The sequence below is a fragment of the Sciurus carolinensis genome, chromosome 2, assembly GCF_902686445.1.
Source record: "Sciurus carolinensis chromosome 2, mSciCar1.2, whole genome shotgun sequence".
Lineage (NCBI taxonomy): Eukaryota > Metazoa > Chordata > Mammalia > Rodentia > Sciuridae > Sciurus > Sciurus carolinensis.
Genome location: NC_062214.1, coordinates 97,777,324 through 98,065,681, shown reverse-complemented (window position 1 = coordinate 98,065,681; position 288,358 = coordinate 97,777,324). Strand labels below are relative to the sequence as shown.

General features: G+C 36.4%; 2 protein-coding genes and 1 pseudogene across 3 annotated transcripts; all 3 read right to left on the bottom strand.

Annotated features, from left to right (window-relative positions):
- Positions 1-72,340: 72,340 nt before the first annotated feature.
- Positions 72,341-191,889, bottom strand: Rfx7 (regulatory factor X7). 2 transcript variants are annotated; one of them, XM_047539708.1, is made up of 10 exons: positions 191,785-191,889; positions 191,463-191,628; positions 135,150-135,183; positions 108,747-108,829; positions 107,346-107,468; positions 85,901-86,017; positions 84,270-84,354; positions 83,385-83,592; positions 80,173-80,468; positions 72,341-79,040 (listed from the first exon to the last, which is right to left on the bottom strand). In XM_047539708.1, exons 2-10 carry the CDS (start codon positions 191,621-191,623, stop codon positions 75,762-75,764), a joined length of 4,386 nt encoding a protein of 1,461 aa, XP_047395664.1. In that variant the 5' UTR covers positions 191,624-191,628; positions 191,785-191,889; the 3' UTR covers positions 72,341-75,761. The 2 variants fall into 2 exon arrangements, with proteins under 2 accessions (XP_047395664.1, XP_047395666.1); XM_047539710.1 differs by having other exon boundaries at positions 191,463-191,625; positions 191,785-191,864.
- Positions 191,890-222,285: 30,396 nt separating this feature from the next.
- Positions 222,286-224,801, bottom strand: LOC124977175 (cullin-1-like). Its single transcript, XM_047540523.1, is given in 3 exon segments — positions 222,286-223,655; positions 223,657-223,970; positions 223,973-224,801. Coding segments are annotated over 3 exon segments (2,310 nt in total). The 5' UTR covers positions 224,681-224,801; the 3' UTR covers positions 222,286-222,367.
- Positions 224,802-234,540: 9,739 nt separating this feature from the next.
- Positions 234,541-235,640, bottom strand: LOC124971043 (protein farnesyltransferase/geranylgeranyltransferase type-1 subunit alpha-like; annotated as a pseudogene).
- Positions 235,641-288,358: the final 52,718 nt, after the last annotated feature.

Below are 288,358 nucleotides of genomic sequence, written 5' to 3'. Positions count from 1 at the left end.
AGTCAGGCATGCTGGTACATGCCTATAAACCTCATGATTTAGCAAGACCTTGTCTTAAAATAAAAGATCTAAAAGGCTGGAGATATAGCTCAGTGGTACAATGCCCTTGGATTCAATCCCCAGAATCAAGAAAAAAAAATCTGAAAATATTCAGTGTTCGCTTTCCTTTTGAAAATATTTCCCCCTAATCTTTCATGATAAACATTTTCTATATTTAAGCAGGTTATTCATATCTTTTCGAGGCACAGTTACTTCTATTATTACTACCAAAATTTAATGAATGGATGAGAAATATGCACACAGACTAAAACTGGTAATAAATATCAATGAGAAATTCCCAAAGGGGTTATAAAGTAAAGCATTTGATACAGCCAATAGGCAACAGTGAAGATAATTCCAGATAACACTGATTTCATGATTTCTTATTCTTTCTGTCCAAATTCAAAACCATAACAAAGAATGAAGCAGACAACTACTGATATAAGATAAACTGGAATAATTATTATATCCCAATTGAAAGCTAGGAGGGACCCTGTGCTGCTGGCACCTGAAATTAAAAGGAAGTTCAGATAAAGAAAGTGACCAGAGCTAGTGGTTCAGTAACCAACCACCAGTTGAGAAACCTTTAGAATGGAAATTCCCTTCTCTGCATATCGCTCAACTAAATGGCATTTTCACGGAGGTCTTTTGCCGGCCTAGGCCGCCTCCAGTTCTGTTCATGTTGATTTGATGTGGGTGACTGTGTGAGAGACACGTGTGCAGCATGTGATATTGTGCATGGCATGGCCCGCCCCTTCTACCTCTCTAGGGATCATCCCAGGTAACAGTGCAGGCAATTCTGACAACCTCCCCTGGCATCCCCATTCTATCCCTTGTTCTTGAGCATGTTCTTCCTTCAGATCTGCCTTTACTCAAGCCTCCAAACTGATAAAAGGAGCAATAAATTAATGAAAATTGGTAAACCTGCTCTAGACCTTCTAGTAGTCTACATAGCTAACCCTCTTTATCTCTGCCTGTGATATTCCTTGTCACACACAAGTCGAAGTGGTTTTTAGTTTTTAAAAGATGACCCCTTGAGATAAAAATTTCATATTGAATGATCTAACAATATGAAAGATACTTTAAAATGTTGGTTATAATACTCTAAGGAATATAAAGAAGTCTCAAATGGAAGTTCTTTCTCTCACTCATAGTATCTGCTGGCTGCCTCTCTAACACTGAATGTGGAAACTCTTAAAAGTTCATCTTTTCTTCCATTGTAAACTCTCAGGACCTCAACCAGCTACCGATTTTGTAGAACCTGTCTCAGACCCAGACTCCATAGAGTGAGAAATGTTATTATTTGATTTTCTGTAATTGAACTTAGTTACTATCTCAAAGACAACATAGAAAATGTGTTTAACATGTCCCAAGTTGTATGGGCCTAGTGCATACTAGGCAAGTGCTCTTCCACAGAATTACAGTCCTAACCCTGTGGAAACTTTTATTTCTTAATTATATTTTGAGTACATACAAAAGGCTATGGAAAATGTACAAAGAATAACAATGAAACGAATACGTGGGCTCCCATCATCCACCATAAGAAAAAGAATATTACCAAAACTTTTTTGTCTCCTGTACATGCTCCTCTTCCTCCCCTTCCCTCCCTGCCAAAAGATAACTACTTTTCTGAATCGTTTACTATTTTCTCATTTTTAAAAAAATTTTTTCACATACATGTGTATATTACTAAATAATACATTTTTCATTTTTACTTCTTTGAACTTTATGTGAGTGGACTCACTAAGTGACTTTTTTTTTTTTTTGTGGTGCTGGGGATCGAACCTAGGGCCTTGTGCTTGCAAGGCGAGCACTCTACCAACTGAGCTATCTCCCCAGTCCCTCACTAAGTGACTTGCTTTTCTTCATTTGACATTCTATTTGTGAGATTAATTCATTTTGATATGGTAGTAGTAGTTAATTTTTTCTTTTGAATGACTACAGTTATTAGTTGCTGTTGGACATTGGTCATTTCTGTTTTTATTTTTATTTTAGGTTGCAAAGACCATTATATAATTTAGCTCTTTCAAATGTTTAGAGCTGGCTGGGGAGATAGCTCAGCTGGTAGAGTGCTTGCCTCAAATGTTTAGAGCACATTGTTTAGATAAATTACAATCATATTGGTGAAATTTTTTTTTTTTTTTTTTTTTTTTTTGGGTGCTGGGGATCGAACCCAAGGCCTTGTGCTTACAAGGCAAGCACTCTACCGACTGAGCTATATTCCCAGCCCCCATATTGGTGAAATTTAATGATGATTCAAATTTTATCAGTTGAGATAAATGAGGCATCAGTGAAATGATTGAGCTTACCCCAAAGGTGCATTATATTAAAAGACAAAAAGATCAGTTTGCCTTTATGAGATTCATTCCCTCATCTTATTATACTTTTTTAGATAAAGTAAAAATTCTAAAAGTCTTCCCCACTGTAACCCAAACACAAAACAATGCTTCTTCTTTTAACTTTCTTTTTCATTAGATGTTTAGAATTTTGGATTTTATATTTCAGCAATGAGAAGTAGTGTTTTCTTTTTTTTTCTTAATTATTTTGTTTTATTTTTCCACTGTCACAAGTAATACTGCTATAAACAGTCATTCACATGTTTCTTGGAATGCCTGTGAAAGAGCTTGTCTGGGGTGCTTGTCTAAAAATGGTTTTTCCAGCTGAGACTGTAAGCAGATCTTTACTGTATAATGCCAAGAAAGCCTCCTACAAGTTTACACTCCCACTTACTACTTTCCAAAAGTCCTTGTTGCTGTACATCTTTGCCTACTCTTGATATTTTGGCAGTCTTAAAAATACAAATTGATTTCTCTCTGTCTTTCTCTCTCTCTCTCTCTCTCTTTTTTTTTTTTTTTTTTTTTGATACACAGGAGTGAACCGAGGGGTGCTTAATCACGGAGCCACATACCCAGTCCTTTTTATATTTATTTTTTGAGACAGGGTCTCACTATGTTTCTGAGGGCCTTGCTAAATTGCTGAGGCTAGCTTTGAACTAGCAATCCTCCTGCCTCAGCCCCCTATGCCACTGGGATTAGAGGCATGCACCACGCCCCTGACTGATATGTCATTTTTATTTCATTTTAATGTTCATTTCACTAATTAATGAGGTTGAGCAACTTTATATATATTGGTTATTTAGATTTTATCTTCAGAATGTGCCTATTCAAATCTTTTGTTCATTTTTCTATTTTGAAAAATATTTTATGCTAATCTTCCTTCTAGATCTTTATGCATTCTTGATGCACTCCGGCCTTGGTAAGATAAGTGTGAGCTCTAATGTCAGAAAGTACCCTGGCACTGGAAGCAAAGTGAGGGAATGCACATGGAAGAGGAAAACTAAGGGTTGCAAAAGTGGCCTGGCAGGTGAGGAGGTTGTGACGAGATATGGACGCCAAAACCTGAGTTTGTTTAGGAAGGGTCTGCTTGGTGGAGGGGTGAGGGCAGCAATAGAAAATTGATTACCTGTAGGGGGAATTAGAGAAGTAATATATGGATGATGTTATGGTTTGGATATGAAGTGTCCCCCGTAAGCACCTATGATAATGCACAATGTTCAGAGGTGAAATGATTAGATTATAAGAACTGTAACCTAATTGGTCCATCCTAGTTTGAATGGACTAATTGGGTGGTAACCATAGGCAGGTGGGGTGTGACTGAAGAAGGTGGACCACTAGGGATGTGCCCAATAAGTGTTCATCTTCCCTGTCATCTGTTCTCTTCTCTCCTTTGCTTCCCAGCTGCTATGAGTAGACCACCACATCCCTCTGCCATGATATTCTGCCTTACCTTGGGCCTGGAGCAATGAAGTCTGCCCACCATGGACTAAATCTCTGAAACCATTAGCTATAATAAACTTTTCCTCCTCTAAGTTGTTCTTGTTGGGTATTTTGGGCACAGTGACAAAGAGCTAATGAACAGAAGTGATAATGAGAACCACACTGTTTTCACGGTTGAAGAAAGGAGTTGTAAGAGTAGAAAGGGAGAAAGCTAGAATGAGTCCCATTGGATTGTTAAAATTGGAGATGTTGATATGAACTCAGTTTTTGATATCTATAGATAGATACAGAAATAAATGTAAATGTAAACACATGTATGCATGTACATCTTCACAGTAAGAGGGCCTGACAGCAGTGACACCCCAAAAGCCATAAGCACACCTCACACCCAGATCTTACCTTCTTTACTGAAAAGAACCAGGACCTCTTGGAAAAATGGCAGATGCCATGACTAGGACAGGGAAAGTAATAGATTAGCCTGAAACATCTTGTTATGCTGAAAAATAATTAAAGTAATGATAGTAACATGTTAAAAGGACACTGTGGAGTATGGCAAATCAAAATGTGCAGTGTGAGACAGCAGCCTGGAGACCCAAAAGAGTGGATGGTGCAGATAAAATCCACAGGCTGTCACTGGAAATTTCTCGCTTGCTCAGAGGCTGGTCTTTTTGTTCTATCCAGGCCTTTGATTGGAGGGCAATCTGTTTTACTCAAAGTTCACCAATTTAAATATTACTCTCATTCAAAAACACTTCCAAGTTGACATATAAAGTTAACCAAAGAAGCATGACAAATAAGACAACTCACAATTCTGAACCCTATGGATACAAAAGACATTTGAGCACTTGCTGAAAATGAATGTATCCAAGGTTTTTATAGTTGTAATGTATGAATGTTTATTGCCAGAATTTGATGATTGTGTTGTGGTTTTGAGGATAAGAATGACCTTGTTTGAAACAAGTACACACTAAAGTGTTAGGAAATGGTGGGGCAGCAAGTTGGCAAAGTACGCTTCAAATGGCATGAGAACACAAATTCTTCTAATTCAGCTTTCAAACTTCTCTGTAAGTTTGAGATTGCTTCAAATTTTTAAAAAATGGAGAAATGAAATTGTGCTGACTAAAAATAAATGACTTCAATAAAAGGAACCAGGCAGGGCTCCCTGCTGATTCTAGGACTGAAACAGGAAATATACCAGATGAACCTGGACATCTTGTAGTGTAAGAAGAATAGGAAAAGAATGGAAGGAAGGAAGAAGTCAGGGAGAGAAGGAAGGTGAGCAAAAACCCAACCCACAATGATGATGGGGATATCAAATCTTGAGCATCAAAATAAAGTAGTATTGGATTATAACCCAAAGCATAAAGTAAAGATACATGAGTCCATACTGATATTCATAAATGATTAAGTAAGTGAACAGAGGAGAAGAGACACATCTCTCTGCAGAATTCCAAATAAATTATTACAAACGTTATAGATACTCTGTGTGATGGCCAACTTTCTATCTCAACTTGGAATGCCCAGATAGCAGTAAATCATTATTTCTGCTTTTGTTTATTTCTTTCAAGAAAAGGTTAGCATGTGGATCAGAAGACTAAGTGAAAATCACCCTCACCAATGCTAGTAGGCATCACTGCTGAGGGCTTAAATAGAATAAAAAGGTAGAGGAAAGGAGAATTTGCTCTCTAACTGGGACATACACCTTCCCTGTTCACAGACATCAAAGTTCCTGGTTCTTGGGCTCTTAAAAAAGGAATGATGAGACTTACACCATTGGTTCTTGGCCTTTTGGGTTTGGATCGGGAATGTACCACCAGCTTTCCCAGGCCTCCAGTTTGCAGACCACAGATCAGGGGGCTTAGCCTCCATCACTGAGTGAGCTCATTCCTCTAATAAATCTCTTTATAATATGTATTTACATATAAATCTATATATCCCTCATAATAAATACCTTTATATATTTGTGTGTATATGCATATCATTATATATGTATATCTTTTTTAAAAATTTTTTTTATTGTAAACAAATGGGATACATGCTGTTTCTCTGTTTGTACATGGCGTAAAGGCATACCATTTGTGTAATCATAAATTTATATAGGGTAATGTTGTTTGATTCATTCTGTTATTTTTTCCCTCCCCCCCCCACCCCTCCCACCCCTCCCCTCCCTCTATACAGTCCTTCCTTCCTCCATTCTTGCCCCCCCTCCCTAACCCCAACTCTAACCCTAACACTAACCCCTCCCACCCCCCATTATGTGTCATCATCCACTTATTAGCAATATCATTGGTCCTTTGGTTTTTTGAGATTGGCTTATCTCACTTAGCATGATATTCTCCAATTTCATCCATTTGCCTGCAAATGCCATAATTTTATCATTCTTTATGGCTGAGTAATATTCCATTGTATATATATACCACATTTTCTTTATCCGTTCATCAATTGAAGGACATCTAGGTTGGTTCCACAATCTGGCTATTGTGAACTGAGCAGCTATGAACATTGATGTGGCTGTATCTCTGTAGTATGCTGATTTTAAGTCTTTGGGTATAGGCCAAGGAGTGGGATAGCTGGGTCAAATGGTGGTTCCATTCCAAGTTTTCTAAGGAGTCTCCATACTGCTTTCCAGAGTGGCTGCACTAATTTGCAGTCCCACCAGCAATGTATGAGTGTACCTTTCTCCCCACATCCTCGCCAACACCTGTTGTTGCTTGTATTCTTGATAATCGCCATTCTAATTGGGGTGAGATGGAATCTTAGGGTGGTTTTCATTTGCATTTCTCTTATTACTAGAGATGTTGAACATTTTTCCATATGTTTGTTGATTCTTGTATATCTTCTTCTGTGAAGTGTCTATTCATTTCCTTAGCCCATTTGTCGATTGGATTATTTGCATTCTTGGTGTAGAGTTTTTTGAGTTCTTTATAGATTCTGGAGATTAGTGCTCTATCTGAAGTATGATTGGCAAAGATTTTCTCCCACTCTGTAGGTTCTTTCTTTGCATTGCTGATAGTTTCCTTTGCTGAGAGAAAGCTTTTTAGTTTGAATCTATCCCAGTTATTGATTCTTGCTTTTATTTCTTGTGCTATGGGAGTCCTGTTGAGGAAGTCTGGTCCTAAGCCTACATGTTGAAGCTCTGGACCTACTTTTTCTGCTATAAGATGCAAGGTCTCTGGTCTGATTCCAAGGTCCTTAATCCATTTTGAGTTTATTTTTGTGCATGGTGAGAGATATGGGTTTAGTTTCATTCTGTTGCATATGGATTTCCAATTCTCCCAGCACCATTTGTTGAAGAGGCTATCTTTTCTCCATTGCATATTTTTGGCCCCTTTGTCTAGTATGAGAAAATTGTATTTATTTGGGTTTGTGTCCGTGTCCTCTATTCTGTACCATTGATCCACCTTTCTATTTTGGTACCAATACCATGCCGTTTTTGTTACTATTGCTTTGTAGTAGAGTTGAAGATCTGGTATTGCAATACCCCCTGCTTCACTCTTTCTGCCAAGGATTGCTTTAGCTATTCTGGGTTTTTTATTCTTTCAGATGAATTTCATAATTGCTTGCTCTATTTCTGTAAGGTACATCATTGGGATTTTAATTGGAATTGTATTGAATCTGTATAGCACTTTTGGTAGTATGGCCATTTTGACAATATTAATTCTTCCTATTCAAGAACATGGGAGATCTTTCCATCTTCTAAGGTTTTCTTTAATTTCTTCCTTTAGTGTTCTGTAGTTCTCATTGTAGAGGTCTTTCACCTCTTTTGTGAGATTGATTCCCAAGTATTTTATTTTTTTCAAGGCTATTGTGAATGGGGTAGTTTTCCTAATTTCTCTTTCTGAAGATTCATCACTTATGTATAAAAATGCCTTAGATTTATGTGCGTTGATCTTATATCCTGCTACTTTACTGAATTCACTTATGAGATCTGAAAGTTTTCTGGTGGAATTTCCTGGTTCCTCTAAGTATATAATCATATCATCAGCAAATAGGGATAGTTTGAGTTCTTCTTTTCCTATTCGTATTCCTTTAATTTCTTTGGTCTGTCTAATTGCTCTGGCTAGAGTTTCAAGGACAATATTGAAAAGAAGTGGTGAAAGAGGGCATCCCTGCCTTGTTCCAGTTTTTAGGGGGAATGCTTTCAGTTTTTCACCATTTAGAATGATATTAGCCATGGGCTTAGCATAGATGGCCTTTACAAAGTTAAGGAATGTTCTCACTATCCCTATTTTTTCTAGTGTTTTGAGCATGAAGGGGTGCTGTATTTTATCAAATGCTTTTTCTGCATCTATGGAGTATATCTTTTTTTAATATATTTTTTAGTTGTAGGTGGACACAATAACTTTATTTTATTTTTATGTGGTACTGAGGATCGAACCCAGAGCCTCACACATGCAAGGCGAGCGCTCTACCACTGAGCCACAACCACAACCCTATGTATGTATATCTTTATACATACAATCTTATATATCTATGTCAACATATATGGAATTAACTTTTTAGGTATACATATATATGTATGCAGAATTCCAAATAAATTGCATCTATTTTATTTGTTATGTGGTGCTGAGGCTCGAACTCAAGGCCTCACATGTGCTACGCAAGCACTTTACCACTGAGCCACAGCCCCAACCCTAAATTGCATCTATCTATCTATCTATATATATATATATATATTCAGGAGAATTCTAATACATATGGTAGTTAATTATAGTAAATTTTATTTACAATGACTGACATGGATATTTCATACCTTTCAGGTTTTGACTTAATCAAATAATTTTCTCCTTCTTCTTTTATGAGTGTGTTAAGACAAATAATTGGGAGGCCACTGGGCAGAACTGGCTCCAGAACTTTGAGTCCCAGTGCCTTGGTTTCCTAATAAGCAAACTGAAACCCAATGTGAATAGGAAAGTGAAATTTAAGCATAACTAATCAGAAACTGCCAGCTAACTTCCAACTGGAAACATTTCACATGATCACACCAAACAAGGCAGACACTTACCTGTAGCCCATCAGGTAATTTCTTCACTTCCACATTCAGCCTATAAAGGTTCACTGTCCAGCCAGGTGCAGTGGCACACTTCTGTAATCCCAGCAGTTCAGGAGGCTAAGGCAGGAGGATCAAGAGTTCAAAGCCAGCCTCAACAATTCAGTAGGGCTGGAGGGGAGATAGCTCAGTTGGTAGAGTGCTTGCCTTGCAAGCACAAGGTCCTGGGTTCGATTCCCAGTACCACAGGGGAAAAAAAAAAAAAAAAAAAAAAAAAAAAAAACAGCAAAACCCGATCTCTAAATAAAATACAAAGATGGGCTAGGCATGTGGTTCAGTGGTTGAGTAACCCTGGGTTCAATCCAAGGTACAAAAATAAAAATAAATCACTGTCCAACAGCTTAATAGAATCCTCTGAACCTCTTCTGATTCTGAGTTTTGCTGGATTTGTAAATCATTTCTTGCTCAAATGAACTCTTTGAAATTTTAATGTGCCTGAGTTTATCTTTTAACTGTTTGAATCTAAGTTCCAGGAGCTCACTAAGTTCACGACCATGGAGGAGAGTGCCCAGCATTTTTAGTCTTGTCACTCTAGTTTGGAATGCACAGATGTGGTCAGTTACTCCTCATTCTCTGGTTGTCCAATCTCTAAGAACCACTTTGGTTCACTGGCCTCTCTCAACCATTTTTATGTCCTCTTTGGGACTGTGGACACTTGCAGATGATATTCCATACTACTCTGGAGACAGAAATTTTGTTTGGTTTTTTTTTGGGGGGGGTGCTGAGGATTGAACCCAGGGCCTTATGCTTACAAGGCAAGTACTCTACCAACTGAGCTATCTCCCCAGCCCCCTGGAGACAGAAATTTTGGTAGCCAGACTTCAGCACACTGTCAAATCACTCCATGTTGCCATTTCCATTGCGGCTACTCCAGCTGAGCTGTACCAGCCGAAGAATGGTCTGGGGTTTACCCCAAAAGTGGCGTGCACTCCACTTCTAGATCTCCACAATTATTAGGGAACTCTATAATTGCCCCCTGCTGATACTCAACAGGGAGGATGTGGAGAGGGAGCAGGATCCTTCCTCAAAGACACTCATCTTCACCTTGCATCCATCCTCAAGGTAGGAAAACTGGCTTTTTTCTCAACTGTTCTACCCAAATCTGTTGGTTATGGCATCAGCTTTGACTCCTGGTATCCAAAATCTAGGTTTCCCCTCAACTTATTTTCTGTACCAGGAGATCCAAAGCTCTATACTGAGAGGGATAAACTGAGCACTGACTCATCCTCCTCTCCTGGCCTCTGTAGTGGTAGCACAGGAAGCACTGCTGCTACCTGGGTCAGGGAGGGGGAAGGTGGCAGGAGATGCCAGAAACACCAAGTAGTTATCAGCAATAAAGTTTCACAATAATTTATTGCCGCAGCTCCCCCATCCTCATCCCTTTCCTAAGCTGCAGACCTGTATTTCCCAAGATCTATCTTTCTGTGAATATCATGAAGAAACCTTAGACTTAATAGATCCAAAAATGAACTCACCATTGCCCTGTATTCCCTGTCTCTAGAGATGGCATTATTATCAAAGGACACTTCTGAGTATCCTCAAATTCTTACTCCCTGCCCTACCTGAACTTTTCTTCACCAGTTTATTATACAAGAAAAAGTCTTTTTCCTTTTACCTGAGTTTTTTTTTTTTTTTTTTTTTTTCTCATCTTATGGGTGCCCACAGCTAATGTTGGTGGACCCATGATTCTCTTTTTTGGCTCAGGCTGGTAGTCCTGTGCCTTCTGAGACCAGCGTTTGTGGGCAGGTAGTTTATTTTAAGACATACTCCTAGCAGTAGTGGTCTGGATTCAGCTCAGACTGGCTTTGAGGGCCAGTTGTGCACAGGTTCTATCCAACTGCAGATTTGATGATGTCATATTGATAACAAAATTAACTATAGTGGGGCTGGGATTGTGGCTCAATGGTAGAGTGCTTGCCTAGCACATGTGAGGCACCAGATTTGATCTTCAGCACCACATAAAAAATAAGTAAATAAAATAAAGGTATTGTGTCCATCTACAACTAAAAAAAAATTTAGAAAAATTAACAGCAGTGTATGTATTTACATCACAGAAAGAGGAATATTTCCCCCTGGAGTGTCAGTTATTCAACATTTATCAGAATACCGCCAATCCTAGGAACAGGAATGAGAAACAGCAGAGTAAAACAGGAAATAGTAGAACCAGTGCAATCATTTTTGAGTTATTGATTTTGATCTCTATTATGAACTGATTTGGGAACTCACTCTTCCTGGGAATCCCTCGGAGCCATGTAGAATGTACCTCAGAGTGGTCCTTTCAAGAAAGGGTATTTACCCATTAGTTTGCATCCCCATTGGAGAGGGGTTGCCTCCTAAAGTGTTAATTCTCTTTCATTTCCAGATTTGCTGGATCCATGAATAGTGAATAATGACTGAGTATCTTAAACAGCAGCTACAGGGAAGCCCAGGGCAGAAAGTGAGAGGTGTCAAATGATGGACATTGAGTGGGGGCCTGGTTATGTCACTACACAGCTGGTTGCTGCAACAAGGACTGAAGTAAAGGTTAGTTGCAAGCATGTGAGGCAGAGTGTAAGAGGAACCTGATACACTCAAAGATCTGCCATAAATGGTGCGATCTGTCAGAGTCTTTCAGTGGTGACCAGCATTGGCCCCTCCGAAAGACTAAACAGCAAAGGTTAGGAGAATAGGCTGCAGCATCTACTTGAGTTACTGGTCTCTGGCCATAACTGTTATGCGTCGCCTCCTTTCTATACCACCCATTCTGAATGTCCCCACCCTTGATCAGCACTTTAGCAAATTAGCGATGTTGCCTGGTGGTGACTCAGTTTTCATCCTCAAAGAATATGAATCATCAGTTGTCCTAAATTTATTGGGCCATGACCACTGCTATTGCCCATTTACAGTTATCATTGGGCGTGCAAGTACTAAGACATGCTCCAGTGAATTCCATGGGGTCAACACATCCTCTTGTCTGTCTTGTGTGGATCAGTCATAGCTCCTCACAGTAATCAGTATCAGTTCCTCCACCTCCCTGCCTGTTAGTCGGCTTTCCATCAACAAATACCTGAGATAATTGACTTATAAAGAGAAATGCTTTATTTTGGTTTAGTTTTAGAGCTTTCAGTCCTTGATTGCTTGGCTCCAATGCTTTGGGCCTTCTGCTCATGGTGCAGCAAAACTGTTCCCCTCATGCCCGAGAAGTGAAAGAAAGAAGGACCAGGGACCCGCAGTCTCCTTCAAGGGTGTGTCCCCTATGACATAAAGACCTCCCACTAGACCCCATCTCCTAAAAGCTCCACTACCTCTCAAAATATCATGCTGGGGACTAAGTCTTTACCACAGGAAACTTTGGGGGACACTTAAGATCCAAATTATAGCACTCCAATGTGGTAACTCCTTTATTTGTTATCTGGTTCACTATCGTGAACCACTCCCAGTGACTAAGAAGTGGGCATAGCTTGTAGTACTGAGGAACCCTTCCTGTGTGTCCCTTAAGAAGCATCCTTTCTGCTCCACCCAGGAACTAAGATTCTAATCCAGCAGCACCTAAAGTTGAGGGCAGGAAGCACAAATTACATAAATGAGTCACCAAACTGTGAGAAGAGTCCAGTCAACATCTACCCTTTGGGTCATAGATATAACTGTAGTAAGGGATCCCACAAAAACCACGCCGGACACGGGAAATCACATAAGGGAGTTTATTAAGCAAACAAAGTGTCTCCCTGCAGGGTAAGAGAGAAAATGAGAGGAAAAGAAAGGGAACGAGAAAGGGCGTGCGTTAGAGAGAGTGGAAAAGTGAGGAGGATAGAGAAAGTGAGTAGGAGAGAGAGAAGCGTGAGAAAAGATGGCGGGGGTAGCTACAGTGAAGCAGTTGAATTCTGCCGGGCTAACAGGGGACCAATAACAGAGAAGGCTACTTGCCAGCTGACTGATGAACCAATAGCTAGCGAGGATGTTCACAGATTGACAAGTGGTTGGGAGGCAGGGAAAATGGCTGCACCTGACAGGTGGCGGGGGCGGGCAGCTTTGTACATTACAACTGTAAGGGACAACACACCATAGGTCATCTACCTTATTGCCCACTATCATAGGTATGACCACAGGCCTCTGCTCTTGTAGAGTTCTGTCATCTTTATAAATACGATTTCCTGTAAGTATTTACTATTGCCTTGCCTGCCCTACTGAGGACAGCCCAGAAGTGTTGGTAATCCCCTCCCCAGGGCATTGCTCAGCACCTAAGTGAAGAGAGTGTCCTCTTAGGGAAAAGAGATGTGTGGTGATTCTCTGGTCCCACATTATAAGTCAATTCTAATAACCCCCACTCCCTGAGCCCTCTGGTTTCTTCTTTAATGATTCTGTCAAGACAGTTCAGGCACTTCTACCTCATTGACTCTATGTATGGTCACATCCAAACTTCAAATAACAACTCCCACAGCATATTGTGATGGGATCTAGGGCTGGGAGGTATGGGGGTAGAGCACTTGTTTAGCATGCACAAGGGCCTGGGTTCAATTCCCAACACTACACACGGAGTAAAAGCTGATCTAGGAATCCTCACCTGAAAATCAAACCCTGACTCAGGGGCAAATGTGCCTCCAGCCTTAAATGGTGCTCTGGGTCCAACACCATCAAGATCTCCTATACATGCTGTCTTGGTTTCTGTCAGGGTACTTCTCAGGTGTGTACAGTATTTCCTCCTAGAACAGGGACTGTATTTTGTAAAGCTGAACCTGCCTCTCAAATGCATTCCTTATTCATCTGTGGGCATTGATGGGGCAGAACCTTGAGGAGGACAAGCATGAGAGTGATGGCACCTGACTCATGGCACATCTTTGTAGAGTCTCCAGGCTAGGTAGGCTGCTCAACTCCAGCAAGGGAACTGTTTCTGCCAGTGTAGAGGGCTCTAGGGAAGTGGGTATGTTTGTTTTCTAGGGCTGCCAGAACAAATTACCACAAATTGGTGGCTAAACAGTATAAATTTATCCTCTTACCATTCCTAAGTCAAAAGCCCCAAATCAAGGTGTCGACCAGTCCGTACTCCCTGTTCCTTGCTCATTTCCAGTGACTTACTGGTGGCTGTTGGCATCCCTCAGCTTTTGGCTGCATATCCTTCCCCTCTGACTTCACACTGGCGTCTCCTCTGTGTATCTGTGTTGTCTTCTTTTGCCTGTCTTATCAAGGGCACTTGCCATTTGATCCTCTCATTTCTCCTTTAATGACTCTGCCAAAACAGTTCAGGTTTTTCCAACCAAATGTCCTCGTTGGGGGTTTTAGTCCTGACTTTGGTGTGACCAACCTGTTGAGGCTGTCTGCAGTCTCCGTAACATTCTTACCATTAAATCTTGGGCATTGTTTCTGGCACAATCCGCGTTAGAGCTGCAGGAGATACAGCTCTTTGGGTGCTGCTGTGGAGGATTTCTGGCTTTCACTCTTCCATAACTTGGCCCACTCTGTCCTTCTGCCTGCAGGGCCCTGGCCTCACCTCATTTTGTCTGGAAGGCAGTTACTCATTTTTCAAGATTCAGCTCAAATATTATCTACTCTCTGAAGCATCTCACAGCCCCTAGACAGTGTTAACTACTATTTTCTGTGTGATCATAGTCTTTATTTTCATTTTTCATTAATCAGCTTTCAGTCTTTTAGAAAATTGTTCATACCACTTTTATAGTACCTAACATATTATCTTATCAGCTGTTTTGGAACTCCTAGTCTTGGAGTTCCTTGAACATAGGAGTTGTGTGTATTTATCTTACTACTGGAGACATAATAGCCAATCGGCAGTAATATGTTAAATGAACAAAAGATATTCCGTCAACAACAAGGGGAAAATTCATGTGTAATACTGATGTGTTTCCTTATAAAATCTTTATGGATTTTTTTATTGTTTTCTAACTGTACATAACTCAATTCTACAATAGATAAACCATATCCATACCATTAATACTCTGGAATTCAAAACCTCTGAGCAGATGCTATTTGTTTTAGCTCTCAAATATAAAATAAACTGGGATGGGGTTGTAGTTCAGTGGTAGAGCACTTGCCTAGCATGTGAGAGGCACTGGGTTTGATCCTCAGCACCACATAAAAATAAATAAATAAAATAAAGGTATTGTGTCCATCTACAACTAAAAAAAAAAATTTTTTTTTTTTTTTTTTTTGTGGTGCTGGGGATTGAACCCAGGGCCTTGTGCTTGTGAGGCAAGCACTCTACCAACTGAGCTATCTCCCCAGCCCTAAAAAATTTTTTAAAAAACTTTAAGTAAAATAAACTTAAAAGTACATTCAATTTCAATTAACTGTTTTTTGAGTGATTGATAAGATAAAAAGGGGGATTGAGAAAAAATGTTAATAAGTATTTCAAAAGTGTGGTCTTTCCAAAATGGCTTGTTGAGTTTTAGACAAAATGAGTAGCGTTTAGGCCTTGTCTGATGATATTTCCAAAAATTATTAGAAAGATAGAAAGGTAGGGCAGAGAATGTAGCTCAGTGGTAGAACACTTTTTCTAATATGCGTGAGACCCTGTGCTCAATCTCCAGTACTGGATAGAGAGAGAGAGAGAGAATGATTTTGGAATGCAAAATGCTTTGCATACTTTCCTGAAGGAATAAAAGACATTGTATTTGTGGGTTCTTTTACCTTGCTTATTCATTCTGAATTACAAATCTATCCATAAAAGTCATTTTAAATTAAACATTTAAGACATTTGCTTCTATTTTATTGTAATATGTAGAGTAAAAGCATTACGAATTGTAAGGAAATCCCACAAAACCACGCCGGACACGGGAAATCACATACGGGAATTTATTAAGCAAGCAGAGTGTCTCCCTGCAGGGTAAGAGAGAAAATGAGAGGAAAAGACAGGGAAAGAGAAAGGGCGCATGCTAGAGTGAGTGGAAAGTGAGGAGGAGGAAAAGCAAGTGTGTAGGAGAGAGAAGCAAGAGAGGAAAGATGGTGGTTGAATTCTGCCAGGCTAACAGGGGACCAATATGGGAGGATACTTGCAAGCTGAATGATGAACCAATAGCTAGCTAGGATGTTCACAGATTGACAAGTGGTTGGGAGGCGGGGAAAATGGATGCACCTGATGGGCGGGGGAGCAGCTTTATACATTACATTCCCCCGTTTCTGTTTTTATAAGAAAATCTTTTGCTCTCCATTTCTTTCCAAAGCCTTCTCTCTCCTTCTTGCCTAAGTGACTGGGGCTGGTTTTGCAGGTGAGATGTAAAAAGTCCATTCTCCTTCCAGACTTCCAAAGGCAGATGGTTTTCATGGACTTCATTTCCTCGATTTGACTGATCCCCTATTTCTACACTAACTGCCTGTCCCCAATTCTGACTTCATTTACCCCTCTAATACTAGGAACTCCTTCACTGCTGTAGGGAAAGGGGGCGATGACCCATCTGGCTTCTTCCAGCTGGAAAAGGGCAGCATGGGGCAAGCAGTTTGGAGTTCCCTTTTTAGAAATCGGGTCAATTGAGGGGTCCATAGTAGAGGTCCGGTTGGGAAGAGCAGGTTGTAAAGGTATCTGGGGATGGGTGCTTCTATGAGAGAAGAACAAAAAGATATGAGTATTGAAATGAGATTGATACAATATAAATGTTGCAGAATCTGGAACATGCCAAGGAATATCATAAAGATGACAGAAGTCAATAATTCCTCACCAGGGGGTGGAAGAACTGAGAAGTTGTTCCCATAACAAGGCCTAGCAAAGGCTGGAGAGGATAAGGCCTTTATTTGGGAACTTTAATATTGTTCGGGTTATCAGGAATGTAAACACAACATTTAGTAGAGATCTCTATACTTTGTTTCTAGCAAACATAGATTAAGCCCACCTGTGTCTGTAGGCTTTAAGCTGACTAAAAATTCTGACTCTGGCAGTTTCTCTTGATAGTTATCAGGCACATTTGCCTAAGAATCTCTTTTGTAGATTTTAGTCTTTATTCTAGTGGGCTAACACAAGTGTACATCTTAAGTTACATTTAAGTATTATTTCTTTTAAATGCCCAAGAATGGCTATATTTTGGTCTTAACTGTTTTGCTAGGTGTTTAAGATCACATTGGTCAAAGTGACCTGTTCCTGTCTGTTAAAGAGTCAGCTGAGTTTCCACAGGGGTCACTCATAGAGAACTTAAGAGCAGCTTCTTGGCTCCATTAGTGCCATTGGTTAGGCAGGGTCTCCTCGATGAGGTGGCTTCCCTTGAAAGCACCAGGGATGTCTCCTTTTTTCCTTGACCCTCCTCTGCAGCAGGTGCACTGAGTGGCTTTTCTTCTAGTGGCCTCATCAATCTCCTTGATCAGGAGGTTGTGTGACCCAGAGTTGCAAACCTCCTTAGAGAAGTCCTCTTGTTCCCTGGGTTCAGGCTGACTTTGAGGGCAAGACCCAAATATGGACTTTTCTTGACCTCTGTATTTAATCTCAATCTCTAAGTTTGATCTTAACCATCAAGCAAGTCAGTCTCACCAGTCATAAAGCAAGAGTACTGGGCTTTAACTTCAATGTCTATGACTTTACAGTTATTTACCCCCTCTTATCTAATTGGGGTTTACATTATCTGTCCTATAAGTGATGGCTGACTATTCCAAGTTAATTTACGGTGTTCACTCTTCAAGCAGTAATTCTGCAAAATATTGATCAGGCAGCAATTAGAGTTTACAAGGAAAATACAAAATGGAATTACCAACAGTAAAACATTCAGTTTGTGCAATAGCTATCTTGAATTTTGGTTGAGTTCCTGTTTGAGATCACAGTAATCTTTACAACAAACATCAAACTTTTGAACACAACTTTAAATGAGTTAAAGTCTAGCTTACTTTGGAGCCATTCTGACATGCAGCAGGGTTGTGAGGCAGAGCCTTATCTCACGTAAGGCGGGGCTTTTCACAAATCTTAGGTAAAATATTTCTAATCCTGAAGCTAATTTTTCCTCTTTTGCCATGACCAGCATGACAAAATTCTGAAGTTCAATGAGGGGCAAAGGAGTATTAGAAAATAAAGGGTTATAAACAAGATTTTGAAGATTAAGCTGAGATCAGATGGAGCTCTCTTCTCTGATGGAAATGCGGATCTAAAGAGTTATGTCAGCAATCTTTATATATGTGCAATGTTAGGTTCCAAAATTACTGTAAGGTGGGCAGGAACCAGAGAAAGAAGCTGATGAAACACTGGTTATCTAGCAAAAGAATTCCTTCCTGCCCAAGAGCTGTGTGCCTGAGATCAATGTACTGCCACAGCAGTTAGGCATCTTGTGCCCCCGCACAGGAGCACTCCCAGGCACCAGGCATGCCACAGCCATGAGGTCATCAGAGACCCCAATCTCAGTCACTGTTGTCCCATTTTTGCTACTGCGCATTACACTTTTTCTTTAATGTCATTTTAAGAAGTTTACATATATTGACTCCTGAGTCTATATGAACATTAGTTAAAACAATTTAACATTATATCTAAAACATGAATTAAAGAAAGACTGAGAGAGCTTTTAAGTTTCCTTTTGTGTGGCAAAGTGGTAAAATGCTTTCATACTTAACCTTTAAACAAATCAGGCTCTCAATAACTTTTAGAAATACATTTAACAAATTTTACATATACCCTATTGATGACAGATCCTATAATAGAACATTAAATGATAGGTTTACCATTACAGACAAGTTTAATTTGGAGAATAGCAGCTTGATAAATTTTCTGCTTTAAAGGCTTATATACCTGGAAAATATGAACACATTTAATATATAAAGAATAATGTTTTTAAGTATGTTACTCCATGGAATAACTTTGTAAATTAATTAGATGTCTCTAACAAACACATTTGAGTAATCCCATACATGTCAACTCTAATTCACTCATCTTATTGTAAAAAAAACCAAGATATCAACAAGTGTAAAAAAACCAAGATATTAGACAAGTGTAAACAGTATTTGACGTCTCTTTCCTGTTGAAGAAAAGTCCTAGAAAAACTGATGTTAGACATTTTATAAACATCAATATTTTATTAGTGTGACCACCTAGAGACTTGTTGCAGAGACATGTGTAAGTAGCCCTAAGATGGCGGCTGGCATTGGGCCAAGAGGTGGCGCATAATTAGCGTTAACACGGCGTGATCTACCTTTGCCTGATTAGTTAATGTCTCCTCTGTGCTAGTGGTCAACAAATGTTCCTCATTCTTAATTGGTACCGTGGCACATGCTCCAACCATGCTACTTAATCCTAAACTGATTGGCTGCCTTAGTGTATATAAGACATTCTCTTCACCTAGATCACAGATCGCAGATTGCAGATCGCAGAATGCGGGACTAAGCACACACCTCTAGGTCGCAGATCGCAGAATGAAGGACGCAGTACACGGGACTCACCTCTAAGAAGCAGACCTCTGAAAGCGTAGCCTCTCTGAAAGCGTAGCACCTCTAAAATTAAGCAAAGCCTCTCTTCCTCTAAGCAAAGTCTCTCTTCTTCTAAGCAAAGCCTCTCTTCCTCTATAAACTAGCGAATATAGGAAAAGTAGTTCATTCCCAGTCCACCTCCGATAAATTCCGGGCAGCAACAACTTGTGAGTTAATTTTAAAGACATTTTACTTCTATTAGTTTGCCCAATTTAAATTGAACCTCTTTAAATCATGTGAATTAAAAATATTTGGACCCATTTTTAAAATTTTAATTTTTATGCGCGCTCATATTTAACACAAAAGCAAAGGCCTTGTAATGCTTATCTCCATTGCAATGTAAGAGATGTTCAAAAATAACTCGAGTTGGATAAAAAGAACTGATCAAAAATTATTAACCTAGGTATGTAGGATCAAAATTGTGAGCTCAAAAATATAGCATTTAAGAAAAACAAAAGTCCTAGAAGAAAAATGATAATGGTCATTAATTAAAGCATGAGAAAATGAGAAGGAGAGAAAAGGTGAAAGAGAAAAAAATATTCTGAGTTGTAGCCCAGGAGATATTTAAAATGGACACTTTTTTTTTCCTTGGGTTTGAGACTGGTCTCCCACTGCACCTTCCTCCATTTACATTTCAATGTAAGCCTTGACTGAGATCTGAATCTGAAAGGGGCTAAAGTGTTCTAGCAGAAACTTGATGCTTAGGTCCTTTTAACCCTTTTTCCTGGTTAGTAATTAATTTAGGTTAGGACGCAGAAAATTGTCAAACAATTATCTCCCACTACTTGTGGGGAATGGGGCTGCTTATATTACATGGGGAAGCAGGGGCAGACGGAGAAGCAGGGTCTGGAGGCGCTTGAGCCTGCAGGAAGAGCCAAGAAGCAAGAAAGAAGAGACTTGAAGATAAGGAATCCCTTTCCATCTGCCCGCTCGCTCACAGAATCTGTGTGCCATTACACAAACGGATTTTGATGGCTTTACATACCGGGGATCAGGCGAAGGGTTCCCAGGGTGGAATCTGCTAGATTGGAGGACCCAGATTCCATGGTGGGGACTGATACAGCCGAGTCTGTGGCCAGGGCATCCCAAGGCCAGGGTACTGGGCTGGAGATGAGGGGCAGCACATTGATTGTGTCGTCACATAAGCACCAATGTGTGTGCTGGGAAAAAGCCGAGAAGGGTTTGAGGACCTGATATCAGGGTTTTTGAGTGTGAATGCGAGTGCGAGATGAGCCTCAACCCTGAGAGAGAATCTCCACCATAAAATCAGGAATCCACCCGGCAGATAAGACCGACTATAGGGGCCAGCCATAACTATAAAAGTTGTGGCTGGGGGTACCCCCACCCCTCAGCCGCCTCGAGGGTCCCGGATAAATCAGCCTAGGGGAACCGGCCTAGAGGACTCACCAATCTGAAGTCCGGTGATGAATGCAGAGTAGAGCGTCTGGGCAGAATGGAAGGTGGGGCCATATCTGGGGGCACTGGGGCTTAGATGGGGTTCCACTTGCTTAAGAGACAGTGGAAGGACCCATCCCAAGTCGCGGCACCAATGTAAGGGATCCCACAGAAACCATACGGGACACGGGAAATCACATAAGGGAGTTCATTAAGCAAACAGAGTGTCTCCCTGCAGGGTAAGAGAAAAAATGAGAGGAACAGAGAAAAAAAAGAGAAAGGGCGTGCGCTAGAGAGAGTGGAAAGTGAGGAGGAGAAAGAAAGCAAGTGTGTAGGAGCGAGAAGCAAGAGAGGAAAGATGGCGGTTGAATTCCGCCGGGCTAACAGGGGACCAATATCGGAGAAGGACCTTGCAAGCTGAATGATGAACCAATAGCTAGCTAGGATGTTCACAGATTGACAAGTGGTTGGGAGGCGGGGAAAATGGCTGAACCAGAAAGGGCGGGGGAGTAGCTTTATACATTACACGAATGAGAATTCCTTCTAAAGGTCTTATGTTTCTACGCTATTACTTGAAATAGCTAAAATGTGTGAATGAAAATAACATTATCTCCATATAAGAGCAAGAGGACAAGCTGGCAAACAATTAGAAGTGCTTAATGTTATTCTACAGGAAATGTCATGTGTGGTGTGTGTACATGTGTAATTTTGTCTTTTTTTATATATAACATTTCTGAGGCAAAGAAGTCATATTTAAGTTATGTATAACCTCAAATGTCTAAGCCATTGAAAAAACTGTCTTCAAGTTTTCTTAGCAAATAGAGATTAACATTCCAGTTTTCTGTTTGTTTTCTGTTTGAGATGGGGTCTTGCCTGTTGCCCTGGCTGGACTTGAACTCACGATCCTCTAATCTGTCTCCAGTGTGTGCCAGGGTACCTGGCTCTTCCAGTTTTATTATTAAGAGATGATGACTGATAAAATGTCTTGAGGGTTTTGTAGGAAACCACTTGTAAATTAGGCTAAAGGTCATATCTACTTGCACAAACTTGTTTAGTTTTCGTTGAAGAGACTCAAGAGCAGATAAATATTTTGCAAGGAACTTATTAAATAAATGCATTGTATATGCATATGTGTTCCTTCTCTTATTTCTGAGACAACATCTAACCAGATATTTTTATATCAAAATAGCATATCTGTCTAGTATGTAGTGGGAAGCAACTTGGCATCTCTTGTTGAGAATCCTGTTACAAAAGCACAGGATTTAGTACAGAAAAGCATCCCCTCATCATATGTTAATATGCTGAAGGACAAATTTTTATTTATTTATTTATTTATTTATTTTTTTGCGGTGCTGGGGATTGAACCCAGGGCCTTGTGCTTGCAAGGCAAGCACTCTACCAACTGAGCTATATCCCCAGCCCAGGACAAATTTTTAAATTCCAGAATAAATACAAAAATACTGCCTGGAGTTGCCAAAAGCTCGGTCCTTGTCCCCAGTGCCAATCCAATAACTAGGACACAGTTTTGAGAAAAAGGAAAAAGAAGTTTTATTGCTCTGCTAGCAAAGGAGAAGAAACACAAGGGACTCCTGTCCCAAGGGCTGTGATTCTGCCCATCAGCAGGAAGAGGGGGCTTTTGAAGAGCTGACTCAAAGGCTACATTCCACATGTTCTCTGTCAGAGTGGTAATTCACTTGTTAATTTGGGAGATAAGTCATTTATGAGATCTTCTATGCCATCCTTAAAGTCTAGATCACTTCATTCCTTTGATAGGTTGTACTCAAGGACAAATAAATCTGCCTAAGATGGGGAAGAAAAGTAAATCTATTTCCCTGAGATTAGAGATGGGGAGAGATTAGGGAGGAGCAGGGAGAGAGGAAGAGAAAGAAACTGGTCCATATTAAAAATAAGTCGTAGTGGCAGAGCAGTAAGGACTGTATTTAAAAAATAAGCATAAAGTGAACCGCTGTTACAGTGTGAGGGGCACACACCTGTACTCCCAGCAACTCAGGAGGCTGAGGCAGGAGAATGGCAAGTTCGAGGCCACTTAACAAGGCCCTAAGCAATTTAGTGAGATACTGTCTCAAAACAAAAAGGGCTGGAGATGTAGATCAGTGGAAAAGTGCCTATGCTTTCAATCCCCAGTACCAGAGGGTGAAAAATACTGACTGCAAATGTAATTCTTTCTTTTTTTTTTTGCTTTGTTCTGCATTGACCTTTTTTGATCAATCTTACATTTAGAAATGTTTTCCCAATTATGTGAAAACTCATAGAAAAATAAAGTGAAATCTAAATAACCAATTAATATCAATAATGAAACAACTTAAATTGTGGTACATTGATATTGTATATTTCCTTAAAGCTGCCGAGATATGTAAATTAGATGAGTATGCAACACCAAAGATTACTAGACAAGGTGTTAAAGGAAAAAAGCAAACTACTGAACAGTGTGTATACTGTTGCCTGTGTAGGTGAACTGTGCATGTTGAGTTTATAACAATGGTTACCTCTGGCAGAGGCGGAGGGTATTAGGATATGGGAATTAAAGTCAATAGAAACTATAGTCTTATGCAGATTGTAATAACTTAAAAAAATTTTTTTTGTAGTTGTAGATGGATAGCATGCCTTTATTTTGTTAGTTTATTTTTTTGTGGAGCTAAGGATCAAACCCAGTGCCTCACAAGAGCCAGGCAAGCCCTCAGCCACTGAGCCCCAGCCTTAGCCCCTGTATTAACTTTTTAAAAGAATGTTTTGGCCTACTTCTTGTATTACAAAGAACCAAATGAAATATGATTAAATGATATAATGAATGAAAAATACTATTACCTATATGGGGCTAAATTAATATAAGGTTGTTTGGTACCAGGAGTTAAACCTAGGGGTGCTTTATTACTGAGTCACATCCCCAGCCCTTTTTATATTTTGAGACAGGATCTTGGTAAGTTGCTTAGAACCTCACTAAATTGCTGAAGCTGGTCTTGAACTTGCAATCCTCCTCCTCAGTCTCCCAAGTTGCTGGGATTATAGACACATGCCACCATGCCTGGCTTAATATAAGATTTTTAATAAGAACATAGAACACAATGAGATTTGGTGTCATATAAAATAAGATTTACCTAAAATTACCTTTAATTATTATTTGATGATAACATTACAAGGAAATAATTTCATAATTGCTAAGAACCAGTGTACTTTCCAGCATAGCCTAAGATTTCAATTCCAATGAGGAACCAAAATGTTGGCTGTTTCAGTCAACTTTTTTGCTGCTATTGTAACTGAAAGCTTAGTCCTTGCCCCATGCCAATTCAATAAGGAGGACATGCTTTGAGAAAAAGGAAAAAGAGGTTTTATTGCTTTGCTAACAAAGAAGAAGCACAGTGGACTCCTGTCCCTAGGCTGGGATTCTGCCTACCAGGAGGGACAGGGGGATTTTAAAGGAGCTTTCAAAGCCTACATTCCAGGTGTGCCCTGACAGGGGGTCCCTGGGCACCCTGATGGTGTGTTAACATTCACTTGTTAATTTGGGAAATATTCACTTCCTAGATCCTCTGGCAGATACCTCCTTCCTGTGGAGAACTGACAACTCCAGGTAATCTTATTCCCCACTCCCAGGTTAGGGAGTGGGAGAGGAAGAAGAGGAAAAGGAAAACATGTCCCTTTTAAAAATTAGCCTCAGAGTTTTATTCAAAAGGTGAAGTGGACCACTGTTACGTTTCCCCATTGTTGATTTCTACATTCCATTTCTATGGAAAAATGGGTGAGGATGTCTCCAAGCTGCTTCCTGCTGAGAGGGCGAAGTTGAGGAGAAGTGACCTAAAGTCCTTGTTTTCTGTCAGGTGCAGTATGGACAGGGGTTTTCAGCATCATCGCTGTCCAGAGGTCTATGGTGGCAGGTGACTGAACAGGGTATACATAGGGCAAGGTTCATGCTAGGACAACAGTAAACAAGACAGTAAAGCATTAGTTTTTTTGGTAAATAATACAAAAATGATTAGTATTTCAGCCAGTTTCTGAAACACAGGACAAACGTGTGTCTCTAGAGTCCTTTGTGATAGTTAGTTATTAGGCATTTTAACTCTTTCTTTACAGCCTCCAGTTCTACTTAATTCTGGTAGGGTCATCACAAGTGTACATCTTAAGTTATATTAAAAAAAAAATCCCACTGTTTTTCCTTTTAGTTGTCCATGTAGGACTGTGCTCAGTCTATACTCTCGTGCCAGGTGTTTAAGACCAAGCTGGTCAAAACTGACCTTGTTCCTATGTATTCTTAAGAGTCAGCTGAGCTTCTTCAGAGATCACTCTTGGGACATGTGGGAAGCCTCCTGGCTCCATTACCTTTCCTCTACCAGTGGTGCCATGTGCCAGGACGGGTCAGGTCTGGATCTTGATGACCATACGTGGCTTCTTTTGGAACCATCAGGGACATTTTTGTCTTCAATGACACTCCTCTTTGCAGAATGTGCACCACCAGTTGATTTTCTGTTCTCTCGGGTCCTCTTGATCTTCCCGATTGGCATATCAGGTGACTCATGGGAGTTTCAGAGCCCTTAGAAACTCCTGTCATTCTCTGGGTACTCGTTGACCTTAGAGGGCAAGGGCCAAATATTGGCTGCTTTTTCCCTGGCTCTTTTACTTCCTTGACTTTGGTTTCAAAGTTTTGGGTTTTAAACACCCAGCAAGCCAAGAGGGAGTAACAAGTTACAACTTCAATATCTATAATTCTACAGTCATTTACCTCTTCTATTTAATTGGGGTTTGTATTAGTACTGGAAGTTAGCCTTACATCCTGTCTGTCCTCTGTAGATGATGGTCTATTATCTTAAATTAACTTAGGTTGTTATATTAGAAGTTACACTTTTGTAAGGCACTAACGGATAAGAGTTAAAGTTTACAAGGAAAATACACAATGAAATTAACCATAGCAAAAACACATTTGGTTTGTATAATAGCTATGGTTCAAGAAACATAATTTTTTAATAATCCCAAACCTTATTTAGTTATATTTATCTCCTGTTTATTTTGAGATCACAGAAATCTTTACAACAAAAATCAATCTTTTGAACACAACTTTAAATGAGCTTAAGTCTAGCCTATTTTGGAGCCATTCTAACATGGAGTAAGGTGGGAAGCAGAGCCTTATCTCAGGTAAGGTGGTACTCTTCACAAGTAACAATACAACATTACATCTGAAACATGAATGAAAGAAAAGTGAACAGAACTTTTAACCCTTTTTTGTGGGAAAGTGGCAAAATGTTTTCATGTTTTACAATATCCACCTTTAAACAGATCAAGCTCTCATTATCTTTTAAAAATGCATTTAAATTTCTACCCCAGTGCAAAAAGTAACATAAAATTTTACATACATCTTATTGATAACAGGTCCAGTTATAGAACATTAAATGATATACATTTCCAATTAAATTTATTATTTCTATAAGTTTAAAATTACCATTTTAGGTAACTTTAGTTTGGAGAACACCAGGAAGAGGTAAAGTCCTCTTCCAAGCTTTACATTTTAAAACTTGTACACTAGAAGAACATGAGTATACTTAATATACAAAGAACTAATAGTGTCACCATTACACAGATGTCCTTATATTAGATTTAATTTTTACAATAAAATTCAGAATCCACAGATATTTATGGGCTTGCAGAGTTTAGCAGTACTAGCAAAAATCAAGAATAGCCTTAAATCTCTTATACGTTAGGGAACAGTGTTAATAATCAGAATTAGACTTAGTCAAAGCAGGCAGATTTGTCAATTTTTAAAAATGACAGTGTTGCCCTTTTATGCCAGATGCAATGTATAAAAGAGATCACTTATTGGTTAAACTTATATGAACTTTCATTTTATAAACTTTTATAGAACATTTAAACAAGCCTCACACAAACATATTTAGTTTCAGATGTGTCCATATCTCTAGTCATGTATATTTAGGTTATTCATGAAAATTAAGCCTAGTCAAGATCTTAAGTCATCTGTTTCTCTGACAAAAATCTTAAAGGCAGTGGACATCACACTTTAATATTTTATAGCTCTCAAGTCTTGCACAGATGGACACTCATCAGTGTGAGGTTTTTTAACAGGCAGAAAAGTAGGATATCTGGAAAAGTTGACTCATTGTACAATTTAAACAACTGTCCAGAAGAGAATGAATGACTCGTTCTTAAGGGTTTATTACTATCCCCCGCCGCCCACCGCCGCCGGGCAAGTTATTTCTCCTAAAACAAATCTTGGTTAAGATAACATTGATCACCTTTCTCAGGGTCCCTTTGGCCTACAAGGCCTTACTCACTTCTAGTAGACCTGGAGCAGAGCATGTTCTGTTTTCTTTTCCTGGAAGGCACTTGCAAATGAAGTTGTTACTTTTTGGGTAAGTGTGTTATCTATAAATTTAAATTACACAACAAATTTTATCCCAGAAGAGGGATCAGTCTGGCATATTATATACCTATGTATGTAGGGAACTCCATCTGATGAAGGTCACATTGACCATACAGAGATTGTTAGGGACCTCTCTCCAGAAATCAGCAGGGCCAAAACACAGGTGCTTGAATTCATGGGGACTCAGGGAGGCCTTTGTATTTTTAGCTCTTTAGGCAACAGGCAGGGCTGCGCCCAGAAGTGTGCCCTGGCCAAATAGGGCAGATCTTAATAAGGGGAGACTATTTTGTCCCCAGGTTATACTTTAATAATATCGGAACCCATTGTTTCACTCCTTGTGACTGACAGCTTTTATCTTCCATACCTATTATGATAGATTAGTTAATCGTCAGACAATGAGTATAATGGGCCCCAGATAAAGTTTGTCAAATGTAAAGGCAACCCTGTGAAGTTACGCATTCCAGTCCACTCCTTTGGTCCAGAGTAGCAGGGAAAATGGAAATGGGGGTGGAACCAAATGAAGGTTATGAAAAATTCAGATTTAAGGACTAAAGGCACACAGCCAAATAGAAAGTCATCAACCAAGCCAACAGCCTGGGTGCCTTCACAACATCTGGACAGCACAGATGCCAACAATTAGTCCCAATGCTTTTAATATCCATTCAGCATGGACTCTGATGCCTTTATCCAGAAGCCTAAGTCCCTGAACTAGTATATGTAAGTGGAAAAGCTTTCTACTAGTTTCCCCCTCACATCACAGGGGGTTCCACCCTTTGTCCTCTCATTCAAAACTAATTTTATTTATTTTATTTTTGTTCTCTGTCACCATCCATGGATTTCATTCTTTGGACCTGTAAGGAAAAATGCAGCTCAGCTCGGAACCCGTGGTAGTTCCAGCCCCTCCAATGAAATTGGCGTTCTGTATGCCCGGTCTCAGTTGCGGCTCAACAATAACTCCCAGAAATCCCCGACGGACACAAGACCTCACGCAAGAGACTTTATTATGCGGAGTACTAGCGCATCTGCTCCAGGATTGAAAAAGGGGGAAAGAGAGAGATGGCGTGGACGCTTCTCCCAGATATTGGAATATCCCAGGCTGGAAGGAACCAATAGCAGAGGAGAATACTTGCAAGCTGACTGATGAACCAATAGCTAGCTAGCATGTTCAGACTGACAAGCTAGGATGTAACGTGAGAAGCAGGAAATGGCTGTAGTGTAGGCCGGAAATTCCTGTAACTTAAGAGGTGGGCGGAGCAACTTTATCACAGATTGACAAGTGCTTGGGAGGCGGGAAAAATGGCTGCACCTGAAAGGGCGGGGTATCGGCTTTGTATTACAGGACCCATGAAATGAGAACCTAGAAAGAGGATCAGTGAGACCCATAGCTCACGTAGATTTCATTTATCTGCAGAAGTGGCGAACTGAGCCCTGTTCTCAAACTCTGATTTTACTGCCATGGGCAAAGAGTGGCTGGAAAGCAGGGTAGAGGCCAGGTCCTCTTTGCCCATTTCTCTATAGACCAGGCAGCCTTCCTGAGATATTCTTCTTTCTCCTTTATCCCAGGACTGGTGTCCCTGACCCACAGCAGGAAGATCTGCAGCTGCCTGGGGTCAGACTGAGAAATAGTACTCAGACTGTTGGCACTGGGTTGAAGAGAAAAAGAAAAATTTAAAAATCTTTCTTTACTGTAGTGCTATACTCAAACATTAGAGGGAGCACCTTTTTGCATCCAAGTTAGTGTTTGCCTGTTAAGACTCATTATGTAATTGCATACATTCCTGTACATACAGAATCTTTCATTTTTTAAATCTCTGACAGACCAACTCCCAAATGCAAGATTGTACAATAATAATAATAATTCAGAAAACCATTCAAAGATCACATTGTTACAGTAAAACATCATTTTTTTCTTAGGCCAGTTTGTACCTATAGGTGACCCATTCAGCCAAGATCTTTCCCCCGAAAAATCTATAGGATCAACACAGTATTGCCCACGTCTTAAGGGGCCAGAAACAAATACAAACAAAAGAAAGACAGAGAGGATCCCCAAACCATGGCCTATGAACAGGAACCTTTAAAACATACAGACCAGATGGGAGAAATCCCCCCAAGTTCCCAATTCCTGCTTAGCCATCACTTATACACCAGCAGCACCACAGATGTCCCCATGAAAATGGACCAGATATTCCCACAAAGGGGAACCAGATGTGTAGAATCAACAGTCTTGGTGTGCACACCAGGGGAGCTTACTGAATGACCAAGGTGTCTTGAATTTACTGCATTCAGTTTCCTTTTTCTCAAAAGATGGAGAAATCCTTACTATGCAGGGAAGGAAGGCAGGAATTCCCTGAAGCAAAGGGGGCTTGGGCAGCTGCTGTGAGTCCCTCAGTCCCTCCCTTTACTTTACTGGTTCGACCTGAGGCACACTCACCCATCTCCTAACTTTCCAGAAGTAAGCTTTCAAAAAGTTCACTTTACATCTTCAGCATGGTAGTGCGGTTGCTTGGAGTGCCAGTCTTGCCCAAGAAAGCCAGAGCTGGGGAAGGGGTACAGGGAGTGTGGGGGGGGGCTGCTCTGGTTTCCATTTGGTTCACCAAATTTGTAACCAAGAGCTTGTTCCTTGCCCCATGCCAATTCAATAAGGAGGACATAGTGTTGAGAAAAAGAGGTTTTATTGCTTTGCTAGCAAAAGAGAAGCATGGGGGCTGGGGATATAGCTCATTTGACAGAGTGCCTGCCTCACAAGCACAAGGCCCTGGGTTCAAATCCCCAGCACCGCCAAAAAAAAAAAGAGAAGCACAGAGGACTCCTGTCCCAGAGATTGTGATTCTGCCCACCAGGAGGGACAGGGAGATTTTTAAAGGAGCTACAAAAGTTACATTCCAGGTGTGCTCTGACTGGGGGTCCCTGATGGTGTATTAACATTCACTTGTTAATTTGGGAGATATTCACTTCCTAAATCCTCTGGCAGATACCTCCTTCCTGTGGAGAACTGACAACTCCAGGTAATCTTGTTCCCCACCCCCAGGTTAGGGAGGGAGAAGAGGAAAAGGAAAACATGTCCCTCTTAAAAATAAGCCTCAGAGCTATATTCAAAAGGTGAAGTGGACCACTGTTGATACCGTGTTTACTGGTGACGAGTCCTGCTTCCTCAGGCATTGAAGTATAATGCCAGAGAAGCACACCGAGGCATGCGTAAAGTAGAAAGTAAGCTTTATTAAAGAGAAGTAAAAGCATACTTCTCCCGGGTGGAAGAAGGGGACCCAAAGGTGGAATCCATCAGATTGAGCAAATCTTGTCTGTTTTATAGGTTTTATTCTCCCGGTTCTGTCCCCCTTATCTCTTTCTTTCCTGCCTACGTGACTAGGCCCGGTTTTGCAGAAAGTGAGAAGCGGATGGGCAGGGGGAGGGCCAAAGTGATTCAGTCAGGTAAGGGCCCAGGGGGCATCAATTAGCACCTTCCTGCCTGTAGTCTCTGACAAGGGCAGGTAAATTTGGTAATCAGTAGGCTCTGCAGGTCCTTGACATTCCATTCTCCCAGGGTAGTCTCCAACTTCCAGAGGCAGATGGCTTTCATGGCCCCCATTTCCTCAATCTGACCCCATCCCCTATTTCTACTCTAACTACCTGTCCCCAATTCTGGCTTCACTGTTACATCTATATCTATATCTATTCCTTCATTCTGGATACATGCATACCCCCCCAACAACCCTACCTTAGGACCTATTGTTGAGAACAAGGTGACATCTATAAAACCCCCCACAGGAAAGGGCGCGCAAACACTAAGGAATGAGAAACTATCTTAATCACCAGGATGCGGGCAGTTGCAACAGCGCCCTCAAGAGCCAATACAGGACAAATAGGATGTGCTGGGCCCCCGGGCTTATCAAGGCTATTAAGAGATACCTGTCTGAGGAATGTGCAGCTGCCCGGGAACCTTATCTATCAAGGACAGGGGGGCCTAGCCCCGACTCATCTCCTGCATAGTTCACCTCCCTTCTTCCTCCAGGACTGTTCAGTTCTGGCAGGACCCAATGAGAATCAGATAGATTGGTGGAACCCAACCAAAGAGGACAAATGTTTAGCTGTTCAAGTGTTAACCAATAATATACAGGTCTTTGTGTGTGAATGCTTGAAATAGAGTGCTTTCTCACCCCTCCGGGCCACTCCCCACTCAACCATTGTAGTGGTCTGAGAGGCTGGTTGCGGTCCAAGCTCGAGCTTGCAATAAAACCTCGTTGTATGTCTTGCATTACCATGTGTGCACTTTGACTCTCTGGGGATTGGTCGATATTGAACCCCAACACTATCAATTCAACTTATTTTCTGTTCTGAATATCTAGTTCACAATTAATCTACTAGTTAGTGAAGGTGAACATTTTGAGATTGACTCAGAAAAAAAAACTGCATCTTTGAAACCTTCAGTGGTTTCCAGGATGTGAAAGATTAGGACATGAGTCACTCTATCTTCACATCCGTGGGACAAACCTATTGAACTGTTCTCTTATAACACTACACAAGGAAGCCTAGGAACCCATTCCTTCCCTATCTCCTCCTGTGTCTCCTCCTCACCTGTGCTCTCTGGGTCTGATGAGATCTCAGGGACCGATGGATGGACTCATGCTTGCTTCTGGCAGTGTGCTCCTCTGTTTTCCCAACCAACTTGTGTGACTCCTCAGATGTTGTCTCCAGCCTGTCCATGGCTTCCCATCATCCCTTCCTACTGCGCAGCACTCTTATATTCCTTCCCATCACTGGTATTGCCTGATGGGATCTTTCAGAACTCGGCATATCACAAATTTGACTTTAAAAAAGATAAGAAGCCTCTGACCCTTAGCACAGTTTTGGCACTCATATCTCGACTTTAACCTTCTCCTATTGTACTTAAGTCATTTCGTAGAACAACTTCAGACAAGGCTACTCTAACATCAGGAGTGATCAGGACAGAAATGAGATGACCCTGCAATCATGTTTGAAGGCAGACTGTAAGTGCAAAAGGACAGGATGCAGACCTCAACGGGAAACAGAGAAGACTTTATTCATTGGCAGACTTGGCACCATCAGGGCTCATTTTCTAGATGTGAAAATGGCCATCAGTTACAGAGAGAGTTTTGGGTTTTTTAGTATACAATGAGATGATATAATCATTGGAAGTTGTGCACGTGCAGTTTTGACTGTTAGGAGCTAGTTGTACAGGTTAAGACTAATTTAGGAGAGTAGTTGTAAAAAGGTTAAAACTCCTCGTCTGGGGAGATAAGAGTCCAGCCCCCGAGGGATGAGTACTCAAATATTGCCCATTGTTGTTTTCTGTGCCTCCATTTAGGACTAATTTGCCATGGGGGAAGGCCAAGGTTTAGGGCCCAGCATTCATTATCTGCCTCTTTCCCCCAGGGCCCATTGTTATCAGAAAAGGATCTGCGGGGAGATTAATCTTTGACTAATTTCCCCTCCCTCCTCCCAAGTCGCACCTCTCTCCATTTTTCTTTGGGGTTACCTTATAGGAATATTATTTTCCATATCCCTTCACAGACAAACATGGACATTATCTTAACCATGAAAATGACCAACCAAACATGCCCCTATCTCAGCTAATATCGGTAACAGCTGCTTCTTTACCAATTATGGATCTCCCTTGGTATAGCCATGGGGCATTGGTTCCAGGATTCATATGGACATCAAAATCTGCAGACACTCAAGTCCCTTATTAATGACATAGTATTGAAGCCAGAATTAAAAAGACAGGCAGTTAGTGTAGAATAGGTAATCAGGTCAGATCAAGGAGAAAATGGAGGCCAGCTTAGATCAGGAAGCTGGAGACCACCTCTGGGAGATTAGAATGTCAGTGTCTCCAGAGCCCTTTGATTATCAAGATTACCTGCCTATACTACCCCTCCCAAAATGCTGCAGGCAGGGAGTTGTTAATTAATGCCCCCTGGACTGCTTCCTGCCTTGGCCCCTCCCCTGCCCATCTGCTTCTCCTTTTGGCCATCCCACTGGCACCTCCTGGGCCTAGGAAGCAGGGAGAGAGCAGGAGAACAAAGAAAGTACAAGTCTATAAAAGGGGCAGGACATTCTCACTTCTTGGGATACCAGAATACCAGGTACGGCCCCTTCTCCCTCCTAGGAGAAGTCTGTGTTACTATTTTTAAATAAAACCTGCTTTATGTGCTTGCCTCGGCATGCTTCTCTAATGTTCAAACTTCGACATTTGAGGAAGCAGAACTTGTCACCGATAACTGGTGGTATCAATATTTGCCTCTAACCTATGCCAGTTAGGCATGTTTTCCCCCATTGGGATGCTACAGTGCATCCCAGCACAGGGGAGGAACACAGCAGGACTTTGTGCTGGATTATGGATGGAGGATGGGATACACTTTCTGACTTCTTAGAGGTCGGTCTTTTAGCAAGACTTATTTTGCTCAAAGTTCTGTTTATCAGAATATTTAGACATGAATTCTCAAATATAAAATTCCTAAACACAAAAATCACAAATTATAAGGGAGTTTTGAAGCTGTTGTTCTTCATAACTCTTATGGGTTTTGATCTGAAATGTCTCCCAAATCTCACCTTGAAAGCATGGTTCCTAATTCACCAAAGGTTCAGAAAATGATTGGATCATGCAGGCTCTGATTTCTTCAGTGGATTAATCATTTGATTGGACAGATGAGTGGACTACCAGGACATGGGACCTAGTAGAGGAAGTAGGCCACTGGAATGTGGCCTGGAAGTGTTTATCCCCTCTCCCCTCTTACCTACTTCCCTCTCCTGCTCCTTCTTCTTCTTGGCCCAGAGCAATGGACCCAGGAACCATGGACTGAAACTTCCAAAACTGCGAGCCAAAATAAACTTTTCCTGCTTTAAGTTGTTTATGTCACGTATTCGGGTCACAGTGATGCAAAGCTAACTAATACAATGACCACCTGTGTCTCTTTTTTCCCCTCTCTTAGCACAGATAATTTGGAGTTAACCATTGGGCTAATACTTAGGAAATAAGTCCCACATGATTTTCAGGTCAAAGGTGAGAAACAAGGAGAAAGGGCATTGCTGCCCCTTGATGAAGCATTTTATGCCATCTGTGGAGAGCTGTGGCTCACAGGCATGGCTCACATGAGAACAGAGAGTTGGTATGATAAGAGTGTCACATGCTGGTAAGGGGCTGGACTACAGTGCAGTTAGCTTATTCAGCTGATGCAGTCCTGGATTTCCTGAATGGAAGTACATACCAGTTGGAAGTAGAAGGGAGAGGCCCTCGGTTGGGTGATCAGGGCATCATTTCTAGCTAATTCAACCCCAACCCCCATCTATTTTGTTTTGTTTTAGCATTTGTCTGTTTCCTTCTTTCCTTAGGCAGTAGGTGATCATAGTTGTGAGCACAAAAGTGACCTGGATGGGTGCAGACCTCACGAATTCAGCAAAGCCTTCATTCAGCAGCAGAGTGAGACATCAGAGGGTTCACCTTCTGGGTAGAAAGTGGCCCCAATTACAGGGGAGGTCTGCGTTTATATAGGTTACACTCTGGGAGATGACTTAACCATTGAACACTTTATCAGAACATATCAGTTTGGGCACTTAGAAAGCAGTTTGTGAGAATGTAAAATTTGTTTTTACTGAGCAAAGATGGAGGGTCTAGAGTTCAGTATCCAGTGCTTTTATCTCTTTCCCTCCAGGGTCTATTGTACTGCCACTAGGAAAGGATTTATTTGGGGAAGGATCAATGTTTTGGCTTCTTCCCAGAGACTGTCATTTTAGGCTTGATGGATATGTTTGGTTTGACATTATCCTACCTAGGATGGTGTTGTCACTGGGTGATGTTTTCTTCCTTCCCAGGGATTGTCCTGTCACTGGGAAAGGACATACTGGGAAAGGATCAGCATTATCAATGTTTTGCCTTCTTCCTCCCTCCCTCTTCCCAGGTCACTGTATTGAGAGTTGTCATTTCCATATCCTTCAATAGTAACTGCTAAGTTACATTGTACCAGACCCTCATCTAAGGGTTTTGCTCTAATAATCTTCACAAAAGTCCTAAGAGGTGGGCAGCCTGTTTTTTAGATAAGGCAATCAAGATACAAACATCTACATCATTGCTTTGGGTCACACAGAACATGTAAGACTCTTCTCCTGGAAACGTAGAGCCTCTGCCTGTGGGGCTTAGGTTGTATGTGATTTCCCTGGAGCCTGTCTCCCTGACCTGGTCCACTGTGAGCTATGCCAGAGAGGACATTGCCACCTTAGTTTATTTAACATGCTGGTCATTCATTTCCAATCTCAAAATCAGAGCTTTCCTTTAATTAGATTTGGGATTTGATTTTTCTATTATTGTTTCCTATTGTTCTTCATATTTAAGGATTGTCGTTAGTGGTTTTCCAGGAAAGGGGCTCCACTTAAAATTCCCATATCCGCCCAGGACCAGACGAATTCTCAGCCGAGTTCTACAAGACCTTCAAAGAACTCATTCCAATACTTCTCAAAGTATTCCAGGAAATAGAAAAGGAGGGAACCCTACCAAACTCATTCTATGAAGCTAATATCACCCTCATACCCAAACCAGGAAAAGACACATCAAGGAAAGAAAATTTTAGACCAATATCCTTGATGAATATAGATGCAAAGATCCTTAACAAAATATTGGCAAAACGTATACAAAACATATTAAGAAAATTGTGCACCACGATCAAGTGGGGTTCATCCCTGGAATGCAAGGATGGTTCAACATTCGTAAATCAATAAACGTAATCCATCATGTCAATAGACTGAAGGATAAGAATCATATGGTTATTTCAATTGACACAGAAAAAGCATTCAACAAAATATAACACCCCTTCATGCTCAAAACACTAGAAAAAATAGGGATAGTAGGAACATACCTGAACATTGTAAAGGCTATTTATGCTAAGCCCATGGCCAACATCATTTTTAATGGAGAAAAACTGAAACCATTCCCTTTAAAAATGGGAACAAGACAGGGATGTCCTCTTTCACCACTTCTATTCAATATTGTCCTCGAAACTCTAGCCAGAGCAATTAGGCAGACTAAAGAAATTAAAGGGATACGAATGGGAAAAGAGTAACTTAAGCTGTCACTATTTTCTGATGACATGATTCTCTATTTAGAGGATCCAAAAACCTCCTCCAGAAAACTTCTAGACCTCATCAATGAATTCAGCAAAATAGCAGGCTATAAAATCAACACGCATAAATCTAAAGCACTTTTATACACAAGCAACAAAACAGCTGAAAGGGAAATGAGGAAAACAACTCCATTTGCAATAGCCTCAAAAAAAATAAAATATTTGGGCATCAATCTAACCAAAGAGGTAAAAGATTTCTACAATGAAAACTACAAAACATTGAAGAAAGAAATTAAGGAAGACTTTAGAAGATGGAAAGATCTCCCATGGTCTTGGATAGGCAGAATTAATATTGTCAAAATGGCCATACTACCAAAAGTGCTATACAGATTCAATGCAATTCCAATTAAAATCCCAATGACATACCTTACAGAAATAGAGCAAGCAATCATGAAATTCATCTGGAAGAATAAGAAACGCAGAATAGTTAAAGCAATCCTTAGCAGGAAGAATGAAACAGGGGGTATCCCAATACCAGAACTTCAACTATATTACAAAGCAATAGTAACAAAAACAGCATGGTATTGGCACCAAAATAGACAGGTAGATCAATGGTACAGAATAGAGGACATGGACACAAACCCAAATAAATACAATTTTCTCATACTAAACAAAGGGGCCAAAAATATGCAATGGAGAAAACATAGCCTCTTCAACAAATGGTGCTGGGAAAACTGGAAATCCATATGCAACAGAATGAAACTAAACCCATATCTCTCACCATGCACGAAACTCAACTCACAATGGATCAAGGACCTTGAAATCAGACAAGAGACCCTGCATCTTATAGAAGAAAAAGTAGGTCCAAATCTTCACCTTGTTGGCTTAGGATCAGACTTCCTTAACAGGACTCCCATAGCACAAGAAATAAAAGCAAGAATCAATAATTGGGATAGATTCAAACTAAATAGCTTTCTCTCGGCAAAGGAAACCATCAGCAATGTGAAGAGAGAGCCTACAGAGTGGGAGAATATCTTTGCCACTCACACTTCAGATAGAGCACTAATTTCCAGAATATATAAAGAACTCAAAAAACTCTACACCAAGAATACAAATAACCCAATCAACAAATGGGTTAAGGATATGAACAGACGCTTCACAGAAGAAGATCTACAAACAATCAACAAACATATGAAAAAATGTTCACCAGCTTTAGTAATAAGAGAAATGCAAATCAAAACTACACCAAGATTCCATCTCACCCCAATTAGAATGGCGATTATCAAGAATACAAGCAACAATAGGTGTTGGCGAGGATGTGGGGAAAAAGATACACTCATACATTGCTGGTGGGGCTACTCTGGAAAGCAGTGTGGAGATTCCTTAGAAAACTTGGAATGGACCTACCATTTGACCAAGCTATCCCACTCCTTGGCTTATACCCAAAGGACTTAAAATCAGCATACTACAGTGATACAGCTACATCAATGTTCATAGCTGCTCAATTCACAATAGCCATATTGTGGAACCAACCTAGATGTCCTTCAATTGATGAATGGATAAAGAAACTGTGGTATATATATACAATGGAATATTACTCAGCTATAAAGAATGATAAAATTATGGCATTTGCAGGCAAATGGATGAAATTGGAGAATATCATGTTAAGTGAGATAAGCCAATCTCAAAAATCCAAAAGATGAATGATCTCACTGATAAGCGGATGATGACACATGATGGGGGGTGGGAGGGGGACAAGAATGGAGGAAGGAGGGACTGTATAGAGGGAAAAGAGAGGTGGGGGGGTGGGGGGGGAAGGAAAAAATAACGGAATGAATCAAACATCATTACTCTATGTAAATGTATGAATATGCAAATGGTATGCTGTTGCTCCATGTACAAACAGAAACAACATGTATCCCATTTGTTTCCAATAAAAATAAATTAAAAAAAAAAAGATTCCCATATCCACACACTTAGGATTTAAAGAATGGGAATTAGTGTTTTAAGAGTATTTCCAGCTAAAAGCAATGACCATTTCTTAATCATCTTTTATATCCATGATTGTGTTCTAGATTAATGCCAACATTTACATGAATAAGAAGCCAGCCACTCACATCCTCCCCCAAAAAAAACACAAAGAATATGTTTGGATTGACATTATACTCAGGTGCCACCCAATTCAAAATCAATAAGTCCTTCACTCTTATTTGATATTAGAAAGTGAAGGAAATCATAAATATGTTAATCCCAGAAGCCATGTTGAAGTCAGGATTCCACTCAGCAATAGGGCATTCTTGTGCAACAATTTCACTTGGTAGCTACACCAATTCCAACCATGTGTGCCTCCAGGTAAATTCACTGGGAAGACAAGGAACACAAAGCGTGTATAGACTCTGGGGACATCTTACTGCCTGGGTGCAGGGTACCCCTGGGAAGGTGTTTCTAATGCCTTCTAGTCAGGAATGGAATTAGATAGAGCCTGCTGCTCTTCTACTACCTCAGTGTACTCTGGAGAGGAAGAGTTCAACTCTTGTTCTCCTGTGTTCCTGGAGTTGCTAGAATATTCCGAAGAGTAAAGTGAAGGCTCTTTGATCTCACCTATAGTGCAGGGGCCCCAGACCACTGTTCCAGTAAGACCTCTGGCAAAAGACAAGTGCTACCTTGAGATTCCTTTCTAAATAATTAGCAATATTTATCTCTGTTTAAAAGAAAACTTATTAACCTAACTAATGGAGAATAGCAGAAATCTCTATAGTGTAATTAAGTAAAAAGTATGAATTATAATTACATATAGACAATTACATTAGCTTTTCATTACTGTGACCAAAATATCTGCTAAGAACAATTTGGAGGAGGAGAAGTTTCTTTGGGCTCCGATTTCAGAGATTCAACTCATGGTCAGCAGACTCCATTACTGTGGGTCCAAAGGGAGGTGGAGCATCATGGAAGGAGGGCTTGTTGGAGGAGCACTGCTCCATTCTTGGCAGCCAGGAAGCAGAGAGAGAGGGAAAAGGGCTACAGGAAAGATGTACCCTTTCAGGACACAGCCCTAGTGACCCAACTCCTCCAGCCCCAACCCACCTCCTACAGTTACCACCCAGTTAGTCCATTCAAACGAGGATGGACTGATTAGGTCACAAAGTCCTGGTCCAGTCATTTTACTTCAGAATATTTCTGCATTAATACAGGAACTTTTCTTCATAACAACAATGAACCAAATCCAATTGATTCTTTGATACTGCTTATTTGAAGATAGATTTCCTATCTCTCCCTTTTCTTGTACATGTTAAATATAATCAATAGACATAATTTTAAGTTGGAAAACTTTCTATTAAGGGGAATATTATTGGGATGGAGCTGATTTGATTTCCAGAGCCCTGGAAATGTTCAGAAATTGGAGGTGCCAGGTATCTCAGAAGACCTGGGTGGGGATGTGTGTGTGTGTGTGTGTGTGTGTGTGTGTGTGTGTGTGACAAAAGCAAGGAGATTGAAGATCTATATAAGCAAGTCAGATTCCTGGGTTACCATACATACTCCAAGCAGTCAGGACCCCTCTTAACCCCAACACTAGCAGCAGAAGGGACACTTTGGAGAAATTGAACCAGGAATTGATGACAGTGAGGATAAGCTGAGAGATTTTAAGCAAGGTAAGTGGTATTATACATATTGAAAGGTGAAACTTTCTTCTCCTTCCCTGGGTTTCAGAATAGCAATAACCAGTCTATAACCACAGACAGGAGATGGAAAGATCTATAGATGCTGACCTTTGACAATAGATATATCTATGCCAACTGATCACCTGAGTGCCCTAGAGTGAAAACTATCAACCACTAGTACCCTTCATTCATACTACTTGAATATCTATCCATATATACTTGTGTTAATGAAAAACACTGAAAATGAACTTAATAAGAATGTGGAAAAACTATTGGCAGGATGGAGTAGATCATGCAGACAACTCTAAAATTGGCAAATAGTGAAGTTTGCATATTATGTATAAAGATGGAAGTTAGTGCTGGCTCTGGGGTTGTGGCTCAGTGGTAGAATGCTTGCTCAGCATGTGTGAGGCACTGGGTTCGATTCTCAGCACCCCATATAAATAAATGAATAAAATAAAGGTCCATCAACAGCTAAAAACTATTGAAGAAAATGAAAAATAAATTAAAAAAAAAAGAAAAGAAAGTGCTAATAGAAACAAAAGAATTGGGAATGATTGCATCTAAGGAACACAACAAGAAGATGAAGAGGACAGTGATTGTTATTTTGTCACATGCCTTTCATGATTATATATTTTAAAAATTGGACTAGCATTATCTTAAAAGCAATGTAATATGTAGTTAGTGGTAAATTAGACTATTTCTTTTCAATTAATAATTTGGACATGAAAATATTAATTTAGGTAAACTTTTACAAATAAACTAGCCTTATTCCCTTCCAGAAGAAACAAGATTGTCCTCCTTGAGGATGCCGGTCATGCAGGCCCTAACTCCCCCTTAATGAAAAGCATGGAGATTTCCAGGAAGGAAAATCCATGAAGACATCGGAACACAGAGCAGGGAAGTGGGAAGGCTGTCTGCAGTAGAGGCATGACTTTCTCTAAATCAGTCAGAATATCTCTGCAGTAAATGCCTATTACCTAGAAATTCAAAGCAACTTCTTCATTATTAAAGAGTGTTGTCGAGCTGTAGTCTGAGATAATTTGAAAACCATAGAATACTTAGCCAACAAAAAAATATTTGCAATCCTTTAATAAAAACATCATTTCCTCATTAATTCTGTAGGGTGAAAAGACTCTTTACAAAGTATTTTTAAAACACATTATACCTTCAACAATATTAGATCATGTCCTAGGCAGAAATTAAGACTAGCCACAGATACTAAAGCAGAGAAAATCTACAGGGTCAGGAGACATAGGTTAGGGTTTATCTGGTTACTCAGTACAAAGAATTATTTAGATTATTTAAAGATTCTTGAAAAACAAAACAAAACACTGAAAGTTCTTTCAAGAAACTTCTTCCCAAGGAGTAACTAAATATTATAACCAGAATGGAGATCTGGAGGAACAAGTTGTGTTATGGTTTGGATGTGAGGTGTCCCCCAAAAGCTTCGTGTGAGATAATGCAAGGTTTGGAGGAGAAATACTCGGGTTATAGCCTTGACCTAATCAGTGAATTAATACCTACTGAGATTAACTGATGGTAACTGGAGGCAGGTGGGGTGTGGCTGGAGGGAGTGGCTCAATGGGGGCGTGGCTATGGGGTGTATATTTTGTATCTGGAGAGTTGAGTCTCTCTGCCTTCTTATCACCATGTGGGCTGCTTCCCTGCAACAGACTCTTCCACCCCGATGTTCAGCCTCACCTCGAGACTTGAGAAATGGACCTGGCTGTCCATGACTGAAACCTCTGCAACCTTAAGCCTGCATATAAACGTTTCCTTCCCTAAAATTGTTCTGGTCTGATCCTTTAGTCACAGTGGTAAAAAAGCAGACTAAACAAGCTGCTAAGTAAGTCTTAAATTTATCCTACTTCCTCATAAATTTACAAATGAAGTTTTAGTTCAATTACTAATCCATTCATATCTTCACCTATAAAAATGAGCTCCATATTTAAGCAGGGAATCTTCCTGTTGAAAAACAGATTGTGAAGAGACCTTTAATAAATCAGAACTAACCAGATGTCATAAGGAAATCCCTAAGTCCAGAAACTTTGATAAAATCTTTAAAACATAACTCTTTTTTGTTTGTTTTTGAATTGAATCCAGGGGGAATCTACCACTGAGCTATGTACCCAGCCCTTTTTATTTTTTACAGGCAGGATCTTGCTAAGTCTCTGAGGTTGGCCATGAATTTGACCTCTTCCTGCCTCAGTTTCCCACGTCACTGGGGTTACAGACCTGTGCCACTATGTCCGGTCATAATTCTATTTAACATCCATCTTTCCATAAAGACTTTGCAAGACATGGGAGTAGTAATGTGGTTCATCAGATATCTTCAAAGTCATGACAGCGGTTTTGAAGAAATACAAAGAGTAAAAACAAAACTATACTATCAGTCATCATTTCAAAGCAAAACAATGTCTCACTTGTTTCTAAAGGTGTTCTGGAATAGTATTTGGAAATTTCAGCCAGGATTATTTTTATCTCCTACAATTATTCTGCAGTTCTCCAACCACAGGATAAGGGCATTCATTGTGTGGTGAGGGTAGATACTGCCTACAAAGAAATGATTTAATTGCAGGGTTGGACGAATCTTTAAGTTAACACCTGGCAAAAGAGTCAAATCATAGCACTGTGGATTTTTATGAGTCAAGTCTTTGAGAAAAAAAATGCTTTTGCTTGTAATTTAAAAAGGGCTTGGTTCCACAGCTTAAACCAAATCAAAGAATTAGAGTTTAGGCTTTATAAAAAGTAACTGTAGAGTAGGGAACAATACAGACTGTGACTCATGGGCAGTTTCCCTGACTCCGTCTCAGGCAGGAAAACCAAGAAACTTTTCCTGGACGGGGAGGGAAGACAGCCAGAGAGCTGAAGTGCCCTAGTGGGGCCTGTTTCCAACTCCCTGCCGGTCCAAACCTGCCCTGGGGAGACAGGTTGATGGGGCTTGGTTAAGTAATCAGAGGAGAAGGAGCCTCTACCCACTTCCTTCATGACCTGTAGGAGGAAACCCCCTGCAGAATGCTCCATGCCACCATGGGCAGCCTCAGTAGGGTAGTAATGGTACTGTGATACGTTTGGTGGATGCAGAGAGCCCGAGTTGGTGCTCCATTGCTCCCCATGAACTGGAGGAGACCTGTGAGTTCTGGATTCAGTCTTAGTGGGTAGAGAGCAGGGGTACACAGACCAGTGCGCTAACTGAAGGAAGACCCCGGAGAGCTGGCAGGAGAAGAAAGAACAGAATGTGCAATGTGTTGTTGAAGGCTTCTTTGTTGGATTCTGAGCAGTTCCAAGAATGGAATCTCTTTTCAGAGAGAAAGACATGAAGGCTCAAGCAAATTCATTAAACAAGTCAGGCCATAAATGTGGAGGTTTAAGAGACACTTGAACAACTGGGTTTAGAGGAGACAAGATATAGCTTGCTTGAAAAAGCACCAATAATTATTGATAAAGAAGCTCAGGCTGACTTGGGAGATGAGGGTAGAGAGGAAATCACGGAAGACCCACTGGTTGGAAGAACCTGGGCTCAGGAGGCTCCCAGGGTCTGCCAAGGAAGATTCTGTCTCTTGCTGGAAGAAGAGTTTTGGGTTGAGGAGTCTGCCTGCACTTTTGATTCTTTTAAGGAAAGACAGCTGCTTACCCCTGTTGACATAAAGTGAGGGCCACTGTGTACACCATGCACAGCCTCTGGGGGAGGGCCATATATACAGAGTAGGTGACAATGATGCCTCCAACCTACAAGGCACATTCTGCCCATGTCTGCTTGCAGGGCCTGTTAAAAGTCTTCCTGTAACTTGTCCCTCATCAGGCAGGGCTCTGCCTGCCTCTTTGAAGCTTCCTAAGGGGTGGGAGAATGAAAGTGAGCCACTGATGAAGGAAGAATGGGGAATTTTCCTTAAGACCAAGGCCACCTGGGTAAACCTTCAGGGCTTAAAAAGAGGGATATTCAACATTCCATGCAGAGGCCTTCTTGGTGATGGGGCGGGGGACATCTAGATTAAAGGTCTTTCTGGAGATCACAGGTAATTTTCCAGGACAAATGAATCTGGAATTGTGTATGATACCTAGAAATTTTAAACCAAGATTTTTTTTTTTTCCCCAAATGATATTTTTGCCCAATGATCATTCACCCATTAAAAAGGTAAACGTTGCTTCAGGGAAAGGCTGATTCAGCCTAGAACAACGAAGGCCATGGAAGGGTTGAACATGTGTGTGTATGCAATCCGTATGTTGTGTGTTTATGTCTAGTCTGTGCACAAGAACTGTGTGTATGTGTACTCTGTGTGGTATGGGTTTGCAGTCTGTGTTTTGGTTTTGGTTTTTGAAACAGGGTCTCCCTATGTTGTCCAGGTTGGTCTTGAACTTGTGAGCTCAAGGGATCTTCCTGTCTCAACCTCTGTGTCATCAGGACTACAGGTGCCTCTTGCCAAGCCCAGCACGTGTGTGCATTTAGATTCAGAGCAGGCATACTTGTCTGAAACCCTACACATGGAGTAGATTTGAAGTTTATGGTCAACATGACTCAGATGCAAAAAAATGTAACTTACTTTATGTGTCAATAAAAACAGAAAGTCCCTTATTTTTTCAAATGGCAATATTTCATCCTGTCCCTTTAAAGAAACTCAGGAGAAAAGGTCTGGCCCATTCACTGGCCTCCACCGCTTGCTGGCCTCATCTATGGTGTGTTACTCTATCACAAGCACTGCATGCTACTGGGCCTGCCATCTCCCGCCCTGGATGCCTCGGGTGCTTGTCTTGGGGCCCTGCTAGAGGTATATGCCTCCCAACTGAACCCAGCCCTCTGAATCCCACAGGCCCTCTCTGCAGTTGTGCACCCCACATAGAGGCATGAGGCCTGTAGATCTCGTCCAGGCACTGATGACCCTGGAAAACCCTGGCAAGTCACAATCCGACTGCTTCTGGGCTCAACCGCCCCACCCCACTCTTCTGCTCGACTGGCATTCCCATGTTGATGTGGGGCATTCTTTAAGGTTCCTTCTAAATTTCCAGACGGAAAGAGAGCCTGAGCCCCACTGTCCTAGGAATCTCAGGCATGCAAATGTCCCCATTCACAGAGAATCCTGCCCTGCGCCACCTGGTCCCTTCCCCCATCTTCACAGCCTTCCCAAACCCAGAAGGGGTTTTATTGCTTTTTTGTGTGACAGGAAATTGCCATGACCTCATTCATGTCTTATACACTATGGTTTATATTAAAAACTTGAAACTTGCTCCTCTATGCATTAGATCTAGATATTTAAAAAGAATGTTTTCTAAGTTAATAACAGAACGAAACCCTGTTCTGTCTCAAATGGCTGGCCCTTGTCATCAGCAAGCAGGCCCTGAGCTGTTTGTTCTGCCCATAATTCCTGCCCTTCCCATAACCAGTTCTGGTCTGGGGCTCGATGATTGGATGATTGCAGGCCTCCATGGCAGCTGGCACTGGCTGTGTTCAGCCCTTGGAGATACTAATAGGAGATGGTGTTCCAGGAAGGAGAAGTTGGAGTCTTTCCCGGTGCCTGGGAGGTACTTGGTAGAAGCTGCTCTGCCCTCCTGTGGATCCAGGGGGGACCCCTTGTCTCTCCAGCCCTGTCGATGTGGTTGACCTCTGGGGGATGTCATCGACTACTCTGGCTTTGCACCTCCTGCATTGCCTTTGTATCCAGCTGCCTATGCTAATTTCCCTCTGCTGTAAGTTCTTTAAAGTGGTTTCTATTTTCCAAGTTAGACCCTGACTGAGAGATTGACTATTAAGACTCTTGCTTCTGAAATGGGCTTCAAGAGGTAAACAGTGACTATTTGCATTCTTTGGTACAAAAAATTCTAATTCATGCCAGTACTGTGGTGCACACCTGTAATCCCAGAGGCTTGGGAGGCTGAGGAAGGAGGATTTTGAGTTCAAAGTCAGCCTCAGCAACTTAGAGAGGCCCTAAGAAACTCAAAGAGATGCTGTCTCTAAATAAAATATAAAAAGGGCTGGGGATGTGGCTTAGTGCCTCTGGGTTCAATCCCCAGTACAAAAAAAAAAAAAAAAAAAAAAAAAAAAATCCTAACTCTTCTTAAGGCAATGGATCCTAAATTGATCAGAGAAGTAGGAAAATAAAAAATTACATGAATATATGTCAGAAAATCTCACTACCAAAGTGTACAAGTACTACATTGATTGTTTTGCTTCAGAAATAGACATTTTTCTGCCCTCTCTGCCCATACTCATTGTTCTCAGCTGTTAGGATAATTATGTGATCATTCTTTGGTCCTATACTCTGTCTTATATTCTTTGGTCTTACTTCTTACTTGTACTTCATTAGCAAGTGGCCCAGCCCACTCAGCTTATTGAGTAATGGCCTGTTTGCTCAGTTATAAACAAAATGGATTTTCCACACTGACCAAAATGTGGTTACTATGGAGAGTTTTAGAAAACCAGTGTGTGGGGCTGGGGAGATAGCTCAGTTGGTAGAGTGCTTGCCTTGTAAGCACAAGGCCCTGAGTTCGATCCCCAGCACCAAAAAAAAAAAAAAAAAAAAAAAAAAAAAAAAAAAAAAAAAAAAAAAAAAGAAAACCAGTGTGTAATAACTGGTAATGACCAGCTTGGTGAAGATACTAAAATTCACCAGTAGACACAGAGGTCACACAAATCAAATGTCTGTGGGTCACACGGGTAATGTAAATGAGAAAACAGATCCTGTACATTACAAAAGGGAGCAGGAGGCCTGAGGAAACAGTACAGCACGTGTACAGTTTCATAGGAGGGTCTCTATCCAACCTCAGCTGATTATGCTGTGTGAGAACAGGGACGCTTTGTTGTGTGATTTTCCAATTTTTGAAGAAAGGCCAGAAATCCAGATTGCATGTGAAAATCTCATGACTTGTAAATTAATATCAATTGAAATATTTTAAAACATTGTGCAAATTTAACAAAACATATCTGTAGCAATAGCAGACCTTATGTCACCAGTTTTTAATCTCTGTCCCAACTGTATCTGTTACATTGGAGCAATATACGTATGTGCTTAATAATGCTGTCTTAACAAAATTCGCAGACTGATGTTTTAGTTACCTTCCTAGTATTGTATATGTATTTTTTTTTTTTTTTTTTTTTTTTTTTTGGTACTAGGGATTGAATCCAGGATTACTCTATCACTGAGTTATAATCTAATTCCTTTTATTTTTTAATCCTGACACTTTTTTTTTTTTTTTTTTTTTAAATTCTTACTAAGTTGCTAGACTTGCCTCGAACTTAAACTCCTCTTGCTTTAGTCTCTGAGTTGCTGGGATTACAGGTATGTGACACCACACCTGGCTGTAGTATATTCTTTTGAATATTCTTATTGATATGAAATGTATAATATTTAATGTAGGCCAATTTCAGTTTTAAAACAGCCAAAGTAATAACACAAGTACCATTTACATCAGAAGAAAAATAGAGAAAATTAACTTGAGTGTATTTTTTTCTGTCACATTTACCATCTCATATATATCTATTATAACATCTTTGAATCTATCTTAAAAATATCTCTGGCATTCTCATCGTTGCTATCCTAGTCCCAGCAATTATTATTTGTTTCCCTTTAATAAACCATTCCATTTCTCCTATATGCCTCTTATTTTGGAGCAGCTAGCAAGTATCTAGCACAGTGCTACAGACCCAAAGATAAACAACTGAAATCTCCCACACTCCAGAAATTTGCCTTCTGGTCATTCTAGTAAGTAGGAGGGCTGTGGTGTGGGGAGGAGGGAGTCAGCACTCTGCCTGAGGAAGGAATGTGAAGGAACAGCCTGGTTCATTAATTGCTACTTCAAAGAAACCTCCAAGGGCACCTCCATCACTGACTAAATTAATTATAATCTAGGCATTTCCAAATTTACAGCCAGCTAGTGCTGAACTACATCTTGAGTCTTATCTCTGCCAAGAAAACCGTACTATCATGCTTGCTTCCTCTGCACATTTCACCATGGTCTGCTGAAATGCTACTTGAACTTCAGAACCCAAATACCACTTCATCCAAAAATCTGCTCAGTTTTTGGAGTTATTTTCTTTTGAGTTTCCATAGAGTAGTCTAGAGTTTATAATTATATTCTGCTTTGAAAGCAAGTGGCTATCATTCCAGCTACTTGGGAGAGAATCAGGAGGCTGACTTGAGCCCAAGAGTTCAGGCCCTACTTAAGTAACATAGTCAGACCACGTTTAAAAAAAAAAAACAAAAAAACCTACATACGGCTTTGAAATATACACACTTGAGTTCTTGTGTTATCCCCACTAGACTATAATGATGTTTATTATCTGCATTTTCTACTGATCGTGGGCAGGGCCTAGCACTGTACTGTGCACTAAATAGCCACTTTTAAGAACTTGGTGAGAAGATATATTCTCCATCTAGTGGTAAAACTGAAAACTGCATCCAATGTTGACCTTATCCATCACAATTGTGATGTAAACTTAAAAATGACATCAAAACTTAATAAAAAAAAAAAGAAAGAAAGAAAGAAAAAGAAAAGAAAGCATAAAAAAAAGAAAGTGTCTTATGAATTAAGATTGTTTCAGTCTTAATCTATTTTGGAAAACACACTGTGTTACTTTTCAAATAGACCTAAATCCTTTGTATACCATTTTTGATCAAAACACTTGGTTCAAGAAATTTCACTAGGTGATAAAAGGTGATATAATCATTAAGAGTACTTCACATGGCTAGGTTTACTTTCATATGATAATCTTAGACAAGTGTCCATCACCATTGATTCCTGATCCATGACTAAAGACAGTTACTGCTCTTCTAGTTCAGCAAGCCTGTATTTGTGGGATTTGTGAACTAAAACTTTCTCTATCAGATCTGATACAATTCTATCTATTCATCACTCCAGGATAATTCCAGAAAAATCCAAGGTCAACACCTTGAAATGTAGCTTCCACAGCCGTCTTTAGAGTAGGATTACTAGAAGCTCAGCCCTCCCCAGTGATCCTAGGGTCTTACCTAGCAGGGTTTTCAGTGTTTGCAGCTCTCCTCTCCCACTTCCTCCTTAGTTTTCATTCTCAGGCTTAGCAGGATTTCGGAGGAGAAGAGCTTTTGGCAACAATGGTGTCCCCTCCCAGAGAAACATGCAGGATGAACTCAAGACCTGAGGAAAGGTTTGGCAACTCATGAAATGGTTTGGAAACTTATTTTAATGTTTGGTAGTTTTCTTTTAAAATCCACTTCCTGAAAAAAGAAAGAACAAAAAGGCAGGCAAAGGAAAGAAACAGGAAAGTTCGGGTAGTTTTGACATTGGGAAAATAAAATGATGTTATAATGCTCTCATGAGACTGATTTTTAAATACCATATATTTTATTATGCAGATAATCATAGTTCTGCTCTGTTTAGCACTTATATTCTAAAGCAAAACATTTGCCATTCAATTACAATTCTCAGGGCACAGTGCCCACTGGAGATAGACTGAAAGACAGCCACATTGCTTTGCAGCTCTCTCCATTAATAAATAGAGAAACATTCATTTTTTTTCCTGCTCGTTTCTCATCTCTTGAATCTGGGCTGTCCATTTGGCTTGCTTTGACAGTAGAATGTGGTAGAAGTGACACTGTACAAGTTCTAGAGACTCAGCTTCAAGAAACCTGGCAGCTCCTGCCTGTTGCTTCTGGAATCACTGCCCCCAAGCCACAACATAAGGAATGAGAGAGGTATGGAGGAGAACCAAGATGTACCAGCTAAAAGCTAATGATAGCTGCCAGACCTGGGAGTTTGGAATTTGCAGCCCAGCCACCCCTCCAGCTGAAGTGCAGTCACATGAACAAGCCCAGGAAAAGCCCGCAGAGGAATGTCCAGCAAATCCACAGAGCCTGAGAAGTGAAATATTTGTCAAAGTCAAGTCACAGGACCAGCCCAGATTCAAGGGAAGGGGAGATAGTTTCAATCTTTTGCTACATGGAATCCCAAATATTTTGCAGTTATCTTAAATTCATCACAGTATTTGTTTCATTTGTCTATTGTGTGTCACCAGTTATCCCCAAACTTAGTGGTTTAAAACAACATTTAGTTATTCACCATTCTGTAGTTTGGGTTTGCTGGACTTAGGAGGGTGCATTGTCTACAGCTGGGATTCAAGATTACCCATGTGTCTGCTATCTCACTGTGATAGCTGGAACATTTGGGGCTTGACAACCTTCTGTCTCCGGAGTCTTCCCATCTGGGTAGCTGAACCTCTTTCCATGGTGGCTCAGAGTTCCAAGAAGGCAAAAGTGAAACCTGCCTAGTCTTTAAAATCTAGGCCCAGAATTAACACAGTGACACTTAAAAAAAAAAAAGTTAAATATTTAAAAAATTTTTTTGTAGTTGTAGATGGACAGCATGACTTTATTTTATTTGCTTATTTTTGTATGCAGTGCTAAGGATCGAACTCAGTGCCTCACAGATACAAGGCAAGCATTCAACCACTGAGCTACAGCCCCAACCCCAACCCCTACACAGTGTCACTTCTACTACATTCTGTGTCTCAAAACAAGTCACAAAGCCAGCCCAGATTGAAGAGGAGGGGAAATAGACTGTTCTAGTGAGGGGAACAGATGAGTTTTTCTGCTCATCTTTAATTAACCACTGTCTATCTTCTGGTCACAAGTTATTTGCATTTCTCCTATACTCAAAATGCATTCATCTCCAACCAAGAACTCCCAAAGTCTTATCTAATATGGCAGCAGTCCAGTGTTCACAAGTTCGTCACCTGCATTGGGTCTGAATTTGGATAAGATTATTCGAGTGCAGCTTTTCAGTTCACAAACCTATGAAATAAAAAATCAATTTATCTGCCACCATCATCACCCTTCCCCTGACCCTATTTACAATGAGAGAGGAATAGGGTGATGGTAACCATCCAATCCTGAGAGGAAATTGAGGGTACCTAGCAGGCGCTGGTCCTTAGCAATTCTAAAATCCAGCTGGATCCATATTGCCAGTTCTCTTGTCTCCAGAAGCAGGAAGTGTTACTTGATTAGGGTCTGTTTCTCTTCTCTGGAGATGATTGATTGATTTTATTTTTTTCTACTAGGGATTGAACCCAGGGTACTTTAATACTGAGCCACATCCCCAGCCCTTTTTATTTTTTATTTTGAGGCAGGGTCTTACTAAGTTGCTGAGATTGTCTTCAAATTTGCAATCCTTCTGCCTCAGCCTTCTGAATCACTGGGATTACAGGTACGTACGACTGCACCTGCCCATGACCTCTCTACTCTGGCTACGAGGTCTTCAGGCAGGTCTTACAGTAGTACCTTCAATTTGATCTTGTAGACTAAGATCATATTTTGGTGGCAGTTTTCTGAGGCCATTTCTTACTGTGAGACTTCTCGGAGCAGGTGAGTCTGAGGAAGTTTTGTTTTCCTACCTAGCAAACTTGATTCTCAGTTCCCCACCCCTACCACACTCTTAGAATTTACTTTAAATTCTGCTTGAACACTGAATTGCCCCATCTTTATTTCGTCCTGACATTTTATCACAGGCAGTTAACAGAATCAGATGATCCGCATTTGGCATTCAACTTGGAAATTTCCTTAGGTACCTTTTCTCTTACATGTTACTGCAGTCATTGGTTTCATTAACTGTTCCACTACTTTAAAACATGGATGACTGTCTTTCCCATCTCCAATAACAATTTCCTCCTTGTCTTGCCAAACTTCTAGCCTTCCCCTATCAAAAACCACTCGGCACAGCAGCACCCCACTTCCAGATACTTATTTCTGTTTTAGTAATCTATTGCTTTGTAAAAAGCCACCCCCAAATGTAATGGCTAAAAGCAACAGTGGTTTATCCTTTCCTGTGATTTTGTGGGTTGACTGCAGTAATGCATCTGCATTCATCTAGGAGGTTTTCACATGATCATATCAATAAATATAGGAAAATTGTTTAACAAAGTCCAATACCCATTTGTGATAAAAACTCTCAGAAAGTTAGGAATAGAGGGGAACTTCCTCAATTTGATAAAGATACATATAAAAACCCTACAGCTAACATAGTTTTTAACAGTGGAAAACTCAAACCTTTCCCATTAATAAGTCAATAATATCTCCTCTCACCACACCCTTTTAACATCATCATATAAGTTTTAGCTAATGCAATCAGGCAAGAGAAGGGAAATAATTTACATACATATGGGAAAGAAACATGAAATGATTTGTTAACTGGTGATATAATTGTTCATGTAGAAAATTTCAAAGAATCAATAACAACAAAAAAGTCCTGGAACTAATAAGCAATTATAGCAAGGTTACAGAAATCAATTGCTTTCTTCTATCTCAAATGAACAAGTAGAATTTGACACTAAAAAGTAAATAAAACAATACCATGTACATTATTATACTCCAGTGAAATACTTAGGTGTAAATCTAACAAAATATGTGTGAGATCTTTATAAGGAAAGTTACGAAACTGGTGAAAAAAACTAAAAAGCAACTAAATAAATGAAGATATAGTTTATGCTCATGGGTTGAAAGTCTCAGTGTGTCAAGATGTCAGTTCTTCCAGACTTTATCTATAGGTTCAATGCAATCCCAATCAAAATCCCAGCAAATTATTTTGTGGATATTCAAAATTTGATTCTAAAATTTATATGCAGAAGCAGAAGACTCAGAATAGCCAACATACTCAAGGGATTGAAATTATATGACATCAAAACCCATTATAAAGCTACAATAATCAAGATAATATGGTATCACAAAAGAACAAATGGATTAATGCAATAGAAAACTCCAGAAACAGGCTTACTGAAATATAGTCAACAGATCTTTAACAAGGAAGCAAAGGCAGGACAATGATGAAGAGTCTTTTCTATAGTTGATGCTGGAAGAAATGGACATTCACAAACAAATGAAAAATGAATCTAGATACAGACATTACACCATTCAATGCAAAACTGTGGTATTCCTGGAAGATAACAGGGTTGAGAAAATGTAGATGACCTTGGTTTGGCTATGACTTTTTACAATCCATGAAAGAACTGATAAATTGGACTTCATTAAAATTAAAAATTTCCATTTTGTGAATGACACTATTAAGAAAATGAAAAGATATGCCACAGACTTGGAGAAAATATTTACAAAAGATAAATTTAATAAAGGACTGTTATCTAAAATATACAATCAATAATTTAGACTTAACAGACATTTATAGAATATACCATCCAAGAGCGAATACACTTTCTTCTCAGCAGCACATGGATCCTTCTCTAAAATAGACCATATATTATGCCACAAAGCTAATGTTAGCAAATACAAGAAGATAGAGACACTACCTTGTAGTCCATCAGATCATAATGGATTGAAGTTAGAAATAAACGAAAGAGTAAAAAACAGAAACTACTCCAACACCTGGAGATTAAACAATATGCTATTATATGATGAATGGATAACAGAAGATATTAGGAAGGAAATTAAAAAATTCTTAGAGGTAAATGAGAACAAAGAAACATCATATCAAAATCTCTGGGACACTATGAAAGCAGTACTTAGAGGAAAATTTATTTCATGGAGCGCATTTAATAAAAGAAGTAAAACTCAACAAATAAACGACATAACACTACAGTTCAAAGCCCTAGAAAAAGAAGAACAGACCAACACCAAAAGTAGTAGAAGACAGGAAATAGTTAAACTCAGAGCTGAAATCAATGAAATTGAAACAAAAGAAACAATACAAAAAATTGACAAAATAAATAGTTGGTTCTTCGAAAAAATAAACAGAATTGATAAACCTTTAGCCACACTAACAAAGAGAAGACGAGAGAAAACCCAAATCACTAAAATTTGGAATGAACAAGGAAATATCACAACAGACACGACTGAAATACAAAACATAATTAGAAGCTATTTTGAAAATCTATACTCCAACAAAATAGAAAATTTCGAAGACATCAACAGGTTTCTAGAGACATATGAATTGCCTAAACTGAACGAGGAGGACATACACAATTTAAATAGACCAATTTCAAGTAGTGAAATAGATGAAGTCATCAAAAGCCTACCAACAAAGAAAAGTCCAGGACCAGATGGGTTTTCAGCCGAGTTCTACAAAACCTTTAAAGAAGAGCTCATTCCAATACTTCTCAAAGTATTCCATAAAATAGAAGAGGAGGGAACCCTCCCAAACTCATTCTATGAAGCCAATATCACCGTGATACCTAAACCAGACAGAGACACATCGAGGAAAGAAAATTTCAGACCAATATCCTTAATGAACATCGACGCAAAAATTCTAAACAAAATTTTAGCAAATCGCATACAAAAACATATTAAAAAGATAGTGCACCATGATCAAGTGGGTTTCATCTCAGGGATGCAAGGTTGGTTCAACATCAGAAAATCAATAAATGTAATTCACCATATCAATAGACTTAAAGTCAAGAATCACATGATTATTTCAATAGATGCAGAAAAAGCATTTGATAAAATACAGCACCCCTTCATGCTCAAAACACTAGAAAAAATAGGGATAGTGGGAACGTTCCTTAACATTGTAAAGGCCATCTACGCTAAGCCCATGGCTAATATCATTCTAAATGGTGAAAAACTGAAAGCATTCCCCCTTAAAACTGGAACAAGTCAGGGATGCCCTCTTTCACCACTTCTTTTCAATATTGTCCTTGAAACTCTAGCCAGAGCAATTAGACAGACCAAAGAAATTAAAGGAATATGAATAGGAAAAGAAGAACTCAAACTATCCCTATTTGCTGATGATATGATTATATACTTAGAGGAACCAGGAAATTCCACCAGAAAACTTTTAGATCTCATAAGTGAATTCAGTAAAGTAGCAGGATATAAGATCAATGCACAAAAATCTAAGGCATTTTTATACATAAGTGATGAATCTTCAGAAAGAGAAATTAGGAAAACTACCCCATTCACAATAGCCTTGAAAAAAATAAAATACTTGGGAATCGATCTCACAAAAGAGGTGAAAGACCTCTACAATGAGAACTACAGAACACTAAAGAAAGAAATTAAAGAAAACCTTAGAAGATGGAAAGATCTCCCATGTTCTTGGATAGGAAGAATTAATATTGTCAAAATGGCCATACTACCAAAAGTGCTATACAGATTCAATACAATTCCAATTAAAATCCCAATGACATACCTTACAGAAATAGAGCAAGCAATTATGAAATTCATCTGGAAGAATAAAAAACCCAGAATAGCTAAAGCAATCCTTGGCAGAAAGAGTGAAGCAGGGGGTATTGCAATACCAGATCTTCAACTCTACTACAAAGCAATAGTAACAAAAATGGCATGGTATTGGTACCAAAATAGAAAGGTGGATCAATGGTACAGAATAGAGGACATGGACACAAACCCAAATAAATACAATTTTCTCATACTAGACAAAGGGGCCAAAAATATGCAATGGAGAAAAGATAGCCTCTTCAACAAATGGTGCTGGGAGAATTGAAATCCATATGCAACAGAATGAAACTAAACCCATATCTCTCACCATGCACAAAAATAAACTCAAAATGGATTTAGGACCTCGGAATCAGACCAGAGACCTTGCATCTTAAAGAAGAAAAAGTAGGTTCAGAGCTTCAACATGTCGGCTTAGGACCAGACTTCCTCAACAGGACTCCCATAGCACAAGAAATAAAAGCAAGAATCAATAACTGGGATAGATTCAAACTAAAAAGCTTTCTCTCGGCAAAGGAAACTATCAGCAATGCGAAGAAAGAGCCTACAGAGTGGGAGAAAATCTTTGCCAATCATACTTCAGATAGAGCACTAATCTCCAGAATCTATAAAGAACTCAAAAAACTCTACACCAAGAATGCAAATAATCCAATCAACAAATGGGCTAAGGAAATGAATAGACACTTCACAGAAGAAGATCTACAAGCAATCAACAAACATATGGAAAAATGTTCAACATCTCTAGTAATAAGAGAAATGCAAATCAAAACCACCCTAAGATTCCATCTCACCCCAATTAGAATGGCGATTATCAAGAATACAAGCAACAACAGGTGTTGGCGAGGATGTGGGGATAAAGGTACACTCATACATTGCTGGTGGGGCTGCAAATTAGTGTAGCCACTCTGGAAAGCAGTGTGGAGACTCCTTAGAAAACTTGGAATGGAACCACCATTTGACCCAGCTATCCCACTCCTTGGCCTATACCCAAAGGACTTAAAATCAACATATTACAGAGATACAGCCACATCAATGTTCATAACTGCTCAGTTCACAATAGCCAGATTGTGGAACCAACCTAGATGTCCTTCAATTGATGAACGGATAAAGAAACTGTGGTATATATATACAATGGAATATTACTCAGCCATAAAGAATGATAAAATTATGGCATTTGCAGGCAAATGGATGAAACTGGAGAATATCATGCTAAGTGAGATAAGCCAATCTCAAAAAAACAAAGGACGAATGATATTGCTAATAAGTGGATGATGACACATAATGGGGAGTGGGAGGGGTTAGTGTTAGGGTTAGAGTTAGGGTTAGGGAGGGGGGCAAGAATGGAGGAAGGAAGGACTGTATAGAGGGAAAAGAGGGGTGGGAGGGGTGGGGGGGAGGGAAAAATAACAGAATGAATCAACCAACATCACCCTATGTAAATTTATGATTACACAAATGGTATGCCTTTACGCCATGTACAAACAGAGAAACAACATGTATCCCATTTGTTACAATAAAATTAAAAAAAAGGAAAAAAAATAAAATATACAAAAAATTTTAAAAACTCAGCAGTAAGAATTCAACCTGGTTTAAAAAATGGACTAAAGTTCTGAATGGACACCTCACCAAGGAAGATGTACAGATAAACATATGAAAAAATGATCCACATTAGAATCATCAGGTAAATGTACATTTGAACAACATTGTGATATCTCTACATAGCTATTAGAATGGCCAAAATTCAGAACACTGATAAAATCAAGTGCTGTTGAAAATGTGGACCCACAGTGACTCCTGTTCATTGATGGTAGCAATGTAAGTGATGGAGTCACCTTGGAGGACAGTTTAGTTTTTTCTTACAAAACTAAATGTACTCTTACCTAACCTTCACACTCTGTGATACTAACTAAAAAAAGTTAAAAACCTACATTCACACAAAACCCTGCATGTGAATGTGTATAGCAGTTTATTCATAGTTGCCAAAACCTGGGAAACAACCAAGATGTTCTTCAGTAGGGTGAATGGATAAATAAACCAGTACCTCTAGACAATGAAATATCATTTCATGGTAAAATAATGAGTTCTCAGACCTTATAGGTATATGAATAAGTAAAAGAGGTCAGTCTGAAACACTATATACTATGTAATTCAAATTATGTGATATTCTGGAAAAGAAAAAAACTATTGAGACAGTAAAAAGATCAGTGGTTTCCAGGAGTCAGGGGTAGAAGGAGCATAGAGCTTTTTTTTTTTTTTTTTTTTTTTTTTTGGCAGTACTGGGGATTGAATCCAGGGGCGCTTTTACACCAAGTCAAATCCCCATCCCTTTTTAAAATTTTGAGACAGGATCTCACTAAGTTACTTAGGGACTCACTAATCTGTTGAAGCTGGCCTTGAACTTGCCAACCTCCTGCCTCAGCCTCCTGAGTCACTGGGATTACAGGCACGTGCCACCATGCCTGGCCTAAAGCACAAAGCATTTTTTTTTTTTTTTTTGTGGTGCTGGGGATTGAACCCAGGGCCTTGTGCTTGCAAGGTAAGCACTCTACTGACTGAGCTATCTCCCCAGCCCGCACAAAGCATTTTTAAGGCAGTGAAAATATTCTCTATAATATTATATAGATGGACACATATCATTGTACATTTGTCTAAATCCATAGAACGTACAAAAGCAAGAGTGAACTCAAATATAAGCTATGGGCTTATGATTTTGATGAATGTAGTTTCTTTTAACAAATGCACTACTCAAATGGGGATGTTGACAATGAGGGAAGATGCACGTGGGTGGGGCAGATGGTATGTGGAAAAATCTCTATCTTCCTCTCAATTTTGCTGTGAATCTAAAATTATTCTAAAAAATGAAGTCTTTAAAAAATTTGATGTGAGGTGGAAAAGTAAAAATAGAAAGGAAAGAAGAAAGGAACAATGGAAGGGAGGGAAAAAGGAGAGGAAGAAACCTAGAATAACAGAGGACTAACAGTCGAAGGTGTTTTTGGCTGAGGTAGCAGTGGACCTCAAGTGTGGACTGCTCCAGCTGGTCTCATCTCTCCAGAAAGCTACATGTTCCCAGGGAGACCTGGAGGCCCCGAATTTGCTGTGGAAATAGCACTGGGTCAGGGCCAAGCAGCTTAAATATTGGTCTTTTTTTTTTTTTTTTTTGCGGGGCTGGGGATTGAACCCAGGGCCTTGTGCTTGCGAGGCAAGCACTCTACCAACTCCAACTGAGCTATCTCCCCAGCCCCAATACTGGTCTTTACTCATTAATTTTCTCACTTTTCCAAATCTCATTTCCTCACCAAAGGCAGGGGAAGTGGTCTAACTTACTTGAGATATCACCAGGTTCTGAAGGTCTAGGAATCAGTAAGTTCTGAGTTAAGTGCTGGGTTTGGTGGTAGAGCCTCTGGAGGACTTGGGTTCCCTGTGGCTGGCTAAGGGATCATCGAGAGGTGGGAAGAACTAGATCCTTACCTTGAAATTACAACCAAAGCCTCAGACTGACCTTGGCCTTTTGCAATGAGTTAAAGGAAGGTATCTACACAGTGCTCAACAAATGTTAGTCTCCTTTCTCTTCCTGAGGTGTCTCTTGTCTCAGACAAGAGAGAGAAAACCTCAAATTTGCAAATGCAAACACAGGCCTCCATCAAGATTCCTTTAAAAAAGCATTTATTGAAACATTAAAAAATACATTTGGAGCCAAAGAAATGGCTCATTTTGGAGAGCACTCACCTAGCATGCGCAAGGGCCGCGGTTCGAATCCCCGGTGCCTTATAGGAGAAAAAAAAAAAAAAAAAAAAAAAATTTTGCATAGCACAATTTCACGAAGGCTGCATATCGTAGATTCCAGTCATCAAAATAAAAGTAAAAATCTTTACTTTTTTTTCAAATTCAGTTTTATTTGAGGATGTTCCCAATTATAGACTCATGCAATAAAATGGTAACTTATTCAAAGATTAGTTTAACACAAATATTTGGCATACTCCCAGAAAGACCATAAGGCTATTGTCATATCAGTTTAAATTTCTGTCACAAGCAGTAACAGTGGCCATCTGCTGTGGTTGGCAAAGAAAGTAATGTATTTCAAGATACAAACACATTTCAGTCTTTCCCTACATTAGGCATCTTGACTATATACAATTTGGATCTAATATTTAGTCCTTAAACTAAATTGATATCAATATGTCTTTAGATATGCGAGAGATAGTAAATAATAAATGTCCTGTTTGTTTGCTATTATGAAGGATATCAATTTCTTAGCTTAATACTTTGTGCCATCTTGAGAAACTGACAATCACAAGCATCAATTAAATTCAACGAACAAGGATTGTACCTTTGCAACAATCATTAGGCTTTGTGTGATGTACAATGAAAGGTACCTGTAAGGAGATTCCAATTTAGAGGGTATAGGGATACACAAATATTTACCCACACAAGACAAAATACTATCATAGAAGCCCCAAGTCAAGTACCACTGGAGTCTTCTTATTGTTATTTAGGGATTGTCAAAGGTTTCCCCCTCAGATGGCAGTCAAGGTGGATTTTAAAGAAAAAGTATTTTTAAAAAAATCTTTTTAGGGGCTGGGGAGATAATTCAGTCGGTAGAGTGCTTGCCTTGTAAGCATAAGGCCCTGGGTTCGATTCTCCAGCACCCCCCCCAAAATTTTTTTTTTAGTTGTTGATGGACATTTATTTCATTCGTTTATTTATACGCGATGCTAAGAATCGAACCCAGTGCCTCACACATGTGAGGCAAGCGCTCTACCACTGAGCCACAACCCCAGCTCCAGGAAAAGTATTTTTAAAATATAGAATGAATCTGACATAACTTTCCTATGCTCATATAGGAATAGATGACTGGTGTAACTCCACATCATGTATAACCAGAATAGGATCAGAATTGTAACAGGTTGCAATCCATGTATGTATAATATGTCAAAATACACACTATTGTCATGTATATCTAAAAACAACAAACCAAAAATTTATATTCATATATGCATAGACATCCATATTTAGACATATATATATCACATCCTGAGGAAGACTTAAATAGTGGGAATGTGTGCTTTATTCAGGAAAACAGCAAGTGGTTCTATTTGGCTATGTGTCAGCTTTTTTGCTGCTGTAACTAAAAGATCTGACCAGAACAATTGTAGAGGAAGAAGAGTTTATCTGAGGACTCATGCAGACTCTAGTTGCCATATACAAATACATTAACCCAAAGCCATGGCCTAATTCCCACCTCCTCCAGCCACACCCTACCACTTTGGTTACCACTGAGTTATTCCTTATTAGGGGATTAATTCACTGATTGGGTTAAGACTCTTATAACCCAATCATTTATCCTCTGAACCTTCTTGCATTGTCTCACAGGTGAGTTTTTCGGGAAATACCTCACATCCAAACAATAACAGGCTAGAAACACTTTTTAAAATGAAACTCAAAAATTTGTGTGGGAACACTATTGAGTGCCTATTATGGTTTTTGTCTGCCTTCGACTCCCATTCTGAAAATAACACTCTGAGGTTTACTTTAGGGAAGCTACACCGGCCTTCTCAGTTCATATGACTTAAAGGAGCTTGTCATGAATGTTCTGAATTTGACCCTGTCTTAATGAAGAATGTAAAATGATTGGATTATGAGAGCTGTAATCTGATCAGTCCTTCCTAGTTTGAATAGATTAACTGGGTGGTACTTGTAGGTAGACAGGGTGAGGCTGAAGGAGCTGGGTCATTGGATGTGTGTCCTGAAATGGTTCCTTTTACCCTGTGGCCCATTCTCCCCACCCTTACTTCCCAGCTGCTATGAACAGAGCAGCTTCCCTGCACCATTCCCTTCCACCATGAGGTTCTGCCTTACTTTGTGCTCCAAGCAATTGAGTTGGCTCACCATGGACTGCACCTCTGAAACTGTGAGCCCAAAAACTTTTTTCTTCTCTAAGTTACTCTTGCTGAGTATACCAGAAGTAGGGTCATTGCTGAGACATACCTGGCCATGTGGTTTAGAAACATTTGGAACTGGTTTGTAGAAGGAGTTTGGAAAAGTTTGAAGATGCAGGCTGGACAGATTTTAGGTCTTAAGATGTTGTAAGCAGAGGTTACTGGGTGATTCTGATGGGAGCTTAGAAGACCAGAATGCCCACAATAAAATGGGCAATAAAGACTGTGTTTATGGAGTTTCAGAGGGAAATAAAGACTCTATTCAAAACTGGATGGGGGGCCATTAATGTTCCATTATGGAAAAGAATTGATCTGCATTTGACCCTTATTCTGAGACTTTCTATGAGGTTAAATTTAAAGGTGATGGACTAATTACTCTGGCAAAGGAAAGTTCAAGACAGTACAGCATTCAGGCAGTGGCATATGTTTTGCTGGCAGCTTTTAGCTGGGTTTGTATGAGAATCAGAAGAATAAAGCAAAGCAGAAAGATGTAAAAAACTTGAAGTTTGGCAAAAAAGTGTATGTAAAATTGGAGCCAAGAAAGGTGTGGCTGTTGAAGAGATTATAGGCACTAAAGAGATGTTAAATACTCTGCACAGACATAATAGGAAAGAGATGCCTTGAGGGCATCTCAGGAATTTTTAAGACTATACTCACTGTGGGGTCAAGGGTATAGGACTGAAAACTCCTTTCAGAGACCATAGGGGCATCCTACTCACCCAGGAATGCCAATAAATTAGGGAACCAGGATTCATTTCATCATACTCAACTTCCCAAGAACTCAGAGGCTGTTGCAGTCTTGGTCCATGGTGGCTTGACTACTGCTTGAGCTGGTAGCAGACCTTGACATTGTTCATATGGTGCTAGTTCTGCAGGAATGCAGGATGCTGGAATGACAAGGTCATGGATATTCCCATTAATACTTCAAAGGAATGCCTGAGAAGCCAGGAAAAGTGTAACAGTCTTGGAATCCATGTGGGCTGCCCCTGAGATAGCAATATGTGAAGCTGTGAAGGTAAAACCAAAGCTGGAATAGACACTCCAGAATTAAGAGATGCTGGTAATGTGGGCTATTTTCCAAGGAAAGCTGTTGGCCGTGGAGAGAGCCAGGCTGAGAGAGAAGCCATGAGTGCTGCAACTGGCAAGTCCAAAGGGGAAGGACTTCCCAGCCCTTTGGAGAGTACATCTTGCCCTATGTGTCCTAGATACTGTGTACAGAGTTATGGGACCTGTTTGCTTCTGCTTCACTGGGTTTCAGTCTTTTTTTTTTTTTACTACTTGATTTATTTTTTTATTTTTATTTTTATTTTTTTTAACAAATGGGATACATGTTGTTTCTCTGTACATGGAGTAACAGCATACCATTTGCGTAATCATACATTTACATAGGGTAATGATGTTTGATTCATTCCATTATTTTTCATTCCCCCAACCCCTCTCACCTCTCTTTTCCCTCTATACAGTCCTTCCTTCCTCCATTCTTGCCCCCCTCCCACCCCCCATCATGTGTCATCATCCGCTTATCAGTGAGATCATTCGTCTTTTGGATTTTTGAGATTGGCTTAGCTCACTTAGCATGATATTCTCCAATTTCATACATTTGCCTGCAAATGCCATAATTTTATCATTCTTTATAGCTGAGTAATATTCCATTGTATATATATACCACATTTTCTTTATCCATTCATCAATTGAAGGACATCTAGGTTGGTTCCACAATATGGCTATTGTGAATTGAGCAGCTATGAACATTGATGTAGCTGTATCACTGTAGTATGCTGATTTTAAGTCCTTTGGGTATAGGCCAAGGAGTGGGATAGCTGGGTCAAATGGTAGGTCCATTCCAAGTTTTCTAAGGAATCTCCACACTGCTTTCCAGAGTAGCTGCAATAATTTGCAGCCCCACCAGCAATGTATGAGTGTATCTTTTTCCCCACATCCTCGCCAACACCTATTGTTGCTTGTATTCTTGATAATCGCCATTCTAATTGGGGTGAGATGGAATCTTAGGGTGGTTTTGATTTGCATTTCTCTTATAACTAAAGATGGTGAACATTTTTTCATATGTTTGTTGATTGCTTGTAGATCTTCTGTGAAGTGTCTGTTCATATCCTTAGTCCATTTGTTGATTGGGTTATTTGTACTCTATTGTGTAGAGTTTTTTGAGTTCTTTATATATTCTGGAAATTAGTGCTCTATCTGAAGTATGAGTGGCAAAGATTTTCTCCCACACTGTAGGCTCTCTCTTCGCATTGCTGATAGTTTCCTTTGCCGAGAGAAAGCTATTTAGTTTGAAACTATCCCAATTATTGATTCTTGCTTTTATTTCTTGTGCAATGGGAGTCCTGTTAAGGAAGTCTGATCCTAAGCTGACATGTTGAAGATTTGGACTTACTTTTTCTTCTATAAGATGCAGGGTCTCTTGTCTGATTCCAAGGTCCTTGATCCATTTGAGTTGATTTTTGTGCAAGGTGAGAGATAGGGGTTTAGTTTCATTCTGTTGCATATGGATTTCCAGTTTTCCCAGCACCATTTGTTGAAGAGGCTATGTTTTCTCCATTGCATATTTTTGGCCCCTTTGTCTAGTATGAGAAAACTGTATTTATTTGGGTTTGTGTCCATGTCCTCTATTCTGTACAATTGATCTACCTGTCTATTTTGGTGCCAATACCATGCCATTTTGTTACTATTGCTTTGTAGTATAGTTGAAGTTCTGGTATTGGGATACCCCCTGTTTCATTCTTCCTGCTAAAGATTGCTTTAGCTATTCTGGGTTTCTTATTCTTCTAGATGAATTTCATGATTGCTTGCTCTATTTCTGTAAGGTACATCATTGGGATTTTAATTGGAATTGCATTGAATTTGTATAGCACTTTTGGTAGTATGGCCATTTTGACAATATTAATTCTGCCTATCCAACAACATGGGAGATCTTTCCATCTTCTAAGGTCTTCCTCAATTTCTTTCTTCAATGTTTTGTAGTTTTTATTGTAGAGATCTTTTACCTCTTTGGTTAGATTGATGCCCAAGTATTTTATTTTTTTTGAGGCTATTGCAAATGGAGTTGTTTTCCTCATTTCCCTTTCAGCTGTTTTGTTGCTTGCGTATAAAAATGCTTTAGATATATGTGTGTTGATTTTATAGCCTGCTATTTTACTGAATTCATTGATGAGGTCTAGAAGTTTTCTGGAGGAGATTTTTGGATCCTCTAAATAGAGAATCATGTCATCAGCAAATAGTGACAGCTTAAGTTTCTCTTTTCCTATTCATATCCTTTTAATTTCTTTAGTCTAATTGCTCTGGCTAGAGTTTCGAGGACAATATTGAATAGAAGTGGTGAAAGAGGACATCCCTGTCTTGTTCCCATTTTTAAAGGGAATGGTTTCAGTTTTTCTCCATTAAGAATGATGTTGGCCATGGGCTTAGCATAAATAGCCTTTACAATGTTCAGGTATGTTCCTAATATCCCTATTTTTTGTAATGTTTTGAGCATGAAGGGGTGTTGTATTTTGTTGAATGCTTTTTCTGTGTCAATTGAAATAACCATAAGATTCTTATCCTTAAGTCTATTGACATGATGGATTACGTTTATTGATTTACGGATGTTAAACCATCCTTGCATTCCAAAGATGAACCCCACTTGATCGTGGTACACAATTTTCTTAATATGTTTTTGTATAGGGTTTGCCGATATTTTGTTAAGGATCTTTGCATCTATATTCATCAAGGATATTGGTCTAAAATTTTCTTTCCTTGATGTGTCTTTTCCTGGTTTGGGTATGAGGGTGATATTAGTTTCATAGAATGAGTTTGGTAGGATTCCCTCCTTTTCTATTTTCTGGAATACTTTGAGAAGGATTTGAAGGTCTTGTAGAACCTCTGCTGAGAATGAGTCTGGTCCTGGGCTTTTCTTGGATGGTAGATTTTTAATGGCTTCTTCTATTTCATTGCTCGATATTGATCTGTTTAAATTGTGTATGTCCTCCTGGTTCAGCTTGGGAGGAGCATATGTCTCTAGAAATTTGTCAATGTCTTCAGTAGTTTCTATTTTGTTAGAATACAGATTTTCGAAGTAGCTTCTCATTATGTTATGTATCTCAGTGGTGTCTGTCGTGATATTTTCTTTTTCATCATGAAGTTTAGTAATTTGAGTTTTCTCTCTCCTTCTCTTTGTTAGTGTGGTAAGGGTTTGTCTATTTTGTTTACTTTCTCAAAGAACCAATTTTTTGTTTTGTCAATTTTTGAATTGTTTCTTTTGTTTCAATTTCATTGATTTCAGCTCTGATTTTAATTATTTCCTGTCTTCTACTACTTTTGCTGTTATTCTGTTCTTTTTCTAGGGCTTTAAGCTGTAATATTAGGTCATTTAGTTGTTGAATTTTCATTCTTTTCTGAAATGTGCTCCATGCAATGACTTTTCCTCTTAGTACTGCTTTCATAGTGTCCCAGAGATTTTGATATGTTGTATCGTCGTTCTCATTAACCTCTAAGAATTTTTTTATCTCCTCCCTGATGTTTTCTGTTATCCATTTTTCATTCAATAGCATATTATTTAGTCTCCAGGTGTTGGAGTAATTTCTGTTTTTTATTTTGTCATTGATTTCTACTCAGTCCATTATGATCTGATAGAACACAAGGCAGTATCTCTATTGTTTTTCATTTCCTAAGGGCTGCTTTATGGCATAACATATGGTCTATTTTCGAGAAGGTTCCATGTGCTGCTGAGAAGAAAGTGAGTCCGCTTGTTAATGGATGGAATATTCTATATATGTCTATTAAGTCTAGGTTATTGATTGTGTTATTGAGTTCTATGTTTTCTTTGGTGGGTTTTTTTTTGGAAGATCTATCTAGTGGTGACAGCGGTGCCTTAAAGTCACCCAGAATTATTGTGTTGTGGTCTATTTGATTCCTGAAATTGAGAAGGATTTGTTTGATGTACAATGATGCACCATTGTTTGGGGCATAAATATTTACTATCGTTATATCTTCCTGATTTATGGTTCCCTTAAGCAGTATGAAATGTCCTTCTTTATCCCTTCTGACTAACTTTGGCTTGAAGTCCACTTTATTTGATATAAGGATGGAAACCCCCGCTTTTTTACTGAGTCCATGTGCATGGTAGGTTTTTTCCCATCCTTTCACCTTTAGTCTGTGGATGTCTTTTTCCTATGAGATGAGTCTCTTGAAGGCAGCATATTGTTGGGTCTTTCTTTTTAATCCATTCTGCCAGTCTATGTCTTTTGATTGATGAGTTTAGGCCATTAACGTTCAGGGTTATTATTGAGATGTGATTTGTATTCCCAGTCATTTGGGCTTATTTTTGGTTTTTAAGTTGGCTTGGTTTCTCCTTTGAGTGGTTTTTCTCTAAGGTAGTTCCTCCCTTTGCTGACTTGCATTGTTGTTTTTCATTTCCTCCTCATGGAATATTTTGTTGAGAACATTCTGTAGTGCAGGCTTTCTATCTGTAAATTCTTTTAACTTTTGTTTATCATGGAAGGATTTTATTTCATTTTCAAATCTGAAGGTTAGGTTTGCTGGGTATAGGATTCTTGGTTGGCAATCATGTTCTTTCAGAGCTTGAAATACATTGTTCCAGACCCTTCTAGCTTTTAGAGTCTGGGTGGAGATGTCTGTTGCTATCCGTATTGGTCTCCCCCTATATGTAATCTGATGCTTTTCTCTTGCAGCCTTCAAAATCCTATCTTTATTTTGAATGTTAGGCATTTTCATTATAATGTGCCTTGGTGTGGATCTGTTGTGATTTTGTGCATTTGGTGTTCTGTAAGCCTCTTGTATTTGATTTTCCATTTCATTCTTCAGGTTTGGGAAATTTTCTGATATCATTTCATTGAATAGGTTGTTCATTCCTTTGGTTTGTATCTCTGTGCCTTCCTCAATCCCAATAATTCTTAAATTTGGCCTTTTCATGATGTCCCATATTTCTTGGAGATTCTGTTCATGACTTCTTACCATCTTCTCTGTTTGGGCCACTTTATTTTCAAGATTGAATATTTTGTCTTCATTTTCTGAGGTTCTGTCTTCCAAGTGGTCTAGTCTTTTGGTGATGCTTTCCATTGAGTTTTTTATCTGGTTTATTGTTTCCTTCATTTCAAGGATTTCCGTTTTTTTTTTTGAGAATCTCTATCTCTTTGCTGGAAATGATCTTTTGCTTCCTGCACCTGCTCTTTCAGCTTATTGGTATTATCATTCATTGCCTGCATTTGCTCTCTTATCTCATCCTTTGCTTCGCGAATCATCTTAATCATGTATAATCTGAAGTCCTTTTCTGACATTTCTTCTAACATACTGTCATTGGATTCTATTAATATAGAATCTAGATTTGTTTGGATCGTTTTCTTCCCTTGTTTTTTCATGTTGTTCATGTATCTTCCCCTCTAGCAGTGCAGATCTGGGGTATTGCAGATTGCCCCCTATAGGCTTATAGTGGCCCTATAGGTTTCCAAAACCTTTTCTTTAAGGGGAGATCAATATTAGCAGTGCCCAGTTCAGACACTATACAATCCTAGACCAAATAGCCCCTATGAGGACAATAACAAAATTGTCATAATAAACAGAATGAGGTCAATTATTATCTTCAGTAAAACAAACGGATTTGCAATAAGGTCTGCAATTTCAAATGGAGGACAAAGAGGATGCAGAGGGATGTAAAATGTAGCTGTTAATGGGATAAGAAAAGAATATACAGAATTTCTAGATAATAGAAAGGGTAAGAGTGTAATCAAAAGAAATAGGATGTTAGCATGCAAAAAAAGGAGAAAGACTCTGAGGGAACAGGTAATCAAAAGGAAAAGAGAGCAAGAAAAGTAAAGAAATAAAAACTTAAAATTTTTCAATAAGGAGAAACAAGAAAATATACAGTGTAACAGTCATATAGTAATGAAACCTCCCAGAGTTCAGTAGCCTGATGCATGAGAGGTACCTGACAATAAGCTTCAAGCCTCCAGCAGGAGTTCAGGATGGGATTTGCCTCACCTAAAGATCAGAGCTCCGGCTTCCAGTATTATCCACGATGGCTGCTCTGGCTTCCAAATGTGTTGGCAAATGGGGAGCTGCAGCTCAGGGTGTGGACGTGGTCAGCTGGAGGTCCTGGAGGTAGGGTTGGTTGGTCAGGCAGGGGTTCTGGAGGTCGGGTATGTTTGGTGTGGTTATGGGGTCCAGGAGGCCAGGTGCAATCAGTCGGTCTGGGGTCCTGGTGATAGGGCGCAGTCAGTTGGTCTGGGGGTCCTGGTGGCAGGGAGCAGTCCGTCGATGTGAGGGCCCCAGAGGCAGGGAGTGATTGGTCGGGCTGAGGGATCCTGGAGACGGGGCTCAGTCATTCCAGCCAGGGGTTCTACAGGGCCTGGCTGTTTTCTCAAAATGGTGGCAGCCATGTGTAACCAAACCTGCAGGTACTGTAACAGTGAACTTCCAGGCAACAGCAGGCAGCTGGCGCTGCACTGGCGGTAGGTGATCAGTTTGCTGACTGTTGTCGGACGATCGGGAGGTGAACCTCATGCGTTGGGTGATGGATAGGTATAAGGCAGGCGATGGACAGGTGAGAGGCAGGCAAATGGCGGATGATAGGCACCTGTCAGTGAACAATCTGCACTCAAAAACGGCGTCGATATGCTGGCAGACTGCAGGTGATCACAGCAGACAAATGGGGTAAACAGTAGGGGATCAATAAGCAGCAAAAACTGCCTCACAAAGAAACAGATATTCTCTGCTTGAAACCGGAGTTATGGAGTGACAAGGAACACAGCCTCCCTCTAGTTTGCCATCTTGGATCTAGGGGAGTTTTTTTGCATTGTTTAGGAAAAGTGGAATAGAAAAGCCAATTTTAGAAGGTCAAACAATTTATTTAAATACTAGGCAGAGGAAGCTGGTCCTTGAAAAAGACTGTTAATGAAGGGGTCTGATTTAGGAAGTGAACCATAAACAATTTTACAAACTTAATGAACGGGTTTACCCATTATGAAATCTCCATTAATATTTGAGATGCGATTTCAAAACTGTTAGGAAGGTGAGGTAAGATTGTGAAGGATTAAATAGTTAATAGGGTGGAGTGGAGTTGTTAGGAAATTTTAAACTGTATTTCAAACATGAGAAGGAGTAGAAGTAGTGTCATGATTGGAATAAACCATATTGAGACCAGTTAAATGAACATGCTCAGATATAAAGTTCGGCCTAAGTTAATTTTTTTACTGAGTTATTTCTTTTATGTGGCAATTAACTCAAATTTCAGCTCTCCACCTGAGTATACATTCACACTTCACCTTCTCACAGATATGTGTTCAAGTAAAAGAATATTTCATTAAATGTTAAAAAGGACCAGACTTTTTCCTACTCAGTGTTAGTCCTTTTACATAGGCATTGTAACAGTTACAGTCAATGTTGCTTGTCTCACTGAGCTTCACAGATCTCATTAGTTGAAGTGCAGAGTGGGTGAAAGAATGATATATAGAACTGCATGTAGATCTCAGATTTTCTTGACCCGCAGCCTATAGGCACATGTTGAGTCAAAGTGAAGTGTAGGAAATATTTATTCTAGGTTACTTATAGCAGAAGAGGATTTAATACAGGGAATTGGGTGCTTGGAAATAAATGGAGGAACAGGCTATATACCCTGCCTTCAGAAATGACTCCTGGAACCAATATGGCAGCACTGACAATCAGGGGGCTGGCTGCCTGAGTTTGCTACTGGAACTATTCCTGCCATTAGGAAGACAGATGGGGTTGGGTAGGGTGGGACGTTTGTTGCTGGTGTGTCGCTAATACACCACTCCTGCACCAGACTGCCTCTTGACATTCACGAAACGGGCAATTTGCTGTTGGAATGTGGCCCCAATTCTTAAGAATCACAAGAATAGACTACAGAACCCTGTTGCTGGAAAAATTTGTCTCCAAGTTTGCTTGTGAGAAAAGGTCATTTAAAAGGAGTAGGAAGATGACTTCTGCTTTATTTTTATGTCTTGTCTTGAATGAATCTAGTAAAAGGAATATAATCCAAATCTCAGAACCCACGCTGATAGGAGCTCTGGAAAATGTAGTTTTTGGCTTTCCAGCCTCTGCACACTAGGAAAAGGTTAAACAGAATTTGAGCAAGTCAATCTACATTTGCACCACCAAACTTTTTGTCTTCATTCAAGGTGTTGGCAAAAATAACCAGAACAAAGTGACACGCCACTAGAAAATGCTCGTTCCTGGGGTCATGGGCTAATTGGCAGAGCCAAGACTTAAACCCAGGTTGGACACCAATGGCCAGAATGCTATTCTGCTTTCAATTTGCTCCAATTCTCTTCAGTTGTTTAAAGAGGTTAGAATAATCTCCCCGCAAACCCAATTGCTATGAAAGAGTATTCAAATGCAGTGCCAGCATCAAGGTAGCCTAAGTTCACATCCTGACTTACCAATCCCCATGAAATAGAGATGAAATTTGCCATTCCTGGGGATGACCCATGATAGTTTGGGGATCCTGATGCTAATTTAGCATTTCCCCCTTCTGCTTAAATCCTTCTGGTGGCTAAGTTGGTTAGAAATTGGGTTTATGGGGCTGGGGAGATAGCTCAGTTGGTAGAGTGCTTGCCTTGTAAGCACAAGGCCCTGAGTTCGATCCCCAGCACCCAAAAAAAAAAAAAAAAAAAAAAAAAAAAAAAAAGAAATTGGGTTTATGTTGAGTTATAGAAGACTCAAAATAAATACGACTTTAACCACAAAGTTTATTTCTCTTGTGTAAAACATGTTCAGCAGGAAGCAGTCAGGACTGGCAGGGCAACTCCCTTGTCACTAGGGCCTCAGGCTCCTGTTTTGTCACTCCATCATCCCCAGAATGTGGCTTTACCTCAACATCCAAGGGAGCTCTGTGAGTTCTATCCATCCAATCTGTACTTCAATAGTGGGGAAGAAGGACCAGAACAATTCAAGGTAGCACAAAACCTTTTGATTACATTCTTTTGGTCCAGTACTTGGATAAGGGACTCCACTTAACTACCAGGGAGGTTGGTTTATGTAGCAGTTTGTTCAGATGACTGAACACCCAGCTAAGAATCAGGGAATTTATCAGCAATTTCTGGAAGGGGAGAATGCACACTAGTGGTAAACAGCAGTTTGTTACTGTGACCTCATCATATTCTGAATTCCTGTTCATTTTGTCTTCCTTGTTATACTGCAGACATTTAAGAATGGCTGGGTGTCTTCTCTAGCACCTGGCCTTATAGAGACTGATATATATTAGGCACTTTATCATTTGTTCAACAAAAGAGTCTAGTTTTTATTTTCTGGTTAAAAATTTGAAACTGGCTTCAAAATAAGTATGACTAAGTATATCTTTAAGAAATGTGCTTGAAAATCTGTGTAAAACACAAAATTTTACGTTTAAATCTTACTTCTCCCAATAATATTAGGGCATTTCCAAAAAGGGAGAGGAGGAAAAAGGGACTTGGAAAATTTAGGGGACTATTTCAAAACACAGGTGAAATCTAAAGGCAACAGAGATAAAGTGGGCTAGGTGAGAAAAATAACTATTAAGACAAAAAAGGGCTGGCAGTTTGTCATAAAACCCTCATAAAAATCAAAGTCAATCCTCAATTTTATACCAGAATGAAAATTTCAAAAGAAGCCAACAGATCAAATTGCAGCAGGGACATTACGAACAAGTATCTTAAATATAGCATAATGGTTAAGAACTGGGCTGGGAATTAAGATAATTCTGGCTCTTCCTGTTACTAGTCCTGTTAACTTCACCATTTAATCTCTCAACTAAAATTTTCTCGCCTGAAGAATATTATTCTTTCAGAATAATCAGAAAATGAGAGTATATGCAAACTATTTAACACAGGATCTAATTCAAAGAAATAGTTTGTGTGGTAGTGATATCATTCTCATGATATATAAAATTGTTTTCCCTTTTCTAAGAAAAAAGTACTTCTTAGAAATAAAATCTATCTTGGAAAGTGAGGTTTTTCCTTTGCTCTTTCTTCTGCTGTAAGCAATTATATGGCTCTGGGGATATGGCTCTAGGTTTTATAACATATATAAAATGGTTCCATCCACAAATTTGTAACTTTAGTTATTAAAAAAATTATAGCATTACTTGTTAAAATCAAACTATTTCTTAGATTTAACAAAAATAAAATTGGTCTTCTATTATGAAAATAGGGACTGAGGCAATTTGTACTTATGATAATCAACAATACCTGATTTTTCAGCTAACAGAGAAAACACCAGTAAACTTATATACATATAAGTTTATACTTATATATACTGATACACTTATATATCTATACTTATTTATTTTTTGTGGTACTGGGGATAGAACCAGGGCCTTGTGCATGCTAGGCAAGCTCTCTACCACGGAGTTACACCTTCAATCCTAAAAGTTTTGGGGGGGTACTGGGGGCTGAACACAGGGATACTTGACTGAGCTACATCCCTAGTGCTTTTTGAAAAATTCGAGACAGGGTTTTACTAAGTTGTTTAGAGCCTCGCCAAGTTGATGAGGCTGACTTCAAACCTGCAATCCTCCTGCCACAGGGTCCTGATCCACTAGGATTACAGGCATGCGCCACCATGCTCAGCGTGTATTACAGCCTTAGATGCTGGTTGCTGCTCATTGTTTTAAGAGTGAGTAAACTCCACCCCAAGTTCTGGCTTCACTACTTTTGCAGGAGCTAAAATTTCCAGTGACATCTGCCTGCTTCTAGACCTATGGCCCAGATTCTAGTTTACAAGGTCAGTACACTTATTTTGTATTTCTGGTTCACGGAAATGCCTATATTGCATTCAAACACAGGTGGGCTTTTAATTTTTCTATACAAGGCTCCAGAAATAAACCTATCTCGGTACTCCCCAGGCTAACATTTTAAAGCAAATATAATGTGAAAGACCAAAAGAAAAAAATGGCATTTTGGACAACACAAAGCTTTATGCCACTTGCCTGGTAACAAATCCCAAACAGTAGAATGCCAATGAATGAAGTAAGATCTGTGTGTTCTTTTGGATTAATAGCAGAGAGTAGATTAGCAGCTCTGTTCTGCTCTTGCTGATTTTTATCTATTTCCCCAAATTTTATAAGATAAAAAGTCATGCAGCATTGGATCTATTTACAAAATGGCATATTGTCTATATAAAATATCTCATAAATCACCTTAAGATCCAGACAGTTTAATATAAAATGTTTTTAATTGTTTTTGAAAACATTTAAAAAACAATTTTGAGCACTTTTAATAAAAAAAGAGAACTGAAATGCTACTGCAATATTCAACTACTGTAGTTTCAGCAGGTACAACAGACAACAAAACACTGGGGAAATCTGACTTTTTTGCACTAAATGAAAACATGAAACAGGGCTTGTTTTTGTCATTTATGGTGTAGTAAAGCACATTGTAGTACAAGACTATTATTTGAACCTCAGATGCACTGCACAAAAAAAACACTTTCCTTCTTTTCAGTTCAAAAGTCAGTGCTTATTGCAATTATATGCAAAATTATTTACTTCATGAAGTCTTATCATGATAAACAGTATGCAAAATGTTTTAAACATCAAAACAATGAAAATAATCTGAGAAAAGAACATATTCAACAACTAAGCAGAATTAGTAAACATAAAAAAGTAAATAACTTGTGAATAACTATGCTCGCCTGGTTAACACTGAACCAGTTTCAATACAGCCAAGAAAAAAAAGTGGTTACAGGAATACCTAGTACTGTACAAGATAAGTCAATAACACTCATGCACATTTTGTGATCATGTATTAACATGGTGAAGCAAACTAAACTTAATTCTTCCTGCTGTAATATTCTCATGTAAGAGAATAAGAAATAGAAATATCTCATTGAGATCAATGCACATTGCTACATAAGACAATTTTATCTGTCACTTTGATGACATCTTGTCTTTTCATAATGAAACACATTTAAAAAGTTTAATCTGTGGACTGTATTGGTTGCATTTATCCTAAGAGATGTGCCTACCACAGGTTCAACAAATTTAGTGCAATATATGAACCCCAGAAAGTTTGCTGGACGAATTCAACCAAATTTAAAGAGTTTGCTGCAATACTGTACAGGGGTTAAAAATCCTCCAGTCTTTATATTTTTATCAAAAAAGATTTCCATTATTTTTATATTAGTAGGAAGCTAATAATGTAAACAAGGGATTAGAATGGCCTCAAAATCTCCTTTTCAGAATGTCTCATATAGAAAGGCTCCCATCATTAGTTAAAAGAAATCACGCAGTTTCCTTTGGGTATTGCATACTTTGGTGTGCAGTAGTGCTGTGTCTCAATGTACAGTGAAGAAATAACTAGCATCAAGAAAAAAACCTAACAGATCATTAAATCAAGATAACAGCAAACACACACAAATGCCAATAACTAGGACGTATCAATATATAAACCTCTGAGCCAACCCTAGCACCATTTATTTATCAAAATATGTTAATACCCTACCTTTCAAATTTATTGAATAAAAATCTTATTAAACCCTTCATCACATTTGTTAAATATTCATTGATTGTAGTCTTCTGATTGGTTTATGAATTAAGGTAAAGAAAAGCTTAGCTAGGTTTAAGGTAGCATAGCAGATGGTTTAATGTTAGTTTTAAAAATGTTAATTTCTTTGAAAGTGATCTTGACACTCACTTAAATGGAGCTGTCAAATGGTGAGTAGATTTGTGTCAACATGAAATTCATAAATATATTCATAAAACAAAATGGGAGCCATATAGAGAAACATTTTAAAACAAATCCTGAGTGCTTTGCTTCTTTTGCAATTGTGTTTATCACAATAAATAAATTAAGCATGTAATAAAACATTCCTCTTCTTCAAGTACTGCTATTTTCCCCTTTGTTTTATTAGAGATATAAAGATATGTGGCTTCAGACCTTAGGTGGTGAAATGTTTTTTGCTCAGGTTTTAATATCATCTCCTTCCTGCTTGTTTTTCAAAGGGACTCCATGATCAAATTGCATAATGTGCAGGAGGAGCAAAGGAGTCAGTCACTAAATTGAGGAGGAAAAAAACTGATTACTAAAGAATATCATAAGGAAAAAAACTTCAAAATAAATCTTAAATAGAATTTTAATATGTACATGCAGCCATTGTAGTGAAACTAGGAAAATACCCCTATCTCAACTGGTAAATAATAAAACATCGAAGTGTTCTAACATGTTTGTATTTACTCTATTAAACTACAATGTCTGGAGTTATTTGTTTCGTGTGTGTTAGCTCCATATTAAAATCAACATTTTAAAATCGGACTAATGCAAGGTCACAAATGTAAATGGCTACTAGTTTTTCCTCTTAAAAATTTTAATGCAGCTTTAACTTTACTTAAATTAATATTTATTTTCCATTATTTTCTCCTATTTAAGCCCTTCATTATGGGTATAAATGGTACTGAAGCCCCAGAAAGTCCTACAGAGATTTTTCATCTTACAGTAGCTCTATGCTTCAAGCCTAAATATTTATAATAACCTGAATATTATCCCTGTTTCAAGGAAGACCTTCTTGTCTACAGTTCACCTTAGCTATGATTTCATATCTAAAAGATAATGCCAACAATGAAATAGCCTATACTTAAATGATGGTTTCTTCTAAATTTTGTGCAGATCAACTAATGAATTAAAATGAACTTATACAAAATAAAGATCTAGACTTCTCTTGTAAAAGCTGAAGAGTTGATTCTTCACTAGCAAACAATGTGATTAAATGGGGAACATTATAAAATTTAAAACCTAATACTTGTTCTTCTACAGCCTACTGTCTTCAGAAACTTGTTAAGAACCGAGGCAAGTCTAACCATTTCCTACTGAAGAAGAAACCACTTCTGCAGCAAACGCTTTTAAAATGTCACAATTGATAGTAAGTGTTTCTGCTGCGGGAGGCACTTCCATTAAGACAAATACAATACATATGTCTTTAGATACAGTGTGCTACATATTATAAAACACAATTTAACCCAACATTTCAACAGTAGGATGGTCCTTGCTTTCTATCCATTCAAAACCTGATGAAGTCATAGAGTTCATGGATTCACTGCAAATTTGTTGAAACAACGGGTCATTCTTTAATTCTTCCAGTGTAGCTTCATCATCTTGTCCCTGCTGACGACCTGGATCAAACAGCAGATTTGGGTCTAAAGTGTTCAAATCATTGATGCTGCCTGAGAGGTCAGAAGACAACCTGATATCACTAGAGAAATCAGATGCAGTGTTGGTGAGATCAGATGCTACCTGACCTACCAGCTGCTGGTTGGTTTGCAAGCTGTCTCCACTCAACAGGTCTTTAACAGTGCTACTGAAATCTAATTGTTGCTCTCCAATTTCAGATTGTGCTTGATTATCTCCAGGAGAAAAACTGATCTGATCGGTGCTATTACTTTTGGTGAGGTAAGATGGTGTTTGGAATTCATACACAGAAGTGCTGGAATCAATCATATTCTGAGAGTTGGCACTAGGAAAAACAGTGGAAGTTTCCAAAATCTGAGTGAGATTCATTCGGGCTGTGTAATTTGAGGGCAGGTTGTTCATTCCCAAACCTCTCACTGCATCATCATTGTCAGAATCAAGTTTACTCAACAAAACATTAGTTATTTTCTTACTGTTAGTTTGCTTCTGAAGAGCATTTGGGAAGGCTGTCTGCATCATGACTGTCAATGGGACTGATTGACTTCTTTGAGCTATGGTGTTGGCACATGCATCTGTGTGAACATTTGTGAAAACATGAACTTCTGGGGCTACTGGGCTTCCAAAGGGGGTCACATTAGATCGTGGGATATTAGACACTGGGTAGAGGGTGCTTCCACTGAGATTACGTTGGCGATGGACGGCAGGGCTCACACTCCGGCATCTGAAGTTGTTGCTGGCAGATGAATTAGTTGTTTTATTATCAAGAGGGGCAGGGACGGCAAACCCTTCCTGTTTGTTGGTGTTATTTACAGTGGCACCTTGATGCTGCACAGGAGAGACAGGAGTCAAACGACCAAAATGAGTGTCATGATGTCTGGATTGAGACTGATAAGACTGTCCAGGCACAGCAAAAGCATGAGGTTTCCTGAAACGATCTTCCACTAGTTCCTGATAACTTGGGAGAATGCCATGGCCAGAAACTGATGAGTTACCAACCCCACTATACCCATTATTCATCCATTCAAGCTTGGTTTTATCAGGGTGGGTGGCCATGGGTCTTTGCATCGGTTTCACAGGACTGCTTGAGACAATGCTGGCATCATGATATGCCATACTAGAGCTTATTGGGGTGAATGCAAATGGATTCCTGCATTCAACAGGGCTGGGAGGGACACTACTGCTGCAGTTAGAATGTGGAGTACCAATGGGTGTATGACGGCTACTTCCTAAAGCACTATCCACAGGTGTAGTCTGGGCTAGCCTGGAGCAAGGGCTCTCCCGTGACAGACTCTGAGACCCAGCAATCATTTCAGATGTAGGGGTTGGAGTTGGTGTTGGGGTTGGTGTAGGAGTGGGTGTGGGTGTGGGTGTGTGGATTGGAGTGCCATTGCTATGGATTGGATGATAGAAGTGGGTGCTAGAGGCATGAGATGACATTGGAGCTCCCGGAGTTACTGACTGACTCTGAAGAGTCATTCCCAAACAGTTACCATACGAATGTGAATTGTTCATTGACATCTGCTGCTCCATAAGCACCAGCTCTTCCACAATACTATCTTGAGTAAGTTCATCATCAAAAGGAAAGTAGCTTTCATTTGCTTGGGAAACAGAAGGTTCAAACTCCTTCAGTTCGGATTGCAGAGGTAACTGATCTGAAGACTGTGCTTGTATTTGATTCAAAGGAGATTCTTGTATCTGGCTATGTAGCTGCTGGCTATATGCGTCCTGTGGCATTCCTTCTAATTCCCAAACAGATTTCTCTAAATCATTGATATCAGAGTGTTCAGGAATTGTCATGACACCGATATCTTGCTGTTGTTCACAGGTGGCAGATATAAATTCAGAATCCTTAGTGACATGTTGCCATTCATTTGTATTAAAGCTGCCATCTGATTTTGAATCATTGTCCAAGAGAAAGACATTCCCTTCAAGTTTTACTTTTATATCTGGAGACGATGACGGTGTTGTTTGTTGTTGTTCCAAAACTGAATCACTGGTAATAAGAGCAGAACCCAAGGGTTGATTTTCCACCAGGTGTGAATTGACACTGATTGATACCTTGTTAGGAGTCTGAGCACCTGCTGTTGAACTTTCTAATTTCCCTGAATGTGGAACCTTTTGGTCCTTCTTAACACTGCCGGGTTTCTGACCTTCTATGCTAACTCCAGGAGGCTGTTCCACAATTGGTTTCTTTACAGGAGGCACCTGGGTCTCTTGCAATGTAGAAGACAGTCGTTTTCTTGGGCTTCTAGTGCATAATTTTGGGTCTGTCTTTATTGAGTCACCATTAGATGGTGAGCTAGTGCTGGTGAAAGTTAGGTTCTGAGTAGCAACTGAGAGAGTGATAGTGCTTTGATTATTGCCTGTTGAAGTGCCTGGCAGAACTTCATTACAGCGACTTTTACATTTGGTCCTCTGGTCACAGACCTTAGTTGTTTTTAATTCAATGACACCTTCATTTGAAGGTTTTTGCACTGCTCCATCTGTATTACTTTTCTGCCCCAAAAGAGCACTAGGTGTTGTTTGGGGAATTTTAGCCCCATCAGAGTTTTCTTGGCACTGTACAGGATGCTCATCTGATGTTGTTTCAGGTTCCATTTTGACTTCCACAGCAGATGTTCCCCCAGTGCCACTGGTCCTGGATCCAGGAGACTGAAGAGAAACAACAGAACCATTCTTAATCTGTGGAATGCTCCTCGATTCTTCTGTTGTTCCAGTAGCACTACTGACTGAGGCAGAATGTTTAAGAGGGGCATTACTGTTGCTGGGTGTGAGGGATATAGTTGTCATTTTCACCACATTTAGAGAACTCATGTGTGAAGCGGGTACAACAGCTGTTTTGATGGGACTGCTAGTAAAGAGGACAGTAGTTGGAGAGCGAATGGTGAGTGCACTGCTGTTGGCTGGTTTGGGTAAGATCTGAGGGTAACGGTGTCGGGCAGAACGATCCCCACCAGGACTGGCTGGGACGTTCTGAGGAGTCTTTGGTGCCTGTTTAACAGACTGCATGTGCTGAGTGACCACCTGTACGTTGAGGGGAAGAACTTTGCCGTCAGAAGAGCTCATAGGACTTGGTGAAGTTACCAATTGCCTGGTCCGCTGGACCTGTGAAAAGGTGGGGAAAAAAATGAAACAAAATCAGATTTAACAAGTCCAGGATATAAAGAGTAATTCGTATGCCTGTACAATATTGAAGCATTTATTAAGTGGTTATGTTAAAAAGAATAATAGGTTATGCCTATTAGTAGGGAGTCCTTTTAGATCAGGTTCTAGACAGACACAAGTATTTTAAAAGATATAAACATAATGCAATAGTTATTAAATGATAATACATAAGAACATTAAGATACTGCTCAGTAAACAAGGCTAAAAAGTTCATACCTGTTATGAATACTTGCTGAAATAATGGTTTTAGAAGGTTATAAGAAAAGGAGATAAAATTTTGAAAATAGAAACAACTATCTAGTGGAATTTATACTAAGAAGATGGCTCATTTTCAGGGAGACTGTCTATTATAAATGGGTCTACCTTGGACATTAGTAACTAAATCACTGTGGATAAGATTTCAGACAAAAATCACTGGCTACTATAGTCTGCTCTGTAGTAAATAGTACAGTTACCAGGTATTTCATATTTTAATGACAATGATATAACAAGAACAACAAAAATAAGAGAAAATATCCCCCTAATAATACTATCGATAATAACAAAGTATCACCTAACTTTAGTAGGATGCACTCTTATTTTAAAAGTCCCTTCACCACAACCTCACTTGTGTGAGATAGGAAAGGACATTATTAAATTATATTTATAGATAAGGAAACAACTCAGAATAGTTAAGGGACTTGCCCAACATCCTACTTCTATATCCAGCAAGCCACAGAGATGGGCCTATATTAGATTATAATCAATACACACTACAATTTTGTTCCATCTTAATGTTAATAAAAAATCTTGAGCCAAAATGCTTACAAGTTTTTTTTGGCTTAGGGATGAAATAACTGAAAACAACTCACTTTTACATAAAGCTCTGAGTAGTTATATAGTTATATGCATACTTTATGTGTCTTGGATATTCACATCCTAGTTTTATAGCTCACTTTGTAATCAATTCTGAATGAAAGACAACTGTGGGAATCTGTGGTCATAAAACTTGTTTCCTTCTCATCTGCCACTTTTAATTAAATGATTGATTTCCCACCATCCTAAGTTAAGGCTAAATACCATATAATATTACCGGAATGGGACTAGGGACAGCTGCCACAACGATACCAATGGGCTGAGGAGAAAGGATTGCAGAATTTCCATTAGGAAGATTAGTCACTCCATTGGCTGTTGAGCCTTCTGATTTTTTTGCTGATGATTCTCCTGGCAAAGGGGATTGTAGTTTCTGTTCTTGCTGCTTTTTCTGGATTTTCCGTTGTAACTGCTGTTTAGCATCAATAGGAGATGGCAAAGTCTTTACTTGTGGCTGAAAGGAATTACTTTCAGCTGTAGGTATAAAAGCAGAAGGCTGGGTAATTCCTTTAATTCCTGAAAATAAACAGAAAGAAAAACTAAATAAATACTCTCCTTTATAAAAGGAAGCAAAGACTTTATTTCTTTGATTATGTAGCCATCTACTGGACAATTCAACCATAAGAGCAAGTTTTAACTCAATTTCTTTATACAGCATTAAGTATTAAACTCCCAAATTTATAAATATTCATCAATGTGGTTTTGAAATCTTAATAATATGGTTCAACCCAGGTGACAGTTTTAGATAAATCAACAATAACAGATGATTTTTAAAAGTGTAGCCATATCATAAATGTGCAAAAATTAAAATAAATGCCAAAATAGCATTCTTACATTTTATCAGATGTCAGTAAATTCTTCTTTATTAGAATGAAATTCATTCATTTTCATGATTTTAACATTCAGCTCACAAGAGGCACCCAAGAAATGTTTGCTGAAACCATCCCATATCTTAGAAAAATTTGTGTGGGGAAAACAGGCTTAAGCCTAAAGAAATTCAGAAAAATAGGTACCACTATTTTAATTGCTACTACATGATTATTCCAGTATGTCCTAGAGAAATTAAGAAGCAGAATTTTCAGTAAGCTAAGGTTAAGATATTCTGAAAAATGTCAATGAGAAAACTTTTTTTTTTTTTTTTTTTTTTTGTGGTACTGGGGATCGAACTCAGGGCCTTGTGCTTGCGAGGCAAGCACTCTACCAGCTGAGCTATCTCCCCAGCCTGAAAACTTTTTAAAAGAGTAGTAAGACAAAGAGTAAAAAAAGAGATGATGTAAAAGAAATTATGTAACAAAATTAATGTTCAAAAAAGCTAATTTTGTGTTAAGATAATTAGAAAGTAAATTGTGATTGTAAAAATAATGGGGAGAAGAAAGGGTAGGGTAGGAAAACACTATCCTTCTGATATGCCTTGTTCTCCCTCTCCCCAACTCAATTTCTGCTTTTCCTTATTCTAGAAAACAGCAACAACTACAGGGTGGGGGGGGAGGGGTTGGGGGACCAAGAAAAAAAGAAGAGACTGTAACTTTCCCACATACTCACTGGTCAGTATTCCCTCATCTTTTGACCTCTTTTTATCACATAGTATTGTTTTACTCTTCAAATCCAGCTGCATTGTTTCCTCCTGGCCCCTGAGCTCAGTTGGACTTCTCAGCACATACACCCTGGAGAGCCTCTGCCAATGGCTCACAGTTGGGTTGTCTTGATTCTCCTGCCAGGGTTTCTGGACAGGAATGAGTTCCAAGCAGCTGACTTACGAAAGGACATTTGTAACACAACCTGTTCTTAATATGGAGACTATATTTATAAAAAACCAAATTCACTGTCAAAGGACAAGAATTAATTTACCATCAAGAATATTTCAAAAAAATTTAGTAAGGTCTGAGAACAAAATTTCAAAGAGATTTTAAAAATGTTTGAGTAATGATAAATTGGCAAAGTGTATAGTCTTCCAAGTTAACTGCTTTCAAAAGGGAAAACACCTGTTTATAAGTGTAATTTGTAGTACTTTTATTTAAAGAAAAACCTTTATTTACACTTACAAACCTTAAAAATTCACTCATTCTACTTATTTAACATTTCTTTCAGTCAGATTTGTGAATAAAGTGGGAAATAAGAGAGAGGCTGATGCTTCTTTCCCCCATGATGCCTCCCAAGTCTTCACTCTTGTGAACCCTTCTTGGTGTTAGTAGGGTAGGAAAAAGAAAACAGAGAAAGTTGCCAGAAGAAGGCAATATGATATAACAGAATTAGCCTGGGCTTTGGAGATAGATAAATCAGGATTCATATCTTGACCCCACCACTTATCTGCCCATGGATAAGCTACTAACCTCCCGAAGTCTGCTTCCTGATTCAAAAATTGTGAATAAAAATCACCTGTCCCACATGACTGCTGGGGGGAATTAAATGAGGTAACACAGGTGAGCTATTGAGTTATAGTGGGCTGTTCAAGCACTCGCTTGCTTGTGTGTATGAGTGAACAAACTTAAGTAGTACACAGTTTACATGCAGATAGGAAACATTATGACTAGCTCTTATAAGAGACTATATGGCTGAACTTAGTCCTGAACTATAAAATGAGAGGACGGATTACACGCACAAACACCCGACAAATACTATAATTCTGGTCAGGATAAATCTGTAGATTTAATACTTATAAGAATCATCTTGAAAAACAAATTTCATATTAATATACTTTTCATAGAAATAATTTTTGAGAGTAAAGGGATTTATTCATTCTTCTTTAGGTTTGTAAAGTATGAGCAAATAAGACATTTTAAAAGTTTCATCAGAACTGATACTTTAGATAGCTATTAATTTAGAAGGGAGTCATTTATTCCAACACTACTGTTTATTCCTGAAATTCCTAAAACTGTCAATTCAAAAAATTACTCTTTGAATTCAAATTCTCATTTGAATGGGTATTTAAAAAAATCACTCTTGTTACTTTATAGTAATGCTTCAAACATTTTATTTCTTGTGAAACAAAGTTACCTGTCACAGTGTCCAAAGACCATTTATTTATAAGCTTTGTTTCTGGGATAGGAGTCTAACATGTAATTTAAAAATTAAATCTTATTTAACTTCTAATATTTAATTCACTAGTTTAGGTACATGTATACTTAAAAGTATATGTACACATATTCTTTAAATTTAAAAACAGCAATGAAAAAGTTAATAAAATATCTTCAGGGCAATTCAAGTAATTTTATATTTCAGCAGAGTGTTATACAAAAATAGAACAGCAAGTTCTATAATGAAAGAATTTTTATTTTATTGACTTAATAAATCCCTCTAAATTTAGTGTAAAGTGGAGTAAGAATGAACTTATACAAATACTAAAAAGATGAAGTTTTCTGGTTAAACTCTTCTTTTGCTACCAACTCTAAATACAGTAACACTGCCAGTTTTAGCTTAATAATAATTTCATACCTGCTGGTGCTGCTGCCATTACAGTTAAAGCTGCCATTGACTTGGTGCCTATATAGTGACTTTTTACGAGGAAGCGGGCTAATTCCAAGACTGTGTCAAATGGCTGGCTTAACACTTTCTGGGCCCACTCACAAACAAGACGGCAAGCAGAAGATATAACTTCCTCATCAATATTCTGAAGCTGCCCAGAAGGTTCAGCTCCTTCCAACTAAACAAAGGTAAAAAGAACAAATTAACTTTTAAATAAAGTTTAGAGAAATTACATTGAAGCACATTCAAGACATGTATTCTTATTAGGAGATATAATCTAAATCTGTTGGGCCAAAGTAACATGAAATAGACTATTGGCATATATGAGACACATGCACCAGTGCACAGCAGTCAGCAGTATCTGTATATATTTCAAATAGTTGTTAAACATATACAGAGACTAAGATGTTTTAAATCTTTCAAAATGCTAAAACAGCTGCCAGTACAACTATGCTATATTTTCTCTTATTTTACAACTTTTTCTCCTGACTGTACAAACATGCACACATAGTCAAATATATATCATGGACAAATCTACAAATCATTGAACTTTGGGTCTTTGTTGTCCCAAATTTCAAGTTGATATAGGTCATATACATTAATATCTTTCAACCACAGTGGGATATTTTTGCTTATTTACTTTGTAAAGGGCACAGTTTCTGGTTCTTGGTTTCATTCAAATGAGGTTTTTGCAGGATGTATTTCAATTTTGATATGAAGGTATACAATTTTTTTTTTTTTTGTGGTACTGGGAATTGATCCTAGGACCTTGTACATGCTAGGTACACTCTACCATTAAGCTACATCCTAGCCCCCACAATTCTACTTATTAAAAAGACTTGGTAGAATTCTTACCCCATCTCCAGTTTTGTGAAAGTCAAGGTTGGGCAGTGTTGGCATATGAACAAAAGCTTTTTTCCTTAGTCCACTGTAACAATATGTAATAAATGGTTAAGGTTCAAAGTACTCCAAATTAAATGGACTGCCTACATTGACAATACTTGAAAAGTAACATACGAAATGAGAATAAGATTAGCATAAGATAACATGTACTTTCTAAATTCTTCAGTAAGAAAAACCTTAATATTAGAAACAAAGAATACTTTTATATTCTTTTGAAACTGGAATAATTCTTGTAGAATGTTAAATACTCTAAATGCAATGACTCTCATCTGTTACAAATTTTATGAATAAATGTTCCTAATATGCTGTGCCAGCCACCAGTAACAAACAGGTCAGAAGGAAAGGAATAGCCAGATGGAAACCTGGCACAGGGAAGGGAAACTTTAGCCCAGGGCACTGGGTCAAAAACAACACTCAAGAGTGTCACAAGGGCTTTAACCTTTTCATTTCTTTTTCCACTGAAACATACAGGATTATCATCTGTAACACGCCAAAGACACATCAAGGCACTTTTGTTTATAATCAGGAAACAAGGATAGGTCATGCACTAAGTGGTTAAAGAACACCTGGAACTCTTTTAGAAGAGCAGCCTTCCTCCCTTCCCCTTTCTCTCATCTCTTCCTTAGTAACAATTTGTTTTGAAAAAGGCCAAGAGCTAAGCAGGGAGAAAATGAATGTACTTCTAATAACAGAGACCACTATTTTACCATCTTCTTGCAAAAGGAGAAAAAATTTTAATAAATATTTAATTTTCATTTCCTTACTTCCGTTTGCTCCTAAGTATTTCTTCCATGACAAGAACCTTTCCTGTGTCCTCACTTCAATTTTTTTTTTTTTTTTTTTTTTGCAGTACTGGGGATCGAACCTTGGGCTCTGTGCTTGCAAGGCGAGCACTTTAGCGACTGAGCTATCTCCCCAGCCCTCACTTCAATTTTAATACAGGCTTTCCACAAGAAATTTTTTTGAATGTTGACCATTACTACTGCTGCTACTACTACTACTACTTCTACTACTACTAATATTACTACTAAGGAGATCCCTGTGTTTCTAAATTAGACTCAAGAGAGAACATAAGCTAACATCTTTCTCTACTTTTAGTGATATAATTTCTGAATATATGGCATATTTGATTAATTCTTTATTATTTTTAGTACCCAGGAATGAGCCCTGGGTCGCTTAACCACGGAGCCACATCCCTAAACCCTGTTACATTTTATTTAGAGACAGGTTCTTGCTAAGTGTCTTAGGGTCTTGATAAGTTGCTGAGGCTGGCTTTGAACTTGTGATCCTCCTGCCTCAGCCTCCCGATTGCCGGAATTATAAACTCTTACTGTTAAAGCAAAGGAGTGATATAGTGATAGAGAAAGATAAAATCTATAACGATCCTAATAACCATTATTTATTTATTTATTTTTTGCAGTTTGACAAAAGCTAGGAAAATTATTCTACTAAGTACTTTTGAACTGTTTCTATTTGTTGACTTAAATTTATTTCTAAATATAGTCACTAGCTGAACTACAATAGCAGATTTTCTATTAGTGTGAACCTAAAGAGATTAGTAGTAACCTTCTGGTAAAGGATATTTAGATTTGCCTCTAGTGCCCAAACGACGTGCCTTCATGTTTGGAAAGACATTTTTCATTATCTTTCCGAAGTCAGCAGCACTCAATGGATGGTAACCAAGATTGTCACAGTAGCTCCTGCAAAAGAAGGAGGAACCAATTTAGTGAGTGACAGAATTTAGCATTACAGAGTAAGATGCTATTTCAATACAATTTGATCCCTCTGACAAAGCAACAGATCTTCAAGTGATGCGCCAAGATTTATAGAATCACTGCTCTTTGGAGACACTATTAACTCAGGTTTAGGTAGCTGCCTTCACCCTCAGGATATATAGTATTGCTTTCAAGAGCACTCAGGAAATTTGGAGTAAGATATAATATTGAGACGAAGTTTTTTCAAATACATTTCAACCCACACTCTAAAATGAGTACATCCAGCTCATCCAGCAGTGTTTTAAGTTTCCACACATGTATCAGGCTCACAAACTGGGATAATTTCCAATAGAAACATCATGCAAGTTAGACATTAGAGATTACTACTAGATGGTTTAAAATTTAGAAACATGATATGGTAGAACTAAAGGAAACCTTAGAGATCATCTATACCAACATCTCCTTTTACTGATGATGTTAAAAATGAGAGCATAGAGGTTCTTGTCTAATGTTCTCCCCCTGTTCCCTTAGCATCCCCTTTTTGTGAAAGCTTACAATTGGAAATGAATTCAGAAGTTCAACTTCCTAACAGCTGTAGAAATGGTCATACTCTTAAATAATGGACTAACTCAATGTGAACAGTTCCCCTAGAAGGAATAGCTTGATGTTGTGAGGTGGCCTATCCAAATTTCAGTTGTTCCAATTTTTAAAGAATATAAATTCTATTAATTCTTTTACCCACTGGAAAGACCTAGATATTCAATGATTCTGTTTTAAATCTAATAGAGTATCTGCAGCATCTGTATTCATAATTTTGAAACCAGTGCTACATTAACCATAGGTCATTCCAGGCTATGTAGAGATCTTGGTTAGCTTACATCTTGTTTTCCTGCTTTATAACTTTAACTGAAAGTTGATAAAGTAAGATATGTTGTCAATTAACACCTAGTGTCAGATTGTATTTATGCAAGACTCAAAAAAGAGTTGACAGGGTTGGGGTTGTAGCTTAATAGTAAGTGCTTGCCTAGCACAGATGAGTCACTGGATTTGATCCCCAGCACCTCATGAAAATAAATAAAATAAAGGTACTGTGTTCATCTACAACTAAAAATAATTTTAAAAAAAGGCAAGAAACAAAAAATGTTCTGTTCACAGGCTCACAAACACTCTCAGCATTCTTAAAATGAAATTGTTTGATATAATTTTTTACTCTTGATCTTTATTTGTGTGTGTATATATGTGTGTGTGTGTGTGTGTGTGTACATATATATATATATATATATTAGTTATAGGTGGACATAATACCTTTATTTTTATGTGGTGCTGAGGATTGAACCCAGGTCCTCATGCATGCTAGGTGAGCACACTACCACTGAACCACAACCCCAGCCCTTAAATTGTTTTTAAGAACAAAAATAAGCCTAATATTCAACATGACCATGAATAAGCAATTCACAATCTATGTAGTGATTCACTCTTTAGTGCTTATTTATGCCACTTACAAATTGTTACCTGACATTTTTTGAGTGCTGTTATCTCATTTAATCCTCCCAACAAGCCTGAGGCAGTTAATTTTAATAATCAGATTTTATAGAAAAGGAACTTGCAAAAGAGAGGTATATCTGGGGATGATTTGGTTAATTTAATTTGCTTATCTCACATATGAGATACTTTCATCATTTTTCCTAATATTTAAAGAGAATTTATTAAGAATTACCATTTTTCTATCCAGAGTCACCTTTTTTAAAACTTAAATTCACACTGTTATAGTTCGGTAAGTCTTAGTATTCATGTGTTACAGATAACAATAAAGAATACAGAAATTTAGGGAAGTTACAAAGACATGGTAAAATTATTCTCTTTAAAGTACTCATCAAATAATGTATCTGCTAGGCAATCTGGAAGGCAAATCGAGTAAAAGTAGCATGGCCAAATACGTAATTAGTTCGAGCCTCTGAAAGTGGAACAGTTGTTGAAGGAATAATTAGATTTTAAAGGAGTAATTAGATTTTGAGACTAGAGAGAAAACTCTTTGAAAGTCCTGATCTTGGCTGTAAAAATTTGCCTTTTTCATATTGTTCCCAGTTCAGGGCAGAACAATAATACACAGTTGAAGAATGGCTAAAATTCACTGGGCTTTAGCATTTGGCATGTACATTCAAGAACAGCACAGGAGTACACAGTGTAATGCATGTGAAGGTTTGGTGTCCCAGTGGGTAGCATGGTTGGAAAAGCCTGCTTAAGTCTGTTGGCTAATTATAGTGTCTTCCAGTTTAAGTTCTGATGAGAAATTCTGAGTTGTTAGTAGTCAAACCAAACTTAAACTAAGATCAAATATTAATTCTGAAATTCACATGGTGATATTTATTTTTGTGGTAGCAACACAATGAATATATATTATCTGAAAGATTGCTTTGTTTGATACAAAATTAGTTTAAAGCAGAGTTAAATTGTCATGAATATTTTAAAAAATTATCATGTTTGACTTAAATTTTGTTTGGGGTGTTAGGGACAGAACCCAGGGCCTCATGCATGGTCAAGTAGGTGCTTCTCTGAGCTATGCTCACAGCTCCAATGTATGACATTTTATCCTATAAAAAAGATTCATTCCTAGTCAAGGAACTTATGCTGAAGGATAAAGGTCTTATCCTAGAATTTATAAATTAATGAAACCCAGTAAGTTTTAGGACAGTCTTCTAAAAAGTTCTCAATATTTTAAAAAGAAACTTGTGTCCTTTATTATTGAACCATATTAAATAGTAAATTCTACAGAAAAACATCATTATTGCCTATGAAATAGCTATTTAATATAACTATTACTTGGCAATTTTGGATTGTAATATTTTTAAGCAGATGTACATATACACATACATATGTATAAATATGATAAATGTATTAATTGCATGCATGTAGTATAAGCTTTATATGCTTATTTTTATTTTTGGATTATCTCAGTTCTCCTTTGTTTTAATTAATTATATATACAATTTGAACATAAACATGAGCCACCTATAGATTACGAATTAACTAAACACTTAAAAAGGAAGGTCTTGACCCAACAAATTGAATAGCAAAGACTCCACCTATAAGATTATATGGATCTGACAACCTGGAGCTTGCCTACTATAAAAAAAAAAGACTTCTCCTTGGAGGTGAAGTGAAAAGAATTTGTCAAAAACAACTGGTAAGGGGCTGGGGAGATAGCTCAGTCGGTAGAGTACTTGCCTTGCAAGCACAAGGCCCTGGGTTCGATCCCCAGCACCGCAAAAAACAAACAAACAAAAAACAACTGGTAAGGGGTTGGAGTTGTGGCTCAGTGTTAGAGTGCTTGCCTACCATGTGTGAGGCACTTGGTTTGATTCTCAGCACCACATATAAATAAATGAATAAAATAAAGGTCTATCAACATCTAAAATTCTTAAATGTATCTGTTGAAGATGGTGGAAAATAGCTGTGGCAAACAACAGACTAACCACAAAGTCTGAAGAAAATCTGAGAAATAAGATGTTCAGAAAAATGCTTACATATTCCCAGGAATCTAGAAGGCCACATGCATGCAAAGGACTGTGTGTGTATGCTGTGTATATGCTTAAGAAAGACCCAAGTAAGCCTGAAGTTTCACCTGTGGCTAGTTTTGAGGCCTCCACAAAGCAGGAAATGAGGCTATGGAAGAGTAGTTGACTATGTGATTGAGTGTTGATACTGTACCCAAAGACATACAGAGCCTCTTGGCAAAGCCTGAGAGATTTACTGGTTTCAGGTGTTTAAGGAAATCTTTGTCCTTTCATTAGATGACTACTATGCTCACTGAGGAAAGATTTCAGCGGCCAGACAAAATGAAGAATACAGGCTTTATAGTTCAGAAAAGTCACTACACAATTACTACTCAACAATAGCAACGACAACCACAAACCCTGGGCAGGAGTTGAATCTGATTTTCATAGTGCACATTAAATAATATTAAATGTCTCCTCTCCAACAAATAATTTACGAGTTATACAAAGAAATAAGACATATGTGTCTTGGCTCTTACATAGGAAAAACAAGTAACCATTAGAGAAGTTATCCTTGAGGGCTGAGCATGGTGCTCAGACTGAGGAATCATAAGTTTCAGGCGAGTATGGGCAAGGGTTGAGGGATTGCCTAGAATGTGCTAGGCCCTGGGTGTAATCCCCAGTGTTAAGGAGAGGGGAGAGAACTGTCCTGAGGAAGACCAGATATTGGACTTGCTATCCAAAGACTCTGACTCAGCTATTTTAAATATGTTTAAAGAGCTAAAGGAAATCATCTCAGTAAACAGAAAATACCAACAGATAGAAATTATATACACAAATAAAAATATTTATATAAAACATAATACATTATATATTTTCACATTATAAAATATACATAATACATTATAAAACATTTTAATATACATATGAATATAGGTATACATACACACACATATAATGAACATGAAATTCTGGAGTTGAAAAGTACAACAACTGGAAAGAAGATATATGTAATACAAGGCCTCAACAGCACATCTGAGAGGAAGGAACAACCAACAAATATGAAGATGAGGTGGTCAGATGAGATTACCATGTCTCAAGAACAGAAAGGAAAAGAGTAAAGACAGACAATGCCACAGAGATTTGAGGGACACCATTAAACATTCCAAAACACATATAATAGGAGTTCCAAAGAAGGAAGAAGGCAGGGAAAATATTTATGAAATAACAGCAAAAAACTTTCCAAATTTAAGGAAAAATATTAATTCATATATAAAAAACAAACAAACAAAAAAAGCACAAAAAACAGGTAGTAAAAGTTCAAAACCATACTTACACATACCACTATCAAACAACTGAAAGGGAAATAAAGTGTCTTGAAAGAAGCAAGAGCAGAGAGACTCATTATGCACAAAGGATCCCCAACAAGAACGACATGTTATTTCTCATAAGAATATATGACGGCCAGGAGGCAGAGAGACAACATATACACAGTGCAAAAAAGAAAAGATTATTAACTAAGAACTGTATATCCAGCAAAAAACAAAACAAAATGAAAACAAAAACAAAAAAACATTCTTCAAAAGTGAAGGAGGAATTAAGACATTCCTAGATGTACAGGAGATAAGAACAGAGGTATAGATGAACAAAGTTTTGTATACTTTTGAAATTTAAGTTGGTATTAATCTAAACTAGTTTTTAAATAAATTAAAATGTTCAGTGTAGCATCTGGGGCAACCATTAAAGAAAATAATTAAAATGTATATAGTAAGAGAAAAAAGAATTATAATAATTCACTAGAAAAACCTATTTAATACAAAAAAAAGACAGTTATGGGGAAACAGGAGTGAAAAAAGGACATAGAACATATAGAAAATAGCAAAATGGCAAGTATAATTTGTATCTCATAGTAATTACATGTAAATGAATTAAACTTTCCAATTAAAGGTGAGGAATTGGCAGAATAGATTTAATATAAACTGTGATCAAACTATATGTTATATATAGACACTAAGATTCAAAGACACAAGTAAGCTAAAAGTAAAAGAACAGAAAAAGATAATACCATGTATAACAAGCAACTGAAAGAACTGGGAGTGGACACACTAATATCAGAAAACAAAACTTCAAGACAAAAATTGTTAATACAAATACATTATTAATGATAAAAATGGTCAGCTGAAAAGCAATAACAGAGCTGAGTAGAGCACCTGTATCAGGCCCCAAGTTCAATCCCTGTACTGCAAAAATCAAAATACTATAACAACTATAACCTTCTATGTACCAAACAATAGAGTTTCAATATATATGCAACAACAACAAAAATGAACAAACTGATGAAAGAAATAAAGAAAATTCAATGATAATAGCTGGAGACTTTACTACCATCACTTTCAATAATGGATAAAATAAGCAGAAGATCCATAAGGACAGAGATAATTTGAACAATGCCCCCAAACCAACTAGACCTAACAGACACCTCATCACCTAACGATAGAAGAATATACACATTCTTCTCAAGTGCATATGGAACACATTCTCTAGGATTGATCATATTTTAGGTCATGGAAACAACCTTAAGTTTAAAAGGACTAAGACCATATAAAATATTTTCTCTGACCATAATAGAATGAAATTAGAAATTAACAATTAAAAGAAATAGAAATTCACATTTATGTGGAAGTTAACAAATTTCTTAATAACCAATGAGTCAAAGAAGCAATCACAAGAGAAACTAAAAACTACTTAGGGGAAAATATAAAAGGAAAACACAATATGTTAAAATTTATGGGATGTAATGAAAGCAATGCTTCTTAGGGAGTTTGTAGTGACATGTGCCTACAGTAGAAAAGAAGAAAAATCTTAAATTAATAATGTAATCTTCCATGCTAAAAAACTAAAAAAAAAAAAAAAAAAAAAAGAGAGGAAAGTAAACTCATTAATACTCCATTATTTCAAATGCAGAAAACATTTGACAGACAAGTGATAGAATGAAAATTTCTCAATCTTATTAATTAGGGTCATCCATGGAAAACCTACAACAAAGATCACACTTAATGGTAAATTTGAAAAGGGCTGGAGATGTAGTTCAGTGGTAAAGCACTTGCCTAGAACATAAAAGGCCTTGGGTTCAATTCCTAGTACTGAAAAAAAAAGTATCTTTATTTTGAGAAGTATGATATATATACTATTTTTATATGCTACAGGAAAAAAAATTCTTGAAGATAGGGGAAACATCTGGATATTCTCAATATTATTCTTTTAACATCTGTTATGTTTGAAAATTTTTATAATAGGAAGGTAGAGGGGAAACTATTCTGAAAACAAAATGATATTTCAGAGTGGATAATAATGGCAATGAACAGAAAGTGAAGAAATCTAAAAATCAATGGCATTTCCCAAACCAGAAATTCACAAAAGTATTGCAATGTCTATTGGTGAAGTTTAAGCTCCATTACCTAGCAGCATCATTATTTTGTAGAAGGGTGAAATATTTCTAATTTTGTTCTTTTTTTTCTGATGGTGCTCATTATGGTTGCTCTTTTGGCCATCACAGAGCACAAAGTTACTATTCTCAGGGTATAATTTAAAAAGATTTTCTTTAGCCATTTGTAAATGGTAGCTGAGAATGAACTCTATTCAGTAATATAGCTTATTTTTTAAAATGTATTTTTATTTGCCTTATTAAAAATGCTTATGTGAATTTTCCTAACAACTTTAATGCTTAATGTTCTTATACTCTATTTCCTGCCAGCATTCATGACTTTATGATGGAGCTCAGTATAAACCCTTTCTGGGGGACTGAGCCCTGGGGGACTACCCTGCTGATTACACTTTTCCTTTAAATATATATGTTTATTTTCATTTGTATTCCCTGATCTTTTAGTAAGATGATTCAGTAAAAAATAAAAACAAAACATCCAGGCACACTGCCACATTATGACCTTTTGAAAAGTTGAAATACCCTTTAATCTTCAGTCTAAACATAATAGTACAGTATAAAAGACAAATCTGACAGGGCAAGAAAAATGCTTGTAGTTCATATGTAATTTCTTAAATTTTATTTTAACTATAAAAACCTACTAGGAATAGAGCATATAAGTGGGGTAGGGAAGGGAGATTCCAAGTTAGGACAGTCCAAGTTAGGGCTATGTAACAAAATAACAGTAAATGAGTTTGACCTCCTAGGTGTCTTTCCTCCTCATATCCACAAATACAATTAAAGACTTAAACACATGATTAAGAATTTAAAGTGTCATCATTAAAGTTTGAGTTGGATATTATTCCATTAACAGAATACATCTTGGAACCCTGCTATCCTGTGCATCTGTACACAGAGATATAAAGACTTCCTTACTGGACTTATTAATGGTTAGAAATGTTTCCATTCACAGCAGTAGGTAGCTTAAACTAGAAGTCTTTATATATTTTAGATAATAGTATTTTCATGACAGAATGCCTGCTTTATTTTTTTAAATAAAAAAATCTGTCCATTCATTAAAAAAACAAACAGATTAAAAACAAAGGATATAATCTTTAAACTGTTGTAATTTACCACCTATATTCCTTTTCATAATTTTCTGAAGCTTGAGAGTAACAAAAATCCAGACACTAATACATTAATGTTGAATAATCTTGTATATTTTTCAAACAAATTCATTTACAACTATATGTTGTATGTATGTGTGTGTCTGTGTATAATTAAAGCTCCTTGAGTAGTTCTAATTTTTAGCCAAGGCTAAGAACAACTGCTCTACAGTGACAAGTTTATTTATAAAATTTCTCCATTCCAGGACATCTATAAACTCTCAGAAAGAAGATGACAGGTACATTAACAGATAAGCCTTAGTCATGTCTACTCTGGTTACTAAATGAAACATAATACTTCAGGGAATATTGTCTAAGAGCTGAGTGATCTGCGGCTTCTTATAAGTCCACTTACTTGCAGTAAATAAACTGAAGCCAAGATCCTTAACTCAATTTTTAACCAAGTATTTAGAAATACAATAGTACTACTGTTGATAGGTGGCAGATTAACATGGATGAGGGTAAGGGGGCAGATGAAGTGTGGAGGAGGGAAAGATAAAGAAGGAAGCAAAGTAAGTAAGATACATTTCCAAATATATGTATGGGTTTTATATCTTGATTGTTTCATTAATTTCTTCCAGAGGGAGATGGGAGCACATGTAATATATATTAACAACACAATGAATAAAGTTAAGGTTCTTATCCAATCAAATCCACTGACTTGATTAGAGTGTAATAATTAGAGTAGATAATTAGATTTTCTGATTTTCAAAAATTTGAGTTGCAATAAAAGGAAATTTTCTACTATTTTAATTTTTAGTGACAAATAAATGTGTACATAGAGGGAAAAAAAACCCACAATGAATAAAATTAAGGTTCTTATCCAATCAAATCCATTGACTTGAATTATTGGTGGCCCCTGCCTAATAATTGTAGTGAAGATAGAATATGGTGACTTGCAGAGTGAATAAGAGGTGAGAAAGTTAATTCTACTGTATTTCCTCTGCTGATAAACATCTCAGAGATCTAAAAAGTACTCTGACTTTGGCTGTTAGGATATTAAATTAAACACTAATTAGGGCTTGCACTGCCAAATCAAATGTCAACGAAGAAGGACTGTAGTTAAATATAATAGGTTACGTATTAAAATAAAAAAATATAAGGAATAAATACCCCTATCCCCAAGGCACTGAGTAACAGTAGTCAGCTACCCACTTCCCCACAGGTAGTAGAACTAGTTCACCCCTTTGGAAAAATTTAAAAGGAACAAGTGGGAATTAGCAGACTACAAAAGTGAGGTAGAAACTAAAGCCAGTATGATAGGAGGTAATTGTGGGTAGGAAGGGGGAATATGATGGGAATGAGGACTTGTTAAGACTGTTAACAAAATAGTTCTCTTCTCCAAATGGAAATGGAATATTCCCTGACCACGTCCAAAACTGCTACTAACAGCCAGTGTGTACCACACAGCAGAAGTTTAGATGATTCTGATCTCTGGAGGACAAATTCTGGCTATATATGAACTTTAAAGTTTTTTTCTTTTTTCTTGCCACATTTAAATATGAACAGATGACCAAAAGATCACAAGATATAAGAAAATCTCCAATGTGAGATGACAAACCAAAAACAAAACAAAAACAAAACAAAACAAAAAAAAAAAAACACAAACAAAAAAGTCCCCAAACCCAAAACTATTAATAAAAGGAGAAGCAAGGACCATGCAGGAAATGAAAGAAATGCAAACAAACAAACAATTTACATTTCTACATGTCAGGCAACCCAAATTACAAATGCACAAATGCCTTAGTAGTTTCGTACACTAGAATTCACCCTACTGAGAACTGACACCTATATATGTTCATTCATAGCATCACTGTATGTATTATCAAAAGGCCAAAACAACTTAGATTTGTATCAACTGATGTCTAAATACATGATTCACATGATAAAATAATATGCAGCCATTAGTAATGAGTTATTAAATATAATAATTTATATTGTTACAGATTGATCTCAGGTTATTCTGGGTAAAGAAATGCCAAGTACAAAATCATGTAGTGTGCTACCATTGTGTAAAGAAAAGAGAAAGAAAAATACATAATGCTGCTTACTTATACATTATTACAAAATACTGCTGGAATGATGTATAAGAAACGAATACAAATTTTTGCTATAAGGACAGAAAGGGGGGTGGCAGGAAGGCAAAGGAGTGATGGAATTTCTTCTCTGTATATCTTTTATATTTTATGATCTATAATAATATGAATGTAGTAATCAGTAAAATATTAAACTAAAAATTGATAAAAATCTGAAGTTTTTCATTTTTAGCTTTTACAGTGCTGGGGACTGAATCCAGAGCCTCACCCTTCTATGCTAGTGATCTACCACTGAGTCACACCCCCAGCCCCCAAATCTGTAGCTTTTGATTCCAAATTTCCACTTCTAAGTAGTACATTACAGTATTACCTCAATAATGTATTACTTCAGTATACAAGCTTGAAGGTTGATTAAGGTAGTATTATTTGAATAGAAGGAAAATCAGGAGCTACCTAAATGTGAACAGAGGATTTTAAAAAAAATATAGTTCATAAATGGATATGGAAAGCTCCTTAGGACATACTACTTGGTGAACAATATGTACAGTATACTTCAAGTAAAAAATAAAAAAATTTATGAATAACTGAAAACATGTAGAAAAAGGTACAAAAGAAAGCTGTTGAGAATATTTAAATCTTAGAGGGAAGAGATGAAGAGGAGAGTAAAGAATGATTTAATTTGATGCTATACTTTTAGACTTAATTTGGTATGATAAGTATATATTTGCAGATTATTTAGACTTGAAAATGAATTTATTTAAATAAAAAAGAAAACCCTCTAATCAGTATGCTCACAGATAATAGAAGGACATTACAACCATAATATGAGATGATGCTATGAAATAAGTCAGTTGAGAATAAAAAAAAAGGGTACCTAGCAATAATTAATTTATAAGAAAAAAAAAAGGAAGATCAAGACAGGAAGAAAAATATGGAGGGAGAAGAGACTAAAAAGGGATTATGATGGCTGAATTTGTTACTTGATAGTCTTTGTTCAAATCCCTGATTTGGTGGTTACTAGCTGTTTTGTTTGCAAAATAAGAGCATTTGCTTACAGGATTCATAGTGCAAGTTGGATTCATAGTATCAAGACCAGACCTTGGATTATAGTAAACCCTCAGAATTGGCAGTTCTTATTGTTAAAAGATATACAGAGGATTAACTGGAAAGAATTAATTGAGACCCACACAAATTCTGGAAAGAAAGAAAAAAAAAAAAAAAAAAAAAAAAAAAAAAAAAAAGCAGAGGGGAAGCTGTCAAAGAAATAATATAACCAAGTTTCTCAGAATGAAGGACTGTGAATCTTCAGACTGAAAAAGCCCATTACAGGCCAGGGGTAATGGCGCATGCCTATAATCTCAGCAGCTTAGGGGGCTAAGACAGGAGGAATGCAAGTTGAAAGCCAGTCTCAGCAACTTTGAGGCACTAAGCAACTCAGTGAGACCCTGTCTCTAAATAAAATAAAATAGAGCTGGGGATATGGCTCAGTGGTTGAGTGCACTGAGTTCAATCACTGGTACCCGCCCCCCCCCCAAAAAAAAAAAAAAAAAAAAAAGAAGAAAGAGCCTATCACACGTCCTGCTCAATAAACGAAAAAGACTCACAGTACATACATCATTACCATATTTTGGAACACTAAGGTTTAATGAGATGATCCTAAAAACTTCCACAGTCAGAACTAAATAGAAAATACAGGTTATAGAAAAAAGAAATAAGAACTGTGTTCATAAGGGCAACAATGCTGATTCCTTTCCTTTTCCTTTCCCTCCTTTGTTTATTTTTTCCTTGCAGTACTGGGGATTGAACTAAGGGAGTGTCACTCTACCACTAAGCCACATCTCCAGTCTTTTATTTTTTGAGATACATTTTGCTAAGCCCCATATGCTGGTGTCAAATTTATGATCCTCCTTTCTCAGCCTTCAGAGTTGCTGGGATTATAGGTGTGTACCACTGCACCCTGCCTGAGAAAGTGATTTTCATCCTAGAATTTTGCATGTAACTCAAGCAATCAACTTTGAAGGAAAAATACATGCATTTTTAGATATATTAGGATTTAAAGGTTACTTCTTGGGTATCTGTGCTTCAAAACCTATTAATAAAATAATGGTCAACTAAACACATCAAAAGATCAAACTGGAGCTCAAACAGAAACTCCAGGATGTTAACCTTGTACAACTACTATAGAGAGGCAACAGTTCAAAATGGAACAAAAGATGGGGAAGAAAGTCTACAGGAAAATAGGAAATAAAAATAGGAAGTAGGAGATTCAATGGAATATAAGATTTGGATGGAATTCAGGACAGAAAGATGGATATTATTATTATTATAGATGGGGTCTTCTTTTGTTGCCCAAGCTGGCTCATACTCACAATTCTGCCTCAGGCTCCAGAGTAGCTGGGATGATAGTCATTTGCCATCATACCCAGCTAGGATATAGATACTTTTAAAAAATGGAAAACACAGCAATAATTAACACACAAGCTTTACAAGCAATGTAATCTTGATAAAGTAATTACTTTAGCAGTAAAAAATATTGATCAAATCACGGTGAACACTGATTATTGATTTAATTAAAAACAGTGGTATAACCATATTGAGATACTGGGGTAGGGAAATGTTATGTGGGAGAATTTCATCTAAGTCATTTAATGACAACTAACACTGATACTAAAGAAGCAGAATTGCAAGCACATTTGTTGGAAACATGTTGATGCCCACCAAAACAATTAAAAGAAACCTCTGGAGAGCAAGTCTAGCAAATGGGGAGCTCCCTTCACCCTCCACCCCCATAGAAAACTTTACTACTTGCATTATTAACCTTGTGGATAAGTGATAAAACGATTTAAGATAAGTGATTAAAATGATTTATGTTAACAGCTGACCAGAATGGACACACATGCAACAGTTAAAAACACACACACACAAAACTCACGGAAGGGACTTGAGGTAGAATATAAAAAAATGGCTTCTAACAAGTAATTGGAAATATAGAAGAGGAAGAAAAAAGTAAGTACTTCAAATGGGAAAAACAGAACCAATTAGACTTAAAACTTCTTATAGACATATTATTTTATAATTTGTTTGATATCTTATAAACAGGAACTTAATAAATACTGCTTGAATGAATGCTGAATAAAGGCAAAATTTTAATTAAATGTACATCATTACAGGAAAACAAGAAACAGGATAACAACTAGAAAGCCAACAGGTTTTTCTTAAGTTTTTTTTTTTTTTTTTTAAGTTGGAGAATATCTGGGTATCTCTGAAAGGAAAAAGTCAATATTATTGTGGTTTTGTTGTCAATAATAAAAATAGATACACTGGGCTATATCAAAATTAAAAACTGTGCATCCAAGGACCCATTCAACAGAGTGAAAAGGATTTTTTCACTTTTCATTGTTGAATAGGGTTCTTTATCCTTTGGAATGTGAAAAATATTTGCAAACACAGGTATGTGGTAAAATGTTAATATTCAGAATATGTAAAGAATATATAAAGAACACACAATTCAACAACATAAAACAACCAAGCTGATTTAAATGGGCAAAGGAACTGAACAGACATTTCTCCCAATAATATATACAAATAGTCAAAAAGTACATAACAAGATGCTCATAACAATTTGCATTCTAGAAATGCAAATAAAAACTGCAATAAGATACCAACTTATAACCAGTAAGATGGTCACTATCCAAAAAAAGAGAAATTGACTAGTGTTGTCAAAGATATGGAGAAATTAGAACCCTATACACTGCTAGAATATAAAATGGTGAACGCACTATAGAAAACAGGATGGCACTTCCTCATAAAATTAAAAACAAAATTACCATAAGAGCCAGCAATTTCACTTCTGGGTACATAATCAAAAGAACTGAAAGCTAAGCCTCAAACAGATATTTGCAAACCCATATTCCCAGTAGCATTATCTGAAAAAGCCAAATGCGGAAGCAACCCAAGAATTTATCAATGGAAAAAAGCATGAAGAAAATGTGGTAAAATACAAAATGAAACATTTTTATACCATTTCCTTTTTGCTTAAAAAGAAAGGAAATTCTGACACATGTTAAAACATGGATGAACCTTGAGGACATCATTCTTAGTAAAATAAACCAGTCACAAAAGGATAAATACTTAAATGATTCCACTTAGATGAGGTAGTCAAATTCATAGAGACATCAAGTAGAATCCTGGTTGCTAGAGGGTGGGAGGAGGAGATGATCAGGAACTATTGTTTTAAGGATACAGAGTTTCAGTTTTGTGAAAAGACACCTGTGGATGCATGGTGGTGATGGTGGTAAAACAATGAGTGCTCTTAATGTCACTGAACTGTATATTTAAAAATAGTTAAGATGGTAAACAACAACAACATATTGTTATTATGTGGGTTTTTTAAAATAAGTAATGCCAAGTGCAAGGTTAAAAAATTATCTGAGATGATAACACTATTTAAATGGCATTTTAGAAAAAAGTCAGTGTGATTAATTTTATATGCTTAATATATCAAATATTTTCAAATTTTTTTCTTCCTTATTGCATCTGCATTCTAACAGTCATCTTTGGTTGCAGTAGCTCATTTCAAATGTCAACAAGTAAAACTAGGTTAATAATTATAGGTGATAAGGGATTTGGAAGGAGCCTGGGTTATTATCAAAGTTGCTGAAAGAAAAACTAAGTTTTTTCTTCTTGTTGAAACCACTCTTAATTGGGCATTCTGCACTATATATACATCCCTACTGGCTGAGGCTTAAAAAAAACCCAAAAAACCAAAAACTGCTTTCACATCACTCCTATACTTCTATCTTCTCTTTCTCCATCCCTTTAAAAACTAGTTTTTATTCTGGCTCTTTACTCGTGACCTATTTACCTTTCAGGGCATTGTAATTAGGCTTCAAAATGGAAATTGTTCTGACAGTAGATCCCAATGGCATATTAGACAAGAACACAGAATTTTTCTCTTCTCTTTTATTTGAGTTGTGTGAGGCACATGAGACTGAACTACCTTCTCAGACTATAACATGCTTTTTTATTTTTCCTTTAAATTCCTCATTTTTGAAGTGCTCTTGTCCTCTGTCTAACCCTTAAACCAGTTATTTCTTTAACCTTATCATTTCTCACTTTCTGAGCTGTTGTCTATTGCTTGTGTTTCAGGGGTTCTCCATAACCTATGTATGGGATGAAGTTTAGTCTTCCTGGCCTGGTCTCTGACATCTTTCCTGAACTCTGTGATTACAAGCCTATGTCTATTTTTTGATATTGGACTTTTCACACAGAATGTCTGTCTGAATCTCTAGGCTGCTTGGTAAACTTTTCCATTTTTACAATTTAACATGAGTCACTCCTGTGACTCCTGCCTTTCCTCAACCAAACTGAGCTGGTATCTCTTTCTTTTTATCCCATTCACTCAACCAGGGTCTTTCTCCTTTGTAAGAATAGGGACTGTGCATGTTTAATGCTTGGTAAACTAAATACTCAATTTATTAATCAGTCTGCAAAGCACTGCTAATTTGTCCCATGATCTCTTAGTCTTTAAGAGTGAATACTGATGTCTTAAAAGGTAATGAGTGCCTACAGATTACTACATATTATGTTAAAGCCAAGAATGAAAGGCAGTAAGAGAACTGCTGAACTGATAACTCAAAGTTTCAAGATAATGAACTACTTGGGCTGTAATTTAAATGGGTGGGGTTTTGGAAAGAACTGATCTTAAGTTAGGCGACTTGGTGTCTAGTTGGGGAAGAGCTGAGAAGGAAATGATGGAGAAAATGAGAAAATGTGAAAATGAAAGTGGAGAAGGAAGAAGAAAAGACAGATTGTCAACCATACCATGTAGGATGAAATCACTGGAAACAAAGGGAAAAAAGAAAATTGGGATAAGGAATTTTGTGAAATAGAACATATCAAGGGAGTATGGGAAAAAAAAAAAATCTTAACTGAAAGTAGTAACGAGTGACAGACAATGCATTTAAGGTAACAACTCACACATTTTAACTATTAATATAAGCATAAGTTGTAAAATCTTAAACCTATTTATTCTTTAAAAAATTTTTTTTTGGTTGTTGATGGATCTTTATTTTACTCATTTATTATATGTGGTGCTGAGGATCAAAACCAGTGCCTCAGACATGCCAGGCAAGTGCTCTACCACTAAGCCACAACCCCAGTTCCAAACTTAATCTTAAGTTGTGTTTTGTCAAATATAAACAAAATATTAGTAATGCTGAATTGATCACTTTTATGCTTTAGTTTATTATCTCCAACCAGTTAAAAAATATAACTCATTGTTATGCCCTATCTTTCTCTCTTCCTTGCTTTTTATTCCAGTGTGGTCTGTGCTAGAGTATTTTTTTCTGTCAGACATTCCTACTTTTTGCAGGGATTTTTCCATTTTAGTTTCAGATTCCAGGTATAATCCTGAAAATATCTTCTACAGTTCACTTCCTTTTTTAGGAATGCCTTTATTTGCCTGTCAACAATGAAGGCCCTGTGTTTTTGCCAAAAACAATGCCATTTACCTATAGTGCTACTGGAAAGGTTGTGTATTTACTTTTTTTGCTCCCTTTGGAGGGAAAAGCAACTTCATGATTAGAATCTAAGCTTATAGGGATCATTAACTGGGTAAAACATGAGTGCCACTTTACTACAGTCCCATGTGAACTCTTTCCTGTAGTACGAATGTTTGTATTACTCCCAAAATTCACTTGTTGAAATTCTAGCTTCCAAGATAATAAATAGTGTTAGAAGGCAGTGGCCTTTGGAAGGTGAATCAGAGGTCACAAGAGCAAACCCCTTAGGACTGGAATTTGTTATCTATAAAAGAGACCACAGAAAGTCAGCTAGCCTCTTCTACCATGTGAGGACACAGAGAGAAAATACAATCTATGAAAAAGTGTGCTCTCACCAGACCCTGACATGCCAACACTTGGTCTTCCCAAACTGCAAAATGGTAAGAAATAAGTTTCTGTTGTTTATTTAAAAAATTAAAATATAATTAAGGTTTGATAAATGCTACTCTACAATTTTTAATTTAATTTTCTTTTTTTAAAAGGGGTCTCACTATGTTCCCTAGGCTCATCTCAAACTCCTGAGCTGAAAGGATAGTCCCACCTTAACCTCCTGAGTGCTGGCAGTATCAGTGAGTACCACACACCTGGTTTTAGAATTTTTAATTCTACACATTCTAATTTTTAATTTAAAAACAACATTTAAAAAGAGGAAATTCTGAAAGGAATTTTTAGAATAGGAATTAATGAAAAATAAGCCTGGCTTTGAAGTCAGAAAACATGGGTTCAGTCAGGTGCAGTGGTGCCTGTAATCCCAGCAGCTTGGGAGGCTAAGGCAGGAAGATTGAAAGTTCAAAATTAGCCTCAGCAACTTAGAGAGATCCTGTCCCAAAATAAAAAAAATTGTTGAAAAAATGGAGGTGGGGTGGGGCTGGGGATGTGACTCAGTGATTAAGCACCCCTAAGTTCGATTTCTGGTACTAAAAAGAAAACATGGGTTCAGATTTGTCTAAGCAATTTACTTCCATAAAAGAGGGTTAATCTTTGCTACCACCTATCTTAAACAGATGTTACATTCATCAACAATTACACATATAAAAAAACTTACCAATTATGCATATATGCTTAAACCTGACTTAGATTTTAGATAGACATAAAGTGTATTTGTATGTTATTTAACTCAAGACAAGCTCAATATTTTAAGTTCTTAAAGCAAATGTTTCCAGAATCTCTATTTCTGCCTTCCAAGTTCAACTGAGTTTAATTTACATTGATTAATGCAATAGAAATTGCAAACTTAGTAGGTAAACATGAAAGTATCTCATATACTACTAATTATACACAAACTAAAAAATGATCAAAGCATTTATATTCCTTACCAAAAAAAAAAAAAAAAAAAAAAAAAAAAAAAAATTGGAGAGAATATTTATATACCAGGGAACACTGTAGCCAAAGTTGTCATGTTTATAAATCTCAATGTTTTGTGTTTCTACCCAATGTAAACCATCTCAACCAAAATGCTATAAAAAGTAAGAATAAAGGAATGGACAAATATATCTATCAGATAAGACACCTAGAAAGGCTCACAAATACTGACACCAAAGAATTGAGGGCAAAATACATTAAATATGACATAGGATCATTTTTTTTTGTTGACAAGAGGCAATATATATAATAAGCATATAAAATTAGGCATTTTTTTGAGTTAAATAGCCCTGAAATCTATAAAGTACAACTCATTAAAGGTACTATCAAGGGGCTGGGATTGTGGCTCAGTGGTACAGTGCTTGCTTAGCATGTGTGAGGCACTGGGTTTGATTCTCAGCATGGTATACAAATAAATAAAGATTCATCAACAACTAATAAAAATATTTAAAAAAATACTATCAAGAACTGTGAGAGAAGCATCCTTTTTGTCAGAGATAAGCACGCTACTCATCCTCAACTGATTAAACAGACAAGAAGGAATAAAGTATTTTCGGGTGTAGAATTTAGAGAACTTGAAAAATATGAGAAAGCATATGTAGTGGATGTTAATGAAATATACAGTGTGTGATAAAAAGACAATGTCCAAAAATATTTATAAAACTGATAATTGGGCTTGGGCTGTAGCTCAGTGACAGAATACTTGCCTAGCATATGTGAGGCATTGGGTTCAGTCCTTAGAACTGCATAAAATAAATGAATAAAATAAAGGCATTCTGTTCATCCACAACTACAAAAAAATTTTAAAAAATTTGTTAAATAAAATGAATCTTTAAAAAAACCTGATAACTGTTAAGTAAACCTCAATGTTAAAAATCAGAAATTAAGCTATAGTCTCTGATCATAATATATAATCAGAAATTAATAAGAAGTATGAAAAAGGGTAAAACAAATTTCCTGAAGCACTTGAAAAGTTAAAAACAAAACACGTCTTACTAATTTAGAACAAAGAAATAAAAACTATACATACTACTAGAAAATAATGGTAACTGTGTAACAACTCAGACCTATGGGATACAGTCAAAACTATAAGCAGAGGAAAACTGGCAGATATAAATGTTCTTATCTTAAATGTGAAAGAATGAAAAGTAAGCATTCCATTTAAATAGTAAGAAAAAACCCTAAGAAAACCAGGAAAAACAAAACTAAAGGCACCTAATAAATGGGAAAAAGAAGGATACTAAAACTTATATATCAATCCAATTTTCTTAAAAAAACCAAACACCAATAAGATAAACGACAGTTAAGTGAAATTTGGAAAATATGGGGGGGAGTGGGTGATGTATTAATATAAATGTCGCAAACCAGAAATTAAAAAAGCAATTAACAGATATAGAAGATATTCTATTTATGAAAATAGTATATGTAGTCCAATTCTAATATGTTAAAAAGTATGAAATTAATCCTAGAAAAAAAATAAAAACGGCCAAAATTGTAAAAACCTAACCAGAAAAAGCAATATATTTTCAAAGAACTACTTCTAACAAAGGCTCCAGGCCTAAATGGGTTTTACACAGTTGAGTTCTTTAAAACTTTCAAGAAAAAGTACCAGACTATATAAACTGTTACAGAGCACAGAAAATTAGGGACAGAGTTCCCAATTCTTTTTACAATGTCAGCCTAACCCTGACACCAAAACCTGACAAAGTGCACATGTGCACACACACATACACAAAGAAAAAAAAATTATAGATCAAAATCACATATGAAATCCTAAATAATATACTTGAATACAAAAATCAATAGCACAAAAGTGTACATCTTGACATGAGGGCATTTATTTTATGAATAAAAAAGAGTTCATATTAGATAATATCTTATAAAATACATCATGTTAACAATTCAGAGAAGCAGCACTGCAAAATAATCTCCACAGACACCAAAAAGAAGCTGGTGAATTTTAATATTCATTTCTCATAAAAATAAAATACAGTTTTGGTTAAGTATAAATGATGCATCATTAATATCAGAAAAGGACACAATACCTATCTTGTTAAAGTTGGAAGAAAATTCTATAGAATGTAATAACAAAATAAAGACAATGAAGAAGATACACAGGATAACCTAACAAAGAAAGTCAAAAGTTACAACTAAAAAAAAAAAAAGCAAAAACAAAAACAAAAAAAAACCTGAGTTAATGTCAACAAATAGATTTCCTATAAACCCAAACAAAGCAACATTAAAATAATAGGGAAATATATTTTTCATAATATAATAAAAAATTCCCAAGGAGTAAACAACAAGAAAAAAAAAGTGGACTTAATTGAAAAAAAGTAAGGAAAACTTCACTGATGGGCATGAAAGAAAGACATAAATCAAGAAATATTTACAGCCTCAATTTTTCTAAAGTAAATTTTTATGGTTAATCATCTGAATCAAAATATTTGGGATCTTTGTTTCTAAAATTAGAAAAGTGACTCACAAATCCTATGAAAAAAGTAACTTTTCAGAAAACAAACCTAGGAAAACCGTGAAAAAGAAGGATATAGAGGAAAGGCAGGTCTCTTGCGAGTTATTTCAACATGTAATGGCTGAAATACCTACATGGTATGATGCTGGCATAAGAACAGAGAACATAAAGAAAGAGGATTGTATCTAGGAGGCTCTAATGATGACAGCTATATTGATAATAGAGTTAACAGAGAAAAATTGGTGAAAGAGTTTGGTAAAAAATTTCAGGCAATTTTTATAATTTTAAAACTAAAAGAAACCTCATGCATCTTCAATTGCTACGTTTAATAGATGAAACAACTTACAAATTGAATAGCTAAAATACTTGTCTAAGTCATACAAGTTTTCTGACAGAATCTATTCTCTTCATTTTCAATAGGGTTTCCTCAACACATTACAAGAGTTTGCCTGATAGTCATAACTTTTTTCAGAATTAAAATTTGTTTCTTTTGAATTCATGCATATATGTATATTTCTTGTCATCCTTAAGAACTATAAAGGAATCCACTGATCTATGCCATTTTCCTTCTCCCCTTAGACATTCTGAAGAAATCTAGAAACATTCTTTTATTTGGTAATTTTGCCCTGAATTACATACTAACACAGAAGCTTGAAGCTGAAAGGAATCTTAGAGATTTCTAGTAGGAACTCCCATATATCAGCTTGATATTTATAACAAAAATAAAACAAATCACTGTAGCGACATACAGTGCTTAAACTCTTTAATATAGTACAGCATCTGTATACATATAATACTTACTTGTATTCATCATAGACTTCCTGTTTGGGCAGTGAAGTCTCAGGATGTTCTTCTAGGGTATTCCGAATCCAGGAAAAGGCATGCATTTGCTGTGCCCGACTAGATGACATGGCATTCTGATCACTAATCATAAAATAAAAACATGTTAAAGCTAAACTAGACATCAATTCAATGATAATTTTTGAGCCAGACCTAAATGTTTCACTATAGAACTGTGTGCAAACCAATCACAAATGACTAAACCAAACTTAGTACATAGAATAGATACCCAAATTGTTTACCTGTGGTTTCACAAGGTGGTGTCAAACTGAAATTACTACTCAAGTTTCATCCCTTCTATGGTTTTTGAAGGGGCATAGGTGGTGAAGTAATGACAATATAAGGTATTTGTTTGGGCCAAAATTACCTCTAATTTTGGATATTTGCTCACTTATTCATTTCAGTTACCTGTAAGAATCATTTATATAATTTCAAAGAAGATACTGAATGGAATTTTCATTCCATTTCTTTTCATGAAAAATTTTAGAGGAATAGATTATTGAAAATAACATGAATGAATTTTGAGAAATATTTCAAAGGGTAAGAGGAAAAAAGTACTTCCATCCACAATTTGTAGATGAGACTTACAAATAAATTTAAAAATTTTTTTATTTGTTCTTTTTAGTTATATATAATAGTAGAGTCTATTTTGACATATTTATATAAACATGGAATTTATTTTATTCTAATTAGGATCCCAATCTTGTGGAGTACATGATGTTGAGATTCACTGTATTATGTCAGACCCATTCCACTGTCTTTCCTATTCCTGTCCTGCCTCCCTTCACTTCATTCCCCTTTGTCTAATCCAATGAACTTCTATTCTTTCCTTGTATCAGGATCGTATTCTTTCCATGTATCAGAGAACATTCGACCTTAACACTTAAATATTTTTAATGATGAAACTAAAGTAATATACTCCAATCACTTAAAGCAATTTACGTTTATCATAAATTCATTCTATACCAGTAATTTCTTTTACATTCTGTAATGTGCTTACCTGATAATACCTTAAAAATAAAACACAAAACACCTCTTACACTTTATTCTTCAAAATACTTTTCCATGTATTCTTTGCTTTTCTGCTCAATTTTCACAATTTCTGGGACTGCACAAATATATCCATCTGTCTATAAAACTTAACCCCAATTGCACTTCACAGTTGTACAAATCAATTAGTAGAAATTGCAGGTAAATACTTAACCAAATATCGAAGATTAAAGTGATCTGTCTTGCTATTCTGTTTTCGGATTATTTTAGGAATATTGTAAAACAATAACGGTCAGAATATACATAACATGTCTAAATCCTAAAGATGTCCTATAAACAACCTAATTATAGTAAAGACAAGAATAGATATACCTTTTCTCTCCATTGCTGAGACCAGAAGGCAGCTGAAGGTAGAGGTAGAGTTTCTCTAGGTCTGTAAACTTCTCAACTTCTTGCTGATTACAAAGGAGTATAAAGAAAGATCATTTAAAAAAATGTTTGTTTTCCTCCCAACAAAATTTACTAACATCTATCCTTAAAAGACATTGACACTCTAAATTTAAACCTGATGAAAGTAATTGCCTGCCAATCAAAAAGAAATCTAGGTTTTTTTTCCCTCATCACTGAAATAATACAAATAAGTTGATACTTTTGTAGAACACAAAAAGTTAACAGAAAATGGTACTTCCTTATTAATTCTTACAGGTACAAATAAAAGCATAGATCAATGTGCAGAGAAAAAGTTTCTCATTTTTAATCACATTTAAATAAGGAAAGTTTTATAATATTGCAGGACAGGTACTAGACCAGAAGTCAAGAGAAACATTCATTAGTTAATCTAAACATGAACTTAACTGGCTATATGGCTCAGGCAAATTTTCCTTACAATTGTGAAATAGATAAAATGACTTCTAGGATCCTTTTCTAAATCTCAAATACCTAGGACTATCAGACTGCTGGTGCTGCCGCCGCTAATATCTGTGGATGGAACCCAGGTTAAAACACTGAGATGAAACCAACAAGCTTTTCAAGAGTATGAAGATATAATTATTTTTTGATTTGCAACAGTGGCTGCTACTTAGAGAACCTATTTGTAAGATTCTCTACTGCTACTGTTCTGCAACTATGTCATTCTATCTATAAATGTATCCTTTAAAATAATTTCTGCTTTCTCTTTTTTTTGGGTACTGGGGGTTAAACTCAGGGGACCTTGATCACTTAGCCACATCCCCAGCCCTATTTTCTATTTTTATTCGGAGACAGGGTCTCACTGAGTTGCTTAGTGCTTCACTTTTGCTGAGGCTGGCTTTGAACTTGTGATCCTCCCTGTCTCAGCCTCCTGAGCCACTGGGATTACAGGCGTGTGCCACTGTGCCCAACATATGCATTGTTTTTTTAAGGCTTGGTTTCCCAGATGAGTTTGTCACATAATAGCTTCAAATGTGCCATAAATCCTATTTCAATAAAAATATCCAGAATATAATTTTGGTAGCTTAATTCAAGTAAAACTCCACTGCAACAGAAAAGGTGGACAGATTACTAGCATTTCTGGTGACAGAATTTATTCTTAATAAAGCTCAGCTTTATTAAAACTCTCTGTAAGAGTTTTTCTCATCAAAATTTACCCACAATAGATTAAGTCTCAGAATTCAAGGAATGATTCAATCTATCAATTATATGCAAATAACTCCTAAATCTATATTTTCTCATAGCTTTTTAAAATCTGTTCTGTTTAAGATATATACGATAGTAGAATGTACTTTGACAAACATACGAGGAGTGTAATGTATTCTAATTAGGATCCCATTCTTATGGCTGAACATGATGTGGAGATACACTGGTTGTGTATTTATATATGAACGTAGGAAAGTTATGTCTGATTCATTCTACTGTCTTTCCTATTCCCATCCTCCCTCCATTCCCTTCATTACCCTTTTTCTAATTCAATAAACTTTTATTCTTCCCTCCCTCCCCTTATTATGTGTAAACATCCACATATTAGAAAGAACATTTGGCCTTTGGTTTTTGGGATTGACTTATTTCACTTAGCATGATTAGTCTCCAGTTCCATCCATTTTAATGCCATCATCTATGAATATTTTCCAATTAGCTTTTGCTCCAATACTAGCAGATTTACCAGCATACTCTATATAGCTCTCCCAAAGAAAACAAACATACCAGATGCATTCCCTTCTTAAGTGTTAACATCACTTTTCTCTAAGTCCTGGAGTATTTAATTTTGAAGTTTGCTTAATTCTGTTCTTCCTGGTACATTCCATACTAATCCTTTATTTAGACCTCTAACTCTTTGCCCAATATTTTTCTAGTCTCTTTATTTTCACTGGGACTACATATCTCAAGGCCTAGCTGTCTTTCAACAATAAAGGGGAATTCATTTACTCATTGGCTTACTCATTTTGCTTTCTGTTACATTTCACAAATTATATAAGATAACTCTGAACACATATTGTATATCATGGATCTGACAAAGACTGAACACAGCACAAAACAGATGAACAACACAACAACAAAGTTCCTGCCCTTAAGGCCTTACAATGATACTTATATTACTAAAATGTCTAACTAACTAGTTTCCTTGCTTCCAACCTCTTCTCACTGTAATCTGTCTTAAATGTGGTTCCTAAAATACTTTTTGTCATATACTATGAACTCTTGCCACTTAATTCCAACAATAACTAGTGTATTAAATTCAGGAAGGCTATGTTATAATAAAACATGTTATTATGAGCAAAGTCTGAGAAAATGTAATAAAGAACATGATTTCTGATAACTAAGAATAAAAATATACTGTTGGCAAAAGTTGGAATTCTATATAATTTTCAAATTTTATGTATACTGGAGAAAAGAACAGAGAAGAAAACCCAGAATAGGGAAGAAATTTCAGAAGATATTCCAAATTAGGATAAAGAACCAGAGATGATTTAAAGGAGGATATAAAAAGTAACTTTGAAAAAGATTAAACTTGGTGTCCTATTATTATTTTTTTACTACTTCAAACAATAAGAACTTGTAAATATTCTACTACCATTTCATTTGCTATTTGAGGTTCAACATAGAAGAAATAATTCAAACAGTAGCACTAAAACTTGTAATATAAAATTTCTACGAAGCAAACAGGAACAAAATGACCCAAGTATGTACTGATGGCATTCTAGTCCAGAAAGGCTGAGTTCCCCACATCGATTTCTGATTTGAGGCATACTGTGTCATCCACTGCTAATCACTGGCTTCTAAAACAATGCTGGCTGGTCTAAGTGAAGACTTTAACCTTGCTTGACTCTCTAGGCAAGAGTATCATGAGCCAAGTACAGTCAACAGCAGATTATTTGATATGCTTTGTAAAAATTTAAATGTAACAATAAAAGTTTAATATTCCATGCTGATTTACTGATTGTCAAAAAGAAATATTTTGGGCTGAATTTGTGAAATGAAGGGTAATGGTGCTCTACTTTAAGAGCACTACAGAACAGACCAACTCATAAACTTCTAAAAATTATAAAATTTTGAAAATCAGCTATAAAAAAGGAATACAGTACTGATACATACAATAATACGTAGGGACCCTGAAAACACACTACGTGAAAGAAGCCAGATGTAAGGGGCCACTTATTGTATGATTCTAGATGAGGTATCCAGAATAGGCAAATCTACAGAGACAGAAGGTAGAACATTGGTTGCCAGAGGCTTGAGGGGAGGAAGAAATGATGCTTAAAGGGAGATGAAAATATTTTGGAATTAAACTAGGTGGTAGCTGCAAAACATTTTGAATGTACTAAATATGACCAATGCTAAATTTTATGTTATGAATAATTCATAATAAAAACATTTATGACATACATCAACATGCCTGCATCCCTTGTCTTAAAAGTTTTCATTTTCTTGAGTTGAAGTTATATTTTCAAAGCAAAGATATAAAAGAAAAGATTTCAAGTTTAAGGGGAACCTCAAATATCTGCTAGTCTATTGAACAAGCTAAAGTGATAATTGTGTATAAAAAAATGACAGGCTAGGAAAAGGGCTCTTCCCTGTAATCACCAAAGCTTTCATCCACACATGTTCAGAACAGTACTTAACTTATTTTGAAATTTCAAATGATGTTAACACCAAGAGTATATTTACACTTATAACCAATGGGACATGGGCTAAAAAAGGTTGACAAGCCACAGTTTAGAAGTATACAGCCTTGTTGTTCCCTTCTACTATAACTTAAAAAACCAACTAGTTAAAAATTCAACTCCAGTAAGTTCCTACACATGATCCTACAATATATCTGTTTGTTTCTCCACTTTGGACCATAGTATTTACTCAGGAAAGTGTTCAGTTTATACTCAATTATGCTTTCTAGTATCTAGTCATACTTTCCCACTCAACTAGATTAAAGGCCTGTTTTGTCCAATTTTGATACCCCTTTGAGGTATATCCTGAAAGGCAAGATAGAGCTAGAGAGCAACATTTCAATATTTTAATACCCTATTTATTTTTAAAAAATTAAACCACAAGTGTTAAAAGAAGCAGAGAAAGGTATTTGAGTAACACTATTCATTTTAAAGGATGCAAACTTTTTTTTTGTTTTTGGTACCAGGGATTGAACTCAGGTACACTCGACCACTAAGCCACATCCTCAGCTCTGTTTTGTATTTTATTTAGAGACAAGGTCTCACTGAGCTCCTTAGCACCCAGATTTTGCTGAGACTGGTTTTGAACTCACGATCCTCCTGCCTCAGCCTCCTGAGCTGCTGGAATTATTACAGGCATGTGCCACCAAGCCCAGCAGAGATGCAAACTTTTTGTCATTCATCTTTCTTTGACTTTATTTTTTTAAATAGCATATACAACAAACAGTATTCTATGGAACAAAAGCAGTTTGTTCATTTCTCTACTGAAAGACAATTATGACAAAGTTGCACTATTTCAAATAGTGCTGCAATGAAAATCCTTAGTGTGAAATTCTTAGTGTGTCCTTGTGTAAAAGTTTTTGTGTAAAGTACGTATCTAAATGTAGAAATAATGGGTCATAAAGGTTGCATATCTTCAACTTTATTATTTTTGAATTTCTTCTTAAAACTTTTATAGGCATAAAAATATCTCACTGTTTTAACTTATTATATTTCTCTGATGGATGATAAGGCTGACTTTTTTCATGTTATTTATCATTTGAGTTTTAACAGAGTAGCTTTCAAATTTCAGCTTGCATCATAATCCTGCTTGATAAAACAAGAACTGTAGGGCCCTACCTCCAGATTTTCTTAGTAGATCTGAAGTGAGGGCCTGAGAACCTGAATTTCTAACAAGTTTTCAGGTGATGCTCTTGTTAGCCAGAGGATCACATTTCAAAGAACACTGTTTACATAACTGCCCTTTCTGATTTTTTGCACATTTAAAATTGGGGATATTTATCATGTACACTAATCCTCTAGTGGTTACACGTGCTGCTAATATCTTCTCCTAGTTGTTGGTTACCAATTCATTTTGGGCTCTTTTGACACAGACAAGTTCTTTTCATTTCTAGGCAATCAAATACATTAATCTCTTCATTCATAATTTGAGATTTTTGTGTTTTGTCTTTGAAATCTTTCCCTATTGTGGTGTTACAAAGATATTATCTTTTTATTTAGGTTTGAAAATTTTATTTTTTATACTTAGTGCTTTAATTCCTCTGGAGTTTATTTACTTATTTTTGGTAAGGTATAAAGTAGGAGCCTAATTAAATTTTCCCCACTAGTTTTGCTGTTTCAGTTTTCATTCATTCAACATTTCACCCTCTTCCTAAAGATATTTCATGCCACATCTATCATAGGATTCTTCTTTATTACAGGTTAAAACGAATGCCATTTTTACTTTAAACATTTAAAGTCTTCCTCTGAGGTGGGATTTAATTTAGGAAAAAAAGCCAAAAATTTATCCTTAAATGAAAAGTATATGATTCATTGACTCTTCTACAGAATGTCACAGAGAATTTTCATGTAAAACTATCACCTAGTAACTGATTACTATAGTAATAAAAGTCAGTTTGATGAAAATTTTATAAATCTGAGGCCAAAAGGCACGTCTGTTACCGAACAATTAATAGTAAGAATATAAGACCTTACATTCACACATTGTTGGAGGGACTGCAAATTAGTACAACCACTTTGAAAAGTAGTATGGAGATCCCTCAAAATACTAGGAATGGAACTACCATATGACCCAGCTATCTCACTTCTTGGTATTTATCCAAAAGGGATAGTATGCTAAAATCAGCATACTATATTGATACAGCCACTTCAGTGTTTATACTAGATTAAGAAATTGTGTACATATAAATATATGTATAATTAATAATGTACACACACATTAAGTTTTACTCAGTCATTAAGAATGAAATTATGGTACTGGCCAGTAAATGGATGGAAATGAACATCATGTTAAATGAAATCAGTCAGACTCAGAAAATTGAGTTGAATGTTCTCTCTCATATGTGGAAGCTAAAGCAAAAGCAAGGTGTAAAAAGAGGGGTGTCAAATATCATAAGGATAGAGTTGGAAAATCAGAGTAGTAAAAGGAGACTGAGGGGAGGAAGGGATAGGAAAGGGGAAGAAATGCGAAATGAATTTGACAAAATTACACCATGTGCATGTATAAATATACTGTAATGATTCCATCTTTATGTATATCTATAAAGTGCCAATTAAAAATAAATAACTAAAATAAATGGAAGACCAGTAGAGGGAGAAAAGGGGAGGGAGAAAAGGAGGAAGAGGAGGCACTGGGGACTGAAGTGGAGCAAATTAAATTCTAATGTATGATTATGCCAAAATGAATTCAACTATTATATATAATACACTAATAAAAGCATTAAAAAAGAATACAGGAACTTTATATGTATACATGAAAATAAAATAGATGAATGAAACAGCTGCTACTTAAACTCAATTGACTCTTTGAATTCTCAAGCTGTAGGATATGGTGTTAAAGTGTAGAGTACAGAATCAGAAGATGTGGATCTGAGCTCCAGATCTGCCAATAGCTTTGTGATATCAGGCAATCTGCTCAAGCTGCATTATCAGTTTTCAAAGTTGGAACAGTGATAAAATGCCTGTAAAATTTTTGTAATTAATGTTAAAAATTATATATTTTTAAATATATAATTACTTAAAATAAGATATAATTCAAATTCTATCAAGTATAGAATCTTTTATATAAAAAAGGTATGTCTTCTTAAAATTTTATTTTTAACTGACAAGCAACTGTATACACTTATAGGGTATAATTTGATTTTTTGATATATGTTTATAGTATGGAATAATTAAATAAGATTAACAAATCTAAAATGTACTCTTAGCAATTTTGAGATATATATTACTTTTAATATATATCTATCTGTGTAATATATAGTCAGCATTCTGTGCAATATATCACTGAAGTTTATTCCTCCTAATTGAAACTTTGTACCCTTTGATCAACATTTCTCCTTTCCCTATCAACCTCCTTCCCCAGGCTCTAGTAATTATTATTCTGCAGTCTACTTCTGTAAGTTTAACCTTTTAAAATTCCACATATAGAGGAGATCATGCAGTATTTGTCTTTCTGTGCCTGGTTACACTAACATCCTCCAGGCTCAACCATGGTGTCACGAATGATAGTATTTTCCCCTTTTAAGGCTGAATAGCATCCCACTATTTACATACCATGTTTTGTTTCTCTATTCATCTGATGAGGGACACCTAGGTTGCTTCTGTATCTTTGTAAACAATGATTCAATGAACATGGGAGTAAGGTATCTTTATCTTTTTTTAATTGGTGCATTATAATTATACATAATAGTGGGATTCATTATGCCATATTCATACATGCACATACCATGATTTGATCACTCATTTCCCCCTTCCTTTACCTTCCCTTCCCTAATCTTTTTACTTATCTCCCTTCTAGTATTATTATTTTAATTACTGTATTATAATTATGTTTTCTTTATCTGAAAAAATTAAGGAAGTACTTATCCTGTTGACCTCCACTAACTTGGGAGGTACATCAAAAGAAGGTTCTTAGATCTTACACGTGGGCATCAGAGTTGGTTGCCAAGACAATGTTCTAGCAACCCTAACCTTCCTTAGGATGAGTGCGAAAAAAGGTGGATATTATTAATCTTCCTGAGTCATCAACATGCTGTCAAACTTAGTATTTCTGACAACAGTTGTGCTACTAAACAGAAAGGAATTAATACATGCAGCATAGGACAGAAAGTAAAAGGGTTTTCCAGGTTGGGCTTGTTAACAGAATGTGAAAATTTTCAGTTTTTGTCATAAAGAAATAATAACTGAAACAATATACTAAGTTAATTTTTGGTTGTGCCTATTGTCTCTTCAAGTTATCTGCTTCTAAACTGTTATTATATATCAGATGGACTGCAGAGAACCAAGTAGGATTTTGAATTGTCTTAATACTAGAACTTAAAGACCTTAAAATACGTTCTCATTATTTATTGGCACAGGGTCTAGTTAAAAAGTAGTCTAAATGTTCTAGGGAACATCTTGAAAAGTGAAGCAACAGATTAAAGCCACAACTGCTCAAATGTTAATAAAAAGTGATTCTTCCTATTATTTCTCTGTAGTGATGTGTTTCCTGTTTTGTTTGAGAATCTTTCCTCTGAGGTGTTAGTCTGTTTTTTCTTTTATTATCCCTTTTTCTTTCTTTCTTTCTTTTTTTTTTTTAAATTCACACAACCGGGGAAGAGCATAATAATGACAACTGAGGGATTTCATGGAAATCTTTGGTGGTGAAATTGAGTCAGTACCTTAATTTCTAGAAGCAGTACTATTGAGACTTATAAACACCTTTCAAACAACTGGCCAGGAGGACAATTCCTGAGTTATGATGGAAGATGAGTAACCAGGATGTCATGTACATAATTAGTCTATTAAACTTTACTTTTCAAACTCGTGTCAATAAAATGTTTTTAGAAATGTATTAACTTTGTATTTAGAAGAGTCAGTTTAAGATCCAGAAAACTAAATTATCCAGTCTGCTTCTTCAATTATGTTTGGAGGGAAAATAAATACAATGAGAGGATAAGCATGCTTGAATCTGTTTATCCTTGATTTATAAATGACAAAAGTAAAACCTGAAAACAATTCTAATTCTCCCCCTAGATGGTATGATTCAAGAGCACAGTTCCATTCTTCACCAGCATCAGTGACAAAAGAACCAAAAAGGAGAAACAGTCTTCTATAGATCTTTTAAATTTATGGAAACAACATACCTGATGTTATATTCTCTCAGGACCCAGCAACTGTTCTACAAGATTGAGTAAGGAAGATAGAGAAAGCTAGGTCAAGGTATGAGGGCTCCATTTTCTATGACTATTGCTTAGAATTCTCCATTTTCAGTTTCTTAACTTGTTATAAGAACCATGGTAGGTGGCCGGAGCATGTCATTTTTGTTTGAGGACTACCTACTATAAACAATGTCAAAAGAAATTGTTTTTCTTGCTGGGCAAGGTGGTGGATGCTTGTAATCCCAGTGATTCAGGAGGCTGAAGCAGGAGAATTGCAAGTTTGAGGTCAGCTTCCACAACTTAGCAAGGCCTTAAGCAACTTTGTTAAGACCCTGTCTCAAAAATAAACAAATAAAAAGGGCTGGGATAGAGTTCAGTAGTAAAGCACCCCTGGGTTCAATTCCCAGTACCTCCCCCAACAAATTTGTTTTTCTTTTTATATCTTTATTTTATTTATTTAGGCAAGAGCTCTAAACAATTGCAGCTCCCAAAATTTGTCTTTATATTCTCAGTCCTAGAAAATATAAATCAAATCATATTTTATTATATTTGATTATTATGAGAATTTACCTTTCTATTTATAAACCTACTGAATTAGGTGTAAAATGAAAGTGATTTAATTCTGTTAAAAAGTTCTGCTCTGAGATAACTAATATAATCCTAGTCAATATGAAAGATACCAGCTACTAGGGGACAGTGAAGGAAAAATGAACCATGCTGAGAAGCAGAACCCCCAAATTTGTTTTTCACTCTTAAGTCTGCTGGGTGACCTGAGAATTTACAGTCATCTGAAAACAAACTAAAAAACAAAACAAAAAACTCCTTCAACTTGCCTAAACTACAATTAAGCCTGGCAAATCCTTGAGGAGCTGAAAGGTTAGCAGTGGCCAAAGCACATTTCAAGATATTTATGAGTGGATTCTGTGTATAGTATTGTGAAGGTTCTGTACATAAAATTAAGAACACATTACATTAAGAAAGAACATGAAGAGATTTGCCAAGGACATTCACTGTATTTAAACAATGCTGAGGGAGGGTAAGGGAAGAATGGAGGAAGAATGGATTGTGTAGAGGGAAAAGGAGGGGTAGGGAGGGGGCAGGGGGAAGGTAAGATAATGGAATGAGACAAACATCTTTACCCTATGTACACATATGATTACACAAACGTGTGACTCTACTTCATGTACAACAGAGAAATGAAAAGCTGTACACCATTTGTGTACAATCAAACCAACCAACAAACAAAAAAACAACAATGCTCATTTTTATGAATGTGCTCTAAGGTATACTTTGGTTTCCTTAGCTATTTATATTTGCCTGTTCAATACTTTTTAAAAATTGAGTTCATAAGTTGATGGTAATAAAAGATAAATACAAGAAAGAAACACCATAAGGAATTTCTTAGAGAACTTAATGACCACCAATTCTAGGGAGGACACTTCTCATAGTTAAGTTCTACTAAAGTGACCATCTTGCAACATTTCTCTGCATCATTCAGGTGAAGCAAAAGATAGTACTGTTGTTTCTATATGCTATTTTAAAAGACCCCCAGGGTTCTACTAGTTGGGGATGGGGTGGAGGCATTAGCAAGAAAAATAAGGTTTAATCTTTTAAGTCACTATGTTTTTAACTTTTTCAGCATGAAAAGAAAGGCCTGACAGCCCAACAACCATTATGCTTCCAAAAAAAACTGGATTTCTACTTGTTTTTTCAAGACTGCAAAGCTACAGCGTTAACAAAGATATAGGCCACAGTGAGGAAAAGTTAGTTCTTTAATATGTCTCTCTGTTCCTAGTAACTGTTCCTTCTTTTCTCCCCTAATTGATTTTTTGTAAGTTTGAAATTATTTTAAATACAAAGGTAGAAGAATTAAAATACTATAAAAATTAGTTTTCTATCAGAGCACTTTGTATGTTGTATCATGCTTTAAATCTATAAAGATAATAAAAGAAAACTGAATTTCTTCCAGGTAATGGTGAGAGAGTACACCACACACACACCCCATGTCATTATTTCTCTTTCAGACAATAAAATGAGGAATGATGATGTACCTCAATGGTAGAGCCCTTGCCTAGCGTACAAGAGGCCCTGGGTTCAACTCTCAGCATGACCCACTATGTGCCCCATAGAAGAAAAGAAGAAGAAGAAAGAAAAAAAAAAAAAAAAAAAAAAAAAAAAAAAAAAAACCCTGAAAGCTACCTGACAATGGGACTTCTCTAATTATTGAAGAAAAAAGTTATCAGAACTCATGATTTGGGCCCTAGTGGCAACTTAATCTACCTAAATCCCTAATAGGAGCAACCCCCAAAATATTAATAACTGTTTTCCTCCCAGACTAAGGGAGGACAAAATAACTGAAGTGCTTAATGTAAAAGAAGAAAAAAGTAAAAGACTGAGGATCCTGCAAACTGGCATGGCCTTATACAAACTGTCTCTTTTTATGATAAAAACAAAACAAAACAAAACCTGCTACTTAAGTAATCTGCCCCTTTGCCAAATTTCTCCCACCCAAGTAAATTCTATACAAAGTTTGCTCATCACTTTTAAAATTACTGAGCGACGGAAAGTTAAAACTTAGATTTTGAGATTTCTTCATAAACAATAACCCTCAGTGTCATATCAAAAGATAAATCTTGCCTTCTACTCATAAGGCCTTTACAAGCCATGATATATTTTAATGAGATAGTCCATAAGAAATTTTTAGTATCAATAAAGTCTGGGGTCAGGGTTGGGGTTGTGGCTCAGTGGTAGAGTGCTTGCCTAGCATGTGTGAGTCACTGGGCTCGATTATCAGCACCACATATAAATAAATCAACAAAATAAAGGTCTATCAATATTAAAAAATAAATAAATAAAAAATAAAGTCTGGGTCAATAAATTGACCTTGGTCACCATTCAGCATTCAGTATGGTAAGTATCTGAGGTGAAAAAAGTATACTTTCTCCTGTAAAGGAGAAAAAGGAGTAGGGAATCTTTTCAAATTGCACACACCTCAAACATACCCCCTCAAAAATGTAGTATCTCCTCCAGGGGTAGACAGGATATGAGGTATGCCTTTTCTTAAGAATCACTTCTTGAATAAGCTATTCAAATTTACTGCTAGAAGTATGTCATCTCTTATAGAAGTCCCCATTCTAATATTAGTCTGATTCCCAGGAAGTGGATATCCTAAATTCTCATGTTCTAGACAGTTCTGTCACTTCAGCAGTAGGCACAGTAAGACTGACTTTTGATTTAAAATACTAATGAGGAGACACTTGGAAAGTTTAAAAATTAAATGAGATTATTCACAAATTCATTAAGCATTGAGTAGTCATTATAGGCACTACCTTAAATTTTATTAAGAGGGAGACAGACAATAAACAAACCTTTAAAGTAAAACATGTTAAGTGATGACAATGAATGCTATAAATACAAAGTGTTGGGAGGGGGATAATTTAAACTAATATAGCTAAACAAAGTCTCACTACAAAGGGAGAAGGCAAAATGTTTTGTTCAGTGGCTGACCTACATCAGAGACTTTCAAGAGTTATTTATTTATTTTTTTTGATAATTTTTGTTTTCTGTTTTCTGGCTGTTATAAGGGCCAGTTGAGACAAGAACTGACTGTAAAGAATAAACATTACTAAAAGACAAAAATAGAGGCTTTCTTTCCACTATTTGTTCTTCTATAGACTATTATGGCTCCCCTAACTCTGAAGGATGGCTTTTGGAAGAACCTTGCCCACAAAGGATCTAACATAGTGGTCACAAACACAAATGTCAGGTAATGCAAGTAAGTAAAGCAGATCATAAGTTAAAAAAAAAAAAAAATGTGTTGGGGACTGAGAAGACTGGACAATGCATGTGTCAAGTCTGAAAGGTATAACCGCCACTTAGGTTCAACTGCTGTCGTGTGGAAATAAGGTCTCAGTGTTCTCAATTTTTAAGAGAAACCAGACACTGTCAGGAGCAGCGAAGGAGTGATGGTCTTTGAATGGCCCAGGGACAGAGGAGACGTCCCTCTGGAGAACTCTCCAATGGAGACTGCCCAGTTGTATGGTGACAAAGGAAAATTCCTTGCTAGCCAAGGAATTTTATCATTTCATAGTGGATGCAAATGCTAACTGCCTGGAGGCAGAGAATTATGGTGCAGGCTGGTAAGTTCTAATTGGGCTGAATCTTCAACTTCAGTTTTTATCTTGAAGAAACTTTCTCACAATAAATACTGACATTTAAACCAGGGCCATAAGCACTAGGCTTCTTAATTTCCTGGACCAGGCCTTTTTTTGTTATTATCATCCACTTCATATCTAAGCAACTATAGTTTTAAAATTGAGGATCTCTAGAATAAACAGTACTGAGGTAGGGAGTAAGCCATACCAAGGAGATATCATAAGCCAAGATGAAATGATACTAGGAACCTTATACCCCACAAAGTACTCTCTGTTGCAGTGTCTTAGTTATTACCTTGGTGAGAACCCAAGTACTACTGAACTTCCACACAGATAACTATGATAAATGAATGTACTTGGTATAGACAGAGGGCTTGTGTTGCCTTCCTCTGCCAGTTTCTAACTTATAATATGCTAACTTGAATTTTTCACATGGGGTAGTTAGTAACTATGTGATTCTCTTTATAGGATTTAAATTATGTAATGGACAACTCATGTGTGGTCAGAAAGTTGGTTTGTAAGGTTTACCTACTTAATAGACTTTGGTGCCCACTAAATGGGTAAATTCTTAGCGAACACAGTTTAGGCTATTATTTTTGTTAATTTCTCTAGGGAGGGGAAACACTATGCCAGTAGGAATGGAAGTGGGAGGCAGACAGCAGTCTCTAAAGGATTAACCAGTATTTGGAAATGAAGATATAATGACACAGATTGTCATATTCCAATGCAAGAGTACCCCACTGAGAGTTCCCTTCTGTAGGGAACCTGCCTCCCTACTCAATTATCCAAATGACAGCCTCTGTCACCTAGTTTTAGGAAGTAATACTTCCCCTAGTCGCCCAGAAGGAACAGGCATTTTGACAACCCTACAATATTTTCCATTTCTCTTCCTATTATAGTTCTAGAAAATCCTCTTGTCAACTATCATGACCAAACCTTAGTAAAATCAACCTACGTAAGAAAGTTTATGGACCCATCTGTAGAAAGCAACTCATTCAACATGTGAGTTTTTATAACAGGTGAGTTTTAGTTGGTCTTTTGGGTGCTGAGCATAAGCATACTCTGTAAAGATGCTACTTTATTGAACTATGTTAAGCCACCAAAAAGTGGTAATGTTGAATGAATGTTTGAAACCTAGAAGTAGCTGGCCAACATGTTCTAAGATATAATACAATATGATATGATCCAATACAATACAACCTTCTCAGAGTCCTCTCTTATAACATTGGCTGGTTAGAGTACCCTTGAAGTAAGAAAATATATTCCCAGAAGGTATAAAATAAAGTCTTAAATGAATTTAAAATATTCCCCTATTCCTGGATTTAAGACTTTTATCTCTCCAGTTGGTGGGAAAAAAGTAAATACAAGTTGTCTATTCTAATTATCTAATCCATGAAACAGAAATCTTTTTCTTTTATTATCAGCTGATTTCCTGGCAAGCTGAATGTTGTTTTAATGTTTACATTAGCACTTGCTAAAGGGAATCAAAATACATAATTCTTTTCATTTTAATTTTTCTAATAATTCCAAAGCAGAACTAGTCAATTTAAGGGACCTGAACATTAAAGCTAGTGAAATGATTGCTTCCTGGTAGTACACACAACTAGAAGGCAGGAAGTTCTCAATATCCTGTTAGTTCTGAATGACAATATATGGCAAACAATTTCTTTTTATTCTAGAAGCTTGCCTTATAGACTTTACCAACTTTTCTAAATGGAATATCCCAATATAATAGCTTCATGAGCAAAAAAGAGGCAGAGGATTTCAGAGAAACAAAAGTTTAGAATACTCTGAATACTTAAGATTCATAATATAGAGCAGCTGACATAGCTTTTAAGACATCTTTTAATCCACAGTTCATGAAACATATTTGACTAATGAACTATTTTTTGCAGAATGTATTAACATCCTGTGACTTTACTATTCCGACAACCAATCTGGAGAAATAATGAGTTATTATTTCCCATCCTCCTTTGGTTGACTCTCATCAAGAGTAAACCAAATACTGTGGTTTGTTTATTTATATATTTTAGGCCCTGCTACAGCTGTCAGGTATCCAGTGTAACTGAATTAAGATAAAGAACTAAGTAATGTGAACTGAGAAACTTTCAAACTCTGTTGTTTAATGATCTGGAATTGGACATATCAAAGTTAAGACTTTACTTTCACCACTAAATATAACTGGTTCAGCTTTACAAGTATACAGCATTATAGAACCAAAAGTGTTAGATTTCAAATGAGAAATTTAGATTAAGATTTGTTGGTTATTATCAAAGTAATTATCAATTATGTATTATTTCAACAGTATTAAAACATTAACAAAATTTATTCACAATTATCCTCCTAGAAATATTTTCATTTGTATCTTGGATAAATTAGTAAATTTTTCATAGCTTTAAAATTACATAGATGCCATTTTATATATTTTACTTTTATCATATTTTATATTGTCATGATCCTCACACTTGTAACTGACTTAAATAATAATTAACACCACTTTAGTTCTAGTATTTTAGTGAACATGACAAACAATAGGCTTGCAAAAAACAGACTGCATTTAATATGGATTATTAAAATTCAGGAAGGTAATGATGTCAGCATTTAATTTTTAATTTCAGATTTGGGAGATTATTTTTAAGAATATTTCTAGATTACAAGGATTTCAAAAATTTCATATGTAACTTGCCTCGTGTGCTTACCACATGTAACTACTCTATACTAATCATCTCACTTACTATTCATGACAACTCAATGGAGTAGGTACTCATATCACCATCTTTACAAGTTAAGTAAGGTTAGCTTGGTTATGCTCATATTTGAGAAAAAATTTTAAAGTGAGTATGTCAGTTTTTAAAAGCTTGGGCTCTAGAGTTAGACTATCTGCACTGAAAGTTTAATTCTCTGGTGAAAACAGAAGGGAGATCAAAGGAGTTGAAGTGGGAGATCAAGGGGGAGGGAAGAGATGAGGGAAAGGGGAAGAAATGGGGAATGAAGTTGACCAAACTATGCTATGTGAATGTGAATGCATGAATATATCACAATGCATTCCAGTTTTATATGCAACTATAATGCAGCAATTAAATAAATAAAAGGGGGTCAGGGAAGGGAGGACGGGAGGGAAAGGGGTAGTACCGGGGACTGGAATGGACAAAACTATGTAATATGCATTTATGAATGTTGAAATGAACCTACCTATTATGTATAACTATAATGTGTGTGTGTGTGTGTGTGTGTGTGTATGCACATGCTAATTCTTCCCAATAAGTAAATTTTAAGACCTTGGTAAGACCTTACTTAACTTGTCTGAGTCTGTTTCTTCATCTGTAAAATGAGGATGGTAACAAATTCACTTCATATACAAATTATGACGATTAATGATAAAACATGTAAAAATCTTTGTCACATAGTAAGTACTCAACAACTAAAATAACAAACAAATACAAAGAAACTCTTGACTTATGTGCGTAATATTATATACTTTTCGCTAACTACTATTTTAAAAAAACCACCCAACAAATATTTACTCAATGTCTTCTATGTACTACACTGTACTAAATACTAGGGATACAAAAACAGAGGATCCAGTTCTTATCTCCAGAAGCTTATTTTTGAAAAAGAAAAATAAATAATAATTAGTATATTACATGGTAAGAGTTTTGATAGGGGTATACATAAGGCTAGTATAAAGGCTAGAAAGGAAAATTTTCTATGTCCTAGTTTCCCCTGCAGTTAAGGGTAGCCAATGCTGAAGAAGACTGAAGTTTTTAAAGTTGGTTTCCTATTGGAAGTAGATGTCCAAAAAAAAGGGACAACTTTTCCTAAAAGAAAGCCCTTTTGTCTTTCTCTTTTCTTTCTGCTTTATTTAGCATTTAAACTAAAGGGACATGACAGGACAAAAATTGACACAGCAAATAAAAAAGAGGTTAAAATGCTGGTAGCACTGCTGAATTATTGCACCACTCATGAATGCCTGGCTTTGGACTTCTTATTTGTTGACACGAACTTTTCTTTAAGTGACCAATATTTGGGATATGCTGTTATCTGCTACTAAATGAATTCCTGTAGATTAAAGAGATTTTCTGAAAAAGGCAATTTCTGAGTTGAATCCAAAAGAAGCAGTAGCTTATCTAAGTGAAGAAACCCCAAAAGGGCCTGGCTGGCAGAGGAAATTGCATCATACAAGGGCCTGCAGTGGGAGAGAGCCTGAAATGCTCATGCAGGTAATTGCTCTACAATATGTACCTTCCAGTTCCTGGGATGGCTTTAGCCAGGTGATTCTCAACCTTCTCTATCTTCTATTCTCTATGTTTGAGGAGTTCAATACTCTGCCCATAGTGGTTCTGTATGGTGAACATTAACTCTTAAATAGTAAGTTTGGTGATGATGAACATAAAATGTAATCCTTGACTAATATTTAAACTTCCAGAAATGTATATTTACGGAAATGAACTCAATTACATTCAAATTATCAATTTACACACATGACACCCTAAACTACAGTTACCTTGTGTGCTCACCATGTGTAGTGCACTCCAGCTACGTTAATGATCTCCTTAAATATCCATGACAAATCAATGGATTAGGTACTCTTATCATCACCATATTTACGAGATAAATTAGGTTAAAACTATGCAAAGTTAGACAATAATGACAAGGAAAGGATTAAAACTCAGGTCTGCTTCACTATAGACTCAGTTCTGAGCTACTCTGCTATATTGCTTATCAACTCCCTTTAAGTTTCAGGCCTGTTTGTCCCACTTCACCTGCTTAAATTCCTCCTGCATCTATACAATAAAGTTGTAGTTTCAGCACTCTGGGCATAAATGTGGGAGTGGTTCAGGCTGGTTATCTGAGAATAGAAGAGTATGGAAGGAAGGGGGTATTCCTAGGCAGAACAGAGCAGAAGGAAAGAGGAAAATGACAGAAAAAGGAAAAGCAATGAGATAAGTGTTTTTTTTTTTTTTTTTATTGGCAAACTGAGTAATTAAAAATTTTTTTCAAATATTTTAGTAAGTATATGGTCTCTAAAAGGTATAAATGAAGGCGACAATACTTTAAAAATATTTTTTATTATTTGAAACTTTTAATATTTGAAATTGGAAAACATTTTGTAATCAATTTGCTAATTTATACTTATTCATACATTCAACAAGTATCTATTGATATTCATGTACTTGAGTATATTCCAAAGTATACGTTCCTACATTGAAGAAACTAAGAACAAATAAAAATGCTAAGCATAATTATCAGAGGTAAAAACATAAAATATAATAAAGGTAAGCCCAAAATATTATGTGAAAACATATCAAAATTACACCTTAAAAAAAAAAAAAAAGGTTTTTCACAGGGAGGATATCTAAAATGAATCCTAAAATATAAGTAGGTATGGGGGGGGAAAGAATAGTTTAGACCAGAGTTTCTCAACCTCAGCACTGTGACATCTTAAGGTGGTTAAGTCTGACATGGGGGGATATTTCTATGTTTTGTAGAATATTTAAACACCATGCTGGCACTTTAATGTGAGTATCACTCACAATTTCTGAAAATAAAAATGTCTCAAGATATAGTTAAATGTCCCCAAGTGGGGATGTAAGAGGGAGGAGGGCTAAAAATTGGCCTTGGTGAGAACCACTGTTCTAGGTCTGTGCTGTCCAAAATGGTACCAATAGCTCAAAGGACTATTTAAGATTAGACAAAAACGAGTAATGCTTGAATATGAAGGTAGAGCAATGGGAGGCCAATGAAAGGTTTTAAGCAGGAGTGTGAAATAAACAGAATTTTAGAAGGATGACTGTGATAGTAGTGTGGAGAATGGAACAAATGTGGAGAAACTAGAAGTAGAAAACCAACTGCAGTATCTCAAGTATGATGATCTGGATTAATGCAGTGGTGATAGTGATGGACAAAAATGGGATAACCAAGCAGTAAGAATTGATAGGACATGGTGATTAATTAGCTCTAAGGTAAAGTTGGAAGTGTCAAGACTGACTTAAGGTTTTTAGGTTGGATAAGTGAGTATCCTTCACTAATAGTATGATTGAATAATGCCCTCAAAGTGTTCATGACTTAATCCTCTAATTCCTGGAACCCATGAATCTACTGATTTGGATGACAAAAGATTTTCCAGATGTGATAAAATTTAAGACCTTGAGATAGTGAGATTAAGATTATCCGGATAGGCCTAATGTAAACTCAGGCGTCCTGATAAGAGTGAAGCTAGGGGAAATCTGACTACAACAATGAGCAGTATCAGAGTGATTCGAGGTAGAAAGATTCAAGTAGCAGCTATTATATATAAGCTAGAAAAGGTAAAAAAATATACTTTCCCCTAGAATCTCTGCCAACACCTTAGGTGTCCTAGTGAGACCCAAGCCATATAGCTGACCTACAGAACTCTCAAATAAATAAATTTATGTTGTTTTTTTACTCATAAAATCTGTGGTAATTTGGCTGGGCTCAGCAGCGCATGCCTGTAATCCCAGTGACTTGGGAAGCTGAGGCAGGAGGATTGAGAGTTCAAAGCCAGACTCAGCTAAAGCAAGGTGCTAAGCAACTCAGTGAGACTCTGTTTCTAAATAAATAAAATACAAAATAGGTCTGGGGATATGGCTCAGTGGTTAAGTGCCCCTGAGTTCAATCCCTCATACCCCCTTGCCCTCCCCCTCAAATTACGATAATTTGTTACAGCAGCAATGGAAAATTGATACAGATGGATAAAGAATTTGGGGTGTGACATCATGAGTTTGGCTTTGGAAAGGTTGAGTTTTAAATGACTATGGTGCATCCAGGTAAAACTGATCAACTAATAAATAGATATATGGGTCTGGAGCTTAGATTGGCCATACAAATTATAAGTCATCAGTACTTTGAGACTAACTGAAACCATCTAAGTAGATGTGTTTACTGTGGACAAATACAGACAGAATGCTACAGACAGACTGTAGAGGAATAGTGGCCCTTGAAAGAAACAGAATGAAAGACTAAGACAAAACAGGAAAACCAGGACAGTGTGTTATCAAAGGAATTTAAAAGAGATCCTGGTATCCTTGATAAATACAAGTTTCAGGGGAGTGGTATTAGGAGAATTTTGTTACTGGGATTGAAATTAGATGGAAGGTAAAACACGAGACTGAATTCAATCAGTACTTTGATCTTTTAAAAGGAAGAAGGAACCCAGTTACTCAGGAGGCTGAGGCACTAAGCAACTCAGTGAGACCCTATCTCTAATGAAATACAAAAAAGGGTTGGGGATGTGGCTCAGTGGTTAAGTGCCCCTGGAACCTGGGTTCAATCCCTGGTTAAAAAAAAAAAAAAAAAAAAAAGGAAGAAGGAAGATGGGTGGTAGGTAGAGAAGGATTACAGGTTTCATGAAAGACTTTTATAAGAATGAGAAAAAAAAGTAAGCACTTATTAACTATTAATGGGAAAAGGTCAGGTCAGTAGAAAATAGGAGAACAAAGAAAAAAGATAAAGAATAAATCATGAAGTGAATTCTGAAAAGCATGGGATCCTGATAGGCAGAGAGAGAGAGCGAGAGAGAGATATTAGCCTTCAGAAAGGCAGATGATGGATATCTCTTCTGTTGAGAGAAAAGGAAAGGAAGACAAAAACTGTTAGAAAACTGAGCAAATGGGTTGGGGCTGTAGCTCAGTGGTGGAGTGCTGGCCTAGCTTGTGTGAGGCACTGGGTTTGATCCTAAGCACCACATAAAAATAAACATCTACAACTACAAAACAAAAACAAAAACAAAATCTGAGCAACTATCCAGCTGGAATAAGAAATGGTGTTAATTTGGTGACCTACGCTGTAACTCCCTATTTTCTCAGAGAAGTAGAAGGTGAGAACATTTGCTGACAGTGATCAAGAAGTGGGTTTAGTAGCTTAAGCCAAAGAAGTATGAAAGAGCATTAATGGAGAACAGTGGAATATAACTCACTAGGAAGGAGACTATATATTGTATTCACTATGAAGGAGACTATATATTTTATTCAATCTTAAAGTAGCTGTTAATAATTATTCTACATGTGACCACACTGGATTACCTGACAATTCTTCCTACTTCCCCAATTTAAAACATATACAAAATCACAACTGTTTTGGAAACTGGATGTCAGAGAGCATAGAACAGTTCCACCTGAGAGAAAGAAACAAATAAATGAAATGATTCACCAGAAGGCATCTTCTGAACTGTGGTTTGGAGTAAGCAAGCTGAGCAAGACAGTATATGCTGAACTAGAGATAGAAATTGGTATTTGAGGAAGCAAAGAACTGTATGGAAGAAAGATAAAAAAAGATAAAACATCTACACAAATTCCTATATAGACTTGGAATATCTCACTGAATGCTAAACTGTGTATATTGTAGAGGAAAACTCCATGAGGCTAGGCAGAGAACTATCAGGGAACACATATTCCAGTTCTAACCACTCACAAGTTGAGAGACCTCAGTGAATATCTGAGGAAGGCAGTGCAGTAAGGCACTGTATAATGTTGTTTCTGTCAGTGATGAGTCTATATATACCATGATGGTTCCAAAAGATTATATTTCCTAGGCATCTTGTAGCCATCTTAAACTTATACAAGTATGCTCAATTATGTTCATAACAAAATTGCTTAACGATATATTTTTCAGAATGTATCCCCATCGTTAAGCAACTTATCAATGTAAAGATACCAGAGTGGTAACATCTTAGTACAAAAGTTAAACTAGCTCTAGCTGTAGCTGTTAGACCTGCCCTTAAACACAAGCTTCAAAAGAAACAAGTAACTGAGCTGCCTGCCCCAAATATCAGTACACTTTAAAGATAACCAAAATCCAGATTTTCAAAAACCAAACCAAACCAAAACCCAAAACCATAAAAAATCACTGTCCAGCACTAACTTAAAAATTACTAGATATGGGGGTTGAGGCTGTAGCTCAGTGGCAGAGTGCTTGCCTAGCATGTGTGAAGCACTGGGTTCAATATGTAAAGAAGCAGAAAATTATTACTATATTACAACAAAAATCAGAAAATAAATCAGATGCAGAAATGTCAGAAAACATAATTAGCAAACAAGGACTTTTTAAAGCAAGTATTATAAATATGTCCAAAGAACTAAAGGAAGACATGAACATAATGAGAATTTTTTAAAAAAGGTAAAATTTACAGAACTAAAAATTAAAAGATTTATAGCAGATTAGATACTTTAGTGGAAAAGATTAAGGAATATGATAATACAGAAATATAAATTACCAGTAAACTCAGAAGAATCATTTGACAAAAACCAACATGTATTTGTTTTTGTATATATGGTATGGGATATTGAACCCACCAGGGCCCCTGCAATGGTAGAAATGTGTTCTACCACTGAACTACAGGCCCAACCCTCTCAACATGCAATTATAATTAAAATTAAAAACAACAACAACAACAAAAAAAAAAACCCCCAAAATCAAACGAAAACACTTAGCAAAACAGAAACAGAAGGGAACATATTCAACCTGATAAAGAGCAATCATAAAAAGGTTAACAGATTAAATGGTGAACGAATGACTATTTTTTCCCCTATGATTGAGAACAACACAAGAAAATCCACTCTTACCATATCTGTTTTAGCTCTGTCCTGAAAGACCGAGGGTAACAAAAATTTTTAAATACCTTTCACAATAGCATGGAAAGTTTTAAGAATGCTGAATATTTAGGAATAGCTGTAAGAAAATATGTACAAAACCTAAACACAGAAAAGTATAAAATGTTACTGTAAGAAATTATAGAAAAACCAACTAATGTGGAGATATCCCAAACTCACAGATGAAGACTCATTAGTAAGATGTCCACTGTTCCCAAACTGATCTATGAATTCATTGTAATCTCAAACTTCCAGTAGAGTTGTTTTTTTTTTTTTTTTTTTAATAGAAACTGACATGGTAATTCTAAAATTTGTATGGCAATGCCAAAATGTGAATTGTTTATATTACCTGATATTAAGAACTTCTATAATGCTACAGTAGACAAGACAATGTGGTGATGCCATAAAGACATAATAACAATTGATGGGAAGAATAAAGAGAATCTAGAAAAAAACCTGCACATAATGATTTTTGATATGGAACATATTTGGAGGGAAGGGTTGACTTTTCAATGGTGCTAAAATGACTGCATATTCATTATATAGTAAAAATTCAACTTAAATTCAGAATGGTTCACAGATCTAAAAGAAAACTAAAACTTTAAATTCTAGAACAAAATGTATGTAAAAATGTCGGCTGAAATATCTGGAAAAGGTGAAGTGAAAACTGTGGCAAACCCTTCCCCCAAACAACTAGAAAATGAATCAAAATGGTCAAAAAGAATAATCTGAGTCTAGAAACTGACTAAAGGCAGAGGTGTTAAGTCATTACAAATTCCTGAACTTCAGGTAATAACTATGAGGGCCAGTGTTTTTCCTGTTTGTAGCTGCTCCCATTACCTTATTTTATTCACATGGTTTGAACAGTAGTGCTACCAAAATGAAGCTGCCTGCGTTTAAACACACAAAAGAAAATGTGATGATGGTCAGGTAAGAGAGAATCTTAACAGAGAAACTAGAATACAGAAAGTTAATTAGAGAAAAAAGAACTAAGTCCCAAAGACCAGAAAAAGAACATCAATCATTTCAACATATAGAAGGAGGAGAGAATTCAAGGGACAGAAAAAGTTTTTGAAGAGAAAATGGCCGGAAAATCCCAAATCTAACTAAACTACAGATTTGAGTTCAACAAACCCTAAATTGGATAAACACAAAGTGTTCAATACTCACACACATAATAGACTGTTCAAAGTCAGAGAAAGTGGACAAGTGAACAAGTAAGTTGACAGTATGAATACAGAATAAATCTTGATAGTAAAAGGAGAAAAGTAACTCATCATGTACAGAAAAATGACAATATGATTAATTGCTAACTTAGCATCCAAAATAATCAAGTCCAGAAAGCAACAGTTAACATGTTCAAAGCAATGAAAGAAAAACAAACAAAAACTGTTAAGCAGAAATTCCACATTCAGTAAAACTATCTTTGAAAATTGAAAGCAAATTATATTCACAGACTGAGAATTTAGACTGAGAGTATTCATTATGAGCAAATCTGTCATATAAGAAATACTACCCAGTGTGGTGGGGCACTCCTATAATCCCAATGACTTGGGTGGCCAGCCTCAGCCTCAGCAATTTAGGCTGTCTCAAAATAAAAAAAGGGCTGGGGATGTGGTTAAAGGATCTTGGGTTCATCAGTCCCAGGACAAAACAAAACAAAACATAAACAAAAACAACAACATCAAAAAAGAAATAGTAGATTGAAGAAATTACCCTTTTACCCTTTATTCCTCTTTTTTCTTTTTTCACATTCAATCCACCAACAAGGAAGATCTGTTAATTTTATATTCAAAATATGCCTGAAATCCACCTACATTTTTTCACATCTTTCACTACCTTCATCTGAGTAAGAGCTGTGAATTCCTCATGGATGTCTACAATAGCCTAACTGGTTTTCCCTCTACTCTGGTCGCCCTACAAGTCATTTTTTCCAATTACATTTCTTAAAAAAAAAATTAGATCTTTTTTTTTTTTCTGCTTAAAACACTTTAATTGGCTTACCATACAACTTGTTGTGGCTAAATTTGCCATAAACCACTCTCCAGTAGAACTGCTATCATTCTCTCCTTTCCTCCCACATTTTAGCCCACTGAAATCTTTTTCTTCTTCAAATTACCCAAACTTCTAAATTTTTCTATTTTCTCCTATACCTAGTATGTACTGTTGGCAGATCAACACACAAGGCTAGTTTCTAATTCAGGTCCCTGCTCAAATGTCAGATCACAACTCTGTTTACTCAACCATCATCTCTTGCTTCCTTTTAAAAATTTTAAAAATTTTGTAAAGACTTTATGAATACCTGAAGTTATAATATTTTTTTTTGTGTACTGTTTAATGTCTACCTCATCCAATAAAATACAAGGATCATGAGGATAGAGATCTTACTATCTTGTTTATCACTAGATGTCCAAGGCCTAAGACAGCACTAAAAAATTATGAACTAAAATTACACATAATAGGGCTGGGGAGATAGCTCAGTTGGTAGAGTGCTTGCCTTGCAAGCACAAGGCCCTGGGTTCGATCCCCGGTTCTGCAAAAAAAAAAAAAAAAAAAAAAAAAAAAAAACCATAATATATATATATACATATAACATGTTTATTTTAAATTAAAAAAATATATTTTGTTTTAGTTATAGGTGGACACAATACCTTTATTTTATTTTTAATGTGGTGCTGAGGATCGAACCCAGGGCCCCATGCATGCTAGGCGAGGGCTTTATCACTGAGCTACAACCCCAGCCCTATTTTAAATCTTACATGAAAATATAAACACTTGATGAAAATATAAAAACACTTCAAAGGTTTAAAATTTCCTTATTTTATATTTTTAAAATGTTATATTTTGCAATTTATAATAATCTTCTGCTCTACTTTCTCAATGATGAGAAAAAATTATTTAAAAAGACAAACAAAAACCAAAAAGTCAAGTTCGCTTATAAGGAGACCCAAACTACAGTAAGAAAAGTTCTGAAATCACAAGAAAAGAAAGATAATAAATTATACTGACACTTTGGGTAATGTAGCAGAACAGAGTCATTGAATATTCTAGAGCCTAGGGTGTAGCCTGTCTGCAGAGATTTCATCAAAGAAGTCAGTATTATTCCATTTGTCCCAATGGTTGCATGCTTCTTCCTTCACACATTTACACATTTAAGACAAGACCTAAGGAACTACAATCTAAATTAAAACTATTAGTGTGACCTGAAGTTTTAAAAGCTGCAACTCAAAGATTAAAAGCTAGAATGCAAAATATATTACAGCAACAAAAATGAATTCAACAGGCACATTAAAAGTTTTTCTTCAAGCAAATTCTTAGAGTTATGTAGGTAAAACCTAACTTTAAACCATCACTGTGGCTTAATTTCTAAAGGCTAGTAGATGAAATATGAAAAATATGCTAACACAACAAAATGCATCAAACATCTTAAAAACTTTAAAAATATTCTTACAGGTTTATCAGAATAAATTCCCTTTAAATGTTTGTTTGGGCAATATTTCAGTGAAGGCCAGGAAGTTTCAAATGCATACAAATAATCCCAGATTGTGATTTCAGTGTTGATGAGATAGAGGAAGTTACCTAGATAGCAAAATTTACCCAGAGTTGTAATTAACCATCAACATTTATTCACTACAGTTGTTATATTTAGAATCAATATTTACTTAAGAATGGTATATTTCACATAGTGTTCGTAAAAGACTTAATACAAAAGAACTTTTAAGTTAGGTATTTCACTTACCAAAATGCAGTCCACTTTAGATTGTACAGTTTTGCTAAAAGAAAAAGAAAGTTAGGTTAGTAAAAACAAAAATTACCTGAAATACTCTCAAATATGGTAATTAGCTCTCCTTTGCATGGAAAAAAAAAGGTGTAAGTGAAACTCTACCCTGAAAAAAATCTTTTCACAAAGCACAACAAAAATCTATTTCCTACTCGCTGCACTAAATTCAATTCTAAAGCACTATCAAAATATTTGAGTTTACTGTTATAGTCAATCTACTGTTGTTTCACTACAATAGATGGCTTTTTTTTTTTTTAAAGACAGGGTCTCCCTATGCTGCCCAGGCTGACTAGAACTCTTGGACTCAAGGGATCCTCCTGTCTCAGTCTCCCAGAATGCTGGAACTACAGGTGTGCACCACAACACCCAGCTCACAATTAAGTTTTTAATGGCATATAAGTGCAGATGTATTACTATGCTGAGAAACAAGGCACAGAATTTAACATAAATTATGAATTTTACTGTCTGTCTTCCACTCTGGACAATGATTGGTTTAGCATTTAAAAGCCATAATGATGTACTACAATCTGTAGCTCTAAAGTCTTGACTTAAATTCTTTTCCTCTTCTTCCTCCCTGCCTCTCTGTAACTCTCTCTTTCTCTTAATTCAGTAACAGGAATACTTAGACATAAAAGCCAAAATGAACTAATAAAATAATATTTGGAGGGTAGAAAATTATATTTAGGAACTAAATTATTCAAATAAAGTCACTATATACTAGTTTAAATGAACTTTAATATATAACACAAATGAAGGTAGTATAAATTAACTGTCTTCTGTTACAATATCCATTAATGTGCAAAAGCAAATAAATCATGTAAGATATTCAGTAATAGTTTACACACAATCTTTAAAAAATATTATTAACTAAGTTATCTTCCACAAAAAGTCTAGAGTCAAATGAATGTAAACAAAAATGGGTCCATCTGTCTTTGAATATATACAGCTATACAGCTAAGTTATCCAGTAAAAATCAGTATTTTAAATTTGATCTATTAATGTAATCAACACCAAATCTGAATCCAGATTTCAAGTTTCATTTTCTTCAAACAACAAAATATGATGAGACTATGACTAAAAGGAGCAAAAAAAGCAAAGGAAACCTCTAAGTAACCAGGACTGAAACTCCCTTCCAACAATCCTACAAAAGCTTTTTAGAGGTTTTGAAATCTCCTTTTAGGATCACTTGTACAGTTTATCATTCATTGGCAACTAATGTGTGCTATTTATCTCTTTTCAATAACTCCCACGATGCTCCTTGAGATCAAAGAGTAATCTATAGATTAAGAATTGCTGCTAAAAGGTAATATATCCAGAATCTAACCATCTCTCATCAACGAGGTCTAAAACAACACTGTTTCTTGCAATCACTCTTTCTCTTACTCTGCTTTATTTTTAACCACCAGCGTATTATATTTTCATGAATTTATTCATTTATTGACTATCTTCCTTGACTAGAATTTTAACTCCATGAGACCAGGCTTTTTTGTTGTTGTTGTTGTTCACTGTTATATTATCAGCTGGCACATGTTGGGTTTCAATAAAATCTGCTGAATGAATAAGTGACAAAAAACACATTCAGTCCCCCTATATGAAGAAAACTGGAAAGACTGGAGCCATTTGAGAATGGGTTTTTAGAGAAAACAATATGAAACTGAACATGTGATTAACTTTTATACCACAATCTCAATATATCCCCATTTACCAGAAACTTACTATTCTGGAGATTATCTAAAAAGGATGAGTATGCCTATCACAAACAATAAAATCTCTAAAAGGTATATGTAAAATTAGTATTTTAAAGGATTTAATTATGAAGTAAAATGGAAGTACTACTGAGCTGGTTAAGAACCTCAGCAAACACTGAAGCTAGTACCTTATTTTTACTACATATTTAAACACAAACTTATCAGAATGATACAGATGAAGTTCCAAGTTCCCTTTGTTCTTTTGTCTAGTTGCATATCACTCCGTACCTTCCAAAAGGCAACCATCATTAATCTTATGTATAACCTTTCCAAATGTTATTTCGACAGTATATATTATTGTTCTGTGAAAGCTTTAAAATATTTATATAAATGTCATTATATTGTGCAGATTCTGTAATTGCTTTTTCACTCAATTTTATGAGGTTCATCCATTTTGACATAAAGTTCATTAATTTTAATGGTTGAAAAGTACCCCATTGAATAAACATTACTAAGTTTATTCATCTGTTAAAAGACAATTATAAGGGGGGGTGGGAGGGAGGCAAGAATGGAGGAAGGATGGATGGTATAGAGGAAAGAGGGTTGGAAGGGGTATAAAAAAACAATTATAAAGTTTCTAGTTATTCTATAAATGATACTGCAATAAGTGTTTTGAACGTGTCTCCTAATACATACACGCAAGAATTTCTGTTACAAATCTAGAAGTTGATTTTTGGGCTTATGAATGCATCTTTTCAATTTATTGTATATTACCAAATTCCTCTTCTAAGTATTGTATTAATTTGTACTTTCATCAGCAGTATATGATAGTTCCTATTTTTCTATTACCTTGCAGATATAGTCCATTTAGATATGTTACACATATTAAAAATTTGCAATTCTATTGAATACAATTTTTAAAAAATTTATCATCTTCTCAATCACGAGCAAAGAATACTTCTTCATCTTTTGATGGACATATAGGTTTTTCTTCACAAATTGTTGGTTCATATCCTTTGCCTATTTTTAAGTGGAGTTGACTATTATTAAATTATCCTTATATCTTGGATATTAAATTATATCCTGGGTATTAATTATGTTATATATATTTAACTTTTGTTAATGGTACCTTTTGTTTTATTAAAATTAAAAAATTTGATTTAGTAAAATTTTTTATTTTTATTTTTTTGCGGTACTGGGGATTGAACCCAGGGCCTTGTGCTTGCAAGGCAAGCACTCTACCAACTGAGCTATATTCCCAACCCAAATTTTTTACTTTATAATGTGTTTTTTTGGGATCTTATTTAAGAAATCCTGTCTAGCTAAATTTACAAAGGTATTCTATGTGTTATTCTAAAAGTAAGTTAGCTTTTTAAACTTAATGTGTTCTCTAGTTGGGATTTGTTCTTGTATATGGTTTGATGTAATATGACATGACCTTCATTGCCATCTTCAAAAAGTCTTGATAATTCTTGGACCTTTACTTTTCCAAGTGAATTTTTTTTTTTTTTTTTTTTTTTTGGGGTGCTGGGGATCGAACCCAGGGCCTTGTGCTTACAAGGCAAGCACTCTACCGACTGAGTTATCTCCCCAGCCCCTCCAAGTAAACTTTTTAGTCCTACAATTTTTCAGTTGTAGTGATGCTGCAGTTTGAACTTGCGGGGAGGGGTAGACTGATAATTTGAATATATTTTTATCTGTCCTTCAAGGGTCTTACAGTGTTCTCTATAAATCTTTTCAAATTTTCTTAGAAAGAGTCCATGGCAGCTTATAGATGGTATTTTTGAATTGTATCTTTTTTCCCCCTTATTACATGTTCTAGTTGATGTCTACTGATATGAAGCAAACTCTTGGTTTTCTAGGCTGATCACTGTCTAATTTCAGTTTCATTTCCAACTGAAGTGTTTACTTCTAAACTTACTGCAATCAAGAATAATGCTTGGGGCAATTTTTATGATTAATATACTTTATCATTTGAAGGGAGAGAGTCAGGGCTTTTGCTCTTCTGTTCGCTCATCAGGAACTTTCTTCAAAAGGGATTTTTGCCGGGACCATTCTCTTTATAAAGTTTGCGCATGGTTCAAACATTTATCTCCTCAGAAACCATTCCTGACAGTTATCTTAAAAACAAAAACAACATAAATTAGTTCTTGTCACCCTTTATTTCCTGTATGCAGATTTACTTATCTTCATTGTAATTATTGCCACTGGTATTTATATCTATCTATCCAACTCCCCCACTAGAGTGTAAGCTTTACATTAGAGGGCAAGAAATGTCTATGTATCTTTTTAAAAAACTAGCTTTTTGTTGACTCAGTTCTCTTTTTTATCTCATCACTTTTTATTGTTTTTTAAATTTATGCTATTATGTAAATTTGAACATAAAACATGTATTTTCCATACTTATTAAAAAAAATAAGTACACTAAAGGATTATAACTTTCTTCCTATTCCTGAGAAGTTTCCCCTTCTAAACTACACCCTATAAATTTTTCTATCTAATATTTAGTTGCTTTATTGTAAGTTTTTGTAATTTAGGGCTTGATGTATGTGTTATGTGTACATTCTATTTTTAAACTTACTGATCCAATTGTCTTTTCATTTCATCTGGAGTATGTTTTTCATGATTTAAATTTCCTTTGGGACCCAGGTCAAAGTCAATTTTTTAGAAATTTAAATAGATCAATTTCAAGTAATGAAATAGAGGAAGTCATTAAAAGCCTGCCAACAAAGAAAAGTCCGGGACCAGATGGGTTCTCAGCTGAGTTCTACAAAACCTTTAAAGAAGAGCTCATTCCAATACTCATCAAAGTATTCCATGAAATAGAAGAGGAGGGAACCCTCCCAAACTCGTTCTATAAAGCCAATATCACCCTTATACCTAAACCAGACAGAGACACATTGAGGAAAGAAAATTTCAGACCAAAATCCTTAATGAACATGGACACAAAAATTCTCAACAAAATTTTAGCAAATTGCATACAAAAATATATTAAAAAGATAGTGCACCACGATCAAGTGGGTTTCATCCCAGGGATGCAAGGTTGGTTCAACATTCGGAAATCAATAAATGTAATTCACCAATCAACAGACTTAAAGTCAAGAATCACATGATTATTTCAACAGATGCAGAAAAAGCATTTGATAAAATACAGCATCCCTTCATGCTCAAAACACTAGAAAAATTAGGGATAGTGGGAACATTCCTTAACATTGTAAAGGCTAACTATTCTAAGACCATGGCCAATATCATTCTAAATGGTAAAAAACTGAAAGCATTTCCCCTAAAACTGGAACAAGGCAGGGATGCCCTCTTTCACCACATTCAACACTGTCCTTGAAACTCTAGCCAGAGCAATTAGACAGACTAAAGAAATTAAAGGAATACGAATAGGAAAAGAAGAACTTAAGCTGTCACTATTTGCTGATGACATGATTCTCTATTTAGAGGAACTGGGAAATTCCACCAGAAAACTTTTAGAACTCATAAGTGAATTCAGTAAAGTAGCAGGATAAAAGATCAATGCTCATAAATCTAATGCATTTTTATTCATAAGTGACAAATCTTCAGAAAGAGAAGTTAGGAAAACTACCCCATTCACTTTAGCCTCGAAAAAAATAAAATACTTGGGAATCAATCTAACCAAAGAGGTAAAAGATCTCTACAATGAAAACTATAAAACATTGAAGAAAGAAATTGAGGAAGACCTTAGAAGATGGAAAGATCTCCCATGTTCTTGCATAGGCAGAATTAATATTGTCAAAAAGACCATACTACCAAAAGTGCTATACAGATTCAATGCAATTCCAATTAAAATTCCAATGACGTATCTTACAGAAATAGAGCAAGCAATCATGAAATTCATCTGGAAGAATAAGAAACCCATAATAGCTGAAGCAATCCTTAGCAGGAAGAATGAAACGGGGTATCCCAATACCCGAACTTCAACTCAACTACAAAGCAATAGTAACAAAAACAGCATGGTATTGGCACCAAAATAGACAGGTAGATCAATGGTACAGAATAGAGGACACAGACACAAACCCAAATAAATACAATTTTCTCATATTAGACAAAGGTGCCAAAAATATGCAATGTAGAAAACATAGCCTCTTCAACAAATGGTGCTGGGAAAACTGGAAATCCATATGCAACAGAATGAAACTAAACCCCTATCTCTCACCCTGCGCTAAACTCAAAATGGATCAAGGACCTTGGAATCAGACAAGAGACCCTGCATCTTATAGAAGAAAAAGTAGGTCCAAATCTTCAACATGTCGGCTTAGGATCAGACTTCCTTAACATGACTCCCATAGCACAAGAAATAAAAGCAAGAATCGATAACTAGGACAGATTCAAACTAAATAGCTTTATCTCAGCAAATGAAACTATCAGCAATGCGAAGAGAGAGCCTACAGAGTGGGAGAAAATTTTTGCCACTCATACTTCAGATACAGCACTAATTTCCAGAATATATAAGGAACTCAAAAAACTCTACACCAAGAATACAAATAACCCAAATGGGCTAAGGAAATGAACAGACACTTCACAGAAGATGATCTACAAGCAATGAACAGATATATGAAAAAATGTTCACCATCTTTAGTAATAAGAGAAATGCAAATCAAAACTACACTAAGATTCCATCTCACCCCAATTAGAATGGCGATTATCAAGAATACAAGCAACAATAGGTGTTGGAGAAGATGTGGGGAAAAAGGTACACTCATACATTGCTGGTGGGGCTGCAAACTAGTGCAGCCACTCTGGAAAGCAGTGTGGAGATTCCTTAGAAAACCTGGAATGGACCCACCATTTGACCAAGCTATCCCACTCCTTGGCCTATACCCAAAGGACCTAAAATCAGCATACTACAGTGATACAGCCACATCTATGTTCATAGCTGCTCAATTCACAATAGCCAGACTATGGAACCAACCTAGATGCCCCTCAACTGATGAATGGATAAAGAAACTGTGATATATATATATATATATATATATATATATATATATATATACACACACACACACACACACACACACACACAATGGAATATTACTCAGTCATAAAGAATAATAAAATTATGGCATCTGCAGGGAAATGGATGAAATTGGAGAATATGCTAAGTGAGATAAGCCAATCTCAAAAAACCAAAGGACCAATGATCTCACTGATAAGCGGATGATGATACATAATGGGGGGTGGGAGGGAGGCAAGAATGGAGGAAGGAGGGACTGTATAGAGGGAAAAGAGGGGTGGGAGGGGTGGGGGAAAGGAAAAAAAAAACAATGAATCAAACACCATTACCCTATGTATATGTATGATTACACAAATGGTATGCCTCTACTTCATGTACAGAGAAACAAGTTGTACCCCATTTATTTACAATAAAAAAATTTTTTAAATGAATCCACGTATCCTTTAAATACATCCACACTCTCTACTTATTTGCTAGAAGACTTTCTATACATTCACTTAATCAAAAATGTATTAATTATAATATTAAAACCTTTTGTTGCCCATTTTTTGTTTTAACTATAGTTTCTGAGATAAGATAAATATTTAAAAATCACTTGACATTTATCAATTTCTTTGTAATTATTGATACTTTATATACTGCTAGGTATACATGACTATGATTTTTATATTTTCTTGGCACAGTATTCCTTTTATCATGATCTAGTGTCTTTTTTCCTTAGTAATGCCATTTGCCCTTAAATTGTGTGGTCTCAAATTAATTTTGTTAAATAACCTGTCTTTTTGTGGTCTTCAGAGTATCTACTACTGATAAGAAGTTTGTGTCAGTCTCCTTTAAGATAGATCATTATCTCCTGTGATTTATACTTTTTAAAATTTAATTATGAGTTCATTCTAAGTGAGAATTGTTTTTCTCAGGTAAGTCCTATATATGTCTTGGGTTGGTGTCAATTTTCTCTTGTGATATGAAAATCTTAAATTATGAACTTACCTTCAGCAAGGATTATTTTTTCAGAGTAGTCATATCCCTTGGATCATGGAAACAGTTTCACATTTGCCTCTGCTAAGTCTAGGGATTTAATGGCTTCAGACCCAGTTATACACTAATTTAATACTTAAAGCCCTTGTACTATAAGAAGCTTATCAAATCAAACTTCACAATCATGTAATTCAGGCATATGTTTCTGGATGTCATAACTTATCCTTCTCTATGCTCTGGGTATCAAGTATCAAGTTTACCTGAAACTCCTTGGGTGTACAGATTCCCCTTTTAGTTACATTTTATGGGTAAAAATCTCTCTTCAGGTTCTAAGTTTCACAAATTGATGGGTCTCAACTACCTGTGAGAGCCATGTGCCCTATACTTTCCTACTAACATTAAGATATGAATCCCAGCATTTAAGTTCTATATCGAAACATGAAACTACTATAAGCCATTTAGGATTTAGTTCCTGCTTACCTTTCTTAAGTAAATTCTCCCTACCCCTTGTTACTGGTATCTGTGAATTTCTTTCTTGATTTTAAGCAAATATTTATCTACCTACCTACCCCTGACACACACATATATGAAACCTTCTTGTGTATTTTGTTTTTGACATTTTATATTTAAACCTTGAGTGTTGGGTGAGAATTCTGTCGCACCTGCTCAATTATACTATACAGTCTAGAAGACCTTTACTATATATATTAAACATACAATAAATAGGTATACAAAATATGTAGAATATATATGTAGTTTTATATCAATATTAATAGAACATATTTGGAAATTTCCCTCAAATCCGAACACTCTAACCAATAAATTATTTGATTTTTTTTTCATATCTCTCCAATGTGTATTCGTGAACACATCCAATTTTTAACCTATATATAATCAGAGTAGGGTATTTACATTTTTTATCAAAAGCATTTTCTACTGATAGTCAACTTTTTAAGACATTTTATAACTTCCTAAAATAATCTCTGAGTATTGGATATTTTGATTAATTCAATTAATAATGCTTCAACGTTCTGCTTCAGCTAATGACAAGGTAACCGAGAGTAATCTTGCTACACAAAAGTTATATAGAGTGGACAAAATATTTTTATAAAACCATTAAGGCAAAACAGTGACCAAATGCAGGTAGAACCTGGAGAAAAGTCATCCTTAAATGAAGGAACTGCACTGGGTGGCATTTTTATAAAATTTGCCTGATGGTACTATTTAATAGCCCATGTGGCAATGACCACTTAGAACTCTGACGCAGAAATTTGTTGGCTTGCTGGCTTAAGGAGTGCAAAGTCTGGGGTTGCAAGAGAAGCGGGAAAGTGAAAGATGGAATCCTAGAAAGGTGCTGTATTATCCAAATAGGGAATGGCCTTTGTTTAAGGAATATTCCCAGGTTCCCAGAAAAAAGGAACAGCTATAAAGAGAAAGCTCTTAGATGGGATCTCTGTTGTTGCCTATTACTGAAGAGAAGCTGGAGTTTGATTCCAGCCACATTAAATGTCTTCTAGGACAAAAAATAAAATAACAGCATCCAAAGCCTACAACAGACTAAAAGTAAAGTCATTACAGAAGTAAAATTTACCAACAATGTACATAAGCAAAATTTACTACGTTGAGGAACAGGAAGAAAACCCTTAGAGTCAAGAGAAAAAGCAGCTCATGGAAACCAAATCCTGAATGATGTAATGTCAGAATTCAAAAAGTCTTCGAAGCAAGATTTACAGAAATGTTCAAATGTTTAAAAGAAAATATGGTCATAATAAATGTATATAAGGGCAATCTCAACCGAGAAATGATAGCTATGAAAAAGAACTAAATGGAAATTCTAAAACTTAAAAAGCACACTATTTAAGATAAAATATAATGGATTACTTAACAGGAGATCAGATAGCAGAAAAAGAAAAAGGTCACTTAACAGGAGATCAGATAGCAGGAAAGAAGAAGAAGAAGAAGAAGAAGAAGAAGAAGAAGAAGAGGAGGAGGAGGAGGAGGAGGAGGAGCTTCCTGAATCTAAAAGAGAAAGAAAACACTTTAAAAAATAAACAGAATGTCAGAAATTTATAGCACAAGAAGTGGTCTAATTATATGCCATAGGATACCACATTAAGAAACATTAGTCAAAAGGACTAATGTCCCTATCTTTGTGCAAACACAAAGATACAAAGCATTATCCTGAAAGCAGTGGGAGAAAAATGTTACATGCAGTGTGCAATGTGATATGAATGATACCCGACTTCTATAAAGTCCAATGATTTGCAAATAAGTCACCAAAGCAATTCAAGGGAAAAAGAAAAATTCTTTAACATATGCTAGTGGAATAATTGGATAAATCTGTAAACAAATGAATAAGCCTAACATTATACATAATTTGAGTTGGATCATAACAATAAAAGCATAAACTATAATGACTCTTGAAGAAAAACAAGAAAATACCATGACCTGAGAGCTAACAAAGGTTTCTTAGGACATATAAGCAATGGACCGTTTTAAAAAATAGATGCCATCAAAATGAAAACCAACCTCTATTTGTTGAAACATCAATTAAGAAAATATATACAAAAGTGTCTGCCAAAAATAGATGCACATAAAAAAGATGGATGTAGCAAATCTCTGACACTGCTTGAAAACACTTTTGAGTTTGTAGTAGTTTGGGAGACTTTAACACTTTACAACATATTTTGTATTATGAATGTTCAATACAATTTAATATTTATAACTGATTTTTGAGGGATCTGCTTTATGTCTATTCTGTTAACTGAATGAGAAAAAATATGTATGCCTAACTGAGTATATCAATGATGAGAAGATTTTAAATGTTTGAAAGAAAACAGAAACAAGGTTGCTGGTTTTTTTTTTTTTTTTCTGTATAAAAGACATTCTGGTACTTCTGGATATGCAATAAATTTATGGTTTTTTACTTTAAAGAGGAGAAAGAAAATAAATATATAAATAAGTCAATGACTGAAAGAAAATATTAGCAAAATACATCTGACACGACTTACAACCAGTTGGGTGTGGTGGTACACACCCATAATCCCAGCGGCCTGGGAGGCTGAGGCAGGAGGATCTCAAGTTCAAAGCCAGCCTCAGAAAAAGTGAGGCACTAAGCAACTCAGTGAGACCCTGTCTTTAAATGAAATACAAAATATGGCTGGGGATGTCACTCAGTGGTCAAGTGTACCTGGGTTCAGTCCCTGGCACAACCCCCACACCAAAAAAGACTTACATCCAGAGTGTATAAAGGAACTCCCTATAACTCAATAGTAAAGACGTGTAGCCCAATTAATAAATGAGCAAACAAGTGAAGTACATATTTCAAAAGAAAGGATATAGAGATGTCCCAAAAACACATTAACCTCATTAGTCATCAGGGAAATGTAAATTAAAAAAAAAAAAATCACCATGATATACAGCTATATGCCACTAAGATGACTAAAGTTAAAAACTGAAAACATTAAATGTTGGCAAGGAAGCCAGGTTAAAATCAGCATACTACAGTGACAGGGCCATATCAATATTTATAGCAGCTCAATTCACAATAGCTAAGCTATGGAACCAACCTAGGTGCCCTTCAACAGATAAATGGATAAGGAAAATGTGACTGATAGATATATATGTGATATATATATATATCATATATGTGTGTTTACACACACACACACACACACACACACACACACACACAAAATGGAATATTACTCAGCCATAAGGAAGAATGAAAACAGCATTTGCCAATAAATGGATGGAACTGGAGACTACCATGCTAAGTGAATAAGCCAAGTTTCTGCTCCTATGAAATAATTCTGTTAAAAATACACTGACTTCAGATCTCTCTCTCTTTTTTTTTTTTCAGTGCTGGGGATTTGAACCCAGGGCCTTGGGTGCTCGTGAGGCAAGCATTCTACCAACTGAGCTATATCTCCAGCCCTTGACTTCAGGTCTCTTTTGCAGGCTATTACTCAACTCACAGTACAATGCAGGAATACATATTTACACCTGTCCACAATGAGTGTGAAGTATGGGTTGAAGATTCCTTATCTAAAATGCTTTGGACTACAAATGTGGATTTCAGAATTTTTCAGATTTTGGTGTATGTGTGTGTGTGTGTGTGTGTGTGTGTGTGTGTGTGTGTAATCTCTCAAGAGATGTGGTCAAAGTTTAAACAACAAGATTCACTTATTTTTTAATATACACCTTATACACACAGCCTAAAGGTAATTTTATACAATATTTCTAGTGTGCACGCATTTTGACTGTGACCCAACATATCAGGTTAGATGTGGAATTTTCTACCTCTGGCATTATGGCAGTATTCAAAACATTTCAGATTTTGGATTTTGGATTTTGATACTATGAATGTTTGACCCATATTTATATTTATATTTATATTTATATTTAGTTTGCTTACATAAGAACACAAAATTGTTTTTATATTCTGTTTTTCATAACCATAGTAATAGTGCTAATTCTATGAGAGTTGAAAGGTATAGCCATAAAAATATAAAGAAGGACATAGAAAATACCCTGAGAATCACACCATGCAGATATTTTAATTCATTTAGTCTACCTTAAAACTAATTGGGACCTGTGGGTATGGATGTGGAGAAATATGGTAATTTTGGGTTTATCTTTTTTGAGCAAATGTATATTTCAACCAGTAATGTCAATGTAAAATGGTAAAGGCTGAGTATCCCTAATCCAAAATGCTTAGGACCAGAATGACCAGATTTTGGAGTTTTTCACATTTTGGAATATTTGCATAGTCTTTACTGGCTGAGTATCCCTCATATGAAGATCTGAAATCTGAAATTAAGCATGGATGGTTTGTATTTTTGAGGTTTAGATGAGGGATCCTTACCCTGTATATTTATTCTGGAAAAGAGTTTAGTATTTCCTCAAAAAGGGAAAGAGAATTACCATATAATTCCACAATGCTACTTTTAGGTATAAATACAAAGAAATGAAAATAGGTATTCAAACAAACTTGGATTCAAATGTTTACAATAGCCCTGTTCATTGGAAGGGTGAAAACAATTCACATCTCTATCAATAAATGAATGGATAAACAAACTGTGGTAAATCAATAAAATGGAAAATTATTGATCCATAAAAATGAATTGTGTACTAATACGTGCTATGATATGGATGAATATTGAAACTTTATGTTAAAGGCAGACATAAAAGATCACATTATATTAATCTATGCATATGAAGTATCCAGAATAATTATATACAAAGACAGAAAGCAGACTGGTAGTTGCCAGGGGATTGTGGGGATGGTAGAGAATGGGGAATGACAGTTCTAGAACTAGATGGAAGTGATGATCACATGCTGTAATACTAAATGTCACTGAAGAGCATACCATAAATGGTTAAATTTATGTTGTATAGATTTTACCTCAATTAAAATAATTAGAACTACAAAATTAAGAAAAACCTCATTTGGATACTCCTAGTACCTAATCAAGAAACAGAATCCAAAGTACCAATTCTGTTGTTGGTTTTCTTGGTGTTCTTTTTTTTTCAAACTCAAGCTGCTTTTAAAATAATCACTGTTCATTGGTTTTGCTTGTTCTTATGAACCTTCAAGGGATCTGGAATGGTATGACATACAATGATATTTTTGTCAACTATGGACTGCTTAAATGATGGTGGTGTTATAAGATATTATCATCTACTGACATCATAGCAGCCTTTACTTAAATATATTCTATGATGTTTGTGTGACAAAACTGACTAACGAAACATTTCTCAACATTTGTACTACACTGTACTTTGAAAGGAAATTAACCTATAGACCAACATTTCTCAGTGTGGTACTGACATTTTGAACGGCATCCCTTTTCACTTTATAGGCTGTCCTATTGTAGGATGTTTGGCATCACTGGATGGGGCCCACTGAATGCCAGCAGTAGCACCCAGATAGTGATAACTATAGCTGTTCCCATATTTCCATGTGTTCCTGAGAGCCATATCTCTAGCCTGTAAATAGGAAAATAATTTCACAAGCTAAGTGTTGAAGCATGCATAAAATTCCCTAATATGTAAACTTAATGATTAACAAATGAGTCACTTCAAAAGTTCTAACTTTTTGAGGTATGGAAAGCAAACTTTTTTTGCTTTTGACATAGAATGTTTATTAAAGGTTTATTAATTTTACTGTAAAGTCAATATTGTTGTTCTGAACATTAAAAAAAAAATTCTATGAAAAGAATGAACTTTATCACCAGGTAAAGTACCTGGTACCCACTGAATAAATATAAATATTTTGCCTTTAGTTTTTCATTAAGGAAGAAAACTACAGATAAAACTGATTCCACCATTCCTTCCTCAGTGGTGACCATTATCTGGAAGTTATCATTCCCATGGTATATATTTTTATTTCAAATGTTAAATATATACATAAATAATATATTGCAGTTTTGTTAACAGATATATCATTCTACTTTTTAAAAAATTTACTTAATGTGCATTAGATGTTACATATTTTGACTCATTCTAGTTCATTCATTTCAGCTGTTATATAGTATTATGGATTAAATTACGTGTTGGGACTAATGACACGTTAACTAACTCAGGCTGACTCCTTACTCCCTGCCAAGTGAGCAAGATCAAGGTCTCAAGGTGGTTTCAAAAGTTAATGACGGGGGCTGGGGAGATAGCTCAGTCGGTAGAGTGCTTGCCTTGTAAGCACAAGGCCCTGGGTTCATCCCCAGCACCAAAAAAAAAAAAAGTTAACGACGATAAATTGGGCCACCGTTAGGGATTGGTCAACAACAGTTCCGGGAAGGTGAGCAGCTCCTGCTTGCCATATAGCCCTATGGGACCCTCACCTGTGTGAATCCCTGTGCCTTGCTGACCTTTAAGCTGATTGGTTCCCAGCTAGCCTTCACCCTACATAAAAGTTGTGTGAGTTCCTCAATAAACTAGTTCCCACTGTGGCTGGTCTCCTTCACGCGTCTGATTGCCCTCCACCTGGAGGGCTGGGTGCTGGCAGTCGGCCCTACCTTTTCCAGTCTGACCTAGTTGGGGAGTGCTCCCTTCCCTTGTTGCTGGTCGAGAAGAGCAAGGGGTCTTAAGACCCCGACAATTACGTATCCTTCCCTGCCCCTCAGAAAGTCCTAAACCCTAGTATGTTAGAATGTGACATTATTTGGAGAAAGTTCTTTTTTTTTTTTTTTTTTTTTTGGTGCTGGGGATCGAACCCAGGGCCTTGGGCTTGCAAGGCAAGCACTCTACCAACTGAGCTATCTCCCCAGCCCCTGGAGAAAGTTCTTATAGAAGTAATTATGTTAAAATGCAGTCATTGCGGCAGGCTCAAATTCTGTATGACCAATAGCCCTACAAAAAGGGGAAATCTGGCACACAGACACAAAGGGAAAATGATGTAAAGAGATAGGAAGAAGGCAACTACAAATCAAGAAGAAAGACCTGGAACAGATCTTTTCCTTTAGCATTCAGAAGGAATCAACCGTGCTGATAACTTGATCTTGGACTTTTAGCTACCAGAATTGTGAAAAAAAGGTTTTTCTTTCTTCTTTCTTTTTCTTTTCTTTTGGCTTAACCTACTTTATCTGTGGTATTTTTTATGGTGACAGCCACCAACTAGTACACATGGTATTCTACTGTTTGAACATGCCACTTCTTATCTATTATTTGACTGACAGACTCTTTTATAGTATTTCCAGTTCTATACAGTAACTTGAAATATTGCAACAAACAATTGATACATAGATCATGTTATATACCTTGCAAGAGAATTTCTCAGAGAAACATACAGAAACACATACACACCACAGTATACATCTTGAACTTTCAACTTACTGCTAACTTGCCATTCAACGTAGCTTGAGAAAATTTATACTTCATCGACTGTGCACAGAATGATTTCTTTATTCACTGCAAAATCTAGACTTTTTGCCAATCTGATAAATTTGAAATATTTTGTTTTAATATGCATTGCTCTACTAGAGAGACTGAGTATCTGTTTATTGACCCCTAAGCTTTCTTTTGTGAATTTCCTACTCATATCCCTTACTCCTTTATTCTAGTTGGTTGTTGGCCTTCATTATTACTTTGCTTATGTTTAGGAGTCCTTTTTATACTTTAGGTAATAATCTTTTACCAATTATCTGAATGACAAATATCTTCTCCCCGGATACAGCTTGTTCTGTTTATGGTGTTCACTCTTATGCAGAAGCTTTTATTTTAATGTGGTCAAATTTATTTATGCAGCCATGTGTCACTTAACGATGGGGATATGTTCTGAGAAATATCAGATGTCATCATTGTGTGAAACACTACAGCATATACTTAAGCAAACATAGACAGTACAGGTTACTCACACAACATGGCCTCTTGATCGGTTAGCTGCTGGTAAAACAAGGTGTACTGTTTTTAAATTCTTTTTTCAAAAGCAGGAGGATTAAATCTCTAATGATAAAAATGTATACAAATACATAATCTAGTAACAGTTGTTTATTATCAAGTATTATGAACTATATATAAATGTTATGTTCTATACTTTTATGTGACTAGAAGCACAGTGTTTTTATACCATTATCCCTACCAACACGTGAATAATGTATTATGCTACCATAACAGCAATTATTATAGAGCAATAAGAATTTCTGCAGCTTCATTCTCTTTATAGGTTCACCTGGTCCACTGTTGACCGAAACATCATTATGTGGCACTTGAACATGTTTTTCTTCATGAAGAATGCTTTTGGTGTCTTGTTTTAAAAAGTTTTCCAGGACAAAAGCCGTCAGGAGATGGAAGAAGGGAAGATGCTTCTTGAAGGTGGGATAGGAGGGAGACTGCAAAAGGTCATGTGGCGGAAAAAAAATGGAAGGAAAAGGCAGGCAGGAAGAAATGGAATGAGGTGTTTTCGTTATGAAAGAAGAGAGATATTCAGTTCGTAAGTGAAATACAGGTGCAGGGAAGTGGAATTGCTCTCCACTACCTGTCAAATATTAAACATACAAACAAAAAAGTTAAATGACCCAGGGCATCTTGTGTATTTTTTAAGTAAACGATGTACATCTCTGGAAAACTCAACAATGAAAATCATGCGTATTCTACATTCGACTCTGAAAGTACTCCAAAATGGAGGCATTGTTAACTTCTTTAAGAAACTAATTCCAAATTGATAAATGTGTAAGCCTCCCTTAGGAAATAGGTGTCCCTATTTCTACCACCCCATGAGGGCTACCTTTTTTTCAGAATGAAATTAGTAAATAAGAGGCTGCGGCATCTCGGTGAAAGGTCTGATTCAGAAAACGTATAATAGGTTAGCACCAGACTGGGTTCTAGTCCTAGTTCTGCAAATTAATTGGTGTTCTTGTGCGAGGCAGTTCAACTCCTCAGGACCTCAGTTTCTTGAGACCCTACAACAACTATCATTTTGAAATTTCTACAGGAGACTAGAAAACATCACAGTTCCTCATCAATTTTTTACTGTGGTTTCCTAGTCAAAGGAACGCTGCCAGAAACAATTTCCCTTTTTCATAAAATATCTTTATGATTAAAAAAAAAAGTTTTCCTTATCATCAGGTCACAGAGATTTATTTTCCCCTATAAGTTTGCTTTTCAAATTTGAGGATTCAGTTTTTCTGGATTCTGTGTGTAATATGACTCTTCTCACCTCATATAGATAACTATAGGTCTCAATGTGCCATCCTTTCCCTTGTAGATAAGACTTTGTTTTGTTAACCTGTTTCATTAAGCCTAGCACTTTGACTGATACACACTGGGCAACTCTAAATGTGTATTCAAAAGAAGAAATGGAGAAAAGAGAGAGAAAGGGAGGTAAGGGGAAGATGGCAGTGTAGGAAAAAATTTGGATATCAGTCCTTGGTACAAACTAAGTATCAGAACGTACAAGCCAAAGGGTATTAAAATAGACTCTGGAATGCTAGAAGCAAAGATACTGCTCATATGTAACTGGACACTGATTCTGCTCTTTCTCTTCCAAGACGAGAATATCCTGCTCATTCTGGTGCTGAATTAATTCAAACCACAAAAAAAATTTAAAAACCCTGATATGTTAGTAAAACCATTTATTAAGATGTCTTTGTAGAATGTTCATGGAAATCTAGGTATACAAAGACCATGACAAATTGAAAACTTGATACAACTCTAGCTGAATCATTCCTATAGGAAGGTGGTGATACACACCTAGAAACCTAGAGATGGGGAAAACTGATTAAAGATATACTGTATTGCTTCTATTCAGAATAGTCATTTGGTTCCTATATTTTTAATTAAATAATACAGGAATATATGACAGGAGGGTAATAGTCTCTTCCCAACAATTCTTAACCTGAAGTTCAAATATATGTGAGGGAGAGCAATAGAAAATAAAAGAAGGATGAGGTCTTGGATACCTCAGTGGTCTTTAACAAAAAACAAACAAAAAACCCCAGCTTCCTAGAGCAACATTATAACTAGTTCAGTACGGTCAACAAAGTATGTTTTAATACTTAATACTTGATGGAAGTACATTTTTAAGAATACTTATAAAGTATTCTTGCCCAAATATTGCATCATATCTAACTACCAATTTATAGAAATAGAGAAAAATATACTAAACAGCACCAAGGAGATGAAATCAGTAAAATCCATATGATGTGTTGCTTCAAAAGATAAAAAAAACTGTTAAGAAAAAAATTTTAAAGGGAATCTGTAGATTAAGGTATATTAACTATAAGAATACTGATCAAAACAAACTGTAAACCCCACCCCCACAAAAAATGAGATGCATGTGGATATCTGAGTATGGACTATTTTGCTGATAGTAACGAACTCTTAGTGTCAATCACATAGTTATATTTATTTACAGATGAAATCATAATATCTGTATTCCCTTCAAAATAATCAGTGAGGGTTATGGTGGGGTTATTAACTATGAAACTAATTGTTAAAGCTGAACAATAAAGATATGAGTGTTAACAGGTTCTTTTTTTCCTCTTTTTTTGTATGTATCTGAAATGTTTCACAATGAAAATTTTAAGGGGGAAGTGCTTAACAGATCCTTTTAAAAGGAAAAGCTTATCAATCATGTAGGTCCTATTGCTGAGATTAGTTTAAGCCCCCCAAACCTTTCGATGTTGATTCAAACTATGAAATAAACTTTAAAAGACAATACAGAAAAGTAAGTATTGCAGATTGAGTCACTAGAGTCAAAGACTACTGGGTCACTGCTACTTGATGTATATAAAGTAGTCACGGAGTGATACTGAAAGTGTATGTTGGTAGTATTCAAAAGTTTAGATTATAATGACTCATTTTAACTTTCTAGTGAGGTATTTCTCTTTTTCTGCTGTCCTTCCATATATAGGCATCTTTCATTATATGACGGCTGGTTGCTCCAAATCCTGAATTTTGCCACTATAATATTTACGAATAGTACTAAAAAAGATATAACGAGCACTAAAAGGATTATAAAAATCTGTATTTTGAGCAGGAAGGGTTCTGAACAAATTCTGCTGCTTCTTTAGTCTCAATCTATGTATTTCTCCAATTTTTTTTCAAAGCAAAGAGATTTTCAGGTTACTAACAAAAGTTCAAAGAGTCAATAGGCTTCAAGTATTTTTGTATAGGCAAGTATGTCATAGGAAAACATTTACTCATACATTACATACTTTTTAAAATTAAACCTTCAAATAAATTATCTAATAAGAAATACTTTGGTATATACAGAAGGAATAAAAATGGTCTTCAAAAGGAAGGATTCTGATTCTGAAATTACTAGTTATATGCTCTTAGATGCACTATTTTTATGCTCCTTCAGAGGTATTGGTAAAAATTAAATAAGATGATTTATATAAAAGCCATACTACAATAATAAGCATGAAATGGGTTCTTCATAAATGCAACATGAAACTAGTCTAACCTTGACATTTACAGATAAGAAAACTGAGGATTAAAAAAGTATAATGAACACAGGGATTACTTCACTGACTTCTAAAATGTGAAAAAAGTTAAATGATTTATGCAAGTTCACACACTAATTTTTATTTGTACCCATTATCCACTAAGAATGCTATTATTTTATTTGATAATCATGCCTGGGATTTTAATCAAGAAGAATATTTTGTGCCCTAGTCCCACAATTTTAGGAACTTTCTTCTCCCTAACAACCATTATCTATTGCCAGGAAGTGAGCTAGAGAAAGGTTCCGGCTAGCCTTTGCTAAGCTTCAATGCCCTCTAGTGCTGATTCTGCAGAAGTAGCTGCAGTTTCCAAATATAGGTAAATTTACCTGGTGTGTAGAACAGGTAACAAGAAGCATAAAAATAATAAAAGGAACCATGAGGCAGGTGTATGTGCACTGAGACCCATCTGTAAGGATGACTGTTTTCTTTGAAAGGTGAGATTTTGAGGTTTCATTTTCTTCTCAAAGTTTCAAAAAGTTTTTAACTTTTTGATACTTTTATAATTTTAAAATAAACAAAATATTTTAAAGCAATATAATAAACATAAAATATTTAAAAGCCAACTAAAACATGGAGCAGGATAACGTCATTGGGTAGCCCAGTGGGGAAAATAACTCTTCTTCTCTTATGCTGCAATATTTCAGAAAAAAGTTACAGAACCATATGACTTAGTACCTTTTTATGTTACATTATGAAAAAGCTGGGTTAAAGATAAGGCAGATCTTTAAAGTGAAACACACACACGTGTGTGCACATGCATGTGCGTGAATAAAGATAAAAGACATCATTTTCTTTGGATATACTTTAGGTATCATCAACAGGTGATGCACTAGGTATATGCAATTCTTTTTAAACTGAAAAGCATTAAATTAACCCACAGATTTTATTATTACATGCTTAACCAAGATTATAAGAAAAATCAAAAAGGAAATGCTGTAGAAGACTAAAGTTAGAATGAGTTTTCCTATAAGATGGCAGAATGAGATAATGATGTTTGAAGTGCACATTAGAGACTATGCCAATGTCTCATACAAATGAATACCATAAAGTTTCTGAAAATTGTTGAGATGGTCCTTAGGTAAACTTATGAGACATGACTTATTACATCTAAAAACCAGTTAGTTAACACTAAAATTCTCTCCCACAAAGGAGTAAATGTTTCAATCTATAAAGGAGAAGGCTATTTAAGGATATCAAAGAATTTTAAGTCAATTTTCTCAATGTTCAAATGATGCTTTAGAGAGGAAGATACCAAGACATATATTTTAAAGGCACAAAAGAAGTATGGGTTATCAAAATAAATATATAATCAATATAAAAATTTAAATATATTTTATCCATTTTGAGTAAATCTTTGAAATCCAGTATTGTGTTTTCATTTACAAAACATCTCTGTTTGATTTAACCATATTTCAAGTGCTCAAAAGCCACATGTAACTACTGGCTAGTGAAATGGACAGCACAGATCCATGGCACAGCATGTCTTGTGAACTATACATAAAGAATGTAAGAAAGTTTGATGACTGCTTTATAAGTGAGCATGCAGAGACAAAAAGAGTTCATTTGCTATTTTAAGGCTTAAACTTAACTTCCAGTACTAGACTGGACTAGACTAGACTTCTAGTATAGACTGCCATTGACCACAATACATGAAGAAACATTCCCTTCTAGATTTACTAGGACAGTAAAATAATCAATATTGCAGTATCTGTCCTCCCACCCCACAAAGTCACTAAGCTAATATCCTACTGTTCTTTGTTTTAAAGCAAGAATCACAGTGCAGGTAATAAAGCATTTAAGATGTCGTAGTCAGTAAAGAATTATGATATAATTTAGGCAGAAGACAGTTGTTAAATATAAGAGCATGAAAATACTAGAAGCCAGTCATATTACTACCTGGAGCTGATAGAGAACTACAAGGTTAATATACATTAGTGATTTATTAGCAGTATTCTAGAAGTGCATTTTGGGAGAATTGTTCTCCCAATACATATAGGCTACACATGCAAAAAATGGCTTATGTTCAAAGAAACTTAGCAAATGTGAGTTAAACAAAATTAGACAGGATTTTAATTTTGTTTAAAATAGAATTTTGAGGATTAAGTTCCCCATCTTTATAAAACAGAATTCCTTATGGAGCTTAGTATGCTAACATGCACTTTGTCCATTTGAGAGTGAGTTACAGAGCTATCCTATGCAGCATTTCAAATTAATTTAATGAACAAACTTATTTTCATGGAGTTAGTACTGCAAATGGGGAAATGTTGATTTTGAAGCACAGGCAGGGGGCTGGGGTTGTGGCTCAGTGGTAGAGCACCTGCCTAGCATGTGTGAGGCACTGCATATAAATAAATAAAATAAAGGTTCATTAAGCACAGGTAGTTTGTATACTCTCCAAACTACAGGGGAAACCAATGCTAGACTGTTGGTAGGGATTTTAAGAAAATGGGTATCACTGGGTTAAAATTCTGAAGGTTTAGTTCCTACTAATATTCCATAAACTCAAAGAAGTAAATTATCAGGAATACCTTTTTATTTAATCAGGACCAAAAGGTGACCTGGGCATAGTGGCATATGCTTATAATCCCAGCAACTTGGGAGGCTGAGGTAGGAAGAGCCCAAGTTCAAAACCAGCCTCAGCAACTTAGCAAGGCCTTGTCTCAAAGTAAAAAATAGAAAAATAAAAAGGAATGTGGCTCAGTGGTTAAGTGTCCCCAAGTTCAATACCCCCATGCAAAAATAAATAAATAAATAAATAAAAATCAATTTACCCCATACTACATTCAAGTCACAATGGCTATGGAATATAGGATTAACTTAATCAAAATCCTATTTAAAGTAATCTTATTTTAGTTTGTGTTACTGCAAACCAAAAAAAGAAAAAAAGAAAACTTTTTGAAAATAATTGGGAGTGAGAGTTACAAACTCACCTGACTTTAAAACGGCTATAGTTGAAAACAGGCATGCTTAAAAGCACTCTGAGCCTTACAGCACAAAGAAAGTCATCAGCCAACCAGAATAAGTAATGCACACAGAAATGTTTAAAACACTGACTAGAATCAAAAGGGACCTGAAATATCTATAAGAGAGTCAATTAAAACAAAGACAAAAAGAGGGTTACTTCCCCTTAGGAGGGAGATTTTTCTATGACTTGTGGAAGGTGTCTCAAAATGTAAACAAAATATACACACCAAAAAATGTGATCTCTCCAAATTCTTAGTTTAGATTAAATGTTCTTTATATAGTACCAAAGAAGAAAAAATTTTGCCCAGATGCCCATTTGCTTATTTCTCTCTTAGTAAAGCAAAGAATGAATACTAATCTTTCAGTTGTACTTTCAACTGTCTTCTCCTAGTTAGTGATTTATTTCTTCACACTCTGACACAAGCTTGATTACCAAAACTTTAAACTTGAATGTAAATGCCCAGATGTTTTCACGAGAGACCTCTACTAAATGTTTAAGAACTATCACCAGTTCTACACATTCCTTTCCAGAAAACAGAAAAGGGAAAACTTCCAAATTCATTTTATGAAGCTAGTATTACTATAGTATTGATAGGTGACAGAAACATATGTCAACAAAACATAACAGAAAATCTGGAAATAAATGTACTCAAATATGCTCAAATGATTTTTGACAAAGGTGCAAATGCAATAAAATGGAGGAGAATCTTGTGCAAATAGTATTGTAGCAATTGGCCATCCATATGTTACAAAGAGATACTGCCTCATACTCAGTAAGATGGCAACTCTGAGGGAAAAAATAAACAAAGCCCCCACCCAGAATGTAAGTGTTGCAGAGACTGTGCAGAAAATGGAACCCTGTGCACTGCTTGGAGGGATGTAACACAGTGCATCTGCTATTGGAAACAGTATGGTGGTCCACAAACATTAAAAATAAAATTACCACATAATCCACTTGTTCCACTTCTGAATATATACATAAAAGAACTGATGGAAGGGCTCAAACAGATATTTGTGTTGATACGTTCAGAGCAGCACTGTTCATAAAAGAAAAAGGTGGAAGCAACTCCAGTGTCTACCAATAAATGGACAATAAAAAGAGATATATATGTACATATATATCTCTTCAAAAGAAAATTCGAATACATGCTATAACATAGATGAACCTTGAGAATGTGCTGAGTGAAATATGCCAGTCATAAAAAGACAAATACTATTGTATGATTCCATTTATGAGGTACTGAGTTGAACTCAGATAAAAGAAAGAACTGTGGGTGTGGAGGTGTGGCAGAAGGGGGACTAGGGTATTTTTGTTCACTGGATACGGTTTCAGTTTTGCAGGATGAAAGAGTTCTACGGATGGATGGTGTTGATGGCTGCCTAACTATGTGAATATACCCAATGCCACTGAACTATAATTAAAAATGGTTAAGATGAAAAATTTTTTGTTATGTGTATTTGTCATAATTAAAATAAATTTTAAAACATGAATAGGAAAAGTTTCGGCTGGATGCTGTGGCACACACCTGTAATCCCAGTAACTTGGGAGCCTGAGGCAGGAGAATTTCAAGTTCAAGGTCAGCCTCAGCAATTCAGTAAGACCCTGTCTCAAAATAAAAAGCACACTTGGGTTCAATCTCTGGTAACCCCCCACCCCGCCCAAAAAAAGACAAGTCTCAAAAATTCACACAAAATGGATCATGGACTTAACTACAAAACTTTTAGGGAAGAAAAATGAGAAAAATCTCTCATATCTAGGGCAAGGTAGATATGCCATCAAAAGCATTATTCATAAAAGAGAAAACAGATAAACTGGATATCAGCTTTGGAAAAGAATGTTAAGAAGTTTAAAAGAAAGAAAAATTTTAAAAAGCTAGATTTTTTTATTTAGCATGCAAGAAGGTGAAATCTTCAATAAGTTCTACAACAAGAAAAAAGATTAAACAAAATGGAAAATCAGCAACTTAAGATTCATCAGGATGGAGAGGTCACAGGGCAAATCACAGTCCTGCAAATTGGAGACAATGATAGGCAAATGATAAGAATTGCAGTTTGACAAGAGCAAAAATCCATCAGCAAAATCCTTTGTGGGAATCAGTATCAAAGTAGGGAAACTGGTACTGTAACTGATGAGTGCTGGGGGCTCACTGTGGATAAGTCTGAGAGAGAAAAACTTCAAGAGGATCTAATCACTGGAGGTTCTTCAACTTTTCTGAATTTTACCTCAAGCAGATTTTCTCAGTCAACAGTGGGGAAAAATCCCCTTGTAATTCAGGTAGAAGAAAAAAAAAAAAGAATCATTCGAAATATACCAAAGCATTCTGTTCTTGTTAAGAAGTTCAAACCTCAAGATATACTAGTTCAAACACAGCTTAGCCTCACTAAATGACCTGAAAGAAGGGAAATTTCCAACTTCAGACACCTTTAACCATCCTGACTCATTGACAGGGATTGGGAGGAACCAAAAAGTACTTAAAAAGTTTACAGTCCCCAGGTACAGGTTTACTAAGTCCGAAACTTATAGGATTACAGAATGCTCCCTCCCAAAAACCTTACCACCAAATGGCTGAAGGCCTATATACAGCAGTTCCTTTTACCCAGTATATTGTATCTCGTTTCATGAGCACAGTTAGCAATAGAACCAGACTCTGATAGGGCAAGGATGTTGAAATCATCAGATCAGGAACTTAAAATGACTATAATTAAGATGCTACAGTTGACAGCCTGCAAGGACAGATGATAAGAAGAAGAGATGAAAATTATAAGAACTAAAAAGAAGAGCTACAGATCAGTTAACAGAAAGGAAGTATTTTGACTTTGATGGGTTTTGGTAGACTGAACATAGATGTGCAAAGAATCTCCGCTTGAGGATATCTCAATAGAAACTGTCGAAATTGAAAAGCAAAGACAAAAAAGACTAAAGACCCCCAGAATATCCAGCTGTAGGACAACTACAAAAGATGTAACACATGTGTAATAGAAATTCTAGAAGGATAGGAAGGAAAGGAACAGAAAGTTTTTCAAACAATAATGACATTTCCTCAAATTAATGTTAGACATCAAATCACAGATCCAAGAAGCTCACAGAACACTCACCAGGACAAATACCAAAAGAACAAAAACAAATAAACATTACACCTAACCATATCAATCATAAACTACAAAAATCAAAGGGGAAAAAAATATCTGGGGGTGAGAGGGACACTTTAGCTACACAAGTAGGAACAAAGATGAGAGTTAACATCTGACCAATCGTACGAAATCACATAAGCAAGAGCATAGTGGAGTGAAATATTTAAGCTGTTGAGAGAATACTAAAACAGAAAAAATACCCTTCAATACTGAAGGAGGAAATATCGTCTTACAAAAAAATTGAGGGAATCTGTTGGCAGTAGACCTGCCTTGCAAAAAAAGTTAAAAAAAAAAAATTCTTTTGAAAGAAGAAAAACAGCTGGGCACAGTGGTGCACATCTGTAATCCCAGCAGCTTGGGAGGCTGAGGCAGGAGGATTGTGAGTTGAAAGCCAGCCTCAACCAAAGCAAGGCACTAAGCAACTCAGTGAGACCCTGTCTCTAAATAAAATACAAAATAGGGTTGGGGGTGTGGCTCAGTGGTCGAGTGCCCCTGAGTTCAATCCCTGGTACCCGCCCCCCAAAAAGAAAGAATGATAAAGTTTAGAACTCAAATCTACATAAAGAAGCAAAGAACATTAGAGATGGCAAAGTAAAGATACAATTTCTCACTTTTAAATGATCTGATAGATAAGTTTGGTCAAAATAATAGGAATTATGTACGCTTTTATATACATAGGTCAAGCAGAGGATATCTGTTTCTTGGTGAGGCAGTTTTTGCTGTTTATCGATCCCCTGCTGTTTACCCCATTTGTCTACTGTGATCACCTGCAGTCAGCCAGCATATTGAAGCCTTTTTGAGTGCAGATTGCTCACTGTCAGGCGCCTATCATCCGCCATTTGCCTGCCTCTTGCCTGTCCATCACTGTCTTTCACCTATCCATCATCCATCACCTGAGGTTCACCTCCCAATCTACCCACAGCAGTCAGCAAACTGACCACAGACCACCAGTGGAGTGCCAGCTGCCTGCTGTTGCTTGGAAATTCACTGTCACAGTACCTGCAGGACCTCCAGCTGACCACGCCCACACCCTGGAGCTGCAGCTCCCCATTTGCCAACACATTTGGAAGCCAGAGCAGCCATCTTGGATAATCCTGGAAGCTATATCTCCCATCTATAGGTGGGGCAAATCCCATCCTGAGACTCCTGCTGGAGACTTGAAGCTCATTGTTAGGTACCTCTCATGCATCAGGCTACTGAAGACTGGGAGGTTTGAATACTATATGACTGTTATAGTGTAGATTTTCTTTTTCTCCTTATTGAAAAATATTAAGTTTTTATTTCTTTACTTTTCTTGCTCTCTTTTCCTTTTGTTTACCTGTTCCCTTAGTCTCTTTCTCCCTTTTCGCATGCTAACAAGCAACTTCTTTTGATTACACTCTCACTCTTCCTATTATCTAGAACTTCTATATATTCTTTTCTTATCCCATTAACAGCTACATCCTACACCCCTCTGCATCCTCTCTGTCCTCCATTAGAAACTGCAGACCTTATTGCAGATCTGTTTGTTATACTGAAGATAACAATTGAACTCATTCTGTTTATTATGACTATATTGTTAATGTCCACATATACATAGCCTGTGTATGCTTCCATAAAAGCAAAAAGAATTACAACAATGAAACCAGGAAATTGAGGTAGGAATTAGGATTATTTCATTATTATTGAGGTACTGGTAAAACTGTAGTGCATCCATGCCATGGAATACTATTCAGCAATAAAGGAATACATTATTATTGATAATACATTATTAATACATTATTATTAATAACTGGAACAACCTGGACACATAATCAGAGATTTATGTCAAGTGAAAAAGGCCAAAAGATTATTTACTATAAAACCCTAGCAGGACAACATTCTTGAAATGGCAAAACTTTTAGAATGGAAAACAGATTAGTGATTGCTAAGAGTAAAGGAGAGGGTAAAGGGTGAGAAGGAAGTGGGTGTGGTTGTAAAAGGGTATCATAGGGTATCTTTATGGTGATGGAAATACTGGAGTCTTGACTGTATCAATATCAATATCTTCATTGTGATATTTTACTACAAATCTGTAAGATGTTACCACTGGAGCAAAATGTGTAACAGCGTATACAGAATTGATTTCTTACAATTGCATGTGAATCAACAGTTACCTCAAAATAAAAAAAAGTTTAATTAAAAAGTTAAGATTATATGTAATAATCATTTCCTAAATGATTATTTAAATCTAAATTTTCTTAACATTTTTAAAGGTTTTCTTTTATGGTTTTGAGTTCACTTAGAATTGACTTTGGATCAAGGGTTAAAAAAAAAAAGGATCCATTTCATTTTTCGACTATTATCAGTTATCCTACCACTGTTCATTAAACAGACTATTCTTCTCATTGTTTGAAAGTTCACCTCTATCCTGTAACAAGTGTCTATATATGCATGGGTCTTTTCTAGGTTGAATTTTTTTCCCTTCTCCTCCAGCTCAACAACTTAGCGACGTCCTAAGCAACTCAGTGAGACCTGACTCTATGAAAAAGGGCTGGGGATGTGGCTTGGTGGCTAAGCACCCGTGGGTTCAATCTCTGGTACCAAAGAAAGAAAGAAAGAATATCATGATATTATACAATATAGTATTGTATATTATTCTTTTCCTACAATACTTCAGATAATCAACTTTATCTCCCTTCACTTGTTAAAGTGGTAAATTAAATGAATAGATTTTCTAATGTGCCAACTTTTGCATTTCTGTAATCAATCAACTTAGCTAAGATCTTCTGACATTTTTAACTTTGATTTGCTAATTTTTGTTTTTGGATTCTTCTATTCCTGTTTATGAGTAGGATAGTAAAACTAAAAACCATTTTCATATTCTATTTGGGTACCAAGATTATATTAGTCTCACAAATGGATACTAGAATATTAGTTATCTCTGGCTGTGTAAATTACCCCCAAAATTAGCGGTTTAAACCAAATTAATGGTTTAGACCAACAAACACTGTTACCCAGGTTTCTGTGTGTGTCAGGAACTTGGCAGTGGCTTAGCGAGTTGGGTTCACATGAAGTTTCATTCAGGATGTCAGCAGGGCTGCAGTATCCACTTTCAAGATGGCTCACTGACATGACTATTAGCAGAAGGCCTCAGTTCATCACCACAGGGGCCTTTCCACAGGCCTCTGTGTGTGTCCTCATGATGTAGGATAAATAATAAATAATAATAATAAATAATCCAAGAGAGAGGGAGAAAGAAGCTTCTTATAAACAGTTCCCTGAAGTCCCTTTTGCATCACTTCTTACTTTTTTCCTGTTCTCACTGCATTAATAGGTCCATCTCAGGATAATGGGGGAGGGGGGACTCCTCATAAAGGAAGAGTTTGTAAAAACATTTCTAAACTACCACAGAGAATTCCCTGTCTTCTAATTTTTGAGTCTGTGTAAAACTGGAATTTTCTGTTCCTTTAATGTTTGGTAGAACTCACTTATAAAACCATCAAGAATCGATGTTTTCTTTGTAGTCAGTAAAAAATTATTTGTTCTATTTAGTTATACCTGACAGCAGAATGCATTTCAATAGTCAGTTTTTGTGGGTCTGGGGATTTGAACCGTGGTCCTCGCGCGTGCTAGGCAAACACTCTCCAAGATGAGCTGTCTCTCAAGCTTCCCTCAATAGTCAGCTTTTGAAGAACTGATTTCATTTCTTTAATGATTAAAGGGCCATCAGGTTTTCTATTATTGAAGTAACCTGAAGTGTTCTTGAAATGTATCCACTGCATTCAATATTTAAAATTTATTGGCATCAAGTTGTCTATAATATTCCCTTAATCTCTCCTGCATCCATTGTAATGTCTCATTTTTTATTTCTTATATTATTCTCTACTTTTCTCTTGATCCATCATCTTGAGCCTTAAACATTTAATGGGTGTTTGGAAATAAACCAAATCAGAAGCTATTGATCCTACTGTGTTTTAATTTTGTACTTAACTGATTTCTACTCTCACCTTCTATTTTTTTTTAATGTTTTTTAGTTGTCAATGGATCTTTTATTTATTTATATGTGGTGCTGAGGATGGAACCCAGGGCCTCAAACATGCCAGACAAGTGCTCTACCACTGAGTCACAACTCCAGCCCCTCACCTTCTATTTTTTTTTTTTGTTATTTCTATCACTCATTTTTCATCTTAATTTGGAAGTTTTCTCACTAGTTTTCAAACCCCCTCAGCACAACATATATTTTCTAAAGCTATGCCACATATTTTCTATAAATATCAATTAGCCATATCTGTAAATTCAAATATGGAATCTTCTCATTATCACCTAATTCTTAGTATTTTCTAATTTTCATCATGATTTCTTTTCTGGAAATATTCATATATACACATGTAATACATGCAAGCGGTAGACACAATAACACTTGACATCTCCTAAGAATAAGGGGACAACATGCATATCCTATTAAGAAGCAAAATCTCCTAAATAACCACAATTCCATTATGTCACCTAAGAAAATTAGCAATTCCACAACATAATATACCATACGGTCCCCATTCACATTTTTCCTAATTATCTCAAGAGTTCTTATACAGGCTTTTACCCCTAGAACTAGATCAATCTAGGTCTATGCATTATGAGTAGTTGTTATATCTTTTGCCTACAATAGTCACTCTACTTCTTTTTTTCCCCTATGATATTCCCTTTTTTGAAGAGCCAGGACAGCTACTTAAGAATGTCACAACTCTGGCTTTGTTTTACTGCTTCCTCTTGATGTTGTGAAGGAATGCATGGGCTATTTTAAAGCAAATGCTTTATATGCTATGTAGCCTTCATAATATCATTTTCATTACACTTTTTTTTTTTCAGGGGGCAGGGGTTACCAGGGATTGAACTCAGGGTCACTTGGTCACTGAGTCACATCCCTGTCCCTATGCTGTATTTTATTTAGAGACAGGGTCTCACTGAGTTGCTTAGTGCCTTGTTTTTGTTGAAGCTGGCTTTCAACTCACAATCCTCCTGCCTCAGCCTCCTGAGGCTTGTGCCATGGTGCCTGGTTTCATTAACCATTTTAACTTATGAGTCAATGTCTATATGCTAGTTATGATGTCTATTAGCTGAATTGCATGATAGGTAAAGTTTATTTGATTATAGCTTTATTTTGATACAATTTTAATAAGATGAATCACTGCTATTTTGTAGCAACATATTTAGGTATGAATGCTAAATAGTTCACATAAATTATAGTAATTAATATTCTTTTAGTCAACCAATTTGATTTGTCATGGTTTACCTTTCTGTTTTTATTAGTTCTCTAATAATTAGTCAGTACCAATATCAATGATTGTCAATGGCAGGCTGATGACCTGGAAGACTATAGACAGTGAACATGATGTATGAATATACAGCATCTGGGCCTCTAGAAGTAAGGACGAATGGCAAAGTAAAGTAATTCTTTACTAGGGAAGAAGTGAGAAACAACTTTAATAGCATGTGTGTAGTGAGCAACAAGAAGGCTCTAATCACCTCCATCCAAACCAAAAAAAACAACCAAAAAAACCCACTAAAACAAATAAACAAAATCCCTAATGCTGTCCTGTATTAAGTTCCATTGCAGTGTTTCATTACACTGCTTATAAAATGAGATATGAAGAACTATGAATCTAGAAGAGGAACCAGAACTCAAATCTAGGGCTGTGTTATTACAAACCTGCATTCCACAATTTATCCATAAGAGAACAAAAGGTTTAATTGCACAGAGAATAAATGTATACTAAAACAGTGAATAAATAAATGTAAATGGGTAAAGGAATTAGTGAGTAGGATGACACTGAGAGAAAAATACCCTTCTAATGTTTATTTTAAGAAGTTAAAATGTAATAAGTTTTCTATTATTATGGCAAGGGCACAAAATGAATTTTTTCTCTTAGTTCAATCAGTTTCTGGATCATAATATCTCCATTATTAGTTACAAATAGATACTTCAGATTTTATATCTTTTTATGAACTAGTACTTTTATAATCATCACTGGTCCTGAATACTCTTTGTCCTAAAGATTATTAGTCACTCCAGATTTCTTATGATTAGGTTTTTGCTTAGTATATCTTTTCTCCCTCCTTTTACATTTATTCTGTATCTTTTTACGTACAGTTTGTCTCTTGTAAACAGCATATAATTGGGTCTTACTTTTATCAGTCTGAAAATCTCTGCCTTACAATTGCAATGTTTAGTCCATTGTTGTTAATAGGGTTGGTTTTAACTTTACCATCATATCTGCTTTTATAATCTATCATCCTTTTCTTTATTCCATTGTTCTTCTCTTCTGCCTTCTTTTTGATTGATCCTATATGTTTAGTATTAATTTTATCACTTTTTTTTTTTTTGCCATTCCATTTGTTTAGTGACTGCTCTAGAGATTAAACCTATATCCTTAATCTGTCACAGTCCACCTTCAATTAATAATATGCTATTTTATCTTCTTACAACAACACAATTCAATCTACCCTCATACTAACCTCTGGGCTATTATACCATATGTTTTACTTCTACTACACGTTATAAAACTATAATACATTAACAGATGATAGAATTTTTTGGGGGGCGTGGGTACCAAGGATTGAACCCAGGGGTACTTAACCACTAAACCACATCCCCAACCCTTTCTATTTTTATTTTGAGACAGGGTCTAGCTAAGATGCTTCCGGCCTCGCTAAGTTACTGAGGCTGGCTTTTAACTTGTGATCGTTCTGCCTCAGTCTCTTGAGCTGCTATAATTATAGGTGTGTGCCATAGGAAACTATCTCTTACAGAAAATAAGAAACAAGGAAAAAAGTCATTTATATTTACTAATGGGAAGACCAATCCTGGTCCTCTTCACCCTTTATTTAGATCTGAGTTTATAACTGGTATTAGTTTCTTTCAGTCTGAAGGACTTATTTAAACATTATTTATGGCATCTGCAGTGATGAATTCTTTTAGCTTTTGCTAATCTGAAAATGTATAACATTTCTGAAATGTATTTTTGCTGGATATAGAGTTGCAGATTATTTTTAATTTTCTGTCAGCACTTTAAAGAAGACATTTCACTGTCTTCTAGCTGCCATTATTTTTTGGGGGGGAGCACTGGGGATTGAACTCAGGGACACTCAACCACTGAGCCACATCCCTAGCCCTATTTTGTATTTTATTTAGAGACAGGGTCTTACTGAATTGCCTCGCTTTTTGCTGAGGCTGGCTCTGAACTTGCAATCCTTCTGCCTCAGCCTTCCACAGCTTCCATTATTTCTGCAAGGAAGTTCTCATTATTTCTATTATTGTTCCCTTATTTATAATATAATGTCTCTCTTTCCTCTCCTTCCTGTTTTCTCTTTGGATGCTGAGATATTCTCCTTATCTTTGGCTGTTAGCAATTTTACTTGATATGCTAGTATGATTTCTTTTGTGTACTGTGCTCAGAGTTTGTTGACTTCCCTGGGTCTGTGGGTTTTCCTCAAATTAAAAAATCTTTCAATGATCACAGCCTCCAATTATTTTTCTGTTCCAATATTTCTTCTCCTTCTGGAACTCTGTTTACAAATGTGTTCTACCACTCAATGTTGGCCAATAGGTCACTCTGGCTTGTTCATTTTTTCCTTCTCCCCCTTTCCTATTTGTCCATGTAATTGCATTCACTAAAGTTTTCTTCTGTAGTTTCCAATCTGCCATTAAGCACATCTAAATAATTTTTCATTTCAGATATGCATTTTTCTGTTCCAGATATTCCACTTGTTTCTTAACTTAGATTTCCACTTCTGCTGACATAGTAATCTTTTACTTGAAATTCTTGAACATATTTGACAGAGATAATTTAAAATACCCAGTTGCTAATTCTACATTTTTGTAAATCTCTGGGCCTGTTTCTATTGATTACTTTCTTCCTGTTTCTTCACTTGTTTAGTAATTTTTAATATCTGAACATCATAGGTACTATGTTGTTCAGTGGCTGCGTTTCCTCCAAAGAATATCTTATTTTAGCATACAGTTAATTTTCTGGCAACTCCACCTTTACTTTTTTTAAAAAATTTTTTGGTACTGGGGATTGACCCAGAAGTGCTTTACCACCAAGTCATATCACCAGCCCTTTTTAGTCTTATTTTACTTTGAGACAGGGTCTAGGTTGCTTAGGGCTTCTCTTAGTTGCTGAGGCTGGCCTCAAACTTGCAATCCCCTGGCTTAGCGTCCCAAGTTGCTGGGATTAGAGGCATGCGCTACCCTGCCAGCATCAACATTTACTTCTGAAGGTAAGTTTTATTCTTTGTTAAGAATCAGTAGGAATAGCTCTATTTATATAGTAGCTCTAATCCTATGTTACAGACTTTATTAGGTATCAGCTAATACCCAGAGTGCTAAGCAAGGACTTTTGAATTTTGCTGGTTGATTAAGTATTACAGCACCGTGTGACCTCCAGAATCTCCTCTTGACTATAGGCCGCAGTACCAGTTTTCTGAAGAGAGTAGCCCAGGACATGTGGAGTTCAGTAGTTAGGCAGAAAAAAAAAAAAAAAAAAATTCAGAGAAAGCCCCAATAAAGATTTCTGAAACTACCTCTGAGAAGCTCCCTTCTTTCCAATACCTAGACTCACAAACTCCAACCACTTCAGTAGCCATGTACTCTAATTACTGTTTCTTCAATCCTGCTAGTTGCTATTTGGTCTTTGCTTCCCTGAACTTAGTAGGGATACTAGGATGAGTTTACCTCTTGGGTTTTCTTTTTTTTAAGGGTCTAAGCACTATGCTTTGCTAATTAAATGCTAAATAAAACCAAATGTTTCATGGTTTACAGTTGATTATGGAGAGAGGGTTAGTTCAATACCCAGTATTCCATTAAGATAGGACTCTGAAGTTAATATTATTAAAATTAATTTTTAGTACTTTTTATAATCTTAATACAGGTGCATTAAGGACACTGAAAAACGTAAAAACATCAAAAAAATTCAAACTAAGAATATGCCCTGTAAATAGAATGGTGCTAATTTCTGGTGTATTTTATTTACACATATATATTTATATATGCATGTATATAAAATCTATCTTAACATTAGGATGAAATTAGTTTTATTTAACACTACATGGTGAGCAATTCTCCAAGCCATTATAATTAAATGACAATAGGATTTTTATGGTTATGTAATAAAATTTTGATAATTTTAAAATTATAATAAGCTTTCTCTTTTTGTTGGACATTTATGTTCCACCACTATAAATAAATGCTTTGTCCTCAGATAACACATAGCTCACTTCATAATTTAGGTCTTAGTTCAAAACTTACTTTGATGAAGGTTCCTATACCAACCAATATATTTAAAATTGTAATTCTCTTCCTGACATATATACTCCCTATTCAACTGCTTCATTTTTCTTCAAAGAATTTACCATCATATCACTTAGTATACATATTTTTATTGTATACTACAATATAAGATTTACGAAAGCAAGTAACTTTGACTACTTTATTAGTGTAATCCCAGAGTTCTAAAAGAGTACCTTCTTGATAGGTGCTTGCTTAATATTTGTTGAATGATTATATGACTATCAGAGAAGGGTATATTATATATACAATATGCTTTAGACTAGACTAAAACAAAAATGTATAAAAAAAAGAATAAAAAGAAACAGAATTATGTTATGGTTGAAATAATTTTGTGTCTTAAAAAAATTTTGTATAGTTAATATGCTTTTGTTTTAGTTGAAAATAAGTGTTCTTTTTAAAAAGATGATGCAGTAAGATTACATATCAAACAAGGAGAAATGTATACAGGTAAAAATGAACTGAAACATCATTTAAATCTAATGATTTAATTTGTGCTAAATCATTAAATCAACCTAAGACCATAAATATTTGCTAACATAGCCTTGTGGGAGATACAAGATGAATAACATACAGCTGCTGCCCATGAAAGTTCAACATCTAGTGGGACTGAAACACACACAGTTTAAAAATACAGTGCAAGCAAACTGTGATAAGTGCTACACTGGAAGTACATGATGAAACGGGTGAAGAAAATTGGAAAGTATGAGGTAAACTGGAGTGGGCCTGCTTATGATCTTATAAAAGTTATCTTTTAATACAGAGGAAAACAGGGAAACATTGCTAAAAGGTACAGTTAAAGTCAAAGAAAAGATATGGAAGACTAATGAGTTTTAAGAGAAGAGCAAGTAGTCCAAGTTACTCCCTATTAGGCAAGGATTTGAAGGCAAGGATATCCTTCAGATGTATGCAAATAATCTAAATGTATGAGGCAGCTGGATCTAATACAAGTAAGATATGGTGAGTCATGCAGTGAAATGGAAGAAGTTGCAGGCCTTCACATCAAAATTTTTAAAGTTTTCTAGAATGAACTGGGCCAGTCTCAGTAAGTAGAAGAAAAGAAGACAGAGAAGATAAAGTCAAAAGTCAAAATGGAAAGAAATTCTGAAGTATTTGCACTTGATTCTATAAGCAATTTTTTAAAATAAAATTTCTTAACATAAACTGCTCATTTCAGAAATGCTCAAAAATACATAAAAAAGAAAATAAAAATTTTGAAAATCAACCACAGCACTACTACTCACATTACTAAAAAGCAATATTTCGGTGTGTTCTGCTTCCGTTATTTTCCTGAAATGGGGTTTCATGTGTATGGGCATGTGTGTAGTTGTAGACATGAAACTGTGTGTACTGCATTTTTTTACCTAAGTAATATCCTATCAAAAGAATTTATATGCTGGGCACAGTGGCGCATGCCTGTAATCCCAGTGGCTTGGGAGGCTGAGGTAGGAGGATTGTGAGTTCAAAGCTAAGCAAGACCCTGTCTCTAAATAAAAATATAAAAAAGGGTTGGGGATGTGACTCAGTGGTTGAGTGCCCCTGGGTTCAAACCTCAGTACCAGGAAAAAAAGAAAAAAGTAGGCTGTCAACTTCCAATTTTAAATGTAAGAAAAGCAACAAAAATTTTTTATAAATTAAATAAATAAACTTTTTTCTTTTATCATGAGAAGAGAAAGATCAGAGATAGAAAAACAGAGGTAAAAGAGGGGAAAGAACAGGAACCAAGGAAGGACAACAGAACAAAAAGAGGATGGAAACAAAATTAAAGGTGCATCAAAAGGCAAGAGGACAAACTAGGAGGTCCTGAATTTTTCATTACAAACACCTTGTACTATATTAATCCAAGTGTTTGAGGAAATATTTCTTTTCATAATTTATTGGAAATTATCTTGTGCCTAGTTTTAGACTACATGAAAAGGTGATCCATATTTGTAAAAGACAAGTTTTAAGTAAGTAGATATAAGAATAGACCAATACAGATATTTGAGGCACACAGATTCTACCTACAGTAGTGACTAGGAGAGGTGGTGAATTCATGATGCATTATAAAGATTAAGAGGAAGTACAGGTAAAGCATTCAAGTGTAGTACATTAGTTACCCATAAGGAAGTCACCCAGACGTACTAAAAGCAAGAAATAACTTTGGGAAGGGTATTAATGTACTAGGGAAGATCACCTCAGGGAGACTGCTGAGTAAGAAACTCTGATCATTATTTTCAGGAAGTCCAAGACTGGGCTCTCAATTTCAGGGCAGAACAAAAAGAGAAAAGGAAAAAACAAACAAACAAACAAACAAAAAGTGATGACAAGAACTGAGGGAAAAAAAACAGATTTAAATGGGGTAGAAGTAAAGTGCAACAAGAAAGTAAAATATATAGAAAACTACATAAATATTTAAGTACTATATTAAGTCCTACTATTTTAGGTAGGACTAGCATATGGGCAAGGCCCTGGGTTCAATTTCCAGTATGGCAAAAACAAAAAACAACAACAAAAAACTAAACTCTGCTATTTAACAATCGTATGACCTAGATATAAATTACCCACTAGTATTCAAATCTGTGCCCAAACATTCTCTTATCATTCTAAACAGAATGAAAGCTATAAATAGCTAAACATATACTATATGAAACCCTCCACAAAGGAAGTAGAGGATAAAACAAAACCATTGCCCCAAAGAATGGCACCCAACACTGGGATGTGAGTGGGTGTGGCAACCACCACAAAACAAAAGGGAATTTTCTTTTTTATTGAAAGTTCCTCAGATCTTTCTTATATACAAGAAATTTGTCAGTGTTCTTTGTTTTGTTTTTTAAAACTCTAAAACCCCCCTGGGAGGAAGATATAGTGAATAAAAGCTTCAGTACTCTATAAATAAATAAATAAATAAATGTGATTAGAAACATTATTTAAAGAAACGAGACAGACATAAAAATGTAAGTCCTAGAGAGGTGTGGGGAGAAGAAAAGGGAGGTATTAGAAAAGGGGTACAAAGTATCAGTTAGACAACAGTTCTGGTAATCTGCACAGCAAGGTGACTACGATTAAAAATGTGTATTTCAAAATTGCTACAGGAGCAGATTTTAAGTGTTCTCTTCCCCAAACAATAAATATGTAAGGTGATGGATATGTTAAACAGGTTGATTTGCCCATGTCACACTGTATACAAGTATTGAATTATCACAAAGCACCTCATAAACATATAATCATTATTTATCAATTAAAGTAAAAATAAATGTAAAAACATAAATGCTGTTTAATTTTAAACTCTTGGGAAATGGTCTTCTAAAAGAAACTGTACTCTTCCAGAATAAAGCCTTAAGGATCACAGTTAAATGTTGTAAACGTCTAAATATACCAGGCTTACCTTACTTTGTTTTCAACAGAAGTCAGGCTATACTAATCTGACAAGTCAAAATTTCCAGAGGTTAAAAAAGTTTTACAAGTGTAGCAGTGCTACCAGAGTTGATATTTTTCTCCCTTTTTTCCACTTCCCCAGAGAAATCATAAAGAAATTCAACACATTTTTATTAAAGCACTTAACATTTAGCAAAAATACTAAATTTGTTGTTTTGATTTAAAAACCAAAACACTCTTACTTATAATTTAGAAAACTACATGAAGGGGTGTACTGTGGGAGGAAGAATATTAGGAAAACTGCACCAGGCCTCCAACTAAACTCTAAAGAAGTTTGACAGAAGTTCCTTCATCCATTCCCCTATGTATTCATTCTTCAGTGAGAAACTATCCATAAGGAAGAGAAATACAAACCTATCTTTATGGTACTGATATTCTAACAAAGGAAACCACACAATTATCCAAATAACTATTTCATTACAATTGCAATGTATGGTAACAAGAATTAGAACTGAGGGGATGAGAGTTTTAGGACTTAAAAGACTCATGAAAGGCCTCTTTTGTAGTGAACTGAGCTGAGTTCTGAAAGATAAGTAGAAGGAGCTGGGGTTGGGAGACAGTGGACCAGGCAAAAAGACAACAGGTAAAGAAAGAAAGGAATAAATTCAATTAGAAGTGCAAATCACATAAGAATCTAAGACTTTAAAATAGGAATTTATAAAATTCCTAAAGTTTATAAATTTAGGAATAGTCTAAATGCAATCACCTAAGAGTCTAAGATTTTAAAATAGGAATTTATAAAATTCTACTGCAGGAGGAAGTAGTAAGGTTGCCAGATTGTTATAATCATTTGCATCTTCTTTGAAATAGGACCTTTACCATTAATATATTCTATTTTAATCCCATTCTATTAAATTTAAAATAACTGAATTATATAAAAAATGTTTTGTTCCCTAATTCTCACTTCTTCCTTATTTACATCATTTATTCCAAAATTGCTGATGTTTCACTGTACTCCTAGTAGACAGATTATGAACATTTCAGTCTTGTTGATGGCAAGTCTTCCAAATTTAGTATTAGTACCATAATACTGTACTTAATATATACAAGTACATCCCTCTAATCAAAGAGACTAAGTTACATAATTTTGGAAAACAGAGAAAAGTATAAATAAGACCACTCATAGCTACTAAGATATCCTAAGTTCACTGCTTATTAATATCATGATGTATTTATTTCATCTTTTACATACATAACTAGTGTAAAATTCCAGTAATCCAGTCCAGTCTGGTCTCCCTGTTACTGCTCTTACTCCACAGTCTACCCTTCTCAGTTCAGCAACTGAGTGAGCCTTTAAAGGATTGGTCAAGTCATATCACTCTTTTGCTGAGTCTTCCAAAGATAATGCCCATCTCAATCAGAGTGAAAGCACAAATTGTAGCACTTACAAGAACTGCAAAACCCTACAAAAAGCTGCCTCTCCTTTACCTCTAACCTCATTTGTTACATTCTGCTGCACTTACTGAATTCTTGCTACCTGGTCTCTCTGCATGCAGCCTTTGCCATTCATATATGTAGATCCTGCATGCGTGTATACAAGCACCACAGATAAAAATATTTTTAAAAAATTATATCTGTTGAAATGTGTGGACATTATTCTTGTCATTTTCCCTAAATAACAACTATTTACATAGCATTTTCATTGTATTAGGTATCATATGTAATTCAGAAGTGATTTCCAGAATATGGGAGGATGTACATAGTTTATATACAAAACTATGCCATTTTATTATGAGGGACTTTAGCACCTGCAGATTTTTATATCTGCAGGGGTAAAGGGGCCCTGGAATCAAATTCCCAAGGATACCAAGGGATATCCATTGCCCAGAAAACTCTTCTTTCACCTATCATCAGGGTTCTTTCCATCACAATAAAGCAATATAGTAATATAATAAGTATCAATAATTATATAACTTTGTATATATAGATGGTATATTAAAGTGAAATGGTTCTTTAAATTGTGTTGTGGTAAAAAATAAACACCCAACATTTATCAAGTATTATCATGTGCCAGACTCTATAGTAAGTGTTCTATTTGAATTATCTTTTAATCTTCACTGTAACTCTATAAGGTAAGTACTATTACCATTTCTATTTTATTGAAAAAGGAAACAGTTTCAAAAGGTTAGGTTACATGAGTGGCAAATCCAGGCAACTAATTCCAGAACATATAATAACTTGTTGCCTTTTTGTGATTCTGATAATTTGTCACTTTAAAACTATTAGGGGCTGGGGAGATAGCTCAGTAGGTAGAGTGCTTGCCTTTCAAGCACAAGGCCCTGGGTTCGATCCCCAGCACCCAAAAAACAAAACAAAACAAAAAACTATTAAATACTCTTAGAAGTTTTTAATAAAAGCTATTCTAGATTCCAAAGTATTTTGCTTAGCAGAAAATTTTTAATCCATCTTAATGAGAAAATTAATTTAAAGAAATATAATTGTCTCGTCAGTTCAAAATATGCTGCAGAAAAAAAAAAAGAGAACTGACATATAGTACTGTATAAATGCCAAATCCAAATATACATAAAGTAGAAGTGTCTGGAAATAATGTGCCCCATAGGAAGATCCACACAAATACCTGATTAGTTATGGTGAACCTCAAACAATATTTGATGATGTTTTTTCAGTACACATCTAAAGTTCCGTAGCATATCTAAAGTGTTACAAGACTGATCGAAGGATAAAAACAAAGACAGACTTCAGAGAAAAAGAGGAGAGTCATATGTAACTTTATATTTTGAATTCCTAGAAACTCATGTCCTATTGTCAAGTCTCATCACTATGTAAAATAAAAAGACTACCTCAAATGCTTCTACCATTTTTGATCCTCTAGAATTATTAGATAAATAACCTTTTTATTTCTAATTGCTGTGCAACTTAGGCAATATAATTCATTTTCAACTAACTGCTTAAAAACAATGTTTTAAAATCTTATCAGGGTCATAAGGACTACAATTTTGTAACGATAATAAAAATCATTTAATTGTATACTTAAAGCAGGAAAATTTGATGGTATGTAAGTTGTCTCGAAGTTGTTTTATTAAAAGAAGCAGAATACATGTAAATATGCAATAATTGTAAAATTAATTCTAGAGGAAATTATGTGATTATACATAAAACAATTCACAAAGTATGGCCATTTTTCCTATAACTCTTCATAATTTACCAGTTTACCATTTGCTTACAGTTTATAGTAAAGGTTCTCAAATTCAATATTACCACACATATATGAAGTATATTAAAATAAACTGGTTACTAAATAATAAAGTACCAAAGTCAGTAAATGGTGTAGATAACATATGGTAGGGTCTTATTTTTTATTCACTTGACAGTCTGAGTCTTTTTAAAAAAATTTATTTGTTCTAATTAGTTATACATAATATATTTTGATACATTATACATGAATGGAGTATAACTTCTCATTCTGGTTATATATGATATAGAATCATGCAGGTTGTGTAATCATATATATACATAGGGTAATAATGTCTGATGCATTCTACTACCTTTCCTCCTCTCTACCTAATCCAAAGTACCTCTATTTTTCTCTAATCTCCCCCGCCTTATTGTGAATTAGCATCTGCATGTCAGTCTTCTAATTAGTGTGTTTAAAACATTTCCAGGGCTGGGGAGATAGCTCAGTTGGTAGAGTGCTTGCCTCGCAAGCACAAGGCCCTGGGTTCAATCCCCAGAACCGCAAAAAAAAAAAAAAAAAAAAAAAAAAAAAACCAAAAAACCATTTCCAGTTAAAGTGGTTATTGATACAGTTAGGTTAATATGTCACTCCTTTTTGTTTCTTTTCTTCCTTTCTTTTTTTTCTTCCCCTCTGTTTTTGCCTTGTCTGCTTTTTTTGTTTGTGGTGCTGGAGACTGACTGAACCCAGGGCCTCACATATGCTAGGCAAGCACTATTATCACTGAGCTATATCCCTTTCTCTTTTAGCATATTGTGTCAGGTAGCTTTCTACATAAAATAATTAACGTAACAAAAGTTTATTTTGGCCTACAGTTTCAGAGGTTTCAGTTCATAATCTCCTGGCCCTGTTGCTTTGGGCCTGTGGTAGCACAGTACCTCATAGCAGGAGCACATGGTGGAGGCCTGTACACTTCATGGTGGCCAAGAAGCAAAAGGAAGGGGCTGGGGTTCCCAAATCCCTTTTAAGGGCATGCCCTGATGACCTAACTTCCTCCAAGTAAGCCCTACTTTTCAAAGGTTTCATCACTTTTCAAAAGCACTAAAGACTGGGGACCAAGCCTTTTAACTTACAGCCTTTGGGGCACATTTCATATCCAAATTACAACATGTATCTATTTCATGTACTTTCATTTATTTTTAGTAGTTGCCCTACAGTTTACAACATACATTTATGACTAATCCAAATCGACTGTCAAATAACACTATACTGACTCACAATTAGTGCAAGTGCCTTAAAGCTATATTCATAACTGCTGTAACACTGCTGTCACTAATCCATGAGCTATAGCTATAACCACTGAATACATTATTCCTACTGAGTAAATTGTTACATATTAGATAAATTAAAGAAAAATAAAAGATTTTATTTTACGTTCATTTATTTCTTCCTGTTCTTCCTTTGCAGATTCAATCCCTGACCTATATCATTTTCTTCCCTCTAAAGATTTTCACATTTCTTGCAAGACAGGTTTACTGGTAACAATTTGCCTCAATTTTTGTTTGAGAAAGTATTTTTTCTTCACTCTTGAAGGATACTTTTGTTGGAACAGAATTCTAGGCTGGTGAGGTGTTTTTTTTTCTTTTCCAGCAGTAAATACTTTTTTTCTTTTTGTTTTGCACAGTTTCTGAAAAGTATGATGTAATTCTTACTGTGATTCTTCTGTGTTTTTTTCCTTCTGCATCTTGAATAAAATATGCCTAGGTGTCAATATTTTTTAAGTGTTTATTTTGATTGGTTTTCTCTTGAGCTTCCTGTATCTGTGGTGTGTTATGTGTCATTAATTGTGGAAATTTCTCAAACCACTAATACTGCAAATATTTCTTTTTCTTTTCCTGTGTTCTACTTTTGATATTCTCATTCCACATATGGCATACCTTTTGTAAGTGTTACTTCTTTAATATTCCTCTCCCTATTTTTCATTTTTTTTCTTTACCTATCAGTTTAAGTTTCCACCGACATCTTCATGTTCCCTGATTCTTTCCTGTCATGCCTGGTGTACTGATGAGTCCAAAGGCATTCTTCAATTCTGTTACAGTATTTTTTATCTCTAGCATTTCCTTTAGATTCTTAAAGAGTTTTCATTTCTCTGCTTATCCATCTGTTCTTGCATGTTGTCTCCTTCAAAGTTCTTAGGATATTAATCATAGTTATTCTAAATACCCAATCCAATAACTCCAGATCTAAGTTCAATTCTTATGCTTGATTTGCCTCTTCAAGATCTTTTTTGTTTTTGTTTTTGTTTTGTTTTTTTTTGGCAGGGGGGAGTCCTTTTCCTTTAAGGTCAGGCATATGGAACTAAAACAGGAAGGCCTTCTGTGTGAAGTTTTATGTTATCCCACAAGGAGTTAGGCTGCATTTACTATTTGTTATTTTGCAATGGTTTTACAGGCTAAGATTTTTTCCCAGTGTCCTTGGTTTTGTCTCCCCTTTGTCTTTAGGCACCCTTTGAAACTCCTTAAATAGAATGTGAGGGTTACAATTCTTGTGGGTCTCCATGTGTTATAGAGAAGCCCTACTGATGTGTAGTAAACTGTAAGGGGACAGGAAACATTCTATACGCTTATGATTACTTCTTGGTTTTTCAGAAGTTTGCAATATTTCCCTTCCCTTTTATCAGAGCCTAGAAGGAGTTGAGTTGGATATTTTCCTTCCTGCAGGTCAGTTAGGCTTGGTAAAGCCCCAGTCGATTAGGTTCTTGTAAAGTTTGGTTTGAAGGTAGGCCTTGATAAAGAGAACAGAGAGCTGTGAATGTATATTAAAATGGGTCCTTCTCTCCTTTCCTTGTAGGAAACAGAAAAGGATTTTTCTATGACCTTTACAGTGAGAAACAGGGCTCCTGGAAGTAAAACTCAGGAAAGTATGAATTCCTGCCCTCAAAACTAGGCACCATTTTTGACTCTCCAGCTGGTCCACACTGAGTTTCCAGCAATCCATCAATAGCAGTTTAAAGTGTTTCTGTGTATACTGGTTTTAGATATAGGCTTCTGCTCCTGGGATTCTGCTCTGTGAATAAGCTGTGATTATACGTCTCATCTATCTCTCCAGCTTTTAGGGCAGTTCTTGAGCTTGTGACTTCAATTCTCTAACATATCTAAGAAAGGTTGCTAACTTTCAGTTTGTTAAACTTTTTTCCTTGTTGTTATGATCTGAGTGAGGACTTTCAAACTCTTGATGTGTCAGACCAGAAACTAGAAGTTGTAATACTTTCTTCTTCTTCTCCTTAAAATCATCATCATCATCATCATCATCATCATCATCTATTATTATTATTAGAAACTGAGTTAGGACTATTGCTGAATATAACCTGGGTTTACCCAAAAAAGAATTATAGGACAAAATATCAAATGGGTTAAATAACCATTATCCATTGTTTATTGATAAATGGTAGTTCTAAGGTTTAAGTGTGGTCTGAGGGCCTCCCAAAGGTCCACTGTGATGAAAGACGGTCCCCAAAGTGGCACAGGTGAATGGTGGTGAAATCTTTGGGAGGTGAGGCCCACCTAGTAAAATGGCCTTAGGTCATTGGGGGCAAAGTGGTTCTTGTGTGATCCCTTGTACTTTTCATGTGACTCCTTGAATTCTCATGAGAAGACTATTGTAAAAGGAGCAGCCTGGCCCCAACCATCCTCTTTCTCTCTGCTCCTGTTCTAAATGTAACCATGTGCTCCTCCATATGTTCCTTACCATGGAATGCTACCATCCACTGCATTAACCAGAGGCCAACCTATGGGGTTCAACTGATCTTGAATTTTGAATCTCCAAAACTGTGAGCAGAAACAAACCTTTTCTTTTTTAAATTAGCTGCCTCAGGTATTTGTTCTATCTGACTAGTACTGAGAGAGAAGACTGAGAACTGTAACCTGTATTCTTTGGTTTTTATCCCAGTATGGCAATGGTCTAAACTACTGAGTATCAAATCCAGACATATCTATTCATTTATATATTATCTACGGCTATTTTTCTCATATACAAAGTACAGTGGTTGCAACAGAGACTCTGTACCCTACAAAGACAAAAAATATTTATCTTTACTATCTGGCCATGTAGATAAAAAAATTTGCTGACTATTGGTTCATACATTTTACACACTCTTATGTATGAATCACTATTGTTTTGTGTGTGTGTTCGCCTGTCTTTTAATTGTTGACTAGATCTGAATGCACTATGTGTTTACTTTTTATTCATCAATTCACTTAAATATATAATTACTGAGACTTAAGATTTCAGTTTAGTGGACGAGAAAGATAGTTGAAGATACAGAATTGTATTCAAATAACATGAAAATTAAAATAAAGAAATCATTAAGTCCACGTAGGGCATATAGGCATGACTGAGAATACTAAAATTTTGCCACACAGGACTTTTGCTTAAATTAGAAGATGAATATTCCAACCTAGTGGTTCTCAAATTTCAGTTTGAGTATCAGAAGCACCTGGAAGGACTAAGTAAATCAAAGACTGCTGACAACACTCCCAACTTTCTGTTAGAATAAGTCTGAGTTGAAGCCTCAAAATTTACATTTGTAACAAGTTCCCAAATAAGGCTAAAAGAAACCATAACTTAAGAATCACCATTCTACCAAGTAGAATAATGTAAAAATTTTAGAGCTGAAAGCATCCTTTAAAGAAAGATCACCAGAAAAAAAGAGGCTGTCAGACAAAAAGGTTCAGTAGACTGAATAGCCAGTTTTATAAATTCAAAATGCTTCGGCCCTCAGAATTGTTTTATCTACTTTAGTCATTCCCCCCTCACTTCCCACATAAATCTACCTTCTTCATTATTTGTGCTCACTTATAGATTTCCTCTGCCATCTTTAGGCTTTGGCCATGACTCCACAAGTTACCTTAGTCTTGGATCTTGTCTAAAAAAATTAGCTTGAAATGACAAGATCAAAGTTTAAGGGCATCAGCTCCATTTCAATGTCAGGGTATCTTTAAGATTCTAAGTTTGTCCCCTGGGAACTAGGTCTGGACACAGACTAATCAGCACACAAAAAACTAAATGAATACTGTTCTGCTTTATACTCAGCCATGAAAGTAGTAGTCATATGCTTGCTATATTTAAAATAAGGGCCATGACGGCTCTCATTTGGGACCTACATTATTTTTCTAGATACATAGTAAAAGACATGGGACTGGAACAGAAACTTTCAATAAATCAATAAACAATTACTTCAGTTTCATCAGCACATGTTTTTAAAAAAATAAAGGCTGGAAGTCCTTTATTGTGTAAAATACAGAAAATTTTAAAGTTAATAACTTATTTGGAAGGAAAATTAACACATTAAACATAGTAAATGCAGAAACAATACGTAAAAAAGATTAAGAACCTCTGAGAATGTAGTAAACAAAAAGATATGTACTAGTACCTACCAGCAGATAAGAAATTAAAAGATACAAAAGATATTCTTCCTAGCTTCAAAGAACATGTTTATTATAACTGCATAGCAAAAAAATTATGATCATACAGAATCCATTATACAACATGAGGTCAAGAAAAAGGCAATTTGAACTAGATAGCAAAGAATGTTTCATAATAAAATGAGATGAGCCATTATTTTCAAAAGGGTCAAGTGAAATTAAGTAGAACCTGAAGACAGAAGTGGAGATTTCAGAAAAGATATAAAGTAGGAATGAAGCAGAAACGTAGTAGGACCCAAAAATATAAGGCAAATAGTAAGGCACCTGCTGGATTGGATGGATACTGAATAGTGGTCAACAGCAAGAAACAGAGTTGGATTGGTTGAATGCAGCTAGAATATTGAGACCTTTGAACCCCAATGGAAATGGGCAAGAAGAAATTACTGTAGGTTTTCAGAAGGGGATCACATGAAAACAGATGTTTTAGAAGACTTATTTTGATAGCAATATATAGCATAGTTTAATGGGGTAAAAAGGTCAAGGGCAGAGAGCATTTATATGTTGCTGTAATTATCCAGGAATAGGATGGTGAAGCACTTATCTTAGTTTTAATAGTGAAAAGAGGAAAACAGGAAGAAAATAAAGTTATATTACAGACTGGGCAACTACTCAAAACACTGGGCATGGACATGAGAAAAATCAAAGGTAAAACCAATACTGCCAGACTGTCAGAAAGAAGGAACAGTGATATCTATTATCAAAGAAGTAGAATAACTGAAAATGAAAGCAAATTGAGGTGGCAAAGTACCAAGTATAAAAGAAAGGTTGTTGTAGAAATGCCAGGTTAAAGGTAACAATGGTAGCTATTTGTATTCTGAATCTCTGCCCCACTTCCATCCTTTTCTTCTGTATTATTACTTTATATTCTTTTTCTTTTCTTTTTTTTTTTTTTTACCTTTGGAAACTAAAATGTTGATAAGTTTATAACTGGTTGTTGGAAATCTCACTCCTTAGTATATTTCACAAGCAAACTTTCTCCCAATCTATTTTTCTCTAATTATTCACATTATTGTCAAGGTTTATTTGTCATTGGCAACTCTGAATCTAATTCCTAACAGAATAAAGAAGTTCCAGTAAGTATCCTATTAAGTGTGTTTGTATCTATATCCTATCCCTTGATTTTTCATTAGTCACTATCCTGAATTTTGCCAATGAAAACATTATTCCTTGGAATCTCTCCCTCATCTAACTCTATTTATAACACTGATTACACCATTACTGCATTTAACACAACTTTTTGTCAAATTCTATTAGTGATACATATGTCTATTATACAAAAGGCTAAGTGTTTTAAAGGTAGGGATAATAGCCTATTACTTTTTAATCCTACTATACCTTGCATATAGAAGACATTAAAATAAACGAGTATTGAATTCAGTTTTCCTTGACCATTTGTTTCTATTAATTCAGGATTAATCTTTGACCCTCTCATTTCCTGGAAACTTGTGTGTAGAATTTACCCAAATGCTGCTTGTTAATGCTTCTTGCTTTAGAAAAAGTGAACAAAGAATCTAATTTTTAAATTTTAGATCCCAGATTGCTTACATATGCTATTAATATATCTAATGACTACCATCAAATTAGGGAAGTGATTAATTTACTTAAACTGAATAATTTTGTTGGAATACATTTCTCAGGTTCCCAGAAGCATCAACTTTACTCCAAGGAAGATGTCACTGAAATGGTACTTCTATCCAATTAAAATTTAAAATTTCATATATATACCTTAAAAACAATTACAAGATCTTGCTTCCCCATATACAAATAACAGATTTTACTGGCATACAGTAAACTACACATTTTTGCAGTGATTACTTTGTTTCAGGTATATTCGGTCTTTGAATTCCTACAAATTTTACATATTAGAAAATGAGAATGTCTCACTTAAATTCATAAAATCTCACAAAAATGACTCACCTCAGGTAGTAAGGCCAGTTTAATTTGCCAAAAAATATTAAATTACATAACTCAGATCATTGTTCGATGGGAGATAAGGAAAGGTTCATAAGGCATGAGTTACACTTTATATCAGCAGAAAAAAAGAGAAAGATTCTTAAGATAGTGGGTAAAGGGATCAACGCAAGATATAACTAGAGAAATAAGATAATGAAGACAAAGAAAAATGGCCCTGAAGAGTACAAACCAATGCAGCAATCCCCTAGTTTACATCTTGTACACTTGGCAGTTAAAAGTGCTTAAAATAGGAAAGCACAGAAAAATAGAAATTCATAAGTCCAAGTACTCACCATGCTTAATTTCTATCTTAAAATTAGGTATCAAATGTCAACACAATAACCCTAGTGACTCTCATTCTGCAAGATAACCAATTGTTCTAATGCTTTATCTGTATCAGAGCTCAAATTCTGAAAATTATTCATTTCAGCAAAAAAGAGGGAGGCAATTATAAAGCCATTATTTTCTATAAGTACCATTACTTTCTATTCTCATTTCTTTGGAAGGCATCACTGATCAATCAGACTCAGCATGAAAATTCAAATCAATTTGCTAATCCTGTGTTGGAATGAATATGAAGGTATTATTTGCTCTCAGAACCCTTGCTATCCAAACTAGGAAGGGGTCATATAAAAAAAGATCTTTTTAGGTATGGCTATTTGAAGGCAATGGTATTTCATACCATATGGACTCTGCTTCTAAAACTCCAAGGCGTAACAGATTGGAATCTGTCACTCAATGACCTCTCACTTTCTGAATCAGGAACCAAAATAGAGATTCAAATAGCAAAGAATATCTGCACATTTTTAGTTTGTTCACAGATATGAGGAAATATAAAACCTTGCCTCCCACACCAATTTCTGTAATATACGAAGAAAAGCTATGGTAATCAATGCCTGATAGAAATATTGTACATAATTAGCCAAACCTTATTATAGTGCTATGTCCTCTTATAAATTAGATAAATATAATTCATGAAGCAGAAAAGTAAATGCCTATTTACAGTCCTAAAAAGAAAAATTAAATCATGTTTTAAAGTTTTTATTTATGTGGGTTAATGTTGAATGCTAACCATCTTAATCATAGTCAGTGATCAAGAGCATTACGGCCTTAAAGCTTATTGTACTTTATTTTATTATACTGTCCAGAGCAGGAAAATTCTTGCTCCTATCAGTCTTGCTGCTCATCTTTAACCTGAATTCTTAGAACCCTCCAAAGAGCCGAAGAGAAAGTAAAGACTAAAGAGAGACCAACAGAAATGTAGGCACTGCATGAGAGTGGTCTACTTTGATGAAAGATGCATAGTAATCATTTAACTACCACATTCTTTTGAACTTACAAAGATGCTGTCACAATTACACATTAAAATATGGAGAGAAATAGTTGTCAAACTCTATACTATTTTGAAAATAATGTGCATCTTTCTTATTTACATAGTTAATTTATAAATGACACTGACTACTAACTTATTACTATAGGAAAAGGTTCCTATGTGAGGTGCTTGTAGATTTAAGCATCTGTTTATAAAGAAAACAATTAAAAGAAGCACACAAAAAGCCCCCTTACTGCAATCCCTCAACCAGCAGTTAGTAATCTCCCCAACAACCAGGATTACTGCATAGCCTCACATATTTTTGCATTATAAACAGATTAAAATACTTTAAATGTAATACATGCTCAATAAATATTTGCAGACCTAATCTCATATAACAGAACCCTTAAAGAAGGTAACAATAAGTGAAAAATACCTTCAGATATTCCTCCTGGACTAACACCCAAGGAAACACTGACAAATTCTAATAACCTGTCCACTGAAAATGTTCTGCTGATTACCTGTGAGAAGTTAATTATATCAGTCTTTCACTGTGCTTATGGTATATTTTATTATTGTTGTATTAATTTAGAAGCAGAGTCATAGATATTTAAGCTAAAGGAAACTGCAAGTTGCTTAGTATAACTGTCTCATTTTATAAATGAGGAAATTAAGGTATACTTCCCCAGAATTCATACTTTGACACGTATTTTTCCCCCTTGTTCCATAACTGGATAAAAGAGAAGTTTTATTGCTCATTTTTGCTTAGCTTAATTTTACAAAGTTAATATTAAAAATGAAAGGAGAATATCATGCTAAGTGAGATAAGCCAATCTCAAAAAACCAAAGGACCAATGATATTGCTAATAAGTGGATGATGACACATAATGGGGGGTGGGAGGGGTTAGTGTTGGGGTTGGAGTTGGGTTTAGGGAGGGGGGCAGGAATGGAGGAAGAAAGGACTGTATAGAGGGAGGGGAGGGGTGGGAGGGGTGGGGTGAAGGGAAAAAATGGCAGAATGAATCAAATAACATTACCCTATGTAAATTTATGATTACACAAATGGTATACCTTTACGCCATGTACAGACAAACAACATGTATCCCATTTGTTTACAATAATTTAAAAAAAAATGCATCCTGATTAAAAAAAAAAAAAAAAAAAAAGAATGGACATTCCTCAAATGCCAGTCTTTAGCGCAGTCCTTTGTATATAGCAGATATTCAGTTGAACAATTTTTGTTCTTTCTTTAAAGTGTTCACAAGTGAATAAATGACAATGTTTGCTTCAATTCTCATATGTACAACTTTAATTTTAAATAAAACCAATTTGTTTTAACTTTTTCAAAGCATGTCTTTCATAACAAATAAGGTACTTCTGTCCTTTCTACCACTGTGAAGCCATTTTCTCTCATAATACCCAAAGCTAGTGGTGAGACAGAAGCCAAATCAGTTCTGGACACACCATCATTCACAACACCTTCCAATGGAAAAAGTGAATCAGTCAATTATTTATATTTATATACATACATATCATTCAAGACCAGAAAACTGACAAGCTTGAAATTGTTTAACTTGTCTTTCTGGTCAATAGAGAAGACAATTTCATCAGTTTTAAATTATAAGAAAGCATAGAACTTATAGTATTGGAATACAACCATCACAGCTGGCCTCCATCCAGACAAGCAAAAAGTACCTTAAAACCTTTTGTTTGGTACAGAAGACTGTTGAATTCAGGATAGGCAGCACTGTTAACCAACCAATCGAAAATACATGAAAGTCAGTTGAGGTACTAGTTAGTCTTTAATTTTAAAGCAAAATGAAGATCATGAACTTATGGTAAAAGTACACTCTAAAATTAGGAGCTTTACAGTAAATAACTCCCGCTGTAGCTGGAGGAACAATAACTATTTCTCAAAGCTAATAAACTGAATGGCCCAAAACTACTGAGTTTTATGATAAAGTACAGAAATCAGGACTAATAAGGCATTACTATATAAACCTTATGGATCACCATGCTTTTCTCTCTGTACTAAGATGGAAACAAATTAATCACTTAATGTCTAGAGGTTTACTGTCATCACAATAAGAAAATAAAACAAAACTGAATCAATTTGGGCTTAAATTTGAATTTAGAAAATATCTAAAATTGACCACATAAAAAATTCTTAGATTATAATTCTAAATCTAAAATGTACCAGACTCAAGTGTTTATGACTTACAGAATTGAACAGACATGGAACTCTGACCCAATCATCACTGCTTCCAGGGTTTGCCAAAAGGAATCCTATAGCTTCCCTAACATTCACTTTCTCTCTTTCCATAAAATGGGTAGAACAATGCTACATCTTACTGGACTGTTTGAAGAAAGGATTTATAAGGTTTTACCTGCAAATAAAGTTACATAAATAAAAACAACAATTGCTAAATAATTATTTTAAGAATCTCTATTTTTTTTCAGTAGAGTATTACAATGTTTTTTACAACATAGTGGACCTTCTTTTTACTGTCTAGGTAAGTGTATTATAGCCTAACTGCAAAAATGTTAGCCAGTCCAACCCATGTAGGTATGGTCTAGTCTTAAACATAACTTCTCATGAATAGGATGAAGCAATCTCAAATGTAATGTTTTCCATCCTATTTTTTCCATTCCAATTCTATAATAGTTTCAAGTAAAACTTCTTTTAAAAGGAAAAGAAAAATAGTAAATTTTTGTTGTTATTTAAACTAAATATAGACCTCTGCAAACACTGGGAGAGAAGAGGAAGGGAAAACTTGCTTTGATATTCTTAAGTAGCCAAAAAAGGATAAAATATAAATTACAGAAGTCTGTAAGTAAATTGGGTTATAATTTTCTATTTCCAGTATGATGAGTCTTCCTTCAGAAAAGACATGAGTTTTCTATCTTTTTTTAATGGAAAAAGTTTATTTTAAAATTCTACATTTAAAAAATACAAATACCATTCTCACAGCATTTTAAAACACACCTCTACAAATAAATCTCCTTTCAAGTGAGGAGTGTAAGTGATTTGGACCTTTTGTCTACAGAATAGAAATGAGGAAGGCCAAGAAACATATGGTCTTGTTAACCAGGACTTATGCTGAAGATATTCATAAATCATAACAAACATAAGACATTATCAAGTTAGCTGTATCTTTATTTTCTTGAATTACTTAAAATTCAAGTAATTCAAATTACATTTTCAACTCTTAAGAAGTAGTAGTTACCAATCTCATAAGTGCCATGGTTTCAAATTTGCTGTCTTTTTTTCAAAGACTCAATGTTTAAAATTACAATGGAATACTTTTATCAAACAACATTTTAATTTATTAAAAAGAATAAATTAATTATGAACTGAGATAATAAATAACTCATTGTCCAGTTAAAGGCCTACATTACATACTATATTTATATTTATAGAGTAGGAGGACAAGTATAGACTTGTTTGTGATCTGCAAGCCCAGTAATTTAAAAACTGATCAACCAAAATGCAAAACCCATTTGATAATTTTTAAATGCCACCTAACTTTAAATTTTTAATATTAATGGTACCAAAGAATGATATAGGATGTAGTAGAAAACTGATAATCTCACAGAACATTATAAGGTAATTAAAAAAAACTGGTAAAAAAGATTTGTTTCAAAAATGTGAAATAAGACTTGCAGTCATATCTACTAAAAATGATTTAACACACATATACTTAAATAGATACATATTTCAAATACTTAAAAATATATATATTTTTTAGAAGATGGTAGTGAAGGACCTTTCATTTTTAAACATCTTTATTTTATATAGTTATTTGATGAAGATAAGAATCCAATCTTGTGGAGCAGGGGGTATATATTAAGCATATTCGATAGTTTATTATCCACTAATAGTAATTTATTATAAAGTTTTAAATACAAGGAAATAATTTTTGTAAACAGAATTTCTAAAGTTGAAAATCAAATGCTAATAATGCTAGTCATTACAATTTTAAAATAAAGATACAAAATGGTACATTTAGGGATTAAAGTGCTTGTTGCCATTTAGTTTTTCACAGCAAGTACCAAAAACTGAAGTGCGCTCTACTTCAGAAGTTTTTCTCATGATAAAGTCAGCATAGTTAGGATGTGTACATTTCAATTATCTAGAAAAGAATAATCAAATTGTATGATTTACTTAAAAAAAAAGCACTCCACTATCATTTCCTTTTCAAACATTTCACTAAATTCCTATACAATTCAATTATTTTAAAAGTATAAAGTGAAGATTCTTTTCTTGTACATACACATAGTAAATTAAAATATATCTTACCAATTCAACTTTTAAAAATTTGCCTTTCTGTAAAAACTTAAGTACTTTAACTTGGAAGTTCCTAACTTTTACCAAGGTATTTCATTCAATTTAAAGATTTCAGGGACATTAAGTTACATCATATAGGGGTACAAAACCTGGTTTTGTGAAACTCTAGATGATAAACAGGAAAAGAAACATTCCTTCATTGAAATGATAAGGGATAATTCATTTTTAAAAATGAGGTGCGGGTATCCATTGAAAAATAAAGCCTGCTTTCTTTGCTCCCCTCAACAGAAAAGTATACATCTGACCTGTTCAAGATGACACAATATGACTATTGTCCAAGCCAAAAAAATTATTTAAAAATATTTATACTTCATTTTAAAATTAAAACTGAAAGTAAGATATTCAACTGCCAACTACTGCATAGTATGAAACTAGTAAAGCCTGCACTGACCTACTTCATACTAGCATCATGACATCATGGATGCATGCCAAGAAAATAATGAAAATTACTATATAACAAACCTTAATTTTGTATTTAAAATTTGTCACTGTTTTTAAATGTGTAAATACTGTAGGTGCAATGCCAGTTGCTCCATGATATGTTTGTTTTTAAAATGCAATATAAAAGTAAGTGGTTTTGATGTGTTAGTAGTGACATTCAAATGATAGATCTGCAAGGTTCATTTTCAAAATCAAGGCTTTTTTTTTTTTAACAACACATTTAATTCTATTTTTAAACTTCTATTAAAAGCAATCTCTTAGCCCAAATTCCAAATATTGCTTTCCATTTAAAAAATAGTGCTAGCTTTTCAAAAAAATGTCAGTTAATGAAAAATCCTACAAAACAATGCAAGTTCATGTTCAGAGAATATTTGCAATGGTCTAACAGAAGATGAACTTAATTTAATGTATTTAATTATTAAGACGGATACCAGTCTGTAAGAGTTCAATCTAATGCTCAAATATTGGAAATTCTCTTACAGGAAAATACAGGAATAGCAAGAGTGTTTCATTTATAGTTTCTTTCTTTTTTTTTTTTTTTTTAATTACACGAAATGGCAAGACATTTAATTCCCCACTTTTTAAATTAAAAATTCACCTTACGGTGTAAACTACTACTTTAAAATATTTCATATTAAAGAAGTACTTATTCACAATCGATGCAAAGAATACACTGCCTGGAAGGGAAATTCAATATGAGAATAAAGGAGGCAAAAACATCCAGAAACAGCAGCTAACCCAACTAAAAGGAAGAGACACATTAGGTTTTGTGCTGCATATTAATATTCTTACCCACAATGTCTGTTTGGTGAAAATTCACAATACACTTCTTCCTCTCTCTATGACTACAAAAAGGAGTAAACACATTTCACATTCCTAGTTACAAATTCATGCTATCATCATGCAATATGACTTAATTTTGACCCATATTGCTCTATACTAAGTGAAAAACACAAATAACTTATTTATCTGCATTCACAATTGAGCACCGGGTAAAAGCATATTTTGGTTAAGAAGACCATGGGTTGATGCAAAGTCCCCACACCACCAGAGGTCCTACAAATCTGCACCCCAGTCGGGAAACCTACATTCAATGAATGCATCAGCCTCCTCCTCCGCCGCCCCCTACCCCCTTTGCAGCAGAAATGTGCCTGGGCTTTTTCACCCCAGCGATGGAGGATCCTCTTACCAGATGGAGTTCTTGATCTTGTGTTGCAGCGCGCTGGCCTCTGTCCCTGGCAGCCCGGGCACAAGGGCTGGCAGAGCCACCCCCGAGTTGGGGGCGCTGGGGGGAAGCTGCTGATGGGCATCAGGCTGCTGTGGTGGCGGCTGTTGTTGTTCCTCTGCCATCGCTGCTGGAGGGGTGGGGGAGAGGGAGGGAGGGAAGATGGGGGCGCGGGGAAGGGTGAGGGAAGAGACGGGGAGGGGAGGACGAAAGGGGGGGAGGAGGAGGGGGGAAGGGTGGAGGAGGAGGAGGAGGAGGAAGGAAGCTGGATAAGCTAGGCCTATACCCCAGGGCTCGAGTAAGTCGCTTTCGCCTGCCGCCTGGGGGACATCACCGGGGAGACCGAGCGGCTCCTCACGGCCGGGCGCTTCACCGCGGCAGAGGCATGGCGGCGCCCCTCAGCCCCCCGCCGCCGCCGCCTCCTCCCGTCAGCGGCCGGGGCTGGGGGGTGAGGAGGGGGACGTCTGAAGACGAGGTGTGGGGGCAGACTCCCCCAGATCCGAAGAGACGACCGCTCGGAGACTTGGAGGCCCGGTCTTCCTTTCTTGTCCCCGGGGCTTTCTACTCCGAGGTCCCCACGCTGCTGCAGCCCCAGGCTCCACTCCACGCCACTCCCCACGCCGTCGCTGCCGCCGCCGCTCGCTCCCGGCCCCGCCGCCGCCGCCGCCGCTGCTGCCCTGCCAGCCCCGGAGCAGACCAGTGCGCGCAGCCGCACTGCGGCCCGGCGCAGACGGCACAACACCTACCGCTCGGCCGGGGGGGCGTGGACGAGTGTGTGCGGGGCACGGCGCGGGGGGCCGGGAGGGGGGCGCACGGGCGCGGAGCGCGCGGCTGCGGAGGGCGGGCGCGGGCCGGCGGGCCCGGGGAGCGCGCCGCCGGGGGCCCGCGGGGGCCGGGCGGAGCGGTGGAGCGGAGCAGGCAAGCGTGGGGGAGGTGCTGGCGAGAGAAAGAACTTGTGTGAGGAGGAGAAACCAAATTGAATAATATTCAGCGTGGAAATGGGAATTTTTTTTTTTTTGGTATCGTCAAACCAAGTAAAGTGAAATTGGTCCGTATTCCCCCTCCCCTCGAGCAGTGAGGATTACTTCCTCCCTGAGTAAATGAAGAGCATTGAAGCAGGTAAGAGGATAAGCTGACTTTGCTGAAGCCCCCAAAGAACACCCGTTGGAATTAACCTCCCTTGAGGTAATTCGGTCTTGAACAGAAATCGCAAGTCAGGAGCTGGGTTGAGTGCTCCTCGGTCGGGCATTCAAAGCCCTCCAAATCTGGCCCCACTTTAACTGTCCAATCATAGCTGCCTCCATCCCCCCGCAAGAACTCCCAGCTCCAATCAGTGAAGTCTCCATGCCATCCTCAACGCGCTGCAGATTCATTCTTCCTTCATGCCTTTGCTCATGCTGTTCCCTCACCACGCCACCCCCTTTCCCCGAGAGCCCTCCCTCCTCCCTTATACCGCTCCCAATTCAGCCTGGGCGTTAAGGCGCAGCTCAAGTTGCGGCTTGTCAGGGTCCCTGGCAGCCAAGGCCCCTGCCTGTCTCTAAAAGAAACGCATGTAATGTAACATGGAGGCTGAGGCTTAAGCCATAGCTCCTTCTTTTGGAGCTGGTTAAACCCACCCCGCCACAGACTGCACCACTCTCCCTCCTTTCTCATTCATTCTTAAGAGATGGCTTTGCCCTCTAAGACTCTCTGCCACAAACAAACCAGTCCCCTTTAAGAGCAGAAGAATTGGCTTTTCTAGGTGGGGCTGGTCAGGGAGGCCTAGGTTGCCTGGGTGTAGAAGACAACAGCCAAGGTCTCTGGCACCAGATGGAACAGCTGCTCAGCTCACACTGACCTTTCTCTGGGCCTGTGGGTGTTATAAGCCCTCAGCTTCAACTTTTCCAGTATTTCTCTCAGGCTTCTACCTGTCAGATTTCCTGGCCACTTTCCTGCTGTGCATGGACTTTGAGCTGTGAGGCTCTGCCACCTTTTAGATTCCTAGTGCGTGGTGAATCTGATTGGTTTGGGTTGCCTGGCCTTTGAATGCCTTGGCCTGAAACCCTCTTGCTTTTGTCCATGTTCAGTGAATACTTGCACATGGGGTGTGCAGGTATGTGTGTGGAAGGACACCTGTGTGCAAAACACAGTTCCTCCATAAGGATTCAGGCCTCTTGGATTTCTTCATGCTCCCAATACCCATTGCATGGATTGTATCACAAAAATGAGCCCCCCCTTTTTATAACTTAAGGCCACAATTAGCCACTTTAGGAAACTACAGGCTGCTAATGAATTCATTTTGCTTATGTACCATCCTGTCCTATGTAAAGAGTATTTTTCTGGACCCGTTTATAGATATGGTGTGCACTAGACAAAGCTTTGAAAAAGAATAAAATAGCTAATGTTTGTTAAACACTTTTAGTGTGCCCAATTAGCACCTTCCCTACATTTATTCTTCCCCTAACCTGTACAATATGCATATTATTATTCTCCCTATTTTACAGATAAAGCAGTCGCTAAGAAGGTTAAATGACATTCTTAAAGTTGCCTATTACTACATGTGAGAGCAAGGATTTGAATCCTGGAAGTTTAATTCCAGAGCCTGCAAGCCATGTGGAAACGAATTATACTGAAAAATCTCAAATGTGTATCTATGAACTCTGTGTCCCTGGGGAAGATGGAGGATGTAAAAAGACATTAGAAAATGTTGCCAGGTCCCCCAGGTTCTAATATTTTACCTTGCCAAGAGAGAATGATGGCTTCACATTGCCACACCCTGGGAGGGAGAGATTCTTAGGGAAGGGAGAAACTCATCTAAGACAGGTAACCGAGACCTGCTAAAGGCCTTAAGAAAAGGAAGCTGAGAATCAAGACTTTCTTTTAGAAGTTCGCTACCGGGTGTCGCACAGGCCGGCTTCCTAAGTGCAACTTCTGAGTTCTTCATAGGTTCCATGAAAGAGGCGCGTTACCCCCACTAGCCACTAGAGGGCTCAGCAGAGCTGCAGCCCCGAGCTGCCCTCTAGCGACGATACTGAGGAGAGTGTCGTTGAGCCTTTTGGGCCTTCAAGGACCAACAGGGCATTGGGGCAGACATCTAGAACTCTTGGTTAGGTTCAACCAGCAATGAGAGGACTTGCGGACGGTATTAGACCAAAGACACCTTATGCCAGAATGAGACATCTTTTCAGGAAGGGAAGAATTATCCCCCACTACTCACTTAAGGTCTGGGAGTAGGTTGTGTTTTGTTATAGTATACAGAGAAGAATGAGAAAACACAATTATGCCACTAAGAAGCCTGTAAAAAAATTTGTTTTCTTTTGAATGGGAACCCATTCAAAAAGTGTAAGCCAGAGTGTAGCCATGTGTTTCTCAAATTGTTCTTGTGCCCCTCTGGTCATGAAGCCCTGTACAAAGGACATGCAAAAACTTAGGGTCAATGTTCCTCATTTTCCCAGTATTTCAGTTTGATTCAATGCAAAGTATTATAAAAACATTATATTGTATTATATTAAACATTAATCATTAAGGTAACAAATTTGATTTTCAGCTTGTCCCAACCTTGAGGAGTATTAAGTTTATTCTTTCTTGGGAAAGTGTACAACAGTGGAAAAATTTGAGGAACATTTACATAGGGAAGAAAAACCCTAGTCTTGGAGTCAGAAGACCTGGGAATACAGTCCTTTGTTTCCATTTCTTTTTTCTTTTTTTTTTTTTTTTTTTTCCACAGGGGGAGGGTACCAGGGATTGAACTCAGGGACCCTCAATCCTTGAGCCACATCCCCAGCCCTATTTTGTATTTTATTTAAAGATAGGGTCTCACTGAGTTGTTTAGTGCCTCACTTTTGCTGAGGTGGGCTTCAAACTCTCAATCCTATTGCCTCAGACTCCTGAGCTGCTGGGATTACAGGCATGTATACTGCGCCCAGTTCCTTTCCATTTCTATAAAAATAAAAATAATGACCTACCTCACAGCGTTGTTGTAAGGAACAACATGTAAAGTGATGTGTAAACTACAGAAATGTCATACACATAAAAAGAATGTACAAGGTGGATTGTGAATACCTCAAAGGTAGTGACTACATTTTACTTACCCTAATCAGGGCATAATTCCTGACTCCTAGGTGTTTAATAATTTTTTTAATTCAGTGATCACCAATCCTTAATCTGGTACAGTATACTGTCTTGATCTATTATGTCTATGAACCTTGTCTCTTTTATGAAACTATGAACTTTTTATGCTAGCCAGACTGTAGCATATCCATTTATCATGTATTTATCATGCCTGATACAGAAAAGTATCAAGATACAGAAAACACACAAAAGATGTAGCCCCAACTCAAAGAAGTTTATATTCTGTGGAACAGAGAGACACATTAACATATATTAATTATACAAATGAGTTCTAATTTATATACAATATAATTGTGTCCACTAGTGCTATGGAGATATAATGGCAAGATTGGTCTGTTTATTGTAAACAAGCTATTTAGAGAAAGACTCTTTGCTAGCATTTGAGTTGAGTCTCCTTGAATGAGTAGGAATTAAAGAGGCAGAAACTGGGGGAAGACCATTTCTGGTAAGGGGACTGACACGAGCACTGGTGTGAGGCCATGAAAGGCCACCATTTGATGAGAGAATAAGGCATACCTCTCTCTTTGTTCTGTGATCAGATCCTTCATGGAATCTAGGGCAGGAAAAAGAAGAGGAAGGACACACAGTCCATTTTATAAAATGTGGCTCCATGTTTTTAGTTATGATCATTCTGTCAAAAGAAAAGAAAGCCCAAAATAAGTTTTCATTTTCTTTGGTAAATATTGGTTAAGGGCTGAAAGTATACATTTTATTACCACAAATTATGGTGGCTTACCAGATATGGAAAAGGTAAATTTACCCTGTAGTCCCCCCAAACCCTTTAAAAATAAAAACATCCTATTTTCCCCTAATCATTACTTTCTCTGTCTTCTTCCATTCCAAATTTTTCCCTCTAGGAGCTGAAAGAAGAATATATAATCCCCTACAAGAACAAGGAAAGAAAGCTTTCCACCCCCCAAAATCTTTGATATTAGGAAATGATGTTTAATTTCTTTGGACTAAAATGTTGTCATTTGAAATGCAAGTAGTATTAGGAAGTTCAGATACTAAGTGCTATAATGTGATTGAGTGCTCATCTTTCCTTTAATAGCATTAGGGAGAGAGAGTGGATGGAGGGAAGGTGAATAGAGGAAGAAGCAAGATTACAGAGGAAGGTGGGAAGCTCAAAACTAAGTAAATATTGGCAAATTTGGATAAAAGTTCTCAATAGCAGGAATAGTGATGTAAGTATGATGTGAAAATGTGGAATCTATTAGAGTACACATATTAGAGCACAAATAATTAAGCAATATAGCTTAATTACTCAAATACTTAATTACTCAAAGATAGTAGGCTGTCAACAACGCTGTCACTGTCTGACTGTTACCCTATCTATGCAAGCCCCTCTTTTGGATCCCTTTATATTTCTGAGGATTAATGGGATAAAGTTCATACAATGTACCTGGTTCTTCAAATAAAAGATATGATGAAAACAAATGCCAGGTACTCCTTGGATTTCATTTAGAAATTTTCCAGGGTTGGTACCATTCACATGTTTATGTTATGATCTGCAATCTCATATTAAAGAGGGTTCAAATTAATATCATTTGTCTGAATTTTAAGGGAAGTATTTACTTTGACTTGGGGCCAAAAAGGTCCCAAGCAGAAATTTGATATCTCAGAAATTCAGGCCAGCAACAACTGTGAACAGAAAGAGGTAAAGAAAAAACATGTTTACCTAACCCTAAAAGCAACAATGAGAAGACACGAGAGCCAATTCTACAATGAGGAAGTCAGTACCTACACAATCTGAACTGGTGGAACCTAACCAGTGATCCACAACTGTCCTTCTTTAGTTCATTTCAAGGCACTTTGAGGTATCTACTGTGTACAAACTATTATGTTGGAACCTCAGAATGGTATAAAAATTTTTCCAGGGTCTTGGAGATATTTTGTTAGGGAGTTGAAAGATAAACATATCTGAGGACAGAAAGAAACAAAGAGAAACAAGGAAGAAAGGGTTGTAGGCAGATAGAATTCTAGAGAAAAAAATTATCCCCCCACATGAACAAAGATTAGGGTTCCAGTAGTAGAAATACCAGCCTTGCTTCCTAGGAGCACCCCAGGGAGATATCCTCATTTCAGGTTGATGTATGATGCGGATCCCCTTGCCCTTGTCAGCCCATAAGCAGAGGAGTTGTCTGCCAACTTCTAGCTGTCATATACCTTTGAACAATAATGACATCAAAAATCCATCTTCTCCCATATTCTAGGCTCAACATAAGTCTTCCACACTCTAATGCAAGTCTAGGAAGAAATGAAAGTTCAATAAAAACTGAGATTGTATTTCCTTCTTCTCCAGCAGAATTGAGGCTGGGTTGATTTAAGTCTGAGGTGAATTTAATTTGACTTAAAAGAAAATGTAAAAATGTACCATTTCTTGCATACCCAAATTTGTGCTTGCAAATTTATACTTACTAATGGTGGGTACAATATACAAAACAGTGTTAGGTGAGATGTAAGATTAAGAACCTCAATGAACGTCTTGGCTAATAATGGCTAAGGAAGTTCAGACAAAAGAGCATAAAGTAATGAAAAGTGGCTTCATAGGGGACTTAAGCTGGAGCTAGAATATGATTAGAGAGAAGGAATTTAGAAAAGTAGAAGAAAGAGTAGAAGCAAATCAGAAGGGGAAAGCAATGTGAACATGAGCAGGAATATGAGCATACATGAGAAGAAACAGCAGGTGACTGATCTAATTGGAATGAATAGATGCTAATAAAGTTTAAATGGGCATTTTGGTTTGGATATGAGTTGCCCCTCTCCAAAGCTCCTGTTAATGCAGGAAAGTTCAGAGCTAAAATGATTGGCTTGTGAGAGCTATAATAATCTATCTGAGTTTGACTGGGTGGTAACTGTAGTCAGGTGGGGCATGGCTGGAGGAGGTGGGTCCTTTGGGGCCTGTCCTGGAAGGGTACATCTTTCCTGTGACCCTCCCTCTACTTCCTGACTCTCTTGAACTGTGTGGCTTCCTCCACTGGGTCCTTTCCTCCATGATGTGCTGCCTCACCGTGGGCTGAGAGCAATGCAATCAGCTGTCTATGGACTGAAATCTCTGAAACTGCGAGCCCTAAATAAACTTTCCTCCTCTAAGTTGTTCTTGTCAGTATTTGGTCACAGGTTTTTGAAAAAGCTAACTAAAACAATGGGGTACCAAATTCGAAGTCTCTTGAAGCTAGTCTGAAGAACCTGTACTTCTATACTCACTGTACAAATAGGGCTTTTCCAGATAACAGTCTGTAGGAGCTTGTACATATATATGTGTTTTATATATACATATATAATATATAAAATCATAAAGTATATTATGTCCCAACATAATAATTTGTACACAGAAAGTACATAAATGTGTTTTGAAATAAACTGAGGAAGGATAGTTTGTGGATCAAGGGAGCTGGCAAATCTGAAATCTGTAGGGCAGGCCAACAAGACCTTGGACAGGAGTTGATGACTCTGTACAGGTGGAATTTCTTCCTCAGGAAAATCTCAGTTCTGCTCTTTAGACCTTTCACTTGATTGGATGAAACCCACGCAGATTTTTTCAGGAGAATCTTCTTTAGTTAACAACGTCTACCTAGCAGTTCCACAGTGACATAATTGAATAGCAATATGTGTCATCCTGACCAGGCCAAGTTGGCATCACCCTCATCATACTCTTCATGTCACCTTTCCTGTGTCAGAGAAGAAAACATCTTAAGACTAACCAGCTTGATATGGACCTCAGGAAAAGTCATTTCCTATAATCAGACTATCCTTCCATAGGTTAGCTTTATTTCCTATGCTTTTTCTTATACATAAATATGTTTATTCCCAGGAACTTTCTACTTTTATTCATCATTTTTCCTCTTGCTATCATCTGAAGTTATGCCAAGGTAATGTGGTTGATGTTAGCTTAGTTTTTTTTTTTGTTGTTGTTGTTGTTGTTATTGTTGCTTTATTTTGTTTTTCATTTATAGTGCCTCTAATTGTGTCTGTAGTGCCATTCTTCTGAATCTGCCAAGCCTCCAGTTGTCTGCCATATCCACAGTCCTGCTTAAGGCTAGCTTTGTTGGTGTAAGCCTCCATCCTTGTCTCTTGTAACCCTGGCTCCATAGTTAGTACAGAGCTTAGCATCTGACACCAAGGAAACTCATCTCCTGGCTATTCAAGTGGCCTATGAGCTGCTGAATATAAGAGCTTTGTCCAAGGAAGATGTTAGTAATTAACTAGAAAATCAGTTCCTTTCTTAGAGAATATGGACATGATCGAGAGGGTTAGGCAGTTGGCAGTAAAATGAGAACCTGAAAGACACACAAGGGAAAGCAAACCTCAGAAACCATTAAGACAAAAGCAACCAGTAGAAGCAATGCATAAGCAGAACTTGTGAGAAGACAAGATGACAGGGCTTACAGAAGATAAGATAGTTGTTTAGTAATGGCAGAAGCAATAGGCCTAGGGATCAATAGAAATTAAGTAATTTTCAGATGAACCAGAGTAAAGGAGGATGAATAGATCATCATTCTAGGCTTGGGGAAATCCAGAAAAACCACCTAGAACTCCAGGAACAGACATAAGTGACCTCAAAGACATTTGAAGAGACCTAGGGAATGAAAAGTTCATTTGGATGCCAATGCATTTCTAGCAACTAGTTTGTCTTCTCAGACCTCAGAACAGGTTTCCATTGCTCCTTTAGTTTCTTGTGAATCTGTCTTCCAAAAGATTCTTATGCATACAGTTATGGTCCTGACCATTTAAAGGACTCACTCATCTGTCAAGAATTGCATCCTCTCAGAAGTCTTCCCTGGTCCATTCCCTGCCCCACCCACACCTCCACCCAAGTTGAGTTAGAGTTGTTTATTTTCTGTGGTCCTGTAGTTCCTGGCACAGATCTGTGTCATAGGTGCTATCTCATTGTAGGCTTACTGCCTATTTCTTTTATCTACCCTTCTTGTCCATGGACCCACACACTGTGAACTATATGAGGTAAGGAAGTGTGTTTTTATTCTCTGTATCTGCAAGACATAATGTAGTCCCTACAATAAAGTAGCCAGATAATAAATGTTTATTGAATAGACTTTCTCAATTTGAAAAGGCTCCTTTTGTGTAGGCCAAGAAATAAATATAGAATGGGCTAATAAGAAACCTCAATAGCATATCTATAATAATAGTGCAGGAGCTGAGAACTTAATTTGCATTTAAAATTAATGAATTCATGCCTCCATGAGTCTACAGAACTTTCCTCAGCAGTCAGTTTTGTCTGTTCAGTTTGCTATCTGGTGCTACAAATCTCTAGTGTTAAAGGCACTCAGCCAACCCTGCTCCACTCAAGAAGAGTCTCCTTGAGAGTCTACATTCTCCCTTCAGTCTCCAGTTTATTATCTGGAATTAGATGTACACTCTTGGGTCAGCCAGGTTTGAGGCTCAATCTCAGGGAGAGTACCTGGGCATCAGAGGTTAGCATCCAGGACTCAATCCCAGCCCTACTCTTGCCACTTCCGTGACCTCAAGCAAGTTCTTTACCTCTCTGGGCCTCCATTATTTACTGATAAAGGTGGGGATAGTAACTCCCTCACACAGGTTCTACTGAGGATTCAATGAAAAGTGTTTGTAAAAATAGCATGATTCTATGCATAGAAAGAGCCAAATACATGAGATTCTTTTTTTTTTTTTTTTAACTTCTTTTCTTCTTCTGGGGAGATGGAAAGGGGAAAAGGAGAAGAGGGGTAATAGTAGAGGATGAGGGCCCTAACAATAAAAGGAATCTTGAAAAGTCAAGTGACTCAAAAGAAAACATGGCAGCAAAAAACCTAGCCCATCTTAAAATTTGATACAGTGCAGGTTGTGCCACCAAGAGTCACACTGCACTGAGATAACCGCCACATGAAATTTCTTGATCAGCATGGAAGGAAAGTCAAATCTTGTGTGTTTTAAAAAAGGGCATAGCAGGTAGTGAGATAGGTAACACTGATGGCAAGGGAAGAACTTTTGCTTATATGAAGCAAAGAAAATGAGAGATTTAACAGATGCCATCTCAGAGAGAGAGAGAGAGAGAGAAAGAGAGACAGACAGACAGACACACACACACACACACACACACACACACCTGGGAATGTACAGAGGTGTCTAACAGAAAACCCTTCCAAAAATCAACCCCATCACTGAAAAAGGAGGAGGAAGGGGAAGATGTTTATAATTAGCTGGGAAATTTCAAAGACTGTTCATGGGAATATCAAACCCATATCCCTCCTGAGGTCCCTAAAAGAAGATGGTACCAGTCATTCTTTGTAGGGATTTAAAAGCCCGGGTAATGTACGGGGTCAGGGCCTATGCTTTCTCGCCATTCTAGGAAGATTTACCCAATCATTATTAAAAACTGCTCCATTATTAAAAGTTTAGCTCCTGATGATTCTGAACAGGCTACTCAGTAGGCAGGGTTGATGGTAGAATTCCAAAATGGGATAAGCTTGTCAGCTAAATGTTTCTGTCTGAAAATGTCACATATGTCACTGATTGCTGGTCAATATTTCAGGTGGGAAAAAAATGACTAAAAATTACAGCTCTTCTACAATCAATGTCTCCCACCCCCATACTTTTAAAAAATTGAAGAGTCTACCCAATCTATTTTTAAAGCCAAGTGACTCAAGACTCAATGCCCCTTTCCACTACAATTCCTGGAAATCTTCTTGTCATCTTGAATTCCCTCAGAGATATTGTTGGAGTTGGGCTTCACTTTTGTTTCTGTGTCAAAGATACTCTCAGCATCTTTTAAAATATTTTGAAATAAAAATGGCAAGGTCATAGGTTACCACCCATAAATTACATTTAATGGTGTTTTGAAAGAGTTGATTGGTAATGACTCTTTGGTAATAATAGGTAAATGAATGGATATGCCTGTGTATGAAGATTAAATCAAGATGTCAGATTGCAGGAAGCTGAATATCTACAAAATCTTATGAAATAACAGAAAAGGCTGAGAGATAGAGAAGTGGTGGTGGTGGGGTACACTGGTAATGGAACTTGGAACAAAAAGTGCTATGAATGTGGCAGAAATTTTTAGAAGATGGTATCAAACCATGGAAAAACAAACCAGAAAACTGAACCCCCAAACACTCCAGACTTCTGAGGAGGTAGAAGAAATATAAGGAAAGCTCCAAGCTCAGAGGGAGCACAGTCAGTGAATCGCAGGTCCTAGTTAGGGTAATACCCAGAGTGATTAACTGAGACACTGCCAGTCCCCTTCCCTTCACCTGATTGTACTGTCCATGGGTTGAAGATGTACACCTGTGGGTCCTGGGGGTCAAAGAACAGAATAGTAGCAGTGGACCCCAGGAGGGACAAGGAGGCTCCTCACTCTGAACTGAAAGCAAATTTCTGCCCAGCAGTATGCCCTTTCCTTCTACTATAAGCACTAGCCAGCCCACATAAGCCTGGGTAGATAGCTAACAGGGATTCTCATAAAGTTCAAGAATAATCATATATAAGAACAATAATGCTTTTAGAGTCACCAGATTCAGTAAATAGAAGAATAAATACCTAAGGGAAAAGATTTAATAAGGAATATTTTAAAAGGAAAAGATAAGTTTTATTTTGTAAAATTTCTATTTGGATACATACATGCCTATTTGAATAACAAATGTAGTAATTAGCCTCAGAGAGGTTCAAATAATATATCCATGAAGATCAAGCAAACAGTTATATTAAAACTTAAAAACTCTATTTTTGATATGAAAAATGGAGCAGATATGTATCAGCAATAGATTCTCTTTGAAAGGATCACTGTTGGATGAACTTCAATAAAATAATGAAGTCAAGAAGGATGAAGACCTGAAGTTCAAGAATCAGTGGAGAAAGTAGTTAATTTGTCTGAATATGGCATATGTTTAAAATTATTAACATAAATCTAGATTAGATATTGGCAAACTTTTTCTTAAAAAGTCAGGCAGTTAATAACTTTGATTTTGTAATCCACACAGTCTTGTGTTACAACTTCAACTCTTGCCGCTGCAGTGTGAAAGCAGCCATAGATAATAGGTAAATGAATGGGCACGCCTGTGTTCCAATGAAATTATATTTACAAAAGGAAGGAGTAGGAAAACTCCTGTTCTACTTAATTGCAATATAAGAATGACAGGGATAAGGTATGTTGAACAGGTAGGAGGGGCGTTCTAAAACCATGATACACACTCACAAACATAATCAGCAAGAAAAAAATTCAATATCACAAATGGATAAATTTCTTCAATGAAAAGAATCCAAAATTTGGTAAAACAACATAATATTATAAGTTATTTAGAAATGTACATCTAAGAAGGAAGTTGAAAATAAAAGAACATGCAAAGATATATCTGGCAACTATGACTAAAAAGAAACATGATAACAATACTAGACAAGAAAGAATTTGATGTGAAAGGATTCCACAAGATAACATTCATAAGAAGCTGTGCTAATAATGATCCTTCATAAATCTCACACTATAACATAAAAAGACATTTATAATTTATAAGTAAAAACTGGTAGAAATGTAAGTAGGAGAGAAAAATACGCAGCCATTTTGGAAGATTATAACACATACCTCAGAAAGTAACAGATCGAGGAGAAAACAATTAAGGGTAGAAAGAGACTTTGCATAACACAATAATGAAACGATTTAATAAAGGACTTTGTACACAATAAACAGTGAATGCACAATTTCTTCAAACACACATGAAACATTAGCTGCTAATGTAACAAATAAAATGTTAATAAATTCCCAGATAAATTATTCAAGTCATGTTCTTTGATCACTCTGCAATAAATTTTGTAATTAATAAACAAATAAGAAAAAATTATAACCTTAGAGACAGAAACCACTTCTTTAAATAACTTTATTAAAAAAATTTGAAATGCTGTTAATTACTTAGAAATGAAAATTCCTAAAAATTGTTGAACATTACTATGCAAACAAGAATTGTACTAAGTGGTCTACATGAATTGTCTTTTTATTTTCACAATAATCTTGAGAGTTTAATTCCATTATCATCTCATTTCACAGATGAGAAACTGAAACACAAAGCTTTATTAAATAACCTGCCTAAGGGCATACAGTCCATAAATAAGAGAGTTGGTATTTAAACCTAGATAGTGTGATCCAGAGCCAGTACACTGAACCACTACAATGAGAGCGACGATGAAACAATACAGGTCAAAATCCACATATACTCAGAAGAAATGGCTCCAGGAATGCAAATATTAGAAAAGATTGAGCAGAAATAAATCACATATATGGTTCAAGAACTAGTGGAAGGGAAAAAATATAAGGGAAGTAGAAGGACGGGTGTTACTAAAGAAGAACCCAGAAATAAACAAAATGGGGGGATGCAGTAAATTTGAAAAAAAAAAAAACTGAAAACTTATTCTCTCAAAACTAAGAAAAATGTTTAAAAAGTTTGAAATGTCTAACAGAGGGAGAGGGAGAGGAGGGAAGGGAAGAGAGAGTAGGATTTTTGTTTTTGTTTTTGTTTTTGTTTTTGGTGGTTATAAGGATGTAACCCAAGGGCACTCTACCTCTGAGCTACATTCCCAGCTTGTTTTTTATTTATTTTGAGATAGGGTCTTACTAAGTTGCTGAGACTGACCTTGAACTTGCAATTCTCTTGCTTCAACCTCTGGAGTTAACTGGGATTCCAGGTGGGCACCACTGCTCCAAGATGAATATGAAGTTTAAGATAGTAAATTAAAAAAAAAAAATCTAGATTAAAATGTTTTCTAGAAAACATAAAACATTAAAATTGAGAAAACTGATCCAAGAGGAAATAGTCACTTTAAAAGAACAAACAGGGCTGGGGAGATCGCTCAGTTGGTGAAGTGCTTGCCTTACAAGCACAGGGCCCTGGGTTCGATCCCAGCACCGCAAAAAAAAAAAAAAAAAAAAAAAAACAACGAGAAACACACTGAATACTTTGAAAAGGTTATCAAATATCTATCTTATAAAATGTCACTGTCTTAGTCCATTCAGGCTGCTTAAACAAAATATCTTATACTGTGTAACTTACAGACAGCTAAAATGTTATTGCTCACAGTTCCAGAGGCTGGAAAATCCAAGATCAAGGCACCAAGATTCAGGGTGTAGGTAAGGCTTCTCTGTGCTTCATTGATGCCTCCTTCTAGCTACGTCCTCCTGTGGTGGAAAGAACAAGTACCCTCAGGCCTCTTTTGTAAGAGCACTAATCAAATTAATAAGTGCTTTGCCCTCATGGCTTAACCACCTCCCTCAAGGTCCCACTTCATAATAGTATTGCACTGGGGGATTCAGTTTCAACAAATGAACTGTGTTGAGGGTTGGTGGGGGGAGACACAAGCATTCAGACTGCAGCAGTCAACAAACACAGATGGTTCTAAAAGTAGAGAACAAGTAATTCCTATGCTATATTACTTAACACAAAGTATGGGGAAAAATAGAAAGCTCGCTAATTCACTTATGCTGGTGCTGACATGGCCTGATTATTAAAATTATATAGGAAAAGCATACCCTCAATTCATGAACACAGATGTAGAAATCCTAAGTATTAGCAAAATGAACTCAAAAATGTTATGTAACTTTGTTTAAAATTTGATTAATATAGTACATTATAGTTATACATAATAGTAGGGTTCATATTTAAATAGTCACACATGCATGGAATATAATTTGTTTCATTTCAGTCCCCAGTATCTTTTCCTTCCCTTCCCTTCTCCCCTACCCTCTCACCCCAAATTCCCCTCCTATACTCAGTTGGCCTTCCCCCCATCTATTTATTATTTTTATAAATTGGTACTTTGTAGGTATACATAAAGGTGAATTCACTGTGGTACATTGACAGATGCACACACCATAATTTGATCCACCCATTCCCTCAGTTCTTCCCCTTTCCCATCCCTCTCTTCCCCTCAACCCCTCTTCTCTGTCACACTGGTCTCCCTTCCATTTTCCAGGGTACCCCCTTTTAAAAATTCACTTGTTTTTCTCTAGCTTCTCAGAAATATAATTTTAAAATATAAGTAGAATTTATCTCAGGTATCCAAGGCTAATTTGAAACTCAGCATATATTAATGCAAATCATTATATTCAAATTAAAGAAAGATAATATAATTATCTTAAGGGATGTAAAAATATTTGATATAATTTGACACTTGTGTTTTTATGTATTATAATATTATATTATATTATATTATATTTATTATATTTTTACAGCCCTGGGGATTGAACCCAAGGGTTCTGTACCAATAAATGACAGCCCTTTTATTTTATTTATTTTTTTAAATTTTGAGACAAGTCTTGCTAAGTTGCCCATGCCGACTTCAAACTGCCTCAGCCTGCAGTTTCTGGGATTATAGGCACTTACCACTACCCCTGGTGACACTAGTGTTTTTAAGTAGAAAGCAAACCATTTTAGCTCAACGGAATTACAGAGACATGTTCTGTTCTTAATGAATGATATATGTATACACCAACCTCACATCTAACAATGATTAGAAGCTTTTCCACTAAAGCTTGTTCAGTATTATTGTGAGAGTCCTAGACAACACCATGTGATAAAACAGAAAAGTTACAGGTGACAAATTAGGAGAAAATATTTTCAACATCCATTAAAATATATTTTATATATATAATAAAGACTAGTAAAAATATGGGGTAAAGAATATAGTCACTTCCACAGGAAATGTAAATGATGCATAGAAATATAACTTAAAACAACAGTGGAGTTGCAGGATTTTTTGTTTGTTTGTTTGTTTGTTTGTTTGTTTTGCCCTGACTGGCAAAATTTTTAAAGCTTGATACATCCAGTTTATAAAGATGTGAGAAATTAGATATTTTCAAGGTCAGTGGGTCAGAATATAATCTGTAAGGCTTACTTCAAGACAATTTGGCAAAATGTACCTAAGTTTTTGCACTATAATTTTCCTTCACTCAACAATTTTATTTCCACAGTTTTAGCCTAGAGAAATTAAGTGTTCATAATGCAAATCAATGTATTTGTAGTGTATTCAAAGAATATGTCAATATGCTTGTTGCAGTATTGTTTCAAATAGTGAAAAATTAGAAATAATTGAAGTATCAACTAGTAGGGAGATGACTGAATTATATACTTTTATACTTTGGAACATTATGCAGCTTATTTAAAAATGAGGATGATCTGCATTAAACATATGAAGAGCTGGGAGATGTATTTTGAAGATAAAACTAAAAGATTATAAGCATAAATGAATTTTTAATATTACACATACATGTGCATGTATATGCATATAAGTGCATATAGATAACTAGGAATTATGCTCATAATTGTTGTCTCTAGGGAGAACAGTGAGAATGAGTAGGAAATAGAGGCAAATTATGTCTTACTGTCAATATTTTGGTATTATTTGAATCTTTCAATGAATATATGTTTGTGTAAACTTCTTTGACTTTTAAAACTTTTGTTGTAAATTAAGGTAGAGAAAACATGTACACATTTTATGAAATATCAAATTATAATGTTTTACATATGTCTTACTCATGTAACCATCAAGATACAGACTATGTGTGCTACCCAGAATGCTCCATTATGCCCACACCATAAGTAATCACTATTTTTACTTTAATCATCATAGATTATTATGTCTGATCATGAAGTTTGTTGAAATGGAAACATACTACTTTTTCCATTTTCATATCTTGCTTTTTGTTTGCTATCATGTCTTCTATACTCATCAGTGTTAAAAAGTTTTTATTGCTGTGTGGTATTCCATTGTATGAGTGTACCACAGTTTATCCATTCTGCTGTTGATAGACATCTGAGTTATTTCCAGTTTATGGCTATCAAAAAGAAAACTGCTATGAATGGCCCTATGCATTCCTTTTTTCATGATAAATCCATACCCCTCTCTTATATACTTAGTATTGGAACTTCTAGGTCATAGTGGAAGCTTTAGTAGATCCTAGTGATTCAAACTGGTTGTACAAATTTACACTCTCATTTGTATTATATAAAATTTCCAGTTCTAGATGATCCATATCCTGACCACACTTCATATTAGTCTTTTTCATTTTCGCTAGCCATATACTTCTTTATGGTTTATTCTTATTTGTAGTAAACTGAAATCTAATCAATGGAACATCTTTTCATGACTTATGTCCATATTGATATTCTCTTTTGTAAAATGCCAACTCCAGTTTTTGCTCATTTCGTTGATTGGCTTGCCTTTTTCTTATTGATTTATAGGCTTTCTTTAGGTATTGTGGATATGAGTTATTTATTGCATAGATACATAATATACATGATATGTGTACATATCCTTTCACAGATACATATGCATATATATAGCAAATCTTTTACTAGATTGTGTCTTACTGTACCATTCTCTTAATGATGACTTTTGATAGACAAAACCTCAGAACTTTATTAATATTTTCTTTTACAATTCATGTTTTAGGGGTCTTCTTACTAAAAGAGCAAAGCCAAGTAGTTGCGTTGGAGACCTTATGACCCACAAAACTGAAAATATTTACTATCTCATCCTTGACAGAAAAATTTTACCAACCCCTCTTCTAGAGTATTACTGTTATCTTTTCACATTTAGGTCTACAGTCCTATTGGAATTAAATTTTATAAGTGGTGTGAAATAGACTTTGCCCTCATGAATGGAATAATACCATTATTTGTGAGTGGGTTTCTGGTAAGAGCAAGTTTCTCTCTCTCCCAGCACCCCTCCTGTGCACACTCTCCCACCTGATGTGAGACTTTCTTCCATGTTATGATGCAGCAAGAAGAACCTCACCAGGTGCAGACCCTTGATCTTGAACTTCTGAGCCTCCAGATCTGTGAGTCAAATAAATTTATTTTCTTTATTAATTACCTGCTATTTGGTATTCTGTTATAGCAACACAAAATGGACTAAGACAATAGAGTTAAGGTCTGTTTTTGGCATAGGAATTATCCAATTGCTTCGGCAAAATTTATTGAAAAAAAAATCTTATCACCACAAACTTGTAATGGCACCTTTGTTATATATCAGGTTGCTATACATGTGTGACCTATTTCTAGACTCTCTTCTACCGGTCTATGTATATATCATTACATAAATACCCCTCTGTCTTAAATAGTGTAGCTTTATGTTAAGAATTTTTAAAAATCTAGTTAAAACTTTTTCCCTCCACATTTTTTATTTGTGCATTATAGTTGTACATAATGGTGGGATTTGTTGATATGTTTTAATACACCCACAATATAATTTGGCTAATATCACTTTATGATAAATATTGTACATGATTATATTAAATCATCCAATGTTTTCTTGATTTCTTGGCTTTTATAGATCATTTGCATCTCCATATAAATTTTAGATGCCCCTAATAAATTTTCACAGAAAAATACAATGAGATCTTGGCTGAGATTGCATGGAATTGGTAAATTAGTTTAGGGGAATTGACATCTTTAAAATATTGAACCTGCAAATCCATGAGCATGGTATATCTATCCTTTTATTTAGATCTTGTTTAATTTTTTCCTGAAATGTTTTGTAGGTGTGTGATCTTGCATGTCTTTCATCAGATTTTTTTTCTAGATAAATGAGATTTTCCAATGTAATTAATTGCTTAAAATTTTATTTATCATTTTTGCAAATACATATATGCCTTAAATTTTATGTCCAGTGACCTATCTAAATAAATTTACTAATGCTAAATGTGTATATATTCTTTTGAATGTTTCTATATTTAAACCATGTCATCCAGAATGACAGTTTTAGATTCTTCTTTCCATTACTTATACCTTACAATTCTTTTCTGTGGCCTTCTTACATTAACTTGAACCCACAGGGGCAATGACTAATAGACGTTATTAAAACAAATATACTTGAATTATTTCTGAACTCAGAGAAAGCACTTGACATTTAACCAGTAGACATGTAACAGTAGAATTGCTATATATAAACTTTACCATCTTAAAGAGGTTCTCTCCTATTCCCAATTTGCTCAGTTTTCTCATGAACTAGTGGTTAACTTAATTGGAGGTCTTTTTGCATTTGTTGAGGTGGTCCTATGGTTTTTGCCTTTATTATGTTGATAAGATGAATAATACTGATTAATTTTCAAAATTTAAACCAATTTTTATTCCTGAAATAAGTCAAATTTGGTCATGGTGTATTATTTTTTATTTTTATTTTCTAGTTTTACAGACTTTATTTTGATTCACTGTACACAGTGGGGTACAACTTTTCATTTTTATGGTTGTACACAATGTAAATTCACACCATTCATGTAATCAAACATGTATATAGGGTAATGATGTCTGTCTCATTCCACCATCTTTCATACACCTGACCCTCCACTCTCTCATTTTTCTCTATATAATCTAAAGTTCCTCAATTCTTCTCTTATGCAAATTGGTGCAGCCACTCTGGAAAGCAGTATGGAAATTCCTTAGAAAACTTGGAATGGACCCACTTTTTGACCCAGTTATCCCACTCCTCAGTTTATACCCAAAGGACTTAAAATTAGCATACTACAGTAACACAGCCATATCAACATTTATAGCAGCTCAATTCACATAGCTAGATTGTGGAACCAACCTAGATGCCCTTCAAAAGATGAATGAATAAAGAAACTGTGGTATATATACACAATGGAATATTATTCAGCCATAAAGAAGAATAAAATTATGGCATTTGCAGGTAAATGAATGGAATTGGAGAATGTAATGCTAAGTGAAATAAGCCAATTCCATGATATAGTATTCTTTGTATATATTCTCTGGATTTGATTATCAAATACTTTGTTTTTATTTTTATAACTATGTTCATATAAGTATTGCCTTATAATTGTCCTTCTTGTAATGTCATCATATTTTTGTGTCAGGGTTATGATGACCTCAAAATGAGTTAGGAGAATTGTTCTCTCTATTCCTTAAAAGAAATTGGGTAGGATTGATAATTATTTATTTCTTAATTAGTGAAATTACCCAAAAGACATCAGACTTGAAATTTTATGTGGGAGTAAATTATAGATATAATATGTTTAACAATTATTCAGATTTTATTATTTTCCTTTGATCAATTTAGATAACTTGGGTTTTTCTTAAAAATCATTTTATATAGCTTGTCAAATTTATTTACATAAAATTATTTAAAATATTCCTATATTATCTTACTTGTCTATAGAACCTATAGTTTTATTCTCCTTTCATTGTGATATTAGTAATTTATACTTTCACTCTTTTTCTCTTCTTTTCCTTTTTGGATCTTGCACATGCTAGGAAATGCTCTACCAGAGTCCATCTCCACTCCATAGTTTCATTCTTTTTTCTTTTTTGATTGATCTTGATAAGAGTTTATCAAGTTAATGGATATTCTCAAAGAAAAAGTTTTTGGCTTTGTTGATTTTTCTTTATGTCACCTTTCTATTCTATCACTTCCTGTTTTCATTTTCATTAATTTCCTTCTATGTTCTGTTCTTTTTCAAATTTCTGAGATGGTAACTTACAAATTAATTTTTTTGTTGTTGTCCTAATACACTCAAGTCACTTTAAGCACTGCAAATCAATAAATATAATCAGAAGAGGTGACCCACGCAGTAACTTAAACTGAAAATGTTTAATATAAAGAGTTATTAACCATACAGGGGCATTGGAGTAATGAGAGATTGCCTAGCGAGAAGTCAAGAGGATTCTAAATAACATAGGCATAGGAGATAAAGGAAACAGCCACTCCTCTTGGCACTCAGATATCACACCCAAGGAAGACACCACTGAGGCCTGAGATCCAGACCCTGTTGCACTGCTATGGCTTAGTGGAGGACAGAGAACTTGCTGTTGTTCCTTAAAGGTGAAACATCCTGGAAATTACCCTCTGGAGTGCCAGCAAACGATGTTGGGGGGAGATGCTTCACTGGGAGCACTCTACAAAACTGCCTAAGGCCAGTGCCAAGGGAAAGTTCTGAGTGCCTCTGGTCACTGTACACTGCAGAAATTTGGTGCTTGGAAAAAAAAAAAAAAAAAAGTGTGCCGGAGAAGCTTGCCTAACAAACACACCCAAACCAGGAAGCAAAAAGCTTTCTTCCTACAAGGTATTTCTAGTGCTCTCTAATGACAAAGTTCCAGTTGGCAAGCAAAAATATTAAAAGGGCCCAATCCCATTTTCAGAGTAGGCAAACAAGGAATTTGGAGCTGAGAGGGAATAAATTAATCCCCAGTTCACATGGTTTTGCTCACATAAATTTAGAGGTGGTGCATTTTTCTTATCAATTTTCATTGTGGTTTCTTGACTATTAGGCCATTTGGAAAAGCCTTGATTAATTTCCAAGCATTCTCAGATTATCTAGTTATCTTTCTAATAATTTCTATTCTAATTGCACCGTAGTGTGAGAATATATCATATTATGGCTTCAAGTTTTTGAAGTTTGTTTGGGCTTGCTTTATGTACCACATATAGTCTATTTTGACAAACATTTCATGTGCATCTGAAAAAAAATTCATTCTGAAGACACTGGATGCAGTGTTTCACAAATACCTCAAGTAAATACAGTTAGCTATTTTGCTCAAATATTCTGTATAATTTTTCATGTTTGTTATCTAGTTTTTTCTCTTGTGTCTAATATCAGACATAGGTGTGTATTAAACTACCACTGGGGTTTTGTCTGTTTCCCATTTAGTTCTATCAATGTTTGCTTATGTTATTTGAAATTACATTATTACAGACATAAAAATTTAGGACTGGTGTAATTTCCTGGTGAATTGGTCCCCTTTATCTTTATGAAATACCTTTCTTTATTATGTCTCCTGCCTTTAAATTTACTTTGATATTAATGTGATCACATAGACTAACTTTAAGTTAGTGTTTGCATGATAATATCTTTTCCATTGTTAGGTTTCAGTCATTCTGTGTATTTATTTTTGAAGCATAACAACAAACACTTGGGTTATTATTTTAAAATTTGGTCTGATAATCATGGCCTTTTAGATGGGGTGTTCAGTTCATTTGCATTTATGTAATTACTCATGTGATTGACTTTACCATCATGCTTATTTTATTTTCCATTTATTTTATCTGTTCTTTCTTTTTTCCTATTTTCCTATTTTGGGGGGATTATTTTATTATTCTATATTAATTTTTCCATTAGTTTTTCTTAAATTCAGGTTTATTGAGGTATAATCTCCACACAGTAAGATTTGCCACTTAACTATATATTTCTATGAGTTTTGACAACTTCATAAAATTATGTACTACGACTGCAATCAAGATATAGAGCAGTTTCATCATTCCTCCAAATTTGTGTATGCCCCTTTGTGGTTCACCCTTTCCCATCTGCTCAGACCTTGGCAATCACAGGTCTCCTTTTCTCTCCCTCTAGTTTTGCCCTTTAAAAAATGTCATAAAGTGTAAGTGAAATCACATATTATATAGAGTTCTGTGCTTGGCTTCTATTACTTATCATTATGCATTTTAATCACTTATCACTCACTGATAAGTGGAAGTACCAGTTACTTATTCATCCACCAGTTGAAAGACTTATTAATTGGATCCACTTTTTGGCTACCATGAATAATACATTCGACTTGTTACCAGTTTTTAATAATTTTGAATACAGGGGCTATAAACAATCATGGTCAGGTTTTTGTGTAAACATACATTTTCCTTTTTCATGAGTAAATACCTAGAAATTGAATTGTTATGCCATGTTTATTTAAATTTGCATTTGAAACTGAAAATTCATTTTCAAAATGCCATACCATTTTCAAATTCTTACCAATAATGCATAAGGATTCCACTTTGCTTCATATCTTCACCAGTATTGGTATTAACTAGTTTTTTGGGGTGTGTGTGTGGGAGGGGGTGGGTTTGGGCCATCTAATAGTTGTGTAGTAGAATCATGTTATGTTTTAATTTGCATTTCTCTTAACACTACTGATGTAGAACATCTTTTTATGTACCTGTTTATCATCCCTGTGTCCTTTTTTATATGTAAAATATCTGTTCAAATCTTTTACAAAGCTTTTTTCTGGGTTGTTTATTTCTTCTTATTGAGTTTTTAGAATTGTTTATATATTCAGAACATGATATCTTTTTAATAACATATACTTTTCAAATATTTTTTCCCAGTCTGTTGCTTGCTTGTTGTTGTTTTTTAATGTTCTCACCATAGTCTTTTGAAACACTGAAGTTGAATTAAAAATTTATTTAAAAAAAATATGTACTTTTTTTTGTAGATGGACACAATACCTTTATTTATGTGGTGCAGAGGATTGAACCCAGTGCCTCACACATGCTAGGCAAGCGTTCTACCACTGAGCCACAACCCAGACCCTAATTTTTAAAAATTTGATGGGAAAATTTTGTCAAATTTTTCTCTTATGGTACATGGAATTATTGGCTAAGATATCCTTGTATGAGATACTTGCATTAACTTAAGTCACAAACACTTATTCTGTATTGCAGTATCTTTATAGATTTAGATTTTTCATTTATATTTATTATCTATTTTGACCTAATATTTATGTTTATGGTCTGAAGAATAGGTTGAGGTTTTGTTTTGTTTTTCAAATGTATGTCCAGTTTTTCCACATTATTTGTTGAAAAAATAATGAATCCTTTGTTTATTGAATTACTTTTCTAATAGTACTGAAAATAAGTGGACTGTTTTATCCAAGGATATTTTTTGGTCCCACTGATGTATATATCTATCATTTCAAGCAATAATATACTATCCTGGTTACCTGAGTATTTATGGTAGTCTCAAAATCTTGTAGCAAGAGTTTTCCAAATATGCTCTTTTTAATTTTGCTTTTGTGGCACCAACTCCTTTTCCTTTCCATATGAAATTTCTTCTTTATTAAAGTAAAAACCCAGATCTTTATTTTCTAATCAAATTCTAATTTTCTAATATAAACATTAATGCTAAAATTTTTCTTTGAAATGTATCCCAATAGTTTTGATGTCTTATTTTCACTTACATTCAAAAAATATTTTGATTTTCTTTGTAGGTTTGACTCATCCATTATTTAAAAGAGTTTTAATTTTTTTCCAAAATTTTTTCATAAATCTTTATTTGTACTTTAATTCTATTTTGATCAGGAAACATGCACTTTTAATTCTTTTAATTCTGTTGTTTGTTTTATGGTCCACAATATCATCTATTTTGGTGAATATTTGATATTCTTTTGAAAAGAATGAATATTGTGCTGGGTAGGAGAAGTGTTCTATGACTATCAATTAGGTTAAGGTGGTTGATAGTATCTTACAGGTCTTCTAATTCCTTATGGATTTTTGGTCTAATTGCTTTAATGACTGATTACAAAGACAAAAGTGTTTAAATTACCAAACATAATTTTGAATTTTGTATCTCTTTTTCAATTATATAAGATTTTTCTTCCTGTGTTCTGAAGATATTTTGTTGGGTGCCTGTAAACTCAGCATTTGTGTGTGTGTGTAGATCCCTTTGTTGTTATTTACTTTTCTTTTGTTTAATCCCAGGAAATATTCCTGTTCTGAACTCCAACTTTATGATATTAATATTGCCACTACAACTTTCTTTTGATTAGTGTTTGTATGAGATACAATTTTCTTCTCTTCACTCTTAAAATGCTTATCTTTTCATTAAAGAAAGTTTCTCATGGCCAGGATACAAGCAAGTCTCTTTTAAATTGAGATAAAATTCACAAAAATATCCACCATTTTAACCACTTAAAAATATACAGTTTAATAATTTTTAGGCTTTTCACAATATTATGTAACTATCATCACTATTTACTCCAAAAATATTTTCATTGCCTTCCCCTTGTAAAACCCACACCTCTTCCTCTTCCGGTCTCAACCACTCTGGGAGCAGCAGCTTATGGTGCAGACGTGGCCAAGTCCAAGAACCACACCACTGTACCACCAATCCTGAAAATGGCACAGAAATGGCATCAAGAAACGCCGATCACAGGATATGAATCTCTTAAGGGGGTAGACCCCAAGTTCCTGAGAAATATGTGTTTTGCCAAGAAGCACAACAAGAAGATCCTGAAGAAGATGCAGGCAAACAACGCCAAGGCCCTGAGTGCACGTGCCGAGGCCGTCAAGGCCCTGGTAAGCCTAAGGAGGTTAAGCCCAAGATGCCAAAGGGTGCCAGCCGCAAACCTGATCGCCTTGCCTTGCTTACCCATCCCAAGCACTGGAAGCATGCTCGTGCCCACATCGCCACGGAGCGCAGGCTCTGCGGGGCAAAGGCCAAAGCCCAAGCCAAGACCCAGGCTGCAACTCCAGCTCCAGTATCAGCGTCGGCTCCCACCCCCAACGGTGCCCAGGCCCCCAAGGGTGCCCAGGTCCCTGCGAAGGCTCCATAGTAAAAAGCTCTATGAATGTGAGGACAGAAGGACTGGTGTGATCCTGAGCCCCAGTCTATGGGGACTGGCGTCCTCCTGTGCTGTTTGTATAAATAAATCCAGAGGCAGAAAAAATAAATAAATAAATAAATGAAACCCATACCTATTAGGAGTCATTCCCAATGATCTTCTCTGTCCATTCCCTCACAACCTACTTTTTGTCGTTATGGGTTTGACTATTCTGAATGTCTCATATAAATGCATATACAATATCTTGCCTATTATATCTATTTTGTTTTACTTTATAATATTTAGAGGGCTTATTCATGTTATACTATGTATTAACACTTCATTCTTTTTATGACTGAATAATATTCCATCATATAGACCATATTTTATTTATCCAGTTGCTCAGTTGATAGATATTTTAGATGTTTTCACTTTCTGGCTATTATGAATAGTGGTGCTACAAATGTTCATATGCAACTTTTTTGTGAGCATGTATTTTCAATTTTATTCAGCATATACCTAGAAGTAGAATAGATGGATTACATGTAACTGCCAAACTATTTTCCATAGTGGCTGTATCAGTTTACATTCCTAATAGGTCTTGCTTTTTTTTTTTTTCCTTGTATTATTTTATTTTATTTTATTTTATTTTATTTATTTATTTTTGTGGGATCATCAAGTGAGATAAACATTTAATAAGTGATAATTCGACTGAGGATGTCAATTAGTGCCTAGTGTGTATAAGGCCCTCAATTAAATCCTCAGCACTGCTATACATGTATACATACATATGTACAAATTAATGAAATTTATACTGTTGTATCTCAAAATTGAGAGCTCTATATTTTATTATTTTGGTCTCAGCTCTGGCACAAATTTTTAAGATAGATTTCTTGTGAGAAGACACAATTTTTTTGTTTTGTTTTTTACATTAGTTTTATTTTTTTATTTATTTTTTAAAATTTATTTTTATTGTAAATAAATGGGATACATGTTGTTTCTGTTTGTACATGGAGTAACAGCATACCATTTGCATAATCATACATTCACACAGGGTAATGAGGTTTGATTCATTCTGTTATTTTTTTCCTTCCCCCCACCCCTCCCACCCCTCCCACACCTCGTTTCCCTCTATACAGTCCTTCTTTCCTCCATTCTTGCCCCCCTCCCACCCCCCATTATGTGTCATCATCCGCTTATCAGTGAGATCATTCCTCTTTTGGATTTTTGAGATTGGCTTAGCTCACTTAGCATGATATTCTCCAATTTCATCAATTTGCCTGAAAATGCCATAATTTTATTATTCTTTATAGCTGAGTAATATTTCATTATATATATATATATCACAGTTTATATATATATATATTATATATATAAATATATGTATATATATAATATATATATATATATATAATATATATATATCACAGTTTCTTTATCCATTCATTAATTGAAGGACATCTAGGTTGGTTCCACAATCTGGCTATTGTGAATTGAGCAGCTCTGAACATTGATGTGGCTGTATCTCTGTAGTATGCTGATTTTAAGTCCTTTGGGTATAGGCCAAGGAGTGGGATAGCTGGGTCAAATGGTGGGTCCATTCCTAAGGAATCTCCACACTGCTTTCCAGAGTGACTGCACTAATTTGCAGCCCCACCAGCAATGTATGAGTGTATCTTTTTCCCCACATCCTCTCCACACCTATTGTTGCTTGTATTCTTGATAATCACCATTCTAATTGGGGTGAGATGGAATCTTAGTGTAGTTTTGATTTGCATTTCTCTTATAACTAAAGATGGTGAACATTTTTTCGTATGTTTGTTGATTGCTGGTAGATCTTCTTCTGTGAAGTGTCTGTTCATATCCTTAGTTCATTTGTTGATTGGATTATTTGTATTCTTCATGTAGAGTTTTTTGAGTTCTTTATATATTCTGGAAATTAGTGCTCTATCTGAAGTATGAGTGGCAAAGATTTTCTCCCACTCTGTAGGCTCTCTCTTCGCATTGCTGATAGTTTCCTTTGCTGAGAGAAAGCTATTTAGTTTGAATCTATCCCAGTTATTGATTCTTGCTTTTATTTCTTGTGCAATGGGAGTCCTGTTAAGGAAGTCTGATCCTAAGCTGACATGTTGAAGATTTGGACCTACTTTTTCTTCTATAAGATGCAGGGTCTCTTGTCTGATTTCAAGGTCCTTGATCCATTGTGAGTTGATTTTTGTGCATGGTGAGAGATATGGGTTTAGTTTCATTCTGTTGCATATGGATTTCCAGTTTCTCCAGCACCATTTGTTGAAGAGGCTATGTTTTCTCCATTGCATATTTTTGGTCCCTTTGTCTAGTATTAGAAAATTGTATTTATTTGGGTTTGTGTCCATGTCCTCTATTCTGTGCCATTGATCTACCTGTCTATTTTGGTACCAATACCATGCCGTTTTTGTTACTATTGCTTTGTAGTATAGTTGAAGTTCTGGTATTGTGATACCCCCTGTTGCATTCTTCCTGCTAAGGATTGCTTCAGCTATTCTGGGTTTCTTATTCTTCCAGATGAATTTCATGACTGCTTGCTCTATTTCTGTAAGGTACATCATTGGGATTTTAATTGGAATTGCATTGAATCTGTATAGCACTTTTGGTAGTATGGCCATTTTGACAATATTAATTCTGCCTATCCAAGAACATGGGAGATCTTTCCATCCTCTAAGGTCTTCCTCAATTTCTTTCTTCAATGTTTTGTAGTTTTCATTGTAGAGATCTTTTACCTCTTTGGTTAGATTGATGCCCAAGTATTTTATTTTATTTTTTTTTTGAGGCTATTGCAAATGGAGTTGTTTTCCTCATTTCCCTTTAAGCTGTTTTGTCGCTTGTGTATAAAATGCTTCAGATTTATGCGTGTTGATTATATAGCCTGCTATTTTGCTGAATTCATTGATGAGGTCTAGAAGTTTTCTGGAGGAGGTTTTTGGGTCCTCTAGAGAATCGTGTCATCCGCAAATAGTGACAGCTTAAGTTCCTCTTTTCCTATTCGTATCCCTTTAATTTCTTTGATCTGCCTAATTGCTCTGGCTAGAGTTTCGAGGACAATGTTGAATAGAAGTGGTGAAAGAGGACATCCCTGTCTTGTTCCCATTTTTAAAGGGAATGGTTTCAGTTTTCTCCATTAAGAATGATGTTGGCCATGGGCTTAGCATAAATAGCCTTTACAATGTTCAGGTATGTTCGTACTATCCCTATTTTTTCTAGTGTTTTGAGCATGAAGGAGTGTTGTATTTTGTTGAACGCTTTTTCTGCGTCAATTGAAATAACCATATGATTCTTATCCTTAAGTCTATTGACATGATGGATTACGTTTATTGATTTACGGATGTTAAACCATCCTTGCATTCCAGGGATGAACCCCACTTGATCGTGGTGCACAATTTTCTTAATATATTTTTGGATACGGTTTGCCAATATTTTCTTAAGGATCTTTGCATCTATATTTGTCAAGGATATTGGTCTAAAATTTTCTTTCCTTGATGTGTCTTTTCCTGGTTTTGGCATGAGGGTGATATTAGCTTCATAGAATGAGTTTGGTAGGGTACCCTCCTTTTCTATTTCCTGGAATACTTTGAGAAGTATTGGAATGAGTTCTTCTTTGAATGTCTTGTAGAACTCGGCTGAGAATCCGTCTGGTCCTGGGCTTTTCTTGGATGGTAGGTTTTTAATGGCTTTTCTATTTCATTGCTTGATATTGATCTGTTTAAATTGTGTATGTCCTCCTGGTTCAGTTTGGGAGGAGCATATGTGTCTAGAAATTTGTCAATGTCTTTGGTAGTTTCTATTTTGTTGGAATACAGATTTTCGAAGTAGTTTCTCATTATGTTCTGTATCTCAGTGGTGTCTGTTGTGGTATTTCCTTTTTCATCACGAATTTTAGTAATTTGAGTTTTTCTCTCCTTCTCTTTGTTAGTGTGGCTAAGGGTTTGTCTATTTTGTTTACTTTCTCAAAGAACCAACTTTTTGTTTTGTCAATTTTTTGAACAGTTTCTTTTGTTTCAATTTCATTTATTTCAGCTCTGATTTTAATTATTTATGTCTTCTACTACTTTTGCTGTTATTCTGTTCTTCCTTTTCTAGGGCTTTGAGCTGTAATGTTAGGTCATTTAGTTGTTGACTTTTCATTCTTTTCTGGAATGCACTCCATGCAATGACTTTTCCTCTTAGTACCGCTTTCATAGTGTCCCAGAGATTTTGATATGTTGTATTGTTGTTCTCATTGACCTCTAAGAATTTTTTATCTCCTCCCTGATGTTTTTTGTTATCCATGTTTCATTCAATAGCATATTATTTAGTCTCCAGGTGTTGGAGTAATTTCTTTTTTTATTTTGTCATTGATTTCTATTCTTAGTCTATTATGATCTGATAGAACACAAGGCAGTATCTCTATTTTTTTTCATTTCCTAAGGGCTGCTTTGTGGCATAACATTTGGTCTATTTTCAAGAAGGTTCCGTGTGCTGCTGAGAAGAAAGTGAGTCCGCTTGTTGATTGATGGAATATTCTATATATGTCTATTAAGTCTAGGTTATTGATTGTGTTATTGAGTTCTATGGTTTCTTTGGTTGGTTTTTGTTTGGAAGATCTATCTAGTGGTGAGAGTGGTGCCTTAAAGTCACCCAGAATTATTGTGTTGTGGTCTATGTGATTCCTGAAATGAGAAGGTTTTGTTTGATGTACAGGGATGCACCATTGTTTGGGGCATAAATATTTACTATCGTTATGTCTTCCTGATTTATGGTTCCCTTAAGCAGTATGAAATGTCCTTCTTTATCCCTTCTGACTAACTTTGGCTTGAAGTCCACTTTATCTGATATAAGGATGGAAACCCCAACTTTTTTACTGAGTCCATGTGCATGGTAGGTTTTTTCCCATCCTTTCACCTTTAGTCTGTGAATGTCTTTTTCTATGAGATGTCTCTTGAAGGCAGCATATTGTTGGGTCTTTCTTTTTAATCCATTCTTCCAGTCTATGTCTTTTTTTTTTTTTTTTGAAATCCTTTAATTTTCTTTATTTTCACACACTAAAAAATGAAACACACTATACAAATGGTTTTTCATAGCAGATTACACGTGGGTCCATTCAGACTTGCTCTCAAAGTGCTGCCAACATTACAGGCGCTGCCTTGGACGACAGCTGCTAATCAGGTAGCCAATGTATGGATTTAAACACAGTAGCATGCAGTCCTCAGCATGAAAGGTTCAGTTCCCCCTCTGTTCTTAAATTGGGTTAAATGGCGTTGGTGTCCGTATTTACAGACTTGAAATGTATCAGTCCTGAGCAGTTCTGCTATAAATCTGAGACCAGATGATGTGAGTCTTGGTCTCAGTTTTAAAAAGGGAGGTCCAAATGGCGGCAGGCTGGCTGCTATGAACTTGACTTGTTTCCATCTCTCCATGAGAACTATTCGTTTGCTGCGGGTCATGCAGACCCTTCTAGAAGGGTTAAGCCAAGTAACTGTAGGTGTCCTTTTCACCATCGACTCGCTCCAAATATTCCTTCTCAATCAGAATGTCAATGCATTTCTTGATCACTGGGACCCAAGGCTTGAACCTGGAGGACAGCTGAGTGAGGACCTCGCCGAGCAGCTGCTGGTGCTTCAGGACCTTCCTCATCTTCATGATCCTCATGATGGCCGCCTGAATCAGGAGTTTGCGGTCTTCCTCGATGTTTTTGTGTGTGGTTTCTTGTTCTTGCTTCTGTTCAGTTTTCATTGGCACGTTGATGTTAACCCTCAATTTCTTATTCTTATAGCCAAGGTATAACTTTATCAAGGTGTCCGGCTTCAACTCCACCTCGTCAACATTTGCGTTTTCGTCCTCCAGGACCAGTAACTTCGACTTCAATAAAATCTGCAGCACCTGTGCCAGAATGTCCATTTTGATCTGCGTGCTATCCGTCAACTGCTGCACGGTGTAGGCGTCCTCCGTGTTGTACTGGAACACAATGGCCATCTGGAACGTGGATGCCTGCAGAGTGTACCTGTTCTTGAAGCAGTTAGTTACCAATTCTCCTTTGGACAACTGATACAACCATGTCAATTTCCTGCCACTGTGGTGGCTGGCGTAGAAAGCTGTGAACCGCTGATAGCTTCGTTCCAACTCAGAGGGCAAGGCGAATGTGCAGGACTGCTGGAAGGGCCACGACCCGGAACTCAGGACTTGGATACTGAAGTCCAGGTCCAGAGGTTCTGAATTCGTCAGGTGCTTTTTGAACTGCTCATTCAGATCTTTGCTCACACCAATGTCCTGGAACATCCGCTGAAGCTTGGAGGTGTACTCAAAACCGCACGCTTGCTTCAGTTCGGAGATCATGCTCCCTTCGGCATCGTCGCTCGCGCTGTTCTGATGCACGAGTCTCTTGGCCAGCATCTTTGCATAGAACTTCTGGAACACATCCTTGTCTTCTATGTACTTGAAGACAACCATCACTTGATTGAGTGTGTCTTCTAGTTCCGCCTCTTCTGGGTTCTTGGAACTCTTCTTCAACAAGGAGTCACAGTATCGCGCCAGCAACTCAGGGGATTTACTGGACGACTGAGCCATTTTGGTAACCGCATTGTTGTTTATGAAACGACCACACGCCTTGTCGAGCGCAGCCACGAAGCCGGCGTCGTTGTTGAACGCCGACATCACCAGGGCATTTTACTTTTTATGGACGTCCAGCACTGTCTGCACATACATTTTGGGGTCATTTAAGGCAGCTTCACCGCACTTCTCAATTGCTGCAAGAATGAATGTGTGTCTCCAGCAGCTTTTTCAACTCTCCTAGGCCATCCTGGATTCTAGACACAAGATTATACATACGTCCCAAATCTTCATTCTTGTCAGCATCCAATAAATTCTGAAACTCTGTGTGGAAAATTTCCAAGTGCTTTTCGATGAGGACCTGCTCACATTTCCTGGCCAGCTCGTCTTGTGTGCTTTCATGAAGATAGACCTGAACTCTTCGCTGTTCCTCAAGCAGACGAGCCTCTGCCTTTTTCATATATTCAGTAACTGGGTTCTGCTGCAAGAATTCAGTACTCTCTCTGGTATAAAATCTCTCTCTGTGTCAGCCAAAAATTGAGATTCAAAGGATTCTTTATACACTGTTAACGTAGGGCCCTTTGCAAATGCATCATCTTCATTCAGCCCCAATTCCACATAAGACTGTACAACTCCACTAATCAGTCTTGTATTGATGGTCTCACCATTTCTTTCCTTTTCAATCAGTTTTAAAACAGCATTTGTTACCTGTTTATTCAATGGCCTGAACAGACAATCTCTCCAAGTCACCAATGCAAGTGAATAGATTTCACATATTCCTTTTCGTCCTTCATCACATTCACGGCGAACCCAATGTCTATTGAGGTAGGCACAGATTCCATTTAACACTTTGCTTGAAAATCGGTAATCTTCCCATTGCTGAGTGTAGAACTTCAGCATGCTCTCATCCATCAGGTCTTCTCCATCCTTAAGAAGATTTGTCAAGTAATTCTTCAAAAATTCCTTAAGTCGTTTGTACAGTTCCAGGCCAACAAACTGAGCCCCTCCAGGTGTCTGCCCCTTTTTCGATTTAGAAGGAGGGACGCCAGCTCCCCGTGCTTGGTTTGACTGGTGCACGCTAGTACAGTAGTTATAAACGTGAGTGTAGAGTTCCATGTATCTGGACTTGGCCATGCTTTGTCTGGTGTACACTTGCTGGATTCCAGCTCTGAGGTCATCCCAGCCAATCTGCTTCAGTCCATGGGGATTTTGACTCCTGTTTGATGACATTGTGAGCAATGTTCTGAAGTCGTCCAGGGCAGCGATCCTTATTCAAGACACAGCTAGTTCTCCATTAGTTGAAAATATATAGTATCATTCCAAATTCATTCACAGCAGCTCAGAAAGGATGTCCTTTAAGTGTGAAGAATGAAATCTCATTGCAGGCAAACCTTCTATGAGGTAGTTTTTCCAGTGCTGCTGTTCCTGTTAAAAAGTTGTGACATTCCCATGGGATCCATATACTCTGAGGGCCCGTGTCTCCGGGTGCCCCCAAGGCTCCGGCGACGTGTCCACCCGCTCGCTGGGCCCAGGCCGTGAAACCCAGTCCCGCCAAGGTCTGGCTGCGTCCCTCAGCCGCCTGGGCTGCCCCGCCTGGAGCCGCGTGCGACCCGGCGCCGCCTCTGCCTCCTCCCCTGCCCGCCACCCCCCCTCCTGCCGCCGCCACCGCTGCCGCCTCTGCCTGCACCACGCAACCTCCGCCCTCTCGCCTTCCCTCAGTCTATGTCTTTTGATTGATGAGTTTAGGCCCAATATCATTCAGGGTTATTATTGAGATGTGATTTGCATTCCCAGTCATTTGACTTATTTTTGGTTTTTAAGTTGGCTTGATTTTTCTCTAACGTAGTTCCTTCCTTTGCTGACCTACATTGTTGTTTTTCATTTCCTCCTCATGGAATATTTGTTGAGAACATTCTGTAGTGCAGGCTTTCTATTTGTAAATTCTTTTAACTTTTGTTTATCATGGAAGGATTTTATTTCATCTTCAAATCTGAAGGTTAGTTTTGTTGGGTATAGGATTCTTGGTTGGCAACCATGTTCTTTCAGAGCTTGAAATATGTTGTTCCAGGCCCTTCTAGCTTTTAGAGTCTGGGATGAGAAGTCGGCTGCTATCCATATTGGTCTCCCCCTATATGTAATCTGATGCTTTTCTCTCACGGCTTTCAAAATTCTATCTTTATTTTGTATGTTAAGCATTTTCATTATAATGTGACTTGGTGTGGATCTGTTGTGATTTTGTGACTTTGGTGTTCTGTAAGCCTCTCGTATTTGATTTTCCATTTTCCATTCTTCAGGTTTGGGAAATTTTCTGATATTATTTCATTGAATAGGTTGTTCATTCCTTTGGTTTGTATCTCTGTGCCTTCCTCAATCCCAATAATTCTTAAATTTGGTCTTTTCATGAAGTCCCATAGTTCTTGGAGATTCTTTCATGATTTCTTACCATCTTCTCTCTTTGGGCAACTTTATTATCAAGATTAAATATTTTGTCTTCATTGTCTGAGGTTCTATCTTCCAAGTGGTCTAGTCTTTTGGTGATGCTTTCTATTGAGTTTTTTATTTGGTTTATTGTTTCCTTCATTTCAAGGATTTCTGTTTTTTTTTTTTTTTTTTTTTTTTTTTTTGAGAATCTCTATCTCTTTGTCGAAATGATCATTTGCTTCCTGCAGTTGCTCTGTCAGTTTATTGGTATTATCATTCATTGCCTGCATTTGCTCTCTTATCTCATCCTTTGCTTCATGAATCATCTTAATCATGTATAATCTGAAGTCCTTTTCTGACATTTCTTCTAACATACTGTCATTGGATTCTATTAATATAGAATCTAGATTTGTTTGGATCATTTTCTTCCCTTGTTTTTTCATGTTGTTCATGTATCTTCCCCTCTAGCAGTGCAGATCTGGGGTATTACAGATTTCTCCCTATAGGCTTATAGTGGCCCTATAGGTTTCCAAAACCCTTTCTTTTAGGGGAGATCAATATTAGCAGTGCCCAATTCAGACACTATGCATTCCTAGACCAAATAGCCCCTATGAGGACAATAACAAAATTGTCACAATAAACAGAATGAGTTCAATTATTATCTTCAATAATACAAACAGATTTGCAATAAGGTCTGCAATTTCAAATGTAGGACAAAGAGGATGCAGAGGGATGTAGAATGTGGCTGTTAATGGTATGAGAATAGAATATACAGAAGTTCTAGATAATAGAAAGGGTGAGAGTATAATCAAAAGAAATTGGATGTTAGCATGCAAAAAAGGGAGAAAGAGACTCTGAGGGAACAGGTAAACAAAAGGAAAAGAGAGCAAGAACAGTAAAGAAATAAAACCTTAAACTTTTCTTTTTTTTTTTTGATTTTTTTTTTTTTTTTTTTTTTTTTTTTTTTGCGGTACTGGGGATCAAACTCAGGGCCTTGTGCTTGCGAGGCAGGCACTCTACCAGCTGAGCCATCTCCCCAGCCCTAAACTTTTTCAATAAGGAGAAAAAGGAAAATCTACAGTATAACAGTCATATAGTAATGAAACCTCCCAGAGTTCAGTAGCCTGATGCATGAGAGTACCTTACAATGAGCTTCAAGTCTCCAGCAGGCATCTCAGGATAGGTTTTGCCCCACCTAAAGATCGGAGCTAGGGCTTCCAGGATTTTCCAAGATGGTCTCTCTGGCTCGAAATGTGTTGGCAGATGGGAAGCTGCAACTTAGGGTGTGGACGTGGTCAGCAGGAGGTCCTGGAGGCAGGATGCAGTTGGTCAGGCCGGGGTCCTGGAAGTCGGGTGTGTTTGGTGTGATTGTGGGATTCTGGAGGCTGGTTGCAATCACTTGGTCTGGGTTCCTGGTGATAGAGCGCAGGTCTGGAGGTCCTGGTGGCAGGGAGCAGTCAGTTGATGTAGGGGTCCCAGAGGCAGGGAGTGATCTGTTGGGCTGAGAGATCCTGGAGATGGGGCTCAGTCAGTCTGGCCAGGGGTCCGATGAGGCCTGGCTGTTGTCTCAAAATGGCGGCAGCCATGTGTAACCAAACCTGCAGGTACTGTGACAGTGAACTTCCAGGCAACAGCAGGCAGCTGCTGCTCCACTGGCGGTCGTTGATTAGTTCTCTTGTCGGACGATTGGGAGGTGAACCTTGTGCGTTGGGTGATGGATAGGAGTAAGGCAGGCGATGGACAGGCGAGAGGCAGGCAAATGGCCAGGTCTTGCTTTTTTAAAAAATAAAATATAATGGTGTTTTAACACCCTTTACATTAAATTAACATATTAATATGATCGAATTTAAATCCACCATCTTGCTAGTTGTCTGTTATTTAATTTGTTCTTTGCTCTTTGTTTTCCTCTTTTTGTATCTGCTCTTAACTTATTTTTGTAATTCAATTTTATCTGTTCTTGATTACCTTATACTTCTTTTTAATTTTTTAGTTTTTGACCTAGAATTTACAATACATAATTAATTGAATCTACAGTCAAACACAACTGTATCACTGCACAAGCAATATTAGAATGTTATAACTGTATCCCCCCAATTCTTACCTCCAATCTGTTGTTCTATTTTGTATGTATTTCACCATTACATGTATTTAAACCTAAATACAGCACCTGTTTTTGTTTTAAACAACTGGTTATTTTTTATTGTATTTTATTTATTTATTTTGGTACCAGGGATTGAACTCAGGGGCACTCAACTACTGAGCCACAGACCCAGCCTTATTTTGTATTTTATTTGGAGACAGGGTCTTGCTTAGTTGCTAAGGCTGGCTTTGAACTTGTGATCCTCCTGCCTCAGCCTCCCAAGTTGCTGGGATTACAGGTGTGCATCACTGCACATGGCCTGATTATCTTTTAAAAGAATTAAAATAAGGGGAAAATGTCTTTTTGTTTCATTTCTTTGGGTAGATTCAAATTTCTGTCTGATACTGGTTCCTTCTTTTTGAAGAAATATAAACTTCTTGTAGTGCAGGTTTGGGGGTAAAGAATTATCTTTGTTTAATTTTTGTCTGAAAGTATTTCTTCTTCATATAGTTCCATGAAATAAAATTCTGGTCTGACAAGGTTTTCTTTTCTATCAGTGCTTTATTTTATTCTATTGTTTCTTGCTTGCATAATTTCTGATGAATAGTCTAATTTTTATCTTTCTCTGTATATAACATGTCTTTTTACAACTGTCAGTCTTTAAGACTATCTTTTAATCTTTAATTTTAGTCATTTGAATATGATGTCTCCAGTCCTTTATCCATTTTTAATTGCTTTGTATGGTACATTGATCTGTATAATCAATTAAATTTGCCCATAATTTGTATGATTTGCTTAATTTGAGGGGGAAAACCCCTATGCATATACTTGCCAGTGACAAGAATTTTTAGAAAAAAAATTTTACTTGGTGTCATATTGAAGCATACCTCAGGATTTTATAAGTGTCTCATATTTTAAGCTAGTTGAAACTACAAGTCTTCATACTTTGTTGAAAAGAGATGGAGAAGATAATGACATAGGAGGCCCCAAAAGGGAACTGTGTTAAACAGGAGATTGTGATAACTGGTACCAAAATATAGTTAAATTGAAGGAATTAGCTCTAATGGTCTCTGGCACAATAAGATAACTATAGTCTATAACAATTAACATATCTCATAATAACTAGAGGAGAAGAGTTTGAAGGTTCTCAACACATAGATATGGTAATATTCGAGGACATGGAAATGCTAATTATCCTGAAGTGATCTTTATACATTATATACATGTATCAAAGTCTCATGTTGTGTATCTCACAAATAAATTCAAGTATTATGTCAATTAAAAAGTAAAATTTACCTAATTTACAAAAAACATGAGATTTGTCAAAGAATAATTTTTATTAATGTATAATTTACAGAGTAGTGGGTTTCATTTTGGCATATAACATACTTTGATCAATTACATTCCCCAGGATCTCTTCTTATTCTCCCCTCATCCCTCCTCTGATTCCCTTTCCAATCTTACTAGTCTTCCTTTCATTTTCATAAGACTCCCCTGTTCTTCCTTTTTTCTTTCTAGCTTCCACACACAAGAGAAAATATTCAGTGCTTGACCTTCTGAATATGGCTTCTTTCACTTACCATGATGCTCTCCAGTTCCATTTATTTCCCTGCAAATGGCATACTTTCATTCTTCTTTATGACTGATAAAACTCCATTGTGTGTGTATACATATCATATTTTCTTTACATGTTAATCTTCAGTAGACACCTAGGCTGGTTCCATAACTTAATGATTGTGAATTGTGCTGCAATAAGAGCATGTATGCATGTATCTCTACAGTATATTGACTTCAGGGTTTTTTTTTTTTTTTTTTCGGGGGGTAAAAACTAAGAATCGGGATAGTGACTTTACTAATTTATATTCCCAACAACAGTTATAAGGGTCCCTTTTTCAAATATCACCAGGGACACCTTGGAAATACAGATGATAATCAGAAGCTACTTTGAAAATCTATTCCAATAAAATAGAAAATCTCAAAGACATTGACACATTTCTGAAGACATATGAACTACCCAAATTTAATCAAGGGGACATAGAACATTTAAATAGATCAATTTCAAGCAATGAAATTGAACAAGCCATCAGAAGCTTACCAATTAAGAAGAGCCCAGGACCAGATGGATTCTCAATAAAATACTAACAAAGCACATACAAAAACATGTTAAAAAGATAGTGCACCATGATCAAGTGGGGTCCATCCCAGGGATGCAAGGTTGGTTTAACATACAGAAATCCATAAACGTAATTCACCACATCAATAGACTGAAAGACAAAAATCACATGATTATCTCAATAGATGCAGAAAAAGCATTTGACAAAATTCAGCCTCCATTCATTAGAAAAACTAGTGATGGTAGGAACATACCTCAATATTGTAAAAGCTATACATGCTAAACCCAAGGTCAACATCATTCTAAGTGAAGAAAAACTCAAAGCATTCGCTCTAAAAACTGGAACAAGACAGAGATGCCCTTTTTCACCACTCCCATTCAACATAATCCTCAAAACCCTAGTCAGAGTAATCAGACAAAAGAAAGAAATTAAAGGAATATGAATAGAAAAAGAAGAGCTCAAACTATTCCTATTTGCCAATGACATGATTCTATGTTTATAAGACCCACAAAACTCTACCAGAAAGCCGCTAGAACTTATAAAGGAATTCAGCAAAGTAGCAGGGTTTAAAATCAATACCAGTAAATCAATTGCATTTCTATACACCAAAGAGATAGCAACTGAAAGAGAAATTTTTCAGAAAAATTATCCCCTTTACAATAACCCCCCCAAAATAAAATATTTGGGACTCAATCTAAAAAAGGGGTGAAAGACCTCTATAATGAAAACTACAGAACACTAAAGAAAGAAATTGAAGAACACCTCAGTAAATGGAAAGATCTCCCATGTTCCTGGATAGAAAGAATCAATATTATCATAATGGTCATACTACCAAAAGTGTGAATCAGATTTAATGCAATTCCTATAAAGATCCCAATGATGTTCTCCACAGAAACAGAAAAAGTAATTATGAAATTCATTTGGAAAAATAAAAGTCCCAGAATAGCCAAAGCAATTCTTGGCACCAAAGGTGATGTAATAGGCATCATCATGGTACCAGATCTTAAGTTATACTACAGAGGTAGAGTGACAAAAACAGTATGGTATTGGCATAAAAACAGACATGTAGACCAATGGTACAGAATAGAAGACACAGAGACAAACCCACATAAATATATTTATCTCATTCTAGACAAAGGTGCTATAAACATAACATTAGAGAAAAGATAGCCTGTTCAACAAATGCTGCTGGGAAAACTGGAAATCCATATGTAATAGAACAAAACTGAATCCTGTGGGGTGCCATCCTTGGTCAGCAAATAAAACTTGGCTTGGTTGAACCATTAGACACAGAAATCTGGCCCTCAGGAACTGACAATTATGAAATATTGTTCCAGATTGCCTGGAGTATGTGATTTCTTTGCAGATTGGTTCACTGCTTAAGTTTGCAGGCCCTGAATGTGTCAATGACCCGCTAGAGCAAAATAACTTGCTTAACTCCACCCCATTCTGTTTTTCTTTTCTTTTTTTTTTCTTTTTTTATTTTTTAATTGTAAACAAATGGGATACATGTTGTTTCTCTGTTTGTACATGGCGTAAAGGCATACCATTTGTGTAATCATAAATTTACATAGGGTAATGTTGTTTGATTCATTCTGTTATTTTTTCCCTTCCCCCCACCCCTCCCACCCACCCCTCTTTTCCCTCTATACAGTCCTTCCTTCCTCCATTCTTGCCCCCCTCCCTAACCCTAACTCTAACCCTAACACTAACCCCTCCCACCCCCCATTATGTGTCATCATCCACTTATCAGGGAGATCATTCGTCCTTTGGTTTTTTGAGATTGGCTTATCTCACTTAGCATGATATTCTCCAATTTCATCCATTTGCCTGCAAATGCCATAATTTTATCATTCTTTATGGCTGAGTAATATTCCATTGTATATATATATACCACAGTTTCTTTATCCATTCATCAACTGAAGGACATCTAGGTTGGTTCCACAATCTGGCTATTGTGAACTGAGCAGCTATGAACATTGATGTGGCTGTATCTCTGTAGTATGCTGATTTTAAGTCCTTTGGGTATAGGCCAAGGAGTGGGATAGCTGGGTCAAATGGTGGGTCCATTCCAAGTTTTCTAAGGAATCTCCACACTGCTTTCCAGAGTGGGCTGCACTAATTTGCAGCCCCACCAGCAATGTATGAGTGTACCTTCTTTCCCACATCCTCACCAACACTATTGTTGCTTGTATTCTTGATAATCGCCATTCTAATTGGGGTGAGATGGAATCTTAGGGTGGTTTTGATTTGCATTTCTCTTATTACTAGAGATGTTGAACATTTTTCCATATATTTGTTGATTGCTTGTAGATCTTCTGTGAAGTGTCTATCCATTTCCTTAGCCCATTTGTCGATTGGATTATTTGCATTCTTGGTGTAGAGTTTTTTGAGTTCTTTATAGATTCTGGAGATTAGTGCTCTATCTGAAGTATGATTGGCAAAGATTTTCTCCCACTCTGTAGGCTCTCTCTTCGCATTGCTGATAGTTTCCTTTGCTGAGAGAAAGCTTTTTAGTTTGAATCTATCCCAGTTATTGATTCTTGCTTTTATTTCTTGTGCTATGGGAGTCCTGTTGAGGAACTCTGGTCCTAAGCCGACATGTTAAAGCTCTGGACCTACTTTTTCTTCTATAAGATGCGAGGTCTCTGGTCTGATTCCCCATCCTATTTTTCTTGATGATAAATAAATTTATTAGCAATTAGTTTATAGCCAGCCCATCTCTCTGACAGGAACCCTTTTCCTCAGCCACGCAGGACGTGTGGTAACAGCTGGCGCCGGGACAGGGACTGTTCGAGAGGAATCCAGAAGAGCTAGATTACAGGTGGGTGTTGACCTTCTCTCATGGTAAGCACACACATATGAATAGCTTAATTGAGAGGAAGAGAGAGGAATCTTCCATAGTGTGATGTTAAGCATAGGGAATTTGCTCTCTACAGAGAGGGAAATTTACTTAGCTATCTTACTTAGCTATCTTAAAAATTCTCATGAAACAGAGGGGAAAATCTGTAAAATGAGCTCATCTTGCTCAATTCTTAGAGGGGAATCAAGAAGTTTGTAGTTTTCTGAGGAAGAATCACTTGGTTTGCTTACTTGGGAAAAACTAGGCAGGAAACTGCATGCAGGTTGTATTTCAGCTAACATGCCTAGGAGTGCAACTGAAAATGTAGAAAGAATTTGGACTTTAATAGAGACTTGCTTGTATTCAGACCAAGACATTGGATTGTGGACTTCGGGAGATTTGATCACCGGACTTAGAAATGCTGTTAAAAGTTTTAGAACTAATAGGCAGGAATGCCCATCTTCTAGGATCTCTTTGTCTACTGGCAACATGTTAAGCAAAAACAAGGGAAAATTACTTGGCAATTACTTGGCAAGTTTCGTAGTTTAAATATGTGTGTTCCCACCATAGCTTCTCCTGCTGCAGAAATGGCATGGTTTCTGATCCTGGGCGGGGAGGATGGGAGACAGCAGAAAGGACACTCCCCAGTGACACCGGGAAAACTCACAGAATGCGCCTGCTCCTGGAGAGCATGCCTGGTTTCTGCCCAGGCAGAGTCCCTCAGGGCCAGGCCGCCAAGATAGAGGATAAATGGTGTGTGGATTGGAGGCACCGTGGCTGGGCTGTGAAGAATTTAAAAATAAGGTGGAACCCCCCGGTATTCGTGGGCTTATTTCTAGCTCCTCCCCTGCTCCCCTGCACTTGAAAGCTAATTCTGCAGCATGAGAAGAAAAGGAAATTAAAATCTTAGCCACAGTCTTCTACTTCCCTGATTAACAACTCGCTGGAAAAAATAAATATCTTGACAGGCTGATCTAGACTAACCATTGCTCCATGGCATCTCTGTTATCAAACTGCAGTTCACCCTTTTCACCAGCGATTTCTTTCCTTCTCTCAAATAGATTGTCTTTAGCCAAAGTTGAATGAGAAAATTTCAGAAGTTAATAAAAGATGCTCTAATTGTGCTTTTTTTTGTTTTTAACTACATCTGTAATTTTATTATAAAACCATTCTTTTAGCATTAGTTGGTTACAGTGATAGTAAGACACTGAGAGTGTAGCATAGCAGCTCTAATGTAACAGCTGTATTCCCTGCTTACTGAATCAAAATTTAAGTTACCTCAAAACCATTACATACAAGTTATCTGCAGTCATCACTGATATAAATCCTTTAGGGAAGAGGTGATGCTAAGGGATTAGATTACATGTTGGTAAGACTATAAAAGTAGTAGTTTTTGTAAAGGGAGAAAAGACCCTTTACAGGACTCCCCCCCCCCATTCCTTTATTTAAAAATAATCAAATTTCTTAGAGCTAGTCTGAATAGCAATAGCACCCAAAGAACATCACACTTAGTTCCTGTTAAGAAGCAATACCTGTGCAATGCATATTTAGGCCACAGGTAAGGGAATGATTGCTCTATTTTCAAACTCCTCATTAGAATCCCTTAAAAAATAAAAGCATTCCATTGTTGCTATCATTGATGTACATTTGTTGAGAGGTTGTTTTCTCTGCTGGGTTTGCTTTGGAGGGATCTTCCAATAGATCTCCTATATTCCTTTCTTACAGTGTCCTTTAGCTAGGATTTCACATAACTCTAATGCTTTATTAAGAATGTCCTCTTTGTTGTTACATTGTTTTTCTAGCATATCTTCATAGATATCCACAAGAAAGGCAATTAGGTTGGGGGAACTGTGACTTGGTTGTAAATCAAGTAATTGATTTAACAGATTGGGATATTTGGAAAGACCATGATCCTGCAAAATCCCTTTCAAATATTTCCATGCATTTTCATTAGGTGGTACAAGTTTTATTATTTCCAGAGTGTACTGAACTTCTCTTTCCAATACAGCACCATTACTGTAGCCAGTGGTATTAGAAATGACAAAGTATCTTTGGTTGCAGACAGAGTTATTTCTCACATCCTCTTTTAGAAGTTGGTCTACATATTGCAACTCATTATCCCAAAGTTTAAATTCCTGAATGACCCACTGTTGATGCTGCCAAACATGATAATTCTTTGCATCCTGGTTAGGAATATCAGCTATAAACTCAAGCTCCTGAGATGGATCTTTTAGCTAAACTACTAATACTCACCTATGGTGCCAAACTTGATAGTGGGGCTGTTCCTCAATTATTGCAGTGATGTGGTTCATTTTCTCATGTCCATCCTTTTGAAGTGACTTTAAGAGACTCTCTGAAAATGCCACACTGTATAATCGGCTGCATTTAGCTCAATAGCATCCTGGGTGAGCTTAAAATTAAAAGCTCCTTCACTTCTTTCATCACGCTGTAGAACAGCCGGGAAATAATCATGAACATCTCTAAAATTTTCACTAGAGATGATCTGGACCACTATATTAGGACCATCATTCTGTGGTACTGGATCTATATCAGCCCATTCTGCTGTGTCCCTGTACAGGACATAGGGGACCCCACTGCTCCTCCTGCCTTGGCCGCCATCCCTTTTTCTTGCTGCTGCTGGGGTGGCGGTGGGTGCGGCTGGGGTGAGGGCTGCTCTGACTAACTCGGCTTGCCACCCTGCATAACCTCTCCAACCCCCTCCGAGGCCACCATCTCCCCGCAAGTCCAAAGCGGAGGCGATGGCGGAGGCCCCACCCGCCGTGGCCTCCTAATTGTGCTTTTTAATAGATAAATATTTTTCTTTTTAGGGATGAATAACAATCATTAGGACAAAGGCCAGCAACCCAAAATAGTTTTAAGTTTTCTTAGTGTTGTATTTCAAACCTGCCTTTTGATTAGATCATATAAAAGTTTAAGTAGTTATATTTTAAATTCCTAAACAGATTAAGTCGGAGCTTTGGTATTTGTTCATTATCGTGGAGCTCCACTTACAAAAAGTTATGCAATTTTTCCTTTTGTTTAATGACTAATTTATAAATATGTGCACAATGGTTATATTTACATAATATCAAAATTTACTTACAGTTCAATGAGCATGCTCACAATTTAAAATTAAATTAAAAAATGGATCCAAATAACTTTAAATTCACGTGAATTAATAAAGTTTTAATTTTGGGTAAACAAATAAAAATAAAGGCTTTTTTATAATTATTAATCCATATTTTTTTGACTGGCCAAATAATTAATAAAATTGCTAATTCCTATGCTATTCGAAATCTATATCCATCTACTTCTAACAATTTTATTCAACAGGAAAGAGATGATTAATACTGATATTTACATTTATTTGATGTCTTGACTTTTACAATTAAGAATAAGTAAGGTAAATTTAAATGGGATTAATTATCTAAGTCTTATTACAGGAGATACTTGTTGATTTACGAGGATGAAATGCTAAAATATCGATCTGATGCTAAAATACCATCTACTAAATATAAAAATATCAGATAATCTTAACAAATATATTTAAACATTAGCTATGTTTGTAATTTGGTTGATATAAAGAAGGTCTAAAATTCCGAAGGATAAAAAAAAAAGGAAAATAATTAAAACATAAATTTGCTCTCATTCCAATAAAATAATTTATGTCTGTTGAGTTTTATTATTTAGAAAAGCTAATTTTAAAGAAATTAAGATTTATACAATTTTGATTAAACAATAACTGTTATTTTAAAATACTACCTTATATTCCAGATTTTAAATTTCTCTTTTTTTTTTTTTTTCAGATTTTGGTAATTTATTTCACTTTGACAGATTATAGGTTCAAATCTAATTGCATATTCTGTAATAATTTTAGGAGTCATGGTAAGGTAAAAAGCAGATTCTTTATACATCTCATTTGTTATCTCTACTGCGGTCAGTGCAGTCTTTCTTTTTTTAAAATTATTTTTATTTAGCTTTTAATTTTTTACAGTAAATTTCTCTTTAAAAACTAAATTTGGTTAATATAAAAACATCAATGACTGTTTTAATGAACTATGATGATTATTACTAACTTGTTATGTTAATTGTATCTTTGTTTCCCAAATAAAGAAGTCTTTAAAGTATAAGATTTAAAAGGACATTTTACTAAGCTGATGCTCTCCAAACTAAAGCTTTTTACAATAATGGTCTCTTACAAACTTATATAATAATAACAAATTAATTAAAAATTTGTCATTTAATTTATAAAAATTTGAAGTTATTCTCTACACTGAGAAATAAACAACTATATTTCTAAAAGACAATTGAGACACTAGCTTATTTAAAGGTTAGCAATATGAGATATAAAAATGTTTTCACACCTTCCCCCAAGAGGGGATAAAAGCTCTCTTAATTTGTTTGTTTTGTGTTTCAGATACATACTAAAATTTTACTTAACTTATATTAATCCAAAAAATTATATATAGAAATTTTATGAAATAATATTCAAATAAGAAGCTAAAATTAGTTTCAGAATTAAAATACCTTACCTAAATTTTGTCAAGGGGCCCACTTAAGAAAAATTAATACACATAAGAATCTCTTAAAATTCTACTATCCATGAATAACTACTATTAATATTTAGTAAATAACCTTCTAAACTGTTTTCCATATATACTTATAGTATACATATTTTATACATATAGAGTCATAATGTTATTATTAAAACTTGTAAAATTATTTTAAATTACACATTAGTATTCTTTTACAGTATTACTTTTAACACCAGATTTTTTTATAATATAGTTCGTTTATCCAAAACCCTATGTTAGACATTTAAATTATTTTTGCTACCTTAAAAACAGTTATTAAGAATATTCTTATAGCTGTATCTTTATGCATAAAATTATTTTTGCATAGATTCCTTAGAATATGATTGCTACACCAATGACATGAAATTATAAGACTTTTAATAACTTATTGGATTGCCGTCCTGAAAGATACAACCGATTCACATTCTATCTGATAATGTTTGAAAGTACCAATTCTAGTATAACAACTTAATTTAAGATAATAAGGTCATTATCTATAAGACAAGTTGTAAAACTGACTTTCAATATTTATACTGACTCCATTTTATAACTGTCACTCAGCCCACTACTAGAGACAAAATCAAATCACATATTAGGTAAAAACTAGGCCTTCTTTTACTGTAATGCCTACCTTAGTTCAATACTGACTTAACAATCAGTAACTTTTGCTAATTTTCTTGGCCAAATAAAAATGTTTATTAAGTCACTTCTTATGGTTTGAATACTTGTACAGTGCTAGGCTATTGTCTACAATTTAAGGCTAATCATACTCCAGCTTATTTCAAATTTTTCTACAATTTTAAAAAATAAAAAAGGGAAACAGAACCCTATATAAACCCACTAAATCTCACAAAATTATTTTAAAAAATTTTTAAATTGTGATATTAAAAGTCTCACTACTGCTGAGTGACACATGGAGTACTACATTTTATAATACTATAGGGTAGAAGCTATATTTGCATATTTCCAAAGAAACCAACCTGTCATCATGTGTTATCATCAAAGGACCTGACACTTCAGGCTGAAGGATGGTTCAACAATAAGGAGATCTTAAATCTCCAACCACAATGTTTGTGGTTATGCTAGCTCTATTGAGCTATCAGGTAAGTGGAATTCATGGGGAAACTTATTAGGCCTATTTCCTAGATCCACCTTTAAAACATTCAGGAATGTGCACTGGAGAATCCATCCCAGTATCTACTAATGATATTCATATGATTGGAGATTTTACAGATAAACGTATCACATCTATTCATGCTACTGGATTTAATTATACTGGCTACAATGGGAAATTACCTATAAGCTGGTCCTATGACAAATATGGTGGTTATTCAAAGGTAACTTTTGAAGAAAAGACAGCACAGGGAGTACCTAGACAAGTCAATCATACTGGCCCTTGGAACTTAAGATTATATGTTTAAAAAGTTATTAAAATGGAACTTTTCCATAACAAGATAGTCATTTCCATGAAATATCCACCAATATCTCACTGCCTTAATTGATCTGCAATAGAATCTGGCACCTTTCCTAAATGGAGGAAATGTACAAATGTCTTGCCAGTGCAACGTAAAATATCTAAAAGTGGTGGATATGTTTTGGATTGATCTTCAAAATCTGATAAAAGACAGTTACATCAGAATGTCTCTTCCTCTAGAAGGTCCAAAGCCAGGAAGGCTCAATGTGACAGCACTGCCACTAAATGTGTTTCCCTTTTACTTCTTCTTGAAAAGAATTTACAAGCAACCATGTTTAATCTGAATTTTTAATACAATGGAGGATCTAAGAAACTAGACAAATAGTTGAGTTATTTAAGACTATTTTCAGAATACAAAACAAGATTAGATATACAATAGTTCTGATTTTTTGAAACTCCATGTAATTTAGACTACTCCCTAATTATTGGGTATTATTTTGCACTACTAGTAACCATGTAATGAAGACCAAATTAGAACCCAGCAAACTGATGGATGTTACACTAGAAAGATCAGTAATTCACATTTACATTCTAACAGTTATTTCTTATTTGATGATAATTTGGGTCCTATATATTTTTATTTATTCTTTCAGGCTTCTATCCTACATTCACTACTTTATCTAGGGGCATAGTTCATTCTGTCAAGATGCTGTGGCCCCTGGAAGTTAAGTATTGATAAAATGATTGAGATCAAATTAAATGCTTTAACAGCTACTATTACAAATATCAGTAATGAGCTTTCTGCTTTCCAATTTAAACAAAGGTTTAAATGCCATGATGACTGTAAGCATGTCTGTGTTTCTGCAGCCAAATATCTTATTTCCCAATGGGACTGGGAGATAATTAAGAATCATCTAGTGGACATTTGACATAGCAATAGTAACAGCCTGCATCATATGGAGTTACTTCATCATATCCAGGATATTGAAAAAGGCAAAACTGATCTCATGGACCCTGCATCTCTAGCTGATCAAATACTTCATGAATTGAATGGCTTTGATCCTGGAAATATGTTGAAACACTCTACCTGGTATATTATTGGAATGATATGTTTGCTACTAATTCTTTTTTGTATCATGATAATAGGTTGTTATGCCCTTAGAACCAACACTTGGGACCTTGAAGTAGCTGCACATCACTTGCATTTAAAAAAGAAAAAAAAAAAAAAAAAAGGAGGAGATGCAGGGCATCATCCATGGCCAGCAAATAAAACCTGGCTTGGTTGAACCATTAGACACAGAAATCTGGCCCTCAGGAACTGACAATTATGAAATATTGTTCCAGATTGCCTGGAGTATGTGATTTCCTTACAGATTGGTTCACTGCTTAAGTTTGCAGGCCCTGGATGTGCCAGTGACCTGCTAGAGCAAAATGACTTGCTTAACTCCACCCCATCCTGTTTTTCTTGATGATAAATAAATTTATTAGCAATTAGTTTATAGCCAGCCCATCCCTCTGACAGGAACCCTTTTCTTCTCTCATGAAGGATGTGTGGCGATAGAATCCCTATCTCTCACCCTGCCCCAAACTCAATTCTAAGTGGATCAAAGACCTAGGCATTAGACAAGAGATTCTGCACTTATTAGAAGAAAAAGTAGGCCCACTCTCTGAAATGTCACCTTAGGAACTGAATTCCTCAACAAGACTCCTAAAGTACAAGAAGTAAAATCAAGAATCAATAGATGAGATGGTATCAAACTGAAAAGCTTTTCACAGCAAAGGAAACAATTAAGGATGTGTACAGAGATCCTACAGATTGGGAGAAAATCTTCAACACCAGTGCCTCAGAGAAGGCATTAATTTCCAAAATATACAAGGAACTCAAAAAAAGTGAACACCAGAAAAATGAATAGCCTTTCTGCACTACCCAGGGAGGGGTCCCTATGGCATTCTTGATTCCCATCATACCTTAAAGGGAAACTGTCACAATGTCCAGAGCCCTTGATGTCTTGCAAATGAAGGAAGAGTATGTCCTCAAATTCCTTGTTTCAGGAATCCACTTAGGTGGCACCAACCTCGATTTCCAGGTAGAACAATGTATCAACAAAAGGAAAAGTGATGGCATATACGTCATAAATCTGAAGAGGACCTGGGAGAAGCTTCTTCTGGCAGCTCATGCCATCATTGCCATCAAAAACCCAGCTGAGGTCAGTGTCATATCCTCTAGGAATACTGGCCAGCGGGCTGTGCTGAAGTTTGCTGCTGCCACTGGAGCCACTCCTGTTGCTGGCCGCTTCACTCCTGGAACCTTCACTAACCAGATCCAGGCAGCCTTCCAGGAGCCACGTCTTCTGGTGGTTGCTGATCCCACGGCCTCTTACGGAAGCATCTTATGTCAATCTGCCCACCATTGCTCTGTGTAACACACTCTCCTCTGTGCTACGTGGACATCACCATTCCATGCAATGATAAGGGAGCTCATTCTGTGGGTCTGATGTGGATGCTGGCTGAGAAGTTCTGTGCATGTGTGGCACCATTTCCCGTGAACACCCATGGGAGGTCATGCCTGATCTCTACTTCTACAGAGATCCTGAAGAGATTGAAAAGGCAGAGCTGCTGCTGCTGCAAAAGCTGTAACCAAGGAGGAATTTCAGGGTGAATGGACTGTTCCAGCTTCTGAGTTCACTGCTACTCAACCTGAGGTTGCAGACTGGTCTGAGGGTGTGCAGGTGCCCTCTGTGCCTATCCAACAGTTCTCTACTGAAGACTGGAGTGCCCAGCTGGCCACTGAAGACTGATTTGCAGCTACCACTGCTCAGACCACTGAGTGGGTAGGAACAACCACTGAGTGGTCTTGAGCTGTTCTGCAGACACTTATTAAGCAAAATGTAAATAAGGTTATGGAAAATAATCACCAGTTTCTTAAAAATAAATAAATAAATAAACCAATCAATAAATGGGCAAAGGAACTGAACAAACACTTCACAGAAGAAGAAATACAAATGGTCAAAAATGTATGAAAAATTCTCAACATCTCTAGCAATTAGAGAAATGCAAATTAAAACTACACTGAGATTCCATCTCACTCCAGTCAGAATGGCAGTTATAAAGAACACAAGAACACAAGAAACAATAAATGTTGGCAAGAATGTGGGGGAAAAGGTACTCATACTGCAAATTTGTGTAACCACTCTGGAAAGCAGTATGGAGATTCCTCAGAAAATTTGGAATGGAACCACCCTTTGACCCAGTTATCCCACTCCTTGGTCTATACCCAAAGGACTTAAAATCAGTATACTACAGTGATGCAGCCACATTCATATTTATAGCAGCTCAACTCACAATAGCCAAGCTATAGAAACAAGGTTCAATGGATGAATGGATAAAGGAAATATGATATATAAAAACAATGGAATATTAGCCATAAAGAAGAATGAAATTATGGCATTTGCTGGTAAATGGATGGAACTGGAGAATATCATGCTAAGTGAAATAAGCCAATCCCAAAAAACCAAAGGCTGAATGTTCTCACTGACTTGTGGATGCTAACCAAAACAGGGGAGGTTTGGAAGGGGAATAATAGAAATAGATTGTACTGGACAGTGGGTAACGGAGGGAGGAGAGTGGAGAAGGTAATGGGAAGGGCAGTAGAATTAATGGCCATAACTTTCCTAGCTTGTTTTTTGTATATACAACCAGGGTAACTCCACATTATGTACAACCACAAGAGTGGGGACCTAATAGAACAAGATATTCTTCATATAGGCATATTCTGCCTAAATACATTTTACTATCATGTATAACTATAAATAAAGTAAAAAAATTTTTTCTTTTTCTCTGCATCCTCACCAGCATTGTCATTTGTATTCTTGGTGATTGTCATTCTAACTGGAGTGATATAATATTTCAGTGCAGTTTTGATTTCATGATGGCTAGTGATATTGAACACTTTTTCATATAATTGTTGACCATTTGTACTTCTTTTGAGAAATGTGCATTCAGCTCACTTACTCATTTATTGATTTTTTTTTTTTGATGTTAAAGTTTTTGAGTTCTTTATGTATCCTGGGTATTAATCCTCTATCACAAGAGTAGCTTGCAAATATATTCTCCTAGTCTGTGGTTTTCTCTTCATGCTATTGTTTCTTCTACTGTACATAAGATTTTTTAGTTTGATGGTATCCTGTTTATTGATAGTTGGTATTGTTTCCTGAGCTATAAGAGTTCTATTGAAGAAGTTGCTGCCCTTTCCTATACATTGGAGTGTTTCTTCTATGCTCTCTTCTAGCAGTTGCAAGTTTCTGGTCTTATTTTAATGTCTTTGATCAATTTTGAGTTGACTTTTGTGCCATCTGTATTTCAGTACTGTCTGTTGTAATTTTTTTTTTCCTTTTGCATCACAAATTTTAGTAATTTGAGTTTCCTCTTTCTTTCTCTTCATTAGTGTAGCAAAGGGCTTGTCAGTTTTATTTATTTTTTTAAAAGAACCAACTTTTTTCTTATCAATTTTTTAGGGTTGTTTCTTTTGTTTCAATTTCATTGATTTCAATTCTGATTTGAATTCTTTCCTGCCTTCTACTGCTTTGTTGTTGACTTGTTCTTTATTTTCTAGGGCTTTGAGATGCAATATTGGGTCATTTATTTGTTGACTTGCTATTCTTTTAATGATTGAGCTCAATGCAATGAGTTTTCCTCTTAGCACTGTCTTCACAGTGTCCCAGAAATATTGATATGTTGTATCAGTGCTCTTATTTATCTCTAAGTATTTTTTATTTCATCCCTGATTTCTTCTGCAATCCCTTCATCATTCAAATAGAATAATAGCATGTTACTTAGTCTCCAGGTGTTACAGTATCTTCTATTTTTTATTCTATCATTGATTTCTAATTTCAATCCATTATGATCTGATGGAATTCAGGGTATAATCTCTATTATTTTAATATTTGCTAAGAGTTTCTTTGTGGCATATGATATGGTCTATTTTAGAAAAGGATCCATATGCTGCTGAGAAGAAACTGTATTCACTCATTGATGGATGAAATATTCTATACATGTCTGTTAAGTCTAAATTATTGATTGCATTATTTAATTGTATAGTTTATTTGCTTAGTTTTTGTTTGGAGGATGTATGCAGTAGTGGGAGAGGTGTGTTAAATCACCCAGTATTATTATGTTGTGGCCTATTTGATTCTTGAAATTAAGAACAACTGTTTGATGTACATAAATGCTTCATTGTTTGGGGCATAAATGTTAACAATTGTTATGTCTTATTGATGTATAATTTCACTAAGCAATTTGAAATGTCCTTCTTTATGCCTTCTGATTAATTTTGACTTGAAGTTCACTTTATCTGATATGAGAATGGAAACCCCTGATTATTTACTTGATCTATGTAAGTGATGTTTTTTTCTCATCTTTTCACAACTTCAGTCTATGGATGTCTTTGCTCTGAGGTGAGTCTCTTGGAGATAGCTTATTGTTCAGTGTTGTTTTTAATTCTATTTCCTACTCTATTTCTTTTAATTAATGAGTTTAGGCCATTAACATTCAAGGTTAGTATTAAGATATGATTTGGGGCTGGGGTTGTAGCTCAGTGGGAGAGCACTTGCCTGGCATGTGCAATGCACTGGTTTTGATTCTCAGCACAACATATAAATCAGTAAAATAAAGATCCATTGACAACTAAAAAATATTTTAAAAAAGATATGATTTCTTTTCATGGTAATTTTGGTTTATTTCTAGTTTATTAATTTGAATTAGTTTATCCTTTGATAGCTCATTCCTTTAGTGTAATTCCTCCCTTTGCTGTTTTTCACTTTTATTTTTCATTTCATCTTCATGAAATATCTTGTTGAGTATTTTTCTTTTCTTTTTTTTGCAGTGCTGGGGATTGAACCCAGGGCCTTGTGCTTGTGAGGTGAGCACTCTATCAACTGAGCTATCTCCCCAGCCCATTGTTGAGTGTTTTTTAGTGCAGGCTTTCTAGTTGTGAACTCTTTTAACCTCTTTATCATGGAATTTTTTTGTTTCATCATTAATTTTGAAGCTTAGTTTTACTGAGTGTAGTATTCTTGGCTGGCATCCATTTTATTTCAGAGCCTGGTGTATGTTATTCCAGGACCTCCTAACTTTGAGGGTCTGGGTTGAGAAATCAGCTGAGATCTGAATTTGTTTCCCCTGTACATAAGCTGTTATTTTTCTCTTTCAGCCTTTAAAATTCTATCCTTATTTTGTATGTTAGGCATTATCACTGTAATGTGCCTTGGTGTGAGTCTCTTGTAATTTTGTATATTGGAGTCCTGTATGCCTCCTGTATTTGATTTTCTATTTCATTCTTAAGGTTTGGGAATTTTTCTGATATTATTTCTTTGAAAAAATTGTGCATTCCTTTGGTTTGTATCTTCATACCTTCTTCTATCCCAATAAATCTTAAATTTGATCTTTTCAGGTTATCCCATAATTCTTGGAAGTTCTGTTCATGGTTTCTTTACATCTTCTCTCCATGATTGACTCTATTTTCAAAGCAGAAATCTGTTGTTTTTTTTTTTTTTTTGCAGTACTGGGAATCGAACTTAGGGCCTTGTGCTTGCAAGGCAAGCACTCTACCAGCTGAGCTATCACCCCAGCCCTTGTTTTCAAGATTATATACTTTATCTTCATTGCCTGAGGCACTGTCTTCCAAGTGGTCTAGTCTGTTGATGATACTTTACATTGAATTTTTAATTTGATTTATCGATTTCTTCATTTGAGGATTTCTGCTGTTTTTTTTTTCCCCCAGGATCTCTATCTCTTTATTGAAGTGATCTTTCACTTCCTGTTTTCTCTCTGATTGCACTCCTTATACCATCCTTTACTTCACAGATCAGTTTAACTATATACATTCTAAACTCCTCTGAAATTTCTTCCACTATGGTATCAAAGGATTCTGTTACTGATTTTTTTGGTTTGTTTGGGGCAATTTGTTCCCTTGCTTTCTCATGTTGTTTGTGTATATCTACCTACCTAACAGTATGGATTTGAGGCAGTAGTTTCAACCCTGTGGACTTATAGTGTCCCTGAATGTTCCCAGTACCTCACTTTTTAAGTGGAGTCAAAAATAATAGGAACAACCAATGCAAACAATGTACAACATTAAACCAAATAGTTCCTACTATGACATCTACAATGTTAATTATCACAATAAACTGAAATGATAGGATCAATTATTGCCTACAATAAAAACAGCAAGTTTGCAAAAGTGTTTACAATTTTGAATGGTGGACAGGGTGAGAACAGAGTGATGTATGACGTGATAATTATGAGGGAGGAGGAGAGGAGATAGAAGTAAAAATTTAAGGAAGAATGAAAGAGGGAACAATAGAGATTGGATGTTAGCAGAAGAAAAGTGGGAATCAAGGAAACAGAAGAAAAATATGTCTATGAAGTAAAATTTTTAAAAAATTAAAAATTAAAATATAAAAATAAAAAACAAAACTGAAATATACTAATGAAACATCCTAGGTCACAGAAAACTGATCCATGACAAATTATTGACTTCAAAAATGCCTGAAATGAGAAAAACAATACAAATATGTGTAAATGCCAGTTGGTCTGGAGATTTAAATCAGTACATCTCTAGCACCCAGTACTTCATGATCTATGCTAGAAGAATGTACCCAGGGATCTCCCCTGTATTCCACTAATGTGGTAGGGGAGCCAATTTTTAGTCCCCTCCATTACTTGTGGACCCACATTTCCTGATATTGGGTTCAGTCTTTAAACAATCTCTCCCATTTCCATCCTTCTGAGTTCGCAGCCCGATGCATGTCACCCAGCTGGTCCTGCAAGCAGCTGTATTGGAGGAGGAGGGGCAGAGCCAGGTGGGTTTCCACAAACAGTTGCCACTGCATAAACCTCTCTCCACATTTGATTTTCTCCTGGTCACTTAAGTATACTCTGTTTTGTGCAGTGTGTGTTGACTGGGCCTGTATTTTGAGCCAAATTTGTTTTTTCCAGGAATCAGTTACCTCAGCTGCCAGCACCACAGTTGCAAAATATTACTTCCTTTGTCTTCTGCATGCCTCTTAGAGTAGAGAGATGTCCTGCTTCTTTCCCAGCACAAGGAGCACTTCTTTCAGGTTTGTTGGGCAATGTCATGATCTCTAATTGCTCTGTACCCAGATATGACTCAGGCTTCCCAAATATGTATGTTCCTTTAATTCCCTTATCCTTCCACTTTTTTCTCAAAGGGACCACTCTGGCTGGTGTTTCTGGCCTGGCCACAGCAGCAGCAGCTGTGCTGCTGGGGAGTTTTTTCTTATTTTATTATATTCAACCTCCTATGTTCCTGGTCTGCTTTGAATTTCAGTAAAGCCCACCCCCCTTTATTTTGTTCAACCACCTTGTGGAGAAACTGCCTGTCTTCCTTCTTGGTTTCACACCATGGAGCAGTCAGGAAAGCCTTAAGATTCTTTAAATCAGTATTTTAAGACACATGTAATCATCAACCATTCCTCACTAAAAATATTTCTAGAAGAAAAACATGAGACCACCCACCACCTCTAGATGCTGGACCATCCTTGACCTTGGCCATCTACTGCTTCCTGACCCCAGACCACCCTTGAGCACCCGGCACTTCCTGACCTTGGTGCCCACAACCCTGCCTGGACTCAGTGCCCAAGCTGAGGCTCCCCAGCGTGCTTGGAGGCTGGTGCAGACATCTCAAATTATCATTGAGGCGGGTGGCCACCATCTTTGGGTGGGGTGACTCCTGTCCTGAGACACCTGTGGGAGAATGGAGGCCTTTGACAGGTACCTTGCTTGCTTTGGGATACAGAGGACTGGGAGGTCTGAGTGGAGAATGACTATTGTACTGTAGATTTTTTTTTAAAAATTATTTCTTTTTTCTCACCCTATTTTCCTTTTATTTACCTGTTTCCTCAGAGTCTCTTTCTCCCTTTTCTCATGCTAATGACCAACTTCTTTTGATCTTACTCTCACACTTCCCTTGATCTAGTACCTCTATATACTCACTTCTTATCCCATTAACAGTTACATCCTATACCCCTCCCCATCCTCTTTGTCCACCATTAGAAATTTTAGAGCTTATTCCAAGTCTATTGGCTATACTGTAGATAGTAATTGAACTCATCCTATCTGTTTATCACAACACTGTAAACATCTTCATAGGGGCTGTCTGGTTTAGGTATGCATATTGTTTGAATTGGGTGCTGCTAATATTAATCTTCCCCTCAAAGGAGAGGTATTGGAAACCTACCAGGTCACAATTAGCCTACAGGGGAAGATGCAATAACTCAGTTCATCACCACTAGAGGAGAAGATATAGGAACAACATGAAAAATTGGGAAGAAAATGTCCTTAACAAACCAAGATGCTATTGTGATGGAATCCAATGACAGCATGGTAGTAGAAATGACAAAAAAAGGAGTTTAGAATGTACATAATTAAAATGATCCATGAAGCAAAGGATGGGTAAGACAGCAAATGCAAGCAATGTATGATCATGCCAATAAACAGTTAAAAAAGCAAATTCAGAAAGCAAAAGAACATTTCAATAAAGAGATAGAGATTCTGAAAAAAAAGCAACAGAAATACTTGAAAGAAATGATAAACCAAATTAAAAACTTAATAGAAAGTATCACCAACAGAATAGATCTCATGGAAGATCATGAAGACAGATAATGAAGACAAAATATTTAATCTTGAAAATAAAGTTGACCAAACAGAGAAGATGGTAAGAAATCATGAATGGAAACTCCAAGAATTATGGAATATCATAAAAAGACCAAATTTGTGAATTACTGGGATTGAGGAAGGCACAGAGTTACAAACCAACCTGTTCAGTGAAATAATATCAGAAAATTTCCCAAACCTGAAGAATTAAATGGAAAATCAAATACAAGAGACTTACAGAACACCAATTGCACAAAATTACAACAAATCCACACTAAGGCACATTATAATGAAAATGTCTAACATACAAAATAAAGATAGGATTTTAAAGGCTGTGAGAGAAAAGCATCAGATTACATATATGAGAAAACCAATATGGATATCAGCAGATTTCTCAGTTCAGATCCTAAAAACTAGAAGGGTCTGGAACAATATATTTCAAGCTCTGAAAGAACATGGATGCCAACCAAGAATCTTATACCCAATAAAACTAACCTTCAGATTTGATGATGAAATAAAATCTTTCCATGATAAAGAAAAGTTAAAATGTTGGGGTATTTAGTCCCCTTGCCCTTCTCGACCAGTGACAAGGGAAGGGGGCACTCCCCAACAAGGCCAGACCGGGAAAGGTAGGGCCTACTGACCACCCACACCCAGCCCTCTGGGCGGAGGACAATCAGATGTGTCAGGGAGATCGGTCACAGCAGGAACTCGTTTATTGAGGAAGTCACATAGCTTTTATGTAGGGTGAAGGCTAGGCAGGAACCAAACAGCTTAAAGGTCAGCAAGGCACCGGGGGGGGGGGGGGGGGGGGGGCGGTTCACGCAGGCGAGAGTCCCATAGGATTATATGGCAAGCACGAGCTGATCACGTTAGCGGAACTGTTGTTAACCAATCCCTGATGGTGGTCCAATTTATCATCATTAACTTTTGAAACCACCTTTGAGGCCTTGATCTTGCTCACCCACCAGGAAGTAAGGAATCAGCCTGAGATAGTTAACGTGTCATTAGTCCCAACATTAAAAGAATTTACAAATAGAAAGCCTGCCCTACAGAACATTCTCAGCAAAATATTTCATGAAGAGAAAGTGAAACAGCAATGCAAGTCAGCAAAGGGAGGAACTACCCTAAAGGAAAAGCCAATCAAAGAGAAACCAAATCAAGTTAAAAAACAAAAATAAGCCAAAATGACCAGGAATACAAATCATATCTCAATAATAACCCTGAATGTTAATGATCTAAACTCATTAATCAAAAGACACAGACTGGCAGATTGGATTAAAAAGAAAGACCCAACAATATGCTGCCTTCAAGAGATTCATCTCATAGACTAAAAGACATCTCATAGACATCCATAGACTAAAAGTTAAAGGATGGCAAAAAACATACCATTCACATGGACTCAGTAAAAAACTAGGGGTCTTCATCCTCATATCAAATATGTGAACTTCAAACCTAATTTAGTCAGAAGGGATAAAGAAGGACATTTCATGCTGCTTAAGGGAACAATAAACCAGTAAGACATAATGATTTAAAATATTTATGCCCCAAAACAATGGAGCATTTATGTTCATCAAATAAACACTTCTCAATTTCAAGAATCAAATAGACCACAACACAATAATACTGGGTGACTTTAACACACCGCTATCACCACTGGATAGTTCCTCCAAACAAAAATTGAACAAAGAAACTATAGAATAAATAATATAATCAGTGAGGTAGACTTAACAGACATATTTAGAGTATTTCATCCATCATCAAGTGAATATACTTTCTTCTCAGCAGCTCATGAATCCTTCTCCAAAATAGACCATATGTGATGCCACAAAGCAGCCATTAGTAAATACATAAAAATAGAGATACTACCTTGTATTCTGTTAGACTATAATGGAATGCAATTAGAAATCAATGATAAAATTAAAAAAAAGTACTCCAATACCTGGAGAGTAAATAATATGCTATTGAATGATGCAATGATAGCAGAAGACATCAGGAAGGAAATAAAAAATTCTTATAGGTAAACAAGAACAATGATACAACATATCAAAATCTCTGGGACACTCTGAAAGCAGTACAAAGAGGAAAGTTCATTTCATTGAGCTCATACATTCAAAGAATAAAAAGATAACAACTAAATGACCTAATATTATATCTCCAAACCCGAGAAAGAGAAGAACAGATCAATACCTGGAAGAAAGTAAATAATTAAAATCAGAGCTGAAATCAATGAAATTGAAATAAGAGAAACAATTCAAAAAAATTGACAAAACAAAAAGTTGGTTCTTTGAAAAGTAAACAAAATTGATAAAACCTTAGCCACACTAACAGATAGGGCAAGTGAAAACTCAAATTACTAATATTTGTTATTAAAAAAGGAAAGATCACAATAGATACCATTGAAATACATAACATAATTAGAAGCTACTTTGAAAATCTACTCCAACAAAATAGAAAATATTGAAGACATTGACAAATTTTTAGAGACATATGATCTTCCCAAACTGAATTGGGAAGACATACACAATTTAAACTGATCAATTTCGAGCACCAAAATAGAAGAAGCCATCAATAGCCTATCAACAAAGAAAAGCCCAGGACCAGATGGATTCTCAACCAAATTCTACAAGATCTTTAAAGAAGAAGTAATACCAATACTCCTCAAAGTATTCCAGGAAATACAAAAGGAGGGAATCCTTCCAAACTCATTCTATGAAGCAAGTATCACCTTGATACCAAAACCAGACAAAGACACATCAAGTAAACAAAGTTTTAGACCAATATCCCTGATGAACATAGATGCAAAAATCCTTAACAAAGTTCTGGAAAACTGAATACAAAAACATATTAAAAAGATAGTGCACCATGATCAAGTGGGATTTATCCCAGGATGCAAGGTTGGTGCAATCTCTGGAAATCAATAAATGTAATTCAACACACCAATAGACTTTAAGTTAAGACTCATATGATTATTTTGATAGATGCTGAGAAAGTGTTTGATAAAATACAGCACCACCTCATGCTCAAAACACTAGAAAAAATAGGGATAGTAGGAACATACCTCAACATTGTAAAGGCTATCTATGCTAAGCCCAAGGCCAACATCATTCTATATGGAGAAAAACTGAAAACATTCCCTCTAAAAACTGGAACAAGGCAGGGATACCCTCTTTCACCACTTCTGTTCAACATCATCCTTGAAACACTAGCCAGAGCAATTGGATAGATCAAAGAAATTAAAGGGATACGAGTAGGAAAAGAACTCAAGTTATCATTATTTGCCAATAACATAATTCTATATTTAGAGGATCCAAAAAACTCCACCAGAAAACTTCTAGAACTAATAAATGAATTCAGCAAAGTAGCACAACACAAAATCAATACACATAAATCTAATGCATTTCTATTCATAAGTGATGAATCCTCTGAAAGCAAAATTAGGAAAACCACTCCATTCACAATAGCCTCAAAAAAAAAAAAAAAAAAAAACTTGGGAATTAATATAACAAAAGAGGTGAAAGACCTCTACAACAAAAACTACAGAACACTAAAGAAAGAAATTGAAGAAAACCTTAGAAGATGGAAAGATCTCCCATGTTCTTGGATAGGCAGAATTAACATTGTCAAAATGGCCATTCTACCAAAGGTGCTATATTCAATGTAATTATATTTAAAATACCAATGACATTCCTCATAGAAATAGAGAAAGCAATCATGAAATTCATCTGGAAGAATAAGAGACCTTGAATAGTCAAAGCAATCCTAACCAGAAAGAGTGAAGCAGGAGTTATCACAATACCAAACCTTAAACTATACTACAGAGGAATAGTAACAAAAAATGGCAAGGTATTGACACCAAAATAGACAGGCAGTCCAATGGTACAGAATAGAAGACACAGAGACATACCCACATAAATACAATTACCTCATACTAGACAAAGGAGCCCAAAACACAAAAGATAGCCTGTTCAACAAAAGGTGCTGGCAAAACTGGAAATTCATAGGTAGTAAAATGAAATTAAACCTCTATCTCTCACCCTGCACAAAGCTCAACTCAAATGAATCAAGGACCTAGGAATTTGAACAGAGACCCTGCACCAAACAGAAGACAAAGTAGGCCCAAATCTTCATCATGTTGGTTTAGTACCAGACTTCCTTAACAAAACTCCCAAAGCACAAGAAATCAAAGCTAGAATTAATAAATGGAATGGGTTAAAACTGAAAAATTTTTTCTCAACAAAGGATATAATCAATAATGTGAAAAGAGAGTAGGAGAAAATCTTTTCCACACACACTTCAGATAGAGCACTTACCTCAAAATTTATAAAGAACTTAAAATACTTTACAACAAAAATAAAAGAACCCAATCAATAAATGGGCCAAAGAACTGGACAGACACTTTACAGAAGAAGATATACAGGCAGTTAACAAATATATGAAGAAAGTGTTCAACATCGATAGTAATTAGAGAAATGCAAATTAGAACAACTCTAAGATTTTGTCTTACTCCAATTAGAATGATATTATCAAGAACACAAGCAAGAAGTGGCTTGAGAAGAACCACATCCCCATCACTGAACAGGGAGATTCACGAAGGACTCTCTGTGTGGCTGGGGTCTTGACCATAGATCCACCATATGGTCCAGAAAATTGCAGCAGCTCTAATGAGATTATTCTGTCCCGGGTTCAGGATCTTATTCAAGGACATCTTGTAGCTTCCCAGTGAGAGGTCAAGAACTGTGGACACACTAATTGAAATTGACTTCTTTTTTTTGTTGTTGTGTCATGGAATGTTTTGAATTTAAGTTCATCATATTGTGAAACTTCAGAGGCATATGAGTGTTGTATCCGTGTGTGTATAATTTAATTTTTTGTTACTTTGGCAAAATCAAAAGTGAATTATGAGTGCTAAAAAAAATAAATAAATAAAAATAAAAATTAAAAAATGCATACAAAATATAAAAAAAAGAACACAAGCAATAATAGGTGTTGCGTGGATGTGGGGAAAGGCACACTTGTACATTGGTAATGGAGTTGCAAATTGGTACAGCCACTCTGGAAAGCAGTATGGAGATCCCTCAGAAAACTTGGAATGGACCTACATTTTGACTCAGTTATCCCACTCCTTGGTTTATACCCAAAGGACTTAAAATCAGCATACTACAGTAACGCAGCTACATCAATGTTCATAGCAGCTCAATTCACAATAGCTAGATTGTGGAACCAACCTAGATGCCCTTCAACACATGAGTGGATAAAGAAACTGGTATATATACAAAATGGAATATTATTCAGCTATAAAGAAAAATAATATTATGACATTTGCAGATAAATGGATGGAATTGGAGAATATCATGCTAAGTGAAATAAGCCAATCTCAAAAAACCAAAGGCCAAATATTTTCCCTGATAAGCAGATGACGATTCATAATGGGGGTGGGGGTGGAGGGGTAAGAGAAGGATGGAGGGTCTTTAGATTACATAGAGGGAAATGAGAGGGAGGAGGGGGCAGGGGTATGAAAGATGGTGGAATGAGACAGACATCATTACCCTATGTACATGTATGATTACATGAATGGAATGAATCTACATTGTGCACAACCATAGAAACAAAAAGTTGTACCCCCATTTGTGTACAATGAATCAAAATGCAGTCTGTAAAAATAAAAAACAAATTAGTTAATTAAAAAAAAGAAAAACAACAAAAATCCATTGAACACTATCTGATAAGTACTGATCCTGGTAGATACTAAAGCATATTACAATAGTACATTTATAAATGTGTTTTAATACTGGGGCAAGAAGAGACCTTCAGTGGTGAAACATAGCTCAGACTGAAAATAATATTAATCCTATGTTAATAAAGAGTATATTATAACCAATGGAAAAGAAAATATTTAGTACATTGTGTCAGAGCAATTATTCAGCAGTTTGGGAAAAAAATTTCTGTAGATTCTCACTTCATGTCAAACATCAAAATAAATTCCAGATGGTTTTAGTCAAATATCTAAAAACAAATCAAAACATAGGAAAATTAAAAGTGAACATTTATCAGATTTTTGGAAAGAGACAGATGAAAAATAGGGAAATATTTCACTATGTGAGCACTTAAAACTTGTACTTGTCTCCAAAGAAAAACAACAATTAAAATTAAGAAACAAGAAGGATTCAAGATAGCAGGCTAGATCTGCTTTCCTAATCACTCTGCGACTTGGGATTCAAGCAACAGCAGTACTACTTCTCTGTGAGGTTGGTGAAATAGGGATTTCACTAAATTTCAACATTGAACTGTCAAAGTATTTTTAGAGACTCAGAAATTTGGGTGCATTAAAAAAGAAAAAAAAAAACTACATTGGAAGTAATTTGGTTGTGGCAGTAGCAGCAGTGCTGGTTCAGCAGAGGAAGGGAGAACACAGAGAAAGATACAACAGACAGATTTAGTATGGAAAAACCTGAAATCAGAAAAACAGCCTGCCCCTTAACTGACCCAGAGGCTATGCTGTGCACTGGTGCTTGAAAAGTGCCCCAACTGTCTGTGGGGAGCTGAGACAGCAGCCATCTTGTTGTGGACACACTGCAGTTACTGCAGAGAAACTGGGAGGTCATAGAAAACAGTGTTATGCTGTCCTGGAAAATGCCTACTTTGTGGCCTAGGGTTTACCTAGCAGATGGGAGCAAACAGTCATAGAGTATATTTTACCTAGGGGAATTGAAGTAGGAAATGTGAAGGGGAGTCCAACTCACTTTCCCCTTTGAGTCTGGCTGCTCACGTGACCAGCTGAAGTGGGTTGGAAATTTGAACAGGTGGGAGTGAATATACTTAGGGACTAAACCTGGGAAACCTGGGAAGGCTGTGTTCCTGGGCAGCAGAGGGGGTAAAGACAACTGCCAGTTCCAAGGGGTGTATGATCTAATCTCTACAGTGTAGATACCACCCAAAAGAGCCCTTGAGGAGCTAAGCCCCACCTGTCAAAAATCCACTCATAGATCTCTGTAATGGGCCCATCCTGGGAGTGCATCAATATGGTATGTGCAGACAAATCTCTAACTAACAGTACTTCCCATCCCATCCTACCTCATACTTGGGAGAAGAGAAACTGAGAATTATTTGAATAAGCTTCAGTCTTAGGCTACTCAGAGAGCAACACTAAAAGCAGAAGGGGTTAACAAACCCCAGTCCTTCCTCTTGCTCTTAGTACATAGTTCAAGAAGAAATGGAAAAACGTTGGGCTTAGACAATGACCATATATTCTTATTGACAATTTTGACTATCTCAATGAAAATGATTCCTTCGTTTCTCATTAAGAATCTTTTTTCTTTTCTTTTTCTTTCCTTCTTTCTTCCGTTCTTTCTTTTTATTGTGTGTGTTTGCTATGCATACATAATATACATACATACATAAACATATTTGTTTCTTTTTTCTCATTTTTTAGCAATATTACATGTTATTTTTCTTTGCCTTGTCTTTTGAGGGTTAGGATTTTTTTTTTTTTTTTTTTTTTTTTTTTTTGGGTACTGGGGATCGAACCCAGGGCCTTGTGCTTGCAAGGCAAACACTCTACTGACTGAGCTATCTCCCCAGCCCCAGGATTTTTGATTAGTATATTTTGGTTTTGTTTTATATTGTTTTCATTCGTCTTTTTCTCTTGTTTCTATTTCTTTTCTGTTCCTGCTAACAGTCAAATTCTACTCTTGTCTCACTCTCATTTTACTTTGTTACTTCAATTTTTTCTCCTTCTTCTTATAACCATCACATGGTTCATCTCTTCTGCATTCTTTCTTCTCACTTTATGAAATTGTAAACTCTTTTCTACGTTTGTATTATGTTTTCTTTTCTTTTAATTAACTGTATTTTTACTATCTTTCAGCACTAATTGGTTCATACAACTCGTACCCCCACCATGAATGCTGTTGCAATTTTTACAGCTGTGGAATATATAGTTGACACCTGTTGTTTGTCTTACTGCCAAATATATTGTTCATGATTACTTAATTGTTTTTGATGTTCGTAATTGTTGACCCTACCATTTCTGATTTTTCTGACAAGTAACATTATAGATGCCATAGCAGGAACAAAGTATTTAGTTTAATGCTGTATATGTTTGCATTGTTTGTTTTCCTCTATTCTGTGGTGCTCGGAATCTATAGGGACATTAAAAATTCAGAGGGTAGAAACTTTACTGCTGAACTGAGCCCAACCAAAAGACAGTGTACCTTGCTCCACACACAGATTAATGACACTCAATCTTCAGTTATTTTTTAAAACAAATAATAGAAGAGACAAAAAGCAAAATAACAAATACCCCCAAGTATAAATGGCTAGGTGTGGGCCCCCAGATCCCACCTATATACATCCATTGCTATAACAAAACCAGAAATTTAAAAAGTCTGTGGATCCTATACCTATGAAGGGGTCTCCATCTAGATCATTCTAGAACGCTTTGGCAAGTGAAGACTGTGCCCTAAAAAGGTCCATGCACAGGAGTGGAAGAGAAATCCCTTCCAACAGATACATAAAACACAACATAGGAGTACAAGAAATACGAAAAACAACAACAACAACAAGTTAACAGAACAGCTACTAAAGTTTATAATTCATCAGAAAATGACCCAAAAAATATTGAAGTGGATGAAATATCAGATAAGGAATTCAAAAGGATCATTATAAAAATGATTAATAAATTCCAAAAGAACACAGAAAAACAACGGAATGAATTAAGGAAGTCAGCACAGAATATGAATAAGAAAGTCAATAAGGAGATAGAAATATTGAAAAAGAAACAGAAATCTTAGAAATGGAAGACACAGTAAATCAAATCAAATATTCATTTGAAAAACTCTCTAATAGATTAGTTCAGCCTTGAACTTTCAAACAGCACTAAAGAAAAACTGTAACCATGATTAGAATATACAAGAACTCTGGGACATGAAAAGACCAAATTTAAGAATCATTGGAATTGAGGAGGACTGTGGGATGCAGGTTAATGGTATCAATAAACTCTTCAAGGAAATAATAACAGAAGAATTTCCAAACTTTCAGAATGAGATGACATCCAGATACAAGAGGCATTCAGAATCCTAAATAGACAAGATTTAAAAAGAACCTCTCCACGGCACACTATAATTAAAATGCCTAACATACATAACAAACATAGACTTTTAAAAGCCTCAAGAGAAAAATTGCAAGGGCATATTTAGAGGCAAGTCAATCAGAATCACTTCTGATTTTTCAACATAAACTCTACAAGCCAGGAGGGCTTAAAATGATGTGTTCCAAGACCTGAAAGAAATAAATGTCAACCAAGACTGCTATATCCAGCAAAACTATCATTCAAAATTAAACATGAAATAAAAATCTTCCAAGATGAGCATAAATGAAAAGAATTCATGACTACTAAACTGGCACTACAGAATTAAAGAACTACTTCACCAAGAAGAAAAAACAAATAAACAAAAAACCTTAGAGTTCACAATGGAATAAATTTCATTTGAAGAGCAACTAAGCAAGTAAGAAGCAGGGTCAAATTAAACACAATATATAAATCAAAATAACAAATATCACTGTATAACACTGAATACAAATGGTCTCAATGCTCCAATTAAATGACATAGGCTGGCAGAGTGGATTAAAAAACAAGACAAACAACTGTATGTTGTTTGTAAGAGACATACCTTACAGTCAAAGATAACCACAAGCTGAAAATGAAAGGATAGACATTGATTTATCATGCAATTTGAGCCTGAAAACAAGCAGAAGTAGCTAATCTCATATCTGACAAACCAGATTTCACACCAGAATTAATCTGAAAGCCAAAGAAGGTCACTTCATATTGGTAAAAGGAAAAATCCAACAAGATGTAACTGTATTTACGCTACTTTCCTCTCAGTGGCTCCTGAAACATCCTCCAAAATAGACTAATTTTAGGCCACAAAGCAACTCAGCAAATACAAAAAAATTGATATTATTCCTTTCATTTTATCAGATCATAATGGAGTGAAATTTGAAATCAACATGACAAAACTCAACGGAAAATATGTGAACACATTGGGATTGAACGGTACTCTTTGTTAGGGTGGTTCAGGGTGACTGGATGGGGGCAGGGCATCCTGGGCATGCGCAGAGAAACAATGTAGCCTGCGCAAGCCTGAAGGAGCAACCAATCAAGCGCTGACGAATGACCCCAGCCAATCCCAGGAGGACAAGGAGTCCTCAAGCTTCCCCTCCTACACCCCAGGGTTAGAAAAACTCAGCCCCATAGGGGCCACGGGGGACTTCTCCAGCCCAGCACGCTGTTGGAGCTGCGAACCTCGCCTGAGAGCTGTTCTGCAATAAGGTTTATTTTTGATTCACATCTGACCTGTCTGTTCTCTGGTTACCACCGTCTGATCAGGTTACCCCAGACTGATCTTAAACTCTTCTAAATGTTGAATGGGTAGAAGAAATCAGGGGAGAAATTTTAAGTCTTAGAATCAAATGAGACTAGTGATACAACATATCAGCACCTCTGAAAAACTATGAAGGCAGTTCTAGGAAAAAAGTTTATAGCTATGTCCTACATAAAAAACTCAGAGAGGATTCAAAGTGTTGTGCTAGAGAAAGTTACTTTCTTGGTTGCTCTGTGGTGTGAAACCAAGAAATCAGACATGCAGCTTCTCAGTAAGGTGAGAAAGGGGAACTTTTCTGGGAATTAATTCTGGACAGTCAAAGCAGACCCGGACTCAGGCGGTTGGATATAACAAAATAAATAAGAAATTCCCAGTGCTGCTGCCACTGGCAGTGATGTTACCTGGTGCGATCTCCCCTGTGCTAAAATAGTAGAGTAATATGTCAGTTAAAGGAACCCACATTTTTAGGAGGTCTGAGGTGTGTCTGAATACAGAGAGATCAAAGATGACTAATCTGAAAGGTGTACCGATCAGATCAATATCCTTGCTCAGGAAAGAAGCCACATCTCCCCCGTATGCCAGGGATATCAGAGGAAGAAACCATTTTGTGGCCCCAAGCAGCTGAAGGAACCAAACCTGGAAAATGTGCCTGACTCAAAGATCTGGCAAAGCCACACCTTAGTGTGTATCTAAGTGACCAGGAGAAAATCAAACACGGAGAGGGGTTTATATGGGGGAATACTGGTTGGGGAAACACACTGGCTTCCCCTCTCACCCCTCCAGACTGACTGCTTGAAAGATTGGCTGGGAGAGATGTACCTGGATAGGAGAGACTTGGCAGGCCAGGAATTTGAAAAGACGGGGTAGGAATTGATTGACTTTGGAGTTTGAACCTGAGAGTCCACAGAACACAGAGTTCATGAGTGACTGAGGGGAACACTGATTGGCCCCTCCACTGCACAAGTAAAACCTAGGGGTTTTTCCAGGAAGACAGTTTCCCAATGTAGTCCAGCAACTGCCCTGCCCAGGAGGTGCACTGATTTAAAATCTTCAGGTCAATCACTATTCAAGAAAGAACAGAGACTATGTAAGCCTAAACCCCACCCTGAAGAATTCCACCTATGGGATTTCTCTTCACACTCCAGCTAATCCACCTAACACACTTGAAAAGGGAAGCTGGGAATCTTTTGAACTCCAGTGGAAACAATTCCTTAACCATTTATCAAGATCCTTCTTTCTTTTTCTTATCTGTGTTCACCTGTGACTTAAATGGTTCATGAACATTTTATACATATTCATGTTTCTTTTTTCTCATTCCCAGCAGTATTTGAAGGCAGTTATTTTCATAGATCAGTATTTATCAATGAAGATAAAGTATCTATAATGTTTGATTAGAATATATCAGTTTTGTTCTTATACTGTTTTACATTTATTTTTATTTTTAAGTATTTTTTAAATATTTATTTTATATCCTTTTTTCTCTCACTTATCTGTATCCCTTGATTCTATTTCTCTTTTCCTCTGCTAAAAACCAATATTTATTGATCTCTCATTCACTCTTCCTTTATGTTTTACTTCTATTTTTTTCTCCTCTTCCCTCACAATCTTCACATCATACAGCACTTTTTTCCATTCCTGTTCAGCAGTTAAAATTGTAAACCCTTATGTAAACTTACTGTTTATACCATGAGAAATAACCGATCATGTCATTTCTGTTTCTAATGTCAATTAACATGGTAGATGTCATAGTAGGAACTATTTGGTTTAATGCTATATATTGTTTGCATTGGTTGTTGTTATTATTTTTCTTCCCCTGAACACTGAGGTACTGGAAAACTTCAGGGACACTAGACATCCAAAGGGTAGAAAATTGCCTCAAAACCATGTTGTTAAATTAGTAGACACATAAACAACATGAGAAAGCAAAGGAACAAATTGCCCCAAACAAAGCAAAAAAAATTCAATAACAGAATCCTTTGACACCATGGTGGAAGAAATGTCAGAGGAGTTTAGAATATTCAAAGTGAAACTAATTTGCAAAGTAAAAGAGAAGGTAAGGAGTGAAAGGTAAGGAGTGACTTTGGGGAGAAAATACAAGAAGCAAAATATCACTTCAATAAAGAGAGATCCTGAAAAAAATTAAAGCAAAAACACTCAAAATGAAGGAATCAATAAACCAAATTATATTGGAAAGCATCACCAACAGACTAGGTCACTTGGAAGACAGTGCCTAAGGCAATGAAGATAAAGTATATGATCTTGAAAATAGAGTTGATCATGGAGAGAAGATGTACAGAAATCATGAACAGAACTTCCAGGAATTATGGGATAACCTGAAGAGATCAAATTTAAGATTTATTGGGATAGATGAAGGTATGGAGATACAAACCAAAGGAATGCACAATTTTTTTCAAAGAAATAATATCAGAAAAATTCCCAAATCTTAAGAATGAAATAGAAAATCAAATACAGGAGGCATACAGGACTCCAATATACAAAATTACAAGAGGCTCACACCAAGGCACATTATAGTGATAATGCCTAACATACAAAATAAGGATAGAATTTTAAAGGCTGAAAGAGAAAAATATCAGTTTATGTACAGGGGGAACCAAATTCAGATCTCAGCTGATTTCTCAACCCAGACCCTCAAAGCTAGGAGGTCCTAGAATAATATATACCAAGTTCTGAAAGAAAATGGATGCCAACCAAGAATACTATACCCAGCAAAAATAAACTTCAAAATTAATGATGAAACAAAAACCTTCCATGATAAACAGAGGTTAATGGAATTCACAACTAGAAAGCCTGCACTAAAAAAATTCTCAACAAGGTATTTCATGAAGAAGAAATGAAAAGTAAAAGTGAAAATCAGTATAGGGAGGAACTATACTAGGAGAATAGTCAAAGGAGAAACTAATTGAAATTGAAACCCAGAAACAACTCAAAATGACAAGGAATAAAGATCATTTCTCAATAATAACAAAATATAAGTGACCTAAACTCATCAATCAAAAGACATAGACTAGCTGATTGGATTAAAAAACAAGATCCAACAATATGCTGTTTCCAAGAGACTCACATTATAGGCAAAGACATCCAGAGGCTGAAGGTGAAAGGATGGGAAAAATATATCATTCACACAGATCTCATAAGCAAGCAGTGGTTTCTATCCTCATATCAGATAAAATAGACTTCAAACCAAGATTAATCAGAAGGGACAAAGAAGGACATTTCATACTGCTTAGGAGAATTATACATCAACAAGACATAAAATCATAAATGTTTATGCCCCAAACAATGGAGCATCTATGTACATCAGACAAACTCTTCTCAATTAAAAGAATCAAATAGACCACAACACAATAGTACTGGGTGACTTAAACAAACCTCTCTTACTACTGGATATATCCTCCAAGCAAAATGTAAATAAAGAAGTGATAGAATTAAAAAATACATTTAATATTTTTGACTTAACAGACATATGTAGAATACTTCATCCACTAATTACTGAATACACTTTCTTCCTAGCAGCACATAGCTCCTTCTCTAAAAGAGACCATATCTTAAGTCATAAAGCAACTCTTAGCAAATAAAAAAAAAAATGGAGATAATACCTTGCATTTTATCAAATCAGAATGGAATAAAATTATAATTCATTAATAAAATAAAACATAAAAGTTAATCTAACACCTGGAGATTAAATAATGTTCTATTGAGTGACCAATGGATAGTTGAAGAAATCAGGGGTGAAATAAAATAAATACTTAGAGGTAAATGAGAATAGTGACACAACAAATCAAAATCCTCTGGGACACTCTGATGGTGGTTCTAAGGGGAAAATTCAGTGCACTGAGTACATCCTTTAAAAGAATAGCAAATAAATAACCTAACATTACACCTCAAAACCCTAGAAAAAGAAAAAAATCAACACCCAAAGCAATAGAAGATAGGAAATAATTAAAATCAGAGCTAACTCAATGAAATTGAAACCAAAAATACAATTCAAAACATCGATGAAACAAAAAGTTGGTTTTTTTAAAAAATAAACAAAATTGGTAAACCTTTCACCAACCTTATGAAAAAAAGAAAGAAAAAGCTCAAATATCTAAAATCTGTGATGTAAAAGGAAATGTCACCACACACTAATGAAATACAGATGATAATCAGAAACTGTTTTGAAAATCTGTACTCTAACAAAATAGAAAATCGTGAAGACATTGACAAAGTTTAAAGATATATGACCACCCAAATTTAATCAGGAGGACATAGAAAATTTAAACAGATAAATTTTAAGCAATGACATTGCAGACACCATCAAAAGCCTACCAACAAAGAAAAGCCAAGGACCAGATGGATTCTCAGCAGAGTTCTATCAGAACTTCAAAGAAGAACTTGCCCTAAAACTTCTCAGAATTATTCCATGAAATGGAAAAATGAGAGAACCCTTCCAAACTCTTTCTATGAAGCTAGCGTCACTGTGATACCAAAACCAGACAAAGACACAACAAGGAAGGAAAACTTCAGACCAATGTCCTTAATAAACATGAATGAAAAAAATCTTAATAAAACAAGGGAAACTGCATACAAAAACATATTGAAAAGAGAGTATACCATGATCAAATGGGGTTCATCCCAGAGATGCAGGGTTGATTTAACATATAAAAATGAGTAAATGTAATTCATCATATCAATAGATTTAAAGACAAGAATTTCATGATTATCTCAATAGATGCAGAAAAAGCATTTGACAAAATACAGCATTCATTCATGGTCAAATCACTAGAAAAACTAGGGATAGTAGAAACATACCTCAATGTTGTAAAAACTATATACACTAAACCCAAGGCTAACATCATTCCAAATGGGGAAAAATTGAAAACATCCCCCCCCCAAACTGGAACAAGACAGGGATGTCCTCTTTCACCACTTCTATTTAACATTGTCTTCGTAACCCTTGCCACAGCAATCAGGAAAGGGAAAGAAATAAAAGGGGTTTGAATAGGAAAAGAAGAGCTCTACCTATCCCTATTTGGTGATAACATGATTCTATATATAGAAGACCCAAAAAACTCCACCAGAAAACTTCAAGAACTCATAAATGAATTCAGCTAAGTTGCAAGATAACACCTATAAACCAATCGCATTCCTACACACCAATGATGAATCAGCTCAAAGAGAAATTAGGAAAATTATCCCATTCACAATGGCCTCAAAAAAAAAAAAAAAAAAACTTGGAAATCAATTTAACAAAAGAAGTGAAAGACCTCTACAATGAAAACTACAGAACACTAAGGAAAGAAATTGAAGACCTTAGAAGATGGAAAGATCTTCCATGTTCCTGGATAGTCAAGAATCAATATTATCAAAATGACCATACTACCAAAAGCACTATATGAATTTAATACAATTTCTAATAAAAGTCCAATGAGGTTCTTCATAGTAACAGAAAAAGCAGTCATGAAATCATTTGGAAAAACAAGAGGCCTAGAATAGAGAAAGCAATAATTAGCAAGAAAAGTGAAGCAGAAGGCATCACAATACCAGACATTAAATTATACTACAGGGCTGTAGTGCCAAAAAAAAAAAAAAAAAAAAAAAAAACCACATCATGGTATCAGCACAAAACCAGGCATGAATACCAATGAAACAGAGCAGAAGACATAGAGACAAACCCACATAAATACAGTTATCTCATCTTGGACAAGGGCACCATAAACATATACTGAAGAAAAGATAGTCTCTTCAACAAACAGTGCTGGGAAAACTGGAAATCCGTACATAGTAGAATGAAATTTAACCCCTATCTCTCACGCTGCACAAAACTCAAAGTAGATCAAGGATCTAGGCAGTAGACCAGAGACCCTGTGCCTAACACAAGAAAATGTAGGCCCAACTCTATCATGTTGGCTTAGAAACTGAATTCCTCAACAAGACTCCTATAGCACAAGAAGTCAAATCAAGAATCAATAAATGGGATGGTATCAAACTAAAAACTTTCTCAGCAACAGAAGGAGTCAACAATTTGAAGAGAGAGCCTTCAGAATGGGAAAAAATCTTTACCACATGCACCTCAGATAGAGCATTAATTTCCAGGCTATACAAAGAACTAAAATAATTGAACACCAAAAAACCCCAAATAACCCAATCAATAAATGGGTTGATTCAACACTTCACAGAACCAGAACAAACACAACACTTCACAGAAGAAGAAATACAATCAACCAGTAAATATATGAAAAAATGTCATCACCTCTAGCAATTAGAGAAATGGAAATCAAAATTACACTGAGATTTCATCTTACTCCAGTCAGAATGGCAATTATCAAGAATGCAAGTGACAATAAATGTTGGTGAGGATGTGGGGAAAAAGGCATGTTCATACATTGCTGGTGGGAATGCAAATTGGTGCAACCACTTTGGAAAGCAGTGTGGAGATTCTTTAGGAAACTTGAAATGGAACTGTCATTTGACCCATCTATATCACTCCTCGGTTTATTCATAAAGGACTTAAAATCAGCATACTACAGTGATGCAGCCACATCAATGTTTATAGCAGCTCAGTTAACAATGGCTAAGCTGTGGAATCAACACAGGTGCCCTTCAACAGATGAATGGCATATATGCACAATGGAATATTACTCAGTTATGAAGAAGAATGAAATTATGGTATTTGCTCATAAATGCATGGAACTGGAGAGTATCATGCTAAATGAAAGAAGCAAATCCCCCAAAAAACCAAAGGTCAAATGTTCTCTCTGATATGTGGATGCTGACACACAATAAGGGGTGGGGAGAAAAGAAGTTCATTGGATTAGACAAAGGGGAAGGAAAGGAAAGGTGGAGGGGAATAGGAAAGACAGAATGAATCAGACATATAAATACACATATATGAATACATATATATGAATACACAACCAGTAAAACTTCACATCATGTAGAACTGCAAAATGGGATCCTAATTATAATGTTATTTTTCTTGTCTATATATCAACTGTACTCTACTGTCATGTATATTTAAAAAGAACAAATAAAAAATCAGAAAGATTTCAAATAAAGAACCTAATGATGCATCTCAAGGCCCTTGAAAAAGAACAAAACCAATTCTAAACCGGTAGAAGGAAGGAAATCATTTTGATCAGTTCTGAAATCAATGAACTTGAGAACAAACAAACAAACAAACAAAAAAAACATAGAAAAGATGGATGAAACAAAGAGATAAACTTGAAAAGGTAAACAAGATTGCCCTTAGCCAAACTAACCAAAAGAAAAAGAGAGAAAACCAAAATTAATAAAATTTTTAGAGATGAAAAAGGAGACATCATGGAAATCCAGTGGATCATTAGGGACTATTTTGAAAATTTACATGCCAGTAAATTGGAAAACCTAGAAGAAATTGATTCATTTCTAGATAAATAATCTGCCAAAACTGAATAAAGAGGACACAGAAAACCCAAACAGACCAATAACTAACAATAAGATAGAAGCAGGAATAAAAAGTATTCCAACAAAGAAAAGCCCAGAACCAGATGGATTCTCAGTTGAATTCTACTAAACCTTTAAAGGGGAGCCAATGCCAATACTCCTCAAATTATTCCATGAAATAGAAAGAGATGGAACACTTTCAAATTCAGTCTATTGCACTCATACCAAAACCAGATAAGGACACATCAAGGACAGAAAGCTACAGACCAATGTTCCTGATGAACTTAGATGCAAAAACACTTTTAGTAAATTATTAGCAACTTATGTTCAACAACATATTAAGATGATTGTGTGGCATGACTAAGTGGAATTTATTCCGGAGATTGAAGGATACTCAAGTCAATAAATGTAATTCATCACATTAAAAGAATAAAGAAAAGAAAGAAAAACAATGAAAAAGGAATTAAGGACAAAAATCACTTATTCATCTCAATAGATGCAGAGGCCTTTGACAAAATTCAGAACCAATTCATGATGAAATCCGTGAGGAAACTAGGGCTGGAAGGAACCTACTTCAACATCACAAAGGCTATATATGAAAACCCTAAATCCAACCTCAAAATAAATGGAGAAGAGTTAAAAGCATGTCCTTTAAAATCTGGGACAAGACAAGGATGTTCACTCTTACCACTCCTATTTAATATAGTGTTAACAAGTCTAGTTAGAGCATTTAGGCAAGAAAAAGAAATAAAAGGAATAAAAGCAGAAGTTAAATTATCACTGTTTGCAGATTATATGATCCTATACCTAGAAGATTAAAAAAAAAAAAAAAAACTCCACCAAAATACTGGTAGAGCTAATACACAAAGAATACTATTTGGCAAAGTAGCAGGTTACAAAATCAACATGCAAAAATCAGTAGCTTTTTTATACATCAACAGATCTGCTGAAAATGAAATCAGTAAAATAACTCCTTTCACAATAGCCTCAAAAAGAAATACCTAGAAATAAATCTAACCAAGGGGTAAAAGACCTCTACAATGAAACCTATAGAATACCAAAGGAAGAAATTGAAGAAGATCTCAGAAAATGGAAAGACCTCCCATGTTCGTGGATAGGTAGAATTAATATTGTTAAAGTGTCCATATTACCAAAACCGAATACAGATTCAATGCAATTCCTGCTAAAATACCAATGACATTCTTACTGAACTAGAAAAAACAGTCCTAGAATTAATTTGGAAGAACAAATGACCCAGAAAAACAAAGCAGTTCTAAGCCAAGAAAGTGCTGGAGGCATCACAATACCTGACTTCAAATTATACTACAGAGTTATAGTAACAAAAACTGCATGGTAACTGACATAAAAACAGACACATAGACCAATGGTACAGAACAGAAAACACAGAGACAAGCCCACACATCTACAGTCATATGATCCTTGACAAAGTTCCATAACCACACATTGGAGAAAAGACAGTCTTTTTAAACAAATGGTGCTGAGAAAACAGGCTATCCACATGTAGAAGAATGAAACTTGACTCCGATCTCTTATTCTGCACAAAAATCAATTCAAAATGAATCAAAGACCTAGGAATTAGACTAGAAACTATGCAACTCTTAGAAGAAAATGTTGGATCAAAACTGCAACTTTTAGGCACAGGCAATGATCTTCTCATTAGGATCCCAAAAGCTCAGGAAATAATGCCAAGAGTTAATAAATGGATGACATCAAATTACACGCTTCTGCATAGCAAAGGAAATAATTAAGAATGGAAAGACAGAAAAGAATGGGAAAAAAAAAATCCTAGCCAGTCTTCTGAGACAGGATTAATATGTAGACTATGTAAGGATCTCAAAAAACTTTACACCAAAAAATTAAAGAATCCAATTAATAAATGGGAAAATGAATTAAACTGATACTTCCCAAAGCAGAAATACATATGGCCAACAAGTACATGAAAACATGTTCAACATATTAGCAATTAGGTGTGGGAAGCCACCCATGACCTGTAGGAGAATTAAGTATAGCTGTGCCATTAACCAGGAAAATCTGGTCTTAGGAATCCTCAGTTATTAATAACTGATCAAGATTGCCTGAGTCAAGTGAGCAGTGTTAGCTCACTGCTGAAGTTCAAAAGCAGGTCCTGAATGTGCAAATGACCAGCTAGAGCCAAATGGTTTGCTTAACTCCACCCCTTATCCTGTTTTTCACAGAAGCAGCTCCTACTGGCCCCTTTTGATCTGTACCATTATAAATAAACCAAGCGTGGGCTCCTTCCTTTGTTAGAGCCAGTCCCTTATTGACAGCTCAGTTGGTCATGCCCCTGCTTCAAAGGTAATTCTGTCTTCTGTCATGATTTATGATAAATTTCATTAGCTTTTATTTCGCAGCCAGTCCATCCCTCCTACAGGAATCCTTTCCCTCCCCACTTGGGATGTGCGGTGAGAATTAGGGAAATGTATCGTGTTCCCTCTGGCCGTAGAGAGAGACACGACAAACGTCTGAAGCTTTGGAAGTTTATTGTGCACAGTCTTCCTTTCTTTCCCTCTTTTCTAATCCCTTTCTCTCTTTTCTTTCTCTCTTCTCTCTTTTCCTCTGCTTAACTCTCGCCTGCTCCGGTCACTCCGCTCCTCCCGCTCGGCTCACGTCCTCGCTCGCACTCTTCTTCCTCGCTTCTTCTCCTACTCTCAGCTTCTTCTTCTCTCAGCTTCTTCTTACTCCCAGCTTCCGCTTCAGCCACCCCTACTCCCCCACCCACCAAGCTTATATACACTTCAACCAATCAGGGGAGAGCACACGAGGTAAACGCGCGGACAGCTGCAAGCATAGAATAGGTACATGAGGGGGGCATGCTCTAATCACATCGTTAACTAGCCAATCATTGGAATTCGCTGGTTGTTTACTGTATAGCTGGCCGCTTTTGGCTCAGCGCCAGGCGCCATCTTGACCATGCCCAAGGCTGGGGGTCCCGGGAACCCCGACAGAAATGCAAATAAAAACTACACTGAGATTTCATCTCACACCAGTCAGAAGGCAGTCATCAAGAATACAAAAAATAATAAGTGCTGGAGAGGATGTGGAGAAAAAGGAATGCTTTTACACCATTGGTGGGACTGTAAATTTGTACAACCACAATGGAAATCAGCATGTATGTTCCTCAAAAGACTAGACATGGAACCACCATATGACCCAGCTACACCATTCCTTGATAATTATCCAGAAGAATTAATGTCATCTTACTGTGGTGGTAGATGAATATCCATGTTTATAATAGCACAATTCATAATGGAAATACAATGGAACCAGCCTAGGTGTCCATCAGTGGATGAATGGATAAAGAAAATGTGGTACATATACACAATGGAATTTTATTCAGTCAAAAAAAATGAAATTATGACATTCACAGAAGAAAGGATGGAACTAGAGGCCATTGTTTTAAGTGAAATAAGTCAAACTCAGAAGATCAAGAGTTGCATGTTTTGTCTCATACGCAAAATCTAGAGGGAAAAATGGAAAACAAAGATGGGGGTAGATCTTCTATAAATCAATGGGTGAGGAGAGAGATCCAAGATGGTGGACTAGAGGGAGGCTGCGTTCCTTGTCACTCCGTAACTCTAGTTTCAAGCAGAGGATATCTGTTTCTTGGTGAGGCAATTTTTGCTGCTTATCCATCCCCTGCTGTTTACTCCATTTATCTGCTGTGACCGCCTGCAGTCTGCCAGCATATCGATGCCTTTTTTGAGTGCAGATTGCTCACTGTCAGGCACCTATCATCTGTCATTTGCCTTACTCTCGTCTGTCCATTGCTTGCCTTACTCTTACACCTATCCATCACCCAAAGCATGAGGTTCACCTCACAATTGACTGACAATAGTCAGCAAACTAATCACCAACTGCCAGTGAAGCACCAGCTGCCTGCTGTTGCCTGGAAGTTCACTGCTACAGTACCTGCAGGTTTGATTACATGTGGCTGCCGCCATTTTGAGACAACAGTCAGGCCCCATTGGACCCCTGGCCAGACTGAGCCCCATCTCCAGGATCTCTCAGCCCAACCGAACACTCCCTGCCTCTGGGACCCTCACATCAACTGACTACTCCCTGCCACCAGGACCCCCAGATCAACTGACTGTGCCCTATCACCAGGACCCCAGATGGACTGCACCCGGCCTCCAGGATCCCGCAACGACACCAAACACACCCGACCTCCAGGACCCTGGCCTGACCAACCGCATCTCGCCTCCAGGACCTCCTGCTGACCACATCCACACCCTGAGCTGCAACTCCCCATTTGCCAACACATTTGGAAGCCAGAGCTGCCATCTTGGATAATCCTGGAAGCCATCACTCCGATCTTTGGGTGGGGCAAATCCCATCCTGAGACATCTGCTGGAGATTTGAAGCACATTGTCAGGTACCTCTCATGCATCAGGCTACTGAACACTGGGAGGTTTCACTACTATACGACTGTTATACTGTAGATTTTCTTTTTTCTCCTTATTGAAAAAGCAGAAGTTTCCATCTTTAAGTGGGACAAATTCCATTCTTTAGGTGGGGCAAATCCCTATTGGAGACTGGAAGCTCATTGTCAGCTACCTCTCGCATCAGGCTACTGAATAATATCAGAAAATTTCCCAAACCTGAAGAATAAAATGGAAAATCAAATACAAGAGACTTACAGAACACCAAAGGCACAAAATCACAACAGATCCACACCAAGCACATTATAATGAAAATGCCGAACATTCAAAATAAAGATAGGATTTTGAAGGCCACGAGAGAAAAGCATCAGATTACATATAGAGGGAAACCAATACGGATAGCAGCCGACTTCTCAACCCAGACTCTCAAATCTAGAAAGGTCTGGAACAACATATTTCAAGCTCTGAAAGAACATGATTGCCAACCAAGAATCCTATACCCAGCAAAACTAACCTTCAGATTTGAAGATGAAATAAAATCCTTCCATGATAAACAAAAGTTAAAAGAATTTACAAATAGAAAGCCTGCACTACAGAATGTTCTCAACAAAATATTCCATGAGGAGGAAATGAAAAACAACAATGTAGGTCAGCAAAGGGAGGAACTACCTTAGAGAAAAACCACTCAAAGGAGAAACCAAGCCAACTTAAAAACCAAAAGTAAGCCAAATGACTGGGAATGCAAATCACATCTCAATAATAACCCTGAGAGTTTCAAGATGGCAGCCTAGAGGGCGGCTGCATTTCATGTTGCTCCAGGATGCAGGATTCAAAAGAGGAGATAGTGAGAGACTTGGGACCAACTCAAAGCCACTGGTGAGTCTCTCCCGTTGGGGAGGCGTCCCGGATGGGGTGGTAGCCCCGGAACGCAGGGAACTTTGTGAAGTAGAGTTGCTCGGCGAGACGCCCCTCCCCCCACTGGAGCGGTAAACACGGACAACTGGGGTCATCGTAGAGGAGGCGGCTCAGCACAGCGCTTGGACTCGGAGCAACCACTGGGGCTCCGGGCGGCTGCCAGAGGAGGAGCTGCGTGGTGAGCTGTTTAGACTCAGAGTGACCGCTACTGAACACCGGGGGGTTGCCCAGAGGAAGAGGAGAAGCGTGGCGGGTCGCTTGGTCTAGGAGTGACTGCATCAGAGCCACAGGCGGTTGCCAGAGGAGGAGCTGCATCCCGAGCTGTTTGGACTCAGAACAACCACTTCTGAACACCCGGGGGGTTGCCTGGAGGAAGAGGAGAAGCGCGGTGGGTCGCTTGGTCTAGGAGTGACTGCATCAGAGCCACAGGCGGTTGCCAGAGGAGGAGGCGAGTGGTGAGTTGATTGAACTCAAAGCGACCGCTCCTGAACACCGGTGGTCTGCCTGGAGGAGGAGCGCGGTGGGTTGCTTGGTCTCGGAGCCACCGCTCCTGAACACCCAGGGGGCTACCCCGAGGAGGAGGAGGAGGAACAGGGCGGGTCACTTGGGCTTGGAGTGACTGCCTAGGGCTACGGGCGGTTGGCGGAAGGAGGAAGTGAGTTGCTTGGACTCCTAGTGACTGCGTCGGAAACCGGGCGGCTGTCCTGAGGAGGAGGTGTGTGGCGGGTCTCTGGGTATCGGAGCTATTGTACGGGGCTCCAGGTGGCGGCTCAGAGGAGGGGCCGCATAGCCAGGCGATTAGGTGCAGCGCAGGGTCCCAGGAGCTAGGTGGCTTCTTGCTGGAAGAGCTGCACAGAGACACGCCTAGGGGCGGAGCGAAGTTTCCAGGACTGCGGGCAGATTCTCTGGGAGAGGCAGCCTAAGGAGACTCGCCTGCGAAGGGTGAGGCTCCCAGGCCCAGGAGGTAGGTCCGGGCCCCTGGGAACGTTGCAGAGGAAGACAGCCTAGCCCAGGCAGTAGTTGTAGATTGAAGGGAACCTCTAGGAGTGGAACTGAGCAGCGAGACATCCTCACCGAGTGAGTCTTCCCTGCCGGATGAGGTTTTCCCACAGGTATGGTAAAACCAGAGACACAGGCCCAAACAGGCCTTGCCTCAGCCCGCAGCCTAGTTCCCCATTGGATGACCATTGGTCAACAAGTGGAGGCACCTCTGACCACTAGTAGGGAATATATGCCACCTGAGGGTCACCACCCCTAGAGAGGCAGCTTCTTCGTGGAGCACCGCATTATCAACTTCCTCCAAGACTTCAGGCTACTGAAGGGAATATACTAGCAATCTTCAGGGACATTATAAGTCGATAGAGGAAATCTGCAATATCTTAATGACCCACTGATTCCTGAACAATATGAGAAAACAAGGGAAGAAAATGCCCCAAACAAATCTAGATGTTACATCAATAGAATCCAACGACAGCATGGCAGAAGAAATGACAGAAAGGGAGTTCAGAATGTACATAATTAAAATGATTAGGGAAGCAAATGATGAGATGAAAGAGCAAATGCAGGCATTGAATGATCACACCAATCGACAGTTAACAGAGCAAATTCAGAAAGCAAAAGATCATTTCAATAAAGAGTTAGAGATATTGAAAAAAAAACCAAACAGAAATCCTTGAAATGAAGGAAACAATAAACCAAATTAAGAATTCCATGGAAAGCATAACCAATAGGATAGAACACCTGGAAGACAGAACTTCAGATATTGAAGACAATATATTTAACCTTGAAAACAAAGTTGAACAAACAGAGAAGATGGTAAGAAATCATGAACAGAATCTGCAAGAACTATGGGATATCATGAAAAGGCCAAATTTGAGAATTATTGGGATTGAGGAAGGCTTAGAGAAACAAACCAAAGAAATGAACAATCTATTCAATGAAATAATATCAGAAAATTTCCCAAATCTGAAGAATGAAATGGAAAATCAAGTCCAAGAGGCTTATAGGACTCCAAATACACAAAATTACAACAGACCCACACCAAGGCACATTATAATGAAAATACTGAACATACAAAATAAAGACAGAATTTTAAAGGCTGTGAGAGAAAAGAACCAAATTACATTCAGGGGGAAACCAATACGGATATCAGCAGATTTTTCAATCCAGACCCTAAAAGCTAGAAGGGCCTGGAACAACATTTTTCAAGCTCTGAAAGAAAATGGATGCCAACCAAGAATCTTATACCCAGCAAAACTTACCTTCAAATTTGACGATGAAATAAAATCTTTCCATGATAAACAAAAGCTAAAAGAATTTACAAAAAGAAAGCCAGCATTACAGAACATTCTCAGCAAAATATTTCATGAGGAAGAGATAAAAAACAAAGAAGCAAATCAGCAAAGGGAGGAATTATCCTAAAGGAACTGTCAAATAAAGGAGGAACCAAGATGTGTCAAAAAATAAATAAATAAATAAATAAAATTTTAAATATGAACCAAATGACCGGGAATACAAATCATATCTCAATAATAACCCTGAATGTTAATGGCCTGAATTCATCAATCAAAAGACATAGACTGGCAGATTGGATTAAAAAGAAAGATCCAACAATATGTTGCCTGCAAGAGACTCACCTCATAGAAAGAGATACCCATAGACCAAAGGTGAAAGGACGGGGAAAAACATACCATGCACATGGACTCAGCAAAAAAGCTGGAGTATCCATCCTCATTTCAGATAATGTGGACTTCAAGCCAATGTTAGTCAGAAGGGATAAGGAAGGACAGTTCATACTGCTTAAGGGAAGCATAAATCAGCAAGATATAACAATCATAAACATCTATGCCCCAAACAGTGGCTCATCCATGTATGTTAAACAAATCCTTCTCAATTTTAGAAACCAAATAGACCATAACACAATAATACTAGGTGATTTTAACACACCTCTCTCACCACTGGACAGATCTTCCAAACAAAACTTGAACAAAGAAACCATAGATCTCAATAACACAATCAATAATTTAGACTTAATGGACATTTATAGAATATACCATCCAACCAAGAGCGAATACACTTTCTTCTCAGCAGCACATGGATCCTTCTCTAAAATAGACCATATATTATGCCACAAAGCTAATGTCAGCAAATACAAGAAGATAGAGACACTACCTTGTATTCTATCAGATCATAATGGATTGAGATTAGAAATAAATGAAAGAGTAAAAAACAGAAACTACTCCAACACCTGGAGATTAAACAATATGCTATTATATGATGAATGGATAACAGAAGATATTAGGAAGGAAATTAAAAAATTCTTAGAGGTAAACGAGAACAAAGAAACATCATATCAAAATCTCTGGGACACTATGAAAGCAGTACTTAGAGGAAGATTTATTTCATGGAGCGCATTTAATAAAAGAAGTAAAACTCAACAAATAAATGACCTAACACTACAGCTCAAAGCCCTAGAAAAAGAAGAACAGACCAACACCAAAAGTAGTAGAAGACAGGAAATAGTTAAACTCAGAGCTGAAATCAACGAAATTGAAACAAAAGAAACAATACAAAAATTGACAAAATAAATAATAACCCTGAACGTTAATGGCCTAAACTCATCAATCAAAAGACATAGACTGGCAGAATGGATTAAAAAGAAAGACCCAACAATATGGTGCCTTCAACAGACTCATAGAAAAAGACATCCACAGACTAAAGGTGAAAGGCTGGGAAAAAACCTACCATGCACATGGACTCAGTAAAAAAGTGGGGGTTTCCATCCTTATATCAGATAAACTGGACTTTAAGCCAAAGTTAGTCAGAAGGGATAAAGGACATTTCATACTGCTTAAGGGAACCATATATCAGGAAGACATAACGATAGTAAATATGCCCCAAACAATGGTGCATCCCTGTAAATCAAACAAATCCTTCTCAGTTTCACGAATCAAATAGACCACAACACAATAATTCTGGGTGATTTAACACCGCTGTCACCACTAGATATCTCTTCCAAACAAAAATCAACCAAAGAAAGCATGGAACTCAATAACACAATCAATAACCTAGAGTTAATAGACATAATAGAATATTCTGTCCATCAATGAGCGGATTCACCTTCTTCTCAGCAGCACATGGAACCTTCTCAAAAATACACCATATGTTATGCCACAAAGCAGCCCTTAGGAAATGAAAAAAAATAGAGATACTGCCTTGTGTTCTATCAGATCATAATGGACTGAGAATAGAAATCAATGACAAAATAAAAAAGAGAAAGTACTCCAACACCTGGAGACTAAATAATATGTTATTGAATGAAACATGGATAACAGAAAACATCAGGGAGGAGATAAAAAAATTCTTAGAGGTAAATGAGAACGACAATACAACATATCAAAATCTCTGGGACACTATGAAAGTGGTATTAAGAGTAAAATTCATTGCATGGACTGCATTCCAGAAAAGAATGAAAAGTCAACAACTAAATGACCTAACATTACAGCTCAAAGTCCTGGAAAAGAAGAACAGAATAACAGCAAAAGTAGTAGAAGACAGGAAATAATTAAAATCAGAGTTGAAATCAATGAAATTGAAACAATTGACAAAACAAAAAGTTGGTTCTTTGAAAAGGTAAACAAAATAGACAAACCTTTAGCCACACTAACAAAGAGAAGGAGAGAGAAAACTCTAATTACTAAAATTCGTGATGAAAAAGGAAATATCATGACAGACATCACTGAGATATATAACATAATGAGAAGCTACTTTGAAAATCTGTATTCCAACAAAATAGAAACTACTGAAGACATTGACAAATTTCTAGACACATATGCTCCTCACAAACTGAACCAGGAGGACATATACAATTTAAACAGATCAATATCAAACAATGAAATAGAAAAGCCATTAAAAATCTACCATCCAAGAAAAGCTCAGGACCAGATGGATTCTCAGCTAAGCTCTACAAGACCTTCAAAGAAGAACTCATTCCAATACTTCTCAAAGTATTCCAGGAAATAGAAAAGGAGGGAACCCTACCAAACTCATTCTATGAAGTTAATATCACCCTCATACCCAAACCAGGAAAAGACACATCAAGGAAAGAAAATTTTAGACCAATATCCTTGACGAATATAGATGCAAAGATCCTTAACAAGATATTGGCAAACTGTATCCAAAAATATATTAAGAAAATTGTACACCACAATCAAATGGGGTTCATCCCTGGAATGCAAGGATGGTTTACCATCTGTAAATCAATAAACATAATCCATCATGTCAATAGACTTAAGGATAAGAATTATATGGTTATTTCAATTGACGCAGAAAAAGTGTTCAACAAAATACAACACCCCTTCATGCTCAAAACACTAGAAAAAATAGGGATATTACGAACATACCTGAACATTGTAAAGGCTATTTATGCTAAGCCCATGGCCAACATCATTCTTAATGGAGAAAAACTGAAACCATTCCCTTTAAAAACGGGAACAAGACAGGGATGTCCTCTTTCACCACTTCTATTCAACATTGTCCTCGAAACTCTAGCCAGAGCAATTAGGCAGATCAAAGAAATTAAAGGGATATGAATAGGAAAAGAGGAACTTAAGCTGTCACTATTTGCTGATGACATGATTCTCTATTTAGAGGATCCAAAAACCTCCTCCAGAAAACTTCTAGACCTCATCAATGAATTCAGCAAAATAGCAGGCTATAAAATCAACACCCATAAATCTAAAGCATTTTTATACGCAAGCGACAAAACAGCTGAAAGGGAAATGAGGAAAACAACTCCATTTGCAATAGCCTCAAAAAAAAAAATAAAATATTTGGGCATCAATCTAACCAAAGAGGTAAAAGATCTCTACAATGAAAACTACAAAACACTGAAGAAAGAAATTGAGGAAGACCTTAGAAGATGGAAAGATCTCCCATGTTCTTGGATAGGCAGAATTAATATTGTCAAAATGGCCATACTACCAAAAGTGCTACACAGATTCAACGCAATTTCAATTAAAATTCCAATGACGTACCTTACAGAAATAGAGCAAGCAATCATGAAATTCATCTGGAAGAATAAGAAACCCAGAATAGCTAAAGCAATCCTTAGCAGGAAGAATGAAATAGGAGGTATCGCAATACCCGAACTTCAACTATACTACAAAGCAATAGTAACAAAAACGGCATGATATTGGCACCAAAATAGACAGGTAGATCAATGGTACAGAATAGAGGACACAGACACAAACCCAAATAAATACAATTTTGTCATACTAGACAAAGGTGCCAAAAATATGCAATGGAGAAATGATAGCCTCTTCAACAAATGGTGCTGGGAAAACTGGAAATCCATATGCAACAGAATGAAACTAAACCCCTATCTCTCACCCTGCACAAAAATCAACTCACAATGGATCAAGGACCTTGAAATCAGACCAGAGACCCTGCATTTTATAGAAGAAAAAGTAGGTCCAAATCTTCAACTTGTTGGCTTAGGATCAGATTTCCTTAACAGGACTCCCATAGCACAAGAAATAAAAGCAAGAATCGATAACTAGGACAGATTCAAACTAAATAGCTTTCTCTCAGCAAAGGAAACTATCATCAATGCAAAGAGAGAGCCTAGAGAGTGGGATAAAATCTTTGCCACTCATAGTTCAGATAGAGCACTAATTTCCAGAATATATAAAGAACTCAAAACACTCTACACAAAGAATGCAAATAATCCAATCAACAAATGGGCTAAGGATATGTACAGACACTTCACAGAAGAAGATCTACAAGCAATCAACAAACATATGAAAAAATGTTCAACATCTTTAGTAATAAGAGAAATGCAAATCAAAACTACCCTAAGATTCCATTTCACCCCAATTAGAATGGCGATTATCAAGAATACAAGCAACAATAGTGTTGGCGAGGATGTGGGAAAGAAGGTACACTCATACATTGCTGGTGGGGCTGCAAATTAGTGCAGCCCACTCTGGAAAGCAGTGTGGAGATTCCTTAGAAAACTTGGAATGGACCCATCATTTGACCCAGCTATCCCACTCCTTGGCCTATACCCAAAGGACTTAAAATCAGCATACTACAGAGATACAGCCACATCAATGTTCATAGCTCCTCAATTCACAATAGCCAGATTGTGGAACCAACCTAGATGTCCTTCAGTTGATGAATGGATAAAGAAACTGTGATATATATATGAATATATATATATATATATATTCATATATTCATATATATATGAATATTACTCAGCTATAAAGAATAATGAAATTATGGCATTTGCAGGCAAATGGATGAAATTGGAGAACATCATGCTAAGTGAGATAAGCCAATCTCAAAAAACCAAAGGATGAATGATCTCACTGATAAGCAGATGATGACACATAGTGGGGGGTGGGGGGGCAAGAATGGAGGAAAGAAGGACTGCATAGGAAATAGAGGGGTGGGAGGGGTGGGGGGGAAGGAAAAAATAACAGAATGAATCAAACATCATTACCCTATTTAAATGTATGAATACGCAAATGGTATGCTGTTACTCCATGTACAAACAGAAACAACATGTATCCCATTTGTTTACAATAAAAATAAATTTAAAAAAAACTGGAAGAGGAAAAAAAATAAATCAATGGGTGATCAGTAGAGGAAAGGGAACAAGGGACAGGAGATGAGGAGGGACGTGGGAAGTGCTGGGGAAGGATATTGGCCAAATTTTATGGTTTTATTGTGCGCATGTATGAACATGTCTCAACAAATTCTGTCAGTAAGTACAACTATCATGCAACAATAAAAAATGTGGAAAAAAATTGAGACAATCATCAACATTATGGCAAAAAATCACAGTTATTTTGCAGTGATGATATAAATTTGATAAAATTCTAAGAATGATTATACAAAAGAAAATTATTTCAAGGAAGGGGGATATATAAGTCTTCAACACACAATGGGGATGACTAACTCACTGGTAATCAAAAAAATACAAATTTAAAAAATTTCTTTATATCATCCATAAATTTAACAAAATTTCAAGGAATAATAGCATAATTTCGGATATCATTAAGGAGTCTATCCTCTCTATCCTCCTTGCAGATGGACATGTAAATAAATATAAATATTTTAGAAGGCAAAATATCAAGTGCCCTAAAAATGTGTGTCTTTTGACCTGGTAATTACAATGCTTGAATCTTTCCTAAGGGAATAATCCTAATTATGAAAAATAAATAAAAATTTCATAAATATTCTTTAAAATGGTGTCCAGCAATAAAAGTCCCGCTAAGTAAACTGATATCACATGAATGAAACATCATATTGCCATTTTATCAAATGTATGTGATGGCATGAAAAAAGCTAGCTCTATATAATACTAAGTAAAAGAAGGGATGTAAAACTACTTATTGACTAATAGGATGATGATATTATGTTACATAAAAGAGTATATAGGAAACAATTGTTTCTTGGTCTCTCCCAAAAGTGCCTCTTTACTAATATTTGTAGCCCTTCTGGATGGCCCTGTTACTATGTATTTTAAATGAACATTCTTGTAGTGATCTCACCTTCTATTCCCCCCACCCCACCCCCGCTTCCTCACTGTTACTGGCATAATGCCCCCCATAATTGCCCCCCCATCCTTCCCCAAGTTTATTCTTCTCTACCAGAACTTAAGCAACATTCCCAGTTGGTCTCCCTATTTTAATTATTTTTCTTCTTCTTATGTTGCTAAGGATGGAACCCAGGGTCCCATGGATGCCAAGTGTATGCCCTACCACTGAGCTTCACTCACAGACCCTTAACTCTTTGTTCTTGTTGTTGATATTTCTAGCCTAACTTTCTTGAGACAAAGGAATATTCTCTATATGATTTTAATCATGTTAGATTTGCTAAGACTTGTCTTATAGCCCAATTTTGTGTAATGCTGCACAAGCGCTCAGAAAAAAGTGTGTGCATTCTGTAGCAATATTTTATTTAGGACTAGTTTGTTGATTTTATCCAAGTCTTTTATATGCTCATCGTTTTTTGTCTTCCTTTTGTATAATTTTTGAAAGGTGCATTAAAAATGTTCCAAGGTGAAGACATTTACACATTCTGAGACTTTGTTATTAGGATTATACAGATTCGAAATGCTTTTATTTTCCATCAAACACATTTTTTTCATAACAAAATTAGCCTCTTTATCTTTATAATGCTTTTTGCCTTTGCATTTATTTTATTTTGTGGTAATGTGGATGGAACCCAAGACTTTGGGCATGCTAGGCAAGCAAGCACTCTGCCTTTGCATTTACTTATTCAATATTAATAGGGTTATAGCTATCCTTTCTTGCTTTTGGGGTGAGAATTTAGAATTCTTTTATTTGATTCTCATTGTTTAGATTTGTTTCATGTAAACAATGTATGGTTAAATTTTGTTATTTTATCCATCCTGAATCTCTTTTTCCTAAAGCATTAAATCTATATTCATACAATTACTGAGCTAGTTGGGTTTAAATAGATCATCTCATCTTGTGATTTCTACTTGTCCTAACTTTACTGTGTTTCTTTTTCTCTCATTTCTGCCTGGTTTTTGACTACTTAAAAAAAATCTTTTTATATTACCTTTTTTCTAGTTGGAAGTTATACACTAGGTTTCTTTTTTCTTAGTGGTGACACTAGAGATTTAAAAATTTATCCCTAACTCATGGAAGTTAATCACTTTACTTTCCTTCAGCACAATGAAATTTTCTTTTTTTTTTTTTTGAGGTTTTTATATATATTTTATTTATAGAAAATATAGATGGAAATGTCAAGTAAGCAACTGGAAATAATGAAAACAGAACTTAAAAAGAAACATAGTAACTTGAGTATATGGGTTTGGGAGGCATGGACATCTAGGAAGTAGCAAAAGGCAAGAAAATGGTGGAGAGGGCCTAGGACTGAATCCTGGGAAATGCTTTACAGGTAGAAAAAAAGAGAGAAAGCCAAAAGGACCCTGAAAAGTCTTTGGAAACACATTCAGATATTATCATAGCATACCTCTTTATTTTTCCTATTCAGCTACTTTAAATACTGCCTGATTTCCACCCCCCATATTCTTTACTAAACTGCCATCAGTTTGATCAAGTCAACTATCATTTTGTTATTTCTTTTTTTTAATAGATAATTTTTTTATTGTAAACAAATGGGATACATGTTATTTCTTTATTTGTACATGGAGTCAAGGCATACCATTTGTGTAATCATAAATTTACATAGGGTAATGTTGTTTGATTCATTCTGTTATTTTTTTCCCTTACCCCCCACCCCTCCCACCTCTCCCACCCCTCTTTTCCCTCTATACAGTCCTTCCTTCCTCCATTCTTACCACCCTCCTTATCCCTAACCCTAAACCTAACCCTAACCCTAACGCTAACCCCTCCTACCCCCCATTATATGTCCTCATCCCCTTATCAGCGAGATCATTTGTCCTTTAGTTTTTTGAGATTGGCTTATCTAACTTAGCATGATATTCTCCAATTTCATCCATTTGCCTGTAAATGCCATAATTTTATCATTCTTCATGGCAGAGTAATATTCCATTGTATATGTATGCCACAGTTTCTTTATCCATTCATCAACTGAAGGGCATCTAGGTTGGTTCCACAATCTGCCTATGGTGAATTGAGCAGTAATGAACATTGATGTGGCTGTATCTCTGTAGTATGCTGATTTTAAGTCCTTTGGGTATAGGCCAAGGAGTGGGATAGCTGGGTCAAATGGTGGTTCCATTCCAAGCTTTCTGAGGAATCTCCATACTGCTTTCCAGAGTGGCTGCACTAATTTGCAACCCCACCAGCAATGTATGAGTGTTCCTTTTTCCCCACATCCTCACCAACACTTATTGTTGCTTGTGTTCTTTTTTTTTTTTTTTTTTTTCTTTACGTTTACATAGGGTAATGATGTTTCTTTTTTTTCCCTTCCCCCCCACCCCTCCCACCCTTTTCCCTTTATACAGTCCTTCTTTCCTTCATTCTTACCGCTCTCCTTAGCCTAACTCTAAACCTAACCCTAAACCTAATGCTAACCCCTCCCACCCCCATTATATGTCCTCATCCACTTATCAGCGAGATCATTCGTCCTTTAGTTTTTTGAGATTGGCTTATTTCACTTAGCATGATATTCTCCAATTTCGACCATTTGCCTACAAATGCCATAATTTTATCATTCTTCATTGCGGAGTAATATTCCATTGTATAAATATGCCACAGTTTCTTTATCCATTCATCAACTGAAGGGCATCTAGGTTGGTTCCACAATCTGGCTATGGTGAATTGAGCAGCAATGAACATTGATGTGGCTGTATCTCTGTAGTATGCTGATTTTAAGTCCTTTGGGTATAGGCCAAGGAGTGGGATAGCTGGGTCAAATGGTGTTTCCATTCCAAGCTTTCTGAGGAATCTCCACACTACTTTCCAGAGTGGCTGCACTAATTTGCAACCCCACCAGCAATGTATGAGTGTTCCTTTTTCACCACATCCTCGCCAACACCTATTGTTGCTTGTGTTCTTGATAATCGCCATTCTAATTGGGGTGAGATGAAATCTTAGGGTAGTTTTGATTTGCATTTCCCTTATTACTAGGGATGTTGAACATTTTTTCATATATCTGTTGATTACTTGTACATCTTCTTCTGTGAAGTGTCTGTTCATTTCCTTAGCCCATTTGTTGATTGGATTATTTGTATTCTTCGTGTAGAGTTTTTTGAGTTCTTTATAGATTCTGGAAATTAGCGCTCTATCTGAGGTATGGTTGGCAAAAATATTCTCCCACTCTGTAGGCTCTCTCTTCACATTTCTGATAGTTTCCTTTGCTGAGAGAAAGCTTTTTAGTTTGAATCTATCCCAGTTGTTGATTCTTGCTTTTATTTCTTGTGCTATGGGAGTCCTGTTAAGGAAGTCTGATCCTAAGACAAAAAGTTGAAGATTTGTACCTACTTTTTCTTCTATAAGATGCAGGGTCTCTGGTCTGATTCCAAGGTCCTTGATCCATTTTGAGTTGAGTTTTGTGCATGGTGAGAGATAGGGGTTTAATTTCATTCTATTGCATATGGTTTTCCAGTTTTCCCAGCACCATTTGTTGAAGAGGCTATCTTTTCTCCATTGCATATTTTTGGAACCTTTGTCTAGTATGAGAAAATTGTATTTATTTGGGTTTGTGTCCATGTCCTCTATTCTGTACCATTGATCTACCTGTCTATTTTGGTACCAATACCATGCCGTTTTTGTTACTATTGCTTTGTAGTAGAGTTGAAGATCTGGTATTGCAATACCCCCTGCTTCGCTCTTGCTACTGAGGATTGCTTTAGCTATTCTAGGTTTTTTATTCTTCCAGATGAATTTCATAATTGCTTGCTCTATTTCTGCAAGGTACATCATTGGGATTTTAATTGGAATTGCATTGAATCTGTATAGCACTTTAGGTAGTATAGCCATTTTGACGATATTAATTCTGCCTATCCAGGAACATGGGAGATCTTTCCATCTTCTAAGGTTTTCTTGAATTTCTTTCTTTAGTGTTCTGTAGTTCTCATTGTAGAGGTCTTTCACCTCTTTTGTGAGATTGATTCCCAAGTATTTTATTTTTTTCGATGCTATTGTGAATGGGGTAGTTTTCCTAATTTCTCTTTCTGAAGATTCATCACTTATGTATAAAAATGCATTGGATTTATGAGCATTGATCTTGTAACCTGCTACTTTACTGAATTCACTTATGAGTTCTAAAAGTTTTCTGGTGGAATTTCCAGGTTCCTCTAAATATATAATCATGTCATCAGTGAACAGGGATAGTTTGAGTTCTTCTTTTCCTATTCATATCCCTTTAATTTCTTTGGTTTGTCTGATTGCTCTGGCTAGAGTCTCAAGGACGATGTTGAATAGAAGTGGTGAAAGAGGGCATCCCTGCCTTGTTCCAGTTTTTAGGGGGAACGCTTTCAGTTTTTCACCATTTAGAATGATATTAGCCATGGGCTTAGCGTAGATTGCCTTTATAATGTTTAGGAATGTTCCCACTACCCCAATTTTTTCTAGTGTTTTGAGCATGAAGGGATGCTGTATTTTATCGAATGCTTTTTCTGCATCTATTGAAATAATCATGTGATTCTTAACTTTAAGTCTGTTGATATGGTGAATGACATTTATTGATTTCCGAATGTTGAACCAACCTTGCATCCCTGGGATAAAACCCACTTGATCGTGGTGCACTATCTTTTTAATATATATTTGTATGCGATTTGCTAAAATTTTGTTGAGAATTTTTGCATCGATGTTCATTAAGGATATTGGTCTGAAATTTTCCTTCCTCGATGTGTCTCTGTCTGGTTTAGGTATCAGGGTGATATTGGCTTCATAGAACAAGTTTGGGAGGGTTCCCTCCTCTTCTATTTCATGGAATAGTTTGAGGAGTATTGGAATGAGCTCTTCTTTAAAGGTTTTGTAGAACTCGGCTGAGAACCCATCTGGTCCTGGACTTTTCTTTGTTGGTAGGCTTTTGATGACCTCTTCTATTTCATTGCTTGAAATTGGTTTATTTAGGTTGTGTATGTCCTCCTCGTTCAGTTTAGGTAATTCATATGTCTCTAGAAATTTGTTGATGTCTTCGAGGTTTTCTGTTTTGTTGGAGTATAGATTTTCGAAATAGCTTCTAATTATGTTTTGTATTTCACTCGTGTCTGTTGTGATGTTTCCTTGTTCATTCCGAATTTTAGTAATTTGGGTTTTCTCCCTCTTTCTCTTTGTTAGTGTGGCTAAGGGTTTATCAATTTTATTTATTTTTTCAAAGAACCAACTATTTATTTTGTTAATTTTTCCAATTGTTTCTTTTGTTTCGATTTCGTTGATTTCGGCTCTGATTTTAACTATTTCCTGTCTTCTACTACTTTTGGTATTGGTCTGCTCTTCTTTTTCTAGCACTTTGAGCTGTAGTGTTAAGTCGTTTATTTGTTGATTTCTACTTCTTTTTTTGAATGCACCCCATGAAATAAATCTTCCTCTAAGTACTGCTTTCATAGTGTCCCAGAGATTTTGATATGATGTGTCTTTGTTCTCGTTTACTTCTAAGAATTTTTTTATTTCCCTCCTGATGTCTTCTGTTATCCATTCATCGTATAATAGTGTATTATTTAGTCTCCAAGTATTGGAGAAGTTTCTGTTTTTTATTCTGTCATTTATTTCTAATTTCAATCCATTATGATCTGATAGAGTACAAGGTAGTATCTCTATCTTCTTGTATTTGCTAACAGTAGCTTTGTGGCATAAAATATGGTCTATTTTAGAGAAGGATCCATGTGCTGTTGAGAAGAAAGTGTATTCGTTCTTTGTTGGATGTTATATTCTATCTATGTCTGTTAAGTCTAAATTGCTGATTGTGTTGTTGAGATCTATAGTTTCTTTATTCAATTTTTGTTTGGACGATCTATCCAGTGGTGAGAGAGGTGTGTTAAAATCGCCTAGTATTATTGTGTTGTGGTCTATTTGAATTCTGTAATTGAGAAGGATTTGTTTGACGTACGTGGATGAACCAATGTTCGGGGCATAGATATTTATGATTGTTATATCTTGCTGATTTATGCTTCCCTTAAGCAGCATGTAATGTCCTTCTTTATCCCTTCTGACTAGTTTTGGTTTGAAGTCCACATTATCTGAGATGAGGATGGATACTCCAGCTTTTTTGCTGTGTCCGTGTGCATGGTATGTTTTTCCCCATCCTTTCACCTTTAGTCTATGGGTGTCTCTTTCTATGAGGTGAGTCTCTTGCAGGCAGCATATTGTTGGATTTTTCTTTTTAATCCAATCTGCCAGTCTGTGTCTTTTGATTGATGAATTCAGGCCATTAACATTCAGGGTTATTATTGTGATATGATTTGTATTCCCAGTCAATTGACTCATATTTGTTTTTGACATGATTTGGTTTCTCCTTTATTTGGCTATTCCTTTAGGCTAGCGCCTCCTGTTGCTGATTTGCATCGTTGTTTTTCATCTCTTCCTCATGGAATATTTTGCTGAGAATATTCTGTAATGCTGGCTTTCTTTTTGTAAATTCCTTTAGCTTTTGTTTATCATGGAAGGATCTTATTTCATCGTCAAATTTGAAGGTAAGTTTTGCTGGGTATAAGATTCTTGGTTGGCATCCGTTTTCTTTCAGGGCTTGGTAAATGTTGTTCCAGGCCCTTCTGGCTTTTAGGGTCTGGATTGAAAAATCTGCTGATATTCTTATTGGTTTCCCTCTGAATGTAATTTGATTCTTTTCTCTCGCGGCCTTTAAAATTCTGTCTTTATTTTGTATGTTAGGTATTTTCATAATAATGTGCCTTGGTGTGGGTCTGTTGTAATTTTGTATGTTTGGAGTTCTATAAGCCTCTTGTATTTGGTTTTCCATTTCATTCTTCAGATTTGGGAAATTTTCTGATATTATTTCATTGAATAGATTGTTCATTTCTTTGGTTTGTTTCTCTAAACCTTCCTCAATCCCAATAATTCTTAAATTTGGCCTTTTCATGATATCCCATAATTCTTGTAGATTCTGTTCATGATTTCTTACCATCTTTTCTGTTTGGCCAACTTTGCTTTCAAGATTAAATAATTTGTCTTCAATGTCTGAGGTTCTGTCTTCCAGGTGCTCCATTCTATTGGTTATGCTTTCTATGGAGTTTTTAACTTGGTTTATTGTTTCCTTCATTTCAAGTATTTCAGTTTTTTTTTTTTCAGTATCTCTAACTCTTTATTGAAATGATCTCTTGCTTCCCGTATTTGCTCTTTTAACTGTTGATTGGTGCGATCATTTAATGCCTGCATTTGCTCTTTCATCTCCTGCTTCAATGCCTGCATTTGCTCTTTCATCTCCTCATTTGCTTCCCTGATTGTTTTAATTATGTACATTCTGAACTCCCTTTCTGACATTTCTTCTGCTGTGCTGTCATTGGGTTTTATTGATGTAGTATCTAGGTTTGTTTGGGACATTTTCTTCCCTTGTTTTCTCATATTGGTCAGTTGTCAGTGGGACCCTGAGATATTGCAGTTTTCCACTATTGGCTTATAGTGTCCCAGTAGATTTCCAGTGTATCACCTCCCAGCCTTCAGTAGCCTGATGTCTTGGAGGAATCTGATAAAGCAGCGTATCCGAAGAAAACTGCCCCTAGCCCCCTACTGGTTCCACGATTTGGAACTGGCTCTGTGCTGAAATGCTCTCACTGTGGGCCTGCACCGTGCAGCTGGCCGTGTGGGAGGAGCTCACTGCCGGAGTGTGGAAGGCTACCTTGGGAAGACTCTAGCTGCCCTGCCCGGCTCCGATAAGCCACCTCTATCTGGGCCTGCCCCCCCGGCCGAGCTTTACCCAGTGGGCAGACTCACCCATGGCTCTATTTCAGTCCGAGTCTCTCAATGCCTCCCCTTCTTAACTCCTGGGTTCTGAAGCGACAGGGGGTGCAGTCTCCCTCTAGGCCGCCATCTTGGATCGCCCCGAGAAGAGAGCCTGCAGCCGGAGTGGGCAGAGCCGCCTGAAGAGGTGTCTGGCTGCCCTGCCCTGATCCCAGAGGCTGTTTGCGGATTGAGGCTCTCCGTTGGTTCGGGGGCTTGTGGCTGGTTCTATGTAGAAAGTCTCTCACTGGGCGGTCAGCTCCAAGAGGCTAGCCTTG

Coding starts and splice junctions, on each gene's coding strand:
- Rfx7 (XM_047539708.1), bottom strand. CDS start 191,623: ATGGCAGAGGAACAACAACAGCCGCCACCACAGCAGCCTGATGCCCAT. Junction 108,830..135,149: donor CTAAAGTGGACTGCATTTTG/GTAAGTGAAATA, acceptor CTTTGTAATCAG/CAAGAAGTTGAGAAGTTTAC. Junction 107,469..108,746: donor CTCAGCAATGGAGAGAAAAG/GTATATCTATTC, acceptor TTTTATGATTAG/TGATCAGAATGCCATGTCAT.